The 236,227-nt window shown below is 45.0% G+C and overlaps 1 protein-coding gene across 8 annotated transcripts; it reads right to left on the bottom strand.

Annotated features, from left to right (window-relative positions):
- Positions 1 to 20,207: 20,207 nt before the first annotated feature.
- GMCL1 (germ cell-less 1, spermatogenesis associated) lies at positions 20,208 to 217,161 on the bottom strand. 8 transcript variants are annotated; one of them, XM_069766549.1, is made up of 16 exons: positions 216,719 to 217,152; positions 175,571 to 175,623; positions 172,191 to 172,348; positions 171,784 to 171,907; positions 158,651 to 158,747; positions 146,278 to 146,375; positions 139,841 to 139,953; positions 134,840 to 134,905; positions 118,280 to 118,364; positions 109,529 to 109,619; positions 108,682 to 108,825; positions 99,015 to 99,084; positions 91,534 to 91,609; positions 48,512 to 48,657; positions 47,184 to 47,271; positions 20,208 to 20,989 (listed from the first exon to the last, which is right to left on the bottom strand). In XM_069766549.1, the coding sequence occupies exons 1-16, from the start codon at positions 216,765 to 216,767 to the stop codon at positions 20,861 to 20,863; spliced, it is 1,587 nt and encodes a 528-aa protein (XP_069622650.1). In that variant the 5' UTR covers positions 216,768 to 217,152; the 3' UTR covers positions 20,208 to 20,860. The 8 variants fall into 8 exon arrangements, with proteins under 8 accessions (XP_069622650.1, XP_069622648.1, XP_069622653.1 ...); XM_069766547.1 differs by having other exon boundaries at positions 91,492 to 91,609; XM_069766548.1 differs by lacking the exon at positions 20,208 to 20,989 and adding an exon at positions 20,996 to 23,130.
- Positions 217,162 to 236,227: the final 19,066 nt, after the last annotated feature.

Below are 236,227 nucleotides of genomic sequence, written 5' to 3' on the forward strand. Positions count from 1 at the left end.
CCATTTACAGTGACTAAAAAGTTACAAGCTGAAGATTTAACTCCTGGCATTTTTATAAAGGAGAGGAAAATCTTGTTTTGCCTGTCCCAAAGAGGAGGTTTAATCGCAGATGGCATTGCTGCTTCAGTGAAACAGAGAGACACTGCTATTAGAAAATAAAACTCTTCTAGCAGCTGTTTATGTGGACCAGAGTCATCATATATTGCTGGATGATCAACAGCTTACTAAAGGAAAAGCATTGATTGAGGTAGCAGTTAGGATGAGCTACAGGACGGCCAAGAGCAAGAGGACTCGGGTCCTGCCAGTGATGCTGCTGCTGTTCCTTCATCAGATGAGGAGTTTGATTTTCACAAGTATTTGAACGACATGGAGCACGCAAAGCGTTGCTGCAGGGAAAAAGATTTCACTCCCATAGAAAACAGATTGACTATATTTCAGCAACGTTTTTCACTTGCTCTCAAAGTAGAAAAGTTCAATCGTTCATCAAAACTGACTGTGCACAAGGCAATTCCTTTACACCCTGAAATTGCTAGAGATGTTGCCCATGCGGTTACTGCTTTGCCACCAACCCAAGTTAGTGTAGAGAGGCTGTTCTCTAGCCTTAAAATTATTAGGTCAGATGTGAAGGAGGATCTGGTGGAGGCAATACTATTTCTCAGAACAAATTCATAGACTGCACAAATGCTATTCAGTACGTTTTTGTTGAAAACCTTTTTATTTTTACACTTACTATAGTGTGTAATAAATTGTAAATATGAAAACGCTTTTTGTTCTAAAGTTGTATTCCAATAAATATATTTTATGTTCTATCTAAATGGCTTGATTATTGTATCATAATAATGATTAAAAGCCTGATGTTACCATTTTACCACAGCAAGTTTGTCACTTAAACATGAACCATGTAGGAGGGAGTCGGAGTCATGGAAATTTGAGTCGGAGAATTAGCCTACCGACTCCACAGCCCTGATACCAACAGTGAAGTTTGGATGTGGGAACATCTTGGTGTGGGGCTGTTTTTCAGCAAACAGCACTGGCAAACTTCAGGAAGGATGAATGGACAAAAGCAGTAGACATTCTTGATAAAAATCTACATTGATCCAGTCAATCACCTGACCTGAATCCAATAGAAAATTTATGGAAGGAGGTAAAGCTCAGAGTTTACAGAAGGAACACATCGAATTTTCAGGATATGAAGAGTGTTTGTGTGGAAGAATGGGACAAAAATTTCACCTGAGCAATGCATGCAATCAGTTTCTCTGCATAGATGTCTTAAAGCGGTCATCCTCAACCAAGGTTTTAATAGAAAGTACTAGATGGTGGCCCGATTCTATCGCATCGGGTATTCTAGAATATGCATGTCCACGTAGTATATTGTCCAGCTACGTAGTATATTGCCCAGCCACGTATATTGCCAAGTCACGTAGTATATTGCCCAGTCACGTAGTATATTGCCCAGTCACGTAGTATATTGCCCAGCCCCTTTCACTAGGGGGACTTGTCAGGGAGTCACAAAAACACTGAACTTTAGGAAGGCAAAGTTTGACCAGCTTAGAGATGCCCTTAATCTGGTAGACTGGGACAATATCCTCAGAAATAAGAATACAGATAATAAATGGGAAATGTTTAAGAACATCCTAAATAGGCAGTGTAAGCGGTTTATACCTTGTGGGAATAAAAGGACTAGAAATAGGAAAAACCCAATGTGGCTAAACAAAGAAGTAAGACAGGCAATTAACAGTAAAAAGAAAGCATTTGCACTACTAAAGCAGGATGGCACCATTGAAGCTCTAAAAAACTATAGGGAGAAAAACACTTTATCTAAAAAACTAATTAAAGCTGCCAAAAAGGAAACAGAGAAGCACATTGCTAAGGAGAGTTAAACTAATCCCAAACTGTTCTTCAACTATATCAATAGTAAAAGAATAAAAACTGAAAATGTAGGCCTCTTAAAAAATAGTGAGGAAAGAATGGTTGTAGATGACGAGGAAAAGGCTAACATATTAAACACCTTCTTCTCCACGGTATTCACGGTGGAAAATGAAATGCTAGGTGAAATCCCAAGAAACAATGAAAACCCTATATTAAGGGTCACCAATCTAACCCAAGAAAAGGTGCGAAATCGGCTAAATAAGATTAAAATAGATAAATCTCCGGGTCCGGATGACATACACCCACGAGTACTAAGGGAACTAAGTAATGTAATAGATAAACCATTATTTCTTATTTTTAGGGACTCTATAGCGACAGGATCTGTTCCGCAGGACTGGCGCATAGCAAATGTGGTGCCAATATTCAAAAAGGGCTCTAAAAGTGAACCTGGAAATTATAGGCCAGTAAGTCTAACCTCTATTGTTGGTAAAATATTTGAAGGGTTTCTGAGGGATGTTATTCTGGATTATCTCAATGAGAATAACTGTTTAACTCCATATCAGCATGGGTTTATGAGAAATCGCTCCTGTCAAACCAATCTAATCAGTTTTTATGAAGAGGTAAGCTATAGGCTGGACCACGGTGAGTCATTGGACGTGGTATATCTCGATTTTTCCAAAGCGTTTGATACCGTGCCGCACAAGAGGTTGGTACACAAAATGAGAATGCTTGGTCTGGGGGAAAATGTGTGTAAATGGGTTAGTAACTGGCTTAGTGATAGAAAGCAGAGGGTGGTTATAAATGGTATAGTCTCTAACTGGGTCGCTGTGACCAGTGGGGTACCGCAGGGGTCAGTATTGGGACTTGTTCTCTTCAACATATTCATTAATGATCTGGTAGAAGGTTTACACAGTAAAATATCGATATTTGCAGATGATACAAAACTATGTAAAGCAGTTAATACAAGAGAAGATAGTATTCTGCTACAGATGGATCTGGATAAGTTGGAAACTTGGGCTGAAAGGTGGCAGATGAGGTTTAACAATGATAAATGTAAGGTTATACACATGGGAAGAAGGAATCAATATCACCATTACACACTGAATGGGAAACCACTGGGTAAATCTGACAGGGAGAAGGACTTGGGGATCCTAGTTAATGATAAACTTACCTGGAGCAGCCAGTGCCAGGCAGCAGCTGCCAAGGCAAACAGGATCATGGGGTGCATTAAAAGAGGTCTGGATACACATGATGAGAGCATTATACTGCCTCTGTACAAATCCTTAGTTAGACCGCACATGGAGTACTGTGTCCAGTTTTGGGCACCGGTGCTCATGAAGGATATAATGGAACTAGAGAGAGTACAAAGGAGGGCAACAAAATTAATAAAGGGGATGGGAGAACTACAATACCCAGATAGATTAGCGAAATTAGGATTATTTAGTCTAGAAAAAAGACGACTGAGGGGCGATCTAATAACCATGTATAAGTATATAAGGGGACAATACAAATATCTCGCTGAGGATCTGTTTATACCAAGGAAGGTGACGGGCACAAGGGGGCATTCTTTGCGTCTGGAGGAGAGAAGGTTTTTCCACCAACATAGAAGAGGATTCTTTACTGTTAGGGCAGTGAGAATCTGGAATTGCTTGCCTGAGGAGGTGGTGATGGCGAACTCAGTCGAGGGGTTCAAGAGAGGCCTGGATGTCTTCCTGGAGCAGAACAATATTGTATCATACAATTATTAGGTTCTGTAGAAGGACGTAGATCTGGGGATTTATTATGATGGAATATAGGCTGAACTGGATGGACAAATATCTTTTTTCGGCCTTACTAACTATGTTACTATGTTACTATGTATGTAGTATATTGCCCAGTGACGTAGTATACAGCACAGAGCCATGTAGTATATTGCACAGCGACATAGTACACGGCACAGAGCCACGTAGTATACTGCTCAGTCACGTAGTATATTGTCCAGCCACGTAGTATACTGCTCAGTCACGTAGTATATTGCCCAGTCATGTAGTATATTGCCCAGTTATGTAGTATATTGCACAGCGACATAGTACACAGCACAGAGCCACGTAGTATATTGCCCAGCCATGTAGTATACTGCTCAGTCACGTAGTATATTGCCCAGCCACGTATGTCACAGGTTAAAAAATAAATAAATAAATAAACATATACTCACCTTCCGAGGGAGCCCTCACATGAACGTGATGTCAAGGCAGGTCCTTCTCGCGCAGGCCCTGTGATGAGGTCGCGGTCACATGACCGTGACGTCATGGCAGGTCTTTGTTGCATACCATCCTTGCCACTGGAACCTGCCGCTTGCATGGAGCAGATACCGGAGCGTCGCGAGGAGCGGGAAAGGCAGCAGAAGGTGAGTATATAATGATTTTTTAAATTATTTTTAACATTAGATCCTTTTACTATTGATGCTGCATAGGCAGCATCAATAGTAAAAACTTGGTCACACAGGGTTAATAGCGGCGGTAACGGAGAGAGTTACCCGTGGCATAACGCGGTCAGTTACCGCTGGCATTAACCCTGTGTGAGCGGTGACTGCGGGTAGTATGGAGCGGGCGCCGGGCACTGACTGCAGGGGAGTAGGGAGGGACTAATCGGACTGAGGCTGTCTCTGATTGGTCGCGGCAGCTGGCAAGACCAATCAGTGACTTGGATTCCATGACAGACAGAGGCTGCGACCAATGAATATCCGTGACAGAAAGGACAGACAGAAAGACGGAAGTGACCCTTAGACAATTATATAGTAGATTAAATAAATTTCAGTAAGTGTGTTCAATACTTTTTCTTTTTGTCATTTCTCATTATAACAGAAAATTGGTAACATGTTCAATACTTATTTCACTCGTATGCACAGTTTTGTGTGTTAATTGCCACAGTGTGAATGTGCACCTTACATTGCACTTCTACCAAGAGGTGTGCAGGAACACATGGGCTACTTGCACAGTGAACAAGTCTGTATGATCATGTTCACACACCACCAAGAAACCTGAAGACACAAAAGAGAATAGTAAAACCAAAAACACTCAGTTTGAAAAAATGTTGCAGTAATCCGCAAGTGCTAGTAAAAGATGTAAAAAACAGGGTATTTGGTTGATACGTTTTTTGCAAAAAATGTATACTAAGCTGCTCTACCAATCTTCACGGTATACCCTTATCAGAGCAGTCCTAACTAATGTATGCAATCCCTATCTGATGTATTTAAAAACCTGATCATCTGTATATAACCTGTGTGAACAGGGTTCAGAGAGGAAAAATCCATGTGTGCATACAGGGTAGAACAGCTTTTGTGCAGATAGCCCAAGAGGAGTGGTGGAACTCCCCAGTCTTGTAGACACAAGAGAACAATTATGGAAACAGGAACACATGGGCTACTTGCACAGTGAACAAGTCTGTATGATCATGTTCACACACCACCAAGAAACCTGAAGACACAAAAGAGAATAGTAAAACCAAAAACACTCAGTTTGAAAAAATGTTGCAGTAATCCGCAAGTGCTAGTAAAAGATGTAAAAAACAGGGTATTTGGTTGATACGTTTTTTGCAAAAAATGTATACTAAGCTGCTCTACCAATCTTCACGGTATACCCTTATCAGAGCAGTCCTAACTAATGTATGCAATCCCTATCTGATGTATTTAAAAACCTGATCATCTGTATATAACCTGTGTGAACAGGGTTCAGAGAGGAAAAATCCATGTGTGCATACAGGGTAGAACAGCTTTTGTGCAGATAGCCCAAGAGGAGTGGTGGAACTCCCCAGTCTTGTAGACACAAGAGAACAATTATGGAAACAGGAACACATGGACTACTTGCACAGTGAACAAGTCTGTATGATCATGTTCACACACCACCAAGAAACCTGAAGACACAAAAGAGAATAGTAAAACCAAAAACACTCAGTTTGAAAAAATGTTGCAGTAATCCGCAAGTGCTAGTAAAAGATGTAAAAAACAGGGTATTTGGTTGATACGTTTTTTGCAAAAAATGTATACTAAGCTGCTCTACCAATCTTCACGGTATACCCTTATCAGAGCAGTCCTAACTAATGTATGCAATCCCTATCTGATGTATTTAAAAACCTGATCATCTGTATATAACCTGTGTGAACATGGTTCAGAGAGGAAAAATCCATGTGTGCATACAGGGTAGAACAGCTTTTGTGCAGATAGCCCAAGAGGAGTGGTGGAACTCCCCAGTCTTGTAGACACAAGAGAACAATTATGGAAACAGGAACACATGGACTACTTGCACAGTGAACAAGTCTGTATGATCATGTTCACACACCACCAAGAAACCTGAAGACACAAAAGAGAATAGTAAAACCAAAAACACTCAGTTTGAAAAAATGTTGCAGTAATCCGCAAGTGCTAGTAAAAGATGTAAAAAACAGGGTATTTGGTTGATACGTTTTTTGCAAAAAATGTATACTAAGCTGCTCTACCAATCTTCACGGTATACCCTTATCAGAGCAGTCCTAACTAATGTATGCAATCCCTATCTGATGTATTTAAAAACCTGATCATCTGTATATAACCTGTGTGAACAGGGTTCAGAGAGGAAAAATCCATGTGTGCATACAGGGTAGAACAGCTTTTGTGCAGATAGCCCAAGAGGAGTGGTGGAACTCCCCAGTCTTGTAGACACAAGAGAACAATTATGGAAACAGGAACACATGGGCTACTTGCACAGTGAACAAGTCTGTATGATCATGTTCACACACCACCAAGAAACCTGAAGACACAAAAGAGAATAGTAAAACCAAAAACACTCAGTTTGAAAAAATGTTGCAGTAATCCGCAAGTGCTAGTAAAAGATGTAAAAAACAGGGTATTTGGTTGATACGTTTTTTGCAAAAAATGTATACTAAGCTGCTCTACCAATCTTCACGGTATACCCTGTTCTACCCTGTATGCACACATGGATTTTTCCTCTCTGAACCCTGTTCACACAGGTTATATACAGATGATCAGGTTTTTAAATACATCAGATAGGGATTGCATACATTAGTTAGGACTGCTCTGATAAGGGTATACCGTGAAGATTGGTAGAGCAGCTTAGTATACATTTTTTGCAAAAAACGTATCAACCAAATACCCTGTTTTTTACATCTTTTACTAGCACTTGCGGATTACTGCAACATTTTTTCAAACTGAGTGTTTTTGGTTTTACTATTCTCTTTTGTGTCTTCAGGTTTCTTGGTGGTGTGTGAACATGATCATACAGACTTGTTCACTGTGCAAGTAGTCCATGTGTTCCTGTTTCCATAATTGTTCTCTTGTGTCTACAAGACTGGGGAGTTCCACCACTCCTCTTGGGCTATCTGCACAAAAGCTGTTCTACCCTGTATGCACACATGGATTTTTCCTCTCTGAACCCTGTTCACACAGGTTATATACAGATGATCAGGTTTTTAAATACATCAGATAGGGATTGCATACATTAGTTAGGACTGCTCTGATAAGGGTATACCGTGAAGATTGGTAGAGCAGCTTAGTATACATTTTTTGCAAAAAACGTATCAACCAAATACCCTGTTTTTTACATCTTTTACTAGCACTTGCGGATTACTGCAACATTTTTTCAAACTGAGTGTTTTTGGTTTTACTATTCTCTTTTGTGTCTCCAAGAGGTGTGCAGGCCCATTTTTCGGTCTTTTATTCCTTGTACTCTGTATATATAGGGCTGTACGTCTTGTCTACTGGGTGGGCCATTTATATGGATACACCTAAATAAAATGGGAATGGTTGGTGATATCAACTTCCTGTTTGTGGCACATTAGTATATGGGAGTAGGAAACTTTTCTAGATGGGTTGTGACCATGGTGGCCATTTTGAAGTCGGCCATTTTGGATCCACCTATTTTTTTTTTCTATGGGAAGAGGGTCATGTGACAAACTTATTTTGTGAAGGCAATTGTCTATGCTGTGAAGATACGAGATGTGCAGCATCTAAAAAAACGGATACTGGAAGCCTATGCTAGCATTTCTTCTGCGGTGTTGCTATCAGTGCGTCAAGAGTGGGAGAAGAGGGTTACATTGACAATCCAACACAATGGGCAGCACTTTGAACACATTTCATAAGTGGTCATAAACTTGTAAATAACTCATGAAAGAATAGTTACGTTAAAACCAAGCATACCATTGTTTTTCTTGTGAAATTCTCGATAAGATTGATGTGACACATGACCCTCTTCATATTGGAAAAAATTATAGTTGGATACAAAATGGTCGACTTCAAAATAGCCGTCACTTTGCCAAGGTGGGATGGCTTTTATGCTTTTTGTTGATAAAGTGACAACCAAGTACCCCATGTTATGTATATGTTCTATTACTATTTACTTACTGCACTATATTTGCTCATTGTTGTCATCCTAGGTTATATCACTATCGGATTAATGCGGTTTATCATATATGCAGCATGAATGGCATACAGGTTATTAAAGTTGTTGTCTGGTCAAAACCAAGTCTGCAGTCACCGTGTGTTACTGCAGACTTATTAATTCCCCCAGTGCACACAATGAACGCTGCAGGGATTTGCCGGTTTCAGACCCGGAACAAAGGGTATGTATGAGTTATACATACCCCCGGCTGGTGTCAGTCCGCATCACTAGATGGGGTCATGGCCTCGGCACAATACAAGTATATGGAGCGACTTTGTGCCCACTGGCCGGGGATATGTATAACTCATACATATCCTCCAGTCCCGGGTCTGAAAACGGTGAATCTCGCAGCACGCAGTGTTTGCTCTGGGGGGAGTTATAAGTCTGGAGTCACACAGAGTGACTGCAGACTTGTTTGTTTTAACCCAACAACCCCTTTAATGTCTGGCATGTCTGATAGATGAGGCCCCACCTCTTCTGGAACGGTCACAAAAGTCAAGGGAAGATCCTTGCATGCTTCTATTACGCCTGTGGATATGCTATGCACGTCAGATGAAAAAACAACTTATTTAATTTCATAACTTGGAGACATGACAATATTATAGACCAAAAAGGCAAAAGAAATTTAAAAAAAAAAATCACAAATCATTACCGTTTGATATTTTATTAGCGATTTGATTACATTCGCAGTGGATTCACTGCATTAACCTCTCAATATAATATATCCAGGTATAGTAATTATGTACAGAATAATTAACGGTTATAAGACTTCCTACAATTCAAGGTCGTCCCACACATTCTCCCCTATAATATTAATCACCACAGAAGGTTTGATCATTATTACAATCCATGTATGAAATAATATTCATTTTCATCTTGTGGAATGTTTCCATTAATAATATTCCTGCCCCATGGGGAATGCAATTTATAACAGGCTTGAAAATATAAATGGCTAATGCACAAAGCAAAAACATAGCCTTCTATACCAAAATTAATTTAGGAAAATATATTTTATAATTCAGGCATAGAAGGGGCATGCCAGGGCCTTACTGTGGCTTTGCCAAAAATGGCGTTAAGCCCCAGAATGATGTGGGGGGCAAGAGAATTCCTAAAAGAAAACTTTCCTTCTTCATAAGCCCCAAATTTAAGTTACATGTGCCAAGTACGCAAAAAATGATAGTACCTGCCGAGAACCCGGCCTGATCATTTTAAATGAAACTCACAGTGGTTTTTATTAACAGTCGTCAGAGCCGCATTTACATATTCACAAAGATTTCGAAAAATACGAACATGGAAACGTTGCACCAGAAAGGGAAAAGCTGTGACATTCAAGTCCTGTGTGCACCATCCTGCAACTCTTATAATACAAGGTCTGAGCCAGTGAACTTTATAACTACACATCAGTAAAGTTCTTCCAAAGCAAATTACCGAGGCCAATAGCTCCCAGATTAAGAGTTGTGGAATATAGGATAGTCAACGAAATGTAAAGAAATCCTGTAATAATGCAAGACTGTCATAAAGGAAGTATAACAAATACTATCACTTGTTGTATTGAGTTTGGCCTTAGTCTTCTGACGTTAGAAGATTCCTAAGAGCTGGGGTCACATTTTTAACCATCTTATTACCTTTTGGTCAATCTATTACTTTACTGCGATAGGCAAACCTCAGAAATTGAACTTTCAGTGGCACTTGCATGGCAGGCTAAGTGATAACCAAGGGATAATAATGGGCAGGTCCTGACCATCCTCAGTGCCAGCTGTAACCAGGCCCTTCTAGCAGGGCTGTGGAGTCGGTAAGCCAAACCTCCGACTCCACAGCACTGCCCCCTACTGAGCATGTACATAAAGTGCAGCACAGATTCATCTGAACTACGACCCCACAGCACTGGTCAGTCACTACTGAGCATGTGCATAAAGTGCAACACAGATTCATATGAACTATGACTCCACAGCACTGGTCACTACTGAGCATGTGCATAAAGTGCAGCACAGATTCATCTGAACTACGAATCCACAGCACTGGTCACTACTGAGCATGTGCATAAAGTGCAGCACAGATTCATCTCAGCTAAAAGCAGAGATCCTTAGTTCAGTAACAGAACAGACATTTATAGAACATTAAAAAACTTTCCCAAATTCTTATGAAAACATTTTCAGCACATCCTGCAGTATACTACTGTACCCAATTTATTATATATTTTAGTAGTCTTTATATTTTAGGCTATGTTCACAGGTTGGGTTTTTTCTGCAGCCAAAACCTGCTTTTGGCAGTAAAAAAAAATTTGCTTACAAAAAGCAGGTTTTGCTGCATTTTTATTGTCTCTTGTACATGCTGATGAAGTTTTGTGCCCCTGCCCCCTAAAAAAACAAAAACAAATCCAAACACTTGATACAACTTCCTGAGGATTTTGCATAAAAAAACGCAGCAGATTCCTTTGTTTTTGCACTTATGCATTGGTTTCTACGGGTGAACATGCTAGTTTGCAAAAAAGTCAGGAAAAAAAAACTGTGTGAATGAGATTTCTGAAATCTTACAGCTTTTGTTGGTACAGATTAAAATGTGCATAAAAGAGCAGCAAAAACGCAACGTGTGAACATATATACCGTATATACTGGAGTATAAGCCGAGATTTTCAGCCTATTTTTGGGGGCTGAAAGTCCCCCTCTCGGCTTATACTCGAGTCATACTCAGGGGTCGGCAGGGGAGGGAGATCTCTAATTATACTCACCTGCTCCTGGCGCGGGCCCTGAAGGTCCCTGGCTTCCCCAGCTTCTTCCTGTACTGAGCGGTCACATGGTACCGCTCATTAGAGTAGCCAGGGACCTGAAGGGACCGTGCCAGTAGCAGGTGAGTATAATGGGGAGGGGGAGTGCAGCGCTGCGCGATATTCACCTGCTCCACGTTCCGCTGCCGCTCCATCTTCAGCGTCTTCTGCAGTGACGATCATGTCAGAGGGTGCGGTGACGTCGTTAGTGCGCGCCCTCTGCCTGAACGTCAGTGCAGAAGACGCTGAAGATGGAGCGGCGCCGGAACGGGGAGGTGATTATAGCAGGTGGTTATAGCAAGTGCCGGGGCCTGAGCGACGGAGAGGCGAGTATGTGATTTTTTTTATTTTTTTTTTATCGCAGCAACATCAAATAGGGCAAGTGTCTGTATGGAGCATCATATGGGGCCATAATGTTTGTGCAGCACTATATGGGGCAAGTGTCTGTATGGAGCATCTTATGGGGCCATAACGTTTGTGCAGCACTATATGGGTAAAGTGTCTGTATGGAGCATCATATGGGGCCATAACGTTTGTGCAGCACTATATGGGGCAAGTGTCTGTATGGAGCATCATATGGGGCCATAACGTTTGTGCAGCACTATATGGGGCAAGTGTCTGTATGGAGCATCTTATGGGGCCATAACGTTTGTGCAGCACTATATGGGGCAAGTGTCTGTATGGAGCATCATATGGGGCCATAACGTTTGTGCAGCACTATATGGGGCAAGTGTCTGTATGGGGCCACAACATTTGTGCAGCACTATATGGGTCAAGTGTCTGTATGGAGCATCTTATGGGACCATAACGTTTATGCAGCACTATATGGGGCAAGTGTGTGCATGGAGCATCTTATGGGGCCATAATATTTGTGCAGCGCTATATGGGGCAAGTGTCGGTGGCTCAGTGGATAGCACTACAGCCTTGCAGCGCTGGGGTCCTGGGTTCTAATCCCACCCAGGACAACATCTGCAAAGAGTTTGTATGTTCTCTCCGTGTTTGCGTGGGTTTCCTCCGGGCACTCCGGTTTCCTCCCACATTCCAAAGACATACTGATAGGAATTCTAGATTGTGAGCCCAATCGGGGACAGTGATGATAATAGGTGCAAACTGTAAAGCGCTGCGGAATATGTTAGCGCTATATAAAAATAAAGATTATTATTATTAAGTGTCTGTATGGGGCCATAACGTTTGTGCAGCACTATATGGGGCAAGTGTCTGTATGGAGCATCTTATGGGGCCATAATCAACGTTCGTACAGCACTATATGGGGCAAATGTCTGTATGGAGTATCTTATGGGGCCATAATGTTTGTGCAGCACTATATGGGCCAAATATCTTTATGGAGCATCTTATGGGGTCATAATTAACGTTTCTGCAGCATTATATTGGGCAAATGTCTGTATGGAGCATCTTATGGGGCCATAAGGTTTGTGCAGCACTATATGGGGCAAATATCTTTATGGAGCATCTTATGGGGCCATAATTAACGTTTGTGCAGCATTATATGGGGCAAATGTCAGTATGAAGTATCTTATGGGGCCATAATTACCGTTTGAGAAAGGATACAATATCCGAAACGTTGCCACCCAATTGGGCAATAAAGTCCACTTTTTATTTTAGTTTATTGTGCCGTTTTCCTATATATATATATATATATATATATATATATATATATATATATATATATATATATATATATATATATATATATTACATACCTATATACATACATACATACATATATATACACACAAGGAAATTTATTAAACATGCTCAACATAGTCTTTTATAGAGGTTTAATTTATTAACCATGCTCACCATGGTCCTTTATACAGGTTTTCACAAGACAACATGGTGAGCATGTTTAATAAATTTCCTTTGGAAATTGTGTGTATATGTATGTATGTATATATATATATATATATATATATATATATATATACACATACACACACACATACATTGAAATGATGGAAATCGCAGTAAGGATCGATATATTAGTGATATGCAAATGAGCAAGAAATAGTAACAGCATTTTCAAAACACTTCAATTTAGTCTATCCAAAGTATGGGTGGGATGTGCAAGCAACGTACACACTTTGGCTGCTAATAATGAGGTTATCACTGGTTGTCTGAGGAAAGTTCTGCCACACTAAATGCAATTGGGCAAATCATCAAGATCCACTGCTGGCAGCTTCCTTTGCGATGTTCAACTAAAGCAGTTCCAGGAGTGCTTAATAGAAGGCAAGTCAAGGTACGCTGGCAAAATTAATAGCCAGATCTCCTTAGTCTTCAATGTAACAACAAGCTGTTCGTGTACATGAAATGTTTGGTCATCGAACCAGTGGCACAGCCATTTCTCCAAGGTGTCCTAGAACGCGTTTTTCAACACAAAAGCACCAGGCCACATGTTGCTCGTTACTGTAAGCAGTGTCCATGGCCTAAACGTGCTACCATGGCCTGCAGTGTATCTGGACTTGTATCTCATTCAGCACATCTGAGACATCATTGGTTGGCAATTGTAAAAGGGACCTACCAGCAGCAGATCTTAACGATTTGCCAGAGTGCATTCACTGAGGCAGAACAGTCCTCAACCATTAATAGCCTCATTGATAGTACGTAAACGCGAGCATTTTTGCACTTGGCACTCATACTCTATGCTCAATAAAGTCGAAAATATTTGTTTTCAAAATATTGTGTATCCAATTACCATTTGCACATGTTTGACCCCCCCCCAAAAAACAAAAAAAAAAAAAAAACAAACAAACACATACACCCCTCCTGTACTGGCGCCCTTCCAGCTGTGTCTGCACTTGTGCTCCCAGGACTCACGTAAGGTTATGTCACGAGAGCCCTGTGCCCGATCAGTGCTGATGTCACTGTCCTAACAATGGCACAAGAGCCCCGGAAACGCAAGTGCCGACACCGCTGAAACAGCACTGGCATGGGAGTATAAGAATTTTATTTTATTAGTGCTAAACTATGGGAATGAGAGGGGGTTGCCCTAGTAGTAGGAGTGGACAACCACTTCAACATGTCAATCAGTCATAATTTACATCATAGGTAGACCTCAACTATGGGAGACAAACTGAGAAAAAAAAAATCCAGAAAATCACATTGTCTGTTTTTTTATAATTTTTTTTGCATATTATGGTGGAAAATAAGTATTTGGTCAAGCAAAAAGAAGGAGAATTGAGCACAACACTCTATGTTAAAAAAACGGACAGGAACAACTTGCTAACATATGATAGTCAGCATCCCGCTTAGCCAATTATTAAGAGTAAGACGCATTGTGAAAAAAGAGGACGAAGTTGACAAGGTGCTCGATAGGTTAATTAATAAGTTCTTGGGAAGAGGGTACCCAAAAAACCTATTGGAACATACTAGAGAAAAAGTCCTTAACCAAAAAAGGGAAGAACTAATCAATAAGTCATCAAATGTAAGGAAACGACTTGACCGAATCCCACTAGTTATGACCTTTGCTGAAGAAAGCAGTGAAGTAGTTAAAATTATAAAAAAACATTGGGGGATGTTAGGGAGATGTCTCCCCGACATTAAAGAATTTCAGAAGCCTCCTATATGTTCGTACAAAAAAAGTAGGAATATTGGTAACCACTTAGTCAAATCAGACATAGGGACAATGAGACAAAATCCCCAGCGGACATTAACTGGTGTTCGTAAAATAGGATGCTACCCATGTCTGAACTGTGTGAATTGCACCTACATGGTAAAAGGCCCTACATTTATACATCCCCAGATGGGGAAAATGTATAGGATTAATGAATATTTGACGTGCAGTTCAGCATACGTTATATATCTCCTGATGTGTACCTGCAAACTTTGGTATATAGGTGAGACCACATGTGAATTTAAGGTCAGAATGAATCAGCATAGATACAGCATACGTAAAAAGCGAACGGATCTCCCAGTCCCGAAGCATTTTTTAGAATTTAACCATACTGAAAAGGATCTAAAATGTAAAATAATTGATGCAGTCCCGGCACAGAGGAGAGGGGGGGACAGGGAATTGATCCTAAAGAAGAAGGAACTAAAATGGATCTACGAACTGAACACCCTGAAACCTAATGGCCTGAATGTGGACTTTAAAATTCACACAGTTATGTAAAGTGTATGGTGATTTATGGTACGTAGTTCTTTGTTCAGGTTGTATAGTTGGAGGACTTGGTTAAGAAGAGGTATACTTACCCTTCTGTTGTTTTAAACTTTAACTGTTTTTAATATATTTTTTGTTATCCCCTCTGTAGATCCATAATAAATCTGTGGGTGGACATGAACGCAGGAGGACCGAAAACTCATTATTATTTTTTCATTTTTTTTCTATAAATGCTTGGTTTTTGCCAAAAAATTCCAAAACCTTAAAAATAACTCTTTTCAAAATAATTCTATTTTCACTGTGCATTTGTCCTGAGAACAATAATAAAACAATTGGTGAAAAGGAATATTATCTTAAGAAAAATGATTTTCTACAGGGCACTATATTCTTATGTATATGGTGGTTGTTGGCTCAGATAATGATATTACAAATGCAAAGGTTTGTTACCTAGTAGTTGTCCTAATTGCAACAGTTGGCGTATATAGGTTAGCTGGGGCATCTGGACACTATGTGGCGCCCGGAGACATCCTGAATAAGGTGCCGTCCGAGCAGCCAGGGTACAGAAAAAACCTATTGAAAGTCTATTTATTGGACAGTTGGATAATTTAAGCCACAACATGAAACCATATGATGTGCAATACATGGCTAATCATGGACCGATTGAATTGATCTGTGACCCACTAGTCTTTTACATAAGAATTAGCGCTTTAGTTCATGCCACGTCCAATATGGCGGTTAGGCGGAAGCGCATGATATAGTGGTAGAATGTGCCACTCATAATATGGCTATTAATAGCGCTAGTGCGCAAGCGTAAGATGAACCAATCTGTAATCGCCTATTGCCACAGAGCATATGGCGTCTATTAGCGCCAGTGCGCAAGCGCAAAGCAGAATTATCGGTAATCTCTTATTCGGGTCTAGTTGCTCTCCCGGACATGCGCAGTTAGAACGTATGGACGCCAAGTAAAAGTAATGGTGTCCTCCATGCGTTACATGAGCCCTCACAGCATAAAGTAAGTGATAATAATATCTATGGATAATAAATATGGAGCGGTCTTGACAGGGGGATACATGTGTGTAACAGAAGCACATTAGAGCACTTAGCACTTAAGCACTATAGCACTTTATACTGGTATATACAATGAAAAATAACCTAAGCACTGTATGTTATGAACCTTGATTGGTCGAAACCCCTATTGGTTGTAATTATTGATGGAAGTACTATATATATGCACTCTTTTGTACCACCCATTGCTTGAGAAAGGCTCAGTCTGAGCCGAAACGTCGCCCTGCACAGTGGGTTGATTAAATCCTGCAAAGTTGAACACTGACTACATGGAGTGCTGCCTCATTTTTTGACGTATAATATATACACACACACACATTATATATATATATATATATATATATATATATATATATATATATATATATATATATATATATATACAGAACAGACCAAAGGTTTGGACACACCTCATTTTAAGATTTTTCTGTATTTTCACGACTATGAAAATTGTACATTCACAGTGAAAGCATCAAAACTATGAATTAACACATGTGGAATTATATACTTAAAGTGTGAAACAACTGAAATTATGTCATATTCTAGGTTTTTCAACGTAGCCACCTTTTGCTTTGATGACTGCTTTGCACACTCTTGGCATTCTCTTGATGAGCTTCAAGAGGTAGTCACCGGGAATGGTTTTCAATTCACAGGTGTGCCCTGTCAGGTTTAATAAGTGTGATTTCTTGCCTTATACAGGTAAATGGGGTTGGGCCCATCAGTTGTGTTGTGCAGAAGTCTGGAGGATACACAGCTGATAGTCCTACTGAATAGACTGTTAGATTTTGTATTATGGTAAGAAAAAAGCAGCTAAGTAAAGAAAAACGAGTGGCCATCATTACTTTAAGAAATGAAGGTCAGTCAGTCCGAAAAATTGGGAAAACTTTGAAAGTGTCCCCAAGTGCAGTTGCAAAAACAATCAAACGCGCTACAAAGAAACCGGCTCACATGAGGACCGCCCCAGGAAAGGAAGACCAAGAGTCACCTCTGCTTCTGAGGATAAGGTTATCTGAGTCGCCAGCCTCAGAAATCGCAGGTTAACAGCAGCTCAGATTAGAGACCAGGTCAATGCCACACAGAGTTCTAGCAGCAGACACATCTCTACAACAACTGTTAAGAGGAGACTTTGTGCAGCAGGCCTTCATGGTAAAATAGCTGCTAGGAAACAACTGCTTAGGAAAGGCAACAACCAGAAGACACTTGTTTGGGCAAAAGAACACAAGGAATGGACATTAGACCAGTGGAAATCAGTGCTTTAGTCTGATGAGTCCAAATTTGAGATCTTTGGTTCCAACCACCGTGTCTTTGTGCGACGCAGAAAAGGTGAACAGATGGACTCTACATGCCTGGTTCCCACCGTGAAGCATGGAGGTGGTATGATGGTGTGGGGGTGCTTTGCTGGTGACACTGTTGGGGATTTATTCAAAATTGAAGGCATAATGAACCAGCATGACTACCACAGCATCTTGCAGCGGCATGCTATTCCATCCGGTTTGCATCTAGTTGGACCATCATTTATTTTTCAACAGGACAATGACCCCAAACACACCTCCAGGCTGTGTAAGGGTTATTTGACCAAGGAGGAGAGTGATGGGGTGCTACGCCAGATGACCTGGCCTCCACAGTCACCAGACCTGAACCCAATCGAGATGGTTTGGGGTGAGCTGAACCGCAGAGTGAAGGCAAAAAGGGCCAATAAGTGCTAAGCATCTCTGGGAACTCGCAAGATTGTTGGAAGACCATTTCCGATGTCTATCTCTTGAAGCTCATCAAGAGAATGCCAAGAGTGTGCAAAGCAGTCAAAGCAAAAGGTGGCTACTTTGAAGAACCTAGAATATAAGACATAATTTCAGTTGATTCACACTTTTTTGTTAAGTATATAATTCCACATGTGTTATTCCATAGTTTTGATTCCTTCAGTGTGAATGTACAATTTTCATAGTCATGAAAATACAGAAAAATCTTTAAAGGAGAAGGTGTGTCCAAACCTTTGGTTTGTACTGTATGTATATATATATATATATATATATATATATATATACATACACACACACTTACTCATCTATAGGCCTGCATGAGGCGGAGGATCCTAATATTACATGTTGCTTTATATTTGCCCTTTCCCATTCTATGACTGATACAACTGGAGATAGACTCCTCATAGCAGATCTGACTATTCACCCAGCATTGCGGAGTTAAGAGCTATGTCACTGAATGCAAGATGAGTTAGGCTAGGTTCACATTGCGTTAGTGCAGTCCGTTCAACGCATATGTTAAACAGACTGCGTTAACGCAAGTGCCAAAAAAGATTGCGTTTATGCGATCTCGCTAGCACAGATGCTCTATCTGTGGTAGCAGTGACGGACCCGAAAACGCTGCAGACTGCGTCCGAGGGTCCGTCACAGAGGGTGCCGATTATGACATGCGCTAGCAATGCGCTACATAATGGCAGTTAATGGGTGCGCTAACGCATCCGTTACATAGCCTTAGTGCCACTATTTAAAGGATGCCATCAGCGCATTGCCATTAACGCAATGTGAACCCAGCCTTACTGACCTCAATGAGAACTTGTTATGTACTGGTTTCCATCATGACATTGAGAGGAGCTCTACATTAATATATATGCAGGTAGCATGGTTACATTTCACAAGAAGCAATTTAGTAGGTTCTTTTCAAAGAAAAAAACAAACAACTAAATGACACTGTAGAAGGAAAGTAATGGCATTTAAAAGCAAATACTAATAATATGCATTTTTTAATGCGCTTTGAGCAAAACATTATCAGCGATACGTCCACATCTAAATGCAGGATTCAAGTAGCACAAGCAGTATCATTATCATTAAGACTGCATTATCCTAATTTTTTTAACAAAAAACCTAAGGCATGTGTTTCTTGAATTGGCGCTTGCTGTGAAACCATTTCTTTTGTAACAGGAAATCTAAGAAACCAAATAAATAAGGCGCTACGGCAGACCTCAAAGACTTTTATGCTTCTCATATCCAGCAGGGTCATGTTAAATGTAACAAAAGGAGAAAACAGTGGAAGTGTCTCCTGTCTAAGAACTAACTACACCGACTCGCCTAGTGTCCTTTACACAACGTCAGTCAGTTGCTTTAAAAGCAGTCATAGTAGATACCTCAAGAGGTTGTACTAAAAGGGTTTTTCAAAATCTAGTCATTGATGAACTAGCCTTATAATAAATCATTAAAGTCAGATGGGTGAGGTTCCAGCAAGCAGCAGTCCCACCCACGAGCAGCCAGATGTAAATGTATGAAGCGAGATTACACCAGATCTGTACACTGTGTAGTGGCCGATTTAAGGTGCTGCAGCTCAGACCCCATTCACTTTCATTGGAGAGGAGTCCATCAGTGAGCTAAATTTTGTGACTTTGATGCCTCACATGAGTTTCTCCCAGCTATGCCGAAATGGACAGAGCTGAGGTGGGACAGGTGCAGGACGACAATAGCTCATCTAATTAATGACGAGCTGTGGAGTTTCCTACCCCAGAAATCACACCTCCGTACCGGACTGGAGTAAAATTTTTGTCGTAGGGTATAGAGGCGCACGCCACTTTTTTCAGAAGCTCCAGATTCATTTAGAGGCGTGCATCCCATTGTGAATCAGCAGCATCTGACTCTACCACACCCATCATCAAGGAAATCGGTCTTGAGAATCGTGTCCTTAGTGTCAAACGGAACGTAGGAATTAGGTGTAAACAGCCCAGGGTTAACGTTTCATTAAATTATTGGCTTTACATGGCATCATAGTTTTGACCCAATGCAACAATGCAGCAGATCACCGTTGTGGCTTTCCAGAAGAATATGTCTGGATATGCTAGAGGAGCCAGGTTCTCAGATCTCAGTGATATTGCTTTGATCATAGGAATCTGAAAGAAATCTCCCCAAGCTCACTACACATGAATAAAGACTTACTGTGAACAATTTGGAGTTGTTGTAAATATGGAGACCGGGACTACCTTAGCAATTATTCAGCAATCTTTGTTTTTATTTTGAACCCAAGTGTAATGATTACAAAACAGTCTGCCGACTACAGTACATCTGACCTCACACCTCTGATAAGAAGCCAACATGGGTCAACAGGACCTTCTTAGGTCTTTCGTTACTCTACAGGCCAGCAGAGGGTTGAAGATCTTTAAGGCTTGTGGGTGAACAAGGAAAAAAACATATAAAGGAAAACTCACAACAGGAATCTTACTGCTAATGTGAAACGCTGCTCTGCACGAACTCACCCTGTGCAGATCGCAGCTCGGCAGCAGAAATTTAAATAGAAATGTAAAAAAAAAAAACAACAACTGCACAGCAGGATGTTTGCACCTTCAGAGTACGAGTCAGAAAAATAAAATTAATAAAAAACAAAACAAAGGCTTCATCTTTGAATATCATGGGTATTCCGTAGACACTCTTGGCTTGCAATGTTTGGCAGAAGGGCCTACATTCTGAGGTGGTGATTAGATACACATCGTGCAGTGCAAGTCCATCGGTTACACATCTTCTGCCGTCTGCGCTATTACAGACAAAGTGTCAACAGAATAAACCTGAAAGGCGAAAACTACTGAAAAATGTTCCCTTTTTATGGAGTACATATTGGAGTTTATCATGTAGGCAGTGGCCCCTATTAGATGTCAGGACTTTCCACCTGTCCTTCTGCGTCCACTCGTTTTTCAGGGGACGTGTAAAGGAAGTTGCAGCAGATGTAGAGAGGAAACACGAGGAGGCGACTGTCCAGATTCATCACCACTTGTTCCTGCAGAGAAATCAGAATAATTAGTGAAAACAAAGAAATTATCACAGAAGGAGCTAAAGCAGGCGGAGATGTGGAGTCTTCCTCTGACCTCTGCCTTTGCGCCATTAACACAAGTTTCATATTTTCCACAACAAATCCACATGTTGTATCCTGTGGATTTTCACACCTGTACTATAGGTCATTTCAGTGAGACTTTGGATGCAGTCGGCGTTTTTACAGGTAAAATAAATATAGTGGGGGGCCAGGCCTACACAAGGTTCTGTAAAGTAGAAAAGTTATAAGCCAGGTACTTGAAGGATCGCCTTGGCGGAGGTCCATGTGTTAAGATGCCTTCAGATGGCTTGAAGAAGGAATCATTTACACATGACACTGTGCCCTGGAGGCTTCCATATTCACAGATACAATAACTAGGCTGATGACCAACCTCAAAGGGAAACCACAAAATAGGATGGGATGCCGATGGCAGCCAAAGAGCATCTGCCCCTTTTGTTTTAATGATTGGCAAGATTTCAGCACCAGGATAATTACTGATATGAGTCACAGAACTTTAGAAGGGAAAGTATCGACGGAAAGTAAACCATAAAATTAAGATTTTTTTTACTTAACGTATTTTTTTTTTTGCAATTTATTTTTGTATATCTATAGTGAGCATGTGCAAAGGTCACTGAAAGGAGTGAAAGCAGGGACTGATTGGTGGATCCTGTGTAATCTACACTATTATAGAGCTGCTGCCTGTCATCGTAATCCAATGAAAGGAGAAAAAAAACTGACAAAATTTTTTTTTTTTTAAGTCCCATTCCCTTTAAATTATATGTATACTTTAAGACTTGTCGGGGGATTGAAAGCAGAGGTGTTTTAGAGCTAAACACCTTTTCCCTTACATGTGTTAAGTACAACATCACAGCTCAGTAACATAGTATATGGGCAGCACGGTGGCTCAGTGGTTAGCACTGTAGCTTTCCAGCACTTTACAGTTTTGCAAGGATTTTCTATGTTCTCCCCGTGTTTGTGTGGATTTCCTCTGGCTTTAACGATTTCCTTCACACTACAAAGATATACCGATAGGGAATATATATTGTGAGCCTCAATGGGGACAGTGATGATATCTGTGAAGTGCTATATATACAGTGGGGAAAATAAGCATTTCATACACTGCCGCTTTTTCCCGCCTAAAAAGAATGGAGAGATCTGTCATTTTTATTTTAGGTACACTTCACCTGTGAGAGGCAGAATCTAAAAATAAAAAAAGGAAACAGAACATTGTATGATATTTACATAGTGTATGTGCATGTTATTGCATGAAATATATATATATGACTCAACTGAAAAACAGAACTTAATATTAGGTAGAGAAACCTTTATTTGCTATTACAGAGGTCAGACGTCTCCTGTAGTTCTTGACAAAGAATGCACAGGGATTTTGGCCCATTCCACCATACAGATGTTCTCCAGAACATTCAGGTTTTGCAACTGTTGCTGGGCAACATTGACTTTTAGCTCCCTCCAGAGATTTTCTATTGTGTTCAGGTCTGGAGACTGGCTAGGACACTCCAGGACCTTGAAATGCTTCTTACAGAGCGACTCCTTAGTTGCACTCCCCGGGTATTTCGGGTCATTGTCATGCTGGAAGACTCAGCAAAGACCTATTATTATTTATTTATTTATATAGCACCATTAAATCCATGATGCTGTACATGAGAAGGGGTTACATACAAAGTTATAGATATTGTTTACAGTAAACAAATTTACAATGACAGACTGGTACAGAGGTGAGAGGACCCTGTCCTTGCGGTCTTACAGTCTACGGGATAATGGGGAAGAGACAGAAGGTCGGATGTGCAGCAGCTCCGGTGGTGGTGACGTGGCGCTCTGGTGGTGGTGACGCGGCAGCTCGGGTGGTGGTGAAGCGGCAGCTCGGGTAGTGGTGAGGCGGCAGAATGGTTATTGCAGGCTGTAAGCTTTCTTGAAAAGATGGGTATTCAGGTTCCGTCTGAAGGATCCGAGGGTGGTGGATAATCGGACGTGTTGAGGCGTGGAATTCCAGAGGATGGGGGATATTTGGGAGAAATCTTGGAGGCGGTTGCGTGAGGAACGAATAAGTGTGGAGGAGAGTAGGAGGTCTTCGGAGGACCCAAGATTGCCTGAGGGAAGATATTGGGACATTATTTCAGAGATATAGGGAGGGGACAGGTTGTGGATGGCTTTGTAGATCAGTGTTAGTAGTTTGAACTGGATTTGTTGGGGAATTGGGAGCCAGTGGAGGGATTTGTAGAGGGGAGAAACAAGGGAGTAGCGAAAGAGGTGGATTAGGCGGGCAGCAGAGTTGAGGACAGACTGGAGTGGTGGAAGAGAGTTAGTGGGGGGCCACAGAGAAGGGTGTTGCTGTAGTCGAGGTGGGAGATGATGAGGGCATGCACAAGAGTTTTAGTAGATTGAGGGCTGAGGAAGGGACGGATTCTGGCAATATTTTTGAGTTGGAGGCGACAGGAGGTAGCAAGTGTTTGGACGGTACTCCGAGGCAGCGGGTTACAGGTGCGGGAGAGAGTGTGATGCCGTTTACCATAATAGATAGATCATGTAGGGGAGATAGGTGAGGTGGAGGAAAGATGATGAATTGGGTTTTGTCTCCATTGAGTTTTAGGAAGCGAGAGGTGAAGGAGGATATGGCTGATAAAACACTCCGGGATTCTGGACAGCAGGGAGGTGACATCTGGGCCAGGGAGGTAGATCTGAGTGTCGTCCGCATACAGGTGGTACTGGAAGCCATAGGACTTTATGAGTTGTTCTAGGCCAAGGGTATAGATGGAAAAAAGTAGGGGCCCCAGGACAGAGCCTTGAGGAAAAAGAACAGAGAGGGAAGGATGAGGAGGTAGTGTGGGAGTGTGAAACGCTAAATGTGTGGTCAGAAAGGTACGAGGCAATCCAGGACAGGGCAAGGCCTTTGATGCCAAGGGAAGAAAGAATCTGTAGCAGTAGGCAGCGGACGACTGTGCTGAAGGCAGAGGACAGGTCGAGAATGAGGAGGATGAAAAACTGTCTGTTGGCTTTGGCTGTAAGTCATTAGTAATTTTGGTCAGGGCAGTTTCAGTGGAGTGGTGGGGGTGGAAGCCAGATTGGAGGTCGTCAAGGAGAGAGTTAGATGAGAGGTGGGAGGAAAATTGAGCATGGACATGCTGCTCAAGGAGTTTTAAAGCAGGAGCAGTGATATGGGGCGATAGTTGGGCATAGCAGTTGGGTCAAGGTTTGTTTTTTTGAGGATGGGTGTGATGGTGGCATGCTTGAAGACAGAGGGGAATGTACCAGAAGATAGCGATAGGTTGAAGAGATGGGTTAGGGCTGGAATGAGCGTGTTAGTGAGGTTGGGGAGCAGGTGGGAAGGGATGGGGTCAAGGGCACAGGTGGTGAGGTGTGATGTGGAAAGGAGGTGAGTAAGCTCTCTTTCAGTGATGTTGGAGAGGGAGGTTATTAGGGAAGGGCAAAGGTCTGGTATATGGAGTGGTTGGGGTGTTGGAACAGTAAAGGTTTGCCTTGTTTGGTCAATCTTATTTTTGAAGTAGGTGGCAAAGTCCTCAGAAGAGATGAGGGGAGTTGGAGGTTGCAGTGGTGGGTGGAGGAGAGAGTTGAATGTGCTGAACAGTTGTTTTGGGTTGTAGGATAATGAAGATATAAGGTTTGTGAAATAGGTCGGTTTAGCAGAGGTGAGGGCTAATTTGAAGGCAAGTGTAGCTTGTTTGAAAGCAGTGAAGTCGTCTGGCAGGTGTTTTCTTCCAACGCCGCTCCAAGACCCTGGAAGCTTGTCGAAATTTTTTAGTGAGATTGTTGTGCCAGGGTTGCCTATTGATTTGTCGCACTTTGCCATGCATGAGAGGGGCGACAGTATATGGCTGATGTGAGGGTGGAGTTACAGAAAGAAGTGGCGCTGTCTGTATCGTGGAGTGAAGATATGGAGGACAGAGGTAGAAGAGAATCTGTGAACATCTAGGTGAGTGAGGTTTCTACCAGGATGTGCTAGTGGCTGGACATGGGGAGCGGGTGAGGAGGACAAGGATGAGAAGGTAAGTAGATGGTGATTAGATGGGGGGGAAGGGAGAGGTTGTGAGATTAGATAGAGAACAGAGGCGGGTGAAGATGAGGTCTAGTGTATGTCCGTCTGTGTGGGTGGCTGTGGAGGAAACTTGAATGGTATAAGTTGAATGGAACAGGTCAGATATGACCTTGGTCAGATGTGACATCATTTGAAGTATGACATCTTTTAAATGTAACATCAGAAATATACCAGAAATATTCCAGAAGTCGACCAGACGGTAAGACTAATCACGGTCTTCTAATTCTACATGCCTTTCTTTTCTTCCCCTGCTCTTTAACCATGCTGACATTTGCTCTCACTGTTTTTGCTCCACTAATCCTCACTTTCCGGGGGGCGTGGCCAGGATGCTGAGGAGAACGGACGTGTATCGGTGAGCTCTCCCGGCCGTTCTTCTCACCGAGCTCCTGCCTCACTAAACGGCAGTTTGCAGCCTCGGTGGAAGTGGAGGAGACGCCGGGAATAACCGGGGAAGCACGGGAGTCGCGTCTGCTCCGGAGAGAGACGCAGCTGCATAGCCGCGTCGGCAGAGGTGCTGGGTGAGCTGAGTGGCAGTGAGCTCCCTCCTGTCCGCAGGCATTACCTTACTGGCGATTGTCCGCCGGTGCGCTTGGAGCGGTGAAGGGGTCGAGGGAGAGCCGGGATCAGTGCTTTGGCTTGGTTCCTCCCCCCTGAAGACTCGGAGCTGCTGGTGGCGGGAACAGAGCAAGGAGACGACGGCCATCTTGGACACGTGGAGGAAGCTGTGAGGCTGTGGGATTGCAACCCTGAGGTAACTAGGATTTGCGGGGCTGGCCTGGCTGCTGCAGCGTAGACACCGGACTTGTGGATTGAAAGGGGTGCTTTTCTCCCTCCCTTCCCCCCCTCTCTAAACGCTGCAGAACTCTCCTAATGCAAAACAAGGGGTTAATCCCTATGAACCTACAGATCATAGCGCACTGCTGCCACCTCTCGTGCCCCTTCTGTGAACTGTGCTGATTGCAAATAAATATGCAGCAAATCGCATAGAGAAATGACTCTGTAATCCTTTAGCTAGTGATATCCGTACCACTACTAATACCTAGTGGACGCATACTGAATAACACGTTACAAGAATTATCTTTATATTACCTACATATTTCCGGAAGTCGCCATGGGTCCTGCTAAACAGCAGCTGAGAAGCTGAAGACCTATGCTAGGGAAACTAACTCTGCATCTGTGCAGAAATCTTTAACTCCTTCATGACCCAGCCTATTTTGACCTTAATGACCTGGCCGTTTTTTTTAATTCTGACCAGTGTCCCTTTATGAGGTAAAAACTCAAGAACGCTTCAACGGATCCTAGCGATTCTGAGACTGTTTTTTCGAGACATATTGAGCTTCATGATAGTGAAAAATTTAGGTCGATAATTTTTGCGTTTGTGAAAAAAACGGAAGTTTGGCGAAAATTTTGAAAATTTTGCAATTTTCAAATTTTACATTTTTATTCTGTTAAACCAGAGAGTTAATAAATAACATTTTCCACATGTCTACTTTACATCAGCATAATTTTGGAAACAAATTTTTTTTTTTTGCTAGGAAGTTATAAGGGTTAAAATTTGACCAGCGATTTCTCATTTTTACAACAAAATTTACAAAATAAGTTTTTTTTAGGGACCACCTCACATTTGAAGTCACTTTGAGGGGTCTACAGGTCCTTCTCAAAAAATTAGCATATAGTGTTAAATTTCATTATTTACCATAATGTAATGATTACAATTAAACTTTCATATATTATAGATTCATTATCCACCAACTGAAATTTGTCAGGTCTTTTATTGTTTTAATACTGATGATTTTGGCATACAACTCCTGATAACCCAAAAAAACTGTCTCAATAAATTAGCATATTTCACCCATCCAATCAAATAAAAGTGTTTTTTAATAACAAACAAAAAAACCATCAAATAATAATGTTCAGTTATGCACTCAATACTTGGTCGGGAATCCTTTGAAGAAATGACTGCTTCAATGCGGCGTGGCATGGAGGCAATCAGCCTGTGACACTGCTGAGATGTTATGGAGGCCCAGGATGCTTCAATAGCGGCCTTAAGCTCATCCAGAGTGTTGGGTCTTGCGTCTCTCAACTTTCTCTTCACAATATCCCACAGATTCTCTATGGGGTTCAGGTCAGGAGAGTTGGCAGGCCAATTGAGCACAGTAATACCATGGTCAGTAAACCATTTACCAGTGGTTTTGGCACTGTGAGCAGGTGATAAGGGGGTGATAAGGGGGGCTTTATTTACTATTTTTTTTTATTTTGATCACTGTGATATAACCTATCACAGTGATCAAAATGTACCTGTAACGAATCTCTACGCATGCGCCTGCCATATTGGAAGATGGCACCGCCCATCGAAGATGTCGGACGGACACCGGGAGGGTCCCTGGGACTCCAGCGGCACGGGGGGTGGGATCGGACAGCGGGGGGATGAAGGCACGAGGAAAGCAGCGGAGGGCAGCGGAGCACAAAACGGAGGGGAGGAAAGACTGACAGCGGCGGCAGATCGCCGCTGTCAGTCGGTGGGGGGGTTAGATCACGGTCTCCAGCCATGGCCGATGATATTGCAGCATCGGCCATGGCTGGATTGTAATATTTCACCAAATTTCATAGGTGAAATATTACAAATTGCTCTGATTGGCTGTTGCACTTTCAACAGCCAATCAGAGCGATCGTAGCAACGTGGGGGAAAAGCCACCCCCCTCCCCGAGCTAAAGTACCACTCCCCCATCCCTGCAGATCGGGTGAAATTGGAGTTAACCCTTTCACCCGATCTGCAGGGACACGATCCCTCCATGACGCCACATAGGCGTCACAGGTCGGATTGGCGCCGACTTTCCTGACGCCTACATGGCGTCACAGGTCAGGAAGGGGTTAAATAAATCAACTCAGGATGAAGAAGCAGAGGACATAGCTCCAGACATAGCTCCGTAATGATACGTTAAATTTGGGTGAGAATATCGTAGTTAGTTACCGATAACGGTATTTCTCTGATCCCATGACGGCACCATGGAGAGAGAGGGATCCGCCCTCAGTGACAGGAAACCCACAGGTTAAAAAGGTGGGACCTCTCCTCCACCTCAGTTTGGTTTACAGAGCCTTGCAGGGACTTTCTGCTGTAACGGCCACTCATCTGCCCATATGTATACAAAAGTAAGCAAGAGGAGGCAGCACTCCAAGTCCTTTTGAAGGTGAAAAAAATGTGATTGAAAAAATGTGGGTTGAATAAACGTCATTTTATTCACCTTCAAAAGGACTTGGAGTGCTGCCTCCTCATGCTTACTTTTGTGTGTATATATATATATATATATATATATATATATATATATATATATATATATATATATATATATATATACATACATATATATATATATATATATATATATATATATATATATATATACACACACTCCTTTTTTACGACACCGCGTGACATAAAACATTAGTAGTGTGAACACCCACACGTGAAGGGAGGGAGGGTACGGGTGCCGTCATGGGATCAGAGAAATACCGTTATTGGTAAGTAACTACGATATTCTCTTACCCCATGACGGCACCACGGAGAGAATTTCAAAGAATGAGTATTTAGGGTGGGACTACTGCCTCAAGAACTCTTCTACCAAAAGTTAAGTCTGAGGAGGTAGATAGTTAAGCTGGTAGTGCTTGAAGAATGTAAAGGGGGAAGACCAAGTGGCTGCTCTACATATCTGATCAATTGATGCTCCACCACGTTCTGCCCAAGAGGTTGCCACCGACCTGGTTGAATGGGCCTTAATTGTGTCTGGAACTTATTCCCCGGATGAGGTATATGACATCGTGATGGCATCTCTTACCCATCTCGCCAACGTGGCTTTTGATGCTTTGTGACCCTTATTTGGTCCCTGAAAGCAGACAAAAAGAGCCCTCCCTTTCCTACACTCCCTTGTAGCTGATAGATAGTGTGTTAGGCACCTCTTCACATCTAGTGTGTGTAAAACTTCCTTTTTTCTGTTTTTAGGATTTGGGCAAATGGATGGTAAAGCTATCTCCTGGGATCTGTGGAATTTTGATGCCACTTTGGGGAGGTAGGATGGGTCAGTTCTAAGGACCACTCTGTCTTCTAATATTTGGGTTAGAGGTGGGTAAGCTGACTAGGCCTGCAGATCACTAATTCTGCGAGCTGAAGTTAGGGCCACCAACAAACAGGTTTTCAGAGATACTATTTTTAAAGAAGCCTGAGATAAGGGTTCAAAAGGTGCTTTAGTTAGTGCCGAAAGGACTAGGTTCAGGTCCCATGGAGGTGCGGTGAGATGTATAACTGGTCTGGACCTAGTTGATGCCTTAATGAACCTTTTTACCCAGTGATTCCCCGCCAAATCTTGGTTATAAAGGGCACCTAATGCTGCAATCTGAACTTTCAGAGTGTTTGTTGCCAAGCCTTTCTCTAACCCTTTTAGTAGAAATTCTAGAATTTCCTGAATTGGGATTTCTTCTGATAGGGTAACCCCTGAAGTGGAGAGGAACTTTTTCCAGACTTTACTGTACGCTCTGGTAGTTATTGGTTTTCTACTGGCCAGTAGGGTTGAAATTAAATTTGAAGAAAACCCCCTTTTTGTTAACAGTTCCCTTTCAAAAGCCAGGCTGTCATATGTAAACTTTTTATTTGTGGGTGATTCACCGGCCCTTGGTGCAGAAGGTTTGGGATATCTGAGAGTACCCACGGATCCGCTATGGACATTAGGCGTAGCCATGGGAACCATATTCTTTTCGGCCAGAACGGGGCTATCATTATCACTTAGGCTCTGTCCTCCCTGATTTTCTTCAAGACTAAGGGAATTAGAGCGATCGGAGGAAAAACATAAGCTAGTTGGAAACTCCATGGAATTAGCAACGCGTCTAGAGCCACTGGACTCCCCCGTGGATCTATTGAGCAGAAGGCCTTCGTTTTCCGGTTTTGATTGTTTGCAAATAAATCTATATCCGGGGCCCCCCATTGATCCACTATGCGGTTGAATATTTCTGTGTTTAACTCCCATTCCCCCTGTTTTAATTGTGTTCTGCTCAAAAAATCCGCAGTCTGATTTTCTGACTCTTTGATGTGAAGGGCTGTCAGGGAGGACAAGTTGGCTTCTGCTTGTGACAGGATGGAATTTGTTACTTTCATTAGGAATTGAGACCTCGTTCCCCCCTGATGATTTAAATATGCCACTACCACCCTGTTGTCTGTCAGTACTCTCACGTGATGGGAACGGAGGGATGTTAAAAAGTGATTGACGGCGTACTGAACTGCTAAAAGCTCTTTCATGTTTGAAGTAAGGCCCTTCTCTTCCCTTGACCAAGGACCTTGGGCAATCTGACTGTTTAGGTGGGCTCCCCACCCCCAAGGGCTTGCGTCTGTGGTCAGGATTACTGAAACCGGCCACACCCATGGAACCCCTCTTCTGAGATTGGACGGATTCGTCTAGCGAAGCTTTTGTCCGAGAGGATATTTTTAATTGCTTCTCTAAATTTCCTCTTGCACGGGGTTCTGCCTCTAGTATCTCCCACTGGAGATCTCTGATCGCTCTGAGCCCACTGAACTGCTGGGATACAAGCTGTCATTGACCCCAGTATGGACATGGCTTTCCTTAAAGTGACCAGCGGAGTGAGACTCAAATGGTCCACTAGGCGTATCATGTTGGATACTTTTATTTCCGGCAGACGACATTCTTGCTTTGTTGAGTCTATTATTATCATCCCTAAGTACTGTTGCACTTGTGACGGGATAAGCCTGGACTTTTCTAGGTTCAATAACCATCCTAGATTCGATAGGGCTACCATCACTCTGTCTAGTTGCTGACTGCAATGTAGAGGGGAACTGCCCATCACTAGGAGGTCGTCCAGATAAGGGACAATCAATACATCTTGTTCCCTTATGTGGGCCATTACTTCCGCCATTAATTTTGTAAACACCCTCGGGGCAATAGCTAGACCAAACGGAAGTGCCCTGTATTGGTAATGTTTTAGTTTCCCTTGTATTATCACCGCCACTCTGAGGTATTTTTGGAAATCCGGATGGATTGGCACATGATAATATGCGTCTTTTAGGTCTATAACAGTCATGAAACAAGACGGGAGAAGGGATCTGACACATGATTTTATTGTTTCCATTTTGAATTTCTCTATCACCAGGTATTTGTTTAATTGTCTCAAATTTATTATTACCCTGAAAGTTCAGTCTGGCTTCGTTCGAAGAAAGAGCGGAGAATAGAACCCCGTTGTCTCTTCCTGTTGCGGAACTTCCTGTATAACTTTCTTTTCCAGAAGACTGAGAACTTCTTTCTGGATGCTCAGTTGCTCGACCTCCGACTTCCCTTGTGGTGTTACCACAAACTGATTGCGTGGTATTGTGTGAAACATTAGCTTTAGGCCCGTCTTTATAATGTTTAAAGTCCAAGCACTTCCAGAAATTTTTTCCCAGGTTTGAAGAAAGTGGGCCAGTCTCCCTCCTACCTGGGGCGCACCCTCATTGTGGCTGTTTTTTATTATCCGGTTTGTTGAACATAAAACTTCCTCTTTTGAATTTTTTGTCTTCCCACCCCTCCTTTTGGTTTTTTGGGGGGCTTCTTTGCATGAACCTCCTCCCTTGAAAGGGCCGCCTTTCAAGGACTGATTTGGAAATCCTGGAAAAGCTTTCTTTTTATCTACTGGTTTCTCGAGGACATCGTCTAGGGTGGATCCGAACAAAAATTCACCTTCGCACGGTATGGAACATAACTTAGCTTTAGTTTGCAAGTCACCCGGCCAGCACTTCAGCCATAGTGCTCTCCTGGCCGCATTTGAGAATGAAGCTGATCTTGCTGTCAGCCTTACCGAGTCTATGGAGGCATCTGCTAAACATGCAGCAGCTCCTCTCATAGCTGACACGGAGTCCAATATAGACTCTCTTGGGGTTTTATTTTTTAATTGAGTTTCTAAGTGATCCAACCAGACCATCAGCGCTCTAGCTGTACATGTAGCAGCTATACCGGGTTTCAATCCCCCACTGGCGGCTTCCCAGGACCCTTTTAAGAAGACGTCGGCCCTCTTATCCATAGGATTCTTGAGGGTTCCCATATCCTCAAAGGGCAGGGCGAATTTTTTAGAAGCCTTCGCAATAGCGACATCTAATTTTGGCGCCTTTCCCCATGAGGCACAGGCTGGGTCATCAAATGGGTATTTCCTTTTGGGTGTTAATACTTTTTTATCCGGCCTTTTCCACTCCTCCTTTATTAGGGCCTGTATTTTTTCGTTTAATGGAAACACTCTATATTTCTTTTGTTCCAGGCCACTAAACATAAGATCTTGCACTGATTTTTTAGGACGAGTGTCTGCCAGACCCATAGTTGCCCTAACCATTTTTACCAGCGCATCCGTTTCTTCAATTGGGAAACAGTTGCGGCCCCTTTCTGAAGATGTGGAGGAGGACGCTGAAGCTGTAGAGCTGTCTGAATCATCATGCGTGCTATCTTCCTCGCTGGAACTGTAATCTGGGGTTTTTTCTTTACGTTTCCTCTTACGGCTTTTTACGCTTTTTAGTGCATCTGCCACTTGGGTTTTAATTAAGTCTTTAAGCTCAGACGTGAATCTCGGAGTCTCATTAATGGGCAAATCTACAGAGCAAAACGGGCACACTCTATGCTTATTTTTCATCTGGCATTTCTTTCCCTAAGAAAACAATAAACCCCTATTAGAATATACACTTTCACGGAGGTCACTTACCCTCCTAACGTGAGGAAGATACCAGTTCTGTTCTTGGGGATGCCTCCTCCATTTGAACCACAGTTTTCCTCCTGGATCCATCAGAGCCTCTGCTGCGCTGGGATCCTGAACTGCTGCGCTGTGTAGGCCTTTCTTTCTGCGAAGAACGGCGTTCCTTCGGGCCTGTTCTCACAGGGGCCTGTGGAGTTTCTTCCACCGACTGCTCTAATCCACGCATGGTGGTGTTTATTTGAGCAGCGGTATGCATCTTCCCTCAGGTTTTATCCTCATAGTGCGGCGCAAGGTAACATCCGGATTACCCAGAGGTACCCTGCGCCGCCCCGGAAGTGACCCCCGCGCCTGCGCAGTAAGTAACGCCGGGCCTCTCGCGCGCGCTCCACTAGCTGCTGGCTCACAGAAGGAGCGGAGCTGCCGCAGCTGCTCCCTGCATTAGGCCTCCTGTCGGTGACCGGCGTCACCTTCTCCTGTGAGCCCCATAGACCGGCGGAATTATTCCAGGTAGCCGCCGCTACCTATTACCGGCTGCTTTTTTGGAAAGGAAAAGAGGAGAGGCAGACTCGGTCCTCTTCACTGCCTCCCCTCCGCACATACCCACGAGGCCCGCTGACCCCGGAATGTGCCCTCAGGGAGGAATCCACCCGTGACCGTGGCAGGGCCCCCCGCTGCCTGTACTGGAATCCTGGACATGGTGCTGTGGGTTCCCCGTCAGGGACAGGAAACCGAACTGAGGTGGAGGAGAGGTCCCGCCTTTTTAACCTGTGGGTTTCCTGTCCCTGAGGGTGGATCCCTCTCTCTCCGTGGTGCCGTCATGGGGTAAGAGAAAGTTCGTCATGCAGAGGAGAGAATCTCGAGTCTGGAGGACCAAACAGAACCTTTACCTGAACGTATCCGAATGATAGAACAAAAACTGGAGCTGTGCGTACAAAAAATGACGACCTGGAGAACAGACTGAGGAGAAACAATATCCGTATAATTGGATTGCCGGAGAGGGCAAAGGGGAATAGCCCTAGTGACTTTGTGGAAAGATGGATCCGCAATCTTTTTCCGGAGGCTATCTTTTCTGCTGCTTTTTGCGGTGGAGAGGGCACATCGCGTACCTGGAAAACCAAATCTTCCGGGGGCTCCTCCTAGGCCCCTGCTGGCCAGATTTCTAAATTGGAAAGACAGAGACTATATCCTGCAATTGGCGCGAAAGGCCCAAGTGATTAAACATGAAGGTGTTACTGTGATGTTCCCAGATTTTTCGGCGGATCTGCAGAAAAAAAGAGCTTTGTTTACTTCAGTTAAGAGACGCCTGAAGAACTCCAACGTGATCCATTCAATGGCGTATCATGCCAGGCTTAGAGTGGTAGATGGTGAGAAGGCGGGTTTTTTTCAGAACCCGACGGAGGCAGAGGATGCATCTCCAGGAGAGAACAACGTCAGAAATAGTAACAATAATTCATGCCATAGTGATAGGAGAATGGAGGTTTTTTTCTTTTGTTCTCCTCAATGTGTTTTTCAATTTTGATGGTCCTTATAATGAATCTTGACTTGAGCCTAACAAACTGGTACTTTTGATTCATGTCAGTATTTGTGTTCACACTTAGATTTGGTCATGGTAATGGACACTTGCTACGTTTTTTACTACTGTTTATTCTTCTGTTCAATTATTACTGGTTAAATTGATGTTTTCAAATTGCCCCCCTTCTGAATAGTTTTCCATGAGAATTGTGGCAATATCCTGAATATATAACCATCTGGGCTCCTGTTCCTGGGAAGTTAATAAATATTGGTAATGGGAGAGTGGCGAGGTGCCCACTTCAGGGGCGCTTGCGCTATTCTTCCTGGTCTGAAAGCCTGGTTACCTTATGGGTTTAGTTAAACTAGGTGATTGGACCAATGACCCTGTGAATATTCTACCAGGGATGGGAAGGGGAGATGGAGGAAGGGAAGTGGGGGCTTAGTTGTGAGGTGGTAACATTGCTTTAAAGGGAACTTGTCACCCCAAAATCGATGGGGAGGTAAGCTCACGATCATCAAGAGCTTATCTACAGCATTCTGTAATGCTTTAGATAAGCCCCCGATGTAACCTGAAAGAGGAGAAAAAGAGGTTAGATTATACTCACCCAGGGGTGGTCCCGCTGCGGTCCGGTCAAATGGGTGTCTCAGGTCCGCTCCGGCGCCTCCCATCTTCATTCCATGACGTCCTCTTCTGGTCTTCATGCCGCGGCTCCGGCGCAGGCGTACTTTGTCTGCCCTGTTGAGGGCAGAGCAAAGTACTGCAGTGCGCAGGCGCCGGGCCTCTCTGACCTTTCCGGCGCCTGCGCACTGCAGTACTTTGCTTTGCCCTCAACAGGGCGCCAGAGCCACGGTGTGACGACCAGAAGAGGACGTCATGGAATGAAGATGGGAGGCGCTGTTCCAGACCTGAGACACCCATCGTAGCAGGACCGCCCCTGGGTGAGTATAATCTAACCTCTTTTTCTCCTCTTTCAGGTAACATCGGCGGCTTATCTACAGCATTACAGAACGCTGTAGATAAGCCCCTGATGACGGTGAGCTTACCTCACCATCAGTTTTGGGGGCGACAGGTTCCCTTTAAGGTATGCACTATATCTGATAATCTTGTTATTGGTGGTTTGGATTGATTGGAAAAGTATGAAACTTTCGTTTATGCCTATGCTTCAGTTTAGAGAAGTTTATAGGCATCTCTTGTTATATCTTTATGATTGTTACTGGTCAATGTTTTTTACTTCTTTGGAAAATTTTGTTAATAACCAACACTGCACTTATATTCTATAATCAGGAAATGATTTGTATGTCTTGGATTTGATGATTCTCAAAGTGAAAGTTATTTTTGAAAATAAATCTTTGCAGGTCCCACATGGCATCACTTAAGCTCCTTTCTTGGATCATCAGGGGATTAGGGACCGCTAGGAAAAGGAATATGGTATTTTCTCAAATACGTAAAACACAGGCGCAGATAATATGTCTTCAGGAAACTCACCTAACACCAGACACTATATCCAGAATGAATAAACCCGGGATACAATGGCAGAGACACGCTACACACACATCCTATTCTAGGGGGGGTGGTCATTATGGTTCATAAGTCTTTGCGATGGTCGGTTCAACTGGTTAAAAGGGACCCAGAGGGTAGATTTATTTTTATTTATACATTTATAGATACGATGCCTTATGTATTGCTCAATGTCTATAATCCACCACCAGCTAAGATGGAGATACTTCATCAAGCTGTGATCTTTGTATCGCAATATCCTGACGCGAAAATGATATGTATGGGTGATTTCAATATGGTACTTAACATGTATTTGGATAGAATGAGTGCTGCAAACTTGAGGCCTAGTAGCCAAGACACTACTGTACTTGAAGCTTTCATAAAGGAAATGAGCTGGATTGATTTGTGGAGACAGCAACATCCCCTTGAGAAGGAATTCTCCTGTTATACGCCAGCTGTTCGTTGTCTGTCCAGAATTGACCATGCATTTGGAAACGGTGCTGCATTGTCTGACCTGCGCGAAATTGAGTACCTTCTTAGGGCAGTGTCCTACCATGCTCCATTGATGATATGCCTTCACTTAAGCGGCCCCAATAGACCCAAGAGATTCCGCACACACCAATTTTGGATGTCCCTTATAGGAGAGCAAGATAGAATAGTTGACCAATTAGAGGTATTCATCGCAGATCATACTGATTTTCCTGATAAGCTGATAGTATGGGACACTCAAAGCATATTTGAGGGGATATGTCAGATCTACAATTTCATATATTAAAAGAGACCTGTATTAGGGAGCAGAGACTGGCTGAGGAATGTAAATTGTTGGAAGTTGAATATATCATTAATCCCTCTGATACTTCACTGAGTGGATGGCTGGGTAAGGGAAGGGTATCAGAAAAAAGCAAAAGGTATTCAGCTCACCAATGGAAGTCCAAAAGCTGTGGTTGTAGCATCGGAGCAAGGAAAAGACGTCTCTGCTGTGACGTGGATGAAGCACCAAACAAAGCAAAATTTCCAGCTCCAGGACGTGAATATAAAAACAATATTGCTTTATTCCATAATTTAAAATTGCAAAGGCTGACAATAGACCGGAGAAAAGATCACACGGCAGTAGTGACTGAACGCGTTTACACTAGGTTCTTAGTCCTCAGTACGGAAAGAGGCAGGTCACGTTTCATTTTGTGAAACCACCACAGGTGATAAAATAATTAACACACCCAAAAAAGTGAATTAAAAGTACAAACCTAAAACTGCAAGATAAAGGAAACAACATTAGCAAAAAAGAATAGCAAATGCATGGAATAATTATTATTATACATGGAGAAAAAGGAAGCAAGAATGCCGAAAATTGATTAATATTAGTAATATAGCATAATTTCCCTTCTGAGATTTAATCCCAAAGGGACCCTGGAATTGAGATTTAAAATCCAAAAGGCTTCCCTGTCTCTTAAAGTTCGTTCTCTATCCCCACCTCGAATATTTTTATAAATCTGTTCAATTGCAAAGATTTTTAATGATAAGGTGCGTCTATTTTGAACTTTTATAAAATGGTTCGAAGCATTGGAAACATGTCTAGTAGTGGGTTGTACAGTATTGTTTAGATGCTCCCGAAATCTCTCCTTTAATTTCCGTATAGTGGATCCAACGTAAAGCAAATTGCAATCTGTACATTCTAGGATACAGATCACATGATCTGAGTTGCAATTCTAAATGATTTTGATTGAAAAGTTTTTTGTTTTTTGGCACAGGAAAAAAATGCGTTTTTTTTAGCGTAAGAACACGTTTTGCATGGAAAAGACCCACATTTAAAAAAACCTTTTGTGGATAACCAATTGGAAGGATTGTTAGAAGCATTAGAAGATAAAAAACTTGGAGCGAGTGCAGAACCTAAAGTAAGTGCTTTCCTAGAGACTATTTTAATGCGGTCATTCAAAATTAGATCTACCATAGGATCGTCCCGAAGAATGTTTAGATTTCGGTGGACAAAATTGGAAATAGATTTTAAAAAAGTACTGTAGGTGAGTATTAATACTGGTTGGTTATCATAAGTTTTATTAACTGAGGAATGAGCTAAATCTACAGTGTTATCGCTAATCTGATTTTAAGTACCATTTAGGAGAGCTCTTGATTTTTTATCTACCAAATCAAAGTCTCTGTCTATGGCCCATTTAGGATATTTTCTGTTCTTAAGGCGTTCCCGAATGGTAATTTTTTCACTATTAAAAGTGGTTTCTTCATTACAGTTTCTTCTAGCTCTAGTTGCCTCCCCCAAAGGAATAGCTTTAATAGTATGACTTGGATGAAAACTACTCGCATGTAAAATTGTATTACCCGCAGTGGGCTTGCGATAGGTGTGCGTTTTAATAACTTGTTGCGGAACTCCAGATAAAGCTAAATCAAGAAAATTAATACTATCCCATGTAAAGGTAAATTGCAAATTGAAAGGGTTATTATTGATATAAAAAATAAAACTATCTATAGAAAAAGTGTCACCTTTCCAAATTAACAGTAAATCATCTATGAATCTCAAGTACCATTGTATGTATGATAGGAATGGATTGTCCACATTGAAGATGTAATTTTCTTCCCACCACGACATGACAAGGTTGGCTACAGAAGGGGAACATTTTGCCCCCATTGAAACTCCTTTAGATTGCTAAAAAAAACTTTTTTGGGTGTTAATTATTTAACACCCGTGGTGGTTTCACAAAAGGAAACGTGACCTGCCTCTTTCCGTACTGAAGACTAAGAACCTAGTGTTCGAAACGCGTTCAGTCACTACTGCCGTGTGATCTTTTCTCCGGTCTATTGTCAGCTATCACGTTGGAGGAGATTCGGGAAGCAGCCATGTCTCTCTGTAATGGGAAAACCCTGGGCCCTGATGGCATACCCATAGAACTATATAAAAGATATCTTGATCAGATAGGGCTGATTCTGATGCAGACCCTTTCTGGGGCACTTGCAGGACATTCACTCCCCCAATCCTTTTATGATGCCACCATAGTGGAAATACCTAAGCCAGATAAACCTGCTGAGGAATGTACCTCTTACTATCCCATATCTCTTCTTTATACAGACTATAAAATACTGACAAAACTGATAGCCAATAGACTTAAAACAGTAATATTAACCATAATACATGAAGCTCAATCTGGTTTCATGCCGGGGAGATCCATCTCCTCAAATATTAGAAGAGTGCAGGCTCTAACTCAGATAGGACACAAATATGAGAAGCCTTGGGCGATAGCCTCTCTTGATACTGGAAAGGCTTTTGATTCAATGGAGTGGATATTTTTGCAATGTGTTCTTCTGAAATTTGGTTTCTCAGACAAATTTTGTAAGTGGATTAAATTACTTTATTATAAGCCCAGAGCTAATATTCTTGTTAATGGCTTGCTGTCGGATTATTTCGACTTGGGTAGGGGAACCAGACAGGGCTGCCCACTGTCCCCAATGTTATTTGCTCTTTCAATTGAGCTAGTTGCGCTTGCAATTAGACAGGAACCTCTGGTGGAAGGAATTAAGATTAATTCTAGAGAGGATAAGGTGGGTCTCTATGCTGACGATCTGGTACTCTTTTTGGAGAGAGTGGAACAGTCTCTTTCAAGGGCAATTGATCTTATTAATTGTTTTGGGGAACTATCTGGCCTTAAAATTAATTGGAGTAAGTCTGTGATTATGCCAGTAATAGATAACATAACTGTACCCGTGTTACGTGGTTTAAAGGTGGTACAAAAATTTAAATATTTGGGCATCGTGATTAATCAAAATCCAGTTAGAGATCTTAGGGATAAATATATACCCTGTGGAGGATCTGATGAAAATTAAGTTTGGGATATGGTCCTGACTACCCTTATCTGCTGAGGGAAGAATTGGAGGGCAGCAAGGTGGCGCAGTGGATAGCACAGCAGCCTTGCAGCGCTGGGGTCCTGGGTTCAAACCCCACCAAGGACAACATCTGCAAAGAGTTTGTATGTTCTCTCCGTGTTTGCGTGTGTTTCCTCCGGGTACTCCGGTTTCCTCCCACATTGCAAAAGACATACTGATAGGGAATTTAGATTGTGAGCCCCAACGGGGACAGCGATGATAATGTGTGCAACCTGTAAAGCGCTGAGGAATATGTTAGCGCTATATAAAAATAAAGATTATTATTATAAAAAATAAAAATAAAAATAAAGATTAATTAAAATAATTCTCCCTAAATGCTTATATATGCTGGAACACACATCATTAAAGATCCCTAAAAGTTTCTTCAGGAAGCGTTTGGCAGCGTTTATATGGGGATCATCAAGACCTAAATTAAGTATGGGATCCCTACAGAGGCCTAAAAACCGAGGTGGATATGCTGTCCCTGACTTATACTTGCATTATCTGGCTGGCCAGCTGCGCTGCTTAAAATGTTGGGTAACTCATAGTGAACTTAACAATGCAGTAGCCCATCTCGTACATTTCTTGCCCGTGGGCAATGTTGGAGGGTTCATATAGACCACCCCAGGGCTTGTTGTTTTGCGCATAACCTAGCAATACAGGTTTGGCGAGAAAGTAAACGCATTTTGAAATTCACTGATCAAATTGGGGATTTTCAGATATGGTATAATCCCAAATTTCGGCACCTTCAGGATTTACAGGATCCGGTGTTCTGGAAACAAAATGGAATGACATCACTTGCTCAATTTTTTGGAAATGAAACTTTATTATCGTTTGAACAAATTCATGTCAGGTTTGGAATTCCCCATAGAGATTTTTATAGATATTAGCAATTAAGACATGCCATAATGTACCAGTTCCTGTATCCTAGAATGAGAATATCTAAATACCCACTGATAGGAATACTATCGACCCACGGACCCACAGGAGTAATATCTTCCCTCTACACCTTTTTGCTAAATTCTAAAATTGCATCTACTCAGCTCGCTGTGGAGAGTAGGTGGAAACACCTAATTCCATCTAATTGCTGATGGTCAATGGAGCGATATCCTGGAGGCACATACGATGGTATCACCTGCTGCAAATAATAAATTAATACAGTTGTATATCCTTCACCAATCCTATCTGACCACAAGTAGACTACATAAATTTGGTAGAGGAGCGACCGATGAATGTCACATATGTGGGGAATCCGGGCCTGATTTTTGGCACCTTATTTGGAACTGTAGGATTACACGGAGATTTTGGAGTGAGGTTGTAGATACACTGGAGCGCATAATGGGGATACCGATCGAATGTGGACCAGAATTGTGCATTCCAGGGGGTGTGGATGAGGAGATGTGGGTCCACCATGATAGAATATTTCTCAGGGAAACTCTATTCATGGCTAGGAAAGCTATAGTACCGAGGTGGATGGGTGGGAAATCCCCTTTGATTAATCAATGGAAGAAACTAGTGAATTATGTAATTCCTTATGGGAACATACTATACAAAAACAGAGGATGTCCCCAAAAATTTCAGAAAATTTGGGAAAGGTGGTGTGACTCGCCATTGACGCACCTGGCTCCTGGAGCTATGGCCTCTTCAATCTCGCGGTATTGTCCCCCCTGATGTGTATATCTATTCTAGATTAAGAATGTGATGATCCATGTGGGATAACTAACAAGTGTCTATCATGATCTGATTTGATACGAGTTTTTCTTAAACATTCATTGAAGACTAGTTGATTAGGAAGTGCAGGGCTTGGCAAAATATATCATACTGAATGTTAAGTTTTGTTTGTTTGTATACTTTATTATTGAAGGAATTCGGTCATATCTATGTCAATTTAATTTTGAGATGTGAATTGTTTTGATACTATGCTATGATATCATATGTTTGTTATCTTATTTTGTGGAATCCTTCAATAAAACGAGTATAAAAATCCTCACTCTCCTTCGCTATCCCCAAACCCCTGTACCCTCGAACCAAATAACTATCTCTCCCTCTCTCTTACCCCCACCTCGCTTCATCTGCAGACCTGCTCCTTTCCTTCAGACCTCTCCGACTAAAATATAATATAAGCCGATCACTCTCATTCACCCACCTGCTTTACCTTTCTCTGCTTTTTCTCGCTGCTTGCGACGTATCCCCCAATCCTGCCCATCTCATACATCCCACTAATTATCACCCCTATCCTTCTCACATTAAGAAAAACTACCGCAATGCCTCACACTTAAAATATGTGCCACTGACCTCCACCCCCCTGCTTCCTCTCTCTGGAGCACTTTGGAATGCCCGCTCCGTCTGCAACAAGTTCCACGATGTCTTTACTTCCATGATGACATGGCCTCCCCTGCTGCACTGAGTTACGGTGGCCTCCAATTTACCCACACTCCTCGGTCTGGCAACAGATATGACAGAGGAGAGGGTTTCCTTCTTTCCAAAAACTGCTCCTTCAACCCTATCCAAGCCCCAACCCTCCCTTATGCTTCCTTTTTTGAGGTTCACTCTGTCCGTATCTACTCTCCCTCTAATCTCCAAATGGCTGTCATATACCGACCACCGAGCTCAGCCACTGCCTTCATTGACCAATTCTCCTCCTGACTTCTTCACTTTCTCTATCCATCATCTTGAGTGACATTAATATCTCTACTGACACCGGCCAGCCAGCAGCCTCCAAACTCCTGACCCATCTTCAATGCTTTGAGGGAAGGAGGTTGTTCGCCAAAATCTCATGATGAATGACCCCATCCATCCTCCCTACAATACGGTGCAGTCATCCTGTCCCCTTTACGGAAAAGCACCCCCAAAGTATGGGGATACCCCCACCTAGCTTCAAGGTTGGGACGTTATTCTTCGGGTTGTACTCATCCTTCTTCTTCCTCCATACACGACAGTGGTCCCAGCTCTCTTAAGGTAATTTACTGTAGTTCTGTACAGATTCCTGATCTTTCTCAGGATCATCCTTACCCCATGAGGCGAGAGCTTGCATGGAGCCCCAGACTGAGGAAGAGTGACAGACATCTTGTTTCTTCCATTTTCTAATAATTGTGCCAACAGTTGTTGCCTTCTCACCAAGCTACTTGCCTATTGTCCTATAGCCCCTCAGTCTTGTGCAGGTCTACAATTTTGTCCCTGGTGTTCTTAGACAGCTCTTTGGCCTTGGCCATGGTGAAGAGGTTGGAGTGTGATTGAACTCATCTGTAAAAAAGACACCGGTCTACATGCTCAAACAGGTGCAATTAATGCAGGTAATAAGTACAGAGTGGGAGGTCCTCTTAAAGAAACACTAACAGGTCTATGAGAAAGAAAATAATTGCTGATTGGTAGGTGATCAAATACTTATTTCAGATTTTTACATTCTGTCTCTCACAGTTGAAGTGTATCTACGATAAAAATTACAGAACTCTCAACTTTTTGTAGGTGGGAAAACTTGCAAAATTGGCCGTGAATCAAATATTTATTTTCCCCATTGTATATAGCGCTGTATAAGTAAAATAGAAAATAAGCAATATTTTATGCAGGTTTGTCTGCATCACTAAATGTACAGTCAGACGTCCAGGATAGACACCAAATTAAGATCCTAGGACAGGATTTGTGGCCATCTAAGCTTTACATATCACACTGACCTGTGATAGCCCCCAACAAGATCCTTGAATACAAGGGCATCTGTAAACCCTAAGTGGCATTCTAAAATAATGACATACCGTATTTTTCGGACTACAAGACGCACTTTTTCCCCCCCAAAAAAGGGGGGAAAATGTGGGGTGCGTCTAATAGTCGCAATGCAGGCTTACCGTGGCGGCAGAGGTGCGGTGGCAGAGGTGTGGCGGCAGAGGAGGCGCAGTAAGCGGGGTCCCTTTCTCCGGTGAGGTGATGCAGCAGCCCGGTATGCAGCAGAGCCGGGTGAATCCTGTTATCGGTGGTGGCGGCCATTTTCCTGAGGCCGCGCGTGCGCAGATTGAGCGCTCTGCTTCCCGGGGCTTCAGGAAAATGGCCGCCGCGATCTCCCGCGGCTATTTTCCTGAAGCCCCGGGAAGCAGAGAGCTTCATCTGCACACGCGCGGCCTCAGGAAGATGGCCGCGCCCACCGATAACAACAGGATTCACCCAGCTCTGCTGCTTACCGGGCTGCTGCATCACCATACCGGGGAAAGGGACCCCGCTTACTGCGCCTCCTCTGCCGCTGCACCTCTGCCACCGCACCTCTGCCGCCACGGTAAGCCTGCATTGCCTGCACGGTAAGCCTGGGACCCCTCTCACGCCATACCTCTCACTGCACCTCCTCATCCCAGCACCTCCTCATCCCAGCACCTCCTCATCCCAGCATCACCCCACCTCTGCCGACACCTTGCCTCCTGTGACCCTGCTCTGCCACCGCCAGCCCTCAGGTAAGATACTGTAAATTCGGACAATAAGACGGACCCCCATCTTATAAAAAAATCTTTTTTTCTGCAATTTTCACCCCAAATTTGGGGTGCGTCTTATGGTCCGGTGCGTCTTATAGTCCGTAAAATACGGGTAACTTGCACACAGTCATCTCTGGTGCCAATGAAGTGACTCTGTATTGTAATCTACTGCTCTTCACGTATTCTATGGAGAGTTGGACGTTTGGGGTGCTGAGCTACCCACCTTCTGCTTTCTTGTGTAAACTTCTTTATCATCTATTTATCATGCCGTTATGGCTGATTTTAGTATGTGCCTAATAAAAATAATTTCTTAAAATCATTAGAAAGTCATATGCACACTTTATTTTATTTGGAGATCTGACATTTGTTTGCATGGCTGACATTAATTACAGGAGAGGGGCCTCACTTCTGTATCAGTCAGAAGCAATGCTATTGTTTCCTTGTTCACCAAAATCCAGTGTCAAGTGAATATGAAAAAACCCATGTCAGTGTAACACTTCAATACACTGTATAGCAAGCCTTCTTATCAAAAAGCATCATTTGCATATAAAAACTACAGGGTGGAGCGCGGTAATTTGCTTTTTTGCACTGCATGCTGTGGCGGCACTGTCGGTCGAAGAGAGGGGAGAGTGGGTGTGGCTTACAGAGGCTGATGGGAGATTTGTATTCCTCTGCCTTTCAGTTGCCATCATGCAGTGGACACGTGAGGAGAGGTCATTTTGTGTTGAAGCGTATTTTTCAAATGCCCACTCGATCATTACAGTGCAGCGTGCTTTTCGTTTACAATTCGCTGTTCCTCCACGCGGACGTGTTCCTGGACGGCAATCAATTGTAAATTGGGTGAATGCATTCAGAACAGCAGGGAATGTGTCATGTGTACGAAGGGGACCTGAGAGAAGGATTACAACACCACAAAACATCGAGAGAGTTAGAGCAGCAGTACTGCAATCTCCGAAACGCTCTGCTCGGAAGCAATCATTTGCTCTTGGCATTTCAAGACGTTCTCTCCACCGGATTCTTCATGATGAACTGAATTTTCACCCGTATAAAATGTGCGTGGTCCAACATTTGTCAGCATGGGACTATTTGACACGGCGGACCTCTTGTGAAGACATGTTAGCAACGATACCCCGTGACGCAATTGTGTTTTTTTCTGATGAGGCACATTTTCACCTCATTTTCACTGTGTGGTGCGCCATATCACGAGTAGGCATCATTGGTCCTTACTTTTTTCAGGATAATGGTCGTGCCATAACTGTGAACTCCGAACGGTACTTGTCTATGATACAGGATTATTTTCAGCCGGCTCTTGAGGCAATGGAACTAGAGGATACATGGTTCCAACAGGATGGTGCCACTGCACACACAGCGAGGGTTACCATGAATTGTTTGAGGCAAATGTTTCCTGGACGGCTTATCTCTTTGAGGGGAGATGTGAACTGGCCAGCACGCTCACCAGATTTAGCCCCATGCGATTTTTTCCTTTGGGGTTACCTGAAGACTAAAGGTACCGTCACACATAGCGACGCTGCAGCGATACCGACAACGATCCGGATCGCTGCAGCGTCGCTGTTTGGTCGCTGGAGAGCTGTCACACAGACAGCTCTCCAGCGACCAACGATCCGAGGTCCCCGGTAACCAGGGTAAACATCGGGTAACTAAGCGCAGGGCCGCGCTTAGTAACCCGATGTTTACCCTGGTTACCATCCTAAAAAGTAAAAAAACAAACGCTACATACTTACCTTATGATTGGTCAGCCTCATGCAGGGGAAGAAGTACACGCCCCCAAAGACAAATCTCTGGTAACACCAAGTTAAGTTATAACAAAATTAAACTTAAAGTTTACAAGCTATTAACTCCACAACAGAGAGGAGAATTACATTTTACTCAGTTCTGAAAACACTATAACATGATGTGGATAGTTTAACATGCTCAAACTATTGAAATATCCTCTTTAAAGCATACACACAGGAAATTTCATAAATGTATGATAGATGTTGTTCCAGTGCCTGGAGTCAAACTCCCCAATAGTTTGATACCTGGTGCAAAGCATGAGCCATCAATTTTGTAATTCTGAAGAACCCTTTCAAGCCTGTGTGCAATCTAGCTAATGTTCGACAGAAAGATGTGCCATATCCCACTGTACAGGCACAAAGGAATTTTGATAGCAGGCGTTTATTGGGGGAAAAAAAAGTGTATGCTATTTTTTTTTTCTAGACGACCAAGTAAGGTGTATGGAGAATAGGAGGTTCTCCAACCATCCCCAAAAGACAGATGTAAATGGAGACCACAATTGGGCATACTCGTTTTATGAGATAAGTCACCAGCTGTGTTGTCTGCCTGTGGCTAATCCCCTTACTATTTTGGCACATGCACACACAGTTGGCCATGCCGAGTGTGCATGTGTGTGGAGGGCAGTCTATGTGCACAAAACGATCTATTACGGATTGTTCTGTATGCATCAGATGTACGGCTGGCTTATCTAAAACAGGCTATTAAATGACCGCGAATCAGCAAATGTTTAGCCGATTGGCAGGCGTTTAACGGACGCCATCGGCCAGTATAAACCAGCATTACGTCAGAAGCCCTTGAGCGGAACTTGTAAACAAGGAAATAAAGAAAAGAAAAATAATGGTTATTATTACTTGCAGCGTAGCAGAAACAGATGTCACTTTGAAAGCAATTATATAGACTCACTTATTTAAATGAAATTCCCACTTTGAAAAAAAAAAAAAGAATCTGCACTAACAAGATATTTCACAGATGCATGAATGACTGATTAGATGTTTACTCTCAAGTGACTGCTTAGTACTGATTAAATGAAGTGGTAATAAACACACCGGGACTGTGAGCGGATATGGTCCTTGCAAAGAAAATGCTATTTACAGTCCTATTAACAACTAGTCTCTAGTCACTGTCCATCTCCCTTCCCCGGTGATCTCATTATGGCAAGCCAGATTCTCCTCCATACTTATTTATAGCACAACCTCCTTAGAAAACACGACTGGAGATCTGGATTATTTAACGCAACCCAACGAACGTAACACGTACCTGATCTTTCTCAAGGCTGAGGATCTGATAGCCACTGGTCCGACTGCAAATTACTTTACCATTTGTATCAAAGGACACCAAGCGTAACCTGTGAATACAATGGACGTTTACAGGACTAAAGTAAAAAGATGAAAAAAACAAAAAAAACAAAAACAAAATATAATGTGGGTCCTTTACCCAGCATATACCAGTCTGTGGCTCTCAACGTGCCACAGCTCTCTATTAGTGATGAGGGAACGTGATCATATAAAGTGTTATCAGAGCATGCTCGGGTGCTGAGAGTCTTCGAAAAATATGTTCGGGTCCATGTGGCTGCATGTCTCGGGGATGTTCGATAGCCACAACACATGCAGGGATTGCCTGTTTTTTGGCTCCTCCATACAGGCTAACTTTCAACTCAAGAGGCCCTCCCTCACCAATCAGATCAGTCTGTACCGTCGAAAATGGTAATTGGTAATCTAATGTGCATGATGGTCTATATACCAAAGCAGGAAAGCCTTAGTCTAAAGTCTCAGTAGCTGTTGGGAGTTAATAACCGTTAATGCGATGATAACCATTAGTTTGTTAATGTTTGTAGCCCATTTGTTGTCTGTACTGTGTGACCTCCCAGTTTTGCTTGTTTTAGTTCCTTCCTTGTAGCCCAATTGTTGTGATGATGCAGATAATGATTGCTGTATGTCCCAAGTAAAACAGTAATTTCCCCACAATATCTGAGAGCTGATAGTTCTGCTGAAAGCTAAAATCTGCAACAGTAATAATAATCATCATAATTACAAACAGGATCTCGATCACGACTCAATAAAGCAGCGATTATAATTTATTAATTCATGCTGCTTAAGCCACCGGACGCATGAACCAGAGACCGGCTTCAGCATAATAAACATTTATGTTCTGCTCTGAAATGCTGTGGCATGTCAGAGAAAGGATAGCTGAAGATAGGGGTCAATGATGAGGTGACTAAGGTGGCAAGTCACAAAGGCAGCGCCCCGCTGGCTTCTCTACACCCCAATCCGCTGGACTGAATGGTCTTTCCCTATACACACATTAAAAGGAAGACCTGCCATGAAGGAGAGCAGGGCGTCCTGAAGGCATCGGGGACCTACCTCCATGACTAGTGTTACTAGTTCCCTCATTGCTGGCCTTCATTCTCAACTAAGTGTTCCTTAAATCTTGAGATTAAGGACAAACTTTGCAATGTGAAATAACTAACAAGTCTAGACTTCAGAAGAAAAGTACTAGTAGCTTCTAGTAGTAATTTGTATTTATGATCGCAAACACAACTTTTTTTTTATTCCTTGCGTCTCGATGGCAGAAGCGCCATATCGTACCTGAATGCAATGTTCCTTTGAGCCTGCAGACTGACTGATCCACTACATGGCTGATTTAAGGTGTTCCTCTTGAAAATTATGTAGCGATTCGTGTATGTGACCAACAAGTCAAATCCAAAGTTAAATCCAGTCCATCTCCAACAATACTGAAAAGAAAGTTTAGAAATGTGAACATCTGAGATGGAAAAGTTTGATTAGAAACCCCAAAGAAAGATGTGATAACCTAAACATTTTGTCATATTAAAAAGGATGTTGACACCTTCTGTGGCACTGTTTTTATTTCAAGAGGTTTACATAATGACCTATCCTTAGGACAGGTCATCAATGTCTGATCGGCCAAAGCTCTGCTCCCGGCGCCCCTCGCCAATCAGTTGCTATTGGTGTCAGCGACCGACGGCCAGAAATACTCACTTGTGGAGCTGCTCAGTCTTCTGAAAGTGGCCGCCGCAGGGTACTACACATTCACCTCCTATTGATTTGCCACTACCAGAAGATGGAGCAGCCCGGCAACTGAGTAATTACAGCCAGTGGCCGCCAATACCGATAACAGCTGATCGGTGGGGGTGCCAGACCCCAGTCGATGAGACATTGATGACCTATCCTAAGGATCGGTCACCAGTGTAAAAGGAGTGGACAACCTCTTTTAAACTGTTACTTTTCACCATGGTTTTAAAGCAGCAGATAGGAGAATGGAGAGCTAAGTTCCTTGTTGCTACTCCTTGAGCAACAGTTCTGGTCAGCAGTTAGCTAGTATAACACACTAAGGCTGGGTTCACATTGCGCTAGGTGTGTCCGTCTAACGGACTCGTTTTTAAGTAGTAAAAACGCAATGTAACGCACATACTAACGCGCCCATAGACTTGCATTGTCTGACGCATCGTGACGCATCCCTAAATTGGTATGCGTTTGTCACATAACGTTTTTTTTCTGATGGACCTTCAACGCGGCTTGCAGCGTTTTCGGGTCCGGCCAAGCTAACGCACTACTAACGGAAGCGTTCATTCTGCCATAGAAGGCTATGGCAAACGCAGTCAGACGCAAATCATGAAAAATTTCCAAATAGGACCACACGTTTTAATAGCGTTTGAGGGTGGTCACATGTGGTCATGTGACAGGAAATGTGATTTCGGCCATTAAAATATCCCACTCACACAAAGTCTCCTGCACGTGACAGAGTGTTTTGCCGTAGCTCTTATAAAATGTAAGTACATTTCTATATATTATATATCTCTGTATACATCATGGGAGTCTGTAATGTCCGTCGGATGTGTGTGTACTAAAAATGTATTGTTTTGTTGCACACAGATGTCGGATACAGATGTCAGCAGCAGCAGCAGCGTGTCTGCGATTTTTTCTTCTGAGTCGGTAGGCTTGCACTTTAAAAAACCATGTTGTGTGAAACTCCATTGTATTGAGCTAGGCATAACAATCCTGTTTATTGTTTTATTGTGAATAGGAGTCTTCTGAGCCTGATGCTGCTAGACCTCCCCCCAAAAAACACGCAAAAACAACAAAGGTACATAGCACACATGTTGAATTTTTCAGGCATAAATTTATTGATCCAATGAATGTTAACATTATTTAATGTTAAAATATTTTTTTTTACATTTTACATACACAATAGGTTGTGGCACAAGGAGGACAAAAAAGAAAAAAGGTCCCTAGACGTCTGTCGTCGCCACAACTGCCAGTGGTAAATATAAAACTAGAAATATTCTATCCAATATTTACCAACAATCTATCTATTCACTTTCTATCTACTATATCTATAAACTATCTATCAACTATCTATCGCTCCATCTATTTGTCTATCTATATCTATGTATCTATCTATCAATATCTATGTATCTATCTATCTATATCTATGTATCTATCTATCTATATATCTATCTATCAATATCTATGTATCTATCTATCTATATCTATCTATCTATATCTATGTATCTATCTATCTATATATCTATCTATCAATATCTATGTATCTATCTATCTATCTATCTATATATCTATCAATATCTATGTATCTATCTATCTATCAATCTATATCTATCTATCTACATCTATCTATCTATCTATCTATATATTGCTATATCTATGTATCTATCTATCTCTGTATATATGAATATGGCCATCCAGTGAAATTGACACTATCAACATAACGTTTTGTGTTTACATAGTCCAAGTCAGCGACAAAAAAAAAAGGATTGTCGTTGACGAAGAGCCATTGACTATCCACAATGAGACACTTATTAACCTTGTGGAAGCCAACCCCTCCATATGGGACCAGAGCGACAGCTCCCACCATGACATCGTGAAGAACCGGAAGTTGTGGGATCAAATAATCTGTCACTTTGATCCCCGATACATGGAGAAGTCGACAACCTCAAAGAAAAAAATTGGTAAATATTGGTGACGTAACATCGGAAAATGTTTAAAAAAAAAAAAAATGTTCTATCCTATCAACCTATCCACTTGTTGTCTGCTATCTATCTCTCAATTATCAACTATCTGTACACTATATATCTATCTATCTATACACTATTTCTTATCTAACAACTATCTATCTACTATTTATATATCAACTATCGTAGCAAACTATGAACAATTTTTCCTATATCTTAACACAATCTACTATTTTTATATATTTTTTTTTTTTTTAAATTTAAAGCCGATGCTGTCCATACCCGTTGGAAGTCCATCCGCGATCGCTTTGTCCGTGACTACCGGAACAGTCAGAATGCACCAAGCGGATCAAGTGGCAAACGGGTGACACCGTATGTGCATTATGACCAACTGCTCTTTCTTCAGAAAACAGTGTCTCAGCGCTCGTAAGTACAAGAAGGTCTGTGTGCGAGACTAAATTGTTTAAAGGAAAATAAGTAATTTTTGTTTTTGGGTTACAGCACGATATGCAGTACCGCTGCTCCTAGACCAGCAGAGGAACTTGAGCCCTCTTCAGTGGAACCAACGCAACCTGAAGATGTGTCTGGCATCAGCGAGCCACGATCTGCGGATAGAAGCACTGTTGCTGCAGGTGTGAGTGCCCGGTTGCAATCACGGCGTGGACGCAAGCGAGCATCTCAAAAAGATGAAGCAGATGCAATTATCGTGGATGGACTCCAACGGGTAGAGGACATGTGTCGCAGTGAGCTCAAAGACCTGAGACGAGAAATTACCGAGCTGCAAGCACATGAGTCTGTCTACTCTGCTAATGAGTGGAAGCTACTTTTATTATCCTATGTGCCTGTAGTACAAAATATCCCGGCACATAGAAACCTTATGTTTCGACAAAGACTTAACGAGCTTGTAGAGGAATTTGTGGGCACCGAGGAACCCGCTCCATCGGGAAGAAGAAGACTGGACATGCCGCCCTACAACCCTCAATATAGAGGCCGGGGTGAAACGAGCGTGGAACCTCAAAGACAATGTAGCAGTCCATCATATAGTTGGGCAGACAATACTCCCGTGCAGTACCAAAGTCTTTAGTACAGTTCACTGTCCACAGCCAGGTGCAATTACCGCGTTGCAATTTTTTTTTTTTTTTTGGGGGGGGGGGGTTTGTTGTTAATTTCTATTTTCCTTTTTTTTTCCATCCCTATGGGATATCATATGTTACACCTGTGTACCAACAGTTTGTTGGGAAAATACAAAAGCATTTAGTAAACTGTTTCAAATTTCAGATTCTTGTATGACTTTAACTTTTTACACGACATAAGGTAACTTTTTACACGACATCAGGTTAAACAACATAACTTTTTACACTACGTAACTTTTTACACGACATCAGGTTAAACAACATAACTTTTTACACTACGTAACTTTTTACACGACATCAGGAAGACTTTAAATTATTTTCACACGTGTCTGTCTTGCCATGGAACCTGGCCTTCATGTGTGAAGTAGTGTGCAAATTGATCACGAATCCTCATTATTTGTGATGCAGAACGAACTGTAGTCGATTCAATGCTACTGAGGTTCGACTCACAATCATTGGGGTCTACCAACTGGGGTTCATGTCTCGCCACAAAATTGTGCAGACAGATGCATGCCTTCACAACACGGTCCACATTGTCTGGTTGCAGTTGCATGCAGGTTAGTAAAATCCGCCATTTTAATGTCAAAATCCCAAAGGCACACTCCACATAACGTCTAGCCCGGCTCAAGCGATAATTAAAAATGCGCCTGCTGGAGTCTAGACTACGGCTTGAGTAGGGCTTGAGGAGATTTTGTCCTAGTTGGAAGGCCTCATCACCAACTAAAACATAGGGCAAACTTGGGCCTTCGGTCCCCGGAAGAGGTCGTGATGACGGTATGTTTAAACTTTGGCTGTACAAACATTGGCTCATGTTGGAGTCTCTGAATACTCTGGAATCGTTAGTCCGGCCATAAGCTCCAATATCCACAGCAACAAAACGGTACCTGGCATCCGCAATCGCCATCAATACTATAGAAAAGTATTTCTTATAGTTATAGTAGAGGGTACCACTATGTGCAGGTTTCTGAATCCGAATGTGCTTTCCGTCCACGGCACCAATACAATTGGGGAAATTAGCCACATCCTCGAACTGTTGGGAAATTGCTAGCCACATTTCTGATGTTGGTGTTGGTAGCACAAGTGGTTGCAAGTTGTTCCAAATGGCATCACAAGTTTCCCGAACCAGTTGACAAATTGTTGACTTCCCAAGTCGAAACTGGTAATGCAGGGACGCAAAAGTTTCTCCGGTAGCCAGATATCTGTTGACATTCAAAAAGAAAAAAAAAAAATTAGGATTTTAATGATCATCTAAAGGCTAGTTTACAATATAATATACAATTGCAAAATGAACATTAGGCCACACGATACCGAGATCTAGTCTTTGTCAATAGAATGATAAAAAAAAATGTATAATTACCTCACAGTCACTACTAAACGTTGCTCCGCACTGATGCTTTCACGAAAAGTGCTGCGATGATGATGTATCTCATCCTTCACATGTGAGAGCAGAACATCAAAGGTCTCAATGGACATCCGTAGATAGCGTTGGAATTTGAAGGGATGATCCCGAAGCTGCACATACAGGGTGTGAAAGGCACCATATGTACTCCGCAAGAAATTCACTTCGTGGATCCAATATCTCCTTTGCGAACTACGCTTTCTCTGCCGAAGTCGCAACCGCATCAAGCGAAATCTGACGAGCTCAGACACAAACATCTTGCTAGCAGAAGTTCACTCAATGCTTTCAAAATGGAGAATGAGTCTGTGCCCACACCCGACAATGACAAAAAAAAAAAAAAAACAACAACTTTATTGACAGTGACAAACGCAGACAAACGGATACTTCGTAAACGGACATCAAAATGAAAAAACGCGATCACATGCGTTAACGCTAGAGTTACCGTGACGACGAATTTCACATATTTTTGCTCCGTTTCTGTACATGCGTTTAACGCATCCGTTTAACGCCATGTACTTGACGCAATGTGAACCTAGCCTAACAGTTTGTGATTGCTCTGAAGAGTACATTGTCATCTCTACATATAAATATATTGATAATAGGGCTTTTTAAGTCAGATTGGGGGGTCAATATGACGAAAATACCCAAAAGGTGACACCATTCTAAAAACTGCACCCTCTCATGGTGCTCAAAACCACATTCAAGAAGTGTATTAACCCTTCAGGTGCTTCACAAGAGCTAAAGCAATGTGGAAGGAAAATATTATCATTGTACTTTTTTCACAAAAAATTTACTTTAGACCCAAACTTTGTTTTCACAAGGGTATCAGGAGAAAAGGGATCATACAATTTGTTGTGCAATTTCTCCCGAGTACACAGATACCCTGTACGTGGGGAAAAGCCACTGTTTGGGCGCATGGCAGGGCTCAGAAGGGAGAGAGGACAGTTTGACTTTTAGAATGCAAAATTGACTGGAAGCAAAGCTGGGTGACATGTTGCATTTGGAGACTCCTGATGTACCTAAACAGTGGAACCCCCTTTCAAAATGAACCAACAGGAAAAATCTCTTCTTGTTGCCGACCGGCAGATATCAGCGGGTGCACTGTGCATGCGCCCGCCATTTTACTCCGGGAAGGTGACGTGAAGGGCCAGGGGACAGAGCCAGAGGGTCTGGTGAAGGAGCTTGGGGGACCCCATTTCTCTCTCCTCTGATATGCTAGATCATATCAGAAAAGAGAGAAACAAATGAGAAATAATACACTTTTTTTTGCGATCGCCGTTATTCAGTGAATAACGACAGTCACAACACTGGAGAGAGTAAAAACCGACCCGAATCATGTTCTCCAAAGTTTCAGCTACCCCCGGTAGCCAAGACCCTGGAGATTTTCCAATGGTGGGGGGACTATACTCTATTTCTCAGCGCCGTTAAAAAGCTGAGGAATAAGTACCCTTAACGGCCGCCAATAAAAGGAGTATTAGCGGTCGTTAAGGGGTTGAGCTAAGTGGGCATGGCCCTCAACTGTTCTAAGGGCATTTTCTTAAAGATCATTTTTCCCTGGCTATCAAGTCAAGGGGTCATTTCAGGAACGTACTGGTGCAGGAACAGTGGAAAAATAAAAAACACCACCAGATTTGGTAGAGCAGCAGCATTTAAAATATGTACAAAAAAAACCCAGATTACTTACCGGTAATACTCTTTTATAGAGCCACGACAGCACCCACTTGAGAGGGGATCCGCCCCTAAGAACAGGAAACCCTATGGAGAGATAAAAGGGGCAGTCTGCCTTGCTCCCACAGTTGGGTCACAGAGAATGAGAGGAACCACCCGCTAGTTTTAGTAGGCAATCCAATATTGTTATTTATATTTAGTTAACTTAAGTATGACTAACTAAATGAACCATTCACCCTTACCAGTGCTCTTATGCAAAATAACTTATTAGGGAGGGAAGTGAAGGGGTGCTGTTGTGGCTCTATAAAAAAGTATTACCGGTAAGTAATCCGTTTTTTTCTCTTCGCCACGACAACACCCACTTGAGAGACTCTCAGAGATAGTCATTTGGGGGAGATCACTGTGTTAAGAACTGATCTACCAAAAGATAAGTCAGAGGAGGAAGACAAGTTCAATCTATAGCGACTATAAAAGGTAGTAGGAGAAGACCAAGTTGCAGCCTTACATATTAGTTCTATTGGGACCTCCGCTCTTTCAGCCCAGGATGATGCCATCGCCCGGGCAGAGTGTGCCCTTATGATTTCAGGCGCATTGTCCCCTTTTCACGAATAAGCCAGGCATATTGCATCCCGAATCCACCGGGATAACGTACTTTTCGTGACTCTAGATAATTTCTTATGGCCCTGGAAGGAAACAAAGTGAGCCCTGCTCTTCCTCCAGGGGCTAGTTCTGTCTAGGTAAGCTATTATGACCCTTCTTACATCTAGTGTATGGTATTTTTCCTCTTCCTGATTTGTGGGGTTACTATAGAAGGAAGGAAGATTTCTTGAGACCTATTGAATTTGGTACCTACTTTAGGCAAGTAAGAAGGGTCTGTTTTACAATTCTATCCTGGAATATCGATTATACTCACCCAGGGGCGGTCCCGCTGCTAGTCCGGTCGGATGGGCGTCTCTGGTCGCCTGCGCACTGCAGTACTTTGTTCTGCCCTCAACAGGGAGATAGAGTACGCCTGCACCGGAGCCGTGGCTGAAGATCAGAAGAGGACGTCTTGGAATGAAGATGGGAGGCGCCGCAGCGGACCAGAGACGCCCATCCGACCGGACCAGCAGCGGGACCGCCCCTGGGTGAGTATAATCGAACGTCTTTTTCTCCTCTTTCAGGTAACATCGGGGGCTTATCTACAGCATTACAGAATGCTGTAGATAAGCCCCTGATGCCGGTGGGCTTACCTCACCTGCGATTTTCAGGGTGACAGGTTCCCTTTAAGGGAGACGTATTTTATGTGGGCTGAGTGTAGTGGCTCGAATGGGTGCCCTGTTAAGGTTTCGAGAACTAGATTAAGATCCCATGGTGGTATGTGGGGAATTTGGACTGGTTCTGACCTTTGGCATGCTGAAATAAATTGGGCTATCCACCTGGCTCCTGCAATATTGTGACTATATAAGGCTCCTAGAGCTAGAGCAGATACTTGTACTTTCAAAGTACTAACTAATAGGCCTATATGACGCCCTCTTTGGAGAAACTCTAAGATAGCAGAAATGGGAATTTTTTTGACAGAGCTGCTGGGTAGAAACTAAGAAATTTTCTCCATACACTTACATATATAGTTGTAGTTATTTTCCTACTTAGTAGAAGGGTATCAATTAGTTTATCTGAAAAACCTCTTAGCTTTAGTAGCTGCCTCTCAAATTCCAGGCTGTCAACCGTAGGCCCTTCACATGAGGGTGGTTGAAGGGGCCTTGGGAGAGGAGATCCTGAACTTCTGGGAAAATCCATGGATCCGAGATTGACATGGCTCTGAGGCAGAAAAACCATGGTCTCTTGGGCCAAAATGGTGCTATTAGAATCACGTTTGCTCTGTCCTCCCTTATCTTCCTGATCACTGTTGGAAGAAGTATCAATAGAGGAAATGCATATGCTTGCCGGAATGTCCACGCAACTTGGAGGGCATCGAGGATATTGGGGTGGTCTGTCAGAAACAGTGAAGCGAACTTTTTGACTTGTCTGTTGCTCCTTGTTGCGAAAAGGTCTATTTCGGGTGTGCCCCATTTCTCGGTTATCATTGTGAAGATGTGACGGCTGAGTACCCATTCTCCTTGGTGGAGTGAGTGACGGCTGAGAAAATCTGCTTTTGAATTGTCCACTCCTCTGACATGCAGTGCTGACAAGGATAGAATATGTTTCTCGGCTATAGATAGGATGTTGTCTGCTACAGACATGAGAGCTCCTGATCTCGTTCCTCCTTGATGATTTATGTACGTGACGGATGTCATGTTGTCTGATAGTATTCTTGTGTGTGTTCCTTGTAACTGTGGAAGGAATTTACACATGGCATGATAGATGGCTTTTAGTTCCCTTTCTTTAGATGAATCGTCTGACTCACTAATAGACCATTGTCCTTGAACTATCTCATCACCTAGATGTGCTCCCCAACCACTAGGACTGGCATCAGTAAAAATTGCTTTTGAGGGTTTAACCACCAAAGGGACCCCACCTCCAAGATGATTTGGGTCTAGCCACCAGGTCAGGGACTCGATTACTTCTATTGGAAGGGATAGACGACTTCCTAAATGACCCTGTAGTCTCACTCCTTCCTGCAGTATGGTATACTGCAGCCATCTAGTATGGAATTGAGCCCATGGGACAGCCGGAGTGCATGATGTAAAAGGAACCAAGAAGGGACATGCCTTCCCTGAGGAAAATTATAGGGTTATTAACAACTGATTGTACTTTATTCCTTATTGTTATTTGTTTAGATTCTGGAAGGAAACACCTCTGACTTACGGAGTCTAAGAGAAGACCTAGGAATGTTTGGCGGCTTGTTGGAGACAATCTGGATTTTTCCCAATTAATTAACCATCCCAATTCCTGCAGGGATGAAACTGTATCAAACAGGCATTGCTGACACTGTGAAGGGGAATTTCCCACCACTGAAAGGTCATCTAAGTATGGGACTATGAGGGTATCTTTTAACCTTAAGTATGACATCACTTCTGATATTAATTTGGTAAAGACCCTGGGAGCTATTGACAGTCCAAAGGGCATTGCTGTATATTGAAAATTACATACTTGTCCTTTCAACATGACCGCCACACGAAGATACTGCTGATGTTCGATATAAATTGGTAGATGGTAATACGCATCTTTTAGGTCGAGGACTGCCATAAAGCACCTGGGAAACAAAAGTTTTCCAGTGAATCGGATAGACTCCATCTTGAAGGTTTGGTTTTCTAAGAAGATATTCAATTTCTTAAGATTTATTATAGCTATATATGACCCATATGGTTTTGGAACCAAAAATAAAGAGGAGTAAAATCCCTTTCCCCTCTGATGAAACGGGACTTCTACTAATAATAAATCTCCTATCCAAAAGGTTATTTCCTGCTCCAAAAACTCTTGTTGAGATTGAGATTTTAGAGAAGTCAACAGGAAGTAGTCCTGAGGGACTTGGGCAAATTTTAATTTTAGGCCTGAAGTTATGAGGCTAGTTGCCCATGAGTTGGATGTTACTATTCCCCATTGTTGGGAGAAAAAAAAAAATCTACTACCCACTGGTAAATCTGTCCTAATGTGGTCTGTGATCCATTTTAAATGGATGTTTTCCGAAAAACACACCTTTTTGTTTGGCATCTTTATTGGTCCAGCGGTCCTGGTTTCTAAAATACTTTCTTTTATTAAATATGGGTTACCAGAATGCTTTCCTATACGACAGAAAATAATTATTAGGGAATCCCTTTTTCCTCTCGCCCGCTTTGGTGAGAATTTCATTTAGTTTTGTACCAAACTGGTACTCACCCTGGCATAGTAAGCAACAGAGTTTAGATTTCGTCTGAGCATCTCCTTTCCAACCCTTTAGCCAAAGTGCTCGGCATGCTGCGTTGGTTAGGCCCGCTGATTTACAGTTATATGAAAATGTTTGGGCACCCCTATTAATCTTAAGCTTAATGTTTTATAAAAATTGTTTTTTTTGCAACAGCTATTTCAGTTTCATATATCTAATAACTGTTGGACACAGTAATGTTTCTGCCTTGAAATGAGGTTTATTGTACTAAAGGTACCGTCACATTAAGCGACGCTGCAGCGATATAGGCAACGATGCCAATCGCTGCAGCATCGCTGGAGAGCTGTCACACAGACAGCTCTCCAGCGACCAACGATGCCGAAGTCCCCTGGTAACCAGGGTAAACATCGGGTTACTAAGCGCAGGGCCGCGCTTAGTAACCCGATGTTTACCCTGGTTACCATAGTAAATGTAAAAAAAACAAACAATACATACTTGCATTCCGGTGTCTGTTCCCCGGCCTCAGCTTCCCTGCACTGTCTCAGCGCCGGCCGGCCGTAAAGCAGAGCGGTGACGTCACCGCTGTGCTTTACGGCCGGCCGGCGCTCACAGTCAGTGCATGAAGCTGACGGCGAGGGGACAGACACCGGAATGTAAGTATGTACTGTTTGGTTTTTTTTACATTTACAATGGTAACCAGGGTAAACATCGGGTTTCTAAGCGTGGCCCTGCGCTTAGTAACCCGATGTTTACCCTGGTTACCAGTGAAGACATCGCTGAATCGGCGTCACACACGCCGATTCAGCAATGTCTGCGGGAGATCCAGCGACGAAATAAAGTTCTGGCCTTTCTGCTCCGACCAGCGATCTCACAGCAGGATACTGATCGCTGCTGCGTGTCAAACACAATGATATCACTATCCAGGACGCTGCAACGTCACGGATCGCTAGCGATATCGTTAAGTCGCTCAGTGTGAAGGTACCTTAACAGAAAATGTGCAATTTGCATTCAAACAAAATTTGACAGGTGCATAAGTATGGGCACCCCACCAGAAAAGTGACATTAATATTTAGTAGATCCTCCTTTAGCAAAAATAACAGCCTCTAGTCGCTTCCTGTAGCTTTTAATGAGTTCCTGGATCCTGGATGAAGGTATTTTTGACCATTCCTCTTTACAAAACAATTCCAGTTCAGTTAAGTTTGATGGTCGCCGAGCATGGACAGCCCTCTTCAAATGATCCCACAGATAGTTACATAGTCACATAGTTACATAGTTATTAAGGTTGAAGGAAGACTATAAGTCCATCTAGTTCAACCCACAGCCTAACCTAACGTGCCCTAACATGTTGATCCAGAGGAAGGCAAAAAAAAACCCATGTGGCAAAGAGTAAGCTCCACCTTGGGGAAAAAAATTCCTTCCCGATTCCACATACGGCAATCAGACTAGTTCCCTGGATCAACGCCCTATCAAGGAATCTAGTACAGGGGTCCCCAACTCCAGTCCTCAAGGCCCACTAACAGGTCATGTTTTCAGGATTTCCTTAGCCTTGCCCAGGTAATAATTGCATCACCTGTGCAATGCTAAGGAAATCCTGAAAACATGACCTGTTGGTGGGCCTTGAGGACTGGAGTTGGGGACCCCTGATCTAGTAAATATACCCTGTAGCATTATACTTTTCCAGAAATGTATCCAGTCCCCTCTTAAATTTAAGTAATGAATCACTCATTACAACATCATACGGCAGAGAGTTCCATAGTCTCACTGCTCTTACAGTAAAGAGTCCGCTTCTGTTATCATGCTTAAACCTTTTTTCCTCCAGACGTAGAGGATGCCCCCTTGTCCCTGTTTCAGGTGTATGATTAAAAAGATCATCAGAAAGGTCTTTGTACTGTCCCCTCATACATTTATACATAAAAATAAGATCACCCCTTAGTCTTCGTTTTTCCAAACTAAATAGCCCCAAGTGTAATAACCTATCTTGGTATTGCAGACCCCCCAGTCCTCTAATAACCTTGGTCGCTCTTCTCTGCACACGCTCTAGTTCAGCTATGTCTTTCTTATACACCGGAGACCAAGACTGTGCACAGTATTCTAAGTGTGGTCGATCTAGTGACTTGTATAGAGGTAAAATTATGTTCTCCTCATGAGCATCTATGCCTCTTTTAATGCATCCCATTATTTTATTTGCCTTTCTAGCAGCTGCCTGACACTGGCCACTGAATAGGAGTTTGTCATCCACCCATACACCCAGGTCTTTTTCATTGACGGTTTTGCCCAGAGTTTTAGAATTAAGCACATAATTATACATTTTATTACTTCTACCCAAGTGCATGACCTTACATTTATCCCCATTAAAGCTCATTTGCCATTTATCAGCCCAAGCTTCTAGTTTACATAAATCATCCAGTATTATAAAATTGTCCTCCTCTGTATTGATTACCCTGCAGTTTAGTGTCATCTGTAAATATTGAAAATCTACTCTGAATACCCCTACAAGGACATTAGTAAATATGTTAAAAAGAAGAGGGCCCAATACTGACCCCTGTGGTACCCCACTGCTAACCGCTACCCAGTCCGAGTGTGCTCCATTAATAACCACACTTTGTTTCCTATCCCTGAGCCAGCTCTCAACCCACTTACACATATTTTTCATTATCCCCATTATTCTCATTTTACGTATCAACCTTTTGTGTGGCACCGTATCAAAAGCTTTTGAAAAGTCCATATACACTACGTCCACTGGGTTCCCTTGGTCTAGTCCGGAACTTACCTCTTCATAGAAACTGATCAAATTAGTCTGACATGAATGGTCCCTAGTAAACCCGTGCTGATACTGGGTCATGAGGTTATTCCTCTTCAGATACTCCAGTATAGTATCCCTTAGAATGCCCTCCAGGATTTTACCCACAGTAGAGGTTAAGCTTACTGGCCTATGATTTCCGAGTTCAGTTTTTGTCCCCTTTTTGAATATTGGCACCACATTTGCTATACGCCAGTCCTGTGGTACAGACCCTGTTATTATGGAGTCTTTAAAGATGAAAAATAATGGTCTATCAATGACTGTACTTAATTCCTGCAGTACTCGGGGGTGTATCCCATCCGGGCCCGGAGATTTGTTAATTTTAGTGATTTTTAGATGCCGCCGCACTTCCTGCTGGGTTAAGCAGGTGACACTTAATTGGGAATTTTTATCACTAGTCATTTTGTCTGCCATGGGATTTTCTTTTGTAAATACTGATGAAAAAAAGTCATTTAGCATATTGGTTTTTTCCTCATCCTCATCCACCATTTCACCCAGACTATTTTTAAGGGGGACAACACCATCATTTTTTAGTTTCTTACTATTTATGTAGTTAAAGAATATTTTGGGATTATTTTTACTCTCTCTGGCAATGAGTCTCTCTGTCTCAATCTTTGCTGTCTTGATTTGCTTTTTACAGAATTTATTTAATTTTCTGTATTTATTTAATGCCTCCTCACTACCTACTTCCTTTAATTCTCTAAATGCTTTCTTTTTGTCACTTATTGCGCCCCTTATAGCTCTATTTAGCCATATTGGTTTCCTCCTATTTCTAGTATGTTTATTCCCATACGGTATATACTGTGCACAGGTCCTATCCAGGATGCTAATAAACGTCTCCCATTTTCTTTGAGTATTTTTATGTCTCAGGATATCGTCCCAGTTAATTGCACCAAGATCATCTCTCATCCGTTGGAAATTTGCCCTCCTGAAGTTTAGTGTCCGTGTAACCCCTCTATTACACATCTTTTTAAAGGATACATGAAAACTTATTATTTTGTGATCGCTATTTCCCAAGTGACCCCCAACCCTTATATTTGATATACGGTCTGACCTGTTGGTTAATATTAGGTCTAGCAGTGCCCCCCTTCTTGTTGGATCCTGAACCAGTTGTGAAAGGTAATTGTCTCTCATAGTTGTCAAAAACCGATTACCTTTGCTGGAACTGCAGGTTTCTGTTCCCCAATCTATTTCAGGGTAGTTGAAGTGCCCCATAATGACTTCTCCTTGAGTCACAGCTTCATCTATTTGCTTTACGAGGATATTCTCCATTGCTTCCATTATTTTTGGAGATTTATAACAAACCCCTATCAGTAATTTATTATTTTTTCCCCTCTCCCCTTATCTCCACCCACAGGGATTCTACATTTTCATTAAATTCACCTATATTATCACGCAGGATGGGTTTTAAGGACGATTTTACATATAGACACACCCCACCCCCTCGCTTATCTGTACGCTCATTTCTGAACAGGCTATAGCCCTGCAAGTTAACAGCCCAGTCATGGCTCTCATCCAGCCATGTTTCAGATATCCCCACCAAGTCATAATTATGCTCCAACAACATTAGTTCTAATTCGTCCATTTTGTTGGCGAGGCATCTGGCATTAGTATACATGCACTTGAGGTTCCTCTCTGTACCTCTATTCTTTCTTAAATTATTAACTGTTCTAACCCCACCCCCCATGCCACTGCCACCCCCATCTTCCTTATTTGTGCCTAGGTCTCTATCTGCACTATCTTCCCCTCCTATAAATTGAATACCCTCCCCCATTCCCTAGTTTAAACACTCCAACATTCTAGCCATTTTCTCCCCCAGCACAGCTGCACCTTCCCCATTGAGGTGCAGCCCATCCCTAGCGTAGAGCCTGTAGCCAACTGAGAAGTCGGCCCAGTTCTGCAGGAACCCAAACCCCTCCTTCCTACACCAATTCTTGAGCCACTTATTAACCTCCCTAATCTCCCGTTGCCTCTCTGGCGTGGCACGTGGTACAGGCAGTATTTCGGAAAATACCACGTTATTACCACAATATTCAGATCTGGGGACTGAGATGGCCATTCCAGAACAGTGCAATTGTTCCTCTGCATGAATGCCTGAGTAGATTTGGAGAGGTTTTTGGATCATTGTCTTGCTGAAAGATCCATCCCCTGCGTAACTTCAACTTTGTCACTGATTCATAAACATTATTGTCAAGATTCTGCTGATACTGAGAGGAATCCATGCGTCCCTCAACTTTAACAAGATTCCCGATGCTGGCATTGGCCACACAGCCCCAAAGCATGATGGAACCTCCACCAAATTTTACTGAGGGTAGCAAGTGTTTTTCTTGGAATGCTGTGTTTTTTGGCCGCCATGCATAATGCCTTTTTGCATGACCAAACAACTCAATCTTGGTTTCATCAGTCCACAGGACCTTCTTCCAAAAAGAAATTGGCTGCTCCAAATGTGCTTTTGCATACCTCAGCCAACTCTGTTTGTGGCGTGCTTGCAGAAACGGCTTCTTTCGCATCACTCTCCCATACAGCTTCTCCTTGTGCAAAGTGCGTTGTATAGTTGAGCGATGTACAGTGACACCATCTGCAGCAAGTTGATGCTGCAGCTCTCTGGAGGTGGTCTGAGGATTGTCCTTGACTGATCTCACCATTCTTCTCCTCTGCCTTTCTGATGTTTTTCTTGGCCTGACAAGAACTGTACCTGTGTTCTTCCATTTCCTTGCTATGTTCCTCACACTAGAAATTGACAGGTTAAATTTCTGAGACAGCTTTTTGTATCCTTTCCCTGAACAACTATGTTGAATAATCTTTGTTTTCAGATCATTAGACAGTTGTTTTGAGGAGCCCATGATGCCACTCTTCAGAGGAGATTCAAACAGGAGAACAACTTGCAAGTGGCCACTTTAAGTAGCTTTTCTCATGATTTCATATTCCTGGCTATGAAGTTCAAAGCTCAATGAGGTTAGAAAACCAAAAAAAGTGCTTTAGTGAGTCAGTAAAAAGTAGGTAGGAGTATTTAAAACAAGAAAATGATAACGGTGCCCATACTTATGCACCTGTCAAATTTTGTTTGAATGCAGATTGCACATTTTCTGTTAGTACAATAAACCTAATTTCAAGGCAGAAACATTACTGTGTCCAACAGTTATTAGATATATGAAACTGAAATAGCTGTTGCAAAAAAAAACAATTTTTCTAAAACATTAAGCTTAAGATTAATAGTGGTGCCCAAACTTTTTCATACAACTGTAGCTGCTAACCGAATAGAGTCAGCAGAGGAATCCGCCAAGAAGGCTGTAGCACCTCTAATCAAAGGTATGGAAGAGATTAGTTTAAATCTGGAGAGACTGCCTTTTAACCTTCCTCTAGATCGTTTAACCAGACTAACATGGACCTTGCCGTGCATGTAGCTGATATTGCCGGTTTAACCCCTTCATGACCGGGGGATTTTTCGTTTTTCCGTGTTCGTTTTTCGCTCCCCTCCTTCCCAGAGCCATAACTTTTTTATTTTTCCGTCAATTTGGCCATGTGAGGGCTTATTTTTTGCGGGACGAGTTGTACTTTTGAATGACATCATTGGTTTTAGCATGTCGTGTACTAGAAAACGGGAAAAAAATTCCAAGTGCGTTGAAATTGCAAAAAAAGTGCAATCCCACATTGGTTTTTTGTTTGGCTTTTTTGCTAGGTTCACTAAATGCTAAAAATGACCTGCCATTATGATTCTCCAGGTCAGTACGAGTTCATAGACACCAAACATGACTAGCTTATTTTTTATCTAAGTGGTGAAAAAAAATTCCAAACTTTGCTAAAAAAAAAAAAAAAAAAAAATTGCGCCATTTTCCGATACTCGTAGCGTCTCCATTTTTCATGATCTGGGGTCGGTTGAGGGCTTATTTTTTGCGTGCCGAGATGACGTTTTTAATGATAGCATTTTGGTGCAGATACGTTCTTTTGATCGCCCGTTATTGCATTTTAATGCAATGTCGCGGCGACCAAAAAAACGTAATTCTGGCGTTTCGAATTTTTTTCCCGCTACGCTGTTTAGCGATCAGGTTAATACTTTTTATTAATTGATAGATCAGGCGATTCTGAGCGCGGCGATACCAAATATGCGTAGATTTGATATTTTTTTTATTGATTTATTTTGATTGGGGCGAAAGGGGGGTGATTTAAACTTTTATGTTTTTTTTATTTTTTTCACATTTTTTTAAACTTTTTTTCTTAACTTTTGCCATGCTTCAATAGCCTCCATGGGAGGCTAGAAGCTGGCACAGCACGATCGGCTCTGCTACATAGCAGCGATCTGCTGATCGCTGCTATGTAGCAGAAATGGAGGTGTGCTGTGAGCGCCGACCACAGGGTGGCGCTCACAGCCACCGCTCATCAGTAACCATAGAGGTCTCTGGGACCTCTATGGCTACAATATACAAGCATCGCCAACCCCCGATCATGTGACGGGGGTCGGCGATGACGTCATTTCCGGCCGCCCGGCCGGAAGCGGTAGTTAAATGCCGCTGTCTGCGTTTGACAGCGGCATTTAACAAGTTAATAGGTGCGGGCAGATCGCGATTCTGCCCGCACCTATTGCGGGCACATGTCAGCTGTTCAAAACAGCTGACATGTCCCGGCTTTGATGCGGGCTCACCGCGGAGCCCTGCATCAAAGCAGGGGAGCCGGCATCGGACGGTATAGTACGTCCGATGCCGGTAAGGGGTTAAATGCCCCTGTACATGATTCCCATGACCTCTTTAGAAGAGAATCAGCATTACGATCCAGCGGGTCCTGTAAGGAACCCGAATCCTCTACTGGTAGTAAAGATTTTCTGGACGTGGATGCTACTGCAGCATCTACTTTTGGGGCTTTTGTCCATGTAGACAAATCCTCATCATTAAAGGGATAGCGCCTTTTTGATGATGAAGGCAACCCTTTTTGCCCCTGGCTTTCCCATTCCTTTTTGACCAAATGTTTAAATGCTGCAATTACTGGAAAGGTTGGTCTTTTTTTCTCTGATAAGCCCGCGAACATGATGTCCTGTGGCGTTTTGGGGTCTTTGGTATCTTAATACCCATGGTGTCTCGGACAGATTTAACGAGATTATCAATGCTTTCTGTTGGAAAGCATGTGTCTTGTTCACCTTCTGAGGAAACTTATTCCTGGGAAATATCCGTATCCCTAGCCTCATTATCAGTAGAATGGTCGAATTTTGGTGAATCATATTTTTACCTGGTTTTAATTTCTGGAATACTATCCGAACCCCTAAAGGCTCGTAATTCATCTCTGATCATTTGTCTAATATCTTCTAACCTTACTGAGGATTCTTCATGTAAGGTGGACTCAATACATATGTGACACATCCTTTTATGTATGACTATCCGGGAGGGGCTGGGAGCATAAAGCACATTGTTTGTGCTTAGATTTTTCAGTTCTTTATGCCTAGGATGCATCGAAGAAAGAGGGAACAACAATCAGCTTAATAGGGCGGGAAATACAATCACCCCAATGAAGCTTTTGGTCAAGGTACCGGCTGAAGAGGAGGAGACAGAGGCACAGGCTGAGAGGTAGATCGATCGGATCTCTTTTCTTTACCGCTCCGTGTGGAGGATCTGCTCTGCTTGGAGCGTCCGCTGCTGCTTGTTCGGCTGCGAGCTGCAACTGCCGTGTCTTCTAAAGAAGGCACCGCTGAATCCTTAGGAGAATCCATGCTGGACACCAGAGTATCACCGCCAGTGTCTTTTTAGAATGGAAGCCGCCATCTTCTTCCTGTTGCACCTGGAAGTACTTGTCACTTCCGGGTCGCGGCCATGTTGTATGTGCCTGAGTCTCTCCTCCTCATTCACCCCGGAAGCTTACGCATCATTTCCGGGGGAAGACACACCGGGCCACAAGACCACGCGTCCGCCCGCCGAGCATCGCATGGCGATGCGCTTACCTGCGTGTTCTCGCCCTCTGCAGGCCATGAGAAGACGCTCATCCTCCGTGAGCCAGGCGACTCCCCGAACCTGGCCTCACGGCGCCTGCCAGCAGAGGGGGGAGCTGAAGACAGGACCCCCGACGCTGCATTCAGCTCTAGAGCCCTTGCCGTCCTCAAGGTAACTGCGCAAGCGGCATCCAGGCTAGGCATCCTCTTCTCTCCATGAGTTCCCTTAGGAATGGGAAACCAACTGTGGGATCGAGGGGGACCGCCCCTTTTACAGTTGTGGCCAAAAGTATTGACACCCCTGCAATTCTGTCAGATAATACTCAGTTTCTTCCTGAAAATGATTGCAAACACAAATTCTTAGTTATTATCTTCATTTCATTTGTCTTAAATGAAAAAACACAAAAAGAATTGTCCTAAAGCCAAATTGGATATAATTCCACACCAAACAAAAAAGGGGGTGGACAAAAGTATTGGCACTGTTCGAAAAATCATGTGATGCTTCTCTAATTGTTGTAATTAACAGCACCTGTAACTTACCTGGGGCACCTAACAGGTGTTGGCAATAACTAAATCACACTTGCAGCCAGTTGACATGTTTTAAAGTTGACTCAACCTCTGTCCTGTGTCCTTGTCTGTACCACACTGACCATGGATAAAAGAAAGAAGACCAAAGAACTTCCTTTCCTTCGTCAGGGGTAGGAAAATATTTCCGAAACGCGCGTCGGGGTGCGCACACCTTAAAGACCAGACGGACCTTAAAGGTATATTCCTCCTTATTAGCTCACTTATTCTTGATTGAACCCACTACACCTTTTGGAACATTCCCCATTATTGTGCACTATTATGTGTGACATATCTGGCACCTCCTTTTTCTTGTATTCACTTTTTATAATTCTATCAATATAGTATTGCTATTTTTTACACTGCACTTAATCCTACATGGAAATGATTAATTATGGTTGCACTTTTTTTTATGTAACTCTGTATTTTTGCACATTTTTTGCACTTTAGTCATCCGCCTTCTTTTAATACAGTAAAACCCCAAAAAATAGAACAGTGGCCTATCTGTATGAAGGTATAACTATAAAAACCCCACATTTTAACACCCACACTAGCAAGCCCCGGACGAAGCTAACGCGAAACGCGCGTTGGGGCTCTTCACAGCTTGTCACGTATCACCTTTACTTAATTTTATCTATACACAACATGGAGTTGGGCTTAGATATGTACTGTGTATGTGGCAGCACTTTCTGATTATTAGCACTTGGCTACTACCTGATGGACTGTCTGATAGGGCGTCATGAGAACTTTACCTGTGTGCACTGGCATTTGTTATAAGAACGCGCAGCATTGTTCTGGCCTCACTGGCAGATGCTAATGTGGCCTGTATATGTCATTTAGTTCAGCTTTCCGTAATTACTTGGATGGTGTGTGCTATAGCTCTATATATACTCTCTGTATATGCAAAGTTAGAGATTTACCTTTACCTTTACAGATGTGATGCTGTACCTGCACCTGCTGTGGTGTTGCATGTGCATCTCCATTTTTTATGTACTATTTTCTATTACTTGTGGATAAACTTATTATCTTTAATAAAGCATTTTTTGGATTATATTTATGACTAGTGCTTCCGTATTTTGCATATGTTGGATTTCTTCTTTTAATACAGATAGAATTGTTTTTATTGGAGGTAATACATTCCTTTTTATATATATTCTTCTGGGTCCAGTAAGTCATTTTTGGTCTTAAAAATATACAATTTTATTTTTCCAATTTTACTCTGGCATAAACTTATATTTTTTGTGTTCACACTTTTAATTTATTACTTTTTACACTATTGTCACTTGTATCAATAAAGACATTTTGATTACTATTTCCCTTGTCTGGGATTCTTTCTGGTGTTCCATAGCGTTGATTAATTTCACTCTGAGTAAGGATTTACTCAATTGTTTTGTAGTACACCGGGTGTGTCTATGTAATACTACATTTTATATATTTATTTCGATATATATATATTTTCTTATATTGTATAACTCTATTCCAGAAGGTGTTACTATTGTGGCTTTCTCTGAAAAGTTTGTAACTTTTTTTTTGTAAACCGCCTTTATCTGAGCGCACATTATGCAAACAGGTTTGAGAAGTGCTGCGGAAAACCTGCCCCATTCATGAAATAAAAGCCTTCGTTAGTGTGGTACGCGCCAGTAAATATATACGGTATATTTTCTGTATTTTTTTTTCAACTATTAACTCACAATTTTATATATGCAATTATTAAAGTTTTTTCCATAAACAACATATGACCTATGCGCATAGATATCAGGATAGACGATAAATGTATCACTATCTGGGGTCCGCCAATTATGTCGAGATCCCCTTTTGACCCATACACCTATACACCAATAAACAGTAATAATTAATAGTAGTGGTCGCACATGCCTACTACCACTCCATTCATACTGGTGACTTTTGTACCTCTGTTCTGAGACAGTTTTGCTTTCTTAGCTTTTCGATTAACTTGCACAATAGATGGTCGTTTTTGGGCAGCATTTAAAAAAAATAAATAAATAAATAAATAAACAGTCCTTAGTTATCTCACACTGATCATCTCACACTGATCTGATAGATATATAGATATATAGAGAGATATAGAGAGATATAGAGCGAGAGAAAATAATCTTTATTTTTATATAGCACTAACATATTTCGCAGAGCTTTACTGTTTGCACACATTATCATCACTGTCCCCGATGGGGCTCACAATCTAGAATCCCTATCAGTATGTTTTGTTTTTTTTTGGAATGTGGGAGGAAGCCGGAGTACAAGGAGGAAACCCACGCAAACACAAGAAGAACATACAAACTCTTTGCAGATGTTGTCCTTGGTGGGATTTGAACCCAGGACTCCAGTGCTGCAAGGCTGCTGTGCTAACCACTGAGCCACTGTGCTGCCCAGATAGGGATATATATATATATACACACACACTCACCTCAAAAAATAAAGGGAACACACTTAAACACAATAGAACTCCAAGTCAAATCAACCTGTCCAGTTATGAAGCAACACTGATTGTGAATCAATTTCTCCTGCTGTTGTGCAAATGGAACAGACAACAGGTAGATATGATAGGTAATTAGCAAGACAACCCTATAAAGTAGTGGTCCTGCAGGTAAGAACCACAGATCATTTCTTGGTTCTCATTTTTTTGGCTGTTTTGGTCACTTTTGCATTTTGTCATTGTTCTCACTCCTAGAGGCACAGTAGCAACCCACAGAAGTTGCCCAGGTAGTGCATTTCATCCAGGATGGCACAACAATGTGAGCTGTGGAAAGAAGGGTAGCTGCGTCTGTCGACGGTGTCCAGAGCACAGAACAGATACCAGTAGATAGGCCAGTACACCAGGAGATGTGTAGGGGACTGTAGGAGGGCAACAACCCAACATGAGGACCTCCATCTACTACTTTGTGCCAGGAGGAACAGGAGGAGCGGTGCCAGAGCCCTGCAAAATGACCTCCAGAAGGCCACTAACATCAATGTGTCTGCTCAAACCGTCAGAAACAAAAACTCCACAAGGGTGATATGAGAGCCCGACATCCACAAGTGGGTGTTGTGCTTACAGCCCTGATGGTTTAATCCAGGTCTGGGAGGGGATCCGTCAGGAGAACATCCGCTGCATCATCAGAACAATAACCAGGCATTGTAGGGAGGTCATACAGACACATGGAGGCCACACACACTACTGAACATCATTTCCTTGACTTGGGGCATTTCCACTGAAGTTGGATCAGCCTGTAATTTGATTTTCCATTTTGATTTTGAGTAGATATGTAGGAAGTGTTATTTCAGTGTTCCCTTTATTTATTTTTTAAAAATGTTTGACTGCCTCACAGTCAAACTGTTCTAGTTGTCCACAGCAACCAGAGCTTAGCTTTCACTTTACCTCAGCAGCTTCAATGCTGAAAGCTACACTTTGGTTGCAATAGGCAACTAGAATGCTCTTACTGTGAGGCAATTTTCATGAATGAGGCCCCAGTTACTTCTGCAACAGACGTTGCTATAATTACACACTTTAGAGCCACTTACCAGATCGCTCCACCTTAGCAACTACATGGTTGCTGCCCCTTTAAGAACGACTTTGCATTCACCGCACAGACACCCGTTTTGTCTTTTATTTCTATAGAGCCTAAATTCAGTGGGGGGGGGAGCAAATCCCATGAAGGGGGGAAATTTCGACTTTCATACTTACATCATACATGCATAAAAACTGCCTGGTGGGTCCCAGCTGTAAAATATCATTATTACTGAAAAGAATAGGATATGTTCATATTAAATGTGCCCTAAAAATAGCAATACCACGACAATAATGTAATAATACCAGAGTAATTCACATTTATGACCTTCACATAGGACACACAAAGGCGGCTCTCACAATCCCACTATGTAGCGGGCTAGAGAATGGAGATACGCCGTTGATTAATACATCAGAAAAATTAGGCTCCCTACTGGAATCTGCTCGTTAGTACTGGTTGACAGGTTTCATCTGCTGGTTTCTGTGTAACAACGGAGACTTTCTATACAACTTGTCCTAGCAGTCTTCAACATAAAAGGTCAGATCGATGGGAGCAGACATCCTGGACAAGTATGTACACCCTCAGTGACCCTGATCTGTTAGACGATCTGTGTGCCGCCCATTTATCTTCCTTATAAAATCAATATTCTGATAAATGAACCATGAACGGCAACTCTAAACACCAGACGTCTCGTTCTACCAGTCTGCACAATTTCTACAAGAACGTGTTCACTGGGGATATCTTGTAAGTAGAGGTATGACGAACAATGATAAACCCAGAAACCTCATTATACCGCAGACGTCGGAGATGTCTACTTTCACTTTTTATTTGCTTATTCCTTCTTAGTGGTCAAATACAATGTACATTCTGCAAATGCAAGTCTAAGGCTACTTTCACACATCAGGTTTTCGCTGTCAGGCTCAATCCTGCTAAATCCAAAAAACCAGATCCGGCGAATGTTGACGCCGAATCCGTTTTTTTCCCCATAGACTTGTATTAGTGCCGGATTGCGCCGGATGACATTACGTTTTGACCGGTTTTGGCCGGATCCGGCAAATCTGCCGTTTCCTGGAAAAAACGTCCATAGCAACGTTTTTTGTCTCTGGCGAAAAAGCCGGAAGCGTTTCCGGCTGTTTGCTAGAATGGAAGCCTATGGGAGCCAGAAGGTTCCGGATCCGGAAAATGACAGATTCCGGAGCCAGATTCTTTTTTTTGTTTTTTTTTAAACTGAGCATGCTCCAAATAGTTTTTTATCCAATTATCTGGATATGCTAGTCAGATCCGTCAAAAAAACGGATCCATCGCATCAGTTTTTCACAAACTGCACCGGATCATTTTCCAAAATTCGCCGGATTGTGCCTGATGCAAAAAACCTGATGTGTGAAAGTAGCCTAAGGCCACAAATAAAAACCCAACAATAAGAATTGTCCCCAACCCTAAATGACGATTCTGTGGTAATCAGAGCAAACACAGCCATTATATATCAGCCTGGGCAAACATATAGCAGATGAGGTTTAATGGAGATAAATGTAGAGTAATGCAATACAGCTGGAATAATCCTATTGCTGCACATTAAATGGCAATATACTTGAAATTACAGAACAGAAGGACTTGGGTAGTATTCTGGTTACAAGTAAGCTAAGCAGCAGTACTCAACGTCAGGCAGCAGCTGCAAAAGCAAACAAGATTTTAGGGTGTTTAAAAAGAGAAATCCTTTGACAGCAATGCAGGGCCAGGACAAGGTATTTTGGTGTCAAAAGCTAATGGCGCCCCCTCGTACTCTAAGGCTTATTTCACACTAGCGTCGGAATCTCCCCGTCGCAATGCGTCGGGGAGAGATTCCGACGCTAGCGTTTGCTGCATTGCACAATGGGTGCAGCGGATGCATTTTTCTGGCGCATCCGCTGCCCCATTGTAAGGTGCGGGGAGGTGGGGGCGGAGTTCCGGCCGCGCATGCGCGGTCGGAAAAAGCGGTCCGTCGGGAGATAAAAACGTTACATGTAGGGTTTTTTTCTCCCGACGGTCCGCCAAAGCACGACGCATCCGTTGCAAGACGGATGCGAAGTGTGCCAATCCGTCGCAAATGCTTCGCCAATAGAAGTCTATGGGGAAAAAACGCATCCTGCAAGCACTTTTGCAGGATGCGTTTTTTCTGCAAAACGACGCATTGTGACGGATTTAAAAAAACGCTAGTGTGAAAGTACCCTAAGTCTCCAAGTAAAGGAATGCGTCCGATACTAAGGTAACAAAACCCCTAACGCAACCCACCCACCCCCCAACTCTCTGCCTGATAGATCAGGTAATAAGCTCTGATTACCACTTTCACAAGAATTGTTACCTTTTTTAGCCAGCCCCTCAATGTCCCAGCCAACACCTCTTGTGATAACCCCCATTCATTGAAAAATTAATTTGAGGAATAAAAAAAAAGAAGTTTATATTCACCTAATGGAACCTCACAATCCAACACAGCCGTCATTCTCTTCTGTCTGGCACGGCAGTGGGCGCTGCATGGCACGATGTAGTGACTTCATCCAGTCAGTTCAGCCTCGAATGGGGCGCAGGCAGGAAGTAGCCTGCGTTCAGGTGGAGTTGCCGGTGGAGCAGTGAGAGATGATTACAGCTCCTCTGCTCCTGTCCCAGGAGGCGATTATATAAACACGAATACAACTGAGTGCAGGGAAATAGCGATGGCTGGCGCACATGCAGAGAGAGGAGTGATCGGTAGCAGCGAGTCACTGCTCACTGTGTACTGAATGTCTACGACCAGAGGCATTGGCATTGTCAGTTTGTTTATTGCCAAAGTGCACCCCCCCTTGGGAAGGCAACAGGTGGAGCCCTAGGCGGGTACCTACCCTATCTCCCAGCCTTGCCCCAATGTATTGTTACATCTCTATAAAATAACTTGTAAAGCCAAATCTAGAATACTAGATGGGGGTCCGATGCTATCGCATAGGGAGGGTGATGACGTCCCGATGGGGGCAGGCTTTGCAGCAATGAGATTCTCTCATCCCCAAGTCCCAAATAATGCTGCATAAAGGTTGATTATGGCCCCATAAGATGCTGCATAGAAAATGTGTCCCATATAATGCTGCAAAATAGTTGATTATGGCCCCATAAGATACTCCATAGAAACATGTGTCCCATATGCTGCTGCAATTAAAAAAAAAAAAAAAAAAAAAAATGACACACCTCTTGTCCTGAGCCGCTCAGTCTTCCACAGTGACTGTTCAGGCAGAGGGCGGCACGCACACTAAACACGTCATCGTGCCCTCTGACCTGAACGTCACAGCCAGAGGACGACAAAGACGGAGCGGCGCTCAGCGGTGGAACGGGGACAGGTGAATATCGGAATGCTCACCCTCCCCCGTTATAATCACCTGCACCCCACATGGTCCCTGGCAGCTTCACTGACAGATGGTCTCCGGGAGCCGGCAGCTTCTTCCTAGGTCCAGAGGTCACATCGTATCGCTGAACACAGGAAGAAGATGCCGGCACCGGAGAAGTAGGGACATGCAGAGACAAGCCGGGAGCAGGTGAGTATGATGGACAGCGGCCGCTTCCCTTCCCCCGCCGACCTGCTGGTGGTACTGTGCAAAGGCCTGGTACCACCTGCAGGTGCCATATTGGAATACCCATCACTTGGGTATTCCAATATGGCGGTCGGCGTACTTCCGGTGCAGTGCGGGAGCGCCGCTCTACTCAGCTTTCCAGGAGGATCACAGGCCCACCACTGAAATTGTGGACCCCGCACCAAGCAAACAAAATCTTCCCAGGACTGCGATATCCCTTCCTCTGGCCGTATTAAGGCCCACCACTGAAATTGTGGCCCCCGCACCAAGCAAACGACACCTTCCTAGGACCTCTATATCCCTTCCTCAGGCTTTATTAAGTGACTATCTGCTAAAGGGATCCTTCCTCCTGCCCTACCTCTGCCACCTTTATTTATCTATTCAGGAACCAAGTAACCCCATGAATAAGACCCAGGAGGGTCGAAACGTTTGGTTTCTATCTGCACGTACCTTTTGGCGGCAACCTTGTTTGTTAACACAAACTCATGCTACAATTTTTTGCATCATACCAATTCTGAGTGTGCAGTAATTTTCTGATATATGACTATTTGGACCACATGGTCTGTTTTACCAGCACCTCCTCGATTTCGGCCTGAGTGCACACCATTACTCTCTTACATGAGTGAGAATGTGAGCGTGCGAGTGAGAATGTGAGCGAGCGAGTGAGAACGTGAGCGTGCGAGTGAGAACGTGAGCGTGCGAGTGAGAACGTGAGCGTGCGAGTGAGAACGTGAGCGTGCGAGTGAGAACGTGAGAGTGAGAACGTGAGCGTGCGAGTGAGAACGTGAGCGGGCGAGTGAGAACGTGAGCGGGCGAGTGAGAACGTGAGCGGGCGAGTGAGAACGTGAGCGGGCGAGTGAGAACGTGAGCGGGCGAGTGAGAACGTGAGCGTGCGAGTGAGAACGTGAGCGTGCGAGTGAGAACGTGAGCGTGCGAGTGAGAACGTGAGCGTGCGAGTGAGAACGTGAGCGTGCGAGTGAGAACGTGAGCGTGCGAGTGAGAATGTGAGCGTGCAAGAGAGAATGTGAGTGCGAGAGTGTGAATGTGAGAGTGCGAGAGTGTGAATGTGAGATAGTGTGGTGCGTACGGCATATACTGTGTGTGTGTGTTGTGATGGTGTTCCACTGGTACCATGCAATAGGTTGGTACCAGCAGCAGTTTACATATTGAGACCCAGGAACATCATGGGGATCACCCCTGGCAGCATTTCTGACTCCAATGTCACAGCTGCGCAGTGAATCATTTTCCTACAGCTGCCCGGCAGGGAGGGTGCCCCGGTGGTCTGGATCTCAGTGGCGGCCAGGAGTGTGTGAGTACTTACTGCGCACACCTTACTGAGCAAGGGCTTGGTACCACCAGCAGGTGTCATACCCATCACTTAGGTATTCCAATATGGCGGTTGGCGTACTTCCTGTGCGCCGCAGTGGATTGTGGGATTCGAGGACCTCCAGACGGAAGTGGGTGACAGACAATTTAAAGCAATTATATAAATAGATCGGATCCAATTTTGAGCACCACATTTAAAAAAAAAATGATATTGGAAAGTTATAGTCAGTTTGAAGATGGGCAACTAGCTAATTACATGGGATGGAAGGCCTCTAATAACATGAGAGGTGTTGAACTGTTGGGCTTGTTAAGCTTAGAAAAAAAAGATGCGTCAGAGGAGATCCCATTTGGGTTATGTTCACACAAGCGTATAAAAAAATCGTTCAGAGTTGCATCTAAAAAAGTGGGACAATTTTTTTTTTTTTTTATCACTTGTCATCCATGTGAAGTGCGTTTTTTTTTTTTTCGCAGTCTGAAGCCATCAATTACAAGACCACTGACATTTTCCTATGTTACAGAATTGCAATATATCCGTGAAAATCTGATGCCATACAATTTCTCTCATATACTGTAACATTGCTGTGAAAGACAGGGTTAAATCTCAGCTCTGCAGGGTCTTAATTAGGTGCACTTGCAGGGTTTCTCTAAGAACCAGCAAGCAGCTTCATTGAGTGACAGTCTCCTGAGAGTGTGTCAGTCTGATGGATGAAGCACAGTGGAGTGTGCTGCTGGCGAGTGATCAGACAAAATGTGAACTGTAGCTGAGAGGCGTGCCGAGGTCTCTCTGAATGGAGACTGCGCTAAGCAGTCTGTTTGTGAGAGCTGCAGAGAACAGTGTGGAAGCTGCAGAGAACAGTGTGGAAGCTAAAGCTCGCTCAGTGTGAACTGTGCGTGGAGTTGAACACTTCTGTTGGGCGCTGGGGCTGCTTGAGCTTGGGCTGAAGCGGATACTGAAGGGGATCAGACCTCTTCTGTGTATGAAGTCTCTTCTGGGAGAAAGGACTGCAATCTGTTCGGGTGAGCTGCACTGAGAAATGTGGTCATGATTAAATGCACAGGCCGGATGCAAAGAATCGCAAGTATCAGTGGTTGCTATGGACAAAAGCAGTTTTGTTTGACCGAGCTGGGACTAGCTCAGCCGTGTAAGAGTAGCGGGGTCTGTTCTGCTTACTTAGTGCCTGGACAAGGCTAGGCATTTATTGCTATTAATTTTGTATTTGGTGCTGGGCAACCTGAGCAAAGGAATAAAAACTGCATATGTGTGGACTAAAACTGCACTGACTGTGTCAAAACTACCCAAGGCCTAATAACTAATGCCTTCCAGAGAGAGAATCCTTACAACACCCATAAACTTCAATGGGCGAGTCTCATCCGATTTCCGGAAGAATTTTGTGCATGCTGCGATATTTTTCAGATGCTGATTCAGTGAGTAAAAAAAAAAAATTGTTAATCTGCACTGCCCACAGAATAACATTCATCCGAGCGATATACGTTTTTAGAATGGGTACCAAAAATATGGTCTAGTGCACGAGGCCTTATATGTATACACATATGTGTGGTCAATAAAAAGGGACTTACACATGACTACCCTGCCAAAGAGCTTACAAAGGACGAGGAGCCATTCATTTCAAAGGAAAGGGTTCTTTACAGTTAGAGCAGTCATACGGTGGAATGCCGACCACAAGAGGTAGTAATTAGTGATGAGCGAGTGTGCTTGTTACTCTAGATTTCCGAGCATGCTCGGGTGCTCTCCAAGTATTTTGGGTTTGCTCGTAAATTATGTTTGTGACACCGCAGCTGCATGATTTGCGGCTGCAGGCCAGCCTGAATACATGTGGGGATTCCCTAACAAACAGCCAATCCCTGCATGTATACAGGCTGTCTAGCAGCCGCAAATCATTCAGCTGTGGTAAACAATCTACAAGCACGCCCAAAATACTACTAGTAGTAATGTCTGACACAACAACAGCTTTTCATAAAGGGCTGGATGCTTTTCTCAAAACAAATGACATTTTGGGCTATACATACTTTAGCTATTGAGAATGTATAATTGGTGGAGAAAGGTTGAATTTCATGGACCTGTGTTTTATTTGATATTTTAACACTTGCAAAATTGGTAGTGTATCAAATACTTACTATCTATCTATATATACCGTATATACTCGAGTATAAGCCGAGAATTTCAGCCCATTTTTTTAGGCTGAAATTGCCCCTCTTGGCTCCTACTCGAGTCATACCCAGGGGTTAGCAGGGGAGGTGGAGCAGCAGCTGTGTAATCATACTCATCTGCTCCTGGCGCAGTGTCCCTGGTTCTCCGGCACCGGCAGCTTCTTCCTGTAGTGAGCCGTCACATAATATCGCTCATTACAGTAATGAATATGGACCCCACTCCACTCCCACAGGGGTGGAGCTGCATATTCATTACTTTAATGAGCAGTACCATGTGACCCAGGGCCGGCGTCAGCACCCGGCACACGGGCAAATGCCGGGGCCCTGGGAAGAGAGGGGGGCCCACTCATGCTGTCATAGATACAGCTGGGAGAGCAGAGCAGGAGATAACGTGCTCTCTCCGCCCACAAAGTCACTGCTGGCTGCGTTCTCTTAACCCCTATGTGCCAGCTCTGACACAAGCATCTTCTCACTCAGTCAGTGCAGCCAGGCAGGCACACATAGGGGTTAACAGAAGGCAGCCAGTGTGACATTGTGGGCGGAGAGAGCACGTTCTCTGCTCTCCCCCCTGGGTGGCTGCAGACAGTGCTGAAGTTTATCAGGCAGATTCTGGAGGAGCTCCGTCCTACCAGTGCCTGAGTGAGTGCAAAGGTATCCAGCAGTGTTTGCAGTTGTGGCTCAGTCTGCTGCTGCTGTCTCCGCTGCCTAAAAATGTGGGTGATGCCTGGAGGAGCAGCTGGTGGGGTGCAACTTGCAGCCACCCAGCTCACCCAGAATACATGCATGCTGCACCAAACCTGCACCAGTGGGGTAGGAAGAAGCTTAACCCCTTCCCATCTGTATGAAGGTTATTGCTAAACCTTAAAGGTAACAATCCGACCCGCATAAATGGGGTTAACCAGATGCCAGGAGGAAGGGGAGCTGCTGCCATGGATAAAACTGAGCTGTGGGCTGTAGGTTGGGGCCCCGTGGCCCCAGGCTGGTGACTGGAGGGACTCTGCCCAGTGCTGGCATGTGGGTGATTTCTGCTCCGGAGTCTCAGCTTCTCTCCTCCAGGTCACACTGTGCAGTCACAGTAACATTGGTTGTGTCTGTCCAGGTCCCAGCAGCTGCCACTGCTCCCACCAAGGACATGGCATCACTTAACCCTTCCCCTGCAGCCGCCGGCAACAAATCCACATTACTCCTTGATTAAATCAGGTTCCAACCCAATAGAGGAGCAGACATTTCCTGCTGCCATTAGGATCCGGGACGGGGTGACATTGGCTGCCCTGCTACTCTGTAGTGGGGGGTGACAAGTGTAACATGGGGTAACGATGAAGGAGAAATGCACAGGATAATAGTGAGAGCGACAGAAGGCAGTGTATGGTATGGAGCAGTCAGGGGGTGGGCTGCAGGATCCCCACATACTGTACATGACTGCTCGGGACAGGGAGGCGTTTAATGAGGTTCTAATGACGGGGCACTAATTGGGTCATTAGGGTTTGTGGAAAGGATTCAGCATCAGGTCCCTCATTAATGCCCGAGCCGCCTGTTACTTTGTAGCACAGATCTGTTGGGGCCGCAAAACCAAACAATGTTGTTTATGTAGAAAAGTCTTTGTTTCATAGAAAAACTCAAAACAGAAAAGCACCTCTCCTGTATATATACACTGCACAGCACCTTTCCTCCTGTATATATACACTGCAGAATTTACAATAGCTGTCACTCATGTAAGAAGTGAAATCTGGCATTGTACTATACATTTCTCTGCCGTATCTGTGCATCATAAATCGGGGTATGTGTTAAAGGGGGGGGGGGGGAGCCACTGAGACTCTTTCGCCCGGGGCCCTCGAAAACCTGGAGCCGGCCCTGATGTGACCGCTCACTACAGGAAGAAGCTGCCGATGCCGGGGAACCAGGGACCGTGCCAGGAGCAGGTGAGTATAAGCAGTGAGCGATATTCATCTGTTCCCCGTTCCACCGCCGCCTCTGCATCTTCCCTATCCTCTGCACCGACGCGCAGGTCAGAGGGCGCGATGACGCGATTAGTGTGCGTGCCGCGATCTACCTGAACAGTCAGTGCAGAGGACAGGGAAGACGCAGTGGTGGCCGGCGGCGGAATGGGAAAGGTGAGTATAGCAAGTGCCGGGGGCCTGAGAGGTAAGTATATGATTTTTTTATTTTTTTTTTATCGCAGCAACAGCATATGGGGCAAATGTCTACATGGAGCATCTTATGGGGCCATAATCCGCATTTGTGCAGCATTATATGGGGCATATATTAATATGGAGCATCTTATGGGGCCCATCATAACCTTTATGGAGCATTATATGGGGCTCCTGATTCAATATGAATATTCAAAACCACAACCTACTGATGTCTCAATTAATTTTACTTTTATTGGTATCTATTAGTATTTTGGACATTTACCGGTAGCTGCTGCATTTTCCACCCTAGGCTTATACTCAAGTCATTAAGTTTTCCCAGTTTTTTGTGGTAAAATTAGGGGTCTCGCCTTATACTCGGGTCGGCTTATACTCAAGTATATACTGTGTGTGTGTGTGTGTGTGTGTGTGTGTGTGTGTGTGTGTGTGTGTGTGTGTGTATGTATATATATATATATATATATACACACACACACACATACATGGTTTTCACTTCACAGGTGTGCCCTGTCAGATTTAATAAGTGGGATTTCTTGCCTTATAAATGGTGTTGGGACCATCAGTTGTGTTGAGCAGAAGTCTGGTGGATACACAGCTGATAGTCCTACTGAATAGACTGTTAGCATTTGTATTATGGCAAGAAAAAAGCAGCTACGTGAAGAAAAACGAGTGGCCATCTTTACTTTAAGAAACGAAGGTCAGTCAGTCTGAAAAATTGGGAAAACTTTGAAAGTGTCCCCAAGTGCAGTGGCAAAAACCATCAAGCGCTACTAAGAAACTGGCTCACATGAGGACCGCCCCAGGAAAGGAAGACCAAGAGTCACCTCTGCTTCTGAGGATAAGTTTATCCGAGTCACCAGCCTCAGAAATCGCACATCTCAGATTAGAGACCAGGTCAATGTCACACAGAGTTCTAGCAGTAGACACATCTCTACAACAACTGTTAAGAGGAGACTTTGTGCTGCAGGCCTTCATGGTAAAATAGCTGCTAGGAAACCACTGCTAAGGACAGGCAACAAGCAGAAGAGACTTGTTTGGGCAAAAGAACACAAGGAATAGACATTAGACCAGTGGAAATCTGTCCTTTGGTCTGATGAGTCCAAATTTGAGATCTTTGAGCATTGGGGCAAATGTCTGTATTAAGTATCTTATGGGGCCATAACATTTCTGCAGCACTATATGGGGCAAATATCTTTATGGAGCATCTTATAGGGCCATAATCAACATTTGTGCAGCATTATATTCGGCAAATGTGTCGATGGAGCATCTTATGGGGCCCTTATTAACCTTTATGCAGGATTATATGGGGCATATTTTAATATGGAGCATCTTATGGGGCCATCATAAACTTTATGGAGCATTATATGGGGCTCCTGATTCAATATGGATATTCAAAAACAATTAACCTACTGATGTCGCAATTAATTTTACTTTTATTGGTATCTATTTTTACTTTTGACATTTATCGGTAGCTGCTGCATTTCCCACCCTAGGCTTATACTCGAGTCATTAACCCCTTCATGACCAGGGGATTTTTCATTTTTCCGTGTTCGTTTTTCGCTCCCCTCCTTCCCAGAGCCATAACTTTTTTATTTTTCCGTCAATTTGGCCATGTGAGGGCTTATTTTTTGCGGGACGAGTTGTACTTTTGAACGACATCATTGGTTTTAGCATGTTGTGTACTAGAAAACGGGGAAAAAATTCCAAGTGCGGTGAAATTGCAAAAAAAGTGCAATCCCACACTTGTTTTTTGTTTGGCTTTTTTGCTAGGTTCACTAAATGCTAAAAATGACCTGCCATTATGATTCTCCAGGTCAGTACGAGTTCATAGACACCTAACATGACTAGGTTATTTTTTATCTAAGTGGTGAAAAAAAATTCCAAACTTTGCTAAAAAAAAAAAAAAAAAAAAAAATTGCGCCATATTCCGATACTCGTAGCGTCTCCATTTTTCGTGATCTGGGGTCGGTTGAGGGCTTATTTTTTGCGTGCCGAGATGACGTTTTTAATGATAGCATTTCGGTGCAGATACGTTCTTTTGATCGCCCGTTATTGCATTTTAATGCAATGTCGCGGCGACCAAAAAAACGTAATTCTGGCGTTTCAAATTTTTTTCCCGCTACGCTGTTTAGCGATCAGGTTAATACTTTTTTTTAATTGATAGATCGGGCGATTCTGAGCGCGGCGATACCAAATATGCGTAGATTTGATATTTTTTTAATTGATTTATTTTGATTGGGGCGAAAGGGGGGTGATTTAAACTTATGTTTTTTTTTTATTTTTTTCACTTTTTTTAAACTTTTTTTTTTTACTTTTGCCATGCTTCAATAGCCTCCATGGGAGGCTAGAAGCAGGCACAACTCGATCGCCTCTGCTACATAGCAGCGATCTGCTGATCGCTGCTATGTAGCAGAAATGGAGGTGTGCTGTGAGCGCCGACCACAGGGTGGCGCTCACAGCCACCGGTCATCAGTAACCATAGAGGTCTCAAGGACCTCTATGGTTACAATATACAAGCATCGCCGACCCCCGATCATGTGACGGGGGTCGGCGATGACGTCATTTCCGGCCGCCCGGCCGGAAGCGGTAGTTAAATGCCGCTGTCTGCGTTTGACAGCGGCATTTAACTAGTTAATAGGTGCGGGCAGATCGCGATTCTGCCCGCGCCTATTACGGGTACATGTCAGCTGTTCAAAACAGCTGACATGTCCCGGCTTTGATGCGGGCTCACCGCGGAGCCCTGCATCAAAGCAGGGGAGCCGGCATCGGACGGTATAGTACGTCCGATGCCGGTAAGGGGTTAAAGGGAAGGTGCCATCAAAAAAAATTTTTTTTCAGAAATTGTAAAAATGTCAAGAATTAATGATTACATTTTCTTAAAAAATATTATCATTTGTTTATAATTTAGTAAAATATGAAAAATAATTTGAAAAGTTTTGGAATTTCCACTTTTAAACACTAGGGGGAGCAGCTGCTGAAATTTCAGAAAAACCTACAACTAGCTCACATTACTGCACTGCAGTAATTATGGGCGGAGTCTGCTGACGTGTGTGATGTCTCCTCTCCTCCCCTTCTGGGTGTTTGCTAAGGGATTAGAGAGGATGATATTCAGGAACCCAGTGAGCAGCCATTTTGTTGGTGACTGCAGAGTATGGCTGCCGTCACACTAGCAGTATTTGGTCAGTATTTTACCTCAGTATTTGTAAGCCAAAAACCAAAAACCAGGAGTGAAACAAATAGAGGAAAAGTATAATAGAAACATGTCATCACTTCTGTATTTATCACCCACTCCTGGTTTTGGCTACAAATACTGAGGTAAAATACTGACCAAATACTGAACGTGGACGGCAGCCTTAGGCTACTTTCACACTAGCGTTGTTGGCTGTACGTTGCAATGCGTCGTTCAGGAGAAAAAACACATCCTGCAAAGTTGTCTGCAGGATGCGTTTTTCCCCATAGACTAACATTACCGACGTATTGCCACACGTCGCAAAAAAAGTTACAAGTAACGTTTGTTTGGGCGTCGAGTCTGCCATTTTCGACCACGCATGCACGGCTGAAACTCCGCCCCATCCTCCCCAGACCTTACAATGGGGCAGCGGAAGCGTCATAAGACTGCTTCCGCTGCCCACGTCGGACATTTCTTTCACAGCATGCGTTGGTACGTCGGCCCGATGCACTGCGACGGGCCCGTACCGACGCTAGTGTGAAAGCAGCCTTATACTGACAAGTAGACAGTCACCGAGGATGGCAGGCAGCAAGGATTCTGGGAGATATGTGGTGGAGGGAGCAGGGTGGCAGCAGCACAGAGTATTTCAGGAGAGCAGTGTGCTGGTCTATAGGGGCACCCTGTTTGGTGCGCGGAGCAGCCAGGGATTGTACATAGAGCGCTATCTTTTATACATATGGATACGGATGGACAGTCTGCTCCACAAAAATCCAGGAAACATTTCTGCTGATTGATGGCCTGTTCTGATCCAGACATTGCATGCAAAGACCCCATTCCCCTCCTCAGATCCTGTCCTGGCGATGTGTGAAAGCGAGGCGACAGGCGCAGTACAAGGATACATTGGGAAGCAGGGGGGAAATGTAGCCATATAGGAACGATAAAAATGAGACCCCTCTCTTCAGCTGCCTCACCAGCCCTCCCCTGACTGCACCTAACGTAGGTCCTGTTGCCCACTCTATGACCCCAGACCCGTGTGCAGGTGATCAGCCAGAACCACCATAGAATGGGCCCCCTTTCTGAAGATAATACCGCCATATAGATCACACATAATACTGTTATATAGTTCTCACATAATACCTCCATATAGATCACACATACCACCACATAGATCACACATAATGCCGCCAGTGTTCTCACATACCACCATATGCTTCTCACATAATACCGCCATATAGATCACCCATAATGCCGCCACATAGATCTCATGTATTGTAAATAAAGACTCGGACAGAATAAAGTCCTTTATTAATCTTTTTTAAACCATACCGAACGCATAATCATCGACTCCCTCATCTCCCACAACAAAAATAATAAACCACAATGGGGAAAGACACGCAGGGGGGAGAGGAGTGCATAGGAGAGGATTAGATACTGCCTGCTGAGCCGTGTATCTAATCCTGTCCTGTGTGATACTGTGCTGAGTCGTGTATCTAATCCTATCTTGTGTGATACTGTACACAGGACAGGATTAGCTACACAGGACTAGATTAGCTACACAGGACAGAGGTAGCAGTGGTAGATGGTATATAGAGGCAGACAACATTGGTAGATGGTATATAGAGGCAGGCAGCAGTGGTAGATGGCATATAGAGGCAGGCAGCAGCAGTAGGTGGTATACAGAGGCAGGTAGCGGTGGTATACAGAGGCAGGTAGCGGTGGTAAGTGGTATATAGGGGCTGGTAGCAGTGGTAGGTGGTATATAGAGGCAGTGGTAGATGGTATATAGGGGCAGGTAGCAGTGGTAGGTGGTATATAGGGGCTGGTAGCAGTGGTATATAGGGGGGCAGGTAGCAGTGGTATATAGGGGCTGGTAGCAGTGGTAGGTGGTATATAGGGGCTGGTAGCAGTGGTAGATGGTATATAGGGGCTGGTAGCAGTGGTAGATGGTATATAGGGGCAGGTAGCAGTGGTATATAGGGGCTGGTAGCAGTGGTAGGTGGTATATAGGGGCTGGTAGCAGTGGTAGATGGTATATAGGGGCAGGTAGCAGTGGTAGATGGTATATAGGGGCTGGTAGCAGTGGTAGATGGTATATAGGGGCAGGTAGCAGTGGTATATAGGGGCTGGTAGCAGTGGTAGATGGTATATAGGGGCTGGTAGCAGTGGTAGATGGTATATAGGGGCAGGTAGCAGTGGTATATAGGGGCTGGTAGCAGTGGTAGATGGTATATAGGGGCTGGTAGCAGTGGTAGATGGTATATAGGGGCTGGTAGCAGTGGTAGATGGTATATAGGGGCTGGTAGCAGTGGTAGATGGTATATAGGGGCAGGTAGCAGTGGTATATAGGGGCTGGTAGCAGTGGTAGATGGTATATAGGGGCTGGTAGCAGTGGTAGATGGTATATAGGGGCTGGTAGCAGTGGTAGATGGTATACAGGGGCAGGTAGCAGTGGTATATAGTGGCTGGGAGCAGTGGTAGATGGTATATAGAGGCAGGTAGCAGTGGTATATAAGGGCTGGTAGCAGTGGTAGATGGTATATAGGGGCAGGTAGCAGTGGTATATAGGGGCTGGTAGCAGTGGTAGTAGGTGGTATATAGGGGCTGGTAGCAGTGGTAGATGGTATATAGGGGCTGGTAGCAGTGGTAGGTGGTATATAGGGGCTGGTAGCAGTGGTAGGTGGTATATAGGGGCTGGTAGCAGTGGTAGATGGTATATAGGGGCAGGTAGCAGTGGTATATAGGGGCTGGTAGCAGTGGTAGATGGTATATAGGGGCTGGTAGCAGTGGTAGATGGTATATAGAGGTAGGTTGCAGTGGTATATAGGGGCTGGTAGCAGTGGTAGATGGTATATAGGGGTAGGTTGCAGTGGTATATAGGGGCTGGTAGCAGTGGTAGATGGTATATAGGGGCAGGTAGCAGTGGTAGATGGTATATAGGGGCAGGTAGCAGTGGTATATAGGGGCTGGTAGCAGTGGTAGATGCATAAGAAAATAAAAACTCTGTATTTACCTTCAGTCCTCTCCCAGGAAGTGCTGAATCATGTTCAGGGCAGAGCAGTGTGACGATCTCCCTGCTCAGAACAGGTCGGCAGTGAGCAGTGATTGCAGCCTGTGCTGTAATACTAAGTACAGGCTGCAATCACCGCTCCTGGCTGCAGATACTCACCCCGACCCTCTCTTCCCAGCAGCAGCTTCTCCCTGGCAGCTCCTGCTATGATCACACACACTGAGCTGTGTGCGATGACAGAGGAAAATAAAAAACAAAATGGCCGCGATCTCCTCTCACAGCTGTGACGTAGCAGCTCAGTGGGCGTGCCCAAGTCACAGCTGAGAGGCAGGAGAAGCAGCCTCAATGAAAGATGCAGTCGGGTCCGACCGTTGGCTCCTATGTCCATGGCTGCCGTAAGTGAGGTGTGCAAGTGTCGTGCCCAGACACTTACACCCACACTAATGAAAATGGCGGCCTCCAGTGGTAAAAGTAAAAATGAATAAATAAAAAAGTATGAAAGTATTACATTTACTTTTGTATTAAAAATAATTGATTATATAATCAATAATTATTAATACAAAAACTAAAATCACGGCACCCTCCCTTTAAGTTTTCCTAGATTTTTGTGGCAAAATTAAGGGGTCGGCTTATACTCGAATATATACGAATATATATATATATATATATATATATATATATATATATATACTCGAGTATAAGCCGACCCGAGTATAAGCCGACCCCCCTACTTTTGCCACAAAAAACTGGGGAAATTTATTGACTCGAGCATAAGCCTAGGGTGGAAAATGCAGCAGCTACCGGTGAATTTCAAAAATAAAAATAGATGCTCCATACTGTTCATTTTTGCCCCATAACTGTGCCATATAGTGCTCTGCATTGTTCATTCTTGCCCCATAACTGTGCCATATAGTGCTCTGCACCGTTCATTATTGTCCCATAGCTGTGCCATATAGTGCTCTGCACAGTTCATTATGGCCCCATAGCTGTGCCATATAGTGCTCTGCACCGTTCATTCTTGCCCCATAGCTGTACTATATAGTGCTCTGCACCGTTCATTCTTGCCCCATAACTGTGCCATATAGTGCTCTGCACTGTTCATTCTTGCCCCATAGCTGTGCCATATAGTGCTCTGCACCGTTCATTCTTGCCCCATAGCTGTGCCATATAGTGCTCTGCACCGTTCATTCTTGCCCCATAGCTGTGCCATACAGTGCTCTGCACCGTTCATTCTTGCCCCATAGATGCTCCATATTAAAGCTGTGTCATTGCTGCTGCTGCAATAATAATAAAAAAAATGCCATACTCACCTCTCTTTCTTGCAGCTCCCAGCGTCCGGTCCTGGCGTCTCTCCGCACTGACTGTTCAGGCAGAGGGCGCCGCGCACACTATTTGCGTCATCGCGCCCTCTGACCTGCACAGTCAGAGCAAGAGGACGCCAAGACCGAGCGGCGCCCAGCGGGTGGAACGCGGACAGGTAAATATAAAATACTCACCTAGTCCTGCCGCTCCTGACGCTGCCCCTGCCTGTCACACTGTCTTCGGGTGCCGCAGCTCTTCCTGTCAGCGGTCACTGGCACCGCTCAGAGGAATGAATATGTGGCTCCACCCCTATGGGAGTGGAGTCCATATTCATTTCTCTAATGAGCGGTCCCACGTGACCGCTGACAGGAAGAGCTGCGGCACCCGGAGACAGTGTGACAGGCAGGAGCAGCGTCAGGATCGCCGGGACTAGGTAAGTATGCCTCAGCGCCCTCTCCCCCTCACCCCCCGACCCTGCCGCCCACCGTGACTCGAGTATAAGCCGAGAGGGGCACTTTCAGCCCAAAAATTTGGGCTAAAAATCTCGGCTTATACTCGAGTATATACAGTGTATATATATATATATATACACATATCCATACACACACACACACACTGACTTGAAGTTACACGGTTTTGAGTTTTTCCAATTTTTTTTGAGCAATTACACTTCTGTTGTGCAAATGGAACAGACAACAGGTAGAAATAATAGGCAATTAGCAAGACAACCCCTATAAAAGGAATGGTTCTGCATGGTGTGACCACAATCCATTTCTCTGTTGTCATCCTTTTTGGCTGTTGCTTTCGTCACTTTTGCATTTTGTGATTGCTCTCACCCCTAGAAGTACAGTACAGTAGCATGAGGCCATGTCTACAACTCACAGAGGTTGTACAGGTAGTGCAGCTCATGCAGGATGGCACATCAATGGATCATATACCAGGAGATAGATCAGTACACCAGTAGATGTGAAGGGGGCCGTATGAGGGCAACAACCCAGCAGCAGGACCGCTACATCCTCCTTTATGCAAGGAGGAACAGAGGAGCAGTGTCAGAGCCCTGCAAAATGACCTCCTGCAGGGCATTAACCTCAATGAGTCTGCCCAAACTGGCCCGACATCCACAAGTGAGTGTTCGACTTACAGCCCAACACTGTGCAGGGTGATTGGCAGATGGCAGAAAACACCAAGATTGGCAGATTCGACATTGGCGCACCGTACTCTTCACGGATGAGAGCAGGTTCACACTGAGCACATGTGACAGAGTCTGGAGACGACGTGGAGAACTTTCTGCTTCCTGCACCATCCTCCAGCATGACCTGTTTGGCAGTGGGCAAGTAATGGTGTGTGGAGGCATTTCTTTGGAGGGCTGCACATCCCTCCATGTACTAGCCAGAGGTACCCTGACTGCCATTAGGTACCGGGATGAGATCCTCAGACCCATTAAGAGACCATATTGGTGGGGCGGTTGGCCCTGGGTTCCTTCTGATGCAAGACAATGCTAAGCCTCATGTGGCTGAATGTGTCAGCAGTTCCTGCATGATGAAGGCATTGATGCTATGGACTGGCCCGCCCGTCCCCAATACCAGATCTAAATCGAGCACATATGGGATATCATGCATCGTTCCATCCACCAACACCACATTGCACCACAGATTGTCCAAGAGTAGACAGATGCCCTATTATAGGTCTGGTAGGAGATCCCTCAGGACAGCTTCAGCCACCTCATCAGGAGCGTACCCAGACATTGTAGGAAGGTCATACAAGCATGTGGAGGCCACACACTAGCGTTTTGCAAATGGAACAGACAACAGGTAGAAATGATAGACAATTTGCAAGGCAACCCCTGTAAAGGAGTGGTTCTGCAGGTAGGGAACACAGATCATTTCTCTGTGCTCATGCTTTTTGGCTGTTTTTAGTCACTTTTGCATTTTGTCATTGCTCTCACCCCTAAAGGCACAGCAGCAACCTAGAGAAGTTGCTCAGGTAGTGCATCTCATCCAGGATGGCACATCAATGTGAGCTGCTGACAGAGTGTCTAGGGCATAGAGCAGTTACCAGGAGACAGGCCAGTACACCAGGAAACATGGAGGGGCTGAAGGAGGACCACCAGCTACTTTTTTGTGCCATGAGGAACAGGAGGAGCAGCAAAATTACCTCCAGCAGGCCACTAACATGCGTCTGCTCAAACTGTCAGAAACCCACTCCATGAGGGTTATATGGGGGCCAGATATCCACAATTGGGTGTTGTGCTTACAGCCTTGATGCTTTAATTCACACCTTGGAGGAGATCCCTCAGAACATCCGCTGCCTCATCAGGACCATTCCAGGCATGGTGGGGAGGTCATACAGGCATGTGGAGGCCACACACACTACTGAGCATCATTTCCTTGTCTTGAGGCAATTCCACTGAAGTTGGATCAGCCTTTAATTTGATTTTCCACTTTGATTTTGAGTATCATTCCAAATCCAGACCCTCCATAGGATATTAATTTTGATTTACATTGATCATTTGTATGTTTAATTGTTCTCAACATATTCCACTATGTAATGAATAAAGAATTGCAACTGGAATATTTCATTCAGTGATCTCTAGGATGCGATATTTTAGTGTTCTTTATTTTTTTTTAGAGTATATATACACAATATATATATATATATATATATACACATACACACACACACACACACACACACACACACACATACACACACACACACACACATACACACACACATACACACAGTACAGACCGAAAGTTTGGACACACCTCTTTTAAAGATTTTTCTGTATTTTCATGAAAATTGTACATTCACACTGAAGACATCAAAACTATGAATTAGCACATGTGGAATTATATACTTAACAAAAAAGTCAAGAAAATACAGAAAAATCTTTAAATGAGAAGGTGTGTCCAAACTTTTGGTCTGTACTGTGTATATATATATGTGTATATATTCTCGTGAATACGGACATATGCTACAAAGCAAAATCGTACTGAACAACATCTCACCCAACACAGTAAAAAAAAGGACACCTCCAGCTAATGGCTGGGCCCTTTACTTACTAACTCTTTCTCAAACATATGTAGCAATCCATTAAAGGAAAGCCATTTTCTATACATACATTTTTAGATACAAAGGCCAAGACTGCTTTTAACGCTCTTACATCACCGTCTTTTGCGAGTCTCCTGCCGCATCTCATACTGTTGTTCTCCACTTCGTATTTATTGATTTCTTGAGGGCTACAACACATAATGATGAGTTGGGTTTTACTCCATGAGTGCAACAAAAATTACATGTACACAAAAAGCTCCACAGAAAGGTTTATTGATTTGCACTTCTTCCTAAATCTGTGCTTCTGGCTATTTAAAACCCAGACATTCCCCCAGAAGAAACCTCCAAAAAGTCAAAATCGTATGGAACCGGTAGAATCTTGTAGCTCAGGACAAGTCTGGCTCAGTGATTTCTGGGTTCATTCGCAGATAATTACATTAAGAAATGTTATCAGTGTCTTAATTGAAAGGGATACAAGCAATTTCATACTCACTTGTAGACAGGTGATCCAAAACGGGCTCCTACCTCCGCTTCGCATTCATGCTGGGAACTAAAATCACTGTTCTGATGGCTCATATTGTAACTGTCTAATGTCACTGAACATCAAGAATTAAAACAAGGGGTTGTGTTGTCTCTTATCATGGCCTTCTACCAATTTATAGAATATCGCCATGCAACATAAAAGGTGGAGAACTTAACTCTTACGAGGGGTGGGCCACTTTATAATATTTCTTAACTTGCCCTAATTTACTACGTTATGTCAAATTATACTTTTGGGACACATCTTTTACCCTAGTGCCTCGCCTGAAGGCCACCTACTGCCCATGGGTGGCATAAGTAAGCGATGACCAGCAGTGGTATCCAGGTACATCGGATGTAAGATGAGGCAGTCACGGGATTTACCTGTACAACCACTTCCCTGTCTTTCCTTTACTGAGCATGTGCAACACTGCCGCATTAAGTGTTATACACCTCTAGTAGAGCAGCGGTCACAAATGCTCACTAAACAAAGGACTTTGACCCCCTGCTCTTTTAATAGGAAGGGTCCCATAAGTCAGGAGCCCTATTCCATCATATATTATTCTAGGGATTGGTAATATATGTTGTTCATAGCACATCCCATAGGGCAGCAAATATGCACAAGATAGCCATGAGAATGTCAACGTTCTGCAGTTTATCCACATTTCCATTATTACCATTAACATCAGTAAAAAAAAAAAAAAAAAAACACAGAAAACGGGGTCAGGATGCATGTGCTGACAGGGCCAATAGACTAGTCTTCCATGTCTGAGTGTCTGCCTGCTGTAGGCGTACACTCCCAAAAACGGTGTGCGTCAGAGGTCACGTTCGCTATGCTGTCACCATTACAGTCTATGACTCCGATAGCGCATGCGTCCGGACCCAGTTTTGTGGTGAATTTTGAACGTATGCCCTAATGTGGACACAGAACGCAATGTGAAAGCGCCCTTACGCTAAATATAAGTGGCCAATACCTTAAAAGGTATTCAACGAGAATATAAATTAAATAGAGGAAATATCATGATAAAAAAAAATTCCTAAATATCTTCAATTTGCAAATCGTGCTCCTTTTGGCTAGTGAGGTAATCATAGATTTAAATGGTAACCCGCCTTGTTAGGCTGGGATCACACATACGCGAGATATGGCCGAGTCTCGCAGGTGAAAACCCAGCTCTGGCGCCGGCACTCCGGAGCGGAGCGTGCAGCCGCACAGCAATACATGAAGCTGCACGCTCCGCTCCGGAGTGTCGGCGCCAGAGCTGGGTTTTCACCTGCGAGACTCGGCCATATCTCGCGTATGTGTGATCCCGGTGTACACTGACAGAATCGGGTATTAGAATAGGACAGTGGTCTTTGAGCATGTGCAGAAGGAAGCTCTGCAGCTGTGACGTCAAGAGAAGATATACCACATACTGTGTAGCTATCTCCAGGTCACAGCAGCTGCTGGTTGCAGGACAGCAATGTGAGCAGCCTCTTCTTACCTTAGCACCACAGGCATCTCCAGTATTAATTCAGAAAGACACGGTAGACAGTAGTGAGGGAAGCCTCTTCTAATACTAGAGATACCAAATCAAGTAGCTGCAGGGACTCGAACATAGTATACAAGCACGCACAGATGCTCAGATAACATGTTATCCGAGCACGTTCACTCATCACTAGTGCTGATATAACAAGAAACTGCTGTCCACTCTGTCTTTCTGATCTAATACTGGAGATATCAAGTGCGCAGAGGGAAGACGAGGCCACGCAAACTGCTGTCCACCCTGTCTTTCTTATCCAACAGTGGGGACACCATGGGTGCTGATACAATACGCCGCTCACACTGCTGTCCACCCTGTCATTCTGATCTAATAGTGAAAATACCAGGTGCACAGAGTAAGAAGAGACTGCCCACACTGCTGTCCACCACATCTTTCTGATCCAATAGTGGAGACACCATTGATGCTGATGTAAGATGAGGCTGCTCACACTGCTGTCCACCACATCTGACTAATCAAATACTGGAGACAGCATTGGTGCTGATGTAAGAAGAGACTGCTCACACTGCTGTCCACCCTGTCTTTCTGATCTAATACTGGAGATATCGGGCGCTGAAGGCGCCGGGAAAGGTCAGAGAGGCCCAGCGCCTGTGCACTGCAGTACTTTGCTCTGCCCTCAACAGGGCAGACAAAGTACGCCTGTGCCAGAGCCGCAGCGTGAAGACAAGAAGAGGATGTCATCCTATGAAGATAAGCTGTAGGTAAGCCCCTGATGCCGGTGGGCTTAGCTCACCTTCGATTGAAGGTCCATTTAAGAAGGAAATGGATCTAGGGTGTGAATTAGCGCATAAGAAGGTAAAACCCGTGAACCAAGCTGACATTTTGAGGCATAAATGGCAGAGTCAGCCTCTAAAAGGTTAGTCTATGCAAATCTGTAGGCAACATAAAACCGAAGATTCAGAGACACATTCTTCCTTTAATCATCTGACTTCAGGCTTGCCACATGGCTATTCCAAGAAGCTTTAAATTTCTTGTACCATCTATCATTTCCACAGTTAGGTCCCAGAGGCCTAGCAATGAGACAATTATTCACAGGTGAACTAAGGCGACAATGTCTATTATGAGCACAGTGGATTTTCCCACAGGACGGCGCTGATCACTTCCCCACTCTAAGAACTGAGGATCCTTTATGAGGCCGACAAGATGCAGCGGAGCAGATAGCGAGAGTGAGGCAGCGCTGGCAGGCACAGTATCATCATTACCACGCCGCTATGTAACAATGCCAAAGGTATTTCAGGACGCTCAATTATTTAAAGGGACAAAGGCTGCAAGGTTTTATTACTGAGAGATCAAAAAAGAGTTTTCTTTGTAAATCTGACCTGATGTGAGGCTTCCCTTTGTAGCTTGGTTGGCAATTCTCAGACACTACAAAATTGATTACGGTCTTGGAAAACAAGGGATGATGGCTGCGTTGCCAAGCAGAAAAGGCAGTATGGCCAGCTTTGATAGACTAAAGGAACTGCAATACGAGACTTCACCTTCATTCACACGTCCATATGATCAAATCACGTTTGAGTGGTCTGTCCTGTGCAGAACAGCATAGCCAGCCACTAGACTCTAAAAGTTAACGTTTAATATGTATAACTAAAAAACTTATTCAATTATTTAAAATACAGTCAAAATTTAGTGCTCATGATTAACAGTGCACTAGAAAAAATGGCACAATCTCACCCAATCGTTGTCTCTCGATTTCCTGAAGATTCCTGCGGTGTCAGGATACGTGAAACCAGGATTGTAAGGGAGAGAAGAAATGGGGGGGGGGGGGGGGGAGACAAATAGAGGCTACTTTCCCTGTCGTGCCCCGTGCGTAAGACTCCCCGCCCTAACAAGGGCAGTACCCAAGTATGAGCCTATTTTGTGATGCCCTTTGACAAATATAGCCACCCTGGATAATGTGTCCTTTTTTTCTTTCCCAAAGAATGGGAAAGAAAAAGAGAACACATTATCCAGGGTGGCTATATTTGTCAAAGGGCATCACGAAATAGGCTCATACTTGGGTACTGCCCTTGTTAGGGCGGGAGTCTTACACACGGTATAAACAAAGAAGTGTAGGCCGGCACCACCGTCCGGGATCACCTATAGCATGCTACATAAGAACAAGGACCACAAACAGAAGAAAAGGGTAGCATGCATAATAAAGGGATCTCCACAGAATTCTAACAAAGTATAACAAATTTTTATTATTAAACCACACTTGAGTACACTACAAAAGGCCGTTAAAAACAATTAAAATTGCAACACATAGCAAAGTAAAGATGAGAACTAGACCTATAATAAGGTCAAGCCACAGTGTCACCCCACACAGACTACCAAAACAAGTCCAGATATGGGAGATTTAGGGATGCAATAGTACCCCACATAAGAGGCCCCCGTAACTAGAGGTTACTGGACAAATAAGGCGTCCTATACTACCTGACATAAATGAACCAGGCTTCCCAGGTAGCGTTCCTGTGTAATGTATCAGGGCTAATAGAAGACGGCAATGGTAGGGGGTGGCACCGGGCGAAAATTCCTTACGCACGGGGCACGACAGGGAAAGTAGCCTCTATTTCTCTCCCACCCTCCCCCCATTTCTTCTCTCCCTTACAATCCTGGTTTCATGTATCCTGACACCGCAGGAATCTTCAGGAAATCGAGAGACAACGATTGGGTGAGATTGTGCCATTTTTTCTAGTGCACTGTTAATCATGAGCACTAAATTTTGACTGTATTTTAAATAATTGAATAAGTTTTTTAGGTATACATATTAAACGTTAAGTGTTAGAGTCTAGTGGCTGGCTATGCTGTTCTGCTTTTTAATTTTAGTCAGATTGATCTGGAGCAGTAGGTTCAGATTTTGATTTGCTGAATTTATATTTTTATTATGGTCTGTCCTGTGCCAGCAAGGACATTGGATCCTCCTTAGCATTGGATCCAGTCTCACCTTTGGTACAAGGCATACAGGTTTTCTGTGGATCATTTAGGTCTCACATATATAGTAGAGCCACACGCTCTGAAGAGAAAAGTACCTCTGTATCACCGCAGCAGAAGAAGCGTGCCACAATATGGAGGGACAGCACAGGAGATGTATTTCTAAGGTACCATAATACAGCCATGTGCACGAGGCCTTATGCAGGGCGAATAAAGCCAAAATGGCACCCATTTAGGCTAATGAGGTAGTCGCTAAATACCTCTATCAGCTGGAAACCTAGAGATAGTATGCTTGGCCACCAGCTAGCACTACCGATCCTCCATACACATTCATGCTCGACTCACCACAGCATGCATCTGTCCTCTATAAGGAGAGGGAGAAAACTCACATCTCAAACAATTACTTTCCCGAAGTAAAAAAAAAGGATCATGCATTATTAAAATTCCCCAAGTCTGAATCTTTTCCGCCATCGAGGAAGTTACATGAAACCCCCCATACACATTAGAGGGCCAGGCTGGACAAGGTTTGGCCGACATCCATCTAATGTGTATGGTGACCTTGAAGAGCACCAGCGGCCAAGTGAAAAGTGGGAGACCAGTTACTGCCCTTATTTTATTCCCGCTGCTCCTGAGTAACATGATATTGATTTTTTTTTTCTTAGATCAGTCATGAGGGTTCCAAAGATACTGGTCTTTTTATCTAAAAGAGTTGTGCAGAGTTAGGCACAATTCAATAATCACAATGTGACTTCCAAGTTGTAAATCCTCACAGTGTGCACGGTGACTATTTTGCAGTGCTGGCAGCGGTGGGCATGAGACAACACATATGTGATTTGCAGAAAGTAAGGTACTGACTAGAAGGGTGTGGGACTTGCTCAATGCAATGGCATTGCAAGAAGCCGGACACGGTCCAGACGCATGAAAATCGCATACTTGTGGTCACACGACTGCTCGCTCTCGGCCCGGAGAATAATCGCAATGCACGCTAGGAGGATACACAACTCTGAAGTCACAGAGTGACTGCAGACTTGCAGCCTAAGGCCAGACAAAATCTCTCATGCCACTTTTTATGGTCTTTACTAGTGATGAGCCAACATGCTCAGATAAGGTGCTATCAGAGAATGCCTGGGTGCTAAGAGTGTCTTCGGCATGCTTGAATAATATGTTCTAGTCCCCGTGGCTGTTCGACAACCACTAAACATGCAGGGATTGCTTACAAACAGGCAATCCACGCACGTGCTGCGGCTGTCGAATAGCCACGAGATATTCAGCCACGGGGGACTAGAACATATTATTCAAGCATGCCGAAGACACTCAGTCAACAGGCATGCTCGGAGGACACCATATTCCAGGACATTCGCACATCACTAGTCTTTAACCCCTTAGTGACAGAGCCAAATTATTGAAATCTGAACAATGTTAATTTATGTGGTAATAACTCTGGAACGCTACAACATATCCCAGTGATTTTGAGATTTTTTCGTGACACATAATACTTTATGTTAATGGTAAATTTAGGTCGATATGTTTTGTGTTTATTTACAAAAAATATCAGAAATTTGAGAAAAATGTAAAAAAAAATTAGCAATTTTCAAACTTTGAATGATTATCTCTTTAATCCCAAGAGTCACAACACAAAAAAATATAAATAAATAACATTTCCCACATGTCTGCTTTACATCAGCATCAAGGTTCTTTTATTTTGTTAGCATTTTTAGGAGGTTTAAAATTTGTAGCAGTAATTTTTCTTTTTTTCAAAGAAATTTACAAAATTTATTTTTTAAGGGATCTATCCATGTTTGAAGGGCCGCTAGGGATCCCATATATTGGAAACCCCCAAAAGTGATACCATTTCAAAAACAGCACCCCCTGACATATTGAAAACTGCTGTCAGGTAGTTTATTAACCCTTCAGTTGATTTTCAGGAATTAATGCAAAGTGGCATGATAGAAATGAAAATGTGTATTTTTACCACCTAAGTGCCGCTAAATTCTGAACAGTTTACTATAGTCGTCAGACTCTAAGGCCGCTATTTGGTCATGAACTGCCACGGCAAACATCAGGACCACACAATCATAATCTGAGGGCACCAATTGGGATAAAGAGGAAGCCCCCACACTCTCTTAACCATTTATATGATGTAGCCACTACTGACAGCAGCATCTAAGGAGTTAGAGTTGGACGGTGCAAACACTGATCGTGGCTGATGCAGCAAGTTGTCAGCTATAGTGTACAGATGACAGCTGCTGGATTGTCACCTGTATGGGGATGCTATGATCTTATATATCAGGTCAGTAAAAAGGCGTATCGGTGGTCATTAAGGGGTTAAACCAAGGTGCATTGCTCACAGGGTAATAATAAAGTTGCACCCCAGAGAATCCTGTGAGCCATGCCCCCTTAGAGGAGACCACAAAAGTTTGTACTAAATAAAAAAGGCTCAGATATCAGGAATAGAACGATGGATTTAACAAAAAAATACTCAGGGGAACAGCAGAAATAAGAGCAAAAACTGGTCTCTTCTGACCCAGTAACAGGTCCTCTTGACCTAAATGACTTGCTTCCTTCTTGAGAGGTCTGTGTGGGGTATGACACGTTCTTGATTCTGAATAGAGGAATATACACTCACCCTGTGTCATTATCCTGCTCTGCGCGGAGCATGGTGAACCACTGCTGCTTGTACATGGAGGACAACCACTCTGAAATGAGAAACCAACAATGAACTTCGCAGGTAACCATTGCTCTTCACACTTGCCTACACAACACAGAGCATAGTCCATCAATTAAAAAGTCTCTCTATAATATTAAACTTGTCTAGAAATGCAAAGCCTCAGTTTTTTTCCCCAGTGTACGGTGTGCAAGACATATAGTGGTACCAAGTTTCCTACAGTCCCTGTATGGTATAGAAATCTGCCCTCTCGTAGGGAGTCATTTTCAGAACTTAAGGGCACTCATTCAGAAAAACAGATAGATTACACTATGTTCCAAATTATTATGCAAATTATATTTTTCTCTGACGTTCCTAAATGGTCGTTGCAAATGACAGTCAGTCTAATAAAAGTAATAACCCGTTAGAGCATACATTGAATTTTATTGAAGAAACCTCCCAATGATAACAGGATAATCTCCAAAATGAATAAAAACTCAAAATGCACTGTTCCAAATTATTAGGCACAGTAGAATTTCTAAACATTTGATATGTTTTAAAGAACTGAAAATGCTGATTTTTTGAATTTGCAGCATTAGGAGGTCACATTCACTGACCAAAAAAAGCTATTTAACTCCAAAACATCCTAACAGGCCAAGTTACATGTTAACATAGGACCCCTTCTTTGATATCACCTTCACAATTCTTGCATCCATTGAACTTTTGGGGTTTTGGAGAGTTTCTGCTTGTATTTCTTTGCATGAAGTCAGAATAGCCTCCCAGAGCTGCCGTTTTCATGTGAACTGCCTCCCACCCTCATAGATCTTGTGCTGGATGATACTCCAAAGGTTCTCTATAGGGTTGAGGTCAGGGGAAGATGGTGGCCACACCATGAGTTTATCTCCTTTTATGCCCATAGCAGCCAATGACTCAGAGGTATTCTTTGCAGCATGAGATGGTGCATTGTCATGCATGAAGATGATTTTGCTCCTGAAGGCACATTTCTGCTGTTTATACCATGGAAGAAAGTTGTCAGTCAGAAACTCTATATACTTGGTAGAGGTCATTTTCACACCTTCAGGAACCTTAAAGGGCCCTATCAGCTGTTTCCCCACGATTCCGGCACAAAACATGATTCCTCCACCTCCTTGCTGACATCGCAGCCTTGTTGGGACATGGTGGCCATCCACTACTCCATCCATCTGGACCATCCATGGTTGCACGACACTCACCAGTAAACAAGACTGTTTGAAAATTAGTCTTCATGTATGTCTGGGCCCACTGCAACCGTTTCTTCTTGTGAACACTGTTTAGGGGTGGCTGAATAGTAGGTCTATGAACCAAAGCAAGCCTTTGAAGGTTCCTACACCTTGAGGTTCGATGGACTCCAGAGGCACCAGCAGCTTCAAATATCTGTTTGCTGCTTTGTAATGGCTTTGGAGCAGCTGCTCGCTTAATCCGACGAACTTGCCTGGCAGAAACCTTCCTCATTATGCCTTTATCAGCACGAACTTGTCTGTGCTCAGATTCAGCCACAAATACCTTAACAGTACGATGATCACGCTTACGTTTTCGGGAAATATCTAATGTTTTCATCCTTGGACCAAGGCATTGCACTATTTAATGCTTTTCGGCATCAGGGAGATCCTTTTTCTTTCCCATGTTACTTGAAAACTGTGGCCTGCTTAATAATGTGGAATATCATTTTTAAATAGTTTTCCTTTAATTAGAATCACCTGGAAAACTAATTATCACGTGTTTAAGATTGATTTCAGTGATCCATTGAGCCCTGTGACACAATACCATCCACGAGTTTATTTGAAAAACAAAACAATTAAATCTTTATGACACTTAAATCCAATTTGCATAATAATTTGGAACACGGTGTATTTTGATCAGAGTGTGTTTAGATTGTCATTGTTTCTCGTATGATGGAAAAAAAAAAAAGTTTGTGCACCTTCTCCTTGCTGACAGTCCGTGAACACCGGTCAGCACTCAGATGTCATTCAAATACGGTCAGATTACCATTGACTTACATTGCCAATTTTGATGAAAATTGGACACGTCTCCGCAATTTTCAGGGGATCTCTCAGGAAAATCAGACATGTGAACGGCCCATGGAACTTTCATTAACAGACCCTCAAAAATGTTCTAAGTCTCAGAAACAGCTCCTAGGACATGGGGGTCTGCTGCAGCCATCACTGTAGAGCAGAGGGTCTGCTGCTGAGTGCCCGGGACACTTCACTGGGTAAGGATCTCCCAGCGGACACTTGGCATTATACTGTGTGGCAGATTAGAACTTCTTTTCCCTGCTTCTGCTATTAACAGCCGCACAGCCAGCTCTTCCCTCTCCTAGTGTATCCTCACCCACCCCCTGCAGACTGTGAGCCCTCGCGGGCAGGGTCCTCCCTCCTTATGTACTCGTGTGCCTTGTTATCTGCTCATGTTTAATGTAATTGTCTATATTTGCCCCGTATTCACATGTAAAGCGCCATGGAATAAATGGCGCTATAAAAATGCATAATAATAATAATAATAATAATAATAATAACAGCAGCAAAGCTAAGCTTAACCCCATCACAACCTTGGACATATAGGTACGCCCAAGGTCGTGTCCCTGCATTCGATGCGCGCTTCGGCATAGAGCCCGAATCTTTCCCTGCACATGACAGCGAGGCTGATCAGCTGTCATGTGTATCTAACAGCCATGGGTGGAATCGCGATCCAACCGCGGCTGTTAAGTTAAATGCAGGCGCTAAACGCTTGCACTGAGCAGAAGCGTGTCACAAGACATGCCTATCAGCGCTCCTGTCCATGATTGGTGGGCGCCATTGGGTTGTCATGACCGCTTTCTGCGTTCTGCAGAAAACCTCTATTCCTGTCCTCATAAGTCTCTTGGCCTGATGTTCATAGGAGATCATGATTTATGCTAAATATAGCAGGGCTGAGGACCTACTATGTGTAGCACAGGCGATCGGATGACTGCAGTTTCAAGTCTGCTAAGGGGACTATTGAAGCAAGTAAAAGGTATAAAAAAAAAAAAAAATTAAAATCTCCCTTTTACATATTCAAAAAAAAAAAAAAAAAAGAATAAAAAAATACATGTTTTGTATCGCTGCATTCAGAAGCGTCCAAACAAAATATAACGTAAACTAAGGCTACTTTCACACTTACATCTTCTGCTGTCAGTCGTTGTGCAGCAAAATGACGTATCGACAATAGTGAAAAACGTGTGCGACGCATCCAGTATAATGACGGATGCGTCGTGTACAATTTGAATGGAAATGAGAGAGAGAGAGAGCGGACTTGAAAATCCTTCCGGGCATCCTCAGAGGGGAAAAACGTGATACGTCGCTGGATTCCAGTGTGTGACGGTCAGCGACGGATCCTGCGCCCATAGGCTTCCATTATAGCCGACGATGGAGAGTGCAGGACCCGTCGCTGACCAATTTTCCGATGTGCAGAAAAAACGTTCCTATGAACGTTTTCTCCACACGACGGACCGCTATTTCCCGACGGAACCAGTGCACAACGGATGAAACGGATGGCCATCCGTCACAATCCGTTGCTACTACGAGTCTATGGGAAAATGCAGGATCCTGCATTCTCAAAAATCGACGGATTGTGATGGAAGCTGAAAAACGCAAGTGTGAAAGTAGCCTAATCCGATCGGTAAACGGAATAAGAAAAAAAAAATCAAGAGAGAATTGTGTCTTTTTGGTCACCGCAACATTGCAATAAAATGCAATAACGGGTGATGAAACATCATATTTTCCCATACACGGTATGATAGAAAATGTCAGCTCTGCGCACAAAAATAAGAGCTCACCCAGGTACAGATCTGAAAAATAGCAACTTTTTTTTCTTAGAAACTTTGGATTATTTTAAATTAAAAAATAACCTATACATGTTTGGTATCCGCGAACTCGTAATGATCTGGAAAGTCATAATGGCAGGTCAGATTTACCATATAGTGAACATGGTAAAAAAAAATTGTAGAATTGCACTTTTTTTTGCAATTTCACCACACTTGGATTTTCTTTTCCGTTTTCCAGTACACGATATGGTAAAATCAATGGTGAAACTCAAAAGCACAACTCGCCCTGCAAAAAAAACAAGCCTTCACACAGCCATATTGACAGAAAAATAAAGTTATGGCTCTGGGAAGAAGGGGAAAAAAATGAAAACGGAAAAAAAAAAAAAATAGAAAATCGCAAGGTGGTGAAGGGGTTAAACAAATTTGACTTCCTTCTACATTTGCGCAGTGTATGTCAGAGGTAGTCATTTATCAGGGTCACACGAGGACAGGATATACGTTTGTCAGCCCTTTCTTCTGGTTGAGAACTCAGCAGGTGAAAAGAACAAATGTCGTATTTTCCCAAGGTCTCTTAGTATCCGACTTCCCCATTCTTCCATTGTGCGTCTCCGTGAGTCACTGTGTATTGTAACTGGGTGCGATTAAAAAATTGATTTGTTGACGTGATATCTTGGAAGCAAAAGTACAATTTGTATATATAGATAAAAAAAAAACCCTTCAGTGTCTTTTTCTTTGTGCATTAAAGAATTAACAATGTCTGTTCCCATTAAATGCAGCAGTGTGGGCTGAGATTAGCTTCTAATGCTACACAGTGACGCCTTTTGCCTACTGATATTGTGGTGCGGACCCCATAACACCCGTGCCCTATACTGGAACGGAAGCCTCTATGGATGCAGTGATTTGTCAAACATCGGTCATTGGATCGCTGGGCTTGGGGCACGCAGCTTATCTATCTGGGTATTCCACAGCTGGTGACAAATTCAACCCCAAAAAATTCAATACACATTAGACTGGAATAGTTTTCCTGCCAATCTTATTAAAGACACATTTATTTTTGAATATTCTCCAATCATTCCAGGGTCACTTTCTCAAGTGCTTCTACAAAAAATGTGCATTCCAAATAAAGGGAACCCATCAGCATCTTCTTCTAAATGGAAGCAGTGGTACAACTATAGAGGTGCTTGTCCTAAAAAAAAAAAATACAAAAAAATAGAAATCTAAAGTAAAATTCCACATGCAACTGAGACTCGAAGTGCACTGGGGGTGCGGAAACAGCAATCCAAGGGCACTGACACGCCCCCAGTGCACTTCCAGCCTGATTTGCATACCGATTCTACATGACTGGTACATTGGATCTGTACGAAAAAAGGCAATATTTTATTAGGCAAAAAAGCACTTACACAGCCATGCTATTCCTTTTATATGTAAATGCGTGCGGCAGGTTTATTTGAACCCCTTCACGACATGCGTCGTACTAGTATGGCGCATATCGTGTCTGCCCCTATGATGTGGGCCCTAGCGGTGAGCCCACATCAATGCCGTGACATGTCAGCTGTTTTGTACAGCTGACAAGTGCCTGCAATAGCGGCAAATGGAATCACGATCCACCCGCCGCTATTAACTAGTTAAATGCCGATGTCAAACTCTGACAGCGGCATTTATTTAGCGCTTTCGGCCATCGGGCCAGAAATACGTGCATCGCTGACCCCCGTCACGTGATCGGGGGTCAACGATGAGTCGGCATGATAACCAGAGACCTCTATGGTTGTTGATGCCGGATTGCTGTGAGCGCCACCATGAACATTTGGTTTTCTTTTTATTGTGAAGAAAACAACAAATAAGACAAAATTACTGAAAACTTCAATGTGCATAACTATTCACTCCCCTTTGTACAGCCTCTTTTTGCGGCAATTACAGCTGGAAGTCACCTTGGATAAGTCTGTGGAACAGCGATCAAGTCTGTCCACAGATTCCTAACTGGATTAAGGTCTGGGCTTGCACTAGGTCACTCCAAATCATTTACACATTTCCCTTTAAACCACTCGAGTGTTGCTTTAGGAGTATGCTTTGGGTCATTGTCTTGTTGGAAGGTGAACCTCCATCCCAGTCTGAAATCACTTCACACAGACTGAAAAAGGTTTTGCTCAAGAACATCCCTGTATTTCACACCATTCATCTTCCCCTCAACTCGGACCATGTTCCCTGTCCCTGCTGCAAAAAAACATTCCCAGAGAATAATGATTCTACCACCATATTTTGCTGTGGGGATGGTGATCTTGGTTTGGGGCCAAATATAGCGTTTACCTGTCTTTTGGCAAACGTACCGTAACTTAAAATTTGTGTGTGTAAATAAATACTTTTTTCTGCCCACTCTTCCATAAAGGTCACCTCTATGAAGTGTACTGCTTATTGTGGACAGATACTCCAGTCTTTGCTTGGGAACTGTGCAGCTCCTTCAGGGTTAAACACAGGTTGCAGTATAACAAAACAAGTACAAAGCCAAAGGGGGGGGGGGGGGGATACTTTCGCAAGCGTCATTGAAAGTATTATTGTTGATATGTTAGATCAGGGTAGAAAATCTAATAAAGACTGAAGTTTGACAAGCACATAAATGAAATTTCCTGATTTAGCACCTCCATAGTACAGCACATGAGAGGAACTGGATTTCAATTTTCACACAATAAATGCAGGCTGTACAATAAAACGGAAGCAGGGTTCAGGAACATATCAGATAAAATTGACTAAAACAGGTGTCACAAATAATCCTGAGTTTACGTGATAACACGATATCGAGGGACACAAGAATAAGATGTTCATGTCAGTACTGCGGCTGATCATTAGTACTGACAGAGGTGGAAGTCATGGTCTGTAATGTTAATTGATGAGGGTGAGGAAAAAACCTGAAGATTGATGTCCGCTCTGGGCCTGACTAGCCAGACTTGTTGTGCTAATGCCAAAAGCGCATTAATGTGTGGTATTTAGGCCAAGTGCTGATCCCTAATGAAGGGCACCAACTCCCTGATGGATAAGTGGTCCTCTATAGCAATGTAGACATACAGACCACCACTACGGATCACGCAGATGTCTGTGGATCTCGGTCCTATCACAGACAGCAATACATGGACTGGCCGCGGGTCTCCTGACCTGAGCAGGACAGCCTCATAGAAATATATGAAGCTGCCATAGTAGAATCAGGAAAGCCACAGGCAGTCCGTGCATTGTGGTCTGTGATCGGACCGAGATCCGCTAACATCTGCATGAGCCCCTGGGGTCCCTAATTCATAAACCTACTGTACAACACAGATGAGTCTGGTCCGTTTTGCACTTTTATATAGCAAATCTATAAAAACGAAGCATAAAAAAAACAAAACACAAACCCACAGATGTAAATGGAGCCCATCTCTGCCGTCCATATGCTCGGCTTGTCATAGCGAGAGGACTGCTTTAACTGTACGGCAATGTAAAAAGAAGCAAGCGGAGCGGGATGTCATCTACTTGTGAACATGTGGTATCCATTTTGGGGAAATAATTGCAGAGGAATACTCCCATTACTGCTGGATGACCTCTAAGCTGTCCGATATGTGATTATTTTCAGATTTTAGATTTTTCTTATTCTATTATATACACATGATTATCATGGCGGCCAACTTGCTTGACTTACTAACAGCAGAGAGAGAGGTTTTACAGCACTTCAATGAGAGAACTTTCTAGGCATATTCTGCTTTCTGTACAGAGGTCACTGCGCAGGGAGAGGGGAGGAGGTGGGCTGTGACCATCACTTATTGTGAATGGTGGATATTGTGTTATTCTAATTATTCAGGTGTTATCAGCAATATTCATGAAGAGGAAAGCTCTGACATCACCGTTAAATGGTGGCGTTATCGGTCATTATCCTGCCTATGATTATGTGACTACTAATAAAATAATAATAATAATAATAATAATAATAATAATCCCTATAGGTGAAAAACTGGAAGACACTGGGATTTGGCTCTAAGTTTTTATTCCATACCACAATCAATATTGGTTTAGGCAATACGCCATTTTCTGGAGACACATTCCCTTCATGTCTTCTGTTGTGTAGGGCCGTGTTGCATTGGTATTGTTCTATAGCTATACATGTTGGGAAGGCATCGCAGGGAGAAAAAAAAATGTAAAAAGTGGTAATAAGATAAGGTTAAGGTAATAACTTAACATGGACAAAACAGAATCCATCATCTTTCCCCCATCTCACGCGACCCCCCCAACGAACCTATCCATTACAGTAAATGGCTGCCCACTCTCCCCAGTCCCACAAGCTCGCTGCCTCTGTGTAATCCTTGACGCTGATCTCTCCTTCAAACCACATATCCAAGCCCTTTCCACTTCCTGCCGACTTCAACTCAAAAATGTTTCACGAATCCGTTCATTCCTCAACCACGAATCTGCAAAAACCCTAGTCCATGCCCTCATCATCTCTCGCCTTGACTACTGCAACCTCCTGCTCTGTGGCCTCCCCTCTAACACTCTCGCACCCCTCCAATCTATTCTAAACTCTGCTGCCCGACTAATCCACCTGTCCCCCCGCTATTCCCCGGCCTCTCCCCTCTGTCAATCCGTACACTGGCTCCCCATTGCCCAGAGACTCCACTGCAAAACCCTAACCATGACGTACAAAGCCATCAACAACCTGTCTACGCCATACATCTGTGACCTCGTCTCCCGATACTTTCCTGCACGCAACCTCCGATCCTCAAGATCTCCTTCTCTACTCCCCTGTTATCTCTTCTTCCCACAATCGTATACAAGATTTCTCTCGCGTATCCCCCCTACTCTGAAACCCTCTACCACAACACATCAGACTCTCGCCTACCATCAAAACCTTCAAAAAGAACCTGAAGACCCACCTCTTCCGACAAGCCTACAACCTGCAGTAACCACCGATCGACCAAACCGCTGCATGACCAGATCTATCCTCACATACTGTATTCTCACCCATCCCTTGTAGATTGTGAGCCCTCCTGGGCAGGGTCCTCTCTCCTCCTGTACCAGTTAGGACTTGTATTGTTTATTGTACTTGTTTTTATTATGTATACCCCTCCTCACATGTAAAGCGCCATGGAATAAATGGCGCTATAATAATAATATCATTACGTATTACGACTGTGGTATTCTGCTATCATCCCCTCAGAGGTGACAAGTTTCTATAGATCCCCAATCAACAAACCGAAAAGACAAAATGACGAAGTATCTACTACAATTGCTAAATGAGAAAAGGGCACCAGTAACTGAAGTGACATTGGTGTGTGTGGTGGTGGTGGGCAAGCATGTGATAAAATGGAGGACACAAGAATATCTGCCCCTGACAGCAGCATGAATACATACAGCAGGTGAAATAAGTATTCTACATGTCACCAATTTTCTAAGTAAGTATATTAAAGTATTAAATAAATTTCAGTCAGCGTGTTCAATGCTTTTTCCCCGGTGTCATTTCTCATCATTACATATAATTTATTGACATCTATGGTTTGATTTCTTTGCCTGTGTGGATTGGATGGGTTGTTACCGACATTCGGTGAGAATTTCATGTCAATAGCACCTTTAGAAATAGATTTACTTGGAGAATTGGTGACGTGTTCAATACTTATTTCACCGTCTGTATTCATATGATACACCAGTCACTTCACAGTAGTCCTGAATAAAGTCGCCTCAGTATGTGAGGGTATAATAGGCAATATGTGATCTAGGAAGCCACACGTCGCACTTCTCCATAGATCAGTGACATCTTATTCTCACACACTTCCATCACAGTACATCCATATTGCAGGAGCGCACACCAGCTAGGATTATTACCTGCGGGTATCAGAGCATCGCGTTCAATGATCCTTGCCGATGCCAAGTCGCTGATGATGTACTGCATACGCAGGTGCTTGAAGACTGGCACAAATGGGCAGCCCCGATCAGTTTCTAGAAAGGTGATGCCGGTATCTTCTAATTCTAAAAAACGCAGAAGACGAGAGATAATGCAGCATGGGTATGGTCACAAACTATCCTTACAGTAGTGACAGCCAGCAGGTCCATGAGATACAAGGCACACTTAGGGTAGCACACATGTAAAAATCAGAGCACGGACAAGAACAACGTCAACACGCGGCTTACTGAAAATCAGCTTAGTTGTCAATAGGTCAAAAGTGTCCAGTTCTGGTCTTTTTAGATTCCCGCCGCTGCCCCCAAGTAGTCAGTTCGCAGTTTTTTGCTTGTTTCTTAATCGACCATATGGTGGGCCCAAGAGCACTTCCGACATGTACAGATTACAAAAATCATCAGTAAATAAAAAAAAATTATATATATATATATATATATATATATATATATATATATATATATATATATATATATATATATATATATATATATATATATATACACACACACATATACATATATATAATAAGAGCAAAAATTGGCCATTTTGTCAAGTTGGCAGAACCTTTAGAATGGTCAAGAGGTTATCAGGTGTTTTTATCCGTTTAACTTTGTACAGAGCAATTATCAAAGTGCGCTGATCTGTGGGTGGCAAAACTGCTGTGTGACCACTGTACATGTCTGTACCACAACCTTGGCGCCTACACGTCAATATGCCGAATCATACACTTTTATAAAAGGTTTCTTACAGCCTAAAATGACCCCATTTACCAACCTTTCCTGCGTTTGGAGAACCAGTCATCCGCTTCAGCTAGGAGCTGTATTAAGGACCCGCTCCAAGAAGGCACTAGTTGCAGGAACATCCACTGTTGGAAAACGAGGCAAATCAATTTACAGCTGAAAACAAAGCCTTTACCCAAATAACACTGAAACCTATTACATTTTGTTACAGAATACCAACTGCTCAGCACAAGCCCTTAGTGTGATTTATTTACCCTACAATTTGCACACATGCGGTCATATACTGACTGGACTTGAGGAGCCTCACGCAATGCAATTGTATTGAGCCAGGCTGGACAAGTCTAGTCTGAATGTGGCAGGAAGTATGTAAATCGCATGCTTGTGGTTATATGACCGCCAGTTCCCAGCAATGCCACCAGAGAATCCTTGCAGCGAATATGCTGTGAGGATTCACAAGCCTGCAGTCACGTTATGTGACTGAAGACTTGTACCAAAAGGCCACACAACCTCTTTAAGTTTGGTAAAAATATCATAAAAAGTAACGCAGCAAGTTGTGAAGACTTGAAGACCAAAGACCATCTCCTGATAATTGAGTCCATGCAGTGAAAGGATAGGTAGACCAAGAATGGGCAAGTAAGTATTTACAGCAAGATCTAATCCATGAAAAGTGCTATCCCCACTACAGGATTAGATTCTCAACGTATCAGGGCCTTAGGCTCACAGACTGCTACTCAGCCGTCTCTGGTTCCAAAAACCAGGACAACAAAACAAGAGAAGGAAAAATCCAGGCCGTGCCCAGTCAGTCACATCAGTGGCACAGCAGCTGCAGTATTGATTTGTATGGGGGAGGAAGAAATGAAAAATGCCAGTTATAAAACCGTGCCCTAACTTTCTCTTGCATCATTTCTACTCACTTGTGACCACATTTCAGTAGCGACATCTTAGGGCCATAATGATAAGTACGCGTTAGTGCCCTAGTCACGTCCGGTCGTGATTAGAATGATTGTCAGCACAGGGCCAAGGCTAGTAAAGACATTTCCTCAGTTATCTCAGGTCAGAGCTTCCTCTCGAGATAGTCATTTAATGTTCATGTAATCAATACTGTGCGTTCTGCACTTTACCAAGTAGTGTAAGTGGATCTCCGGGGTGCTTGAGATTCCTACTCTGCGCAGCAGTGTACAGATCGTGCTTTGTAGTGTTATTTCTATTAAAGTAGGACACGTAACAAAAGATCATATAGAAATCCATGTGCACTTATACTAGGCAGCACGCCCTCCATGGATGGTTGGTGTGCGAGTGGTTGGTCTTCAGTATCTACCAGCCTCTATCAATGGGTGGGCTGCATACGGCAGTGCACTGGGATTATGACCTGGTGTTACCTTTATCTGTAATATTTTCAGATAGTATAGAACAATGCTGATGTGGAACTCTGAATGCAGAAAAAAACCTTAATTTTATATTAATCTTTTAAAAGGTACCCGTCACATCCAGAAATGCTATTTACTAATAGATACAGGATTAATTTGCATGTAAATGGTATTAAAATAATATTAGGCTGCCCTACTGGAGCGGCGGCAACAGGGAGAAAATTAAGTTATAGCCTCTGTATAGCTTCCACTTACTAACTGTACAGTCATCATGTGGTAAATCACCCACATGTACTTGGTGGGCACTTTGTGAGCCAATTAACCGCTTCATTGTCCAATGGACCGCGGTATCTTAAAGGGAACTTGTCACCCCGAAAATCGCGGGTGAGGTAAGCCCACCAGCATCAGGGGCTTATCTATAGCATTCTGTATTGCTGTAGATAAGCCCCCGATGTTACCTGAAAGATGAGAAAAAGAGGTTAGATTATACTCACCCAGGGGCGGTCCTGCTGCTGGTCCGGTCGGATGGGCGTCTCTGGTCCGCTGCGGCGCCTCCCATCTTCATTCCAAGATGTCCTCTTCTGATCTTCAGCCACGGCTCCGGCGCAGGCGTACTTTGTCTGCCCTGTTGAGGGCAGAACAAAGTACTGCAGTGCGCAGGCGCTGGAAAGGTCGGAGAGGCCCGGCGCCTGCGCACTGCAGTACTTTGCTCTGCCCTCAACAGGGTAGACAAAGTACGCCTGCGCCGGAGCCGTGGCTGAAGATCAGAAGATGACGTCTTGGAATGAAGATGGGAGGCGCCGCAGCGGACCAGAGACGCCCATCCGACCGGACCAGCAGCGGGACCGCCCCTGGGTGAGTATAATCTAACGTCTTTTTCTCCTCTTTCAGGTAACATCGGGGGCTTATCTACAGCATTACAGAATGCTGTAGATAAGCCCCTGATGCCGGTGGGCTTAACTCACCCGCGATTTTCGGGGTGACAGGTTCCCTTTAAGTGGTTAAAGACACCATCCCTTCACAATTGTAATCGTGAGTGACGATCGTTGCCATGATTGCCCTTAGGTCGCCTAATGACCCGGCAGGGTACGGTGGCCTGTGAGATCCAGCTACAAGTCAGGTCTCACAGGCTGAGTCAGTGACTCGCTGACAGGTCGCATGCACTGCAGACCAGTGATCAGAGTAAAAATTAGACATGTCACACAACTGAGACTAAGTGAAAAAGTGAAAAGTGTCCAATAAAGTGTGTAAAAGGTAAATAAAAAAAAAATAAAAAAAAGTCAGATACTGTCACTGGTTCTAGGCATTTGTGAGGGACAATGACAGAATACTGGACAGCACAATACTCATTCAGGCATGGTTCCAGTTGTCAGGATATTTTAACTCGCAAAACACCTGTATATGGGCTGCTGAAAATCACTTTGTCACTCACCAAAAACCCCTCCATAATCAAAAAGTCGGTTGTAGGGTGTGCGATGTCTCTGTGCAATAACCTAGGCCCCATTTTTCTTGGCACCACAGTAAACACAGATCTGAAAATCACCAAAATTTCTTCCTTTGGGGTATGCTGAACACAGAAGCCTACTAGCACAGGCCTTCCATAAGTCTGCCATTATATTCATAAACGTGGAGCACTGCAGGAATCCGAGAAGACTTCCAGCACTGCATGTAGTATAACCGATTACACATACGTCAAGGTATGTAGCGTATTTTTGGGGTTTGGTTTGCTTTCTTTTAGTGGGAATTATTCAGGAGCGCTATCAAAAGAACTTAGGAAAAAATCTTCTAATATTTTGAAACAAAACCCAACCTATTCCCTTTCTAAACAGCATGGAGACTGTCATGTCTACTGGACCATAAAACGATAAATCCACACAAAATAACACATCTGTCACATTTGTCATGTTTCAGCATTTTACTGGAATGTACAGTACAGCAAACTAAGCTTTTCTGACAAAGTTCAAGGTAAACTTGATTAAAAAGGAACACCGCACGATTGAAGACCGTCTGACATGTCATGTCCCCATAAAACCCATGCCCAAATAAACACTCTGGAGACAGATTTAATTTAAAGTGGAAATAAAATGGCCGTGCGGTTTTATTCAGGGTTACATAAAATACCATAAAATGCTTCCAATAAATAAACTTCCGATATAACATATTTAAAAATTCTCCAAAAATTCCAAATGTCCAAATCCACCCATACATGGGTGATTTATCCCCACAATTAAAACCACACGACAGTAGGAACGATGACATAAAGGGAGGGAGGGTGGGCTCTTCGTTGCTCTTGCGCCAGCAACTGAGGTAATGACAGCTGTCAGTCAGATCTGTAAATAACTAAAAACCGCCAAAACACTCTCCACCAATGAAAATGCTGGAAAATTAGCGCTCAAAAACTGGAAAAAACCAGTCTGTCACGAATCCCACAGATTCTGACTGAAATTTACATTCCCATAAAAATGAGGAAAAAACTATTAGAATAGGCTCATAGCAGGGTCCATGGGGACATGAGACCCCCGCTTTATTTATTTTCAGTTTACGCGGGGGGGCTTACATGTCCCCATAAAACCCATGCCCAAATAAACACTCTGGAGACAGATTTAATTTAAAGTGGAAATAAAATGGCCGTGCGGTTTTATTCAGGGTTACATAAAATACCATAAAATACTTCCAATAAATAAACTTCGGATATAACATATTTAAAAATTCTCCAAAAATTCCAAATGTCCAAATCCACCCCCAAACCACACAGGCCCCCCCTGACCACACAGCCATTTTTCAACTATATTGCCCAAGTTCAGATTAAAAATGTCAAGTCCTATGTTGGACAAGTGAACCAAATCTTGTCTAAACAGACCAGGTAAAAACCCCTCCAAATCCACATGCCTAAAGGAAAAGCCTCCTAGAAGGGGAAAAAATTTCATCATTTCACGGTTCACCCTTTTACGAATCTTATCCATAAAAGCAAATTGCTGTTGCTGCCAAAAGAGTCTGGGAATGACCTCGGAAAAAACAAGGCAAGAAAAAGGAAAATTTTGTTTCAAAAAAATAAGATCGGACCGCATGGCCGCCAATAAATTATGCGTATTGATCTTCCCGAGATCATTCCCAGAAAGGTGAATAATTATTAAATCCGGGTATGGAAATTTCAACAAACAATTTTTTAGCTCAGGCACCAAGGAAGCCCACTTCAGTCCACGGATGCTATGCCAGTAAACCTGCGTAATGGAAGGGTTAAAGGACAGATTCTCCGAGTAACAACGCTGACTAGCCATCTTCTGGGCCCAGAAAATAAAGGAATGGCCAACAATCCAAATAATATTTGGACCTAAAAGAAAATAAATAATTAGTCAGCATATAAATTATGTCGAACGTACAGTTTAAAACGATTCGATTCCCATCTTCCCATTTTTTTGATTCTGGCATCAGATAAGCCGGCTCTAGAGGCTTCCGTAGCCGCACCTATCCTAAACGAATGAGAGGAGATCCTGAGGTGACTCTTACCCAAAAAAGATAAACATTTTTTCAAAATAAAATTGAACTGGAATACAGTGACTGGGGCTTCATCTTTATGCAAAAACAACGAGCCCTGCACCGCGGGCCTAACCACAATCCATTTGGAAAAATTAAAAACTGGGCAAATAGTTTTGTCACCAAAAGATTTCAAACAGATTTCATTACCTCTTCCCATTTGATCCGTTTTAGAACTTCTAATAAACACCAAAAGAAAGGAGTCAAAAATTTTAACGTCCTCCAGCCTGAGCCCGGATGGCTCAGCTTTCTTATAAGACACTATCTCGCCGACTCTAAGAGCTCCAAAAAAACAAATTGAGAAAATGGCGTTAAACAATAGTGCTTCCTCCGGATTTGAAAATTCTTCTTAAGTAAAGATTCCGCGAATTGCAGAGCAACAAAAGGGTCGGAAGTCAATGCATTGAACCCGTGAAGAAAACAAAAATCAGCCCATTTTTTCCATGCGGCTGAGTAGTCAGCCCACGATCGTTTGGACAGGGAATTTTCAATAAAATGCGGAACTAAGCTGAGATCACGTCCCAAACTGATGGAGGACAATGGGTCGCTTCCTTGTCTGCTAATGGCACCTGTTGGGAAAAATTAGTCCACTGACTATTCAATAACATTTCAGTTAACGATTTAAATTTGCTAGAGCCCAATTTCGCCTTCAGCCAAACATTGTTTTTCAAACATAGAAAAACCAGTTGTCTCAAAATCTTTGCGGCCTGACGATTCTTTGAAGATAGAGTGTTGATAGCAAAAACTACTGCTTGATTAGAAGAGTACAACAGAATTCTTGAATTTTTCAAGTTTTTGCCCCAAATGAAGATAAGTGAAAAGATTGCAAAAAGCTCTAAGAGCAGGGAATTATTCATGGCCCTGATAATATGAGAATCATCAGGCCAATTCAAGCGCACCCAATGATATGAACATACTAAACTGACACCTAAAGAAATATCCGCGGAAAAAACCAGAGGAATGGAATCCGCATTGATGAAGGGAGATTGTAAAACAGATTTACCATTAAAATCGGACAAAAATGACAGCCAAATTCTAGCGTCCTCCTTGAGCTCGGAGCGAACTCGAATGTGGCATTTAGGTGAAGAAAAACCCTTGGTGGCTTCGTAAAGACTCCTAGAAAACACACGGCCCATTGGAATTACCCGAAGAGCAAAGTTCAGCAGGCCTAAAAGCGCCTGAAGATCTTTGAGAGAAATTTTATCCTTAGACAAAAATTCAGAAAGAGAAGCACGCAGTTTGGCAACCTTATCTTCAGGAAGAATAGCTTCCATTTTTACAGAATCGATTGTGATGCCTAAAAATTCGATTCGATTACAAGGGCCGACTGTTTTATCCTTCGCAATAGGAACGCCAAAGTGAGAGCACATCCGAAAAAATGTGTCCAGGGTAGCCTGACATACCGGTGAATGAGGAGGACCTACGAAAAGGAAATCATCCAGGTAGTGCAGTATCCCAGCTTCCTCACAGCTGGATTGCAAAACCCAATGCAAAAAAACAGAAAATGTCTCAAAGTAAAAGCATGACAATGAAAAGCCCATTGGAAGGCATTTATCGAAAAAAAAACAGTCATCAAAATGGAAACCTAACGAGTTAAAACCCATAGGGTGAACTGGTAGAATCCTAAAAGCCGATTTAATATCGGATTTCGCCATTAAGGCAAACGAACCAAATTTCCTTAGCAAATCCAATGCGCCGTCGAAAGAAGAGTAACAAACTGAACAACATTCCTTATCAACTTCATCATTTAACGAGTGGCCTGGCGGATACGAGAGATGGTGAATTAAACGAAAAGAACCAGAATCTTTTTTAGGTACGACCCCCAAAGGTGAAATGCGAAAATTTAAAAAGGGGGGGACAGAAAAGGGCCAGCCACTCTACCTAATTCTAGTTCATTACGGATTTTTTCCCTAGCAACTTCTGGAAAAGCAGAAATGGAGGATAAATTCTTTACAATAACGCAGCCTTTCCCTTTGAAATGGGGTACATAGAAGCCATTATAAAAACCCTCAAACAGGAGCTGACTACTCTCCTTGTTTGGGAATCTGTTTAGCCAGTGAACCATATTTTCCAAAATCACCGGAGTCCGGGCCTTTTGGGTTAGGTTCCTTACTTGCAGATTGCTGGGCTGCCTGCTTCTTGAAACATTTGGACATCGGATGGGCATTACCGCAGAAGGAGCACTCGTGCCTAAATCGGCAATTATTACTCCATTTGCAAAAAGTTTCATTGAAGGCGAAGCAGACGCCTCTTTTAGGAAAGGAATTAACCGTTTGCCTACTCGTGACTTGTCTCGACGGCAGCATGAGGTTAATCCACAACCCGATATCTTTCGTACCCCATTTAACTTCAGGGTGAACAGATAGCTTGTGCCTGAAAGCCTCATCATAGTGAAGCCAAGCGGAGCCGCCGAAATTTTTATACGCTTCTAAAATAATATCGACGTGCTGAAACAAGCTACTGCAAAGATTAGGGGATTTCTCCCCCAAAACTGCGGCGTAAATAGCGAAGGCTTGTATCCAATTGTTAAACGATCTAATGTTACGCCTACTATCCTCAGAATCAGCCCTATCCTCTTTTTTTTCAGACTTCGGGGGCTGATCTCTGCGAGGAATAAGGGAAAATATATCAATATAATTATTGTTCCAAATAAGCTCCTTAACCGAGGAACTTAAATGGAAACCAAGCGGAGACAGCTCACAAGTTAGAGCCTCTTTAAAAGGATTTATTGGGATGGAAGCTATGGAAGGCGTATCAATGTGCATAGCGTCAATAGTAATCTTAGGAACCGATGAAGAAAGGGGAGGGGGAGTGGGTACAACATCCCCCAGAGCTTCACACACTACTGATTTAATAAAATCCCTCAATTCACTATTAAGCAGAATTTGATTAATGTTCTCACCCCTGTCAGGCTGGACCTCCCGGCGACGCTCACCAGAAATGCCTGCGCTCAAGCCCATGATATTAGGCGAGCGCGGCTCTCTGAGCGAACTTGATTGAAGATCCTCTTCATCTTCTGAGGACTGTGCTGCAGCCGCTGGAGCCGACCTTCCCTGCAGATCCGATGCAAAGATGGCCGCTCTGGAGAGAGAGCAGGAGGGGACCGCAGCGCTTTTACGGCCCTGCCCCACTCCTGCCTTTCCGGCTGCATGTGATGACGTCGCCGGTTCATCTAGGGGGCGACGGCCGACGTCTCTCACCGGGCTGCGGGACTTCACTGAGGCGCAGCGTCGCGGTTTCTTTCCGGCGTCACGTTGGCTGCGCTTGGGCGCCGGGGAATCCGACGCTGCAGCTGAGACAGACCTTGACCTCCTGGAGCGCGATACAGCACTCGGCGCTGGCTGGGCGGCAGGTACCGGGGTTGAAAGCGGGGGGAATGGCTCCACTTCGGTAGGAGGAGGGATACCATCAGCGCCCACTGGTACTTCCTTCATTGCCAGGCAGCTTTTTAGCCAGTCTAAACCATCCTGGCCCCCTGCCCTAGCTAAAACTTCCTGGACTAGCTTCTCCATGGCAGAGTGGTACCTCTTCGTTGCTCTTGCGCCAGCAACTGAGGTAATGACAGCTGTCAGTCAGATCTGTAAATAAATAAAAACCGCCAAAACACTCTCCACCAATGAAAATGCTGGAAAATTAGCGCTCAAAAACTGGAAAAAACCAGTCTGTCACGAATCCCACAGATTCTGACTGAAATTTACATTCCCATAAAAATGAGGAAAAAACTATTAGAATAGGCTCATAGCAGGGTCCATGAGAACATGAGACGCCCGCTTTATTTATTTTCAGTTTACGCGGGGGGGCTTACATTCTGAAAAACATTCAGAATCGTATAAACCAAAAACCCATCAAACACTCATAACATGCCAACTGGCAGCTTTCCTTACCTTCTTTAAAGCCGTGTACACATCCATCTCTACCTGCATGACAAGTAGATCCGGTGAACAGATGAGCTGCTTCATCATATTGATGCTGCAAATGCACAAATTGACAAAATCAAATATATTAAACAGAAAGTGTCAGTATGGGGTTGTCACATAAAGCAGATTACATGGTGCTATACATAACAGTGCAGCATTCGATGAGGTTGAAAACTGGTTTAATATGAGGCTTGACTACAAGTCATCAAAGTTTGTAGATGGTTCACAGGCACACGATTTTGCAGGTACACTGAGGTTGGCTATGCCGCCATCAATCAGCAACATCAACTGTACATTAATAACACGAAAATGTCACCAATTTGCAATAGAATAACTTGTCAGCATCTTGGTTACCTGGTGGCCACTACAGGTGCCCCTACGCTTACACAACATAAGATGTGGTCATACTATTATTGCGGTCATAAGAGATGAGCAAACCGCTGGTTCTCATGACCCTGGTCAGACAGGCTCATCAGTAGTCCATGGCTGCCGGGAGAGAGCCCTGTGAAGAGCCTCCAACCTGCCGGAATCCCCGTGGCTTTCTCAGAGTTGTTGGCCATGTGTTCTATTAAGCAGAAGAGGATGCTTAAGTTGGAGGCAGGTTCCAGGGACCCCATCTGGTGGCCACACACACTACTAGTCCATGGCTGCTGGACCAGGGCCTTGTGAATCGCTCTCACCTCTATTCATACTGAGTTGGGGGCTTTATACAGAATGGCAGGCCCTCCATTTTACAAAAGGAAAACTCAGCTTATTGCAACTGGTTGTTCCATCCTATGACTTGTCAGATACTTGAGTGCTGATCAATAAAGGGGCTACAGCCATGTAATAACGTAAGCAGAACATCAGCCACATATTTACACCTGAGTATATAGAGTCCATTCACTGACATCAAGGAAAGGCCTCAGGGTTGAGGAACGCATGGGGAAGATTTAATAAGCGGAATGTGGGCCTTTTTGTCGGAGATACCAGAAGTAGCGCACTCTGCCATCACAGTCCCACTGACATATAAAGTTATCATCGGTTGAGGGACCATCATTCTATTCAAATAAGACCGAGTTCAGAGATTGGTGTGGTTCAGCAATTAGCAAATTAACACCTACCCAAAATAACTTGCTTTTTAGGGCAGGTGCAGACATCAAAACAACGGATCACACGTGACCGAATGATATTCTATGGGGCCGTCCACATGTCAGATATTTCCTTGGACCAAGCCTGACCAAGGAAATAAAGTTGCTGCATGCCCGAGTTTGATCTGATAATCGGATGCAAGTCAATGAGTGCGTGGGAAACATTAGACTGTACTCGGATGACATTTCACTGCAGTCAGATTTTCACGGACAGACACAATGGAGAAGATGGAGATATTTTTTTTGCCATCTTCTCCACAACCAAATGATTCGGATCACATTATGATCAGAGTGTTATTTGAGAAAATCTGGTCGATTATGTAATTGAGAAAACAAATGGTCGTATGCGCCAACCCTTCTGGAGCTAAATTATTCAGGCATTCCAACAAGAATTTTGAAAGCAAGTACACCAGAGCCATTAGGTTTAAGATCCATTTAACAATAGAAGCAGTTTGTATTGTGAAATCTTGTGACAGATCAGCTCTAAAATCAATCAGAAGAACTAAAATAAAGTCTCAGAAGAAATCACGTGCAAAAGTTTGGAAAAGTGCAGTCTAAAACCCTTACGGAGATTATGTCTGAAGATTATGTTGAAAGGTCCATGAATAAAACATCCTGATAAGAGGACAGCCATCATGCCACATATTGTCACAGCAAGAGACTAGAAGTTTCCTACATGATGAAATACACAATGGGAACGGACTGCGATAGACACGTCTGTGTAAAGAGCTTCCATTTAGTGTTAATAATTCACACATTTCTTATAAACCAACACAATATTTCATCATAAGATACCAACCGGGAGAGTAACCGCGCTCCGTAGGTAAGAACTAAGCATTTGTCCTTCAGTGCAGAGACGCATTATTAAAATGCATTGCCCCCAAAAACGCACAACTCAAATATAAGACCTCAAGTGTTCTCTTACTTTAATTCCTTAGAAATTCTGTTCAGCCGTTTCTTGTCATTCTCCTAAACTCCTGAATGACTAACATGTCTAGAAATGCCGTGAGTGACAAGCCACATATATATGTGTAACCAAGCAATCAATCCTTCCCAAGGTCTACACATAATAGATAATCCCTATAGGAGCTGAAAAAACTGAAAAGTACTGTTGTCGTTATATATATAAAAAAAACACGGAAGAAAATACAGCTGAACATCTCAAGGTCTTACATTTACTACCAGTGCTCGACACAGAAAATAACTGCGCAGAAGCCAAATAAAAATGTATACACTGGGGATGCAAAAAATGCAAGATTTTTCTAAGCAAAAAAAATAAAATCATACCCCCTTTTTGCGTGGAAAGAAAAAAAAATGGTAGCATAAATATACACACCTCAAACCAAGACTTTATGACAGCATTCCCTCTTTTTGGGTAGGTGCCCATTAGCACAGCACATTTGGAATTGGCGATCTTTGCTCCGTCGTCCTTGCAGTGGCGTTTATATGTATCAGATTGCGAAGGAATCTCCTACATACAACACTCTCTTCAAGTCAACTCACAGATATTCAATTGGTGCAAAATTGACATTTGGAACTGCTTGTAATTCCCTCCACCTTGACTAAAGCCCCAGTTCCAGCTGCAGAAAAAGAGCCCTAAAAGCATAATGCTGCTTCTATCATTCTTCACTGTGGGTATAGTGTTCTTTTTTGTGATTTACAATGTTGGCTTTGTGCCAGACACTTTTTGGAATTATAGCCAAGAATTTCATCCTTGGCCTCATCAGACCATAATACGTTTTTCTCACATGCTTCTGGCAGAATTAATGTAGGTATTTGAGTTCCGCGAATCGATCCACTCATCTTTAATAGCCAGGATTGGATGGTTTTTTTTTTCGTAAGAAAAGCTTTCGTCTTGCTACCCAACCCCACAGGCCAGACCAAAGAAAAGTACACCGTGTTCCAAATTATTATGCAAATGATATTTTTCTTGGATTTTACTAAATGGTCAGTGCAAATGACAGTCAGTCTAATAAAAGTCATCACCCGTTAGATTATACATCAAATTTTATTGAAGAAACCTCCCAATGATAACAGGATAATCTCCAAAATGAATAAAAACTCAAAATGCACTGTTCCAAATTATTAGGCACAGTAGAATTTCTAAACATTTGATGTTTTAAAGAACTGAAAATGCTCATTTGTGGAATTTGCAGCATTAGGAGGTCACATTCACTGAACAAAAAAGCTACGGTATTTAACTCCAAAACCTCCTAACAGGCCAAGTTACATGTTAACATAGGACCCTTCTTTGATATCACCTTCACAATTCTTGCATCCATTGAACTTGTGAGTTTTTGGAGAGTTTCTTGTATTTCTTTGCATGAAGTCAGAGTAGCCTCCCAGAGCTGCTGTTTTGATGTGAACTGTCTCCCACCCTCATAGATCTTTTGCTTGATGATACTCCAAAGGTTCTCTGTACGTTTGAGGTCAGGTGAAGATGGTGGCCACACCATGAGTTTATCTCCTTTTATGCCCATAGCAGCCAATGACTCAGAGGTATTCTTTGCAGCATGAGATGGGGCATTGTCATGCATGAAGACGATTTTGCTCCTGAAGGCACATTTCTGCTTTTTATACCATGGAAGAAAGTTGTCAGTCAGAAACTATTTACTTTTCAGAGATCATTTTCACACCTTCAGGAACCTTAACCCCTTAGCGACCGCCGATACGCCTTTTAACGGCGGCCGCTAAGGGTACTTAAACCACAGCGCCGTTAATTAACGGCGCTGTGGAAAAAGTCCATAGCGCCCCCCAGAGGCCGATTTTCTCCGGGGTCTCGGCTGCCGAGGGTAGCCGAGACCCCAGAGAACATGATTCGGGGGGTTTTTAACCCACCCCGCATTTGCGATCGCCGGTAATTTTACCGTTTACCGGCGATCGCAAAAAAAAAAAAAAAAAAAAAAACGATCTCTTTAATTTCTCTGTCCTCCGATGTGATCGCACATCGGAGGACAGAGAAAAGGGGTCCCAGGTGGCCCCCCAATACTCACCTAGCTCCCCCGATGCACCTCGTGTCTCCCGGTGGGCGCCGCCATCTTCAAAATGGCGGGCGCATGCGCAGTGTGCCCGCCGGCCGGCACCGGGAGAATCTTTGGGGTCTCGGCTGCCGGGGGTAGCCGAGACCCCAAAGAGCATGATCGGGGTCGGTATTACCGACCCCTGTTTTGCGATAGTCGGTAATTAACTGTTTACCGCCGACCGCGAAAAAAAAAAAAAAAAAAAGTAAAGTGTAATTCTCTGTCCTCTGATGTGATCGCACATCAGAGGACAGAGAAATAGGGGGATTCGGGGACCCTAGCATACTCACCTAGGTCCCTGGATCCTCTTGCTGCTCCTCCTGGCCGCCGGCAGCAGAACATGGCGGACGCATGCCCAGTGCGCCCGCCATCTGTCTCCATCTGCCGGCCGGCAGGAGAACAGCAGTTGGGGCTAAAATTAGGGGTAGGGTTAGGGGTAGGGTTAGGGTTAGGGGTAGGGTTAGGGGTAGGGTTAGGGTTAGGGGTAGGGGTAGGGCTAGGGTTAGGGCTAGGGTTAGGGCTAGGGTTGGGGCTAAATTTAGGGTTAGGGCTAAATTTAGGGTTAGGGTTGGGGCTAAATTTAGGGTTAGGGTTGGGGCTAAACTTAGGGTTAGGCTTCTTTCACACTTACGTCGGTACGGGGCCGTCGCAATGCGTTGGCCCGACATACCGACGCACGTTGTGAAAATTGTGCACAACGTGGGCAGCAGCTGTAGTTTTTCAACACATCCGCTGCCCAATCTATGTCCTGGGGAGGAGGGGGCGGAGTTACGGCCACGCATGCGCGGTCAGAAATGGCGGATGCGACGTACAAAAAAACGTTTCATTGAACTTTTTTTTGTGCCGACGCTCCGCCAAAACACAACTGATCCAGTGCACGATGGACGCGACGTGTGGCCATCCGTCACGATCCGTCGGCAATACAAGTCTATGGGCAAAAAACGCATCCTGCGGGCACATTTGCAGGATCCGTTTCTTGTCCAAAACGACGGATTGCGACAGAATGCCAAACGACGCAAGTGTGAAAGTAGCCCTAGGGTTAGGGTTGGGGCTAAAGTTAGGGCTAGGGTTGGGGCTAAAGTTAGGGTTAGAGCTGGGATTAGGGTTAGGGTTTGGATTAGGGTTGGTATTAGGGTTAGGGTTGGCATTAGGGTTACGCTTGGGATTAGGGTTAGGTTTGGGATTAGGGTTAAGGTTAGGGTTGTGATTAGGGGTGTATTGGGATTAGGGTTAGGTTTGAGGTTAGGGTTGAGATTAGGATTAGGGGTGTGTTGGATTTAGGGTTTTGATTAGGGTTATGGTTAGGGTTGACATTAGGGTTGTTTTGGGGTAAGGGTTGTGATTATGGTTAGGGTTAGTGATTAGGATTATGGATGAGGTTGGGATTAGGGTTAGGGATGTGTTGGGGTTAGGGTTGGAGCTAGAATTGGGGGGTTTCCACTGTTTAGGTACATCAGGGGGTCTCCAAACACGACAGCCAATTTTGCGCTCAAAAAGTCAAATGGTGCTCCCTCCCTTCTGAGCTCTGCCGTGCGCCCAAACAGTGGGTTACCCCCACATATGGGGCATCAGCGTACTCGGGATAAATTCGACAACAACTTCTGGGGTCCAATTTCTCTTGTTACCCTTGTGAAAATAAACACTTGGGGGCTACAAAATCTTTTTTGTGAAAAAAAAAAAATATTTTTTATTTTCACGACTCTGCATTCTAAACTTCTGTGAAGCACTTGGGCATTCAAAGTTCTCACCACACATCTAGATAAGTTCCTTGGGGGGTCTAGTTTCCAAAATGGGGTCACTTGTGGGGGATTTCTACTGTTTAGGCACATCAAGGGCTCTCCAAACGCGACATGGCGTCCGATCTCAATTCCAGCCAATTCTACATTGAAAAAGTAAAACGGCACTCTTTCTCTTCCAAGCTCTGCGGTGCGCCCAAACAGTGGTTTACCCTCACATATGGGGTATCGACGTACTCAGGAGAAATTGCACAACAACTTTAGTGGTCTAATTTCTCCTGTTACCCTTGTGAAAATAAAAATTTGTGGGCAAAAAGATCATTTTTGTGTAAACAAAAGCGATTTTTTATTTTCACGGCTCTACGTTATAAACTTCTGTGAAGCACTTGGGGGTTCAAAGTGCTCGCCACACATCTAGATAAGTTCCTTAAGGGGACTAGTTTCCAAAATGGTGTCACTTGTGGGGGGTTTCCACTGTTTAGGCACATCAGGGGCTCTCCAAACGCGACATGGCGTCCAATCTCAATTCCAGCCAATTCAACATTGAAAAAGTAAAACGGCGCTCCTTCACTTCCAAGCTCTGCGGTGCGCCCAAACAGTGGTTTACCCTCACATATGGGGTATCGACGTATTCAGGAGAAATCGCACAACAACTTTTGTGGTCTAATTTCTCCTGTTACCCTTGTGAAAATAAGAATTTGTGGGCGAAAAGATCATTTTTGTGTAAACAAAAGCGATTTTTTATTTTCACGGCTCTACGTTATAAACTTCTGTGAAGCACTTGGGGGTTCAAAGTGCTCACCACACATCTAGATAAGTTCCTTAAGGGGTCTAGTTTCCAAAATAGTGTCACTTGTGGGGAGTTTCCACTGTTTAGGCACATCAGGGGCTCTCTGAATGGGACATGGTGTCCGATCTCAATTCCAGCCAATTCTGCATTGAAAAAGTCAAACGGCGCTCCTTCACTTCTAAGTTCTGCGGTGCGCCCTAACAGTGGTTTACCCCCACATATGGGGTATTGGCGTATTCAGGAGAAATTGCATAACAAAATTTATGGTTACATTTCTGTTTTTACACTTGTGAAAATAAAAAAAATGGTTCTGAATTAAGATGTTTGCAAAAAAAAGTTAAATGTTCATTTTTTCCTTCCACATTGTTTCAGTTCCTGTGAAGCACGTAAAGGGTTAATAAACTTCTTGAATGTGGTTTTGAGAACCTTGAGGGGTGTAGTTTTTAGAATGGTGTCACACTTCATTATTTTCTATCATATAGACCCCTCAAAATGACTTCAAATGTGATGTGGTCCCTAAAAAAAAATGGTGTTGTAAAAATGAGAAATTGCTGGTCAACTTTTAACCCTTATAACTCCCTAACAAAAAAAAATTTTGTTTCCAAAATTGTGCTGATGTAAAGTAGACATGTGGGAAATGTTATTTATTAACTATTTTTCATGACATATCTCTCTGATTTAAGGGCATAAAAATACAAAGTTTGAAAATTGCAAAATTTTAAAAATTTGCGCCATATTTCCGTTTTTTTCATAAATAATCGCAAGTAATATCGAAGAAATGTTACCACTAACATGAAGTACAATATGTCACGAAAAAACAATCTCAGAATCAGCGGGATCCGTTGAAGCGTTCCAGAGTTATAACCTCATAAAGTGACAGTGGTCAGAATTGCAAAAATTGGCCTGGTCATTAAGTACCAAATTGGCTCTGTCACTAAGGGGTTAAAGGGCCCTACCAGCTGTTTCCCCATGATATCAGCCCAAAACATGACTCCTCCACCTCCTTAACGTCGCAGCCTTGTTGGGATATGGTGGCCATCCACCAACCATCCACTACTCCATCCATCTGGACCATCCAGGGTTGCTCAACACTCATCAGTAAACAAGACTGTTTAGAAATTAGTCTTCATGTATGTCTGGGCCCACTGCAACAGTTTCTGTTTGTGAACACTGTTTAGGGGTGGCCGAATAGTAGGTTTATGCACCACAGAAAGCCTTAGAAAGATCCTACACCTTGAGGTTCGAGGGACTCCAGAGGCACCAGCAGCTTCAAATAACTGTTTGCTGCTTTGTAATGGTATTTTGGCAGCTGCTCTCTTAAGGTACCGTCACACTCAGCGACGCTGCAGCTATATAGTCAACGAGCCGACCTAAACTAGATCGCAGGAGCGTCGCTGTTTAGGTCGCTGTAGAGACGTCAAACACAAACTCCACAAACTCCAGAACGATGCAGGAGCGATCCAGTGATGTAACGGCGACTCACTTCTCGTTCTCGCTGGTTGTTAGCTCCATGTCAAACAGCCAGAGTGTACCGATCCGACACACATCTAGGGGCCCTATGCTCGTTGCTGGCGTCGTTGCTTTTGATGTCAAACATGACGATACACGCCGACCTGGCATCGAAATAAAGTTCTGGACTTCTAGCTCCGACCAGCGATGGCACAGCAGGATCCAGATCGCTGCTGCGTGTCAAACACAACGAGATCCCTATCCAGGATGCTGCAATGTCACGGATTGTTGTCGTTCTCTTTGCAAAGTTGATGAGTGTGACGGTACCCTTAATCCAATGAATTTGTCTGGCAGAAACTTTCCTCATTATGCCTTTATCTGCATGAACTCTGTCTGTGCTCTGTTTCAGTCACAAATCTCTTCACAGTACGATGATCACGCTTAAAGGGAACCTGTCACCCCGGTTTTTCAGTACGAGATAAAAATACTGTTAAATAGGGCCTGAGCTGTGCGTTACTATAGTGTATTTTGTGTACCCTGATTCCACCCCTAAGCTGCCGAAATAACTTACCAAAGTCGCCATTTTCGCCTGTCAATCAGGCTGGTCAGGTCAGATGGGCGTGGCGACATCGCTGTATCTTCCCCCAGATCTTGCATATATTTCCGTTGGTGGCGTAGTGGTTTGCGCATGCCCATCTTCTGAATCCACTGGGCAGAAGAAAAAACGCGCGATCGGCGCCATTCCCCTGGTGATCTGTGGGGGGAACCATCTTCCTGAGGCCGCGGAGCCATTTTCCTGAAGTTGAGATGCGAACTCGGCTTCAGGAAAATGGCCTCCGCGATCCCCATCTGCGCACGCGCGGCATCCCGCGGCCATTTTCCTGAAGCCCCGGGCAGCAGAGGACTCCATATGCGCACGCGCGGCCTCAGGAAGATGGCCGTCCCCACAGATCACCAGGGAAATAGCGCCGATCGCGCGTTTTTCTTCTCCTGCCCAGTGGATTCAGAAGATGGGCATGCGCAAACCACTACGCCACCAACGGAAATATATGCAAGACTAGCTATTGAACCCGTTCTACGCCCGGGTGGCGAGCATTTATATTGGTATATGGTCTCCATCCTGGTATGTGCTGCTCCCATCCTGCGCCCCCGTTCTGTCATTTGCTGCTCCCATCCTGCGCCCGTTCTGTCATTTGCTGCTCCCATCCTGCGCCCGTTCTGTCATGTGCTGCTGCCATCCTGCGCCCGTTCTGTCATGTGCTGCTGCCATCCTGCGCCCGTTCTCTCATGTGCTGCTGCCATCCTGCGCCCGTTCTGTCATGTGCTGCTGCCATCCTGCGCCCGTTCTGTCATGTGCTGCTGCCATCCTGCTCCCGTTCTGTCATGTGCTGCTGCCATCCTGCGCCCGTTCTGTCATTTGCTGCTCCCATCCTGCGCCCGTTCTCTCATGTGCTGCTGCCATCCTGCGCCCGTTCTGTCATGTGCTGCTGCCATCCTGCGCCCGTTCTGGCATGTGCTGCTGCCATCCTGCGCCCGTTCTGGCATGTGCTGCTGCCATCCTGCGCCCCTTCTGTCATGTGCTGCTGCCATCCTGCGCCCGTTCTGTCATGTGCTGCTGCCATCCTGCGCCCGTTCTGTCATGTGCTGCTGCCATCCTGCGCCCGTTCTGTCATGTGCTGCTGCCATCCTTCGCCCGTTCTGTCATGTGCTGCTGCCATCCTTCGCCCGTTCTGTCATGTGCTGCGGCCATCCTGCGCCCGTTCTGTCATGTGCTGCGGCCATCCTGCGCCCGTTCTGTCATGTGCTGCTGCCATCCTGCGCCCGTTCTGTCATGTGCTGCGGCCATCCTGCGCCCGTTCTGTCATGTGCTGCTGCCATCCTGCGCCCGTTCTGTCATGTGCTGCGGCCATCCTGCGCCCGTTCTGACATGTGCTGCTGCCATCCTGCGCCCGTTCTGGCATGTGCTGCTGCCATCCTGCGCCCGTTCTGGCATGTGCTGCTGCCATCCTGCGCCCGTTCTGTCATGTGCTGCTGCCATCCTGCGCCCGTTCTGTCATGTGCTGCTGCCATCCTGCGCCCGTTCTGTCATGTGCTGCTGCCATCCTGCGCCCGTTCTGTCATGTGCTGCTGCCATCCTGCGCCCGTTCTGTCATGTGCTGCTGCCATCCTGCTCCCGTTCTGTCATGTGCTGCTGCCATCCTGCGCCCGTTCTGTCATGTGCTGCTGCCATCCTGCGCCCGTTCTGTCATGTGCTGCGGCCATCCTGCGCCCGTTCTGTCATGTGCTGCTGCCATCCTGCGCCCGTTCTGTCATGTGCTGCTGCCATCCTGCGCCCGTTCTGTCATGTGCTGCTGCCATCCTGCGCCCGTTCTGTCATGTGCTGCTGCCATCCTGCGCCCGTTCTGTCATGTGCTGCTGCCATCCTGCGGCACCATTGTATTATATGCCCCCCGCTCCAGTGTGTATGCCCCCGAATGCTGCTGCCATATAAAAAAAAAAAAAATACCATACTCACCTATCGTCCGGCTCCACTGCAGGTATGTCTTCAAGAAAATGGCGCCGGAAAGCGGGGACTGCGCAGGCGCCGATTCCGGCAGCAGGAATCGGCGCCTGCGCAGTCCGCGCTTTCCGGCGCCATTTTCTTGAAGACACACCTGCAGTGGAGCCGGAGTGTGTCTTCAAGAAAATGGCGCCGGAAAGCGCGGACTGCGCAGGCGCCGATTCCGGCAGCAGGAATCGGCGCCTGCGCAGTCCGCGCCCTCCGGAGCCGGGAGCAGAGGAGCCGGGACACGGAGCCGCAAGCAGCGCTGGAACCGGGAAAGGTGAGTATACTTACCCTCCCTCCTGGCGGTCCCTGACTCTCCGGTGGAGATCGCGGTATGCGTTCAGTGCTTACGCATACCGCGATCTCCCGGGAGCGTCGCTCTGTGAGGCCCAGACTGCGCCGGCGCTTGCGCAGTCTATAGAGGCTTCGGACAGAGTGACGCTCCCAGCGTTATATTATAGATCTGGGGGAAGATACAGCGATGTCGCCACGCCCATCTGACCTGACCAGACTGATTGACAGGCGAAAACGGCGACTTTGGTAAAAAAACAAAACAATTAAATCTTTATGACACAAATCTAATTTGCATAATAATTTGGAACACAGTGTATGGGAGATTGTTGTCACATGCAGAACACAAACAGTACTTGCCAGAAATTCATTGCTGTAGGCCTCTTGCAGCCTTCTGGACCAGTTTTCTTGTTAATTTATGATGGAAGTCCAGTTCTACACAACATCACTATGGTGCCAACTTTAAACCGCTTCTTGATGAAGGTCTTCACAGTGGTCAATGGAAAATGTTGGAAGTGTTTTTGTACCTTTCATCTAACTGATAACTCTCAACAATAAGTTCCCTTTGCAGTGTTGTACGCCGTTTATGGACCATGGCTTTTGCTGCAAAATTTAACAATCAAAAATGACAGGAATATCCAACTAGAACAGCTAAACTTTATATCGGCTTCATCAGAATTTTTTTTCTTCTTCTGTGAAGCTGCAGGGTGGAGAGAGACTCATGGGGCCAGGGTGGAGAGAGACACATGGGGTCAGGGTGTGAGACAATAATTCTGTAGGGGCTAATTAAGGGATATTATTACTACTGTGATGTATTTTATTTTTGAGGATACAGTTCTCAGTGTGGGGGAGGGGAGGTCCTGATACTGTGCAGGGCAACAACATACTTTTTTTTTTTTCCTTCATCTGGTGGAGTGTAGGCGTTAATGAAAAATTGGGGACTGTGCTCTGGTTAAAGTGCTTTATATAACTTATTTTCTGCAGATTCGAATCCTGGATGGAAGAAGTGTTGGCGGTCTCTGCTGGATGAAGATGAAGGACTTCAACTAGAGACGTCACCAGTGAGTCAGTGTGTTACCTGTACACTGACACTATACACTGTATAGGAGAGGGTCAGGGAGCTTCACCGTAGCGTTAAAAGATGTATGCTGAAGCTGTGAGTAATGAAACCAGGTGGGTGCCGATCCTGCTGGTGAACTCAGCCGTGAACAGTTAGTAAAGGAAAGGATTTCTCAGGCACTCCAACGACCTTGGTGAAAATTATTGTTCTTTCATTCAGAGAAAGTGCAGCTAAAAAAAGGGGAGTGGATTAAAAAACATTACGCATTTCTGGTGCGATACTGCGCCCTTAATCATAGGCCTATAACTAAGGGTGGAAACAGGAACACATGGGCTACTTGCACAGTGAACAAGTCTGTAGGATCATGTTCACACACCACCAAGAAACCTGAAGACACAAAAGAGAATAGTAAAACCAAAAACACTCAGTTTGAAAAAATGTTGCAGTAATCCGCAAGTGCTAGTAAAAAGATGTAAAAAACAGGGTATTTGGTTGATACGTTTTTTGCAAAAAATGTATACTAAGCTGCTCTACCAATCTTCACGGTATACCCTTATCAGAACAGTCCTAACTAATGTATGCAATCCCTATCTGATGTATTTAAAAACCTGATCATCTGTATATAACCTGTGTGAACAGGGTTCAGAGAGGAAAAATCCATGTGTGCATACAGGGTAGAACAGCTTTTTGCAGTATAACTAAGGGTGCAGTATCACGCCAGAAACGCGTAAGTTTTTTAATCCACTCCCGTTTTTAGCTGCACTTTATGTCTGAATAAAAAAGAAAAATCATTTTCACCAACCTCGTTGGAGTGCCTGAGAAATCTTTTCCTTTTCTGACTATACACTGTATACTTTATACAGAGCTCCTATGTATAATGTCACTGGTGATCACTGTAGTACCTGTACACTGACACTATACACTGTATACACAGAGCTCTATACATAGTATACAGTGCATATTATCAGTGTACAGGTACCACAGTGATCACCAGTGACATTATAAACAGGAGCTCTGAACATAGTGTATAATGTACAGGTAATACAGTGATCACCAGTGACATTATACACGGGAGCTCTGTATATAGCATATAGGTAATAGAGTGATCACCAGTGACATTATACACAGGAGCTCTTTACATAGTATAAAGTAATCGGTGGTGTCATGGTGGCAGATTAAAAAAAATCTTTTGGCCAAAACAAAGCTGAGGCTATATATGTGACATGGTATTAGATGGGAACTATTACTGTGTAAATGGTGAGGACTTGGTGTAGAAGTGGAGTTTTTCCAAGAGAGGGTGGTGGGACTGTGGAAGGTTCGAGGGTTGAAGGCAGAGTTGGGGTGGAGCCTTAGCCGAGTCTCCAGGGGGCCATTTTTTTTTTTTTTTTTTACCACTATGGGGCCCTGAAATTCCTGGTGGCAGCCCTGGAACATGGTTACCCACAATACTAATGCAAACACTACAGTCCAAACCTCCATCCGCAGATAACAGAGGACACTAGACGTGCCAAGAAAACATTCCCCACATCATTGCTGCTTCCCACCAGCCTGGACAGCTGACATCAGATAAGAAGGGTGCTTGGGCAAAATTCTGTCTATTCCCCATCACTGGATGTTTGTCCTTGATCACACCATCGTCCATGTACTCTAGATACTGTTGCATGGGATACCTCTGATCAGTTTTTGAGCTCCTAGACTCATTACAAGTTGCTCAGGTCGCTTGATTTTGCCATTCTAAAGTGGACTGACACAAACTGATCCAGGAAAAACTTTCTCACTAGATTTCATGCTGCCCGTAGGGGTCATGCATCTGAGTTCCATACAGTAAAGCTCCAATCACGAGGGGAAGGTGACTGTAGTAATGTGGCCATTCAGTGTAGTTCTTGTTATACGTTTTCTGTTGACAGTGCAGCCAGCGGTGGGCATACACACAAGATGAAATGGCCAGATCTATAGAATGTACTGACACAAAGCAACAGATTAGAACGACAGGAGTAGTGCTCTACCTCCTACAGGTAGCACTAGAGCATGGTCTTACAAGCTTCCTGATAGCGGGCTGTCCCCTAATGATCACTTGTCATTAAGGCAATATAAAGCATCGTTAATCAGAAATTTAAAGAGGGTCAGCCCCAAATCACTATTTAACCTAAGCCCATAGTTATATGGGGAACTTGTCCTCTATTAAATCCACACCTTTGTTGTAGAGCAAGTTGTCGTGCTCTGTGCACCTTTGGCACGTCAAAGCGATTTGGTGCAACTTTGCATCCACTCAATTACCATGAGCCGCCGCTTCCTTCCGAGTTGATTAACAGCAGAAGACAGCATTTGCTCTCAAAGATGTCTCTCCTGTCTGCTGTAGCCATTCGCTCCTCTGTTACAAGCTTCAGAGAGAGGAGAGCATTAGGGGGTGCAGGAGAGATGGGAATGAGCGCGGATGCTGCCTCCTGGGGCTACATCCCGCGCTGGAGGATTCTTTTCAGGTAGAGCTTATTTTGGTCAAAAGAGAGCAGTCAATCAGAGCGGGGAGAGGCGGCAGGTTGTGCTGATTGAGGGGGTGGAGCGGTGCACCAAGTCGCTCTGCCACACCGAGGGTGCACCGAGAACCCTATTTTGCATATTACAAAAAAATGCTTTTTATGCAAAACAAATTCAAGTTTTACTACAACTAAGGTCCGGTTAATATAGAGGCCAAGTTCCCTATGTAACTATGGGCTTAATTCAAAAAGAGTGAATTTGGCGGGATGCTGTTTAAAGGGAATCTGTCACCAGGTTGTTGCTACCTCATCTGAGCGAAAACCTAAGATAGAAACAAAAAGAGCAAAAACCTTGCTGTAAGCAAGTAAAATGTAAGAGAGCATGTAAGCATAGGGTACTTCATAAATGCTGTTTTTAATTTAAAAAAGAAAAACCCGCAAAAGCCATCCCATAATGGCAATTTACACCTCGTCACAGTGGGATGCTTTACTGCTTTTTCTTTTTTTTTTTTAATAAAATCAAAATCAGTGTTTACCAAGTGCCCCATGTTATTTATATGTACTATTACTTTTGCGAAAGGGTTTTTGCTCATTTTGTTTCTATTTTGGGTGTTGTCTGTTTAATGGCCAGTGTGACCATGATCTTATATATTAAATGCACAGATCTTATAATCCGGCTAATTTTTGGGGGGGTTTTGCTTTGAGTTCTTGTACTGATCTGAGAGCAGCATAATGTAGGAAAAGAAATACTATCCTGGAGCAGAACAATATTGTATCATACAATTATTAGGTTCTGTAGAAGGACGTAGATCTGGGGATTTATTATGATGGAATATAGGCTGAACTGGATGGACAAATGTCTTTTTTCGGCCTTACTAACTATGTTACTATGTTACTAAATGCTGATCTCTGAGGGTATGTGCTCACGCTGCGGATCCCCAGGTAAACCGCACTGCGGATTTCCTGTGGAATTACCGCAGACTTACCGCAATTTTTTTGCACAAAGAATTGACATGCTGCAGAATAAACAATGCTACGTTTCCACGCGTTTTTTTCCGCAGCATGTGCGCTGCGGATTTTGTTTTCCATAGGTTTACATGGCACTGTAAACTCAGGGAAAACTGCTGCGAATCCGCAGAGGCCAATCCGCTGCGGATCCGCAGCAAAATCTGCAGTGTGTGCACCTACCCTTAGGGTAAGTTAGGGTAAGTGCACACGTTCAGTAATCAGCAGCGCTTTGGACAAAGCACATGTCCGCTGCATCCATAGCGCTGCCGGCGATTGAATGCAGGTGATTCCGCATGTGATCAATCAAGTGCTGATTCACCGCTGCCAATATATTGTACGGGTGAAGTTTATCTTGCGGAGGCTCAAGTCTCTGCAAGATAAATTGACATGCTGCCGTCTGGAGAGACGCGCTGCATGTCCGTCTCCGCAGGTAAGCCGTGGGCGTCTGTGGACGCATAGCGGGCATGGGATTTCTTGGGTTTACTTATCGTGGTCACATTCCCTTAGATTACTGGGTGCAGCAGCTGTAACACTTAGATGTAGCTGAGCTCAGAAAGCTGCTCCAGCCCACACCACAGCTTTGTGTGCTGCCAATAACATGTTCTGTATATGGAGACAGAACAATGATATTAGCGAAAGGCCGATGAGCACTGACAGGTACAGGGCAATATAAACAGGCTTGTAAAGGAGCACCGGGTGTAAATGTGGCATTTCTCTACTGATGAGCCGCAGGTGGATTTGTGACGTGTAATGCAAGATGACCATATATTTTGGGAGACATAAAAACGCTGTAGAACATCAGCACTCATCATGATAGAAGGTACACAACTGCAATAGTCACACTACATTAAGCAGTGTTATTTTGATGAAGGTTACATTGAACGACCTGCGATGGAGCTTGAAAAGAAGCCATTCCATTTGTATAATAATGCAGATTTCAGATCTATCCCTGGAAAGTATAAAGTTGTGGAGGAAATGTATTTTTTAACATCCACATCCTGTATGTGTAATGTGTATCACTTACCTGAGTTCTTTGAACAGATCCACACTTTGATGGGTCATTAAGTTATTTAGAAGCCACTCAAGGCACCTGGAAGAAGACACAAAGCATGTGAGCCGACATTAATGTGAGAGAGGCAGGTTGTCAGAAGTCTGCAGAGCGTGGCTCGCTGACTCATTACACAGCTTCCCAAGTGAGAAAAGAAGTAACGGACCTATAGACATAGCAGTAAAGGTTAGAAACAGCGGAAAAACTCAAGGGCCAGCACAGTGAAGAGGAACAAAAGGGCAGGATGTAGGGTGGAGAAGACAAGGCGATGATCATTCAGGAGCTCTCCCACATGGTTAGGACATAACATGCTTGTCTGTCAATCACTGCGGAGGCCAGAAAAGTCAAGAAGGAAGGCAGTCTGTGGTCTACACATAGGAGATTATGTGCAGATGATGAAAAAACACTCCGTGTCTTAGGGACATAACTGTTCTACAAAACAAAGTTTTCTATTATTGCACACACAGAAGAAAAAATAAGTACAATTATCTTTGATCCCTAGGACAATGGGTGAGTGCTGTTGCTAAAAACTGCTAACCCAATCAAAACCGAAAAACCCTAAATTCTGGACAACTAATCTACAGAAAGCAAATATTTCGTGGATTTCCTGATTGGTTGAAGCTGGCTGTTTCTAGCAGAACTCATTGATTTTAATGCACACGATGCAATCCTCAAGTTCACCTGTGGAGGAACTGCAGGGAAACGCTTCATCTCCTCTTTTCAGGAGGACACTTTGTGATCTGCTTAATGTCAAAGGACAGATCTGACAAGTAGCGGTAGCACCCAGCTCCATTACAAACATGTAAACGTGACCAAAGGTGAACATTCAGTTTAATATGGAGAGGGGATCAGCTCTTTAAGGCCACGTTCATACGTTTAGTATGTGGTCGGTATTTTACCTCAGTTGGTGTAAGCAAAAACCAGGAGTGGGTCATAAATACAGAAGTGGTGACGTGCTTCTATTATACTCTTCCTCCAATCGTTCTTTTCCTGGTTTTGGCTTACAAATACTGAGGTAAAATACTGACCAAATACGGGATGTGTGACTATGGCCTAACGGTAATTTTTCTCTCATGCAACAGTTTAGGTAACAAATAAATTAAAGGGAGTCTGTTCTGAACTAAGCAGAACAGCATGGGTTAACCACTCCAGCACATTGATGCCATCACCATTAGCTAGGGTCATGGATTAACCAGGGCTCTATCTTGGGCAGACTCGAACAAAGTCAACAGACAATTTATATAGTTAGAACCAGAGTAGAAACGCTCTTTGCAGGCGGTACGCTGCCCTCACTAACGGAAATGCAGGCTGCCCTGTCTGATAACCCGATTAATTTCCTTCATTACACTGGGCTTAAAATAGCCATAAAGTCTTACTTATCAGCTGGTATTCCTACTAGGGAGTAAACATTCTTTGAAGCATTTTTAATGCAAATCAGACTGCCTAGGGGGATACTAACTAAACTATATCATAATCTGATAACTGACTCTCTTCCCTTGAGACGAGCCTACATATTAATGTGGGAAAGAGACCTAGGAGTCAAATTCGAGGACTGGGAGGTGGAGCACATCTATGAAAATTTGTTTGGCCCATCCAAATGCATCAGAGTTCAAGAAAACTCTTATAAAATTGTCACAAGGTGGTATAACACTCCAGAGAGGACGCATGTATGATTTCCTAATATTCCCTCAACGTGTTGGAGATGCGGGATGGATAAGGGGAAGTTCCTGCACACATGGTGGTCTTGTGAGAGGATTAAACCATTCTGGAGGAGTACCTAAAAATTATCACTGAGCTGTGCTTGCTTTCTGAACCTCTGAAAAAAAATCTCATCTTCCTCAACAAGGCTGGTAGCCCGACCCAATCCAGGAACAAAACTCCAGTCAAATCCCCCGAAATGGCACACCCAAAATTGCCCAAATATCTCAGAATGGGTACATAAAGTTGACCAGTTTTATTACATTGAAGAGATAGCTTATGCAGATCACTCCTATGACAAATTTAGTAGAATATGGGCCCCATGGGTGTTCTATAGGAAACCTTAGGAATACGTAGACTTGGTGGGGAAGCAGGCCTCCACTGAGTAAGGATGGCTATCCACACATGACTACGAATGAATAACCCAAGTGATGACCATTCCATGCTTACAATTTAGTGAGGAGCCTTCTCTAGGTTCCACGCTGGCATTACTGTGACTCACCTATTCTTTTTTACACCCACCTTACTGGGTAAAACATTAGATTGCTTTATCTCCTTCCCAGTTCTTTTTTTTTCTCTTTCACTTTCTTCAATAAATAGGTTTCAAACGTTAACAGCACACACAAGTATTCTTACCAATGAATACTCGAGAGATTGGAAGAGGTTTGTGATAAATGACTGTTGAGATTAATTGATGCATCAGAAATGTAAACAGCCCTCACAGATAGCACACACGTAGATGGAGGTTTTGGACAATTTCTGGTTATGAAGTCAATAACCCCTACCTTCTAACTGGACCTACGAACATGAACGATGACATTCTTATGAGGCAAAGTAGTGCACTATATATTCATGTTTTGGATAGGATTGCTTGTGATTATTTAAATGTTTGCATCAACTGCATGATATGTACTTACTCATGTTGTACGTGTATTGTCTTATTTTGTTTTAAAACCGATAAAAAGATGATTAAAATAAATATGAACGAAGCAGAACAGCATGTAAGGCAGTCTGCCATAAGAATTGTACCAATATTCTGAAAATCTGTGGTCTGCTTTTCCCAAAAAAAAAAAAAAAAACCTCCTATCTTTAATCTAACATGGTGACTAGCCGCTGGGTGCACTATGGGCAGTCTGATGCACTTCTTAGTCAGTCATTCTGCCTGACCACCATTATTGACTATGAAAAATAAAAGAACCATGGTTCTTTTATCAGTGGTCTAAAACTAAGAAATAGCGGCTGAAGGGTGCAACTCGCATGGTTTCCTCCAGATTTGGCAGTGCCAGAAGAAACCCTGCATCTTCCAGTTGTATGTTTCACCATTGACGGACAGCGCTGGACGGGCAGAATGACGGCGAGGAAGTGCCTCAGACCGCCACAATGCACCACGTAGTTGGTTAGCATATCAGATAGAAGATAGTTTTCTGGTTAAGCAAACCACAGATTTTGACAAAAGATACATGATTTTTCTCAGGACCAGCTGCTCTACATGCTCATGTGCTTAGTTTAAAACAGATAATTGTCCTAATAAGACTCCCTTCAAAGAGACCTTGCATCTCATGTATAGTCCCACTATCTGGTGCCCCACGCTTGCCTGAGGTTTCCTCCTCCACTAAAGGTACCGTCACACTAAGCGACGCTGCAGCGATACCGACAACGATCCGGATCGCTGCAGCGTCGCACACAGACAGCTCTCCAGCGACCAACAATGCCGGTAACCAGGGTAAACATCGGGTTACTAAGCGCAGGGCCGCGCTTAGTAACCCGATGTTTACCCTGGTTACCATCGTTAAAGTAAAAAAAACAACCACTACATACTTACCTACCGCCGTCTGTCCCCGGCGCTGTGCTTTCCTGCACTGACTGTGAGCACAGCGGCCGGAAAGCACAGTGGTGACGTCACCGCTCTGCTTTCCGGCTGCCCGGCGCTCACAGCTAGAGCAGAGAAGCAGAGCGCCGGGGACAGACAGCGGTAGGTAAGTATGTAGTGGTTGTTTTTTTTACTTTAACGATGGTAACCAGGGTAAACATCGGGTTACTAAGCACGGCCCTGCGCTTAGTAACCCGATGTTTACCCTGGTTACCAGCGAAGACATCGCTGAATCGGCGTCACACATGCCGATTCAGCTATGTCAGCGGGAGATCCAGTGACGAAATAAAGTTCTGGCCTTTCTGCCCCGACCAGCGATATCACAGCAGGGGCCTGATCGCTGCTGCCTGTCACACTGGACGATATCGCTAGCCAGGACGCTGCAACGTCACGGATCGCTAGCGATATCGTCCAGTGTGACGGTACCTTAAGTTTGCAACTTCATTCCTCCTGCTTCAAAGATGGACACTAGGCTTGAGCGAAACGGATCGGACAAATTCAAAAGTCGCTGACTAGTGTGGGATCGAGAGAGAGCGCGAGGGAGAGAGAGCGAGGGAGAGAGAGCGAGGGAGAGAGAGCGAGGGAGAGAGCGCGAGGGAGAGAGCGCGCGAGAGAGAGAGAGCGCGAGAGAGAGAGAGCGCGAGAGAGAGCGCGCGCGAGAGAGAGAGCGCGCGCGAGAGAGAGAGCGCGCGAGAGAGAGAGCGCGCGAGAGAGAGAGCGCGCGAGAGAGAGAGCGCGCGAGAGAGAGAGCGCGCGAGAGAGAGAGCGCGCGAGAGAGAGAGCGCGCGAGAGAGAGAGCGCGCGCGAGAGAGAGCGCGAGAGAGCGCGAACGAGAGAGCGGGAACGAGAGAGCGGGAACGAGAGAGCGGGAACGAGAGAGCGGGAACGAGAGAGCGGGAACGAGAGAGCGGGAACGAGAGAGAGAGAACGAGAGAGAGAGAACGAGAGAGAGAGAGCGCGAGGGAGAGAGATTTCCCATTGACTTTGCATTGGGTTTCGTGTTTTGGTCAATTCCCCACCTTTTCGCGATAATCGGCCGACTTCACTCGACTCAACTTTTGAGATAGTCGGGTTTCGCGAAACCCGACTCGACCCTAAAAAAGTAAAAGTCGCTCAACCCTAATGGACACCACAGTGGCACGGGCAGTGCAGCGGTAAGTCTTAAGCACACCCCTCAGCACAGGAAAGCCAGGGAAGGAGTGGTGTAGACGTCCCACTGCACTCCCCATGCCACTCCGGCAGCCATCATCTTCGAAGCTGGCTTAGAGGACTGGTGAGCGGTGGAGAGACAGTTAATGGACGGCACCAGGTGAGGTGACCACATGAGAACTGTATAGTCACTAATTAGTCACAGGGTGGAAACTTGCTTTAAACTAACAAAAGGAAGATTATTAGGTTGGACAACTCACTTTTTCTTCACAGAATCTAAACCGTAGACAACTGCTGCCGTGTAATAGCTGCAGATGGTCTGAACGCTGATGGTCTCTTTCATGGTCTCCCCACACTGCTGAATTAAACCATCCTTAAAAAAGCAAAAAGCAAAGATAAAGTAGAGTGATAAGAGAACATATAACCTATATACCTCATAAGCCATAATTAACTATGATTGACAATCTGCAGATTCCAAAACGAAAACTAATTTAGATAGAAATGCAAAAAATTGTTGAAAAGTGGTTTATATGGAATGAATATTGATTCGTGGTCAGACTATGTCCAGCTTTTAATTACCAGAAGATATAGTCGGGACTGGAGCCCCATTGCAGGAACCTGGCCAGGAACCACTGCGCTAGATCGAGAACCACTGGTGGATGACGGGCTTTGCCACAACGAGGAAGATACAAGGCACCAAAAGTTGGTCCCAAAATTGTATTATGTAGTCAAAAAGAAACAAATCAATTAAGGAGCAAAAGGAGATGTCGTTTCATCACAGTGGAGCAAAGCTAAAGAATGTAAAGTGCAACTACTTTAGGTGTACTTGTATTACAAAAAGTGACAATCCCATTACATCCCACAGTGTTGCCTTCTCTACTGTATACAGAAGCATACAGGACAGGACACTGCCTGCAAGTGTTGAGAAAAACAGTCAACAGGGGGTCTCCGTACGGACTGAATCATCAGTCGCTCGTCTGTGCCCATGAATTACCTCCACCATGATCAGACGTGAATGTACTACAAACGCAAGGTGTCCGCCTCATTCTGGAGACAATACTTACAATGTCAGGTCAGCATGTATGTGAAATATAAAAATGAGCATTTGAAATATTGTTTTGGTCACCTTTGGGACATCCTATCACAAGAGAAAAAATAACACAGAACAAAACGTACAGAAACAGCCCTAGGGCAATTTACTTCATTACTGGTTTGCGCCTCTTTTCATGCTGTGCATAAGAAGCAGGATCGGCTCTGCCTCCTGCTGGCTTGGCTCTGCCTCCTGCTGGCTCTGACTCGCGCTTACTCTGTCTCCAAGGCTCATATATGCAGTACAAAGCCTCAGATGAAAACCACCTATTTTCTTATAATAGGAGCCCCACAGTGATGCACTATTCGCGGAATACACAAGCCGAGGAGAAGGAATCTTAGACCTGTAGGCAATGAACAGAAAGCAGCATGGACACCAGGACCCCTCTACGACACATATCTGGTCAGTAACAAAATGAGGACAAGGTAAAGCTGATCGGTTTAATAATGAAAAGAAGGAGATCAAGCCTAGGTTACCCCCATAAGAAATGTGGAAACCTTTTAACATTTTCAAGACCCTGCAATTTTTTCTTTTATTGTCTTTGCTCGATCAAGAGCCATAACTTTTGCATTATTGCATTGGCATAGCCATATCAGGGCTTGTATTTTGCAAGAAAACTGTAGTGTAGAAACAATGTACTGAAAAATATGGAGGAGTAGGGAGCCATATTGAGTAAAATGGTGAAAAAAAATTGTGCCATTCCCTTGGGTTTTCTCCTCACGGCCTTTACTATACTGTAAAAATGACCTGTTAATATGATACTGTGTTAGTACAGCTAGGCAGTATCAAACTTAAGGAGTAGCTCATTTTAATTTTTATTTATTTCATAAATGAATTGTACATGAAAATAATGATATACAGTCAGGTCCAGAAATTTTTGGCTTGTGACCGAACCTTTGCGATTTCAGCTCTGCAGGCCACTATATTTACTTTGAAATGAAACCACTTAGATGTAATTGAAGTGTAGACTTTCAGGTTTAATTACCCTTTGAAACATTTAGGAATTGCAACTATTTTTTTTAAAAACCTGCCTCATTTCAGGGGCTCAAAAGTAATTAAAAAAAAATAACTTTTCCATACACAAAATATTCATTTTTACTATTGTGCAGAGAATCTTTTGCAGACGATGAATGCCTGAAGTCTGGCAGATATGGACATGGGTTTCCTACTTTTGTGATGCTTTGCCTTTACTGCAGCTGACTTCAGTTTGTCGGTCTTTATGCCTTAACTTTTGTCTTAAAGGGAACCTGTCACCCCCCTCTGGCGTTTTTAACTAAAAGAGCCACCTTGTGCAGCACTAATGCTGCATTCTGTCAAGGTGGCTTTCTTTTTGTGCTCCCTTCCAACGCAGCAATATTTTTTATAATTTTGGCGCCATACGTTTAGTCTGTCTGGGGGTACGTCTATTCCCCGGACACAACCGCCTCCCAGCCATCAGTCAGCCCCTCCATGCGCCGGGCGCCGCCTCCTCTATCTTCGGTAGCGTACCCGGCGCCAGCACACTGCTTTTCTTTTTTGGGCATGCGCCGTTAGCGCTGCCCTTCGACTCACATCATCTGATGGAATTCATCTCGTGCCTGCGTGTACCCGAGATCCCGCCCCGCAGTGTGTTCTGATTTATTCACACTGCTGGGCGGGATCTCGGGCATGATGAATTCCATCAGATGATGTGAATCGAAGGGCAGCGCAAACCCGAAAAAGAAAAGCACAGCGCAGGCACGTTACGGACGATAGAGGAGGTTGCGCCAGGCGCAAGGAGGGGCTGACTGATGGCTGGGAGGCAGTTGTGTCCAGGGGAAAAGACGTGCCCCCCCGGACAGACTAAAAGTATGGCGCCAAAATTATAAAAATTAATGTGGCTGTGTTGGAAGGGAGCACAAAAACAAGAGCCACCTTGACAGAATGCAGCATTAGTGCTGCACAAGGTGGATCTTTTAGTTAAAAACGCCAGAGGGGGGTGACAGGTTCCCTTTAAGTATGTGAAATGCTGCTCGATGTGGTCGAGAGCTGGTTATTGACTCGGCCATTGCAGAATATTCTACTTCTTTGCTTTCGAAATATGTTTTGGATCATTGACCATCTATACTGTGAAGCGACATCCATTCAACCTTGCTGCATTTGGTTGAATCTGAGCAGAAGTTAAAGCCCTGTACACTTCAGAAATCATCCGACTGCGTCTGTCTTCAGTCACATCAATGAATACTAATGACCCAGCGCCATTGGAGGTCATGCACACCCGCGCCATCACACTGCCTCCACCATGTGTTACAGAGGATGTGGTATGCTTTTGGATCGTTCCAATCCTTCTCTATACTTTGATCTTCCCTTCATTCTGCTACAGGTTGATCTTTGTTTCATCTTTCCATAGAATGCTTTTCCAGAACTGGCCTGGTTTCTTTAGATGGTATTTGGCAAAGTCTAAACTGGTCTATTTTTAAAGGGAACCTGTCACCCCCAAAGTCGATGGTGAGGTAAGCCTACCGTCATCAGGGGCTTATCTACAGCATTCTCTAATGCTGTAGATAAGCCCCCGATGTTAGCTAAAAGAGACGAAAAAGAGGTTATATTATACTCACCCAGGGGCGGTCCCGCTGCGGTCCGGGTCCGATGGGTGTCTCAGGTCCGGTCCGGAGCCTCCCATCTTCATTCCATGACGTCCTCTTGTGGTCTTCACGTAACATCGGGGGCTTATCTACAGCATTACAGAATGCTGCAGATAAGCCCCTGATGCTGATGGGCTTACCTCACCATCAATTTTGGGGGTGACAGGTTCCCTTTAAGGCTTAGTAATGGTTTGCACCTTATGATGAACACTCTGCTTGCTCTCATGAAGTCTTATCTTTATGGTACACTTAGATACTGAAACACCTATTTCCCGGAGAGCGTTCTTCAACTGGGTGGATGTTATGAAGGGGTTTTTCCTTCATCATGGAAAGGATTCTGTGATCATCCATCACTGTAGTCTTCGGTGGACGTCCAGGCTTTTTTGAGTTCCCAAGCTCACCAGTGCACTTTTTTTGCATAATGTACCAAACGGTTTGCAACTCCTAACATTTCTGCTATCTCTCTGATGGATTTATTATTTTTTTCAGCCAAATGATGTTCTGTTTTTCTTTCACTGGGGGATCCATTGACCACATGTTGTGGGTTCACAGCAACAGCTTCCAAATGCAAATGCCATTAGGTCATGACATTTTACCTCCTTAACTGATGACGGATTAATGAGGGAATTGCCCACGCAGTCCATTAAAGAGCTTTTAAGATAATAAAAAAAAAAAAAAAAAGAGGCTGCTACGTATTAGATGGGACCTGTCACCAGAAAAAATGCTACGAAGCTGCAAATATGGGCTTAATCTGCAGGTTAATAGCGCTACTAACCTGCCCGGCACCACTTAGTCGAACGCTGGACATAACCGTAAATTGCTTCATTACGCAAGCCCTTTGCAATTTTACCAATTTAACAAGATGAGACTATTTATATTCCCTCCAGACTGGTGGGGGTCTAGGTTGAAGATTACAGGTTAGAATCACACAGATAAGTAGACACAAGCAGTCAGCTCTAAGCAAGTGCACAGAGCAAAGTGTGAACTCAATAGAAAGTCTTTAAAGCACCACTCAGTCATGTTTTTTTTTAATTTCACCTCTGAAGAGATGCTAAGCCCCCTGTGATAAATCACCTTCCAGCGTTTTCATCTGTTTTCGCCGCCTCTCTGCGTCCTGCAGTTTGTGACCTGCCGGCTGCCCCAATGATTTATGAAGTAAGCCGGAGGTTATTAATCAATGTAAGTCTATGAGAGCCTCATTTTTGCGTTCATGGACTTGCATTGAGCGCTTGTGGGGTAGCTTCTGAGTTCCGGCCAGTCACAAGATGGAGCCGCTGAACTGCACTGGTGCCAAAAAACTGAAGACCCCGGAGGGTAAGTATTTGACCGGGGGCAGGGGCCTTACATTTAAAGAGCCACTCCAGAGGTGAAGAAAATGCTGTAGTGGAGCTGCGAGTTAGAAAATGAGAGGACACCGGGGATGGATTAGAGAGGCTAATATACATTTCATTTATATATTATCTATACAGCTGAAACCAGAGGTTTACATACACAATATAAGACACATCTGCATGTTTTTCTCATTATCTGACATGAAATCAGAATAAACCTTCCACAAGCTTCTCACAATAGTTGGTCAGAATTTGGGCCCATTCCTCTTGACAAAACTGGTGTAACCGATCCAGGTTTGTACTGTAGGTCACCTTGTTCGCACTGGCCTTTTCAGCTTTGCCCATAAATTTTCAATAGGATTGAGATCAGGGTTTTGTTGTGGCCTCTCCAAAACATTGACTTTGTTATCCTTACGCTACTTTGTTACCATTTTGGCAGTATGCTTCAGGTCATTGTTCATTTGGAAGACCCATTTCCTCCCAAGCTTTAACTTCCTGGCTGAGGTCTTGAGATGTTGCTTCAGTATTGCCACACAATCTTCTTTTCTCATGATGCCATCTATTTTGTGAAGTGCACCAGTCTCTCCTGCAGAAAAACAACCCCACAACAGCATGCTGCCACCCCCATGTTTCACAGTTGGGATGGTGTTCTTAGGCTTCCAAGCTTCTCCCTTTTTAATCCAAATGTAAGGATGGTCATTATGCCCAAAAAGTTCACAATTTTAGTTTCATCAGACCACAGGACTTGTCTCGAAAAATGAAGGTCTTTGTTCCAGTGTGCATTTACAAACATTAATCTGCCTTTTTTATGTTTCTTTTGCAGTAATGGCTTCTTCCTGACAGAGTGGCCTTTCAGCTCATGTTGATACAGTACTTGTTTCACTGTGGATGTTGACACAATCTTACCAGCTTCCCCCATCATCTTCACAAGGTCTTTTGCTTTTGTCCTTGGGTTGATATGCACATGTCAGACCAAAGCACGTTCACCTCTGGGACACAGAATCCGTCTCCTTCCTAAGCAGTATGATGACTGTACATTCCCATCTTGTTTGTACTTGCATATAATTGTTTGTACAGATGAACGAGACACCTTCAGGTATCTTGAAATTGTTCCCAAGGATGAGCCAGACTTGTGCAAGTCCACAGTTCTCTATTTGATATCTTGGCTGATTTCTTGAGACTTTCCCATGATGCTAAACAAAGAAGCAGTGTGTTTCAGGTGTGCATTAAAATACATCCACAGGTGTGTCTTTAATTAACTCAGATGTTGCCAAAAAAAGCTTCCAAACACATCACATCATCATATGGGCAGTCCAGAAATGCTTAAAGGCATAGTAATCTTAGTGTATGTAAACCTTTGATTTTAAATTAATAAAAATTCTTTAAAACATTCTCTCTCATTATTTTGACATTTGGCAAATAATAATTATGGTAATCCTAATTGACTTAAAAAGGGAAAGGATTTTTCTCATTTCGTGTCAGATATTGAGAAAAACCTGCAGATGTGTCTTTTTATGTAGTGTATGTAAACTTCTGGTTTCAACATATTCACATTCATTTGTAAAGAGACAAAAAGCTCCAATATTTGGTTACACTTTAAGAAAGCAAAACTACATTGACTACCAGCCCCATGTGTCCTGCACAGATTGAACACGAGATACCAGAATACTTACCAGCTGAAGCATACATGCAGATGCTAAAATGGCTATGACACGGCTGGGCTTTATCAAGACATCATCTCTGTATAGGGAACCAAATGCCACCTGCAGAGCTTTAGGGAAAAAAAAAAGTACATCTGGTTATGCAGCAGATATCAGCAAATCAACAAATCCCAAAGAAATGGATTGTCCATCGTGTCCTCCGACGGAATCAGTAATGCAGAATGGAAGCAATTAAATACAAAAAATTACATACGGACAAGTCAGCGATTATGGGCTTGCAAATCCCATCCTAATCGCAAGCTTTGCCGTCTATTTTAGTAAGGCGTAAATGTAAAAGCTTTTTTCATTAAAAATGTCTCCTTTTCACTCCAAAGGTGAAAAAGTGAAGTGTTGTATTTGTATAGACCCTTCTTATATCCCAAGCACCAGCGCAGCAATACTGCCATCTACTGCTCACAGCTAATGCTACATCTACAGAGATCAATATCAAATTATCAACAAAATAATCATTTACTTTGTTGCAGCAAGATGTTGAGTAGAGTTGAGCGACTTACTTTTTTCGGATCGAGTCGGGTTTCTCGAAACCCAACTTTGCCAAAAGTCGGGTCGGGTGAAATCGGCCAATTATTATTTCGAAAAGTTGAAGGCCGACTGAAACACGAAACCGAATGCAAGTCAATGGGGAATCAAAGTCGGCAGTGAGTGGAGGACACGAAAACACCTACAGTGTCCATTTGAATGCCAAAAACGTCAATTCTTATTATTTAAGGTTGTCAATCTTAATTTACTTTATAATAATAGTTAGGCATTAAAAACAGGGGGTCATTTGGCTAAAGTTGTGGGGGGGTAGGGCTGGCTCAATATTTTCGTGGGCCCAGGAAACGCGGAATACGTCACGGCGGTGGAGCAGGGAGAGGCAAGTATTTCAACTTTGCAAGTGCTGTGATCCTGAGCAAGCAGGGGGGGGACCACTCGTTGGCACTGGCACAGGGACCCTCATAGTACAGCGGTGTGTTTGACGGCGGGTGGTGCCTCCCACTGCAAGAGACACTTTTGCATACTATGAGGGGCCCTGTACCAGTGACGTCGCCAACGAGTATGCCCCCCCACCTGATGAAGGAACCTGCACTTTCATCTGCACCTTCCTCTTTGTCTCCGTGTAAGGTGGTATAGTATGCGGGAAGAGGAACCTGACTTTCAGCAGGGTCAGATTCAGGCTGTGTAGAGTGCAAGGGGAATGTAGTGGTCTGGGTCAATGTACCAGCAGACTCATCTAGCAGTGGCTGGGCAATGGGCAGGATGAGGAGGAAACACAGATATAGGCCCAAAATAATAAAGTAGGGTAAATGCAGTTTAAAATTGGTAACAGGACTAAACAGGCGGCATTGCTTTGTTCAGTGGAGGAAAACTGTAATGAGTGGCAGACACAGTTAGTAGGCCCAAGAGTGTGCGCACCCACCTGTCCAGGCAAACGGCACTCGCACGGGTGCTTGCGCCAAGTGGTGACCACGGCCCTATGGGGGGAATCAGCCCATTTAGGGAGGTATAAAAATGGCCTATGGTGGACATTGAGCAGCTGCAAATGGAGGAATTGGAGAAGTCAGTAAGAGGAGGCCAAAAGCAAGACATTTTTCAGGCAAGCTACGTGTCAGCAGGGGAAGGTGGGGCAAAATAATTTGAAATCCATGATTGGTTCATTTTAATGAAGGTTAGATCATCTGGCTTTAAAAGCTGTTTTCCTACTCCCAGATAAGGGAGCCTTCGAGACCTTGTGTAGCCAGATGATGACACTGGCTGAACACCTCCAGCCTTAGGTGCTATTGTGCTTTTGCCACTACCACCAGATGCACCACCACCACCACCACCATGGGTACCAGCTGGCAACCACCGCCCACGGGCTCTTCCACCAGACTTCCTCAGTTTTTGGAAAATCTAACCAAAATAACAACAGTTATATGTTACTGTAAAACAAGCTAGAAGGTGTATATAAACGTGTTGAGAATTTAAATCTCCCTTTTTTGGGGGGAAGAATAAACCAAAACTCAGGCCCGGTGTATAACAATACACAATGTAAGTGGCAGAAAGTGGCTGGCTGATATACGACAAACAGGACAGAGGTATAACCACTTTGTGAGAATTTGAATCTCCCATTTTTTTTATTGGGAGACTGAACCAAAACTCAGGCCCAGTGAATATAACAACGCAATCTAAGTGGCAGAAAGTGGCTGGCTGACACACGACAAACTAACAGGACTGAAGTATATCCACTTTGTGAGAATTTGAATCTCACTTTTTTTTGGGGGGGGGGGGGGGGAGACTGAACCAAAACTCAGGCCCAGTGCATAAAACAACACAATGTAAGTGCCAGAAAGTGGCTGGAAGATATATGAAAAATACAAGGGCTGTAGTACAATTTCAATCTCCCTACAATGATCTCAGGACAAGTATGGCAGCAATAAAAAGGACTGCTGCACACAAAAGTGTGGACAAATAAACAAGATAACTGTGCAGAAAGGAGCAACAGGATTTTTGCTTTTAATAAAGCAGTTGGTTTGCACATCGGCGTGCAAAACAGCAAATGCTGCTTATAAGGCAGCCTAATAAGCTACAGAGCTGATGCACAAAAATATAGCCTCCACTGTCCCTGCAAAAAAATGGTGGTGTTGGACAGTGGAAATCGTTACAGCACAAGCGGTTTGGGGGTTAATCTTCCCTCCCTAACTATATCCCTTCTTCTGATGACGATCAGCAGCAGTAAAATGGCGGTCGGCGTGCACGCCTCTTTATAGCCCGTGACTCTGCAGAAAGCAAGCCAATCACTGTCATGCACTTCTCTAAGATGGTGGGGACCGAGACCTATGTCATCACGCTGCCCACACTCTGCGTCCTCCTTCATTGGCTGAAAAATGGCGCTGAAAGAGTCATATGAAACGCAACTTTTGCGCGCAGATCGGCGACCTCATGGCCGATCCCACACTAGGATCGGGTAGTGTTTCATGAAACCCGACTTTGCCGAAAGTCAGCGATTTTTGAATTTGTCCGATCCGTTTCGCTCAACCCTAATGTTGAGGTCAGGAATTTAGCTGCAGGGCAAAATGAGAAAAAAAAAAAACGAGACCCACCTTTGCGATGCATGCAATTCGTGTGGGCATTCGCAGAGCAGTAAAGTAAAATGGAAGGAAGCTTGGCTGGACAAAAACCAATTTCCTAAGTAACTTTAATATGCTAGTCCATACATCAGTCAGCTGTAACATTAAAACCACCTTCCTAGTATTGTGTACCTCCCACTCTTCTCCTCAACTTACGCCAGCTCTGACCCATGTGGGCATGGTCTCCAGTAGACCATGTAAACCTCAGTAACAAATCCTTTAAAGAGGACCTGTCACTTGCTCAAAAAATAGAATTAGACTTAGAGGTAATTTGGTTTCTAGGAACCTTCCACGACAGCAGTATCGGAGGATGTCTCCCCGCCTTAATAGGGGACAGGAAACAAAGAGATTAAATACCCCTCCCCTTCCTGCAACCACCTGTGTTTTTTCTGGACACAGTAGCATGTATAGTTACCACTTAAGTGCAGGAATCATCCAATAAGAATATCAGACAGGGAGGGAAATTAGTGCTGTCGTTGAAGGTTCCTAGAAACAGAATTAACTGTAAGTCTAATTCTATTTTCTTCAGTCACCTTCCACGACAGCAGGATCAGAGTGATACCAACAGCTAATTTTTTTTAGGGAGGGACAACTGCCTGCAGAACGCGTCTGCTAAACGATAGGTCCCTATTGAAATTTAGTCTGTAATGCCTGGTGAATGTATGGACTGACGACCAGGTGGCAGCTCTGCATATCTGCTCAGCCAATGCGTTCCCTCTCTCTGCCTAGGAAGTCGAGACTGAACGGGTGGAGTGAGCTTTCAGCTATGCCGGGGGTGCAAGCTTTCGGGATGAATATGCAAGACAAATGGCCTGTTTGATCCAGTTAGCGATCGTACTTTTAGCTTTTTGCCTTTATCCCATCCTGAGAACTGGACAAATAGGTTTTGGTCTAGCCTCCAACCTTCTGTTTGTTGGAGGCAGAAGAGGACCACCCTGCGGACATCCAGGGTGTGAAAGACTTCTTCCTTTGGATTAGAGGGATTTGGACAGAATGAGGGTAGAACGATATCCTGACTTTTGTGGAAGTCCGAGACCACCTAAGGCATAAAGGAGGGATCTAGCTTAAGGATTATGCTATTCATGGTTATGATTATGTATGGCTCCTGTACTGACAAGGCCTGTAGCTCTTCTATACGCCTAGCGGTAGTGATTGCTACTAGGAAGATAGTCTTGAGGGTCAGGATTTTTAAGCTGATGGCTGATAAGAGCTCAAAGGGGATCCCCGGTCAGACTATTTAGTACAAGGTTCAAATCCCAAGGAGGGGTCTGGACATGAAGCCTAGGGCGAATCCTAGTTGCAGATGTCATGAAACGTCTAACCCAACGGTGGCCTGCTAAATCCTGATCAAAAAAGGAACCCAGTGCCGACACCTGAACTTTTATGGTGCTAGGCGAGAGTCCTAACTCCAGTCCTTTTCTGGAGAAATTTTAATATTTGTGAGATATTGGGATGGAATGGATCAAGTTTGTTTGGGAAACACCAGGATGAAAATTTTTTCCAAACTTTGCCGTTAGTTATTGGTTGCCTACTTTTTTGTAGGGTTTGAATTACGTCATCTGAGAGTCCTCTGGCACGCAATCTCGGCCTCAGTAACCAAGCCGCCAGTTTCAGTCTGTGTAAGTCTGGGTGTAGCAGGGGTCCCTGCCGAAGAAGGTCGACTATGAGGTAGAAGTATCGGGCCTTCCAGAGACATGTCCGTTAGTGCGCCGTACCAGCTTCTTCCTGGCCACATCGGTGCTACCAGAATCGTTGTGACTCGGTCTGCCCGGATCATTTGTAACGTTCTTGGTAACAAAGGAATTGGGGGGGGGGGGGAAGGCGAATGCCAGAGCAAATTTACAAGGATTGTAGAAGGCATCCAGTCCCTGTGCTTCGTTTGAGGGGTTGAGGGAGAAGAAAGTGCTCGACTTCATGTTCTGACTGTTGGCAAACAGATCCACGTTGGGACTTCCCCATCTACGGACCAGGGATAGGAATACCTCTTGGTTTAGAGACCATTCTCCAGGATGGAAATCTCTCCTGCTGAGCATTGCCTGATCCCTTTATGTGCACTGCCAAGATGGACAGGAGATGTTTTTCTGCCCAGGAAAAAAAATCCCTGCCGCGGTTAACTTCAGGCTGGTGTATTTCGTGCCTCCATTGTGTCGGAGGTAGGCCATTGTAGTCGTGTTGTCGGACATTACACGTACATGGTGACCTTGGATGAGGATAGATGCGGCTTTTAACACCTCCGCCGCTTTTAGTTCCCTCAGATTTGAGGATCTGGACCTGATGTTTAACCCCTAGAAGAGGGAACCTTCTATCATGGTGCCCCAACCTCTCCGGCTTGCATCTGTTGTGAGCACCTTCAGAGGAATTTGATCCCAGCTGACTCCTCGTTGAAGGACTCTGGGAGTTCAGCCACCATGAGAGGATTTTACGTGAGTGGGAAGAGGAATCGTCCTGGTTAATGCACTCTGGTGTCCTTTTGAATAAATGAGGATGTGGGACTGAAGGACTCTTGTGTGGTCCTGGGCCCAGGAGACTGCTTGGATGCAAGACGTCAATGAACCCAGGTCTCTTAAGGTCGGAGTCCTCTGACTCATGAACCTGGAGATCCTGTGGAGGAGATCGACTTGACTGTCCCTGGGTAAGAAGGACATTCTTTTCCTCGAGTTCAGAAGAACTCCTAGGAATTTTTTCCTCGAAGATGGATGGAGGTCCTACTTCTCCAAGTTCGGAATCCACCCCAGTGATTTCAGGATATCCAGGACCTTTGTCACATCCTGATTCAGACGAGGAATGGATGGAGCGATAATAAGAAAATCGTCTAGATACCGGATGATACAGATCCCTTGTCGGATGAAGACCGCTGCTTCTGACATGATCTTGGTAAAGACCCGTGGAGCTGACGAGACTCCGAATGGAAGGACATTGAATTGATAATGGCTGGCTTGATGGTTTTGGGCCACTGCAAATCTGAGGAACTTCCTGTGGTCGGTATGTATCAACACATGATAGTATGTGTCCCTCAGATCTAACGTAGCCATTACCCAGTCCTGACCAATCAGCGGGATTGCTGATCTGATTGATTCCATTTTGAATCTTCGATATTTGATCTCCTGATTTAGGGGTTCCAGGTTTATGATAACCCGGTGTTTCCCAGAGGGCTTTTTTTTTTTTTTTTTACCAAAAATAGGTGAGAATAGTGACCCTCTCCTATTTCCTGAGGTACCTGGGAGATTACTCCTGCCTGAAGCAGACCGAGAATATCTGCATTTAGGGATTCTCGAAGGTGTGGAGACTGTAGGGAGGTAATTGTTAGACGGTGAGGTGGACAACTCTCGAATTCTGACCTCAGGCCTTCCTGTATGATACGCAGGACCCACTGATTTGTGGTGATGGCCTGCCATTGGGGGAGAAAACCTGAGAGTCGGCCACCGACCGGAGAGCAGTCATTGTTTCTCAGGGGTCTGCTGAGGTTGGGGGACAAGGATATTCCTGGCTTTACCCCCTTTGGGGTAGCTCCACCGACCCGTTTTACCTTTACCCCTGTAATCTCTCTGAAGTACTTGCTCACAGGAGGGATGAAAAAAGCGTTTCCTAGAGCTTCTCTGCTCCGGAAGAGCTTTCTTTTTATCTGTAGCCTTGTCTAGGATGTCATCAAGCGCTGACCCGAACATATAATGTCCCTGAAAGGGAATACCACATAGATTGGACTTAGAAGCTGTCACCTCCCCAGGGTTTAAGCCATAGAGCTCTCCTAGCGGAATTGGAGAGAACTGCAGACCTAGCGGCTACCCGTACAGATTCAGCGGAAGCATCCGCAAGGAACCCTGTTGCCTTCTGAAGAAGTGGTAGGGAATTTAGAATCTCCTCCCTTGATGTCCCCTGAGAAAGGTGATTTTCTAAAGGTACGTAACCAGAAAAATAGGGATCTGGCAACACATGTAGAGGCCACATTTGTTTTCAGTAGATTAGTAGATGTGTCCCATGATTTCCTTAGTAAGCTCTCGATTTTTCGATCCATAGGATCCGTGTACATCCACTTTAGGCATTTCCCATAAAGAACAGTCCCCATCAACAGGGAAACGATTCTTTAATTCTGATGGGACATTCAAACCTCTCTCAGGTAGGCCCCACTCATGAAGGACAAGATTTTCAATATTTTCATGTATAGGGAACCCCTTCGGGGTCCTAGGCTTTAACCCTCCAAACATATCATCCTGAATGGAGTGGCTAGCTACCTCCTGCTCCACCCCCATGGTGTCCCTCACCATGGAAATTAGCTCTTCCATATCTTCGAAAAAGTAGAGATATTTTTTATTATCGGACTTGGGGGTGGAAGTAGAACCCTTATTCTCCCAAATGTCCTCTGAACCCGAGGTATGGATTTCGACCGAGTCAGTCAGAATCAATAGGATCCATCTTCCTTTTCTTAGGAGGAGGGGCTGTGGTGTCAGGGCCTGAGACAGAGCCACCATAGAGGACTGAACCTCTTGTCTGATGAAGGTTCTGATGCTGTCCAAAAGAGGGCTGTTCACTACACAACACTTCATCCGTGCATGGTTGGCAGAGCTTTTTCTTATAAGTGGAGGGAAGTTTGGACACACATGCACCACACTTGCGGCTGGGCATCATATCCTTTCTTGGGGCAGGGACCTTGTCTCCCTAAAAAGAGAGAGAAAGGTGGACTAAGTCACTTCATAAATAACTGGACAGCAAGGGACCTCATCTACTACTTACAGTAGGAGGGTGAACGCTGGGCTCTGCAGAAGCAGAGTGCAGAGGTTTGTCGCCGTCCATAGGGTCAGTCAGTCACTAGTCACAGAGGGACATAGACAGAGGCCTTACCTGGAGGCTTCCCCAGGAATATATACAGTCATGGCCAAAAGTATTGACACCCCTGCAATTCTGTCAGAGAATACTCATTTTCTTCCTGAAAATGATTGCAAACACAAATTGTGCAGGCATGTACTACGTAGGACAGAGAATGAACTTCAATCCAATATTGTAGCCAGCGGGTAAGGAAAGGGTGAATCAAACACCCGAAAACCCCGCCCCTATGGCTGAAAATTGTTCCCTCCAAATTCAGGTGACAGTCCCTTTAATAGTTGTCTTCCGGTCCGGACACAGCAGTGCTGGTATGATCAGAAAGGGGACGAGGCGTTACACAGCTTGAGCCGCAGCAATGCGATTCGGCAATGCTCAGCAGTTCAGTAAAGTAGCCCATCATTCTATTCAATCTGGATCCTTCAAATTTACACTTTGAAAAAGGCTCACTGATACCTCATCTGCTCAACGCAGCTAAAATAATTATCGCAAGACATTGGAAAGATGTAGAAACCCCTACTTGCAAAGAATGGATAAAAGAATCCAACCAAATCGGTATATATGAGAAAATTAGACTTTCAGGATCTAAAAATCTAAAGACTCTAAACGCATGGATAGCCTGGTTGAACGCCTCAGAGGACCACCAAATAAGCGCAATCGGTAATCCTTGATTTCGGTCTCCTTACAAATTTCTTTTGTTATTCCCTTCTTTTTTTTTTCTTCACATATAGTCTGTTCTGTAATGTTGATGTCTCAATTTGAGTTTGATCTCCCAAATCGCTTAGTTAATCTCTATATTTTAAGCAGGACTTTCTGACTCCCTACCCTTCCCTTTCCTTCCCATGTCCCTCCCCACAACTGCCCTTTGTTTTTGTTTGTTTTCTTATAGATTCTTCTTACAACCATTTTGGTTCACAAATCCGCAGCCTTGTAGCGTTATCGTTGTGGTTTATTACGATTGTATTTGGTTTGTTTGTTTTTATATACTTTTACTATTTCTGAAAATATGTACCGTATATACTCGAGTATAAGCCGAGATTTTCAGCCCAAAATTTGGGGCTGAAAGTGCGCCTCTCGGCTTATACTCGAGTCACGGTGGGCGGCAGGGTCAGAGGGTGAGGGGGAGAGGGCGCTGAGGCATACTCACCTAGTCCCGGCGGTCCTGACGCTCCCCCTGCCGTCCCACGGTCTTCGGTGCTGCAGCTCTTCCCCTGTTCAGCGGTCACGTGGGACCGCTCATTAGAGAAATGAATAAACGGCTCCACCTCCCATAGGGGTGGAGCCGCATATTCATTTCTCTAATCAGCGGTGCCGGTGACCACTGATAGAGGAAGAGGCTGCAGCACCGAAGACCGTGTGACAGGCAGAGGGAGCGGGACGCCGGGAGCAGGTAAGTATGTAATACAGGTCCTTCTCAAAAAATTAGCATATAGTGTTAAATTTCATTATTTACCATAATGTAATGATTACAATTAAACTTTCATATATTATAGATTCATTATCCACCAACTGAAATTTGTCAGGTCTTTTATTGTTTTAATACTGATGATTTTGGCATACAACTCCTGATAACCCAAAAAACCTGTCTCAATAAATTAGCATATTTCACCCATCCAATCAAATAAAAGTGTTTTTTAATAACAAACAAAAAAACCAACAAATAATAATGTTCAGTTATGCACTCAATACTTGGTTGGGAATCCTTTGGCAGAAATGACTGCTTCAATGCGGCGTGGCATGGAGGCAATCAGCCTGTGACACTGCTGAGATGTTATGGAGGCCCAGGATGCTTCAATAGCGGCCTTAAGCTCATCCAGAGTGTTGGGTCTTGCGTCTCTCAACTTTCTCTTCACAATATCCCACAGATTCTCTATGGGGTTCAGGTCAGGAGAGTTGGCAGGCCAATTGAGCACAGTAATACCATGGTCAGTAAACCATTTACCAGTGGTTTTGGCACTGTGAGCAGGTGCCAGGTCGTGCTGAAAAATGAAATCTTCATCTCCATAAAGCATTTCAGCCGATGGAAGCATGAAGTGCTCCAAAATCTCCTGATAGCTAGCTGCATTGACCCTGCCCTTGATGAAACACAGTGGACCAACACCAGCAGCTGACATGGCACCCCACACCATCACTGACTGTCGGTACTTGACACTGGACTTCAGGCATTTTGGCATTTCCTTCTCCCCAGTCTTCCTCCAGACTCTGGCACCTTGATTTCCGAATGACATGCAAAATTTGCTTTCATCAGAAAAAAGTACTTGGGACCACTTAGCAACAGTCCAGTGCTGCTTCTCTGTAGCTCAAAAGTGGCTTTACCTGGGGAATGCGGCACCTGTAGCCCATTTCCTGCACACGCCTGTGCACAGTGGCTCTGGATGTTTCCACACCAGACTCAGTCCACTGCTTCCTCAGGTTCCCCAAGGTCTGGAATCGGTTCTTCTCCACAATCTTCCTCAGGGTCCGGTCTCCTCTTCTCGTTGTACAGCGTTTTCTGCCACATTGTTTCCTTCCAACAGACTTACCATTGAGGTGCCTTGATACAGCACTCTGGGAACAGCCTATTTGTTGAGAAATTTCTTTCTGAGTCTTACCCGCTTGCTTGAGGGTGTCAATGATGGCCTTCTTGACATCTGTCAGGTCGCTAGTCTTACCCATGATGGGGGTTTTGAGTAATGAACCAGGCAGGGAGTTTATAAAAGCCTCAGGTATCTTTTGCATGTGTTTAGAGTTAATTAGTTGATTCAGAAGATTAGGGTAATAGGTCGTTTAGAGAACCTTTTCTTGATATGCTAATTTATTGAGACAGGTTTTTTGGGTTATCAGGAGTTGTATGCCAAAATCATCAGTATTAAAACAATAAAAGACCTGACAAATTTCAGTTGGTGGATAATGAATCTATAATATATGAAAGTTTAATTGTAATCATTACATTATGGTAAATAATGAAATTTAACACTATATGCTAATTTTTTGAGAAGGACCTGTATTCACCTGTCTGCGTTCCACACACCGGGCGCCGCTCTGTCTTCGCGTCCTCTTGCTCTGACTGTTCAAGTCAGAGGGCGCGATGACGCATATAGTGTGCGCGGCGCCCTCTGCCTGATCAGTCAGTGCGGAGAGACGCCAGGACGAGACGCTGGGAGCTGCAAGCAGCGGGGTGAGTATGGCATTTTTTTTTTTTATTGCAGCAGCAATGGCACAGCTTTATATGGCACAGCTATTGGGCAATAATGAACGGTGCAGAGCACTATATGGCAGAGCTATGGGGCAATAATGAACGGCGCGGAGCACTATATGGCACAGCTATGGGGCAATAATGAACGGCGCAGAGCACTATATGGCACAGCTATGGGGCAAGAATGAACGGTGCAGAGCACTATATTGCACAGCTATGGGGCAATAATGAACAGCGCAGAGCACTATATGGCAGAGCTATGGGGCAATAATGAACGGCGCAGAGCACTATATGGCACAGCTATGGGGCAATAATGAACGGCGCAGAGCACTATATGGCACAGCTATGGGGCAATAATGAACGGCGCAGAGCACTATATGGCACAGCTATGGGGCAATAATGAACGGCGCAGAGCACTATATGGCAAAGCTATGGGGCAATAATGAACGGCGCAGAGCACTATATGGCACAGCTATGGGGCAATAATGAACGGCGCAGAGCACTATATGGCACAGCTATGGGGCAATAATGAACGGTGCAGAGCACTATATGGCACAGCTATGGGGCAATAATGAACGGTGCAGAGCACTATATGGCACAGCTATGGGGCAATAATGAACGGTGCAGAGCACTATATGGCACAGCTATGGGGCGATAATGAACGGCGCAGAGCACTATATGGCAGCTATGGGGCAATAATGAAAGGTGCAGAGCACTATATGGCACAGCTATGGGGCAATAATGAACGGCGCAGAGCACTATATGGCAAAGCTATGGGGCAATAATGAACGGCGCAGAGCACTATATGGCACAGCTATGGGGCAAGAATGAACGGTGCAGAGCACTATATGGCACAGCTATGGGGCCATAATGAACGGTGCAGAGCACTATATGGCACAGCTATGGGGCAATAATGAACGGTGCAGAGCACTATATGGCACAGCTATGGGGCCATAATGAACGGTGTGGAGCATCTATTTTTATTTTTGACATTTACCGGTAGCTGCTGCATTTTCCACCCTAGGCTTATACTCGAGTCAATAAGTTTTCCCAGTTTTTTGTGGCAAAATTAGGGGGGTCGGCTTATACTCGGGTCGGCTTATACTCGAGTATATACGGTACCCTTTTTTTTCCTTTCCTGTTATATTATTGAAATTTTCTAAATAGTGTATAGAATAAAAAAGTCTGGTGGTGGTGGTGGATATTTTAACCATGTAACTGGCTCATTGTACAAGTTGCCACTTACCTTCTATATCTATATTGTGGTCAGGTATCTCCAGTTTTATCACATTCATGCTGGACTCTTTCCAGGATCCACAGAACATACTGGAGAAGTATCCCGACTGCAAGCAAAGCAGAAAGGAGGAAAAGAAGAGTCATTAGAAAATACAGTGGTTTTGCTGCTTAATTTTTCTAGCTACCAGCAGAGGTCGCCTGTGCTCCACTTCTGCCTTGTCCAAAAGGAACAGACAAAACGCAAAAAAAAAAGAAACCACAGACAATCTCTTGGCGTACTCCCTAGATGTGCGGCCATGTACATTTATTAACATTGTCTCTCCAGGGGCCCAGCAATCATATCAAGTGATTTTCTCGAAGTAGTCACCGCTAGGCCTCCTTTCATCAGGTTCCTCGGCTGGCAGGAGGCTACATACAAGCAGCTTTATGTTCAGGCTCCATGTGGCCTTCTGTAAAGTCACTGCTACCAAAAACCGATGCACAAGAGTGCAGTTTGACAACAGCAAAAAACACAAAAAAAAGTCATAAAAAATAAACAATTGTCAGTGCCTACTTTCTATCTGCACTGGCAAATAAAGTTTCATCCAGCCCTAAATTATAGAAAAGACACATGGATCGTGCGGTTCAATTTTGAGCATTGTACAAGAAGACCTAACCAAACTGGAGCAAAATGGAGCAGGAGGACTTCAGGCCATCTATTAGATGTAGGTTTATGTATGAAAACTATGGGGTGGACTAATTACAGCTCCATAGTTGGAAAAGTTATAAAAGACTCCAAAAATGGTGAAAATTTTTTTTTCCTTCTAAGCAGCAAAAACAGGATTTTTGGTTGCTTACCGTAAAATCTGTTTCTTGGAGCCTCCATTGGGGGACACAGGAACCGTGGGTGTATGCTGCTGCCACTAGGAGGCTGACACTATGCAAATAAAAAAGTTAGCTCCTCCTCTGCAGTGTACACCCCACCGACTGGCATTATACTCTTCAGTTAGTGAGAAAGCAGTAGGAGATAAGTAACAAGGTTGAAAAACCATAACCACAAACTTGAGAACTGTAAACGTGAGAACAGTCATAAAACAGATAACATAAAACATTGGGAGGGAGCTGTGTCCCCCAATGGAGGCTCCAAGAAACAGATTTTACGGTAAGCAACCAAAAATCCTGTTTTCTTTATCGCCTCTCATTGGGGGACACAGGAACCATGGGACGTCCCAAAGCAGTCCCACGGGCGGGAAAAACAGACTTCAATCAGATCAGAGGACTCACCACTGCCGCCTGCAAGATCCTTCTGCCTAGGCTGGCGTCCGCCGAAGCGTAGGTAAGGTATGTAAAATTTGGCGAACGTGTGGATGGAAGACCAAGTTGCCGCTTTGCAAAGCTGCAGGGCGGAAGCCCTGTGGTGCACCGCCCAGGAAGCGCCGACTGCCCATCTGCCATTCTGATCCATCGAGCAATAGTCGCTTTGGAAGCCGGCTGGCCTCTGCGCGTGCCATCAGGAATGACGAAAAAAGAATCCGTCTTCCGGAAAGAGGATGTTCTATCCAGATAGATCCTCACTGCCCTGACGAGGTCTAGCTTGTTCAACGATCGCTCCAGAGGATGGGTCGGAGCTGGACAAAAGGAAGGTAGAACGATGTCCTCGTTGAGGTGGAAGGTGGAAACCACCTTAGGAAGAAAAGAAGGTGGGGGCCGGAAGACCACCTTGTCCTGGTGAATGACCAAAAACGGAGGACGGCAAGACAAGGCCGCCAACTCGGAAACGCGGCGAATAGACGTGATGGCCACAAGAAAGGTCACCTTCCAAGAAAGAACCGATAGAGGAATCTCCCTAAGAGGCTCAAAGGGAGAAACCCTCAGAACGTCCAGTACCAGGTTTAAGTCCCATGCGTCCACAGGGGCCCTGTACGGCGGGGCAGCGTGGGCTACTCCTTGAAGGAAGGTCTTAACCTGAGGCCGAGAAGCTAAGGTCTTCTGAAAGAGGATGGAAAGCGCAGATACCTGACCCTTCAGGGAGCTAAGAGCTAAGCCCGAATCCAGTCCTGCCTGAAGGAAGGCCAAGAGAGAAGGCAGAGAAAAAGACATGGATGGAACGCGGTTGGACTCGCACCAACGGAAGTAAGCTTTCCAGGTACGGTAGTAGACCCTGGAAGACGAAGGCTTCCGAGCCTGAATCATGGTTTGAATTACCCGGTACGAAAGGCCGGACGCTCTTAGAACCGCGGTCTCAACAGCCACGCCATTAAACTGAGCGACCGAGAATTCGGGTGGCAGATCGGACCCCGAGACAGCAGATCGGGCCTGTCTGGAAGGCGCCAGGGAGCGTCCGCGAGAAGATTGACGAGCTCCGCGAACCAAGCACTCCTGGGCCAATCCGGGGAGATCAAGATGACTGGCACCCCTTCCGCTTTGATCTTCTTTAACAGTTTGGGAAGTAAAGGAAGGGGTGGGAACAGGTAGGGCAGCCCGAACTGTGACCAAGGAATGGCCAGAGCGTCGACGCCCACTGCGAGAGGATCGCGAGACCTGGAGACGAACTGCGGAACCTTCCTGTTCATTCGGGACGCCGTGAGATCCACGTCCGGAGTCCCCCATCGAAGACAAATCTGATGGAAGACCTCCAGATGCAAGGACCATTTCCCTGCCGCGAGGCCTTCGCGGCTGAGGAAGTCGGCGGCCCAGTTGTCCACGCCGGGTATATGCACCGCGGATATCACCGGAACCGTTGCCTCTGCCCAAAGGAGAATCTTGGATACCTCGGCAAGGGCCAAAGAGCTCCGGGTCCCCCCCTGATGGTTGACATATGCCACAGCCGTGGCATTGGCCGTCTGGATCCGGACTAGCAGGCCCCTGAGAATCCTTTCCCAGTGGCGGAGGGACAGAAAGATGGCCCGAATTTCGAGGACATTGATCGGCAGAGTTGATTCCTGCGACGACCAACGGCCCTGAACCGTCAGGTGACGGAAAACCGCACCCCAGCTGAGCAGGCTGGCGTCCGTTGTGACCACCTGCCAGTGAACTGGAAGGAAGGACCTGCCCTGGGAGATGAGAGGTGACGTCAGCCACCAGTTGAGAGACCGCTTGACCCGAGAAGAGAGTCTGATCGGCCGATCCAGGGAGAAGACAGACCTGTCCCACTGAGACAGAATGGCTTGCTGAAGGGGGTCGGGAATGGAATTGGGCGAAGGGAATCGCTTCCAAGGTAGCTACCATCCTCCCCAGAACCTTCATGGCCGATCGGAGGGAGGGAGGCCGAGGACCCTGGAGCAAGCGTATGTCCCGATAAAGAGTGGATGTCTTGTCCTTGGGAAGGAAGACTCTGGTCTGACGAGTGTCTAATAGCATGCCCAGAAAGATGATGCGCTGAGAAGGAATAAGGCAGGACATCTTCCGGTTGACCAGCCACCCGAAACGGGCTAAGGTGTCGAGAACAATGGACAGGCTTTCGTGAGCCTGAGAAAAGGACGGTGCCTTGATGAGGATGTCGTTGAGGTATGGAAATAGGACCAGGCCTCTGACTCTCAATATGGCCATCAGCGCTGCCATGATCTTTGTGAACACCCTTAGAGCGGTTGCGAGACCAAACGGCAGGGCGACGAATTGAAAGTGTTCCCGTTGCACTGCAAAGCGCAGGAAACGGTGATGTCCGGGAAATATCGGGACATGGAGGTAGGCGTCCTGGATATCTATTGAGCATAGAAATTCCTGAGCCTCCATGGAAGCAATTACTGAACGAAGGGATTCCATCCTGAAGTGTCTCAGGCGAACTCTCCTGTTCAGCAATTTGAGGTCCAGAATGGGGCGAACCTTGCCGTCTTTTTTCGGTACCACAAAAAGGTTCGAGTAGAAACCCGTGAACCGCTCGTTTTCTGGGACGGGAACGATTACCCCGGATTTGAGCAGAGAAGCGATGGCTGCGAAGAAGCCCGGAGCTAGAGCGGGATCTCTTGGGGGACGGGATTGGAAGAAACGATCCCTGGGTCGGGAGGCGAACTCTATCTTGTATCCCGAGGATACAACTTCCCTGACCCATGCGTCCTCTACTGCGGAAATCCAGACGTCCCTGAAACGGAGAAGACGGCCGCCCAACCTGGGAGTTGGGCTGGAGTCTTGCCGAGAGTCATGCCGAGGTGGATCTTCCAGTCCTGGGCCTGGAGGATCTACCCTGGGAATAGCGAGGACGCCAGGACGGAGTGGGCCTAAAGGACACCGCCTTCTTCTCTTGACGTGCCTGTGACCTCTGTTGCTGCTGGGAAAAGGAGTTCGACGCAGCGAAGCGACGAAAAGGCCGAAAAGAGCGATACTGCCGTCTAGGAGGAGGGCGACGGGGCTTAGCCTGGGGGAGAAGAGAACTTGTACACCCGGTGGCGTCCTTAACCCCTTCAAGACCCAGCCTATTTTGACCTTAAAGACCTTGCCGTTTTTTGCAATTCTGACCAGTGTCCCTTTATGAGGTAATAACTCAGGAACGCTTCAACGGATCCTAGCGGTTCTGAGATTGTTTTTTCGTGACATATTGGGCTTCATGTTAGTGGTAAATTTAGGTCAATAAATTCTGCATTTATTTGTGATAAACACGGAAATTTGGCGAAAATTTTGAAAATTTCGCAATTTTCACATTTTGAATTTTTATTCTGTTAAACCAGAGAGATATGTGACACAAAATAGTTAATAAATAACATTTCCCACATGTTTACTTTACATCAGCACAATTTTGGAAACAAAATTTTTTTTTGTTAGGAAGTTATAAGGGTTAAAATTCGACCAGCGATTTGTCATTTTTACAACGAAATTTACAAAACCATTTTTTTTAGGGACCACCTCACATTTGAAGTCAGTTTGAGGGGTCTATATGGCTGAAAATACCCAAAAGTGACACCATTCTAAAAACTGCACCCCTCAAGGTACTCAAAACCACATTCAAGAAGTTTATTAACCCTTCAGGTGCTTCACAGCAGCAGAAGCAACATGGAAGGAAAAAATGAACATTTAACTTTTTAGTCACAAAAATTATCTTTTAGCAACAATTTTTTTATTTTCCCAATGGTAAAAGGAGAAACTGAACCACGAAAGTTGTTGTCCAATTTGTCCTGAGTACGCTGATACCTCATATGTGGGGGTAAACCACTGTTTTGGCGCACGGCAGGGCTTGGAAGGGAAGGAGCGCCATTTGACTTTTTGAATCAAAAATTGGCTCCACTCTTTAGCGGACACCATGTCACGTTTGGAGAGCCCCCGTGTGCCTAAAAATTGGAGCTCCCCCACAAGTGACCCCATTTTGGAAACTAGACGCCCCAAGGAACTTATCTAGATGCATAGTGAGCACTTTGAACCCCCAGGTGCTTCACAAATTGATCCGTAAAAATGAAAAAGTACTTTTTTTTCACAAAAAAATTCTTTTAGCCTCAATTTTTTCATTTTCACATGGGCAACAGGATAAAATGGATCCTAAAATGTGTTGGGCAATTTCTCCTGAGTACACCAATACCTCACATGTGGAGGTAAACCACTGTTTGGGCACATGGTAAGGCTCGGAAGGGAAGGAGCGCCATTTGACTTTTTGAATGAAAAATTATTTCCATCGTTAGCGGACACCATGTCGCGTTTGGATAGCTCCTGTGTGCCTAAACATTGGCGCTCCCCCACAAGTGACCCCATTTTGGAAACTAGACCCCCCAAGGAAATAATTTAGATGCCTAGTGAGCACTTTAAACCCTCAGGTGCTTCACAAATTGATCTGTAAAAATGAAAATGTACTTTTTTTTCACAAAAAAATTCTTTTCGCCTCAATTTTTTCATTTTCACATGGGCAGTAGGATAAAATGGATCATAAAATTTGTTGGGCAATTTCTCCCGAGTACGCCGATACCTCATATGTGGGGGTAAACCACTGTTTGGGCACTCGGCAGGGCTCGGAAGAGAAGGCGCGCCATTTGACTTTTTGAATGGAAAATTAGCTCCAATTGTTAGCGGACACCATGTCGCGTTTGGAGAGCCCCTGTGTGCCTAAACAGTAGAAACCCCCCACAAGTGACCCCATTTTGGAAACTAGACCCTGAAAGGAACTTATCTAGATGTGTGGTGAGCACTTTGAACCCCCAAGTGCTTCATAGAAGTTTATAATGCAGAGCCGTGAAAATAATAAATACGTTTTCTTTCCTCAAAAATGATTTTTTAGCCTGGAATTTCCTATTTTGCCAAGGATAATAGGAGAAATTGGACCCCAAATATTGTTGTCCAGTTTGTCCTGAGTACGCTGATACCCCATATGTGGGGGTAAACCACTGTTTGGGCGCACGGCAGGGCTCGGAAGGGATGGCACGCCATTTGGCTTTTTAAATGGAAAATTAGCTCCAATCATTAGCGGACACCATGTCACGTTTGGAGAGCCCCTGTGTGCCTAAACATTGGAGATCCCCCAGAAATGACACCATTTTAGAAACTAGACCCCCAAAGGAACTAATCTAGATGTGTGGTGAGGACTTTGAACCCCCAAGTGCTTCACAGAAGTTTATAACGCAGAGCCATGAAAATAAAAAAAAAAATTATTTTCTCAAAAATGATCTTTTAGCCTGCAATTTTTTATTTTCCCAAGGGTAACAGGAGAAATTTGACCCCAAAAGTTGTTGTCCAGTTTCTCCTGAGTACGCTGATACCCCATATGTGGGGGTAAATCACTGTTTGGGCACATGCCGGGGCTCGGAAGTGAAGTAGTGACGTTTTGAAATGCAGACTTTGATGGAATGCTCTGTGGGCGTCACGTTGCGTTTGCAGAACCCCTGATGTGGCTTAACAGTAGAAACCCCCCACAAGTGACCCCATTTTGGAAACTAGACCCCCAAAGGAACTTATCTAGATGTGTGGTGAGCACTTTGAACCCCCAAGTGCTTCATAGAAGTTTATAATGCAGAGCCGTGAAAATAATAAATACGTTTTCTTTCCTCAAAAATAATTATTTAGCCCAGAGTTTTTTAATTTTCCCAAGGGTAACAGGAGAAATTTGACCCCAATATTTGTTGTCCAGTTTCTCCTGAGTACGGTGATACCCCATATGTGGGGGTAAACTACTGTTTGGGCACATGCCGGGGCTTGGAATTGAAGTAGTGACGTTTTGAAATGCAGACTTTGATGGAATGCTCTGCGGGCGTCACGTTGCGTTTGCAGAGCCCCTGATGTGCCTAAACAGTAGAAACCCCCCACAAGTGACCCCATTTTGGAAACTAGACCCTGAAAGGAACTTATCTAGATGTGTGGTGAGCACTTTGAACCCCCAAGTGCTTCATAGAAGTTTATAATGCAGAGCCGTGAAAATAATAAATACGTTTTCTTTCCTCAAAAATAATTATTTAGCCCAGAATTTTTTATTTTCCCAAGGGTTACAGGAGAAATTGGACCCCAAAAGTTGTTGTCCAGTTTCTCCTGAGTACGCGGATACCCCATATGTGGGGGTAAACCACTGTTTGGGCACACGTCGGGGCTCAGAAGGGAAGTAGTGACTTTTGAAATGCAGACTTTGATGGAATGGTCTGCGGGTGTCACGTTGCGTTTGCAGAGCCCCTGGTGTGCCTAAACAGTAGAAACCCCCCACAAGTGACCCCATTTTAGAAACTAGACCCCCCAAGGAACTTATCTAGATATGTGGTGAGCACTTTGAACCCCCAAGTGCTTCACAGACGTTTACAACACAGAGCCGTGAAAATAAAAAATCATTTTTCTTTCCTCAAAAATTATGTTTTAGCAAGCATTTTTTTAGATTCACAAGGGTAACAGGAGAAATTGGACCCCAGTAATTGTTGCGCAGTTTGTCCTGAGTATGCTGGTACCCCATATGTGGGGGTAAACCACTGTTTGGGCACACGTCAGGGCTCGGAAGTGAGGGAGCACCATTTGACTTTTTGAATACGAGATTGGCTGGAATCAATGGTGGCGCCATGTTGCGTTTGGAGACCCCTGATGTGCCTAAACAGTGGTAACCCCTCAATTCTACCTCCAACACTAACCCCAACACACCCCTAACCCTAATCCCAACTGTAGCCATAATCCTAATCACAACCCTAACCCCAACACACCCCTAACCACAACACTAATTCCAACCCTAACCCTAAGGCTATGTGCCCACGTTGCGGATTCGTGTGAGATATTTCCGCACCATTTTTGAAAAATCTGCGGGTAAAAGGCACTGTGTTTTACCTGCGGATTTTCCGCGGATTTCCAGTGTTTTTTGTGCGGATTTCACCTGCGGATTCCTATTGAGGAACAGGTGTAAAACGCTGCGGAATCCGCACAAAGAATTCACATGCTGCGGAAAATACAACGCAGCGTTCCCGCGCGGTATTTTCCGCATCACGGGCACAGCGGATTAGGTTTTTCATATGTTTACATGGTACTGTAAACCTGATGGAACACTGCTGCGAATCCGCAGCCAAATCCGCACCGTGTGCACATGGCCTAATTCTAAAGGTATGTGCACACGCTGCGGAAAACGCTGCGGATCCGCAGCAGTTTCCCATGAGTGTACAGTTCAATGTAAACCTATGGGAAACAAAAATCGCTGTACACATGCTGCGGAAAAACTGCACGGAAACGCAGCGGTTTACATTCCGCAGCATGTCACTTCTTTGTGCGGATTCCGCAGCGGTTTTACAACTGCTCCAATAGAAAAATCGCAATTGTAAAACCGCAGTGAAATGCGCAGAAAAAAACGCGGTAAATCCGCCATAAATCCGCAGCGGTTTAGCACTGCGGATTTATCAAATCCGCAGCGGAAAAATCCGCAGAGGACCAGAATACGTGTGCACATTCCTAACCCTAACCCTAGCCCTAACCCTAGCCCTAACCCTAACCCTACCCCTAACCCTAACCCTACCCCTAACCCTAACCCTATTCTAACATTAGTGGAAAAAAAAAAATTTCTTTATTTTTTTATTGTCCCTACCTATGGGGGTGACAAAGGGGGGGGGGTCATTTATTATTTTTTTTATTTTGATCACTGAGATAGATTATATCTCAGTGATCAAAATGCACTTTGGAACGAATCTGCCGGCCGGCAGATTCGGCGGGCGCACTGCACATGCGCCCGCCATTTTGGAAGATGGCGGCGCCCGGGAGAAGACGGACGGGACCACGGCTGGATCGGTAAGTATGATAGGGTGGGGGGGACCACGGGGGGGGGGGGGGGGGATCGGAGCACGGGGGGGGGGAATCGGAGCGCGGGAGGGGTGGAACGGAGCGCGGGGGGCGTGGAACGGAGCACGGGGGGGCTGGAATGGAGCACGGGGGGGTGGAACGGAGCACGGGGGGGGGTGGATCGGAGTGCAGGGGGGGTGATTGGAGCACGGGGGGAGCGGACACGAGCACGGGGGGGAGCGGAGCACAGGGCGGAGGGGAGCCGGAGCAGTGTACCGGCCAGATCGGGGGGTGGGGGGGGCGATCGGAGGGGTGGGGTGGGGGCACACTAGTATTTCCAGCCATGGCCGATGATATTTCAGCATCGGCCATGGCTGGATTGTAATATTTCACCCGTTATAATGGGTGAAATATTACAAATCGCTCTGATTGGCAGTTTCACTTTCAACAGCCAATCAGAGCGATCGTAGCCAAGAGGGGGTGAAGCCACCCCCCCTGGGCTAAACTACCACTCCCCCTGTCCCTGCAGATCGGGTGAAATGGGAGTTAACCCTTTCACCCGATCTGCAGGGACGCGATCTTTCCATGACGCCGCATAGGCGTCATGGGTCGGATTGGCACCGACTTTCATGACGCCTACGTGGCGTCAAAGGTCGGGAAGGGGTTAATAATTTGATCCAGCTGGGAACCAAAGAGACGAGAGCCCTGGAAGGGCAGACCAGTGAGGGACTTTTTTGAAGATAAGTCTGCCTGCCAGGCCTTGAGCCAAACAGTGCGGCGGATGGCAACGGCATTGCTGGAGGCCTGAGCCGCACAAGACGCGACATCCAGGGAGGCAGAGACCAGGTATTCACCGGCGTGGGAAATCTGGTTGGCAAGCTCCGCTAGTTGTACGGGGGGCGCCCCGTCCATGATACCTCGACGGAGCTCTTTGGCCCATTTGGAGATGGATTTAGAAACCCAAGTGGAAGCAAAAGCTGGGCATATGGCCGCTGCAGCCGCTTCAAAAGCTGACTTTGCAAAGGATTCTATAGCCCTATCGTTACAGTCCTTCAGAGATGCTCCACCGGACAGAGGAAGCACCGTGTTGGTGGACAGCCTGGACACAGGTGGATCCACCGAGGGAGAGACCGTCCAATTGGCGGTAAGTTCTGGAGAAAAGGGATATAAACACACCCAGGCGTTTTCCCCTCTGAAAACGCCTCGTGGGGTTCTCTCTCTCTCTGGACATGATTTCCTCGAATTCAGGATGAGGCGCAAAAAATTTGGAAGGTGGTTTGGCCCGTCTAAACGAAACCGCCTGATCTGCGGGTTCCGTAGAGGGATCTTTTATGCCACAAGATTGCTTTACTGCCACAATGAGATTCTCCATCTCCCTCATGGTGGCGATTTGGTTAGAATCCAGCTCCGAAATATCCTCTGAGGGCGCATCAGAGAATGCCTCGCCTGACTCAGGGGAGGAGGGTCGAGGAGACGCCGACCGCAGGGGAGGGCCGTGTGGCGAGATGGAGCGAGAAGAGGACTCAGACCGATGTTCCTGTCTGGACCTTTTGTGGCTTATCAAGGAGGGCTCGGCGGCGGTTCCTGCGACCCGCTGGCCACGGCAGGGGTCTGCATGGGTAACCGATCCAGCGCGGCCACCAGGGTTTGAGACACCCGAGTTAAATCGGCCACCGATTGAGACAGAGTGGAGGCCCAGCCTGGGATGGGGGTATCACTCTCGGGCGGAGCAGTCGGGGGATCCTGGGCGGTAGGAACAATCGGGTTGCTGCAGGACTGACACAGCGGGGAGGACTGACCTGAGGGAAGTTTGCTGTTACAGGACGAACACGCAAAGTACGTGACTAAGGGTATGTTTCCACGTGCAGGAAACGCTGCGTGTCTGACGCTGCATAGAGCCGCAGCGTCAGACACGCAGCGTCCAGATGTTACAGCATAGTGGAGGGGATTGAATGAAATCTCGTCTCCACTATGCGTGGTAACACGCACGCGGCGGCCCTGCGACTCCGGACATGCTGCGCGTCTTTTCAGATCGCAGCATGTCCGTATATCTTGCGGCAATGCTGCGTCGCCGCAAGATATAGCACAGGGCCCTATGGTGGGGAACGATGATCCCGGATGTGTGCTATGAACACATCCGGCATCATCGCGTCCCAGAAAGGGGGCGGGGCTTACCGCAGAGCGGGTTTTCCGCTCCGACGATACCGCCGACCATCCTGATCGTGGACACGCAGCCTAAGGCAGTAGATGAAAAGGAAGTAGGGGGGCGAGAGCGGCCCCCTTTAGAGGTAGACATTTTGAGAGGACCCTGAAGATGCCAGTGGGTTAGGGTACAGTGGGGCAGAGGGGGGTGTCAGTCTGCAGTGCAGCTACTCACGGACCCGGTCCTGGAAGATGTCCCCTTGTCGGTGGAGAACTTCTGCCCTGAGGTGCTGGACTCTGCGCAGGACGTGCTGTGCCCACGGAAGACGCAGTGGCAAAGGTGCGGGGCGCGCTGTGTGAGCTGCTGCTCACACAGACGAGTGTCCCAGGATGTGGGGGGGCGGAGCCAGACGCAGAGGCGCCGGTGGGCAGGGCCCAGAGAGTCAGGCGGGAAAAAGCCCGCCTGCAGAACCGGAAGTGGGGGAGCCGGAAACCGGAAGCAGAAGCCGGGGCCTAAATTAGGAGCCGGCGGCCGGGGAAAAGAGCCGCGGCGCCGGAATAGAGCGCCGGAAAAGAGGGGGAACTGGCTGTGGTCTCCTACAGGCTGCACCGCTGAAAAGGCGCAGCAGAGAGGGACCTCCTGCGGCGCCGGCAGAGCGGAAGGAGCTCCAGAAAAGGCCACAGTGCCGAGAAGCGCGCCACGGAGGAGAAGAGCATGGCAGCCCTAAGTACAGGTGACTGACCCAGCGGGAGCATATAGGAGTGCGGCGCGGCAGCCTGTAAGGGCCCCGCGCCGGAAAGAAGTAGAGGGCCACCGATAATGGGGGAAGAAAGGTCCTTGCGTCTGCTCGCATACGAAAGACGCAACCCCCGTCGCGCCACTGCATGGACGCAGGCGGTGACCAGATGTAAGAGGGTCGTTGCCTGGGAGCCCCAAAAGACCCCCCCTATAAAAGATCTGGGATGGGAAGGGGGAAATACTCACCTAAACCATCCCACGCCGTTACTAACCTGAAGGAAGGGTAAGAGACGTCCAGGGAGCTGATGGACGTCCTCGTCTCCTCAACCGACAGGCTCTGGTGGGCGAGTGGGTGGGGGACGGAGCCAGGACCGGACTTCTGAGCACGCTGGTGTGCTAGGATCTTGGTCCTGGTGGGGGATCTATGAGGATACGGGGTGGCAGTACACACCGTAGTCATAGTCCGCATTGTGGGACTACAGGTGTGACTGTTCACCCTGTATCCCTCCGGAAACCTGAAAAGAAACGACGCACATTGAGGTAGATAAGGGTCTAATGAAAGACCCGTGTCCACCTCCTAATGACACTAAGCTAAACTGAAGAGTATAATGCCAGTCGGTGGGGTGTACACTGCAGAGGAGGAGCTAACTTTTTTATTTGCATAGTGTCAGCCTCCTAGTGGCAGCAGCATACACCCATGGTTCCTGTGTACCCCAATGAGAGGCAATAAAGAAACCTCTATTACTGGTCACAGCATTCTTATTGACCCGCAGCATCAAGCCCCCTGGTTATTTTTACTGCACAAAACTGCAAAAAAAATGATCCCCCCCCCCCCCCCCAAAAAAAAAAATAAAATTTCATTTATTTTTTTTTTCTTTACCACTTAGCATTTTTTCTTGTATTTTAGGACATTATATGGTGAGGTGAATGGTGTAAATTTAAGAGTGCACCTCATTCTGCAAAAAAACGTTCTCATTCAGCAATTTTGATGGAAACATTCTTTAAAAAAAAAAAAGTTAAGGCTCTTGGAAGAAAAAAAAAAAAGATGACTGCAAGGAAGGTGATAAAGCACCAAGCTGTATTTATCCAAGAACGCCAATCAGTGGTCCCCCACATATGAAGGTGGGAGGCATAGCCGTTACCTGGCAGAGGTAGACCTTGTGGAGGTTCCATTCTTTACCGAGCGCGCAGATCTTTATGTCACTGTTCTCTCCACTGAGGAACAGGGTCTGATATATATACTTGGAAGTACTCTTCAACTTTTTCCTAAAATATCAAACAAAAAAAAAAGGCCATTGGTATATCAATCACTGACCTCACATACTGAGCATGCAAATGTCACACTGAGGAGTGGCGCGGGAGGGGTGCTGGAGCGGTGCGGGATTATCTGGCGCATTCTTTTCTATTTTAGAATTTTTCGGCTCTAGGTAAGATTTTGTAAAACTCCAGAAAACCGTATTAGTATTTATATATTTTTCTTATATTTGCAAGCACGAATGGGCAGAAAAAGAGGTGCACAAGTGTAAGCTCCCGCACCCATCGGACATACCTGCGCGGGGTATTGAGTAGGTTTTCTAGCTCATCGTCCGTCTCACATTGACATTCCAAGCTTCTCTTTCGCTTTCTGCATTCACAAGAGCCCGCGGGCAGAGAGGAAGAGGACTCCTGGCCTAACAGTCTGCTGCTCAGAGTGCCCATACTAGGTTCCTACATTTATTTAAAAAAAAAAAAAAAACATGCACATTGAGGGTATGTTCACAAAGTGCGATCATGCTGCATTTTTGCTATAATTTTATAAAATTGCAATAAAAGCAAGGCAGCTTTAAGAAAAACACGTCACGTGACCATTCCGTTCCACGTCTAACATGTAAAAACAGCAATCGGTCATGCAAAAAAATACCAATAAGTTACAACATGGATGACTACAGAGGAAAACTATAGAATTTCTAGTTAATCTATTAGACAAGGATTATTTTCTTAGGGTATGTTACCACGGTCAGGAAACGCTGCAGGTTTGACGCTGCGTACATCTGCAGGGTCAAACCCGCAGCGTCCAGATGTTACAGCATAGTGGAGGGGATTTCCACTATGCTTTCAGAGACGTGGGCGGCAGACCTGCGTATCCGGACATGTGGCGCGTCTTTATAAACCACAGCATGTCTATTTACAATGCAGAGACGCTCCGTCCCTGTAGCGGAAATTTCCCATTGACTATCATTAGATGCGGTAAAACCACATCTAATTATTCGTCAAATGCGTAATAACTGCGGAAACGCAGCTTACTACGCATGCATACTAATTTAAATAATCTCTTACCTTGTGACCGCCGGAAGTCTGCGTCCACTGCACTTCTCACGATGACTGAGCTCACCACGAGAACTGCCGTGCACGTGACCGCCGGGGTTACCTCCGGTCACTAGGCTGGTTCTCACGGTCAGCCGATTGTGAGAACTGCAGTACAGGTGAACGCCGGAGACTTATCTCCAGCAGCCATCTACAAGCTCTGCTACATCTGGATGTCAGGCATCCAGGTGTAGCAGAGCTGGACTCGTCATGGGACACTCGTTATTAAGGACTACGTCGGAACAGGGACTATTTGTGTTGGTTTATTTATTTTTTTTATTTTTTTTTTTTGCAGGAGATCGAGGGATTCAGGGAATTAGCTGAACAATAAAGATGGAAGAACTGTGTGGTGTTTTATTTTATTACAAGTCTTTATTCTGGCTGTGTCTTTATTTACCATGTAACAACTATAGGATTAGTAATGGGTACGTGTCTTAAAGAAATCTCTACATTACTAAGCTTGCTTGATGTCACCTTTTACAATACAAAGGTGACATTAACCCCCAAACTATTACCTCACTTGCCACCACTACAGGGCAAGTGGGAAGAGTGAGGCTAAGTGCCGGAATTGGCGCATCTTAGAGATGCGCCATTTCTGGGGAGGCTGTGAGCTGTGTAACACCACAGAAGCGTCAGCTAGAGTGGACCCTCTGGGTCAGAACACCAGAGCCTCCCAGAGAGAGCTGGCCAAGTGAGGACACCCCCTATACAGGGAGCGTTAGGGGCAGGCCCAGAGAGGTTAGTATCTCAACAGCGGGAACCAAAGGGGAGGCTCTAGAGAACAAGGAGAAAAAGGCTGAGAGGAGACAGTGGGCACAGGGTGCCAGGAGGACGGGCTGAGAGCTAACATGAAAGCAGGGTAGGTAGAGAGGGATAGGAATACTAGGTACTGTAGACCCAAGGTCTGGGAGACGAGGCAGGATCCGGGAACTGGCAGGAGCCGAGGAGGAGGCAGGCACTAGAAAACAAAAAGCAGTGCAGGGTAAATACTAGTAAGGATTGCGCAGAAAGGCAAACCGGGGACCTGACTGTATCACAGCACTAGCGCCAGCACGGGGGCCAGGAAAGAAGTAGGCAAAAACAATAATCAGGCGCTTACCCACTGCAGGAAGCAGACTGAAATACCCGGTGGAGGCCGCCATGACAGGGCGGAGTCTCGGGTCATGACCCTCCTGCAGCATAAGGTTCTGAAGGAGAGCACATCAAGGACCTAAGGTGCATGCGCGGGCAGCGGGTCTTCCAAAAGCCAGGACTCACTGGGGAACGCAGCGCAGGACCCGAACAGGGCCGCAACGGGGACAGAGAAGCCCAGGTAAGTACTTTGGGGAGCAGAGAGTGTAACAAGCAGCCGGGAAGGGGGGCAATATCCATAGTTCCTTCCTAGGCTATTAATATCAGCCCATAGCTGTCTGCCTAGCCTTTGCTGGTTATTATTTATAGGGAGAACCCACGTCATTTTGGGGGGTTTTGGGGGGTCCCCCTATTTTAATAGCCAGTAAAGGCTAAGTATACAGCTGTGAGTTGATATGAATAGCCTGGGAAGCTCCATGGGTATTAACCCCTTCCCAGGCTATAAACATCGGCCCCCAGTCGTTGGCTTTCCCTCTGCTGGTTTGGAAAATTGCGCGGGAGCCCACACCGTTTTTTTTATAAAAAAAAATATTTATTTAGTAAAAAAAGATAAAAGGAAAGGACATTACATATTCCTGTGTGGCCGTTGTCACAATTGCAAGTGTGATGTGAGAAACTTGCGCGAGTCTCTTGCAACAACACCCGGCACTGCCACCGGCACTCAGAACCGGAGTGTGCGGCTGCATGTAAATTTGTTACTTAGCTTATCATTGGTGGTCCCCGGAATTTAGTATGTCTCTTTTTCTCAGTTTGCATTTCCACTTTGATATACTCCAGGTGGATCCTCTATATTTATACTCGTAATTGTTGATGGTGCCCTCCGGTCTCTTTTGCAGGTCCGAGTGCTGGCGGCAGGGCCAGGTGTTGATGCGAGACACTTGCGTGAGTTTCTCGTATCATATCAAACTCGCAAGTGTGACACCGGCTGGTCACACACTTCCGGATGTGACAAGATTCAACATATGTAAATTAGTACACATGCGTAGTAAGCTGCGTTCCCTAAGTTATTATGAATGTGACATAATTAGATGTCGTTTTACCGCATGTAATGATAGTCTATGGGAAATTTACGCTGCGGGGACTGAGAGTCTCCGTATTGTAAATCGACCTGCAGCGGTCTGGAAAGATGTGCCGCATGTCCGTCTCCTCAGGTCTACCACCTGCGTCTTTGAATGCATAGTGAAGATGGAATTTCTTGAAATCCCATCCACTATGCTGTAACATCTGGCCGCTGCGGGTTAGACGCTGCAAATGTACGCAGCTTCCAACGTGCAGCGTTTACTGCACATACCCTATCTGCAAACAGGAAATCACTTTTTTTCTTCCGAGAAGCCAAATTTCAAAACGCATGCATTAAAAAAAAAAACGCATGCGGAAAAAGCGCATCAAAAACGCATGTAAAATACGCATCAAAAACGCAGGCGATCTGCCAGTGACCTCAGATGCAGATTTTACCTGCGTCAAATCCTCAGCAAGTACTGAGCCACTCCTGACCGTGTGCACATACCCTAAAAGAAAAAAAAAGTCAGCAGAAAATAGGTGCAAACAGCTGAAGACAGAAAATTTGATTTAGCCCCTTAGTGACCCGATTTTGACTTTAAAGGGAACCGGTCACCCCCAAAATGGAAGTTGAGCTAAGCCCACCAGCATCAGGGGCTTATTTACAGCATTCTGGAATTCCGTAGATAAGCCCGCGATGTATCCTGAAAGATGAGAAAAAGAGGTTAGATTATACTCATCCAGGGACGGTCCGATCCTATGGGCGCCGCGGTCCGGTCCGGGGCCTCCCATCTTCTTACGATGACGTCCTCTTCTTGTCTTCCTGCTGCAGCTCCGGCGCAGGCGTACTTTGTCTGCCCTGTTGAGGGCAAAGTACAGCAGTGCGCAGGCGCCGGGAAAGGTCAGAGAGGCCCAGCGCCTGCACCGGAGCGGCAGCGTGAAGACAAGAAGAGAAGACAAGAAGAGAAGACGAGAAGATGGGAAGCCCCGGACCGGACCGCAATACCCATTGGACCGGACCGCAGTGGGAACGTCCCTGGGTGAGTATAACAACCTCTTTTTCTCGTCTTTCAGGATACATCGGGGGCTTATCTACAGCATTACAGAATGCTTACCTCATCTTCCATTTTGGGGGTGACAGGTTCCCTTTATTGACCAAGACAATTTTTTTTTATTTAATCAGTTTCACTTTATGAGGTTATAACTCTGGAAAGCTTCAACGGATCCCACCAATTCTGATTTTGTTGTTTAATAACTTACTGTACTTCATGATAGTGGTAACATTTTTTTATGTGAACTGTGTTTATTTGTGAAAATACCGGAAATTTGGTGCAAATTTTAAATTTTTCAAACATAATTCCTATGCTCTTATATCAGAGCTACGGCACACAAAATAGTTAATAAATAACATTTCCCACATGTCTACTTTACATCACCACAATTTTTGAAAAAACATTTTTTATTTTTTTTTAAAGGAAGTTATAAGGGTTAAAAGTTGACCGGCGACTTCTCATTGTTTTTTACAACAAAATTTACAAAAGCTTTTTTTTTTCTTTTTTTTTTTTTTTAGGGACCATCTCACATTAAAGTGACTTCTGGGTATTTTCTGTCATATATATCCCCCTCCAAAGTGACACCATTCTAAAAAAAACTGCACCCTCCATGGTACTTAAACATATTGAATGCGGTTATTAACTCATCCAGTGCTTCACAGGAGCTAAAGCAATATCTAAGGGGGAAAAAAAAAAAAGAACATTAACTTTTTTTTTTTTTCACAAAAATTTAACATCAGCTCCAAATTTGTTATTTTCACAAAGGAAACAGGAGAAAATGAACCCTAACGGCTGGAATAGACAGAGGACGCCATGTCACGATTGGAAACTAGACCCCTTAGAGAACTTATCTAGATGTGCCATGAGTATCTTGAACCCCCAGGGGCTTGACAGAAGTTTGTAACTTGGAGCTGTGAAAATTACAACAACAACAAAAAAATAATAAAAAAATTAAAAAAAAAAAAATCACATTTTACCCACAAAGATGTACTTTTAGCCCAATTTTTTTTTCACAAGGGTAACAGGAGAAAAAAAAAAAAGACCACAAAGTTTGTTGCCTGCCCATATTTGTTGCCCGCACAGAAATGCTAAATTTTGTGTTCCCGCGCAATCGCCGCACACCTCAAATTGCCGCATGTGGACACAGCACAACTAAATGCAAGTGTGAAACCAGCCTAAAGGCCACACTTTCATATGAAAGAGAAGTTTGTCATCAGTTTTACATTTCTACCTTCACTCATGTTATGCAAAACTACGAGCCAAGGATGGAGGATCCTGTGTGATGTTCTCAAGTACCTGACAGCTGCAGTACCTGTCTAAGATCAGACGATTAGAGAAGGAGAGCGGTGCTGGGAACACTGCGAATGCTTGAGCCAAGATGCGTCTGCCCTTCAGAGAACACGTCTAGCAGCTACAGAGTGAGACTTCCTGATCACAGCGGGAAAGCGAGACTTTGCCAATTTGCTGACAGTCGAATATGTCTACTAATTATGACACTGGCATACAGGAAGAAGCAGCGGCTCCCCGAGCCAGGCGACACTGCTCAACTTCAGACATAAAACCGGAAAGTGCTTATTGGAACATATTCCGTGTGCTCGAGGGGCAGACGTCACAAATCTCCCTCCGGCATTTTACACAACTTCCATACTATGTGACTATATGGCAGCACAATGACAGATGCTGCAGTCCGCTCAGCCAAGTTTGTAAAAATCAACATCGAGTCACAACAGCTCCACAAAGATTTTTTCAAAGGAAACTTGCAAGGAGATTCATGTACCCCAAAAAGCCATTGCTATAATACAGTTCTGTCCCGATACTTTCTAAAGCAATATCCATTAGATCTAGCAGCGACTTTAAAGAAGGCGTTAAATCGGATTTTTAAAACATTTGTGGGATTATAGGGATCGTTCTAAAACAGTCTTTCCCAAACTCCAGTCCTCACGGCCGCCAACATATCACATTTTCAGAATTTCTTTAGTTTTGCACAGGTGCGAGAATCTATGGCAATTTCTGATGCCTTGATAATTCCATTACCTGTGCAATACTAAGGAAAACAAGATTTGTTGGGGGCCCTGAGGACTGGAGTTCGCGAAACGGTGGTCTAAAATAAATCCTCAGCTATCGCAATGCCACGACTATAGTAGTCCCACAATAAAATCATGACCACCAGTCATGCAACTACTGCAGTGGGCATATGAAGGGTGTATGGGACGTCATCACTGCACATACAGTGGACACTAGGACAGTGGCACAGTGATAGCGGAGGGTTTCAGCTGGTAAGCAGAGTTCAGCACAAAGCCGCCTGACCAAAGCCCTGTGAGCCTCACCCTACGTGCTGGCGTAAGCCCTGTAAGACTCACCCTACATGCTGGCGCAAGCCCTGTGAGCCTCACCCTACGTGCTGGCATAAGCCCTGTGAGCCTCACCCTACGTGCTGGCATAAGCCCTGTGAGTCTCCCCCTACGTGCTGGCGTAAGCCCTGCGAGCCTCACCCTACGTGCTGGCATAAGCCCTGTGAGTCTCCCCCTACGTGCTCGCGTACATGATGCCTCTTCTGATTAGTAGGCCAGTGTCGGCTCTCACACAAGTCACACAACAATGCTAGTAATCTGAAGACTGATGCACAGATAGGAGGTGGTTCGGAGGTCACAGACTGGCGTCATGGTTGTTGGACCAGGGATCTGCGTATCTTTTTACCTCAACTCTATTGGCAAGTAATTGTTATTTCTTTAGTGGTGTGCTGCCTAAAGGTACCGTCACATTTAGCGACGCTGCAGCGATCTAGACAACGATCCCGATCGCTGCAGCGTCGCTGTGTGGTCGCTGGAGAGCTGTCACACAGACAGCTCTCCAGCGACCAACGATGCCGAAGTCCCCGGGTAACCAGGGTAAACATCGGGCCTGCGCTTAGTAACCCGATGTTTACCCTGGTTACCATCGTTAAAGTAAAAAAAACAACCACTGTCTGTCCCCCGGCGCTGTGCTTCTCTGCACTGACTGTGAGCGCCAGCCGGAAAGCAGAGCGGTGACGTCACCGCTGTGCTCTGCTTTCCGGCCGGTGCTCACAGTGCAGAGAAGCACAGCGCCGGGGGACAGACACCGGAATGTAAGTATGTAGTGTTTGTTTTTTTTACGTTTACGCTGGTAACCAGGGTAAACATCGGGTTACTAAGCGCGGCCCTGCGCTTAGTAACCCGATGTTTACCCTGGTTACCAGTGAAGACATCGCTGATTCGGCGTCACACACGCCGATTCAGCGATGTCTGCAGGAGATCCAGCGACGAAATAAAGTTCTGGACTTTCTGCTCCGACCATCGATGGCACAGCAGGATCCAGATTGCTGCTGCCTGTCAAACTCAATGATATCGCTAGCCAGGATAATGCAACATTACGGATCGCTAGCGATATCGTTCAGTGTGACGGTACCTTTACAGGCTCCTTGGGAACAGGTTTGCTAATCTTCCTTCATCCAAAACACAGAAATTTTTTTCAAATAAACCATTAATGAGTATTAACCCCTTAACGACATGCGCCGTACATGCACTGTGTATGTTGTTCCCTTCCTTTAAAGGGAACCTGTCACCCCGTTTTTTGAGATTGAGCTATAAATACTGTTAAATAGGGCCTGCGCTGTGTGTTCCTATAGTGTATGTAGTGTACCCCGATTCCCCATGTATGCTGAGAAATAACTTACCAAAGTCGCCGTTTTCGCCTGTCAATCAGGCTGGTCAGGTCGGGAGGGCGTGGTGACATCGGTGGTTCTTCCTCAGCTTTACGTTGGTGGCGTAGTGGTGTAGTGGTGAAGACACAGCGCGCGATCTGCGCTGTAATCCCTTGCATCGGTGGGGGCGGCCATCTTCCTGGGGCCGCGCGTGCGCAGATCGAGTGCTCTGCTGCACGGGGCTTCAGGAAAATGGCCGCGGGATGCCGCGCGTGCGCATTAGAGATCGCGGCGGCCATTTTCCCAAAGCCGAGTTTGCATCTCGGCTTTGGGAAAATGGCCGCCGCGATCTCTAATGCGCACGCGCGGCATCCCGCGGCCATTTTCCTGAAGCCCCGTGCAGCAGAGCACTCGATCTGCGCACGCGCGGCCCCAGGAAGATGGCCGCCCCCACCGATGCAAGGGATTACAGCGCAGATCGCGCGCTGTGTCTTCACCACTACACCACTACGCCACCAACGTAAAGCTGAGGAAGAACCACCGATGTCACCACGCCCTCCCGACCTGACCAGCCTGATTGACAGGCGAAAACGGCGACTTTGGTAAGTTATTTCTCAGCATACATGGGGAATCGGGGTACACTACATACACTATAGGAACACACAGCGCAGGCCCTATTTAACAGTATTTATAGCTCAATCTCAAAAAACGGGGTGACAGGTTCCCTTTAATGTGGGCCCACATCTTTCCCTGCACATGTCAGCTGTTTTAACATGTCGCGTCACTAACCCAGCAGACCTCTATAGTTGTCATTGCAGGATTGCTATGAGCCCCGCCAGGTGGTTGGCACTCATAGCAAGTGAGCATTTCTGCTACATACAGGCAATCTGATCATTGCCTGTGTGTAACAGAGGCTGTCGGGTTATCGCAGCTTCTAGTCTCCCAAGCAGACTATTGAAGCATGCAAAAAGTAATAATAAAAAGTTTAAAAATATTAAAAAAACATAAAAGATCAAATCACCCCCCATTCAAAATACAACAATCAGAAAAAAAAAAAAAAAAAAATTATATTATATTATATTATAATATATATATATATATATATATATATATATATATATATATATATATATATATATATATATATATATATATATATATATATATATATATATATATATATATATATATATATATATATAATCATATACATACATACTAGATTGTGGCCCGATTCTAACGCATCGGGTATTCTAGAATATGCATGTCCCCGTAGTATATGGACAATGATGATTCCAGAATTCGCGGCAGACTGTGCCAGTCGCTGATTGGTCGAGGCAACCTTTATGACATCATCGTCGCCATGGCAACCATTATGACATCTACGTTGATACTGTGCCCGTCGCTGATTGGTCGAGGCAAATTCGCGGCAGACTGTGCCAGTCGCTGATTGGTCGAGGCAACCTTTATGACATCATCGTCGCCATGGCAACCATTATGACATCTACGTCGATACTGTGCCCATCGCTGAATCAGAAACGCGGGATGTCTACGTCCTTTATGACATCATCGTCGCTGTGCCCGTCGCTGATTAATCGAGGCCTGGTGGCCTCGACCAATCAGAGACGCGGGATTTCCAGGACAGACAGACAGACGGAAAAACCCTTAGACAATTATATATATACTAGACTAGATGTTGGCCCGATTCTAACGCATCGGGTATTCTAGAATATGCATGTCCCCGTAGTATATGGACAATGATGATTCCAGAATTCGCGGCACACTGTGCCCGTCGCTGATTGGTCGAGGCAACCTTTATGACATCATCGTCGCCATGGCAACCATTATGACATCTACGTCGATACTGTGCCCGTCGCTGAATCAAACGTGAGATGTCTACGTCCTTTATGACATCATCGTCGCTGTGCCCGTTGCTGATTGGTCGAGGCCTGGCGGCCTCGACCAATCAGAGACGCGGGATTTCTACGTCGATGCTGTGCCGGTCTCTGATTGGTCGAGGCCTGGCGGCCTCGACCAATCAGAAAGCCGGGATTTCCAGGACAGACAGACAGACAGACGGAAAAACCCTTAGACAATTATATATATAGACTAGATTGTGGCCCGATTCTAACGCATCGGGTATTCTAGATTATGCATGTCCCTGTAGTATATGGACAATGATGATTCCAGAGTTCGCGGCAGACTGTGCCCGTCGCTGATTGGTCGAGGCAACCTTTATGACATCATCTTCGCCATGGCAACCATTATGACATCATCGTCGCTGTGCCCGTTGCTGATTGGTCGAGGCCTGGTGGCCTCGACCAATCAGAGACGCGGGATGTCTACGTCCTTTATGACATCATCGTCGCTATGCCCTGGTGGCCTCGACCAATCAGAGACGTGGGATTTCTACGTCGATGCTGTGCCCAGGGGCGCAGGATGGCAGCAGCGCATGACAGAACGGGCGCAGGATGGCAGCAGCGCATGACAGAACGGGGGCGCAGGATGGCAGCAGCACATGACAGAACGGGGGCGCAAGATGGGAGCAGCACATGACAGAACGGGCGGAGGATGGGAGCAGCACACGACAGAACGGGGGCGCAGGATGGGAGCAGCACACGACAGAACGGGGGCGCAGGATGGGAGCAGCACACGACAGAACGGGGGCGCAGGATGGGAGCAGCACACGACAGAACGGGGGCGCAGGATGGGAGCAGCACACGACAGAACGGGGGCGCAGGATGGGAGCAGCACACGACAGAACGGGGGCGCAGGATGGGAGCAGCACACGACAGAACGGGGGCGCAGGATAGCAGCACATGACAGAACGGGGGCGCAGGATGGGAGCAGCACATGACAGAACAGGGGCGCAGGATGGGAGCAGCACATGACAGAACAGGGGCGCAGGATGGGAGCAGCACATGAAAGAACGGAGGCACAGGATGGGAGCAGCACATGACAGAACGGGCGCAGGATGGGAGCAGCACATGACAGAACAGGGGCGCAGGATGGGAGCAGCACATGACAGAACAGGGGCACAGGATGGGAGCAGCACATGAAAGAACGGGGGCACAGGATGGGAGCAGCACATGACAGAACGGGGACGCAAAATGGGAACAGCACATGACAGAACTGGCGCGCAGGATGGGAACAGCACATGACAGTACGGGCGCACAATGGAAGCAGCACATGACAGAACGGGGGCACAGGATGGGAGCAGCACATGACAGGATGGGAGCAGCAAATGACAGAATGGAGGCGCAGGATGGGTGCAGAACATATCAGAATGGAGGCGCAGGATGGGTGCAGCACATGTCACAATGGGGGCGCAGGATGGGAGCAGCACATGACAGAATGTGGGCGCAGGATGGGAGCAGCACATGACAGAATGGGGGCGCAGGATGGGTGCAACACATGACAGAATGGGGGCGCAAGATGGGTGCAGAACATGTCAGAATGGGGGCGCAGGATGGGAGCAGCACACGACAGAACGGGGGCGCAGGATGGGAGCAGCACATGACAGAATGGGGGCACAGGATGGGTGCAACACATGACAGAATAGGGGCGCAAGATGGGTGCAGCACATGACAGGATGGGGACGCAGGATGGAGCAGCTCATGACAGGATGGGGACGCAGGATGGAGCAGCACATACCAGGATGGAGACCATATACCAATATAGATGCTAGCCACCCGGGCGTAGAACGGTTCAATAGCATATATATATATATATATATATATATATATATATACACACACACACATGCGTACACATACATACATACACACACATTTGGCATTACAGCGTTCAGAATCGCCCGATCTATCAAGCTATTTAAAAAAAAAAAAAAAAAAAAATTAATCTGACCGGTAGACAGTGAAACTAAGAAAAAAAAAAAGTCAAAACTCCAGAATTATGTTTTTTAAAATCGCCAGAACATTGTATTAAAATGCAATAATGAGGGCTCAAAAGATCATATCCACACCAAAATTATATCATTAAAAACGTCATCTCAGCAAGCAAAATATTAACCCCTTTACCCCCAAGGGTGGTTTGCACGTTAATGACCGGGCCAATTTTTACAATTCTGACCACTGTCCCTTTATGAGGTTATAACTCCGAAACGCTTCAACGGATCCTGGTGATTCTGACATTGTTTTCTCGTGACATATTGTACTTCATGATAGTGGTAAAATTTCTTTGATAGTACCTGCGTTTATTTGTGAAAAAAACGGAAATTTGGCGAAAATTTTGAAAATTTCGCAATTTTCAAACTTTGAATTTTTATGCAATTAAATCACATAGATATGTCACACAAAATACTTAATAAGTAACATTTCCCACATGTCTCCTTTACATCAGCATAATTTTGGAACCACATTTTTTTTTTTGTTAGGGAGTTATAAGGGTTAAAAGTTGACCAGCAATTTCTCATTTTTACAACACCATTTTTTTTTAGGGACCACGTCTCATTTGAAGTCATTTTGAGGGGTCTATATGATAGAAAATACCCAAGTGTGACACCATTCTAAAAACTGCACCCCTCAAGGTGCTCAAAACCACATTCAAGAAGTTTATTAACCCTTCAGGTGTTTAATAGGAATTTTTTGAATGTTTAAATAAAAATGAACATTTAACTTTTTTACACAAAAAATTTACTTCAGCTCCAATTTGTTTTATTTTACCAAGGGTAACAGGAGAAAATGGACCCCAAAAGTTGTTGTCCAATTTGTCCTGAGTACGCTGATACCCCATATGTGGCAGTAAACCACTGTTTGGGCGCATGGGAGAGCTCGGAAGGGAAGGAGCGCCGTTTGACTTTTCAATGCAAAATTGACAGGAATTGAGATGGGACGCCATGTTGCGTTTAGAGAGCCACTGTTGTGCCTAAACATTGAAACCCCCCACAAGTGACACCATTTTGGAAAGTAGACCCCCTAAGGAACTTATCTGGATGTGTGGTGAGCACTTTGACCCACCAAGGGCTTCACAGAAGTTTATAATGCAGAGCCATAAAAATAAAACAAAATGTTTTTCCCACAAAAATTATTTTTTAGCCCCCAGTTTTGTATTTTCCCTAGGGTAACAGGAGAAATTGGACCCCAAAAGTTGTTGTCCAATTTGTCCTGAGTACGCTGATACCCCATATGTGAGGGGGAACCACCGTTTGGGCGCATGGGAGGGTTCGGAAGGAGCGCCATTTGGAATGCAGACTTAGATGGAATGGTCTGCAGGCGTCACATTGCGTTTGCAGAGCCCCTAATGTACCTAAACAGTAGAAACCCCCCACAAGTGACACCATTTTGGAAAGTAGACCCCCTAAGGATCTCATCTTGATGTGTTGTGAGAGCTTTGAACCCCCAAGTATTTCACTACAGTTTATAACGCAGAGCCGTGCAAATAAAAAATATTTTTTTTTCCACAAAAATTATATTTTAGCCCCCAGTTTTGTATTTTTCCAAGGTTAGCAGGAGAAATTGGACCCTAAATGTTGTTGTCCAATTTGTCCTGAGTACGCTGATACCTGATATGTGGGGGGGAACCACCGTTTGGGCGCATGGGAGGGCTCGGAAGGGAAGGAGCATCATTTGGAATGCAGACTTAGATGGATTGGTCTGCAGGCGTCACATTGCGTTTGCAGAGCCCCTAATGTACCTAAACAGTAGAAACCCCCCACAAGTGACCCCATATTGGAAACTAGACCCCTCAATGAACTTATCTAGATGTGTTGTGAGAACTTTGAACCCCCAAGTGTTTCACTACAGTTTATAACGCAGAGCCGTGAAAATAAAAAATCTTTTGTTTTCCCACAAAAATTATTTTTAGCCCCCAGTTTTGTATTTTCCCAAGGGTAACAGGAGAAATTGGTCCACAAAAGTTGTTGTCCAATTTGTCCTGAGTACGCTGATACCCCATATGTGAGGGTAAACCCCTGTTTGGGCACACGGGAGAGCTCGGAAGGGAAGGAGCACTGTTTTACTTTTTCAACGCAGAATTGGCTGGAATTGAGATCGGACGCCATGTCGTGTTTGGAGAGCCCCTGATGTGCCGAAACAGTGGAAACCCCCCAATTATAACTGAAACCCTAATCTAAACACACCCCTAACCCTAATTCCAACGGTAACCCTAACCACACCTCTAACCCTGACACACCCCTAACCCTAATCCCAACCCTATTCCCAACTGTAAATGTAATCTAAACCCTAACCCTAACTTTAGCCCCAACCCTAACTGTAGCCCCAACCCTAACCCTAGCCCTAACCCTAATCCTAGCCCTAACCCTAGCCCTAACCCTAACCCTAGCACTAACCCTAGCCCCAACCCTAGCCCTAACCCTAACCCTAGCCCTAACCCTAACCCTAGCCCTAACCCTAACCCTAGCCCTAATGGGAAAATGGAAATAAATACATTTTTTTTTATTTTTCCCTAACTAAGGGGGTGATGAAGGGGGGTTTGATTTACTTTTATAGCGAGTTTTTTAGCGGATTTTTATGATTGGCAGCCGTCACACACTGAAAGACGCTTTTTATTGCAAAAAATATTTTTTGCAATACCACATTTTGAGAGCTATAATTTTTCCATATTTTGGTCCACAGAGTCACGTGAGGTCTTGTTTTGTTGCGGGACGAGTTGACGTTTTTACTGAAAACATTTTCGGGCACGTGACATTTTTTGATCGCTTTTTATTCCGATTTTTGTGAGGAAGAATGACCAAAAACCAGCTATTCATGAATTTCTATTGGGGGAGGCGTTTATACCGTTCCGCGTTTGGTAAAATTGATAAAGCAGTTTTATTCTTCGGGTCAGTACGATTACAGCAATACCTCATTTATATCATTTTTTTATGGTTTGGCGCTTTTATACGATAAAAACTATTTTACAGAAAAAATAATTATTTTTGCATCGCTTTATTCTCAGGACTATAACTTTTTTATTTTTTTGCCGATGATGCTGTATGGCGGCTCGTTTTTTGCGGGACAATATGACGCTTTCAGCGGTACCATGGTTATTTATATCTGTCCTTTTGATCGCGTGTTATTCCACTTTTTGTTCGGCGGTATGATAATAAAGCGTTGTTTTTTGCCTCGTTTTTTTTTTTTTTTCTTACGGTGTTTACTGAAGGGGTTAACTAGTGGGACAGTTTTATAGGTCGGGTCGTTACGGACGCGGCGATACCAAATATGTGTACTTTTATTGGTTTTTTTTTTTTATTTAGATGAAGAAATGTATTTATGGGAATAATATTTTTTTTTTCATTATTTTGGAATATTTTTTTTATTTTTTTTTTACACATTTGGAAATTTTTTTTTTTACTTTTTTACTTTGTCCCAGGGGGGGACATCACAGATCAGTGATCTGACAGTTTGCACAGCACTCTGTCAGATCACTGATCTGACATGCAGCGCTGCAGCCTTCACAGTGCCTGCTCTGAGCAGGCTCTGTGAAGCCACCTCCCTCCCTGCAGGACCCGGATCCGCGGCCATCTTGGATCCGGGGCTGGAGGGAGCAGGGAGGGAGGTGAGACCCTCGCAGCAACGCGATCACATCGCGTTGCTGCGGGGGGCTCAGGGAAGCCCGCAGGGAGCCCCCTCCCTGCGCGGTGCTTCCCTGCACCGCCGGCACATCGCGATCATGTTTGATCGCGGTGTGCCAGGGGTTAATGTGCCGGGGGCGGTCCGTGACCGCTCCTGGCACATAGTGCCGGATGTCAGCTGCGATAAGCAGCTGACACCCGGCCGCGATCGGCCGCGCTCCCCCCGTGAGCGCGGCCGATCGGCTATGACGTACTATCCCGTCAAGGGTCAGATAAGCCCAGGGCACCTCGACGGGATAGTACGTCTAAGGTCACAGAGGGGTTAAGCCCTCATCCAGCCCCAGATCACAAAAAATGCTACGGGTCTGAGAAGATGGCGCTTTTTTTTTTTTTTTTTTAAACAAACCTTCAATATTTTGCCATTTAAATAAATAAACAACCTATACCTGTTTGGTATCTACGAACTCGTAATGATCTGGAAAACCATAATAGCAGGCAGTTTTAGCATTTGCCCTCGCGGGCAGGGTCCTCCCTCCTTATGTACTCGTGTGCCTTGTTATCTGCTCATGTTTAATGTATTTGTCTATATTTGCCCCGTATTCACATGTAAAGCGCCATGGAATAAATGGCGCTATAAAAATGTATAATAATAATAATAATAATAATAATAATTTGGTGAACATGGTATAAAAAAAAAATACAAAAAACAGTTGTGAAATTGCACTTTTTTTTGCAATTTCACCGCACTTGGAATATTTTTCCCCGCTTTCGAGTACACGACAGGGTAAAACCAATGGTGTCGTTCAAAAGTACAACTCGTCCCGCAAAAAAAAAAAAAAAAAAAAAAAAAAAAAAAAAAAAAATCGGGTCTGTCATGGGAATTCCCTCTAGATACAGTAGAATAAGAGTTCCTTCACCGCCACCTACATACGGTACCAGCATTGGACAACGATTGCTCCCACTATCCTGTGAAGCCATGCGTTTTAGTATTTGTTACTGAAGGGGTTAACTATGACAATAAACCCTACATCCTACAGAAAGCAAACGACATCATTAGACAGGCGTTCTACACGGCAACAGTCGTACAGCGGCTCATTAAAATCCCGAGAAGCAAGTAACCTTTCAGTAGGAAGAGAAGATAGTAAGTCATCTATTTCATCCAAACAGGAGTTCATGCTCCGCCATAGGAAATACACTGAAAATATAATAACACTGCAAATAAATGTCAATGTCTGCACCGCCAATGACTGGCAAAGCAAAAAGCTGCAAAACAATTAAATAATGGAGGCACCTATACACCTGCAGGAGAGCGAGCCTAAAAAAAAAAAAAATCACATACGGCAGGTATGATCTGCTCAGAATCACTGACACGGACAAAAGAATAAAAAAGTAAAAAAGTAAAGTAATACAAAACACAAGTAATCTGAGAGCAGCATAGTGTATGGGCAGGTAACGTGATAGACGAAGATGTGTCACTTACTGGGCTGCTTGCTGGAGTTTTCATAAAATCCCAGTAATCAGCAGAAAATCACTAGAAGACTAATAAATCTGCTTCCATGTAAACCTCCATATTTATGCGCTCTGTATGACCACACCACGGATTGGCACCTTCTGCCTATGCACAGTGCACACAGGAGGCTGCAATCAGAAGTGTGGACAGAGCTCAGCATTCAGAGAACTGCTAGATCTGCAGCAGAGAAGACAGTGAATATCAAAAATACAATAAAAAGCCCAGTAAGTGATACATGGCTGGAATCAAAGTCACTGCCCCTGCATCCATCTTCTCTCAGATGGAATAGCAAAAAAAACAAACTAAAAGATTCTCTTTAATGGGGTTGTCAGATACCTATAAAGAAATGTATAAATATCCATGATTAACCACTTAATGACGTATAACATACTGGCAAGTCACAAGTTGGCTCCCTGGCCTTGATTAATTTCAGACCTGACATGATCCCTTCCCGGATGCTACTCCATGCTTGTGGCCATTCACAGGTAACCGACACGCGGTTATTGGGGTTACTCCGCAAACCTCTCCTATCAGCAGAGGAGCGAAAGAGAAACAAAATGGCTGCAAGCACATCAGCAAACCCTTCCAAGATGGCTCCAACACATCCCACTTCCCCAACTACTGAGCTGCACACCAGGCTGCGCTATGCTGGAGCCACCGAACACCCAAGTTAGTAGCATTACTTCACCTCGTTAGTTCTCAGGCCACTAAAGCCCAACGTCTCCAGAGCCAGAGAGCAATCAGGCCATAGATTCCCCGAGATGCTGTCTTTAGCCAAGAATGTTCACCACCACTACAGCAGCAATATATTCCTGATGGTGTCTGGGCGCAACACAACCACTGAGACTAAACGCTTTCTCACAAGATTTCACTGTATTTGGCTACGGTGTTGAATTCATTGAACAGTAAGTGAATGATTTGGGTCACCAGAATTAACCAAAACTCCAACATGGCTGTGGATGTGCAATCACAGCTGAAAATGGAGAACCAAGGAAAAGGGTCCAAAGAGTAAGGCCATGTGCACACGTTCAGTATTTTTCGCGTTTTTTTCGCTATAAAAACGCGAAAAAAAACGCTTACATATGCCTCCTATTAATTACAGTGTATTCCGCATTTCTAGTGCAAATGTTGCTTTTTTTCCGCGAAAAAAATCGCATTGCGGAAAAAAAAGCAACATGTTCATTAAAAATGCGGAATTGCGGGGATTCCACACACCTAGGAGTGCATTGATCTGCTTACTTTCCGCATTCTCCAGAATGTTATTACATTTTTTTTTTATAACTTTGCATAACTTTGCATCTGCCCTTGTTGAGGGCAGAGCAAAGTACTGCAGTGCGCAGGCGCCAGGCCTCTCTGACCTTTCCGGCGCCTGCGCACTGCAGTACTTTGTTGTACCCTCAACAGGGCAGACAAAGTACGCCTGCGCCGGAGCTGAAGATCAGAAGAGGACGTCATGGAAAGAAGATGGGAGGCGCCGCAGCGGACCAGAGACGCCCATCCGACCTGACCAGCAGCGGGAGCGCCCCTGGGTGAGTATAATATAACGTCTTTTTCTCCTCTTTCAGGTAACATCGGGGGCTTATCTACAGCATTACAGAATGCTGTAGATAAGCCCCTGATGCCGGTGGGCTTACCTCACCCGTGATTTTCGGGGTGACAGGTTCCCTTTAAGGAGAAGAAGAAATGTCAGGTAAATCAGTCAACTTTTATTTTCTTAACATCCTGGACAATATCAAAGTGCGGTAGTGCTAACTTTGCAAATGCAAGTGAAGGGATTTCAGAAAAAAACGTGAGACTTGGCAGACAGCGAACGTTTCGCGCTTCACTAGCGCTTCTACACGTCCATTAAGAACCAGCATTTGCAATATTAGCGCTACCGCACTGTATGACATTGTCCAGGATGTTAAGAAAATAAAAATGGACTGATTTACCTGCAGACTGGAAAAGTGCTTACATTTCTTCTTATCCTTGAAAGCTTAATATAGGTTTTGGAACTTACACCACCCTGAAAAGTTCTGTGCAAGAGGTTGTGAATTAGCTGTATGGGTCATTCAGACATTAAAAAAGGCTTCAGAAGCTGGAGCCCTGATATTCTTCTCTACATATAAGGAAACTACTGTTCGTTCTTTATACTCTATAGAATGATATTGATTGGTGAAAACAGCCTTAAATAGAAAGCAGGAACTGCTAAATCAGGTTTTTTGTTACATTTACTTTTCTTAAATTTGGCAATTGTTTATATCACAATAATTATTAAAAAATAACGATCTTGCAATTTTCACACCGGCCACATGGGCCTTTTTAGAGAGATACATACTGTTCTTTTAGGAGGCGTGATCAGCGGTCACATTATCATCGCAGTCAGGATTTTGTATGGCCTCTAAGCAAAACATCAACCAATCACACCAGGCAATAACACAGCTGACCCTTCACCCTCCTCTTTTACAATGATCTTTGCTCACGCTCTTTAAATGCTTCAAAACAAAATAGAAGGCCGGAGTCTGCTCATTGTGGGTATGTACATGTGTTGTTTCCTGAAACAATGCAAAGTTAGATAAAAAATAACCCTAGTAAACAGTGTGGAAGCTGCAAGATTTCTATTTTTTTTATTAACAAAAAATTATTTTGTCAAAATATGGAAAAAAAAAAATTAAAATACAAATTTTCTGATTATAACATCCCTTTAAGGCCTGAAAATATACTCTTTGTTGAATAGTAATGAACACATTCTACAACAGAGGCCCGCCTTGCCGTGAAGGTAAATCACAAGTCCCATGTTGGCTGAAAACCTGCTCCTCGTTTAATAAAAGGTAAGATGGTAAAAGTAAATGATTTTCCTAATGAACAGAGAACCGTTTTCTGGCTGCACTGTAGCAAGACAATTTTATAGATGGGTAAACCAAGCCGTCAACAACGCAACTTAGTTGGAGTTAATGAGAAAGGAGTCAGCGGGACACGGAATATAATTTCTGAATTAATTTGGTTGCTGGAAAAATATAGAAAAAATAGAAAAACACGGCAATGGAAATGTAGCAAATAAAAATAGATTATATTTTACCATCCTCCTTCTCCAATGAATATTTAGGATATAGAAAAAAATATACATCTTTGTGCAGGGTTAACGAGTAGATAGAAAAATATTAATAACTAGATGGTGGCCCGATTCTAACGCATCGGGTATTCTAGAATATGTATGTCCACGTAGAGCGACGTAGTATACTGCCCAGCCACGTAGTATATTGCCCAGCCACGTAGTATATTGCCCAGCCACGTAGTATATTGCCCAGCCACGTAGTATACTGCCCAGCCACGTAGTATACTGCCCAGCCACGTAGTATACTGCCCAGCCACGTAGTATACTGCCCAGCCACGTAGTATACTGCCCAGCCACGTAGTATACTGCCCAGCCACGTAGTATATTGCCCAGCCACGTAGTATATTGCCCAGCCACGTAGTATACTGCCCAGCCACGTAGTATACTGCCCAGCCACGTAGTATACTGCCCAGTCACGTAGTATACTGCCCAGCCACGTAGTATACTGCCCAGCCACGTAGTATACTGCCCAGCCACGTAGTATACTGCCCAGCCACGTAGTATACTGCCCAGCCACGTAGTATATTGCCCAGCCACGTAGTATATTGCCCAGTCACGTAGTATATAGCAGAGCCATGTAGTACGGTATGTTGCCCAGTCACGTAGTATATTGCCCAGCCACAGCAGGACCTATGATGACGTCGCGGTCACATGACCGTGACGTCACTGCAGGTCCTTGTCGCACACCAGCGCTGGGAGCGGAAGCTGCCGCTTGCAATGGAGCGGTCCCGGGAGCGTGGCGAGGAGCGGTAAAGGCGGCGGAGGGTGAGTATAACAGGTTTTTTTATTATTATTATTTTTAACATGACATTTTTACTATTGATGCTGCATAGAGTGACGGGCTATGTGCACACATTGCGGATTTTGATGCGGATCCGCAGCGTTTTGGACGCGCTGAATTGCATCAAATCCACAGTGCAGTGCACAAGCAATGTTAGTCTATGTGAAATTGACATTTGATGTGCACATGCTTTAGAAAAAACATGCAGAATCAATTTTTGCGGATCTGCAGCGTTTCTGAACCCATTGACTTCCATTGTGTCAGGCCAATCCGCAGCAAAACTGCAGATGTAAAAAAGATCTGCGGATTTGCTGCGCATGTGCCTGCGAGAACTGCTGCAGATCGGGGGAAGGGGGAGTCTGTGGACGGAGTGTGGGCAGATACAGTGTGTGAGCAGAGAAGATGTGCGTGTGCGTGCGTGCGTGCGTGTAGGCAGGCATCGTCAGATGGGACTACTAGTACCATCCCGCTATGCCTGCTACAGTGACAGCTAGCTGGATGATGGGACAGTAGTCCCATCATCCGGCTACTGTGTTCAAGTGTAAAAAAAACAAACAAACAAAACAAAAAAAAAAACACACACAACATACAGTACATACTCACCGATCACCTAGTCCCCGAAGCCCTCGATCACCTAGAAAAAAAAACAAAAAACAACAGTATACTCCCTGATCTGATGTAATCCATGTAATAATGAGTGTCCCACGACGATCACCCGTGGAGAGCTGTCACATCGGCAGATGCGACCGCTCTCCAGGGGCTCTGGGATACAATGACGGAAGGAATCCTTCCGCTCTGTATCCCTCCATCGCTGTGAGAACAGTATAGGTCATACTGTCACTTGCGGCCATGCTGCGTGGGAAAATTCTCACAGTAGTGCCGTAAAGTGAGAGGCCAATGAACCCTGAGCGATAACACTGCAGGAGCCATTGTCTCCTGTCAGTGTGTCACTGGAAGCGCTTTAGAGCAGTCACATCTCCTGATGTGACAGCTCTGTAGGGGAGATCGTTGTGGGACACTCGTTATTAAATGGACTACGTCGGACCAGGGAGTATTTGTGTTTGTTTATTATTTTTTCTTTTTCCCCAGGAAATCGAGGACATCGCATGGATTGGCAGAAAAATAAAGATGGCAAAACTGTGTGGTGTTTTATTTCATTAAAATACCTCATTCTGCATGTGTGTGTGTTTATTTAACCCATTAACAACTATAGGATTAGTGATGGATAGGTGTCTTATTCACGCCTCTCCATTACTAAGCCGGCTTGATGTCACCTTACAATTCAAACGTGACATTAACTCCCTATTACCCCATATGACACCATTACAGGGCAATGGGAGGAGAGGCGCCAAGTGCTGGAATTGGTGCATTTTACAGGTGCGCCATTTCTGGGGCAGCTGACTGCTGGTCTTTGCAGCCGGGGGAGGGGGGGGGGAATATCCATGGTCCCTTCCTAGGCTATCAATATCAGCCTGCAGCTGTCTGCATTGCCTTTTTTGGCTATTATATGGGGACCCCACGTCTTTTTTTTTTTGTGGGGGGTCCCCCTATTTTAATAGCCAGTAAAGGCTAAATATACAGCTGCAGGCTGATATTCATAGCCTGCGAAGTTCCATGGGTTTAACCCCTTCCCAGAATATAAACATCGGCCTCTAGTCGCTGCCTTTCCCTTACTGGAGCAGAAAATTGCACGGGAGCCCACGCCATTTTTTTTTTCAATTCTTTTTTTTATAAATTAAAACAGATATTGCGTTTAAGGCCAGGGTCACTACCGCCGGCACTCAGGACTGGAGTGTGCGGCTGCATGTATTTCTATGCAGCTGAACGCTCTGGTCCCAGGTATTGATGCGAGACTCATGCAAGAAAGTGTGACCCCGGACTAACGCAGAGTGTGAGTGTGTGTGTCTTTAACTCTTTATGTACCATTTTATTATATTTACTACTAAACATCGGGCTTGGTATCTTCTATCCATCTATCTGTAGATTAATTTCTCTATCATCTATCTTTCTGTGTGTACACATTATTGTTCAATGGAGTATGTAAATGAAGAAGTTGGACAAGAAATGACAACTGTTTTTTGTTCAAAAATAGATCTCTATTTAGCTTTCAAAAACGCATGAAAATCCGCATCAAATCCGCACAGATTTTTACATGCGTTTTCTGGCAATGAAATATCTGGCAGATTTTCAGGACAGGAAATCCAGATAGAAAATACGCTATGTATCAGAATTCGTATTCTCAAATTGTCATTCCAAAATTAAAGGCATCATCCACTGCTGGATAATCTCAGCTTAATCAATGAAGGTCACCAAAAGAAATACAACAGCGAATCCTCTCTTCCCACAGAGGCGCCAATCCACTGATGCTCCTGAGTGGGGCGCCACCTGTTCTGTCCTCTACTGTCTGCAGCCAATGCAGAGTCACAAAGCAGATGTGCACCCTGACCGAAAAATCATGTACAGCAGTGAAAGAGGCCGCTCCTTGGCTGCATCCAGCCCCACACAAGGCACGTCCATCTCCGCAAACATTACCAGAAAGGCTAATGTGATTTTTTTTTTTTTTTTTTTTTTGAGACTGACAAATTTTGATTTCACAAAGTCTGCTTCTTTGGTTTTTATAGTAACAATTTGCATTAACAGGGGTATTCCCATCGCCAAGATCCTATCCCAATATGTAGTAGGTGTAATAATTATATTAGCAAATACCTCCAATTAGAAACGTAGCATAGTTTTTCTGATTTGCCATGTCTTTGCTTATGTGCAGCCACTGTAGGGCCTTAGGTATCCATGGTTACAACCAGTAGCAACTAGCTACCTAACTGTCCCTTCATCAGTGGACGTAACCATGGATACCTAAGGCTCTGCAAAGTCTGCACATGAGGAAAGAGCGAATCAGAAAAACTATACTACATTTCTAACTGGAGGTATTTATACCCATGGATCCTCCCAGGCTATAACTATCAGCCCACAGCTGTATATTTAGGCTTTACTGGCTATTAAGATGTACATATAAAAAAAAAAGTAAAGAGACCAATCATAAGTGTTTTGGGTCTGATTTCCACCAGGTTTGGCGAGTGTTTTTACCATCCGAGAGTTTCAGCAATTTTTTCATATGCAAAAAATAAATACTGATGGAGGTTTCTCGTCCTTTACCATTCAGTCAGTGTCAAAAATGGACAGCACACGGATGGCAGTGGAGTGGCGGCCAATTGTTACACAGACCTATAGAACAGCATTGGAGAGTGTGATCAGAGGCACGGGTAAAAATCGGACAAGTCTCCATGCCGACATGTGAACAGCTTCAGAGACTAAGGAAAAAATACAGATATCGCTCGCACGTGAAAAACTAAACATGTGAATGAGTTCGAACTAGAGACGGTCTCCTCACATCACAGTACACCCTGCACGGCAGCAGTTACACAGCGAACACCGGAGCCTGCGCCCAACACCTCAACATGACCACCCGTGGCACCCACATTCTGCTGGAGACCACACCGTCATATCTCAAACATGATCTCTGCATGACATCCTTCATTCCATCACAGGCCTCTGATCTGCTCCACACGCACACCGTCTCATTATATACGGAGCCGGTGCACCCTACAGCAGACAGCTGGAGTCTGGGAATTCCAACACTCATTAGTAATTCAGGATTGTACAAGGCTGTGTATGGGCCCGATACAGAGCGGCAACACGAGGTATTCTTCCAAGTTTCACATTAAAAAAAAATCTCCATAGACTAAGAATGTACAAGTGTGAGAGTGTATATGCCGAACACAATATTAGGATATGTGCACACATAGGGGAAAAGGCAAACACAACCCATATACAGACGTCCCCAGAGAAACCACCAAGCAAGAAATAGATATAAAATGCCTTTGTTATATATAGCTGGCAATTAAAGTAACAAATTGTGCGCACAACAGGACAAGAAAAATTACAATTAATTAAAATAAATATAAAAGCAATATAAAAGATATATATGGCAGAGGCTGACCCGGTTTGTGCATATACATATATACACCTATAGATGTGGTGCTTCCCTAGTATCGTGTGTATATACCAAAAAAAAGGGGTGATTTTTATTACAAAAAACTGAAAAAATATTTTTTTATATGTGGAAGAATTAAACAATAACTATATGTAAGAAGGTATTTTATGTCATATGTGCAATAAGTATATGCTAGTGATATAAAAATAATAATTAATAATACTAATAACCTTCATATGATTCTAAGGTGCGAATAGTGATCTGTGCAACTGCAAAAATTAAGGTGCAACATGGCAGAAGCCCAAAAATGCCTTATATGTTGGACAATGTGTATGTTAGCACAGCATGTCTGTGTGTCCACATGTATAACAATATAAGGTGCAAAGTGCAGCGTACTGCCCGCAGTGAATACACAGGAGCCGCACACGAAAAACACACCAACCTAAAGTGCACAGTGCAAGAAAAAAGGGGGGGGAAAGAGTACACACAATCTACCTTGGTATCAGGGTCAGCCACGTCCCATAGAAACGCACCCCGACGCGCGTTTCGGATCTTAATCCTTCGTCAGGGGGTCATTTTAGATCTATTTCTTGCTTGGTGGTTTCTCTGGGGACGTCTGTATATGGGTTGTGTTTGCCTTTTCCCCTATGCAAGTGGTTTCTCCGCGCCCTTTTTTCACAGAGCAACAATCACTGGTATACAATACACAATATACAGTTAGGTCCATATATATTTGGACAGAGACAACATTTTTCTAATTTTGGTTATAGACATTACCACAATGAATTTTAAACAAAACAATTCAGATGCAGTTGAAGTTCAGATGTTCAGCTTTCATTTGAGGGTATCCACATTAAAATTAGATGAAGGGTTTAGGAGTTTCAGCTCCTTAACATGTGCCATCCTGTTTTTTAAAGGGACCAAAAGTAATTGGACAATTGATTCCAAGGCTATTTCATGGACACGTGTGGGCAATCCCTTCGTTATGTCATTCTCAATTAAGCAGATAAAAGGCCTGGAGTTGATTTGAGGTGTGGTGCTTGCATTTGGAAGGTTTTGCTGTGAAGTAAACATGAGGTCAAAGGAGTTCTCCATGCAGGTGAAACAAGCCATCCTTAAGCTGCGAAAACAGAAAAAACCCATCCGAGAAATTGCTACAATATTAGGAGTGGCAAAATCTACAGTTTGGTACATCCTGAGAAAGAAAGAAAACACTGGTGAACTCATCAATGCAAAAAGACCTGGGCGCCCACGGAAGACAACAGTGGTGGATGATCGCAGAATAATCTCCATGGTGAAGAGAAACCCCTTCACAACAGCCAACCAAGTGACCAACACTCTCCAGGAGGTCGGCGTATCAATATCCAAATCTACCATAAAGAGAAGACTGCATGAAAGTAAATACAGAGGGTTCACTGCACGGTGCAAGCCACTCATAAGCATCAAGAATAAAAAGGCTAGACTGGACTATGCTAAAAATCATCTAAAAATGCCAGCACAGTTCTGGAAGAACATTCTTTGGACAGATGAAACCAAGATCAACCTCTACCAGAATGATGGAAAGAGAAAAGTATGGCAAAGGCGTGGTACAGCTCATGATGCAAAGCATACCACATCATCTGTAAAACACGGCGGAGGCAGTGTGATGGTTTGGGCATGCATGGCTGCCAGTGGCACTGGGTCACTAGTGTTTATTGATGATGTGACACAGGACAGAAGCAGCCGAATGAATTCTGAGGTATTCAGAGCCGCCATACTGTGTGCTCAGATCCAGCCAAATGCAGCCAAACTGATTGGTCCTCGTTTCATACTACAGATGGACAATGACCCAAAACATAAAGCCAAAGCAACCCAGGAGTTTATTAAAGCAAAGAAGTGGGATATTCTTGAATGGCGAAGTCATTCACCTGATCTCAACCCAATTGAGCAGCATTTCACTTGTTAAAGACTAAACTTCAGACAGAAAGGCCCACAAACAAACAGCAACTGAAAACCACCGCACTGAAGGCCTGGTAGAGCATCAAAAAGGAGGAAACACAGAGTCTGGTGATGTCCATGAGTTCAAGACTTCAGGCAGTCATTGCCAACAAAGGGTTTTCAACCAAGTACTAGAAATGAATATTTTATCTAAAATTATTGAATCTGTCCAATTACTTTTGGTCCCTTTAAAAACAGGGTGGCACATGTTAAGGAGCTGAAACTCCTAAACCCTTCATTCAACTTTAATGTGGATACCCTCAAATGAAAGCTCAAAGTCTGAACTTCAACTGCATCTGAATTGTTTTGTTTAAAATTCATTGTGGTAATGTCTATAACCAAAATCAGAAAAATGTTGTCTCTGTCCAAATATATATGGACCTAACTGTATAATATATTCACCCCAATTTGTTGACCCTATTTAGTGATTACTCGGGCAGTGGTTGGTATATCTGTGGTTGCTTTTAATTATGTGCACACATAGATGAAACCTCTGCGGATTTTTCCACACCTGTTTTGAGAAATCCGCAGGTAAAAAGCACTGCGTTTTACTTGCGCATTTAGGGTATGTTCACACGTTCAGGATTTCCATCCTTTTTTTTTCAGGACAGTTTTTTAAAAAAACTGCAGCTCTTGGCAGAAAACGCAGGTCCTTTTTTTGGTCCTTTTTTTGTCCTTTTTTGATGCGTTTTTTGATGCGTTTTTTTATCCTTTTTTTATGCAGTTTTCTATGCAGAGACTGTGTGTTTCCTAGGAAGCTTTTTAGGGCTAAAATGGCTGAAAATACCCTAACCCTACCCCTACCCCTAACCCTACCCCTACCCCTACCCCTATTCTAACCTTAGTAAAAAAAAAAAAAAAAAAATTCTTAATTTTTTTATTGTCCCTACCAATGGGGGTGACAAAGTGGGGGGGGTGTCATTTACTATTTTTTTATTTTGATCACTGAGATAAGTTATATCTCAGTGATCAAAATGCACTTTGGAGCGAATCTGCCGGCCGGCAGATTCGGCGGGCGCACTGCGCATGCGCCCGCCATTTTGCAAGATGGCGGCGCCCAGGGAGAAGACGGCCGGACGGACACCGGGACGCCGGGTAAGTATAAGGGGGGGAGATTAGGGCACCGGGGGGGCATCGGAGCACTGGGGGGGGGCATCGGAGCACGGGGGAGGGGCATCGGAGCACGGGGGGGCAGCCACACTCCGCCCACGCACTTCCGCCCGCTTCCCCGCACTTCCTGCTGCAGCGGTTCTGCACATCAAATCGCAGTAAAACCCGCAGATATATTTTTGATCTGCGGGTTTTACTGCGATTTTGACCTCAAAATTGAGGTCTATGGGTGCAGAACCACTGCGGTTCAGGAAAAAGAAGTGACATGCTCCTTCTTTTTTGCCGCAGCTATTCTGCGCGGCTTTTTAAACGAAATTACGGACCATGTGCACAGCAGTGACTGTTTTCCATAGGGTTACATTGTTATGTACCCTGCATGGAAAACTGCTGCGGAACCGCAGCGGCAATACCGCTGCGGTTCCGCAGTAAAAAACGCACTGTGTGAACATGGCCTTAATGCGGTTTTTGTGCGGACTCCACCTGTGGATTCCTATTGTGGAGCAGGTGTAAGCCGCTGCGGAATATACAGGAGGAGATGACATACAGGTATATTCTATATACAGGAGGACATGACACACAGGTATATACTATATACAGGAGGAGATTACATACAGGTATATACTATATACAGGAGGACATGACAACCTGGTATATACTATATACAGGGGAGATGACACAGGTATATGCTATATACAGGAGGAGATGACTTACAGGTATATACTATATACAGGAGGAGATGACACATGTATATACTATATACAGGAGGAGATGACACAGGTATATACTATATACAGGAGGAGATGACACAGGTATATACTATATACAGGAGCAGATGATACACAGGTATATACTATATACAGGAGGAGATGACTTACAGGTACATACTATATACAGGAGGAGATGACACAGGTATATACTATATAAAAGAGGAGATGACACAGGTATATAAAGGAGGAGATGACATACAGCAGGTATATACTATATACAGGGGAGATGACATACAGGTATATGCTATATATATATAGGAGGAGATGACATACAGATATATACTATATACAGGAGGAGATGACACATGGGTATATGGGTATATACAATATACAGGAGGAGATGACATACCGCAGGTATATACTATTTACAGGGGAGATGACATACAGGTATATACTATATACAAGAGAAGACATACAGGTGTATACTATATATAAGGGAGATGACAAACATGTATATACTGAGGTGAAAATGAGAGGTGTGAGGTGAAAATGAAAAGGTGTGAGTGCAAAATGAGAGGAGTGAGGGAAAATAGTGGAGTGATCGGAAAATGACAGATGTGAGGTCGAAAAGACAAGTGTTAGGGGGGAATGAGAGGAGTGAGGGGGAAAATGAGAGGTGTAAGAGAGAAAATGAGAGGCATGATGGGAAAATAAGAGACGTGAGGTGCTATAACTAACCACAGATATTTACTAAGCCCAGGCAACGCCGGGCTCTTCAGCTAGTGTGTATATGTGTGTGTGTGTATATATATATATATATATATATATATATATATATATATATATATATATATATATATATATATATATATATATATATATATATAGTGGTGCAGTGAACAATGTTACAGCCAGGGGGCGCTGCGTGTGCACTTCAAGATGCACTTGGAGGCATAGTTGTGATGAGACAAAGTCCGGCAGAATTGTAGATGGCCGGTATGTGTGTCGCAGAGGAGGACACTTTGCGCTGTCAGTCTAAAGTTATGTTATGGTCTGGGACCTGTAGTCCCACATGTAAATGTGTAAGTTCTAATGGGAGATTGGCAGGGCTAGTCATGAGAGATGGGAGGGTCAGACTAGCCACACACACCCACACTCCCACCCAGGGGAGTGGTTACAGGTATGTAATGTGACCAGGGTGTGGGTCACATGGTTCCTGTGTTTGGATCTGAATGGTACCTGTGAGGTTCCTGTGCAAGGTCCTGGACGGTCGGTGTTGGAGGCTCCTGGGAGTGGAGTCGTCCTGGAAGCACCTGGAGACCGTAGACCTGGACGGTCTGTGTTGAGGACCTGGGACTGACGTGAAGTCAGTGTGAGGAGTGGAACTCCTGAGAGGTAACCCCGGACAAGGGGATTGTAATATACAGCAGAGAAGCCTATCTGCTACATGAACTGTCTGATGTCCTTTAATGTTTCGTGGCTGTATTGCAATGGACTGTACATCATATGGTTTATGCAGTTTAATAAACCAGACTCATGTGAGGTACCGTGCCTGAGTGCTTGAATCTTGTGCCAAGCAATATATATACACACATATACACACACACACACTCTCTCACAGTACACTATGTGAGCGCCCACACACATATACACTATAGAACAGTACAGTGTGAGCACCACCACATACACCTACACACATTAAATACACACACTATCACAAAAGTACACTGTGAGCAGCACCACTGCATACACTTAAACAGCCATCACTTACGTACATTATACATATGTACACTATCACACACATGTATACCATGTGAGCACCGCCACATACAGAGCCATCACACACATTATAATATATATACATACACTATATCACTATATATGCGAGTTGCATCACCTACATATTTATACACACACACTGTACACTATGTATGAGCACCAGCACACATACACAGAAGCTGGCAGACTTTCCTGCACAGGCTGACATTACTGTGAACACACGAGCCGGCAGACTTTCCTGCACAGGCTGACATTACTGTACACACACACACACACAGAGGAGCTGGCAGACTTTCCTGCACAGGCTGACATTACTGTACACACACACACAGGAGCTGACAGGCTGACATTACTGTACACACACACAGAGAGGAGCTGGCAGATTTTCCTGTGCAGGCTGACATTACTGTACACACACACACACACAGGAGCTGGCAGACTTTCCTGCACAGTTGACATTACTGTACACACAGAGGAGTTGGCAGACTTTCCTGTGCAGGGTGACATTACTGTACACACACACACAGGAGCTGGCAGACTTTCCTGTGCAGGGTGACATTACTGTACACACACAGAGGAGTTGGCAGACTTTCCTGTGCAGGGTGACATTACTGTACACACACACAGGAGCTGGCAGACTTTCCTGCACAGGCTGACATTACTGTACACATACACAGGAGCCGGCAGACTTCCCTGCACAGGTGGCATTACTGTACACACACACAGGAGCCGGCAGACGCTCCTGCACAGGTGACATTACTGTACACACACAGGAGCTGGCAGACTTCCCTGCACAGGCTGACATTACTGTACACACACACAGGAGCTGGCAGACTTCCCTGCACAGGCTGACATTACTGTACACACACACAGGAGCTGGCAGACTTCCCTGCACAGGCTGACATTACTGTACACACACACAGGAGCTGGTAGACTTCCCTGCACAGGTGGCATTACTGTACACACACACAGGAGCCGGCAGACGCTCCTGCACAGGTGACATTACTGTACACACACACAGGAGCTGGCAGAATTCCCTGCACAGGCTGACAATACTGTACACACACACACACAGGAGCCGGCAGACGCTCCTGCACAGGTGACATTACTGTACACACACACAGGAGCTGGCAGACTTTCCTGCACAGGCTGACATTACTGTACACATACACAGGAGGCGGCAGACTTTCCTGCACAGGCTGACATTACTGTACACACACAGGAGCTGGCAGACGTTCCTGCACAGGTGACATTACTGTACACACACACAGGGGCTGGCAGACTTTCCTGCACAGGTGACATTACTGTACACACACACAGGAGCTGGCAGACTTCCCTGCACAGGCTGACATTACTGTACACACACACAGGAGCTGGCAGACTTCCCTGCACAGGCTGACATTACTGTACACACACACAGGAGCTGGCAGACTTCCCTGCACAGGCTGACATTACTGTACACACACACAGGAGCTGGCAGACTTCCCTGCACAGGCTGACATTACTGTACCCACACACAGGAGCTGGCAGACTTCCCTGCACAGGCTGACAATACTGTACACACACACACACACACAGGAGCCGGCAGACGCTCCTGCACAGGCTGACATTACTGTACACACACACAGGAGCTGGCAGACTTCCCTGCACAGGCTGACATTACTGTACACACACACAGGAGCTGGCAGACTTCCCTGCACAGGCTGACATTACTGTACACACACACAGGAGCTGGCAGACTTCCCTGCACAGGTGGCATTACTGTACACACACACAGGAGCCCGCAGACGCTCCTGCACAGGTGACATTACTGTACACACACACAGGAGCTGGCAGACTTCCCTGCACAGGCTGACAATACTGTACACACACACACACACACACAGGAGGCGGCAGACGCTCCTGCACAGGTGACATTACTGTACACACACACAGGAGCCGGCAGACTTTCCTGCACAGGCTGACATTACTGTACACATACACAGGAGCCGGCAGACTTTCCTGCACAGGCTGACATTACTGTACACACACAGGAGCTGGCAGACGTTCCTGCACAGGTGACATTACTGTACACACACACAGGGGCTGGCAGACTTTCCTGCACAGGTGACATTACTGTACACACACACAGGAGCTGGCAGACTTCCCTGCACAGGCTGACATTACTGTACACACACACAGGAGCTGGCAGACTTCCCTGCACAGGCTGACATTACTGTACACACACACAGGAGCTGGCAGACTTCCCTGCACAGGTGGCATTACTGTACACACACACAGGAGCCGGCAGACGCTCCTGCACAGGTGACATTACTGTACACACACACAGGAGCTGGCAGACTTCCCTGCACAGGCTGACAATACTGTACACACACACACACAGGAGCTGGCAGACGCTCCTGCACAGGTGACATTACTGTACACACACACAGGGGCTGGCAGACTTTCCTGTACAGGTGACATTACTGTACACACACACAGGAGCTGGCAGACTTCCCTGCACAGGCTGACATTACTGTACACACACACAGGAGCTGGCAGACTTCCCTGCACAGGCTGACATTACTGTACACACACAGAGGAGCTGGCAGACTTCCCTGCACAGGTGACATTACTGTACACACACACAGGAGCTGGCAGACTTCCCTGCACAGGCTGACATTACTGTACACACACAGGAGCTGGCAGATTTCCCTGCACAGGTGACATTACTGTACACACACACAGGAGCTGGCAGACTTCCCTGCACAGGCTGACAATACTGTACACACACACAGGAGCTGGCAGACTTCCCTGCACAGGCTGACAATACTGTACACACACACACACACAGGAGCCGGCAGACGCTCCTGCACAGGCTGACATTACTGTACACACACACAGGAGCTGGCAGACTTCCCTGCACAGGTGGCATTACTGTACACACACACAGGAGCCGGCAGACGCTCCTGCACAGGTGACATTACTGTACACACACACAGGAGCTGGCAGACTTTCCTGCACAGGTGACATTACTGTACACACACAGGAGCTGGCAGACTTTCCTGCACAGGTGACATTACTGTACACACACACACAGGAGCTGGCAGACTTTCCTGCACAGGTGGCATTACTGTACACACACACAGGAGCCGGAAGACGCTCCTGCACAGGTGACATTACTGTACACACACACAGGAGCTGGCAGACTTCCCTGCACAGGCTGACATTACTGTACACACACAGGAGCTGGCAGATTTCCCTGCACAGGTGACATTACTGTACACACACACAGGAGCTGGCAGACTTCCCTGCACAGGCTGACAATACTGTACACACACACAGGAGCTGGCAGACTTCCCTGCACAGGCTGACAATACTGTACACACACACACACACACACACACAGGAGCCGGCAGACGCTCCTGCACAGGCTGACATTACTGTACACACACACACAGGAGCTGGCAGACTTCCCTGCACAGGTGGCATTACTGTACACACACACAGGAGCCGGCAGACGCTCCTGCACAGGTGACATTACTGTACACACACACAGGAGCTGGCAGACTTTCCTGCACAGGTGACATTACTGTACACACACAGGAGCTGGCAGACTTTCCTGCACAGGTGACATTACTGTACACACACACACAGGAGCTGGCAGACTTCCCTGCACAGGTGGCATTACTGTACACACACACAGGAGCCGGCAGACGCTCCTGCACAGGTGACATTACTGTACACACACACAGGAGCTGGCAGACTTTCCTGCACAGGTGACATTACTGTACACACACAGGAGCTGGCAGACTTTCCTGCACAGGTGACATTACTGTACACACACACACAGGAGCTGGCAGACTTCCCTGCACAGGTGGCATTACTGTACACACACACAGGAGCCGGCAGACGCTCCTGCACAGGTGACATTACTGTACACACACACAGGAGCTGGCAGACTTTCCTGCACAGGTGACATTACTGTACACACACAGGAGCTGGCAGACTTTCCTGCACAGGTGACATTACTGTACACACACACAGGAGCTGGCAGACTTCCCTGCACAGGCTGACATTACTGTACACACACACAGGAGCTGGCAGACTTCCCTGCACAGGCTGACATTACTGTACACACACACAGGAGCTGGCAGACTTCCCTGCACAGGCTGACATTACTGTACACACACACAGGAGCTGGCAGACTTCCCTGCACAGGTGGCATTACTGTACACACACACAGGAGCCGGCAGACGCTCCTGCACAGGTGACATTACTGTACACACACACAGGAGCTGGCAGAATTCCCTGCACAGGCTGACAATACTGTACACACACACACACAGGAGCCGGCAGACGCTCCTGCACAGGTGACATTACTGTACACACACACAGGAGCTGGCAGACTTTCCTGCACAGGCTGACATTACTGTACACATACACAGGAGGCGGCAGACTTTCCTGCACAGGCTGACATTACTGTACACACACACAGGAGCTGGCAGACTTCCCTGCACAGGCTGACATTACTGTACACATACACAGGAGCCGGCAGACGCTCCTGCACAGGTGACATTACTGTACACACACACAGGAGCTGGCAGACTTCCCTGCACAGGCTGACAATACTGTACACACACACACACAGGAGCTGGCAGACGCTCCTGCACAGGTGACATTACTGTACACACACACAGGGGCTGGCAGACTTTCCTGTACAGGTGACATTACTGTACACACACACAGGAGCTGGCAGACTTCCCTGCACAGGCTGACATTACTGTACACACACACAGGAGCTGGCAGACTTCCCTGCACAGGCTGACAATACTGTACACACACACACACACACACACACACACACAGGAGCCGGCAGACGCTCCTGCACAGGCTGACATTACTGTACACACACACAGGAGCTGGCAGACTTCCCTGCACAGGCTGACATTACTGTACACACACACAGGAGCTGGCAGACTTCCCTGCACAGGCTGACATTACTGTACACACACACAGGAGCTGGCAGACTTCCCTGCACAGGTGGCATTACTGTACACACACACAGGAGCCCGCAGACGCTCCTGCACAGGTGACATTACTGTACACACACACAGGAGCTGGCAGACTTCCCTGCACAGGCTGACATTACTGTACACACACACAGGAGCCGGCAGACTTCCCTGCACAGGCTGACATTACTGTACACACACACAGGAGCTGGCAGACTTCCCTGCACAGGCTGACATTACTGTACACACACACAGGAGCCGGCAGACTTCCCTGCACAGGTGGCATTACTGTACACACACACAGGAGCCGGCAGACGCTCCTGCACAGGTGACATTACTGTACACACACACAGGAGCTGGCAGACTTCCCTGCACAGGCTGACAATACTGTACACACACACACACACACACAGGAGCCGGCAGACGCTCCTGCACAGGTGACATTACTGTACACACACACAGGAGCTGGCAGACTTTCCTGCACAGGCTGACATTACTGTACACATACATAGGAGCCGGCAGACTTTCCTGCACAGGCTGACATTACTGTACACACACAGGAGCTGGCAGACGTTCCTGCACAGGTGACATTACTGTACACACACACAGGGGCTGGCAGACTTTCCTGCACAGGTGACATTACTGTACACACACACAGGAGCTGGCAGACTTCCCTGCACAGGCTGACATTACTGTACACACACACAGGAGCTGGCAGACTTCCCTGCACAGGCTGACATTACTGTACACACACACAGGAGCTGGCAGACTTCCCTGCACAGGTGGCATTACTGTACACACACACAGGAGCCGGCAGACGCTCCTGCACAGGTGACATTACTGTACACACACACAGGAGCTGGCAGACTTCCCTGCACAGGCTGACAATACTGTACACACACACACACAGGAGCTGGCAGACGCTCCTGCACAGGTGACATTACTGTACACACACACAGGGGCTGGCAGACTTTCCTGTACAGGTGACATTACTGTACACACACACAGGAGCTGGCAGACTTCCCTGCACAGGCTGACATTACTGTACACACACACAGGAGCTGGCAGACTTCCCTGCACAGGCTGACATTACTGTACACACACAGAGGAGCTGGCAGACTTCCCTGCACAGGTGACATTACTGTACACACACACAGGAGCTGGCAGACTTCCCTGCACAGGCTGACATTACTGTACACACACAGGAGCTGGCAGATTTCCCTGCACAGGTGACATTACTGTACACACACACAGGAGCTGGCAGACTTCCCTGCACAGGCTGACAATACTGTACACACACACAGGAGCTGGCAGACTTCCCTGCACAGGCTGACAATACTGTACAAACACACACACACACACAGGAGCCGGCAGACGCTCCTGCACAGGCTGACATTACTGTACACACACACAGGAGCTGGCAGACTTCCCTGCACAGGTGGCATTACTGTACACACACACAGGAGCCGGCAGACGCTCCTGCACAGGTGACATTACTGTACACACACACAGGAGCTGGCAGACTTTCCTGCACAGGTGACATTACTGTACACACACAGGAGCTGGCAGACTTTCCTGCACAGGTGACATTACTGTACACACACACACAGGAGCTGGCAGACTTTCCTGCACAGGTGGCATTACTGTACACACACACAGGAGCCGGAAGACGCTCCTGCACAGGTGACATTACTGTACACACACACAGGAGCTGGCAGACTTCCCTGCACAGGCTGACATTACTGTACACACACAGGAGCTGGCAGATTTCCCTGCACAGGTGACATTACTGTACACACACACAGGAGCTGGCAGACTTCCCTGCACAGGCTGACAATACTGTACACACACACAGGAGCTGGCAGACTTCCCTGCACAGGCTGACAATACTGTACACACACACACACACACAGGAGCCGGCAGACGCTCCTGCACAGGCTGACATTACTGTACACACACACAGGAGCTGGCAGACTTCCCTGCACAGGTGGCATTACTGTACACACACACAGGAGCCGGCAGACGCTCCTGCACAGGTGACATTACTGTACACACACACAGGAGCTGGCAGACTTTCCTGCACAGGTGACATTACTGTACACACACAGGAGCTGGCAGACTTTCCTGCACAGGTGACATTACTGTACACACACACACAGGAGCTGGCAGACTTCCCTGCACAGGTGGCATTACTGTACACACACACAGGAGCCGGCAGACGCTCCTGCACAGGTGACATTACTGTACACACACACAGGAGCTGGCAGACTTTCCTGCACAGGTGACATTACTGTACACACACAGGAGCTGGCAGACTTTCCTGCACAGGTGACATTACTGTACACACACACACAGGAGCTGGCAGACTTCCCTGCACAGGTGGCATTACTGTACACACACACAGGAGCCGGCAGACGCTCCTGCACAGGTGACATTACTGTACACACACACAGGAGCTGGCAGACTTTCCTGCACAGGTGACATTACTGTACACACACAGGAGCTGGCAGACTTTCCTGCACAGGTGACATTACTGTACACACACACAGGAGCTGGCAGACTTCCCTGCACAGGCTGACATTACTGTACACACACACAGGAGCTGGCAGACTTCCCTGCACAGGCTGACATTACTGTACACACACACAGGAGCTGGCAGACTTCCCTGCACAGGCTGACATTACTGTACACACACACAGGAGCTGGCAGACTTCCCTGCACAGGTGGCATTACTGTACACACACACAGGAGCCGGCAGACGCTCCTGCACAGGTGACATTACTGTACACACACACAGGAGCTGGCAGAATTCCCTGCACAGGCTGACAATACTGTACACACACACACACAGGAGCCGGCAGACGCTCCTGCACAGGTGACATTACTGTACACACACACAGGAGCTGGCAGACTTTCCTGCACAGGCTGACATTACTGTACACATACACAGGAGGCGGCAGACTTTCCTGCACAGGCTGACATTACTGTACACACACAGGAGCTGGCAGACGTTCCTGCACAGGTGACATTACTGTACACACACACAGGGGCTGGCAGACTTTCCTGCACAGGTGACATTACTGTACACACACACAGGAGCTGGCAGACTTCCCTGCACAGGCTGACATTACTGTACACACACACAGGAGCTGGCAGACTTCCCTGCACAGGCTGACATTACTGTACACACACACAGGAGCTGGCAGACTTCCCTGCACAGGCTGACATTACTGTACACACACACAGGAGCTGGCAGACTTCCCTGCACAGGCTGACATTACTGTACCCACACACAGGAGCTGGCAGACTTCCCTGCACAGGCTGACATTACTGTACACACACACAGGAGCTGGCAGACTTCCCTGCACAGGCTGACATTACTGTACACACACACAGGAGCTGGCAGACTTCCCTGCACAGGTGGCATTACTGTACACACACACAGGAGCCCGCAGACGCTCCTGCACAGGTGACATTACTGTACACACACACAGGAGCTGGCAGACTTCCCTGCACAGGCTGACATTACTGTACACACACACAGGAGCCGGCAGACTTCCCTGCACAGGCTGACATTACTGTACACACACACAGGAGCTGGCAGACTTCCCTGCACAGGCTGACATTACTGTACACACACACAGGAGCCGGCAGACTTCCCTGCACAGGTGGCATTACTGTACACACACACAGGAGCCGGCAGACGCTCCTGCACAGGTGACATTACTGTACACACACACAGGAGCTGGCAGACTTCCCTGCACAGGCTGACAATACTGTACACACACACACACACACACACAGGAGCCGGCAGACGCTCCTGCACAGGTGACATTACTGTACACACACACAGGAGCTGGCAGACTTTCCTGCACAGGCTGACATTACTGTACACATACACAGGAGCCGGCAGACTTTCCTGCACAGGCTGACATTACTGTACACACACAGGAGCTGGCAGACGTTCCTGCACAGGTGACATTACTGTACACACACACAGGGGCTGGCAGACTTTCCTGCACAGGTGACATTACTGTACACACACACAGGAGCTGGCAGACTTCCCTGCACAGGCTGACATTACTGTACACACACACAGGAGCTGGCAGACTTCCCTGCACAGGCTGACATTACTGTACACACACACACAGGAGCTGGCAGACTTCCCTGCACAGGTGGCATTACTGTACACACACACAGGAGCCGGCAGACGCTCCTGCACAGGTGACATTACTGTACACACACACAGGAGCTGGCAGACTTCCCTGCACAGGCTGACAATACTGTACACACACACACACAGGAGCTGGCAGACGCTCCTGCACAGGTGACATTACTGTACACACACACAGGGGCTGGCAGACTTTCCTGTACAGGTGACATTACTGTACACACACACAGGAGCTGGCAGACTTCCCTGCACAGGCTGACATTACTGTACACACACACAGGAGCTGGCAGACTTCCCTGCACAGGCTGACATTACTGTACACACACAGAGGAGCTGGCAGACTTCCCTGCACAGGTGACATTACTGTACACACACACAGGAGCTGGCAGACTTCCCTGCACAGGCTGACATTACTGTACACACACAGGAGCTGGCAGATTTCCCTGCACAGGTGACATTACTGTACACACACACAGGAGCTGGCAGACTTCCCTGCACAGGCTGACAATACTGTACACACACACAGGAGCTGGCAGACTTCCCTGCACAGGCTGACAATACTGTACACACACACACACACACACAGGAGCCGGCAGACGCTCCTGCACAGGCTGACATTACTGTACACACACACAGGAGCTGGCAGACTTCCCTGCACAGGTGGCATTACTGTACACACACACAGGAGCCGGCAGACGCTCCTGCACAGGTGACATTACTGTACACACACACAGGAGCTGGCAGACTTTCCTGCACAGGTGACATTACTGTACACACACAGGAGCTGGCAGACTTTCCTGCACAGGTGACATTACTGTACACACACAGGAGCTGGCAGACTTTCCTGCACAGGTGACATTACTGTACACACACACACAGGAGCTGGCAGACTTTCCTGCACAGGTGGCATTACTGTACACACACACAGGAGTCGGCAGACGCTCCTGCACAGGTGACATTACTGTACACACACACAGGAGCTGGCAGACTTCCCTGCACAGGCTGACATTACTGTACACACACAGGAGCTGGCAGATTTCCCTGCACAGGTGACATTACTGTACACACACACAGGAGCTGGCAGACTTCCCTGCACAGGCTGACAATACTGTACACACACACAGGAGCTGGCAGACTTCCCTGCACAGGCTGACAATACTGTACACACACACACACACAGGAGCCGGCAGACGCTCCTGCACAGGCTGACATTACTGTACACACACACAGGAGCTGGCAGACTTCCCTGCACAGGTGGCATTACTGTACACACACACAGGAGCCGGCAGACGCTCCTGCACAGGTGACATTACTGTACACACACACAGGAGCTGGCAGACTTTCCTGCACAGGTGACATTACTGTACACACACAGGAGCTGGCAGACTTTCCTGCACAGGTGACATTACTGTACACACACACACAGGAGCTGGCAGACTTCCCTGCACAGGTGGCATTACTGTACACACACACAGGAGCCGGCAGACGCTCCTGCACAGGTGACATTACTGTACACACACACAGGAGCTGGCAGACTTTCCTGCACAGGTGACATTACTGTACACACACAGGAGCTGGCAGACTTACCTGCACAGGTGACATTACTGTACACACACACACAGGAGCTGGCAGACTTCCCTGCACAGGTGGCATTACTGTACACACACACAGGAGCCGGCAGACGCTCCTGCACAGGTGACATTACTGTACACACACACAGGAGCTGGCAGACTTTCCTGCACAGGTGACATTACTGTACACACACAGGAGCTGGCAGACTTTCCTGCACAGGTGACATTACTGTACACACACACAGGAGCTGGCAGACTTTCCTGCACAGGCTGACATTACTGTACACACACACACAGGAGCTGGCAGACTTTCCTGCACAGGCTGACATTACTGTACACACACACAGGAGCTGGCAGACTTCCCTGCACAGGCTGACATTACTGTACACACACACAGGAGCTGGCAGACTTCCCTGCACAGGTGGCATTACTGTACACACACACAGGAGCCGGCAGACGCTCCTGCACAGGTGACATTACTGTACACACACACAGGAGCTGGCAGAATTCCCTGCACAGGCTGACAATACTGTACACACACACACACAGGAGCCGGCAGACGCTCCTGCACAGGTGACATTACTGTACACACACACAGGAGCTGGCAGACTTTCCTGCACAGGCTGACATTACTGTACACATACACAGGAGGCGGCAGACTTTCCTGCACAGGCTGACATTACTGTACACACACAGGAGCTGGCAGACGTTCCTGCACAGGTGACATTACTGTACACACACACAGGGGCTGGCAGACTTTCCTGCACAGGTGACATTACTGTACACACACACAGGAGCTGGCAGACTTCCCTGCACAGGCTGACATTACTGTACACACACACAGGAGCTGGCAGACTTCCCTGCACAGGCTGACATTACTGTACACACACACAGGAGCTGGCAGACTTCCCTGCACAGGCTGACATTACTGTACACACACACAGGAGCTGGCAGACTTCCCTGCACAGGCTGACATTACTGTACCCACACACAGGAGCTGGCAGACTTCCCTGCACAGGCTGACAATACTGTACACACACACACACACACACACACACAGGAGCCGGCAGACGCTCCTGCACAGGCTGACATTACTGTACACACACACAGGAGCTGGCAGACTTCCCTGCACAGGCTGACATTACTGTACACACACACAGGAGCTGGCAGACTTCCCTGCACAGGCTGACATTACTGTACACACACACAGGAGCTGGCAGACTTCCCTGCACAGGCTGACATTACTGTACACACACACAGGAGCTGGCAGACTTCCCTGCACAGGTGGCATTACTGTACACACACACAGGAGCCGGGAGACGCTCCTGCACAGGTGACATTACTGTACACACACACAGGAGCTGGCAGACTTCCCTGCACAGGCTGACAATACTGTATACACACACACACAGGAGCCGGCAGACGCTCCTGCACAGGTGACATTACTGTACACACACACAGGAGCTGGCAGACTTTCCTGCACAGGCTGACATTACTGTACACATACACAGGAGCCGGCAGACTTTCCTGCACAGGCTGACATTACTGTACACACACAGGAGCTGGCAGACGTTCCTGCACAGGTGACATTACTGTACACACACACAGGGGCTGGCAGACTTTCCTGCACAGGTGACATTACTGTACACACACACAGGAGCTGGCAGACTTCCCTGCACAGGCTGACATTACTGTACACACACACAGGAGCTGGCAGACTTCCCTGCACAGGCTGACATTACTGTACACACACACAGGAGCTGGCAGACTTCCCTGCACAGGTGGCATTACTGTACACACACACAGGAGCCGGCAGACGCTCCTGCACAGGTGACATTACTGTACACACACACAGGAGCTGGCAGACTTCCCTGCACAGGCTGACAATACTGTACACACACACACACAGGAGCTGGCAGACGCTCCTGCACAGGTGACATTACTGTACACACACACAGGGGCTGGCAGACTTTCCTGTACAGGTGACATTACTGTACACACACACAGGAGCTGGCAGACTTCCCTGCACAGGCTGACATTACTGTACACACACACAGGAGCTGGCAGACTTCCCTGCACAGGCTGACATTACTGTACACACACAGAGGAGCTGGCAGACTTCCCTGCACAGGTGACATTACTGTACACACACACAGGAGCTGGCAGACTTCCCTGCACAGGCTGACATTACTGTACACACACAGGAGCTGGCAGATTTCCCTGCACAGGTGACATTACTGTACACACACACAGGAGCTGGCAGACTTCCCTGCACAGGCTGACAATACTGTACACACACACACACACACACAGGAGCCGGCAGACGCTCCTGCACAGGCTGACATTACTGTACACACACACAGGAGCTGGCAGACTTCCCTGCACAGGTGGCATTACTGTACACACACACAGGAGCCGGCAGACGCTCCTGCACAGGTGACATTACTGTACACACACACAGGAGCTGGCAGACTTTCCTGCACAGGTGACATTACTGTACACACACAGGAGCTGGCAGACTTTCCTGCACAGGTGACATTACTGTACACACACACACAGGAGCTGGCAGACTTTCCTGCACAGGTGGCATTACTGTACACACACACAGGAGCCGGCAGACGCTCCTGCACAGGTGACATTACTGTACACACACACAGGAGCTGGCAGACTTCCCTGCACAGGCTGACATTACTGTACACACACAGGAGCTGGCAGATTTCCCTGCACAGGTGACATTACTGTACACACACACAGGAGCTGGCAGACTTCCCTGCACAGGCTGACAATACTGTACACACACACAGGAGCTGGCAGACTTCCCTGCACAGGCTGACAATACTGTACACACACACACAGGAGCCGGCAGACGCTCCTGCACAGGCTGACATTACTGTACACACACACAGGAGCTGGCAGACTTCCCTGCACAGGTGGCATTACTGTACACACACACAGGAGCCGGCAGACGCTCCTGCACAGGTGACATTACTGTACACACACACAGGAGCTGGCAGACTTTCCTGCACAGGTGACATTACTGTACACACACAGGAGCTGGCAGACTTTCCTGCACAGGTGACATTACTGTACACACACACACAGGAGCTGGCAGACTTCCCTGCACAGGTGGCATTACTGTACACACACACAGGAGCCGGCAGACGCTCCTGCACAGGTGACATTACTGTACACACACACACACAGGAGCTGGCAGACTTTCCTGCACAGGCTGACATTACTGTACACACACACACAGGAGCCGGCAGACTTTCCTGCACAGGCTGACATTACTGTACACACACACACAGGAGCTGGCAGACTTTCCTGCACAGGCTGACATTACTGTACACACACACAGGAGCCGGCAGACTTTCCTGCACAGGCTGACATTACTGTACACACACACAGGAGCCGGCAGACTTTCCTGCACAGGCTGACATTACTGTACACACACACAGGAGCCGGCAGACGCTCCTGCACAGGTGACATTACTGTACACACACACACAGGAGCTGGCAGACTTTCCTGTACAGGCGACATTACTGTACACACACACTTTCCTGTGCAGGCTGACATTACTGTGTGTGTACACACACACACACACTTTCCTGCACAGGTGACATTACTGTGGCCCCACAGTGGGGGCTCAGGGTCAGGAGGTCTGGGGTCACCCACCTGTGTGTCGGGTCACCGCCGGGATCACGCTTGTGGCAGGAAGAGCCATTAAGCTCCGGAGCCCTTGTGAGGAGAAGCCCCCGATGCTCCGGCAGACACACCGTGTCCGGCTCGCAGACAATGCAGGATTCCGCCCGGTCCACACTCCGCAGCCGGAGACTCCGTCACCCACTTCCTACAACTTGGGGGCCACTACCGTCCAGCACCGTGACTCTCTGCCACGGGGTCCGCGCGCTCTCGGCACCCGCTGCCAGCAGGCACACCCGCCGCCCGGTCACCCTGTGCCGCAGCCGCTGCAGATCGTTATCCAGTCTGTTGTTTAACGTTCCATCCGGTCCCGAATCCCCCCAACCTTCGGCTACTTCCGGAAAACTTCCGAATCGACTTCGCTATTAGCAAAAAGCGAGAGGCGATTCTGCGTCCAGCAGACCCCGCCCACCTCCTCCGTGACGTAAGAGGGCGGGAAATCAGGCTCTCTATGGCAAAGGAGAAATGTGTCAGTCACAGGTTAGCCCCGCCCTTTCCCCGCCTCCGTGGCTTTACACCACGCCCACTATCTACGAGGACGCGTTTCCGCTGTGTGACGTAAGTTCTGTTCTCATTCTATTTTGTTTGCTGTTTTCTTAGCAGAAACCGAGTGGAAACTCCAAGATTCTGAGGAGTATTGTGCACACAACATCGAGAAAACGGCTTCTGGCATTTTCCTGAAGCGGCTTCACCTGGCTGGAGCGTCATGGCGGCTGCGCACATACCTAGAGCTAGCTCACCCGTCCTGCCACATTTTTCAAGACTTTTTATTTTAGACTAAACGTTTAAAATCATTTTCCAAATTTCAAAACGCTGAAAAAAATGTTTTTCCATCCAATTTCTTTTCTGAAAACCCAGAATAAAGCCTCTGCCTGCACATGGCTATAGGGCTTGTTCACACGGTGCAGAAATGTGTGCTGCTAATATGGACCGAGCCTTGTAATTCTGACCACTGACAGTTTATGAGGTGATTACCGCCTCCCACTGACTATGGGACATTTTTTGTGACATATTTTATCATAGTGGTAGAATCTCCTCCATGTGACGCGTTTATTTGACCCCAGGATTGCGTCACATTTTATACCATTGGACAGTGAAGAAAAAATAATTACATTTTTACCTCAAAAGTTTTGTTTTAGCCCCAAATTTTACATTTTCACCCAGGGAAATGGGTAAAAATGGCCTCAATATTCATCATACAATTTCTGCTTAACCCGTTAATGACCAGAGGAATTTTTCTTTTTTGCTCCCCTTTTTCACAGAGCCATGACTTTTTTATTTTTTGGTCAAAATGGCCATGTGGGGGCTTGTTTTTGCGGGACAAGTTGTACTTTTGAACAACACCATTGGTTTTAACATATTGTGCACTGGAAAACAGGAAAAAAAATTCCAAGTACCGTGAAGTTGCAAAAAAGTGCAATCCCACAGTTGTTTTTTTTTTTTTTTTTTACCATGTTCACTAAATGCCAAAATTGACCTGTTATTAGGATTCTCTAGGTCATTTTGAGTTCACAGAAAGTCAGGATATGGCGCGGTCTTTTGGAGCGCTAGGGCAAAAGGAAATAATGATAAATATAAATGGTTGAAGGCACAAACCTTTATTAAACCTCTTTGCACTCCACAACGCGTTTCGATGGCAGCACGCTATCTTCCTCAGGCGGCACAAAGAACACGGGGAAATGACATATTTAAAAGAAAATTGCACAAATAAAAAACAGTAGACAAGGTTTACCCAAAAAGCGATATCATATATTGGTAACAAATACCTCTCAAATAAATTACCACATAAAACCCATTCTATTAGTCAAATTATAGAAAAAAGGTCAGAAAATCTCATACATTTTAATATTAAAAATAATTAAAATTGAAACAATACAATAAGTAGGAATAATAAACGAAAAAGAGCGAAACGCGTGTTGAGGCTGCAGGTTGGGGTCCACAGCTCTTAATTTATGTAAGTTATACTTATAGATGTGCATATATAATCTTGCACAGCACGCACTATTTCACTTCACTTTACTTCTGCTATGCTGCACGCACCAGTGTATTATCCCTACATCCGATTCCTTTTGGACAGACATATATGGAAACAGTATTCAATGTTTTGCTGGAGTAATCTTGCTGCACCGTTACTATTTTTATTAGGATCCCTAATGGGTCCGCTTGATATTGAGATGTAACAATGATATTGATTTACTATTTTTCATAGTGTGTATTATACACTTACTATACTCAATAGTGCATATATTACTCTATTCTTTGGAGCCCAACCACACCAATCAAAAACATGGATAGCCAAAAAGTATATCACAAGCTGAAAATCAATTAAAAAATGCCTTTATTGGGTAGAAATGGCAATTAAATAAAATTAATATGTTCGCATATTAAGACAGGATTACAAATATGTATATATAATAAAAACTATATCAGTTATAAAGCCCACCGCTTTATTTATTATTTATTTATTTACTAATTTATTATTATTTATTTATACCCAAATATAATAATAATAAATAATAATCTTTATTTTTATATAGCGCTAACATATTCCGCAGCGCTTTACAGTTTGCACACATTATCATCACTGTCCCCAATTGGGCTCACAATCTAGAATTCCTATCAGTATGTCTTTGGAATGTGGGAGGAAACCGGAGTGCCCGGAGGAAACCCACGCAAACACGGAGAGAACATACAAACTCTTTGCAGATGTTGTCCTGGGTGGGATTAGAACCCAGGACCCCAGCGCTGCAAGGCTGTAGTGCTAACCACTGCGCCACCGTGCTGCCCATATATTATTTTACAGCTATATCACTATTCATGCATACCAAAAATATAAAAAAAAATAAAAAAAAGAATGATAAGTGATGAACAAGATCAATGTGGATGATAAAAACGTGTGCAATATTAGTAAGTCATTCACTATGTTTAAAATTGTACACTATTAATTGCAAAAATAACTTCGTCAGGGAGTTATTCCGAAACGCGCGTCGGGGTGCGTGGTGACAGGACGTGGTGACCCTTAAAGGTATATTACATATATTTTCAGCACCATTTCCCTCTCATTTGTTTGCACTTTATATATTTCTGAGTAGCATCAACTGCTATGACCGTATGGTCGGTGAGATTTCATGGTCTTATATTTGTTGCTTTAGCCCTTACACTGTGCACATTGTTTTTGGGACATTTTTGCAATTAGTAGTGTACAATTTTAAACATAGTGAATGATTTACTAATATTGCACAGTTTTTTATCATCCACATTGATCTTGTTCATCACTTATTCTTTAATTTAAAAAAAAAAAATTGGTATGCACGAATAGGGATATAGCTGTAAAATAATATATTTGGGTCCACCACTTTATATCGGATATAGTTTTTATTATATATACATATTTGTAATCATGTCTTAACATACATATTTTATTAATTATTTTATTTAATTGCCATTTCTACCTAATAAAGGCATTTTTAATTGATTTTCTGCTTGTGATATACCGTATATGCTCAAGTATAAGCCGAGATTTTCAGCCCATTTTTTTAGGCTTAAAGTGCCCCTCTCGGCTTATACTCGAGTCATTGTGTCGGGGGGGGGGGTCGGCTGGGGAGGGGAAGCAGTGGCTGTGACATACTCACCTGCTCCCGGCGCGGTCCCTGCATCTCCTATGGTCTCCGGACGCTGACAGCTTCTTCCAGCGTTGAGCGGTCACATGCTACCACTCATTACAGTAATGAATATGGACGCGACTCCACTACCATGGGGGTGGAGCTGCATATTCATTACATTAATGAGCGGTAACGGTGACCGCTCAACGCTGGAAGAAGCTGTCAGCGCCCGGAGAACCAGGGACGTGCAGGGACTGCGCCGGGAGCAGGTGAGTATAATGGGGAGGGGGAGCACTGCGTGATATTCACCTTTCCTCATTCCGGCGCCGATCCGTCTTCCGCATCCTCTGCAGTGACGCTCAGGTCAGAGGGCGCGATGACGTGGTTAGTGTTTGTCCTCTGCCTGAACGTCGGTGCAGAGGACGCTGAAGACATAGCGGCATCGGAACGAGGACAGGTGAATATTGCAAGTGTCGGGGGCCTGAGCAACAAGAGGGGAGTATGTAATTTTTTTTTTTTTTTTAATCGCAGGAACAGCATATGGGGCAAATATCTTTATGGAGCATCTTATGGGGCCATAATCAACATTTGTGCAGCACTACATGGGGCAAATATCTCTGGAGCATCTTACGGGGCCATAAACAGAATTTGTGCAGCATTATATGGGGCATATTTTAATATGGAGCATCTTATGGGGCCCATCATGAACTTTATGGAGCATTATATGGGGCTCCTGATTCAATATGGATATTCAAAAACACTTAACCTACTGATGTCTCAATTAATTTTACTTTTATTGGTATTTATTTGTATTTTTGACAATTACCGGTAGCTGCTGCATTTTCCACCCTAGGCTTATACTCCAGTCATTAAGTTTTCCCAGATTTTTGTGGCAAAATTAGGGGGTCGGCTTATACTCCAGTATATACGGTACTTTTTGGCTATCCATGTTTTTGGTTGGTGTGGTTGGTCTCTCACCCTAGTGGTAAATCACTGCTTCCCACAGAACACCGCGACTATTGTAATATATATATAAAATGTATATATATATATATATATATATATATATACACACAATCTTTATATTTGTGGCGTGTCTTGTGTTTTAACTCTATTCTTTTAGAGTAGAAATATTATCCCACAATATTCCTTCTTAGGCTAAGTGCACATGCTGCGGATTCGATTGCGGAATTTTCCGCAGCGGATTTGCAAAATTTGCAATGAAAAACCGCTGCGGTTTTTACTGCAGATTTACCGCAGATTCTTTTACGGTTTCCTCTGCAGGTGCAAACCCGCAGAGGAAACCGTAAAAGAATCCGCGGTAAATTTCTATTGGAGCAGGGTCAAACCAGCAGCAGAATCCGCAGAGAAAATTGACATGCTGCGGAAACTAAACCGCTGCGTTTCCGCAATGTTTTTTCCGCAGCATGTGCATTGCAGATTTCATTCCCCATTGCTTTACATGGTACTGTAAATGCATGGGAAACTGCTGCGGATCTGCAGCTGCGGAAACGCTGCAGATCCGTAGCAAAATCCACAGCATGTGCACATAGCCTTATTGTGTCACTCTGTATTGTTTCAATTTTAATTATTTTTGAATAATAAAATTTATAAGATTTTCATAATCTCTGACCTTTTTTCTATAATTTGACTAATAGAATGGGTGACCGCTGATACAGTAGAAGATGCGGCCAGAACAGGAAGCAGCGCCAGCGAGGGAGCCGGGTGAGTATTTTCAGAACAGCGGGGGGGCGCACAGAGGGTGGGAGGGCGACGGGCACATAGATCTTTATTTTAAACACAATTATTCATATCTTCTTTACAGCAAACGCTGCTGCAGGGAAGATATGAATTGCGGCTTCAGCACCAGTGTGGGGGACAGAGCTTGATGTAGCGCTGTCTCCTGCACGGCACACGGACTGCACACGGACAATGTCCGTGTGCGGTACGTGTTTTACACGGACCCATTGACTTTAATGGGTCCGTGTAATACGTGCGCTCCCACGAACACTGACATGTCTCCGTGTTTGGCACACGGAGACACGGTCCACAAAAAATCAATGACATCTGCACAGATGCATTGATTTTAATGTGTCTACGTGTGTCAGTGTCTCCGGTACGTGAGGGAACTGTCACCTCACGTACCGGAGCCACTGACGTGTGAAACCGGCCTTACTGGTATCCATTACGAATTTTAGGACAGTGTTTATTAATACGGACATTCATAGTCTTTATTGTGTGGCCAACGTATTGCAGGCCTCAAGTACTTTGCAACAAATAGATTACATAAGTCGATTGACAATCAACATGACACTTGATGGTGTAAATATTATGTGTTGTATTTGAAGCAAAAGTTTTGACCCCATTCAAGATGCAACAGCATAGACACTTAGGGGTTTTGCATGAAAAACACCCCAAGTATGAGCATCTCTCACCACCAACAAGTGAGATTTAGATGGTGTATTACTTGGTGCCACCAGGTTGCTTAAATTACGGTTCATTCTAAGTATCACTTTAGGCTTATCCAGAAGATGCATAGAGAGAATGGGATCACCTTTCAATATAATCCTAAATGTATTGCGCATCCTCTGGAAGGTCACATGAGACTGATTGTATGAGGTCACCAAACTCCACCTGTCACCCCCTCCCCCAGGCGTTTGAAACTAAAAGTGCGCATGCCCAGGAATCCCAGCCCGCAGTGTGAATAAATCATAAGACACTGAGGGGCTGGGATTCACAAGCAGGGATGTCACACAGGCACAGTCAGCGAGACTGCATATGAGGACAGACGGGCAGCGCTCACTGCGCCTGCCCCAGGCAAGACAAAAGAGCGCAGGCACCGGCAGATTTCAAAACAGCGCTGAGGAGGCAGCGCCCGACGCCAAGACGACTTGAGTGACGGCTGTGAGGCGTGTGCAGCAGGGGGGAATGACCTGCCTCCAGGACTGAAGACAAGTATTTTTGGCAAATTACAAAATGGATTATTTCTGCATTTACAGCACCAATAACTAAAAGAGCCACCTTGTCAGAATGCAGCATTACTGCTGCACAAGGTGGCTCTTTTAGTTTCAAACGCCTGGGGGGGGGGGGGTGACAGGTTCCCTTTAACAAGCTCAGGACTATTATTTTTAGCTGCGTTGGACTCAATCTTATTAATACAAAATTCTTGAGAAAGTGATTTTGTTTTAAAAAATGCATCACAAAGTAATTTTTTTGGGGGGAGGGGTAACTGCTTATTAAGGAGTTTTGATTCTTCAAGAAAATCTGAATCACCCGTACAGTTTTTACGTATCCTCCAGTACTGGCTGTATGGCACACTGGTGATCCATTTATGTCCACTATCAAAACGAAGAGAACTATTAGCATCTACATGTTTAAAGTGTGTTGAGGTGGACAATCTACCTGTCTCATCAAAACGTACCATAAGGTCCAGATATTGGAGGGCTGTGTCAGATATAGAGGCGATGAAGGCATCTGGAAATCACATTTAAAGGCTTCCCCAGACTGGTGTTCACCGGTTGGGGCTCGGTCCTTTTGTTTATCCTTATTCACACACTGAGGTCAACATTGACACATGGTAAGGTTTTTAATACTAGACAGTGTAGAACCTCCAGATCAGAGTCACCTTGCTACTGTGGGATGGCTTTTTGATCAAAAACTGTGTTTACTAAGAACTCTGTTATTAACATGCACTTTTGCTTTTTACTTACCGTATTTAGTTACAGCAGGGTTTTTGCTTATTTTGTTTCTTGTAGGTTTTGCATGTTTTATGGCCAATGTGAACATGCGTTTATGTGCTGCATGTATACCAACTCGAACCAAGGTCAATTTTTGTATGTTTTTTCTTTGTATATTTGCATTAAGTGGCCTCCCTTTTCTGTGCTGGAAATCACATTTAAAGGCTTCCCCAGACTGGTGTTCACTGGTTGGGGCTCCGTCCTTTTGTCTGCCCTTATTCACACACAGAGGTCAACATTGACACATGGTAAGGTTTTTAATTTTAGACAGTGTAGGACCGTCCAGAGTCACCTTGCTGCGGTGGGATGGCTTTTATGCTATTTTTGATCAAAAACAGTATTACGAAGAACTCTGTTTTATTTAAATGCACCTTTGCTTTTCACTTAATTACAGCAGGGTTTTTGCTCATTTTGTTTCTTGTAGGTTTTGTATTTTTTTAGTCTCTAGTTTTTATTCATTGTTTTTATCCCCTATTTATTGTATGTATGTAGTCCAATTCCCTCTGGCATATCAGGGGTTTTTTGAGACCATAATTGGCTAATGTTTTTCCTTGATGGAATTTTTCTTTAAATATGTCATTTGCCCCTGTGTTCTTTGTACCGCCTGAGGAAGATAGCGTGCCGCTATCGTAATGCATTGTGGAGTGCAAAGAGGTTTAATAAAGGTTTGTACCTTCAACCATTTATATTATCAGTATTTCTTTTTGCCCTAGTGCTCCAAAAGACCGCGCTATTTCCTGACTTTCTATTCATATCCCTCTCGAGGGTACGTGGCAGGAGCAGCTCTGGGCCCGGCAAATTCCTCTCACCAGCCAAAGGACCTGTGGTCACATGACTCCAGTAACGCCTACCTGCAGTCACGTGGTTAGACTCCGTGACGCCGGCAGACAGAGCCATTCAGGACAGAGCCGTTCAACACAGAGATCCGTCCTACTTTCTTTGTCACGCTCACTGGGGTTGTTCAAGGGTTCACAACCCCTTGAGGTTAGTGGCCCTTTGGCCCATGCAGTTTTAAAGCACCCCAGACGACCAGGTTCTTATGTGCGCTCCCTGTCTCTCTTTTTTTTGCATTACGAATTCATAGACACCAAACATATCTAGGTTCTTTTTTATTTAAAGGGACACTGTCACCTGATTTTGGAGGGAACAATCTTCAGCCATGGAGGCGGGGTTTTTGTGTTATTGATTCACCCTTTCCTTACCCGCTGGCTGCATGCTGGCTGCAATATTGGATTGAAGTTCGTTCTCTGTCTTCCATAGTACACGCCTGCGCAAGGCAAGATTGCACCTCGTGCAGCCATGTACTACGGAGGACAGAGAATGAACTTCAATCCAATATTGCAGCCAGCATGCAGCCAGTGGGTAAGGAAAGGGTGAATCAAAAACACAAACACCCCGCCTCCATGGCTGAAGATTGTTCCCTCCAAATTCAGGTGACAGTGTCCCTTTAAGTGGTGAAAAAAAAAATTCCAAAGTTTGTTAAAAAAAATGGCGCCATTTTCCGATATCTGTAACGTCTCTATTTTTCGTGATCCATTTTTTCATAATTGCTATGAGCGCCGCCACAGGGCGATTCCAACTGCATCTGTTGCTGGCACAGGTCTGCTATATATATCAGCTGTCATGTGCCCGGAAAGGTGTGGGCTCTGTGCTGGAGCCCGCATCAAACAAAAAAAGTCTGACATCGGCGTACTATTACACCCAATGTCAGGGTTAATGTAGAAATACCCCATATGTGGCTGTACAGTACTATTTAGCCACCCAGTGAGATTCGGGTGGAAAAAAACGCTATTTGCCTCTGGGAGCACAGATTTTCCTAGAAAGGTTTGCGGACGCCATATACAGAGCCCCTAAATGCTAGAAGAGCAGAATTCCCCATCAGGTGACCCCACTTTGGAAATTATAACCCTTTGGAAACTTAGCAGGTGTAGTGATAATTTGACTCCATGGCTGTGAATGAATGTTGCTGAAAATTACAAATTGGCTTGCTATTGTGGTGCCCATAAATTGTAGAGAGGGGATTTGGGAATAGAGAAATTGCTGAATTTCTTTTGGCGGGTGAGGAGCCATAGCGCTTTTCCAGAGCCTTTCTACTACCAGTAACATGGAAGCCCCCTATATTTCTGTTAACAGATGACAGACCTGAGTCAGAATTTGCTTTTTTTGTGAATTGAGTTTAAGCTTTTATTAGGAACATTTTACAGAACAATTGGGATCATATTTATCCAGTGCGCTACACTGAGCACTTATATCGTGGTTTCTATTCAAATCTCCGAGTGACGGGATTCAGATGAAACCCTCAAGGGATCCATTCACTATAATGAGGCATCAGACTTACTGTGGACTCCATCTGGTTTCAGTTCAACAGCGTCCTTTTCAGAGGTGCACAAAACTGTGGCAGGCCGTGCTTTTATGCGTTAATAGTGCCTCCATCTGCCTCATTATAGGGAATCTTCCTGCGGGAGTTCTGTCTGAATCACGTATTTCAGAGACTTACACGGAAACTCCGGTGTGAGTGCTCAGCGCAAAGCGCAGGATAAATGTGCGCCGAGCCTTACTGCGATCTTTGGGAGGCAGAATAAACAAATCAACAGCATGTGAAGAATTGGTTTGCTTTATTTTTGTATCACTTTAGGCCGGTTTCACACGTCATGATGTTTCTGATACCGAAAAAAAACGGCAGCGGAGATGTCAGTGTCCATGTGCAATGCGTGCAGTACACGTGTGGCAACTGTGTGCCACATCAGTACCACACGCACGGACGCCAGGGAAGCAGCCTTACAGTAAGCGCTGTTCCCGGCGTGGATGCTGAAGACCGCTCTCATCATTCTCTCCTGCTCTGCCGGCGATCAGAACGAACAGGGGAGAATGATTAAAGTTATATTCCCAGCCGGGCTGAACTGCGGTGACCTGAAAAAGTCAGTGATGAGGTCATCGCAGTCTAAGTTCAGTGACTTCACCACAGATCACTTTGAGAAATTCTCACGGTCATCTGCATGTGAACTCACTGATCTGAACTGCTGTGACCTTATCACTGATTTTTTCCCACGGTGCTGAGGTGACAACAGTTCAATCCGGTTGGCAACGCAGCCTCACTGGCCGGCAGTAACCATGATGATGTAGCAAACAGATTTAGGCTATGTGCACACGTTGCGGATTAGGCTTAGGAATTTCTGGTGCGGATTCTGCCTCTCCTGGCAGAAAACACAACTGGGGATTTGTCGTGTTTTTTGTGCGGTTCCGCAGCGTTTTATGTGCGTTTTTGCTGCATTTTTTACCCCTGCGGTTTTCTATAATGGAATGGGTACAAAAACGCTGCAGATTCACAAGTGACATGCTACTTCTTTTAAACTGCAGCGTTTCCGCAGCGGATTTTCCGCAAAGTGTGCACAGCATTTTTTTTCTCATTGATTTAGATTGTACTGTAAATCAATTGCGGATCTGCAGCGTTTCTGCACTGCAAAAAACGCTGCAGATCCGCAGAGAATCCGCAACGTGTGCACATACCCTTAAAATGGTTTCGTATGTAGATTTTTATACAGAGTCATTACCATCATGGTGATGCCAAATTTGTATTATTATTTTTATTATTTTAATGGTGAAAAAACATTCGGACATATCTACAACAAAAAAATTGGAATGTGTCACAGTTTTCTGAGACCTGTATCGTTTTCATATTTCCACCGATAGACCTTCATAAGGACTTGATATTTTGCATGGCAACTTGATGTTTTTGGTACAATTTTGTAGTACATACAATAGTTTTATCGCTTTTAATTGCATTTTTTGTAAGAAGTGAGTGTAAGGGTCTGTGCCCATGTTGCGGATTTGGCTGCGGATCTGCAGCGGATTTGATGCTGCGGATTCGCAGCGGTTTTCCATGTGTTGTACAGTCAGATGTAAACCTATGGAAAACCAAATCCACAGTGCACACGCTGCGGAAAATTCCACGCGGAAACGCTGCGGTTTATTTTCCGCAGCATGTCAATTCTTTGTGCGGATTCCGCAGCGTTTTATACCTGTTCCATAATTTGAATCCGCAGGTGTAAAAACGCAGATAAAATCCACTGTAAATCCGCAGGTAAAACGCAGGGTGTTTTACCTGCGGATTTTTCAGAATCTGGGCGGAAAAATCCGCACACGAATCTGCAACGTGTGCAAATATATTTAAACAAACATTTTGGACGATACATTTGTTTTTACTTTACAGCATTTTCTAAACAGGTTAAATATTTATATTTTGTTAGATTGGGCTTTTTACAGGCAGGTCACTTCCAAATATGTTTATTTTTTTTAATGAATTTATTTTAACTTACGGCTTTGTTCCCAAGATGAGCATTTGGTGTTTTTGATGTGTCAGATTATTTGCAGCATTTCTTCTAGTTTTAGCTAAATTAGGTTACTTGTGTTTTCTTTCAGTGCGTCCCCCGACTACAAGGCAGGCCATTGGCACCCTACTATCATGAGTCAGGGGGCCGATGGATCCCCAAAACGTTGCGCCGCAGGCATCACAAGCCTTAAATGCTGCTGTCATAGACTGACTGAGGCATTTAGACAAAGTTCCCAAAATAAGTCTAAGATTCATTTTTGATGGCACTCATTTCGGCACAAATTAGCCAATTTTGACTATTTGCGGATAACAGCTGTATGACATGTACAGCACATCTATGCTGGGAAGGAAGTTAAATAAAAAATGCCATTGCTGTAGGGAAAACTGTAAAAAAAAAAAAAATCACAACATTGCAAATTTGCAGCGATTGGTGTCAGTATGGTAGCACATGGTATCCGTAAAAGTACCAATATTATCAAACCATAGTGGGTCCATGTATTGGCATATAGTGCCATAGTTGCCACATTATTTTCCACTACAGTGGAACACAGAACAAGTTTGTTTTTTGACAAATTAAATACCAGAATAAAATAATGGAGCTCACTTACTAAGGCCAATGCACCACTAATCTGCTTTACAATGCAGAAATAAAACCCTGGCAAATTTTGTACATTACATTTATCTGCTTTAGACATTTTTTATGCTTTGCTATACACTTTTCAAAAATATCATGGGTAAGAATTAAAGAGAACCTGTCAGCTGATACATTCTGCCCATGGTTTGGGCAGCACGTATCAGCCACTGGCTGTCAGATCACAGCCATGTGTGTTTGTCTCCGAAACACTGGGGAGTAGCTGAGAACCGAACCGTGTGGGTGACTACACTGACTAGTCATACAGGCGGATACCCGGCGGCTTTTTTCCACTTACTGACTGTGACACATTGCATCAGATGCTTCAGTGAAGCAAGGATGTAATGTGGGCTGTTGGCCACTCTTAAAACTTTCTTCTACTCAAGTTCAAGGCCCTAGGTCAAGATTTACAGAACAGATTGCGTTTGGTAGTTTTGAGATCAGGGAACTAGGAGCCCAATTCACAATTTGTGTTTGTTTGTTTTTTTGTTTTTTTTAATGAGGTTCTCCTTTACTCAGAAAATCTTTTCTCAGTTTCCCCTTGTAAAATACTACCACCTATACTCACCTCCAGCGCCATTTTCCAGTATCCCCCATGAGAGCCCATGCTGACACCACTGGAACGACGTCGGCATCTGAGGCGATTATAGGTGTTATTATTTTACAAGGGAATTCATGGGGAGTGAGAAGGGGTTGTCTGGACAACCATTTTAAGCCACTTTTCTTGTTTGCCATGTGATTTTCGCTGTCATTTTTTGTAACAAATTCCTCAAAATAGGGCATGCAATTCATGAATTTTGCACAAAGCGCAAAAGTGTATTTTTCTGACTTAACCTGATTTTGCAACTTTTTAGCAGGAAAAGTCGCTTTGCACATTTCACAAAATGTCACAAATATGCCAAAATAACTGACATACATAACACCTCTTCAGGGAAGGGGAGTCACTGGAGCAGAGGTGCACTAAATCTGAAAAGAAGCAAATTGATTAATTTGTCGCAAATCAAAAGTCACAAATTGAGAAGTATTCATGCCAAAAAAAACTGTCGGAAATGCAATGATGAATCGGGCCTTAGGTCCCTACCGAAGGATTTGTTCTGCTGCTGTATGGGACGTAAGAGAAGTGATGATTTAGAATGTAAACCTGTTTTCCCTTAGTCCTGTCAGCAGCACAAGGCTCCCTCCTAGAATATTCTCAGTCTGTCCAACAATAAAAATTTAAACACAAAGAGACTGGAGTCTGGGGCACCTAATATAGTGTCCAGGTGTCACATACAATTTACACTAGCTTGCTTGCAGCTAGCAATATCTGCAGAAAAAGCTCAGGTAAGGCTGGTTTCACGCTATCGTTCGGCAGGGCTGCAGACTTCCTCCGTGAAGCCCCGCCCAGTGCTGCGCCTCTTCATTCAGCTCTGCCTACAGCTGCTTGCGCCCTGCGTACCCTATCTTTAACATTGGGTACGCAGGCCATGCAGATGCATCCGCATGCGTCGTCTTGACGCTGCACTGACCTGCATCAAATGCAACATGTTAGGATTTTGTTGCGGTCGGCGCAGATTCAAAACGACGCATGCGGAGGCATCTGCATACATCTGCATGGCCTGCGTACCCAATGTTAAAGATAGGGTACACAGGACGCAAGCAGCCGTAGGCGGAGCTGAATTAAGAGGTTCAGCAGTGGGCGGGGCTTCGCGGAGGAAGTCTGCAGCCCCGTTTTAATGCTAGTGTGAAACTAGCCTAAGCCAGTGATGTCAATCACCAGGAAATGAGGCAGGGACATGAAAAACTAGTGGGCAGTACACTGAGTTGCTTCGCCACACCCAGAATGCTCCAGATGCCCTAATTAGCAAATGTTAATAAACTTTGGTTTCTGCAGAAAAGTTGCATTTGGAACAATAAGGGCTCATTCAGACACCCATGTCAATGGCTCCGAGAACGGACCGCTAATGCATGGACCCGTCGTAATAAGGAACAGACTCACTGGTGGACAGTGATGCACAACTAATATTGGCAGACTACGCATTCGCTATGGGGCCCATGAGTTGTGTTGGGTCTGGTGCCAGCACCGATACCAGGCCTCCTGCACCCAATTTTCAACTGTATCTTCCTCCCTCCTCCATCATTCTCTCTGTGCGTCTGACATCTCAGCACAGCGGGTGTGATTGTCATTACATCGTGACCGCATTGTCAAGCAGTGCAGACCACATGCTGCAGAGACTGGCGGAACGGGGGCAGGTGAGTACTTTTCTTTTTATTATCAATGAGTACTTTGTGTAGGTCATGATGCTGCCTAGGGGTCATCATACTATTTGGAGGGCTATCATACTATTTCATGTAGGGGCCATCATACTATTTGGGGCAGCATTATACTATTTGGGGGTTATACTATTTGGAATGCTATAGGGAGCCCATCATATTATTTGCAGTGCTATGTGGGGGGCATCATGCTATTTGGGGGGCATCATACTATTTGCAGGGCTACTTGGAGGCCATAATACTATTTGGAGTGCTATGTGGGGGTCATCATACTATTTGTAGGACTATGTGGAGAAGTTACACTGTTTAGAGTGCTGTGTGGGGGTCATTATACTGCATGGAGGGTTGTCTGAGGTCCGTTATACTGTGTTGATGTTTGCGTGTGGTCCATTATACTATCTGGAGGGCTATGTGGGGACAATTATACTGTTTGGAGGGATCTGTGGAAGCTATTATAATGTGTGCAGGCTATTCTACATCGTGGAGGGTTGTGTGGAGGCCATTATACTTGTGGAGGGCCATCATATTGTGTTAAGGGCTGTGTCATGGCCATAGAACTGTGTGTTGGACAATGAGGGCCATCATACTGTGTTACGGTCACTGTGGGGGCATCATACTTTGCATGTGGTACTGTAGGGTCATCACACCGTGTGCATGGGGGGAACTTTGAAGGAATTCACTGTGAGGGCATCTTACTGTGTATAAGGGGCACATTTGTAGGCATCATACTTTATGGGGCTATTAAAAGGCTTACTTTGTGTGTGGGTATACTAAGGGGTGTCAATAGGGACAAAATTACTTTATAAGGGATGCAAAGTTGTGGGACATGATCTTCTATGACTCCGCTAAATATTATCTATTAGAATTTCTGCTATAGGGTCCTATGATATTCTGTTGTTGGACTAGTAAACCTGTGGTGTGGGCGAGTCACACAGTTCAGCATTAATAGAACTGCTGGATTGGCAGCAGATCAAACAATGATTTTTTTTCAAAACTGCAGCAAGCAGCCAAGTAAATTATGTGTGATTGCAATTAGAGTATCTGTTCCTACATCATGCTGCTCTACGATGGGGTAGCAAAAACCTGCTGACAGATTGCTTTTAATCTTCCGGGATAAAGATAATTTACCTGTAAAACTAAGCAGCTATTTGGATCGGCGGCGTGCTCTTGCAGAGGTAGCGTGATACAGTGGGATGAGTAGTAAGTATAACCTCTCTCTGCACCACCCCAATGACTGGATGTGAGCCGTTGAAAGGAGGAAAAAAAACGTAATTTTCTCCCTGTAGCTGCTGCTCCAGTAAACCAGCTACACAGGATTTAAATGTCCTTTACTTGCAGATTAACCCAATATCTGCAAATAAATAGCATTTCTGGTTGTAAAAGGCTCCCTTTAAGTCCATATTTAAATACTTTTTGTGTTGGTCTGAATTTTACATGTTGTTAGTACATGCAAAAAAAAAATGAAGTGTTTATGCTGTGAATATTTTCGTGGCAGATATATTTGGTCCAAGCAGGAATTTATTATGCATCTCACATAGAATAATCAGTTTTCTTTGCAGCAACTACATTCGCCAAAAAAAGAATTCAATGAATTTGCTCATGTACAGAACCCAGTGTATTCTAGTAAATAGGGTTAATGAGTGAGTAGGTTGCAAATACAGCTGCAGAAACAATCCCTGTAAATGGCAATACTTCTACAAAGAAAAGAAACAAGTGGTTTTGTTTAAACCAGAGCATAATAGACAGAAATAAATAGAAACATAATTGCTTCTCTGGATCATGTGTGGAACAAGATCATTCTATGAATTTTCAGAGATTGCTGAAAAGTCATCAGTTTTTGTTGCAAATTAATTTTTCTTTAAACTGAAATACCACCTGCATGCCTCCAGTCTATCTTAAAGGGAACCTGACAGCTCATAAATGCTTCCCGATCCACGTGAATAATGTATCAGACACTGACTATATGATTTTATCTATATATGTTTGACTCTGAAACTCTGTGTTTCAGGTAAAAACATACTTTAGCAGCCAACCGGGGACCAAGCCATACACGACATACAAGTTGGAATGGCAGGTCCTAGTGGCTTCTTGTTGCACACTTGACAGGTCTCTCCCTACATGTATAGGGAGAGACTTGTATTGGACTGGCAGTGACCCTCCTGTCCACTTAGTTTCTGGTGCAGCTCAGTCCCCGGTGGTTTTTGAAATGTTTTTCTTTGAAAAGCTGCAGAATTTTAGAGTGAAAAATACCTGGTTGAGACCATACAGCCAGTGCCTGATACATGCTGCCCGTGGATTGACTGTCAGCAGGGCCGGGACAAGGTATTTTGGTGCGCTCAGTACAAGGCTGCAATCATGCATCAGTACTGATCCTGCTGTCAGTCAGTGCTGGTTTTCGGTTACTGCCACACTTCACTATGTACTGACTAAGGCCGGTTTCACACGTCAGTGGCTCCGGTACATGAGGTGACAGTTTCCTCACGTACCGGAGCCACTGACACACGTAGACACAGTGAAATCAATGCATCTGTGCAGATGTCATTGATTTTTTGCGGACCGTGTCTCCGTGTGCCAAACACGGAGACATGTCAGTGTTCGTGGGAGCGCACGGATTACACGAACCCATTAAAGTCAATGGGTCCGTGTAAAACACGTACCGCACACGGACATTGTCCGTGTGGAGTCCGTGTGTCGTGCAGGAGACAGCGCTACTGTAAGCACTGTCCCGCCCACTGGTGCTGAAGCCGCGATTCATATCTTCCCTGCAGCAGCGTTTACTGTAGAGAAGATATGAATAATCGTGTTTAAAATGAAGATCTATGTGCCCACCCCCTGTGCACCCAACCCCCCCCCCCCCTTCCCCCGCTGTTCTTAAAATACTCACCCGGCTCCCTCGCTGGCTGGTGCTGCTTCCTGTCCTGGCCGCACCTTCTACTGTATGAGCGGTCACGTAGAGCCGCCGATTACAGTCATGAATATGCGGCTCCGCCTCCCATAGGGGTGTAGCCGCATATTCATTACTGTAAATGAGCGGCCCCACGTGACCGCTCATACAGTAGAAGATGCGGCCAGGACAGGAAGCAGCGCCAGCCAGCGAGGGAGCCGGATGAGTATTTTAAGAACAGCGGGGGAGCGCACAGGGGGTGGGAGGGGGGTGGGGACATGCATCTTTATTTTGAACACGATTATTCATATCTTCTCTACAGCAAACGCTGCTGCAGGGAAGATATGAATAGCGGCTTCAGCACCAGATGCAGGGGACAGCGCTAAACTTTAGTGCTGTCTCCTGCACGGTGCATGTGGTACCCAGTGGGCACACGGGCGGCACATGTGTGCCACACTGATGTGCCACAGAAACGCACCGGCACACGGACACGGATAATTCCGGTACCGATTTTTCCGGTACCGGAATTATCTGGACGTGTGAGACTGCCCTAATGCTGCACCAGCCTCTCCTCTATGACCTGAGGCTGCCAGGGGGAATATAGTTAATTTCTTCCTGGCAGCGGAGCTTTCAGTGCGACTTTGGAAAAGCTATTAACATGCAGATTAACGCCATATCTGCAAGTTAAGTGTTTTTTTTTTCATCCATGGGTAATACCAGCCATAAGTGTACATTTTTCAATCAAACACAAATAAATGTATTAAAAAAATTATAATGTAAAAAATAAATGGTATATATATGATTAGTAGGCTTACCTCTAAACAGTAAATATCAGTTTCAGCTTCATTTCATGTTCTTTTTCCACTATTTAGAAGTCGATCACTCATAGGCTCAAAAATGACCAATTACAGCTTTTCTTGTATCCTGGGAAAGCTGTCATGATCCCAATGGCAGGGGATCACAAAAGGACAAGCACAAAAAAACAAAACAAGCTCTAGGGTGATGGAAACTGAGCTGACCGCGATCCTGAACCTAAACACACAACTAGCTGTAGCCGGGGAACGTGCCTACGATGATTCCTAGACGTCTCGCGCCAGCCGAAGGACTAATTTCCCCTATTAGAAGAAACACAGACCTCTCTTGCCTCCAGAGAAACACCCCACAGAAATAGCAGCCCCCCACATGTAATGACGGTGAAATGAGAGGAAAGCACATACGTAGTTATGAAAACAGATTCAGCAACATGAGGCCCGCTAAAGCTAGATAGCAGAGGATACAAAAGTGAACTGCGCGGTCAGCGAAAAACCCTACAAAAAACCATCCTGAAATTACTTGAACTCATGTGCCAACTCATGGAACATGAGGAGTAATATCAGCCCACTAGAGCAACCAGCAAAAAGGAATCACATATCTGCAAGCTGGACTAAGACAAAAATTAAGCAAAACGTGGAACAGGAAAATCAAAAACTTAGCTTGTCCTGAAGATTACAGAAGCGGGAAGCAGAGGTAACAAGACACACTGATTACATTGATAGCCGGCGAGGAAATGACAAGAAAGCCAGGTTAAATAGGAAACTCCCATATCCTGATAGAACAGGTGGACACCAGAGACCGCAGAAAACACAAGTCACCCAGTACCATCTGTAACCACCAGAGGGAGCCCAAAAACAGAATCCACAACAGTACCCCCCCCCTTGAGGAGGGGTCACCGAACCCTCACGAGAACCACCAGGGCGACCAGGATGAGCCCTATGAAATGCACGGACCAAATCAGCAGCATGAACATCAGAGGCAACCACCCAAGAATTATCCTCCTGACCATAACCCTTCCACTTGACCAAATATTGGAGTTTCCGTCTGGAAACACGAGAATCCAAGATCTTCTCCACAACATACTCCAATTCTCCCTCCACCAGCACCGGAGCAGGAGGTTCAAGCGAAGGAACAACAGGTACCTCATACCTCCGCAACAACGACCGATGGAACACATTATGAACAGCAAACGATGCCGGGAGATCCAAACGAAACGACACAGGGTTAAGAAT

Source organism: Ranitomeya imitator, chromosome 4 (genome assembly GCF_032444005.1).
Source record: "Ranitomeya imitator isolate aRanImi1 chromosome 4, aRanImi1.pri, whole genome shotgun sequence".
NCBI classification, from domain to species: Eukaryota; Metazoa; Chordata; class Amphibia; order Anura; family Dendrobatidae; genus Ranitomeya; species Ranitomeya imitator.

What these genes read in the sequence shown, in the direction of transcription:
- GMCL1 (XM_069766546.1), bottom strand. Translation starts at nt 216,767, where the DNA reads ATGGCTCTTCCTGCCACAAGCGTGATCCCGGCGGTGACCCGACACACA. An exon ending in CTACTCAATACCCCGCGCAG is followed by an intron (nt 171,908 to 172,190) that starts GTATGTCCGATG and finishes TTGATATTTTAG; the next exon opens with GAAAAAGTTGAAGAGTACTT. An exon ending in TGGCCTTTGTATCTAAAAAT is followed by an intron (nt 48,658 to 91,491) that starts GTATGTATAGAA and finishes CTTTCTTTTCAG; the next exon opens with TATTGTTGGAGATGGACTGG.